The sequence below is a fragment of the Paroedura picta genome, chromosome 9, assembly GCF_049243985.1.
Source record: "Paroedura picta isolate Pp20150507F chromosome 9, Ppicta_v3.0, whole genome shotgun sequence".
In the NCBI taxonomy this organism is placed as follows: Eukaryota; Metazoa; Chordata; class Lepidosauria; order Squamata; family Gekkonidae; genus Paroedura; species Paroedura picta.
Window position 1 is genome coordinate 6,600,354 of NC_135377.1, and position 288,358 is coordinate 6,888,711.

A 288,358-nucleotide genomic window follows, 5' to 3' on the forward strand; every position below is an offset into this window, starting at 1 on the left:
CCACAGGTTGACTACCCCTGCAGCAGAGGAGTGGGTACCCTTTCATGACAACCAAGGCAACGTCATGTGAACACAATGGGACTTATTCCAAAATAGACCTCTTGGGTTTGTAGATCTGTTAAGGACCGAGCCTGAGGTCTGAGGCAGGATCGTAAGCCTGCAGTGTAATTGACCAATGGCGAGATCCCGTCTGCCAGATCCATTCAGCTTAAAACAAAACTGACCAATAGCGCGCACTGGCTGGAAGATCTATTGTGGGGCTTGTGTATAGAAGTTGGGGTTGGCTGTGGGTTTCTTCAGTTCAGCTTTGACTCTTGGAGCACCATGCTGGGCTCACAATAAAGTAAGGTGACCAGAGTTTTGGGGCTGTGAGGCAGGATGCACTGCTGCTGCTGCCACCATGGTAGAAGCGCGGTGCGTTCGGCAGCATGGTGCATGTGGTGGCATGGTGCGTGGGGAGGTGCGTCCAGCGGCGGCATGATGCATGCGGCGGCATGTGGGCAGTAGTGGCAGGGCGGCTGCAGGGCAGTGGCGGTGGCAACTCTGCTCCATCCTCTATGTGGCAGCCCTTCAAGTAAAAGAGAAACAAACTTCATGAGCAAGAGAGGAGACAGTCCCAACTGTCTAACTGACTAAAATGTTGTTCTACAGACAAGCAGGGAGGAAGCTTTCTCAAAGGAGCAGGCTGTCTCCAGTCGAGCCAATCAGGACCCAGGAAGAGTTTATCTGAAAAATACCAGGAAGTTCCTAATTTAAATAGGCTAACCCTATATCTCCTCTGATGCCCCCTTGTAGAACTTTCTTTTTATGCCGCTAATTCCTGCACACCACAGACCTTCCAGATTGCAGCAGCAGAAACAGGAGTTGCTGCAGCAAGGAGCCGTCCCCCCCATCTGTCTCCCTATGCCCCCCGGACTTATTATAGAAGGGGCAAATGCTGGCAGGGGCTCATGGGAATTGTAGTCCATGGACATCTGGAGGGCCACAGGTTGACTACCCCTGATGTAGAGGATAGAGCTGAGTTGTTCTGTCTTGCCCCCAGAGGGATGGACCAGAACCAACAGGATGAAATTAATTCAGAATAAATTCCGTCTCAACATCTGGAAGAAGTTCCTGACAGTCAGAGCGGTTTCTCAGTGGAGCAGGCTTCCGCGGGAGGTGGTGGGTTCTCCGTCTTTGGAAATGTTTAAACAGAGGCTGGAGAGCCATCTGACAGAGGCTGATTCTGTGAAGGTTCAAGGGGGTGGCAGGTGACAGTGGATGAGCGAGAGGGTTGTGAGTGTCCTGCATAGTGCAGGGGGTTAGACTAGATGACACATGAGGTCCCTGTCAACTCTATTAATCTATTATTCTAATCTGTCTCTCACCCACACAAGGCTGCGTGTGCCTGCCGAGAACACCTCCTTCCACAGTCACTTCACCTGTCATAACAACACACGTTTTATTTTTTAAAAAATAATAAAAAATACTTTCCCCTGCTCTCCACTTCAGGGTGCCAGCCACTGCCCAGCCACGATCCCACCGTAAAGGTCCACTCCGTGGCAAATAAATCCAGAAGCGCAAACAAGACAGGCTGCGTAAATATCCAGTCATTTTCCTGAGCACTGATTCCTCGAAAGCTCTTTATATCTGATTTTAACTAAATAAGAGCAAGCAGACGGTTCATGCTCAGCCTGTCATGGGCGGGGGGTGGGGGGTGGGGTGTCTCCAAGACTCTGGGCTGCAGGAGGAGATCTTGGTTTTGCATCGCTCTGGTGGCAACATGCTCCATAAATTAAAATTGTTGTCGCTTGCAGAGCATGATTTTGTCATTAATCGAACGTGTTGTGGTTAGGTTCTTGTGGCTCGGTTCTGGCTTTGCGTTTGCTAAATTATGAGCTGCTCCTTCTCACATTATAGACTAGGGGTAGTCAACCTGCGGTCCTCCAGATGTTCATGGACTAGAATCCTAGAATCATAGAGTTGGAAGGGGGGCCATACAGGCCATCTAGTCCAACCCCCTGCTCAACGCAGGATCAGCCCAAAGCATCCTAAAGCAGGGTTAGTCAACCTGTGGTCCTCCAGATGTCCATGGACTACAATTCCCATGAGCCCCTGCCAGCAAACGCTGGCAGGGGCTCATGGGAATTGTAGTCCATGAACATCTGGATGACCACAGGTTGACTACCCCTGTTATAGACCACTCAAACATCAGTGCTTCACATCTAGCTTAGAGTTGCCCAGGTCTGGGTTGGGTGGAGGGAAGGGTTTGGGGAGGGGGAGGAATTTGGACGGGGTACATTCCACCTTCCAAAGTGTCCATTTTCTCCAGGTGAATTGATCTCTGTAGTTTGGAAATATCAGGAGACCTCCAGACACCACCCGGAGGTTAAAGAAGGAAAATGCCAGTGATGGCGCAAATAAAGTCTGAATAAATAATATCTCATTCTCAGAATCGTAGAATCGTAGAGTCGGAAGGGATCTCCTGGGTCATCTAGTCCAACCCCCTGCACTATGCAGGACACTCACAACCCTATCTTGTGTCTAATTGAAATTTTTATCCTCTTATCTGCTGCCACATGGTTTCTGCATTAACGTTCACAGCATGAATGATCATCAAGTGGTCCAAAAAACCAAAACACAGTCTGGGTAAAGCAACGCAATCATAACCCTGCAGGTTGATCAGTTTAGGAGGGGGGTTCTGGAGGGCCCTTGATGTTGTCGGTTTTTCACTGGACTCAAACAAATGCTCGGCAAAAGAGTTCCTCTTTGTAGGCCCTGCACGACCCTGGTTTAAAAACTTGGAAGCTCTTCTCCATGGCTGGCTTGAAAAGGTGGGACCGCACAGAAGCCACATTGATGAAAAATGACTCCTGGGACAGATGCTCTTGTCCAGGGGTAGTCAAACTGCGGCCCTCCAGATGTCCACGGACTACAATTCCCATGAGCCCCTGCCAGCAGGGGCTCATGGGAATTGTAGTCCGTGGACATCTGGAGGGCCGCAGTTGGACTACCCCTGCTCTTGTCAGACGTGACATCACCGGCCAGCAACATGGTCAGTATGTCCTCGAGCCTTAGGCCTAGGCTTGCTGTCTGAAGTAGCAGAGAAACAGTCTTTCTCTCATGCAAAAAAGGATCTGGAGAGAGAGGGGGTCTTTACACAGAGGCTGACCAAAAGACAGACTTCACTGCCACGGGAATAAACAGCTTTAAAAGGGGATTAGATAGACGCTGGGAGAGTTTTGATATGCAAAGAGGAGCAAAGCGGCAGGCTGTTTAAAAGAACAAAAGTGTTTTAGCTAGAGGAGAAACAACTTTGTACAGAGAAGAGAGAGAGAGAGAGAGAGAGAGAGAGATTCCCAACTGTCTAACTACTCTGTGCTATTCATTCAGTTGGTTCGTTCTGGAGGCAAGCAGGGAAGAACTGTGCTCAAAGGAGTAGGAAGTCTCCAAATGAGCCAAGGAGAACAATATGTGAAAAACATTGGAAAGTTCCTGATCTAACTATGCTAAATATACATCTCCTCTGACGCCCCCTATAGGAGGCTCTTCATATCTTGGTCAATCATGCACGCCGAAGATCTTGTATATTCCAACAATAGATTAATTGAGAATCGGTGACTATTAGGCATGGTGACTGTGAGGAACTTCTGAATCCCAGAACTAGGAGGCAACATCATGGCAAGGCCTTGGCCTTTCTGCCCTTTAACTGGCCCTCCAGTGGAATTGGTTGGCCACGGTGTGAGACAGGAGGCTGGACTAGATGGGTTATTGGTCTGATCCAGCAGGGCTCTTCATCCGTTATTATGCTTCTGAAATAACATTCCTGGATTCAGCTAAGCCAAGTGCTTACGGAATTATTAGCAAGGCCAATACCATCCTTGTGCTTTCTCCAGAAGCACCTCCCTTTGTCAAACAAAGGCAACTGATTTTGGGAGCTCCACCCCCCATCTCCTGCAAAGCAATCCAGCTTCTTATTCTTTACGCTCCTGCACTTCGGAAAGGTATGAAACTGTTAAAGGGGAGGGGGAAAAAATTACATGGCATCAGAAAAGTGATGACAGGAGAGCGAAAATGAATCTTTGCAAGTTCATGATAACCTGTGAAATAACAAGCTCAAAATAGCTGTCTTGGTAGAGCAGCCATCAGAGAACAAGCCCTTAAACTCTGAAGCTGCAAGCGACTTTGGAAGAACAGCATGGAAACCCAGCCAAACGGAATTAAAAAAAACAAAACAAATTCTGTGAGACTGCTTGGGATGGTACAGTTTAGGAAGATCTGAGATGTCTCTGAGCACAGTGTGGTAGCCAAGACCTACTCAAAACCCTGCCTCTGCATGGAGACAAGTTGGGAGCCTTCAGCAAGCAACATGGAAACCAAGAACATAAGAAGAGCCATGCTGGACCAGACCAAAGGCCCATCTTATCCAACACTCTGCTCACGCAGTGGACAGCCAGCTTCCTCTAGGTCAGAGGTGGCCAAACCCATGTCCATGGACTGCAAAAGCTATCAATGGCTACCAGTCATGGTGACTGAAGGGAGCCTTCACATTCAGAGGCTCTAGTCCTCTGAATCCCAGAGCCAAGAGGCAACATTGGGTCAAACTTGAACCTCAAGGCCCTAATGATGTCCATCCAGAGGAACTGGTTGCTCACTGTGTGAGCCAGGGTGCTGATCATTGGCCCAATCCAACAAAGCTGTTCTTATATTCGTATCCTTGAAAGGCCTCAGCCTCTATGCCCTGTTCTCCATCCTCCAGAGGAACTGGCTAGCCACTGTGTAAGACTAGATGGACTATTGGTCTGATCCAGCAAAGTTCTTCTTTTGTTTCTATCATTGGAACCCCTATGTCTTTTTGTTGACTGGCCAGAGGAACTGGTTGGCCTCTGTGTGAAAGAAGATTCTGGACTACGTGAATTATTGGTCTGATTCTGCAGGGCTCCTCTTATGTTTTTATCAGGGGAAGGCCTCAAGCTCTTTGCCTGGTTGTTGGCCCTGCAGAGGAACTAGTTGGTCACTCTCTGAGACAGGAGGCTGGGCAAGTTCAACCTTTGATCTGATCAGCAGGGCTTTTCTTATGTTCTTATTTAATTAAGTCATGTGCATATAATATAATGAGAGCCAGGGTCTTGTCATGATGAGGAGATTGGACTGGGATCCGGGAGACCTAAGTTCAAGTTCTCTCTCTGCCATGGAAGCTTGCTGGGTGAACTTGGACCAGTCTTCCCCTCTCAGCCCAACCAAGCTCAGAGGGTGCCTATGAGGATAATGTTGAGATCTTTGTAGTCGAGGCATCATTTCTGAGAAAACTCCAGACCCTACCCAAAGACTAGCACCCCTAAATTGTTATGTGGGTTAGTGTTATAATTGCAGCTAGCAAGTAATTGGGTGAAGTCAGCCTTGAAGGTCTGTTGTTAAGCTGTTCAGCAGTTAAACTGTACTTGTGTGTTCACTACTGGCATCAAGTGGTCATTGGTGAGATTGCAGTGGAAAACCCTCAAATACATGCTCTGGAGATTCCTTTGTTTAAGGTGGGCTCTTGCCCACTTCCTGCTTCTTCAGGAAGGAAATCTCCATGTGCTTTGCAAAAGCAAGTAGCAGCCACCATTAGGCTCAATTCTTTCCATCTGCTGTTGTGTGGGGATGTACTCTTTTGTAACTACTCTTTAAGATTTTGCCCTCTGCCAAAGTGCCGTGAGTCTGGATCTGTGCCTCATCCACAAAGGTAACTAATAACTGCATACTTTCAAAACACTCTGTTACTTGGCAGCTGTATTTCTCTGGAGGGATTCAGGACTAAGCCAAGTCCAAAGTCCCAGCGGTTAGCTTCCAAGGACGGAACTAGCAAAGTTCCACAGGGCCTTTAAAATGGAGCTCTTCGCTGGGTCTTTGGGTGAGGCTGGGCTAGCAAGACCAATGGGCTCCCGCTATAATATCTAGAACACCCTTGTTAGTTGACTGTGGGAGGTAGGGGGAGCTTGTCATCTTAGAAATTTTGGGACTTGTGCTGTTTTTAGGGTTGGGTTTTAATGGGTGGGGGGTTATATGTAATCTGCCTTGAGTCCAAGGAGGAAGGCAGGCTATACACTTAATAAAGGCAGGCAGGCAGCCAGGAGGGAAGGAGGCAGGCAGGCAGGCAGGCAGGCAAAGGAAGGAAGGAAGGAAGGAAGGAAGGAAGGAAGGAAGGAAGGAAGGAAGGAAGGAAGGAAGGAAGGAAGGAAGGAAGAGGGCTGGAGGGGGGGAGGGAAGGAGGACGGGGGAAGGAAGGAAGGAAGGAAGGAAGGAAGGAAGGAAGGAAGGAAGGAAGGAAGGAAGGAAGGAAGGAAGGAAGGAAGGAAGGAAAAATGAACCATTGAAATTTGGTGTCCCAGGTCCTAGTACACTGCACACTCTTGGATAGACCATTAGTCTCCTTCAGTGTGGCTGATCTTCATATAATCCGGAGTGACCCTGCACTATTAAATGACTGGTTTTTCCTGGGGAAAATAGATGGAAGCAACAACCCGGAAAAGCCTTATGAAGTCGCCAGAGTATGCTGCACTTCAGCATCTGTACCTGGGGGTCAGTCAAGCCCATCTCTTCCCTGGGAGCTCTGCCAAGGCATGGGCGATCTACACGGTGAGGCTCTTAATGTTCAAACTTGGCGCACAGATGGTGTTGTTAACAGGACATTCTTGATCAATTTTAAGTGTTGTGCTGGGACCCAGGTGGAGGTACTCTTTAAGGTATGCAGAGACGGAGCTGTTTAGAGTTTGATAAGTCATGGTTGATACCTTCGAATTAGGCCCCAAAGACTAGAAGAAGTGAGCAGATCTCTGGTGGATGACACTCGTGTAATGTTTTAATTAATTAGCCCTAGGTATCCGTTTCTCCATGCCGAGGCAAACACCCTGATACAGTAGAGGCTGCTTTCTGAAGGTCCTTTTCTGAAATGGCCCCTGTTTGGGTCATTAGCATATGCAGCTGGCCATGATTTATTCATAGCCGCAGAGGGAATACCTTTACGGAACAGGCCAATCGTCTGTCCAATGGCCTCATCCTGCCTCTAAGAGGCCCATGCCAAATGCCGCAGAGGAAGAGTGATGAAACCACCATAATGAATCTAATTCCTTGATATGGGACCCAAGAGGAGCATCCTTCTCCTGACTTCCAGGGGGCTCTGAGCTACAGATCTGAAATGAGAATGGATAGCTTCTTAGAAATGTCTCCTATCTCTCATTAAGGGCAGGTGCTTTCCTTTGTGCAGAGCATAGCTCAGTTCTACCATTGTCGTCTATGGAATGAGCCACATTGATAATCCTTCCTATTAGAAAAAAAGAACAGTTGGTTTTTATACCCTGCTTTTCACTGCCGAAAGGAGTCTCAAAGCAGCTTCCAATCACCTTCCTCTCCCCACAACAGACACCATCAGAGGTGGGCTTCCTTGGGAGGTGGTAGGTTCTCTGGAAATTTTTAAACAGAGGCTGGATAGCTGGAGAAGCTGATTCTGTGAAGGTTCAAGGGAGTGGCAGGTTACAGTGGATAAGTGATAGGGTTTGAGTGTCCTGCATCATGCAGGGGGTTGGACTAGAAGAATCATAGAATCATAGAATCATAGAGTTGGAAGGGCCATAGAGGCCATCTAGTCCAACCCATTGCTCAACACAGGATCAGCCCTAAGCATCCTAAAGCACCCAAGAAAAGTGTGCATCCAACCTTTGCTTGTAGACTGCCAGTGAGGGGGAGCTCACCACCTCCTTAGGCAGCCTATTCCACTGCTGAACTACTCTGACTGTGAAAAATGTTTTCCTGATATCTAGCCTATATCGTTGTACTTGTAGTTTATACCCATTACTGTGTGTCATCTCCTCTGCAGCCAACGGGAACAGCATCCTGCCCTCCTCCAAGTGACAACCTTTCAAATACTTAAAGAGGGCTATCATGTCCCCTCTCAACCTCCTTTTCTCCAGGCTGAACATTCCCAAGTCCCTCAACCTATCTTCATAGGGCTTGGTCCCTTGGCCCCCTCGTCGCTCTCCTCTGTACCCTTTCAATTTTATCGACGTCCTTCTTGAAGTGAGGCCTCCAGAACTGCACACAGTACTCCAGGTGTGGTCTGACCAGTGCCGTATACAATGGGACTATGACATCTTGTGATTTTGATGTGATGCCCCTGTTGATACAGCCCAAAATGGCATTTGCTTTTTTTACCGCTGCATCACACTGCCTGCTCATGTTTAGCTTACAATCCACAAGTACCCCAAGGTCTTGTTCACACACAGTGTTACCTAGAAGTGTATCCCCCATCCAGTAGGCATGCTTTTCATTTTTCTGACCCAGATGCAGAACTTTACACTTATCTTTATTAAATTGCATCTTGTGATGCAGCTTGTAGACACAGATGAAGCCCTGGAGAAGAGCCATGCCCCACAGGTTGCTATGGCCCCACCTCTTTATTTCTGCCCAGCCAAGACTACTCAACCATACCTATCACACATTGCCTCCCACGTGGCTCAGCTGGGAGGGGAGATGAGTGCCAAGCCAGCTAGATGGTCAGGTGGATGGACTGATGGATACTTACAGCTGAGCTTCAAAGAAGGCAAGGCTTTTTTTAGCCTCCCAGGTTTTCCTCTGAAGCAGAACAGATGCCGGAAACACATCCAGAAGCTCCTCTTGTTTTTGCTTGTTTCCATGAAAATGTTGGACGCCCACCGGAATGGGACCATTTGCTGACTTTGGGGTGTTGGAGCCTCTTTGAAAGCTCTCCTTTGAAACAGCAACTCACAAGCCTTCCAGCTGCCACTCCAAAAACAATTATAGACAGGCTGTCAAATGCCGTGAGCAGCCAACGATTTCAGATGCATCCCCGGCACTCCTAGGAGGGATCGGAGGGGAAAAAACGAGTTTTAAAAGGCAGTGACAGAAATAAGTTCAGATGGGCAGCCATGTTGTTGTGAACCAGCAGAACAAAGCTTGAGTTGTCCTGCATAGTGCAGGGGGTTGGACTAGATGACCTTGGAAGACCCTTCCAGCTCTAGGATTCTAGGGCAGAGTCTGCACTTACTTTTTTTACTCCATTGTCAATCCTGTTGAGTCCAGATCACTTTGAACTCGGATCTTCCTCTTCCCCCCCCCCATTGAAACAGGAAAGTCTTCTGCACGTGGTTAGGGAGGCTCAAAAGGTGGGGGGGGGAGCCAAGCCTCTTTCTTTCTTTTCTTGAAGGGGGAGGGGGAGAGGAGCCAAGCAGGGAGCCTCTTTCTTTTCTTGGAGGGGTGGGGGAGAGGAACGAAAAAGGCAGAGGAGGGAGGAAAAATCCAGGACCGACAGAAGTTGAGAGAAATTAGGGGCTTCTCCTTTAAGGCAAGCGTGTCACATGACCAGGTGTAGCGTATCAGGGGTTCTCAACCACGGCGCTTTCTTTCCCAATCCGGATATTGAGGATTAAAAGCACTCTAAGATATCGCACAATAAAGGTAGGGTCACTCCGGATCAATCCTTCTAGCTGCAGAAGGAAATTTTAAATCGCCCCAAATCCAAACGGAAATCGAATTCTGTGTAGAGGGCAGGGACTGAATCGATCTGGGGTTGGAATAAAAGCTCCGTGCAGTTTACACCTAGGATTCAGTGCACTTGGAAGTCAGAACCCAGCGGTTCCTCGGCCTCTCCAGTTGGAAGCTGCTGTATTGAGCGACTGCTAATTGAAGGGAAACTCCGCCGCATTAGAGAATGGCTTCATGATGCAGGTGAACTCTCGAGAGTTCATCCAAGCCATCTGCCAGATGCAACCTGGATCTCCTGGGAGTCACTACGGAGTGCATTATCCTTCTCTCAGGGGGGGAGAAAAAGAATGAAAGCTTGCAAACTCTAGCCATGTGGAAGAGATCTCATATCCATCAATTTAAGACGCTCATCATCCAAGCGGCATCTCTGGCAGCGGAAACCTCCCCTCGTCCCCAGAGACGGGAAGACGAAAGGCCTGAGACTTGAGAGTTTTGAAAAGCCACTTCATGGATGATAACTGGGGTAGAGGCCGGCTGGAGATGATCTGTCAGCTCCTTTCATACCGGTGACGCAGCAGAATTTCCCCCGTGAAACGTTCCCACTTCTGCAAACCATTCCAGGCAGGTTCGGCAAGTCAGCCTTTTGCTAAGGCAAGGAAGACCAGAGTTCGGATCCCAGCCGCAGCAGAGATCTTCACTTGAGGATACGGGAGCAGTTAATTATCTCTCAGACTAACTTACCTCACAGGGTGGTTGTGAGTATAAAGCAGACCATGAGCAAACCACGGACTCTACGCTGAGATCTTTGGAAGAAGGACAGCGTTTAAAATGTGGCTACTAGATAGAAAGAAAATCAATCCTCCCTCCCTCCCCCTTCCTTCCTTCCTCCCTCCCTCCCTCCCTCCCTCCCTCCCTCCCTTTCTTTCCTTCCTCCCTCCCTCCTTTTCCTTCCGCGTCTCTGATCTATAACTCTTGAATCAATCCTTCCTTCCTTCCTTCCACTCTCTTTCCCTTCTTTCCTTCCTTCCTTTCTTCCACTCTCTTTCCCTTCCTTCCTTCCTTCCTTCCACTCTCTTTCCCTTCCTTCCACTCTCTTTCCCTTCCTTCCTTCCTTCCACTCTCTTTCCCTTCCTTCCTTCCTTCCTTCCTTCCTTCCTTCCTTCCTTCCTTCCTTCCTTCCTTCCTTCCTTCCTTCCTTCCTTCCTTCCTTCCACTCTCTTTCCCTTCCTTCCTTCCTTCCTTCCTTCCTTCCTTCCTTCCTTCCTTCCACTCTCTTTCCCTTCCTTCCTTCCTTCCTTCCTTCCATCCTTCCTTCCTTCCTTCCTTCCACTCTCTTTCCCTTCCTTCCACTCTCTTTCCCTCCCTTCCTTCCTTCCTTCCTTCCTTCCTTCCTTCCTTCCTTCCTTCCTTCCTTCCTTCCACTCTCTTTCCCTTCCTTCCTTCCTTCCTTCCTTCCACTCTCTTTCCCTTCCTTCCTTCCTTCCTTCCTTCCTTCCTTCCTTCCTTCCTTCCACTCTCTTTCCCTTCCTTCCTTCCTTCCTTCCTTCCTTCCTTCCACTCTCTTTCCCTTCCTTCCTTCCTTCCTTCCTTCCATCCTTCCTTCCTTCCTTCCTTCCTTCCTTCCTTCCTTCCTTCCACTCTCTTTCCCTTCCTTCCACTCTCTTTCCCTTCCTTCCTTCCTTCCTTCCTTCCTTCCTTCCTTCCTTCCACTCTCTTTCCCTTCCTTCCTTCCTTCCTTCCTTCCACTCTCTTTCCCTTCCTTCCTTCCTTCCTTCCTTCCTTCCTTCCTTCCTTCCTTCCTTCCTTCCTTCCTTCCTTCCTTCCTTCCTTCCTTCCTTCCACTCTCTTTCCCTTCCTTCCACTCTCTTTCCCTTCCTTCCTTCCTTCCTTCCTTCCTTCCTTCCTTCCTTCCACTCTCCTTCCTTCCTTCCTTCCTTCCTTCCTTCCTTCCTTCCTTCCTACTTCCTCCCTCCCTCCCTCCCTCCCTCCCTTCCTTCCTTCCTTCCTTCCTTCCTTCCTTCCTTCCTTCCTTCCTTCCTTCCTTCCACGTCTATGACCTATAGCTCTTGAATAGTATCAGTCAATTTCAGCTGGGAATAATGGAAGAATTCAGACCAGAGAGGGCAGGCTAAACCTTATTAGAGAGGATGTCTTGTCACCAGCTGCTCATATTTCCACAGCCAGAACAAGGAATTTAGCTAACAAAAGAATATTTGCTGGCTTTGACTCCATGAAAAATTTAGTAACTGAGATATCTAGGGGAACCTTATTTCATTGGCACATAAGTGGTTGGATCCTTTTCTCTCTCGCCTCCTTCTGCCACGGATATTCAAAGAGAGCATGCATCACAGTTGTAATGCTCCCTAAACCACAACCACAATATCTACCTGAAAACGGTATACTTGATTCACAGGCTGCAGAGATCTTGGACTGTAGCACAATTAATTCTGCAAACTGAATTGCTTTCCGACATCTTGGCATTGTCAGCTTAAACAAGAAATCAGGTTTCATATAAAGAGAAGCAATATAGAAGCAATGAGATTGGAGTTCATAGCACCTTAAAGACCTTTCAAGAATCAAAGGCCCTTCATCGATTCTGTGCCCTCTGGAGGCAGGGGGACATCGTACCTGGAGCCCACGGGGTCCTGAGTTCACGATCCTAGTCACTGTTTCCTTGTTCAGGTTGCTTTATTTATCAGTCCAGACACTTGAAGGTGTGGTTCACGTCCCCCACTCAGGCTTCCTCAGCTTTATACAGGAGAAGAGCTGTGACCAGCAACCTGCCTCCTATTTCTGCCCTCTTCTCTTCCTACCAGCCTCCTATAATTTCTTCATGGTTCCTTTTGTTAACCATAACTTCACACCAGGCTCTTGAGTTTGTGGGAATATGCAAGATCTGTAGTGTGCATGATGGAACAGAATATGGGGAATGTCCTGCAGGGGGCATGAGAGGAGATGTGCATTTAGCATAGTTCTATTAGGAATGTCCTGATATATTTCAAAGAATCGCCTCTGAGTCCTGATTGGCTCACCTGGAGACTTCCTGATCCATCGGGCAGATAGCCTTTCTGCTTGTCTCCAGAACAAGCAGAATTAATACAGAACAGAACAGTTCTCTCTTTTTCTCTCTCTCTCGCTCCCTCTCTCTCCTTTATTCCTTGAAGCTGCCTGGTACTTTACCCCTCTTTGCAAATCTAAACTCTACCAACAGCGTTAAGCTCTCTTCCTTGTCTCATAGCATCTTCCCCTACCTGTCCCACTGATGACATCACTTCCTGTTCCCCTTTGTTGATTTTTTTTTCCTCTGGCATTTATTTGTCTTCAGCACATTTGGCTTCAAGGATAGGTCTGTGTCCTGCACCCTCCACTCCTTTATTTTGGATTTTGAAATTTCGTCTCTTCCTTCTCCCCTAGAACTCTCCCACAACTTTCCCACTGATGACATCACTTCCTGTTCCCGTTTGTCAATTTCTCTCCTGGCACCACGAACAATGTGTCTCTTTTGTCTCCGCCACATTTGGCTTCAAGGATAGTCAGTGTTAAGTGCCTTCCGCTCCTTTATTTTGGGTTTTGAAATTTCATCTCTTCCTTCTCTCCTAGAACTCTCTCACAACTATCCCACTGATGACATCACTTCCTGTTCCCCTTTGTCAGTTTCTATTCTGGCAGCACATACAGCGTGTTTCTTTCGTCTCCGCCGCATTTGGCTTCAAGGATAGGCCTGTGTCATGCGCCTTCCGCTCCTTCCCGCCGGGTGCGCTCCATCTTTTCATTCTTCTCCGCATGGCAGTCACCGTGGCGGCTGTCGTTATTGTTCATCTGTCAGAAGATGCATCGCTGGGGCATATTATCAAACAAAGTCACGGTAACGGCCCAACGCGGCAATACTTTATCAGAGGAATGGTTGCTTGTAATGATGAATGGCCGTCATACATCAGAGGGGTGCCAAACGGAAGAAAGACTTTCCTCCTTAGACATGTACATAAATGTAAACAAACTGGGGGGAGGACTTGGGGAGAGAGCAAATTGGCCTGCTGAATGGGGGATCGCTCCAGTTTATGGGCTTAAAGAGCCCATTCCTCAAAGTGTGCTGTTCGGTATGGGAGGATCTTGCAGCTGCATCCTATAAAGCTGAAAGGCAAGATTCAAGGCAGACAGGACTGGCTCTAACCCCCTCTGCCCCACTCAAACCCAGCACTGTTCACGCACTAGACCAGTGCGATAGATATGGTCAGCGTTCCACCTTCCGAAATTTATCTGTTTTATTTATTTAGAAGAAGGAGGTTGGTTTGATACCTCGTTTTTCTCTACCAGAGGGAGTCTCGAAGCGGCTTACAATTGTCTTCAAATCCTCTCCCTACAGCAAACCCTCTGTGAGGGAGGTTGGGCTGAGAGAGCTCTGAAAGAAATTGCTCTGTGAGAACAGCACTATCAGGACTGTGACTGGTCCAAGGTCGTCCAGCTGGCTGCATGTGGAGGAGCAGGAAACCAAACCTGGATCACCACTACATCATGCTGGCTTTTGGATGGATCAACTGCTGGTTATTGAGCAGGCACAAGTGGTGGGAGTGGGAGACCATGCCTTTCTGATGGTCATTGTGATCCTTGGCCTCAACTCAGTGCCTGGTGGACGAGCGCCATTTTGCACGCCCTCTTTGAAAGTGGCCATTGTCTCTGGGTGGCCTGATCTCCATTGCATGGAGATCAGTTGTAAACCCAGGAGATCTCCAGTCACCACCTGGAGGTTGGGAACCATGAGTGTCCACCTCTGATATGCTCAGCTCTCCCAAATCAGCCACCTCTTGGTCTTCCAAAAGACTGTCACTCAAGTAATTCAGTGGTCCTGTTACTTTCATCTATCTGTCTGTCTGTCTGTCTTGTCTGTCTGTCTGTCTGTCCATCTATCCATCCATCCATCTCTCGCTCTATATGTCTGTCTGTCTGTCTATTGACATTTATATATCGCCCTCCCCTAAGGCTCAGGACAGTTAACGTGAAACATAGGAACAAGAATACAGAGAAAATCGGTAACTATGACTAACAACAGAACAATAATAAACTGGGTGAACAGTACATTCATAACCACAACATGTACATGGACCCATGATTGGTCCATCTTCACCTGGTACCCATCCTCCTCCTCTTCTTCCTTAAGGCTGTTTTTAGGGGCCCTGAGGAGCAACTGCCAATCTGCATAGACAATATGGACCATGATGGACTGATGGTCTGATTCAGCATAAGGCAGCTGGAGATTTGTGGTGTGGAGCCTGTGAGAAGCAGGGTTTGGGTAAGGGATGGACCTCAGCAGGGTATAAATGCTATGAAGTCCACCCTCCACAGCTGGCATATTCCTCAGGAAAATTGCTCTTGTGGAGATCAGTTAAGAAATTTAGGTGAGTCCCTGTGTTGGTCTGAAGCAGCAGGAGAAAGTTGGAGTCCAGAGACACCTTGAAGACCAACAAAGTTTTATTCAAGGTCTAGGTTTTGTGTGGAAGCACACACCTTCAAAAGAAGTGCATTTGCGCAGGAACGCTGATATCTTGCATCAAACTTTGTCTGTCTTCAAAGGGCCACTGGACTCCAGCTAGAGGACAATTTTGACAGTGGGGCAACTCCGGATGCCACCTGGAGGTTGGCAGCCCTGTGTGAAGGGGCTGCCTCATCTGTGAAACGACTCCAAGATCAGTAAGTCAACCGTGCAAAGACCTCTACTTCCAACCCAGCAGTACGTTAAGACGGCGTTCTGTAGCTATCATTTCAACGGTCGGTTCTGGAGGGGGACGGGAGTCTGTTTCTAATGTCGTCGTGACATTCTGCCTCCGTACATCACCCACTTTAAATATTACGGCTCCAGCTCTTTTTGCCATTCCCCAAAGAGATCCATCATGTTTAACCGCACTCTCGTGTCCCAGCAAAATGGATTAACTCCATGGCAGAGATCTAATTGCAGGTATCCATCTTGAAGCAAAGAGCTGACCAAAACACAATTTATTTATTCGTAGATTTGTTTGACTGGGTTGCATCTGCTTTCAAGGAAGATATTTTGGCACCCGGGGTTTGGATATTTTCCTCGTGTTTCCAGCATGCGGATCAATGTTAAACAAAGAAATCTAAAAAGACCACACGTGTGCTACCCTTTCCTGGTTGGAAAGCCGGTGGAACCAAACGGAAGGAACCAGCTGAGCGGAACTGCACCCAAAAGGCAGAGGGATGGGTCAGAATCAATACCAACTTCTCAAAAGGTTGCCAGCTTGGTGTAGTGGTTAGGAGTGTGGACTTCTAATCTGGCATGCCGGGTTCGATTCTGCACTCCCCCACATGCTGCCAGCTGGGTGACCTTGGGCTCACCATGGCACTGATAAAACTGTTCTGACCAAGCAGTGATATCAAGGCCCTCTCAGCCTCAAATCCCTCATAGGGTGTCTGCCGCTTTGTAACTCCTTCGGGTAGAGAAAAGCAACATAAAAGAACCAACTCTTCTTCAGTAATATCAGGACTCTCTCAGCCTCACCTCCCTCACAGGGGGCTTGTCGTGGAGAGAGGAAAGGGAAGGCAATTGTAAGCCACTTTGAGTAGAGAAAAGCGGCATATAAGACCTCTTATGTGTGTGTGATTTTTCAGTCCCTCAGAAGTTGGGGGGCTGGACTGGATGGCCATTTGTGGTGTTTTCCAGCTCTGTGTGATTTTGATTCTGATACACATTCAGAGGCACTGAGCCTCTGAATTGCTAAGCCATCAAGCAATATTAGGGGAAGATCTCAACCTCTATGCCCTGTTGTCCCAAGGTCACCCAGAAAGCTTTCACAGCAGAGTGGGGATTCTGTTGGGACTTTTGGACAGGACTCAGTCCTAGGTCCTTCCAGAAAATAAGAGCTGCAGAATAAAAGAGTATTTTGAAATTGTGCAGTTAGTAGTTACCTTTATGGATGAGGCACAGATGCAGACTCAAAGAACTTAAAGGTTTAAAAGTGAATAAACGTTACTGGAAAGATTATTTAAAGAAATACATTGTATTCATCAGCTTCAGTCTCCTTACTGGAGCAGAATACAAAAGCTTATAGTTACAAAAGAAAACACATTGCAAGCCTCTTGTGACTAGGCTGCAGGCAGACTACATGTCTGCACATCACCAGAGAGCCTTAATGGTGCCTGCTTGCATGCTTCTACAAAGCATACACACCAAACGATTTTTCCTGACGAAGACAGAAGTGGGCAGGAGCCTAGCTTAAACAAAGAGATCTCCAAGGAATGTGCTGGGAGACCATCAGGCATCACCAGTGTACACATAGATACATCTCAGCTGCATGAAATGCTTAACAACGCTCCTTCCAGGTCGACTCATCCAATGACTTCCTGTTTGTAATTCCGACAGATTCAAACCTGCATCTTCCAGATCCTAGTCCAACACTTTAACCACTAAACCACAATGGATCTTCTAATACAGAACGGTTGGCTGATATAATAATGTTAGAAATTGCCGTCAAGTCTTAGCTGGCTTGTGGCAAATCCTCTTGGGGTTCTCCAGGCAAGAGATGTTCGGAGGTGATTTGCCAGTGTCTTTCTCTGCGGAGCAATTCTGCACACAACAGATAATGCACTTTAGAAGTAGATTTTCCGGTTCTGCACAGGAAAATCCAGCTGTCAAAGCACATTGAAAGTGCATTAGGGACCAAGCCCTATGAAGATAGGTTGAGGGACTTGGGAATGTTTGGCCTGGAGAAAAGTAGATTGAGAGGGGACATGATAGCCCACTTTAAGTAATTGAAAGGTTGTCACTTGGAGGAGGGCAGGATGCTGTCCCCGTTGGCTGCAGAGGAAAGGACACGCAGTAATGGGTTTAAACTACAAGTACAACGATATAGGCTAGATATCAGGAAAAAAATTTTCACCGTCAGAGTAGTTCAGCAGTGGAATAGGCTGCCTAAGGAGGTGGTGAGCTCCCCCTCACTGGAAGTCTTCAAGCAAAGGTTGGATGCACACTTTTCTTGGATGCTTTAGGATGCTTTGGGCTGATCCTGCGTTGAGCAGGGGGTTGGACTAGATGGCCTGTATGGCCCCTTCCAACTCTATGATTCTATGCATTATCCTACGTGTGCAGAATGAGCCTCTTCAGGGGTGTCTCATCCAAGTACTAACCAGAGCCAACTCTGTTTAGCATCCCGGATCAGATGAGATTTGGCTGGGCCATCCAGCTCAGGATCACTGATATTTTAGGCAGGAGGCGTTTGGACTTTACAACTACAGAACCAAACGTTTGCAGGCCCAGGCATCCTCCCCCAAACAAATGTGCAATTGTTAACGAGGGATGACGGGCAAGCCATCATCTGCCATGACCCCTGAGTCGTTGACAACCAAGGACATTAGAAATATGATGCCAGAGCAACCGGGGACATTCGTCAGCCAGGGGGTTTGACCAGGTTTCTCCCCCTCCCCTCCCGAAAATGCCATTAATGACCCGAGTAATGCAAACAGCAACTACATCTGCCGGAGTGATTTATTTATCCTTAATGTAATACCGCATTACCTGTCACAAAGGGCAGCTCCATATTTCATCTTAAATGGATCCCGCCAGAAAAAATGTTTTGACAAAATCGCAAGTTGTCGATGGCTTCCTCTGCAGGGGCCGACATCTGGAAGTTTAATAGAACAGTATGTTACCTATTTGGTATTTGCATAATGGGCTCCTTTGCATTCTGGGAGCCGGCTTCCCCTGGCTGAGCCTTGCCACATCAATTAACCTCCGTGTCCAGAGGGGAAAGGCTTCCTTAGGTTGCAAAGCAGGGGGAAATGCTGCCACGAGCCACGTCGAAACACAAAGGGCTGTAACGTCGTCCCCAGGCTGGCTTGGCTGGTTTGTTTTGTTGGCAGAGTTTAAAAATGCAAAGGAGGCACGAAGCACCAGCTGCTTAAAGAATAAAGATTTATTCAAGGCGTGAGCTTTTCGGTGCATGCCCAAGCACACGAAAGCTCACGCCTTGAATAAATCGTTGCTGGTCTTGAAGATGCCCTTGGACTCCAATTGTGTTGTGTTGTGCTACTTCAGACCACTTGACCCTTTCACATTACTTACTGCCCAATCTTTGAACTGTAGACGCTGGGGCCTGAACCTGAGACCTTCTGCATGCCAAGCAGATGTACTATCCTGAGGCCATGGTTCTCAGCCAGTTCCCCGCACCTACAAGCATACGCAGGCAAAAATACTTGGCTTTAGGACTTACTGCGCACGCAGTTGTGTAGAGCCAGCTTGGTATAGTGGTGAGGAGCGCCGACTTCTAACCTGGTGAGCCGGGTTTGATTCCCCTCTCCTCTGCATGCAGCCAGCTGGCTGACCTTGGGCTAGTCACAGTCCTGTTAGAGCTGTTCTGACTAAGCAGTAATATCAGAGCTCTTTCAACCTCACCTCCCTCACAGGGTGTCTGTTGTGGGGAGAGGAAAGGGAAGGCGACTGTAAGCCGCTTTGAGACTCCTTCGGGTAAAGCAGAATATACGAACCAACTCTTCTTCTTCTTCAGTAATATCAGGGCTCTCTCAGCCTCACCTCCCTCACAGGCTGTCTGTTGTGGGGAGAGGAAAGGGAAGGCAATTGGAAACCTCTTTGAGACTCTTTTGGGTAGAGAAAAGCAGCATATAAGAACCAACTCTTCTTCTTCAGTAATATCAGGGCTCTCTCAGCCTCTCCTCCCTCACAGGGTGTCTGTTGTGGGGAGAGGAAAGGGAAGGTGAATGGAAGCCGCTTTGAGACTCCTTTGGGTAGAGAAAAGCAGAATATATGAACCAACTCTTCTTCTTCTTCAGTAATCTCAGGGCTCTCTCATCCTCACCTCCCTCACAGGGTGTCTGTTGTGGGGAGAGGAAAGGGAAGGTGAATGTAAGCCGCTTTGAGACTCCTTCGGGTAGAGAAAAGCAGCACATAAGAACCAACTCTTCTTCTTCTTCTTCTTCTTCTTCTTCTTCTTCTTCTTCTTCTTCTTCTTCTTCTTCTTCTATGAACTGTTCTGTCAAGATGCAGATCTCCATCAGCCAATCATAAATCTCACTGGGCCAAAATCCTACCTGACCCCTCTCCTTCACTTCCTAAAAACCTCCTAAAAACTCTTATGCGGCACCAGAAAAGATGCCAGCAGGCATTTGTGGCCATCATGTTGGAGATTCCCACCTACAGCTCCACACCCCAATTAATCTTTCTCCCCACCTCTAGCCTCAGATTTCCCCAGCCAGATCTGACAGCCCTGATTTTAACAGGCCTGAAACGGATAGGTTTCGGCTACCTTTTTCAATCATATCGATATACCCACTTGAGTTCTTAAAATAAAAAAATCAAGATTCCTTTCTTAGATGAAAAAAAAAAAAGACAGGGATTTCTGACAGGTACTATTCATTCATCCTGGTTTGCCTGGGAGAAGATCACTTTCTCTCCTCTCCTAAGGAGAATGGAAAGCTTAAACCCCCTTTCATAACACTGCACACCCTCCGGAGATTAAAAAAATCACTTCCTTTCATAATTCACACACACATATATATGGGGGGGGGGGTGAGGGGGGGTGAAAAATAATCTGTTATTATCCAGAGCAAAGAAAGAGTAATTTATAGCCAGCCGTGAATACTTAATCATGAGATCGAACGGCGCTGCCCATATTAATACAGGCAAAATAAATCCATCTTCAGATCGGCTGCCAGGACTTGCCATAAAACGAAGATAAATCAGGAATGTTTGCGACTCGGAAGGTTTGTACATGCCAGGGCAGGCAGAATTGTGTCAGCAGAGGCACAAACCCTGGAGAGAGAAGATTAGAGGACAGGCCGGGGCTCGGTGGCAGAGCCTCTGGTTGGCAGTCGGAAGGTCCCAGGTTCAATCCCGCCGTGGCCAGCTAACTAACCAGGCAGTAGGAGAGACTGCTACCTGGGACCCTGAAGAGTCACGGCTCCTCTGAGTAGACCAACGGGTCTGATTCAGTATACGGCACCTGGTGGAACGAGCTCCCAGGTAAGCTGTGGGCCCTGCGGAAGATTTCAGCATCCCGCAGGGCCTGCCAAATGGAGCTCTTCCGCCAGGTCTTTGGTTGAGGCTGGGGGTAGCAAGGAAGATCTGTGGAGGTCCCCTGGTGTACTCAGCAGTCAATTGTTCCCCTAGAGCAGGGGTAGTCAACCTGTGGTCCTCCAGATGTTCATGGACTACAATTCCCATGAGCCCCTGCCAGCTGTTGCTGGCAGGGGCTCATGGGAATTGTAGTCCATGAACATCTGGAGGACCACAGGTTGACTACCCCTGCCCTAGAGGTTTTTTTGGGGGGGAGGGGGTTTGGGGAGGTTTTACTGCAATGTTGTTCTGTTTTTATTGTAATTTTTGCTGTCCGTTTTAACGGGGTTTTAATGGACATTTGTGATCTGCCACAAGCTGGTTCCGGGAGTGGCGGGCAATAAATTGAATAACAACAACAACAACAACAACAGCAACAGGTGGCTCAGGTATGTCCCAGCTCCACACAGCCTCAATATTAAGAGCCCAGGATTTTCTTCTGCAAGGTCTTCCATTTAAACCTTGTCTTCATGGTCCAAAACAGTGCCTGTCACCCAGGCAAATAAGGATAAATATCCCTTTTATCTCTCAAATGAAATATATTCTGCGGAGGAGGCAAAGGGGGAAAAAAGTCTTTTCTTTAAGCTAAACTTCATTTTGTTAAAAGATCTCCTGATGTGTCCTGAAAAGAATCACAAAGCCCCCAAGATTAAAAGGATGGGTAAAGACAGAGGTCTGCAAAAGAAATTCCTATTTGATTGGGGCAGTGGCAATCTTTCATGGCCCTGAAATGAATTTCCTAATGAGAGTTTCTTTTGAAAGCCGATTGGTAAAAGTAATAATAGATTTGTGCAGATTTCCATTAAGGGGAGACGGTCACGTGCCTCCGACTTACAAAAGGAGGCTTAATTGAATAGATCGGTCTGCTTTGACAACTGCAGCTGGCCTGTGGGTTCACCCCTGTCCGGCCGGCTTGAGCTGGCGCTGAATGGGTCCTTTCCATCAGAGCAGGTGACAGGAAATGTTGGGTGCCTGTTCTGAAAGGAGGTGTTTGTCACCCTCTAGATCAGAGGTGACCAAACTGTGACTCTCCCAATGTCCGTGGACTACAATTACCATGAGCCTGTGTCAGCACGGGCAATTGGTAGATGGATATAGATGGGTATCACTGCTCTAGATGGGTGTCATTGAGTCCATGGACTACAGTTACCATGAGCCCCTGTCAGCATGGCCAATTGGCAGAGGCTCATGGTAATTGTAGTCCAGGGACATCAGGAGAGCCACAGTTTGGCCACGCCTGCTCTAGATGGTGGTCACTGAGTCCATGGACTACAGTTACCATGAGCCCCTGTCAGCATGGCCAATTGGCAGAGGCTCCTGGCAATTGTAGTCTATGAACGTCAGGAGGGCTGCAGTTTGGCCACTTCTGCTCTAGATGGGCATCACTGAGTCCATGGACTACAATTACCATGAGCGCCCGTCAGTATGACCATTGGCAGAGGATCATGGTAATTGTAGTCCGTGGACATCAGGAGAGCTGCAGTTTGGCCACTCCTTCTCTAGATGGGTGTCACTGAGTCAGTGGACTACAGTTACCATGAGCCCCTGTCAGCATGGCCAGTTGACAGAGACTCATGGTAATTGTAGTCCATGGATGTCGGGAGAGCCACAGTATGGCCACCCCTGCTCTAGATGGGTATCACTGAGTCCATGGACTACAATTACCATGAGCTCCTGTCAGTATGACCATTGGCAGAGGCTCATGGTAATTGTAGTCCGTGGACATCAGGAGAGCTGCAGATTGGGCACCCTTGCTCTATGGCATGCCCAGCACGAATCAAGCTGTAAGACCAACAGTGAGAACAAGGAGGAAAAATGTATAGCCAAACCCCAAAATAAGAACCAGACTATAAGACAATGAGAAAGAATAGAAGGCAATTGAATAATCATCCATTTGGCATTCTCAAATCTCCGGTTCTGTTGTATCTTTGCGTAGGATCCAGGGATAAGTTAAAGCTACTACACTAATGAAAAAGAATCTTTTAAGCCTACTTAAGACGATCAGGTTACTGGGGGGGGGGGATTCTGTTTTTCCATCCGTCTAATGAGTTGGGGAGGGGGAGGAGAGGATTAGCAACTAGTCAAATCCCTGATGAATTACGGTGACCCAAACCCAGAGGTCTCTCTGGAAAGATTCTGAAAGTTCAAAAGAGTCACAAGGTAGCCCGCAGATGGATGGATAGAAAGAATGGCAGCAGAGGCCAATCTGATAAGGCTGACAAGGACAGGATGGGAAATTAGAATATAAGAACATCAGAAGAGCCCTGCTGGATCACAACAGTAGTCCAACTAGTCCAGCATCCTGTCTCACACAGTGGCCAACCAGTTCTTCCAGATGGCCAACAACAGGACAGAGAAGCTGAGAACTTCATAAGGACATCTGAAGAGCCCTGCTGGGTCAGACCAGTGTTCCATCTAGTCTAGCATCCTGCCTCACACAGTGGCCAACCAGTTCCTCTGGAGGGCCAGCCACAGGGCAGATAGGCCAAAGTCTCCATAAGAACATCAGAAGAGCCCTGCTGGATCAGACCAGGGGTCCATCTAGTCCAGCATCCTGCCTCACACAGTGGCCAACCAGCTCCTCTGGAAGGCCAATCACAGGGCAGAGAGGCCAAAGTCTCCATAAGAACATCAGAAGAGCCCTGCTGGATCAGACCAGGGGTCCATCTAGTCCAGCATCCTGCCTCACACAGTGGCCAACCAGTTCCTCTGGAGGGCCAGCCACAGGGCAGATAGGCCAAAGTCTCCATAAGAACATCAGAAGAGCCCTGCTGGATCAGACCAGGGGTCCATCTAGTCCAGCATCCTGCCTCACACAGTGGCCAACCAGTTCCTCTGGAAGGCCAGCCACAGGGCAGATAGGCCAAAGTCTCCATAAGAACATCAGAAGAGCCCTGCTGGATCAGACCAGGGGTCCATCTAGTCCAGCATCCTGCCTCACACAGTGGCCAACCAGTTCCTCTGGAAGGCCAGCCACAGGGCAGATAGGCCAAAGTCTCCATAAGAACATCAGAAGAGCCCTGCTGGATCAGACCAGGGGTCCATCTAGTCCAGCATCCTGCCTCACACAGTGGCCAACCAGTTCCTCTGGAAGGCCAGCCACAGGGCAGATAGGCCAAAGTCTCCATAAGAACATCAGAAGAGCCCTGCTGGATCAGACCAGGGGTCCATCTAGTCCAGCATCCTGCCTCACACAGTGGCCAACCAGTTCCTCTGGAAGGCCAGCCACAGGGCAGAGAGGCCAAAGTCTCCATAAGAACATCAGAAGAGCCCTGCTGGATCAGACCAGGGGTCCATCTAGTCCAGCATCCTGCCTCACACAGTGGCCAACCAATATGAAACTAAATGTGGCTCTTGAAAAAGGAAAACCTTGAAAGTAAACATCTATTGGAGGGGTGGGTGGGATGCTGGAATAAGCAATATATGAAGGAAAGTATTTTGACGGACTACAGGACTTCTTAATGATGCACAGAAAGTGAAATGATAGAAGTGAACAGCTGCCTGGAATCGAAGCACGAACCAGATGCCGATTCATGCCAGCTTGCAGAAATGATTTCACAGGGTACTCCTGTGTATATTTATACATTATTAGGGGACTTTGTATGTGCCCTTTGCTGTTGTAACAACCATTAATTGATCTGCAGAAACTTTATGGATTATTAATCGACCTGTCATTTGCTGATACAATTAACTTGCATATTTTTAAGCTATGCAAATAGGCCTTTTACAATTCTGGGTCTTTGTTTATCATGGATTTTTGATATCCTGCTTTTTAGCCATAGAAGACTGCCAACCCTCACGTAATGCTAAAAGAGTAAAGGTGTCCTCTCGGGTTCAAAAGGTAGAAGTCACCAGGCTAGAGTGATACCCACAGATCCCTCACAGGCTGTCTGTTGTGGGGAGAGGAAAGGGAAGGCGAATGTAAGCCGCTTTGAGGTTCCTTTGGGTAGAGAAAAGCGGCATATGAGCACCAAACTCTTCTTCTTCTTCTTCTTCTTCTTCTTCTTCTTCTTCTTCTTCTTCTTCTTCTTCTTCTTCTTCTTCTTCTTCTTCTTCTTCTTCTTCTTTGGGGGAATTCCTAAGCAGGCCTGCTCAGAGGTAAGTCCTGCTTTAATCAATGGGTCTTACTCCCTGGAAATGAGATGGCAAAGACAGAGTGGCTTGCAAAATGAGCAACATATCAACAGTTTTGAAAAACTAAACAAAAATAGATATAACAGAAGACCAGAGGTCAGCATTTAAATAGGTGATAAACCCTGAGGATGTCCAAAGCTAATGCATATGCCGCTAGCATGGCTCCCAGAGGACCAGAGTTCAATGCCCAGGGCCAAAAGCCAAGAACTGGGCCAAGGTCTGGGCCTAGAGAGAAGATATGCTTTGAATGAGCTGAATGCAGACTGCAGCTGAGGCAGTTTGGTGTTATGAAGAAGAAGAAGAAGAAGAAGAAGAAGAAGAAGAAGAAGAAGAAGAAGAAGAAGAAGAAGAAGAAGAAGAAGAAGAAGAAGAAGAAGAGGAAGAGGAAGAAGAAGAAGAAGAAGAAGAGCTGGTTTTTATACCCCACTTGTCCGGAGGAGTCTCAAAGCAGCTTAGAATTGTGTTGCCTTCCTCTCCTCACAACAGGTATGTGGGGCTGAGGGAGCTCTGACAGAACTGTTCTGTGAGAACAGCTTCTGACAGGACTGTGACTAGCCCAAGGTCACCCAGCTGGCTGCATGTGGAGGAGGAGCGGGGAATCAAACCCAGCTTGCCAGATTAGGAGCCAGATTATACCATAGAGTCATGGGCGAACTCTAGAATGTCCTGATGTGGTCCTGAAAGAGAGGCAGGGCTAGATCATGTCTCCCGATTGCCTTCACCATCCTGCCATGTACATTAAATCCATTGAACTGGGACCAGAAGGAAGCACTCTGGGACTACTCCAGTTTGTCCTGCATGAACACCTTCTGTGTAAACCAGTGGCTCTCAACCTTCCTAATGCCGCGACCCTTTGATACAGTTCCTCATGTTGTGGTGACCCCCCAACCATAAAATGAGGCAAGGGTTCTTTCACAGAAATCAAACCGAAACTGACCAATGGCGTGAAGATCCATTGTTCAGGATTGTATATAAATTGGTTATAAATTGGCAGCCGCTTTCAGGAGGAACGTCAACAGTGGTGGCGCCCTCCCCTCCTCCCCCCAGCCATGCTGCTCGCCCTACGGTAAAAAAGGAGAATGCCATTTTGGGCTGTATCAACAGAGGCATCACATCAAAATCACAAGATGTCATAGTCCCATTGTATACAGCCCTGGTCAGACCACACTTGGAGTACTGTGTGCAGTTCTGGAGGCCTCACTTCAAGAAGGACGTAGATAAAATTGAAAGGGTTCAGAGGAGAGTGACGAGGATGATCCAGGGCCAAGGGACCAAGCCCTATGAAGATAGGTTGAGGGACTTGGGAATGTTCAGCCTGGAGAAAAGGAGGCTGAGAGGGGACATGATAGCCCTCTTTAAGTATTTGAAAGGTTGTCATTTGGAGGAGGGCAGGATGCTGTTCCCGTTGGCTGCAGAGGAAAGGGCACGCAGTAATGGGTTTAAACTTCAAGTACAACGATATAGGCTAGATATCAGGAAAAAAATGTTCACAGTCAGAGCAGTTCAGCAGTGAAATAGGCTGCCTAAGGAGGTGGTGAGCTCCCCCTCACTGGCAGTCTTCAAGCAAAGGTTGGATACACACTTTTCTTGGATGCTTTAGGATGCTTAGGGCTGATCCTGCGTTGAGCAGGGGGTTGGACTAGATGACCTGTATGGCTCCTTCCAGCTCTATGATTCTATGAAATGGGTTTCGTTCACAGAAAGGGCTTCTTTTTACGGAGGCAGGGGAAGAAGTAAAGTCACATGGCTTAAAGATGTTGTTGACCAGCTTTCCAAGGTGTTTCCTTCCCCACACCACCTTTCCACAGTCTTTTGCATCTCTCCACCCTTGGCCTAAATTGTGGCAACGTTGCATTACTAGACTACTAAGGAATGTTTTTGTGGCTAGACTCAGCACCCGATCATTGGCTGTAGGCGGGCGGGGCCTCCTGATTCCACACTGACCCCCGGCCGTCACCATCTGATTTACTCTGATCCAAAACTGATCTTTCCAGTTAATGGGAATGAGTCGCCCTTTTGATGTGGTCGATTACCAGAGGCCATGGGATGATATTTTCATTCCTCCACATTTGACCTTAAAACTGTTTTGCGGTCGTCAAGGATACGATTTTTCACACAGTGGGGATGGAGGAACAGGCTAATTAAAGGGTGTTTAATGACATTTGTTCCTTAAAGCGGGGCTGATTCAATGTAGCATGTAATTTTTTTTTTTTTTTGGACCAAATCGAGCCATTCAGCCAATCTTCAAACGTGCTTAATAAGCCAGGCCAAAATAATTAGACAGCATCTAATGAAACCCTTTGGAGCCAAAAAAATGGGCATGTTTCGTGAGCCTGGTTATTAATGTTTAAAAGTTTGGTTTCGGATTGTACACAAAGGACATTGTGGAATTAAGACTGGCGGAATATAACTGCTGATAACGCTACCCTTTTATCAGAAATGAAGGATGGCTTAGAACAGGGGTAGTCAACCTGTGGTCCTCCAGATGTCCATGGACTACAATTCCCATGAGCCCCTGCCAGCGTTTGCTGGCAGGGGCTCATGGGAATTGTAGTCCATGGACATCTGGAGGACCACAGGTTGACTACCCCTGGCCTAGAACATCTGATTATAAAAAAACAGCAAAGAAGGCAAGAAGCCTGGCCTCTTCTTAAACATTAAAAAGACAAAAATAGTGACCCCCTGCATCACACAACAGCAAGGAATGGCGAAGAGTTCAGATGCGTTCCAAAATTCCTTTTTCTTGGAGCACAAATGGATCAGAGTTGTGGTTGCAGCACGGAAATTAAACATCAGATTGTTCTGTGGTCGTTCAGCAAGGATAAGCTTGAACCAAGCATGGGGAAAGCAAGGCCCTAAGACCTGGTTACCAAATGTAGATTAGTTCAATCTGTCATATTTCCAGTAGCCACTGAGGTATGTGAAAGCTGGACGATGAAGAAACTGGACAGGGGGAGAACTCATTCGTTTGGACTCTTTGCCCATCTCATGCGAGAGAGCCATTATGCTCGGGCTGGCCAGTGGGAAAAGGAAACCAGACTGACAGAGAACATGGTGGTTAGATATGTCCCATCCACCCACTAAGGCCAAGCAGTCTAGGGGAGAAGCATTTACTTGCCTGCCATTTTCAAACCTCACAGATATCGAGGCCGGTTGAAGAAAACGGGAAGGGTCGTGACAGCGAGAATTTATACCGGTCCCGTTGCATAAATCACTCCGAGATGCTTCGGTTCCCGGCGCATTTTCCTTTGCTTTTGAGGGAAAGGCGGGAAGGCAGCCAGGAAAGCCCCTTCTCTTTATTCATATTAATGCCGACCGAAATGCAATCAGGCAGCGTGGCATGTGAAATTCTGAAAGAAAAAGAAAAGGAACTAAGTGGCCATATCTGAGGTATTCTTGTTGGAGATTCAGACAGACATCCGCTGCTGTTTGGGAGAAGAGCGAATGAAATTTGCATTATGTTTTTCAATTGGTTTGTATTAAAATAAATGAGCGCTTGGGGGGGAAAGGATTAGGGGGGAGGGCGGAAATTAGAATGCTTTCTAGGTTGCAGGTTTGCGTCTCCTTCTTAACAGTAACCTCTATCAATTTCCTTCCTGCCTGCCTATCTGCCTGCCTACCTGCCTTTTTTTTTTGTCTGCCTTCCTTCCTGTATTATTTTTCCTTCCTTCCTTCCTTCCTTCCTTCCTTCCTTCCTTCCTTCCTTCCTTCCTCCTTCCTTCCTTCCTTCCTTCCATGCTCCCTCCCTCCCTCCCTCCCTCTCTCTGTGGGCTAATCATGGTTTGGTTAGAGCTGTTCTTGGAGTGCAGTTCCTTCAGAGCTCTCTCTGCCCACCTACCTCGCAGGATATCTGTTGTGGGGAGAAGAAGGGAAGGTGATTATAAGCTGCTTTGAGAGTCCCTTGGGTAGTGAAAAGCAGGATATTAACAACAAAAAAAGATTTCTTAGACAAATACCATTTTTAAAAAAACGGCTTCTTAGGAGTTTATTGAAGCCCAGCCTGACTTTATAAATTGCAAGAGATCAAATTGTCTTTTGAAATAATCATTTGCTGAATGAACGAACAAACAAACAAACAAACAAATGTTTGCTGAATAAGGGATGCTACAGGAAGATTGCATGTAAAGTCCTGCATGATTAGGAAGGCCAATCATGAATGGATTGTGTCAGTCAAGGAAGCCATGGCCTTCAGTTTGCAAGACCTGGAGAAGACCGCTAAGAATAGGACCTTGTGAAAGTCATTCATTCGTAGGATGACAATAAGTGGGAAGGAACTTGATGACACTCTTGGGGTCCCCATAAGTCAGAAGCAATTTGAAGAGCTATAATACATAACACAGTTAAATACCTAAGAGCTACCCTTTACTTCTTCAGGCATCTGGCCATGGGTGCAGCCTCAGGATCATCCTTCTGGACCATGTGGGGGAATAGCTGCTTTTCAACAAGCCGCAATCCCAAGTTGGATAACAGCAGGCAGAAAGGGGGCTGGCGACGTTGTGGAAGTCACTCTTGCTTTTTGTCATTCGGTGTACCCAGGCGGCAATCTCAGGACGACACTCCGGAACAGCCAAAAGGCCCTTTCAAGTTTCATTCTTGACTTACAGTACAATAGCCAGATACCGTCATCAGAGAGAGCAACAGACTGCTTGGTTCCATGCCAAGGTCTCTGCTGACCCGGAGGGCTCTCAGTTTCGGTCACGGTGCTCCGAACACATGTCAGGTATAACATTTCCTGAGGACTGTCACCTGCCCATTGCTATTTCTGTCAGCGGCCACCATTCAGGTGACTGGCTCTTGGGGGCGGGGAACGCCGGCTAAATGAGAGTCTCTGTGGTGAAGTGCTGAAGCGTCAGTCTCCATAGCAGGACCCTGAAGAGGTGGCATAAAAATGTCCTTAAAGGTAAAGGTAAAGGTATCCCCTGTGCAAACACCGAGATGTCTGACCCTTGGGATGACGCCCTCTAGCGTTTTCATGGCAGACTCAATGTGGGGTGGTTTGCCAGTGCCTTCCCCAGTCATTACCGTTTACCCCCCAGCAGCAAGCTGGGTACTCATTTTACCGACCTCGGAAGGATGGACGGCTGAGTCAACCTTGAGCCGGCTGCTGGGATTGAACTCCCAGCCTCATGGGCAAAGCTTTCAGACGGCTGCCTTACCACTCTGCGCCACAAGAGGCCCACCTTCAAGAAAAGAAAGGATTTTTTCCTCCCTCCTCTGACTTCTTGGATCCTCCCCCTACCCTTCAAGAAAACAAAGAAAGAGTCTCCATTTGCCTCCCCCTCCCCCTCTTCTGAGCCTCCCTAACCACATGCAGAAGATTTTCCTTAGTAAATGAATAAAGACTCAGGCATGGATTCCTTCAAACAGTTCTGTAGGACCTGCAATATGGAGCTCTTCCACCAGGCTTCCGGATAAGACCAGCAATAAGGATCCCAAAATCAACCCAATCCCCTGGAAACTTTAACAGTGATGCCCAATACAGCCCTATTCATCTGTCATGCCATTCACTGTTATATGCTACTAGCTTCAAAGCCCATTCCAAAGAATGGCCTTGAAAGGGTCCACTCCCTTGGCCCCCAGCCAGGCAGCTGAAGGTTGCTTAGGAATCAAGTGGGGAGGGCGGGGGCTGGCCAGCTCGTTAGCAGGTCCGGGACAGAGCTCCTTAGCAGGCAGTCAGCAGGTCAGGAGGCCCTCCTTAGCAGGCCCAGCCAAGACAGGACTAGAATCCTAGGTAATATGTAGTTTCATTGTGAGATTTCTTCAGGATCTACCACAGGGGTAGTCAAACTGCGGCCCTCCAGATGTCCATGGACTACAATTCCCAGGAGCCCCTGCCAGCGTTCGCTGGCAGGGGCTCCTGAGAATTGTAGTCCATGGACATCTGGAGGGCCGCCGTTTGACTACCCCTGATCTACCATCTAGAAGAAGAAGAAGAGTTGGTTCTTATATGCCGCTTTTCCCTACCCGAAGGAGGCTCAAAGCGGCTTACAGTTGCCTTCGCATTCCTCTACCATTAGAATCTACAGTCACATTGATACAGGAAAGTGTTATATACTGTCGTGAAAAGAATGTAAATTGATTGATTAGAAATAAATGTTGGGAGCTACTGAGGAAAGTTGTTACCCTGGAAACGAGAGACAATCCGGACCTCATTCTGGTTCTCATCGTCATTTAATAAAGAAGGATGTATTGAAGTTGTAGCCGTCCATGTCAGCCTTTTTCTTCTCCTGTGTTTCTTGCGGCTGATGGGCCTTCTGGTTCTTCCCCCACCTGGAAACAGGCATTCCTTGGCAAATCCTTGGTAAATCCCTTTACTTTGTTCATAGTGGGAACCAGCAAATTCTTACTGAGCTTTAAGGAATTTCGAGTATTTGTAAATTCATAATCCGTAGAATTTGAAGCTCTGTATTTGAAGGATGATAGGTCTAGAATCCAAATCCAGTGTCTATGCCTTTGTTTCCTGTTCCTTATTCCTTTCTGCCTCTCCTCCTCCTCCTTCTTCTTTCTGTACTAAAAATGCATCATGCAGCTAGCAAAATCTTCAGAAGACTGGATTCCAGTTGACCTCCTACCCATGAAGGTGCCCATGGATTGGTGGCTTTACATATTCAAGGAATGCCAGAGCTGCGTTTGAAGTGCCTCTTCTGCAGGGCTCCAGTGGGTAGCCTGGAAATGCAATGTGGAAATGGCTCATCATTTCCCCATTGTGCTGATTTCATTTGGAAAACAATGCTAAATGTTACATGCACATTAAACAAAAGCATCGTTAGCACTCTGATCAGAATTTTAACGACCCGTGACCTGGGACCAAGGAAGAAAGAGACAGGGTTTTGACACCCTTGTGAGAACCCAGAAATAAAAAAAAAACATGTTAAAAACTTACATTTTTATTATCCCTGACCTTTGAAATGTCTCGCTGTTGCCCAGATTTTGCAGTGTCTTCGAGAGCTCTTGAGACAAAATGACAATTTAGAAAATGGAAAATGCTTTCATCTGCCTTCCTCTGGTACTTTTTTATTCATTCAGAATATGATGCCCAAGAGAATATATGGCTTTTCCGGTTTCCTAATTGGAAAAACCTATAAAGCTTAAACTCTCAAGGGACATAGCTAAATATTACAAGCAAATATGCCTAATGAAAACCCAATTACTTTTCTTTCTATTTTTTTTAAAAGAGAAAATCAAGTTGTAAGGGGGACAATTCAGAACACACAAGCATTGGGGGGGAGTAGGCTCATCAGTTTTGGGGTGGAAGACGACTGGATATTTGGGGGGAGGGCCTGGGGAGGTTTGGAAAAGGGGAGATCAGTGGGGTAGATCATAAAACCCACCCTCCAAAGCAGCCATCTTTTGCTGGGGAACTGATCTCTCTCATCCGGAAATGGTTGTAATTCTGGAAGCTCTCCGTGCCCCATCTGGAAGTTGGCAGCTGCATCATGAAGATAAAGAAAATAAAGTTCTTTGAAACAACTTTTTAAAAAGCACAATTTTACAATGGGGGGGGTTATCCCCAAAGCTTTCTTTACTTCTGACCTTACAGGCCGTGGGATAAACTCTACAGGTACATTGTTGTATTAATTTACCAGATTAAATGTAAAAAAAAAAAAAAACTCAGTTATTTTCCTGGGAAACACCCCGATTCTCATGGGTTTCCTGGGGAAGAGGAAAATGCTGTTCAAACAAATTACAGAGATGATCTGACTCCAATGGTAACGAGAGAATGAAATTGTACTTACAAAAATAGAAGCACATTTTACATGATGCATTCATCTAGGCACACTCAGCACATTGTGAACAGATTAACTTCAAGAATCATAGAATCCTAGAGTTGGAAGGGGCCCTACAGGCCATCTAGTCCCAACCCCTGCTCAACGCAGGATCAGCCTCAAGCATCCAGGATAAGGATCAGTCCAGCTGCTGCTTGAAGACCACCAGTCAAGGGGAGCTCCCCACCTCCTTAGGCAGCCTATTCCACTGCTGAACTGCACCCATAGAATCCTTGAGTGGGAAAGGGTCACACAGGCCATCTAGTCCCACCCCCTGCTCTGCGCAGGGTCACCCTGAAGCATCCAGGAGAGGGATCTGTCCAGCCACTGCCTGAAGAATCATAGAATCCCAGAGTTGGAAGGGGCCCTACAGGCCATCTAGTCCCACCCCCTGCTCCATGCAGGATCAGCCTCAAGCATCCAGGATAAGGATCAGTCCAGCTGCTGCTTGAAGACCACAAGGGGAGCTCCCCACCTCCGTAGGCAGCCCCTTCCACTGCTAAACTAGACTCCTAGAATCCTAGAGTGGGAAGGGGCCACAAAGGCCATCTAGTCAGTTCCACCTGGAGGTTGGCATCCCTAGGAGGGGAGAACTACTCAGGAGGAAGAGCAAGACAACAGAACAGATTGTGACCATGCAAGAACCTCAGTTTTGATTTTTGAAATGCGTCTGTGCCAAAGGGGTAAAACCCCTCACCCACATGATTGGGTTAGACTTTAACCCCTTGTAGCCCTGCTTCCCCTTGCCAGGAATAGCTCATGATGCAGACCTCATCTCTGTAGTCTGGAGAGGAGCTGTAATGCCAGGGGAGCCCCAGGGCCTTCCTGGAGGCTGGCATCCCTATCTGAATTCGGGGGGGGGGGGGGGGCAAGTGAATGTAATGTGATTTCTGTTGCTGATGCTAACTATCTAGGTCAAATTATACAATTGATCCCAGCCATCTAGGTCAAACTGGGCTACTTCTCCACAGACCCAGCCAGTTTCACAGATAATAATTGGATCATTGATTTATGGCAACAAAGGGAATTCTTCACACAGAACCCATCAAAACGGCATTAACTGTAATATTTTTACATCATTTAAAATGGCCATAAAAGAATGCATTCCCAGATCATTTTACTGCGTAGCCAGTCTACAGTTGCCCCAGAGGGCTGATTAAATAAAACCAGGACAGTAAATCATTTCTGGTCTATTCTCGATGTATTTTCTCCTATTAAGTTTTTTAGGGGTGGATTCTTAAGCCTAATCTGTTGAAAACGCTTCAAAATGGCCCCCAGAATTTGCTGGGGGTGGGAGAGACAGCTTTTTTCTTGTGAGCTGGAAGCCAAGCTCTCAAGCTATATGCTCTTTGTACATGCTCTTTGCACGTCTGGATCAGAGACGAAGAAGAAGAAGAAGAAGAGTTGGTTCTTATATGCCGCTTTTCTCTACCCGAAGGAGTCTCAAAGTGGCTTACATTCGCCTTCCTTTTCCTCTCCCCACAACAGACACCCTGTGAGGGAGGTGAGGCCGAGAGAGCCCTGATATTACTGAAGAAGAGCTGGTTCTTAGATGCTGCTTTTCTCTACCTGAAGGAGTCTCAAAGCAGCTTCCAATCGCCTTCCCTTTCCTCTCCCCACAACAGACACCCTGCGGGGTGGGTGAGGCTGAGAGAGGCCTGATATCACTCCTCGATCAGAACAGTTTTATCAGAGCCATGGTGTGCCCAAGGTCACCCAGCTGGCTGCATGTGGGGGAGCGCAGAATTGAACCCAGCATGCCAGATTAGAAGTCCACACTCCTAACCAGTACACCAAACTGGCTCTCTTGCTCTCAAACTCCTCCCTTCCTCCATCCATCCATCCATCATTCAATTTATAGGCTACCCATCTCCTCACGATCTTGGGGTGGCTTACACAGTAAGTTTAAAAACCAATACCATAGGTTTTAGGTTTTAAAATACATTAAATCTATCCACACTATGTCACTCCTACTCTCCCTCTGTGCCCGGGAAAAATGGTTGCCATTTGTCAACCAGGCACAAAATGGAGGTTGGGGGGGGGAGTCCATCAGGGGCCCCATTTGACAGTGATGATGGTCCTTGGCCTCCACCAAATGTCTGGTGGAAGATCAACTAGAAGGCCATCATCATTTCCTTTATCGCCACTCCATCCACGCTGCTGGTGGTGGAAAATGCCATCAAGTGACAGCTGGCTTACGGGAATTTATGGGTTTTCAAGGCGAGAGGCCATTCCCTGCCTCCATGTCACAACCCTGGTCTTCCTTGGGGGTGTCCCCTCCGGAACCTCGCCAAGGATGACCCTGATTAACACCTGCGATCTGATGAGTTTGAGCTAGCCTGGGCTATTCAACGTTCCGCAGGGCCTGCAAGACGGAGCTCTTCCGCACGGTCAATGGTTCAGTTTGGGGCTGCTGTGGTACATCGACTGCTCTCCCCTGGGCTTCTTCTTGAACATCGTTGCCCTCCTTCTCCTCCACCCCCCCTTTTTTTAGGAAGGGGGGTAGGAAGGGGATCTTATTACTGTGCCGCCATGCTGGGACATTTTAAAGTCTTTTAATGGGAGTTTTAATGGGGTTTTAAGAGGCTGTAACCCGCCACGAGCCATTTGGGAGTGGCGGGAAATAAATCGAAACGACAACGACTACGACGACAATAACGACAATAATGATAATAACGTTAACGTTAACGTTAACGAGGAAGAATAAGAAGATGAAGAGTTGGTTCTTATATGCCGCTTTTCCCTACCCTAAGGAAGCTCAAAGCGGCTTACAGTCGCCTTCCCATTCCTCTCCCCACAACAGACACCCTGTAGGGTGGGTGAGGCTGAGAGAACGATAACGATAACGATAACGATAACGATAACGATAACGATAACGATAACGATAACGATAACGATAACGATAACGATAACAATAACAATAACAATAACAATAACAATAACAATAACAATAACAATAACAATAACAATAACAATAACAATAACAATAACAATAACAATAACAATAACAATAGTATTTGAGTCAGGGCACTGCAATGTATCATTGAGAACAGGGATTGTGATATGACTGGATGTTGCAGCTTGAGACAGTGACACGAGCCAGTCTCTTGCCAGTTTGGATGCAGCTTCCCCGTCTCCCTTTAGCTAACCGTGGGGAAATACTTTGAAGTTCAAGGAGAATAAAGATCCAGGCCTTTCTTTGTGAAGTCATCAATTATGGCATCCTGTGACTCCACCGCAGCTGGAAGAGCTTTTCATTTAAACGTGTACCGAACAAATGCTGCTGAGAAGAAAGGGAGAAAGAAAGGGGAAGCCAGCCGATAAAGATGCTTTGCTGTTCTCGTTTCTTTAAAAGAAAACGGCAAGCTACCCTGCTTTTCTGTAATTATTTCTTTTGTAAATTTGCATTGACAAGGGACGCACAGTTGCAGGGTAATTAAACCCAACCCCAAATCCATTGTTTAATGTTGTTATTTTACCAAATTTAAATTTTTTTCTCTCAAAAATAACCACTCTGGGAAATAAATATTGTAAATTGTGTTTAAAAAATCTGTAGTGTTCTTGTGCTAACCGATGGTGCTTCAGTTAAACAAGAACAGCAGAGAGATGAGGGAGAGAGGAGATAGCCTCAACTGATAATGTCACTGACAGGCACGCTAACCAACCTGCATACTAATGTTGATGCCCAACAGGAGTACACTGGTTGCTTTCTGTGTGCTGCATTTCCTCCAGCCACTGGATCCACCATTGATGCACCTTAAAACTGTTTTGTTTTGCTGACTCTTCAGGAATGATCTTGGAAAGGTTCTACACAGCTGTCCTACAGAGTGTTCCACACTGATTTTATTTATTTCCACTATTTACAGTTCACCTTTCTCACCAAGACTCAAGGAAGATTACCCAGAGGGAGTCAACACAATCAACAAGATGGGACAATCAATAAACAAAATGAAATAGGAGTTGGATTTTAGATCCAACACAACTCGCTTGAGGCATTTCAAGATAGCTTCCCTATAAGCACCTTTTGACAGGAACCTTCTTTTAGCATGCTTGAAGATTTTCTTTGATTTAGCCTGGCCTGGAGAGCCCAGACCATTCCAATGCTGTCAGACCTTGGAAGCTAAGTAGGGTCAGTCCTAGCCAGCACTCGGAAGGGTGACTTCCAAGGAAGACCAGGGTCATGATGCGGGGACGGGCTGTGGCAAACCAACTCTGAATATCTCTTGCCTGGCATCCTAACCCCCTTAGGATCTCCTTGCTACATGACATACACGCAGTGGTCCCCAACCTTTTTATCACCGGGGACCACTCAACGCCAGGGACCACTCACTGAGGACCACTCAACGACTTTTACTGAGGCCCGTTGGGGGGGGGGTAGTTTACTCCTCTACTCTCAACCACTGCCCTAGCACACTCTGATCGCTATGGTAATGTTTAAACATCCCTTCAAAATAAGATACAGACACGCCACAACAATGAAGTGTGTTGTAAAGGCCTGGGGGGATGAAGTAAAGGGCCGGGGGGGGAGGGGAAAAGGCGTCCTTCGGGGCCCACCTCCAATTAGTCGAAGGACCACATGTGGTCCGTAGCCCACAGGTTTGGGATCACTACGCTATATGATAAATAAGTTAATAATGTTCACCTGCAGAAGTGAGGTGTTTGTTAATATTCCATTGCCGACTCTTTGACAGAGAATTTTTAGCGTGGTTATAAAATTATTACAAAAGCTATATTTTTGGCACAGCTGATAAAAGTTGATAAAAGTTGCCTGACAATACCTTGTGCTTTAGCTGATGAATTTGGAACCAATTCTAATTGGCAAGGGAAAATTTTACATTAAGACTAGTTTTGGGGATATGTTTCTTTAAGGGTCTTTTTAAAATGAAGGAGATAGGGAGGATGGCATTTTCTTTCTAAAAACATGTAATAACTTGCAGGTCCTCTCGACTACCTTCAATGTCTTAACAATATGTTGGCAATATGCAACTCTATTTAAATATTAAATCCATTAAGTAATTGATCAGTAGGTTACAATTCAGAAAATTAATATTTTGGGTTTTTTTTTTTTAAGATTGACCAATAATGCCTTCTTTAGCCACGTTAGTTTTTAGAAAGTATTGAACCAGATGCTTAAATTGCCGGATGCTGAGTTTCCTCCTTAGCAGGCCAAGAAGCCCTTGTAAGCAGTCTCTCCACCTCGACCTTTTGCCCAGGGCCTCTCCCCTTACCTGCTGCTGGATCCAGGCACTGATGTGCATTTGAGAGCAAAGAGGCTAGAGTCCAGGGACAGAGGGCGGGAGCTGCAGAGGCAGGGCCAATGATTGGCCCTATTCCAACTTGGACAGTCGGACACGTTCCACCCCCCAGGCTGTTTCACAAATACATAGAGACTTATTAAAGACTCTGAACACAAGAACTTCTCTTTGGGTTTCATGTTAACCTCTAGTAGGAACATAGGAATTGTTCTGTCAATTGCAAGAATTATTGAGCCACACAGTCCCACCCACCCCCCACCCCATTTGTAGTCATAAAGACCAGAGCAGCAGGCATCTGGGAGTGGAAAAAATGGGCGACTACTCCAATAGCATTGACGTGGCATATTAGCCCACAGAAGACTGTTCCGGCATAACTAAAAAAATCAACAGTCAATAATCAAGCGACAGCAGAGAGATTATAAAGCAGCTGAGCTGACCTTTCAGGTGGCTCTGCAGGTAGAGGGCTGGCCCTGCCGTCTCTGCTTGCCCTGCTGTGGAGGACTGAATTAGGGGGCAGTGTTGCCAGATCTGGGTCGGACACGGCCTGGAGACATTGGTGGAGTTGAGCATGTGCATTATTGGGGGCCTCTTGTGGCGCAGAGTGGTAAGGCAGCAGAAATGCAGTCTGAAAGCTCTGGCCATGAGGCTGGGAGTTCGATCCCAGCAGCTGGCTCAAGGTTGACTCAGCCTTCCATCCTTCCGAGGTCGGTAAAATGAGTATCCAGCTTGCTGGGGGGTAAACGGTAATGACTGGGGAAGGCACTGGCAAACCACCCCGTATTGAGTCTGCCATGAAAACGCTGGAGGGCGTCACCCAAAGGGTCAGACATGACTCAGTGCTTGCACAGGGGATACCTTTACCTTTATCATTGGGGGCAGGGGAAATGGGACCTCGATGGAGTGCAGTTCCATGTAGTCCCCCCCCCTCCAGAGCAGCCATCTTCTCCAGGGGAACTGATCTCTCTCATCCAGTTGCGATTCTGGACGCTGCCAATCTCATCTGAGCCTATGGGCCAGATCTCTAGCAGCAGGAGAATATCACAGCTCTAGTCCTGACCCAGTACTAGTAGGGTCTCCAGGTCCAGGTTGGGCAATACCTGGGGATTTGGAGGTGGAGCTGTGAGTGGGCTGGATTGAGACCTTGGTGGCATATAGTTCTATGGAGTCCATCTTCCAAAGTAGCTGCTTTCTCCCGGGAGTCTGATCTCTGTAGTCTGGAGATGAGCTATAGTACCTGAGAATCCTCAGGTCCCACTTGGACAGGGGTGGTCAACCTGTGGTCCTCCAGATGTTCATGGACTACAATTCCCATGAGCCCCTGCCAGCGTTTGCTACGGGCAATCACCCATTGCCTTTCAGAGTGCAAATTGTCAAGGCATATTACCATAGAGGCCATCCTTGAAAGGAGTCCTTTTCTCCACCATCTGGAGATCACCCGTAATCGTGGAAGCTGTTCAGATGCCACCTAGAGGTTAACCACCCTGCGGCCAGTTCTGACCGGGCTGCAGAAGCGCCACTCGGCGAAAACTCCTCCTTCGCAATCCACTTTAGGAAATACTAATCTACGAGAGTAGCGAAGAACCACCAGTGACAGCAAAGAATTAATATCTGTTTCATTCCGTCATCCAAGCACATTAAGAAGGGAAATATTCTTCCTTTCTCCTCCCAGCTCCCAGCAGAGAAGAGGACCCCCTCATGCACATGTGTCACATTCTCCTCGGAAAATGTCAGAAATGTCGTTATTAGCGAGGATTAGCAATTAATTTATTCACGTAACATTTTGAAAATCACTCGTCAGCTCATCAGGGGTAGCAACAAGGGACCCCTGCCATGCCAGCTCCTCGGGAAGCTTCATTCCATTTACATACGGCGCCAACACAGCGAGAAAAGATTTGTATTGCATGCTACGACGCGGAGAGGAAATGCTAGCTGGCTGCTTCTCTTTCCTTTTGGGTGTTCAAGAGGAAAATATGTTCTGGAACACACTCTTGGAGCTCCCGGGCATAGTGAAAGTGTCAGGGTTCGAGGGGTCCGCTCCTCTTGTTTGCTCCGCCTCGGTGTCGGCAGACGGGAAGGCAGGTCGGAATAGCACTTGAGGCAGATAGTCGACGTCTCAGAATGGAGTCCACCGGGAAACCCAGGCTGAAACTCCCGGGTTCGTGATAGTTTCTTGCACTATCCCGAACCCCACCTCCTCACTGACGCCGACCTCTCCCATTAAGTAGCTTTCCTCCCTCGCATCCCCCGCCCACCGAACCCTTAAAGGAGAAGCTCCGGCGTCTTGCATCCGTCGTTTCAATCTTGGGCGGCTCCTTGCCCGGCCAAGAACGCTCCTCACTACTCCCCGGTCCTCCAAGCGCAAACACTGCTCCTCGTTGAGGACTCCCCCCGCCGAGGAGTCCCCCAGACCCGACTCTGCAGGGTTGGATAAAGGTCCAGGTGATACGCCTCTCGTTGGTGAGTCCCCGGGTAGGAGCGGCGAAGTCGGAGAAACCCCGACAGAAAGGGAAGTCATTTCGGTGGAGAGACCTCAGAGATTGTGGAGCATGAACTCCCGGTGCAAGTCTGGTACCATGTCAGGGCTACCTTCTACTGAGTCAAACCCTTGGTTCCCCATGGTCAGAATTGTCTGCTTAGGCTGGCAATGGCTATCCAGGGTCTCACACAGAGGTCTTTCCCATCCCTCACTGCCTTTTAACTGGAGAAGGTGAGGATTGAACCTGGGACCTTCTGCATTCCAAGCAGATGCTCTACCTCAGAGCCAGGGTCTCAGCTTCGTGTCTTTCCAATTACCTACTTAACTGGAGTAGGTGAGGATTGAACCTGGGGCCTTCTGCATGCCAAGCACCTGTTCAGCCACTGAGCCACAGCCCTCCCCTAATTTTAGTTTATCAGAGGAACTGGCCAGCTGATCTTCCAATAGGTGTCTGTATTTGTGTACTTTCTGGCACAGTGAGACAAGCAGACTTTGAGAGCCCCTTGACAGATGCAGGGGTAGTCAAACTGCGGCCCTCCAGATGTCCATGGACTACAATTCCCATGAGCCCCTGCCAGCAAATGCTGGCAGGGGCTCATGGGAGTTGTAGTCCATGGACATCTGGAGGGCCGCAGTTTGACTATCCCTGGATTAGGGGTACAGTAGATGGGCAAATTCCTCTTGTAGACAGGGGCAGCTCAGCTCGAAAGTTAGTCAAGGGGGTGAGGTGGGGAAAGGCACTGCTCGCCTGGCTGTGTTGAAACGGTGTTTGGAACATGAAGATGTTTAAGTCAACAGAGCTTCCCTGCAGCAGATGCCAGCATTAATTATTAAGCGCGGCGGATACTGATCGCAGCCACTAAAAGACGAGAAAGTCCCCAGAGCCAGACACAACAAGGCCTTTCATGCAGCCACCTCCCCCGTGAGGAATACTCGTTGAAAATTCCATCCAGCTTGGTCTTCAATAAACCAAGAATTTTGGCTTGGGAAACCGTTTGGGAGCTGAAGAACGGTAAGCAACGGGAAATTTTCCTTCTGTTCCTCTGAATGCTGTCAGGTTGACGTACGCGCGCACAAACACATGCCACCATGACAGCAGTTTCAGAAGGTCTGATTAAGAGACACTTGTGCCTCTTGGAAATGCAGGAATATTGAAAACAACAGCACTGAGTTTTAAATTGTGGCTGGTACAAAATGCAGCTGCCAGGGTCCTCACTGGTACATCTTGGAGGGCCCACATCCAGCCTGTCCTGAAGCAGCTGCATTGGTTGCCAGTTGTGGCCCGGATCAGATTCAAGGTTCTGGTATTAGTCTTTAAGGCCATCCACGGCTTGGGCCCTGCCTATCTGAGGGACTGATGCCTGCTTATGCCCCCCGCAGTGTTCTCCGCTCTACAGGTGTGAATCTACTCACAGTCGCCAGCCCCAGAGAAGCATGTCTGGCCTTTTCGGTCCTGGCCCAGACCTGGTGGAATGAGCTCCTGGAAGGTTGAGAGCCAAAGGGGGTCGTGGCATTAGGAATGCTGAAAACCACTGTCCTAGAGTCACTTCACAGGAGTGACAGGATGGCCCAAGTGCGACACCTCCATCTTGATTTCTGCCTTCCACTCACGGTTGTTGTACACTTGATGTTTACAACCTCAAGAGCCAGCATGGTATAGTGGTTACGAGCAGCAGCCTCTAATCTGGAGAACTGGGTTTGATTCCCTACTCCTCCCCATGCAGTGATGCTACTCTGAGATGTAGGAAGAGAGGTGGGTCAGAGCTCTCAGCCCCACCTACCGCACAAGGTGTCTGTTGAGGGGAGAGGAAGGGAAGGTGTTTGTAAGCCGCTTAGAGAGACATGAATCATAGAGCTAAAAGGGACCAGAATCCCTGGCCAGTCAGGCCTGGAGGAAATTCTCCTCCCGACCCCAAAGTGGTGATTGGCATTTCCCTGGGCATGCAAGAAAAGGCCACAAGAGCCAAGCACCAACACAATCCCTTCCTGCCCACCCACTTATAATCTGCCTAAATTCAAAGAATCAGCATTTCTGTCAGATGGTTATCTAGCCTCTGCTTTAAAACTTCCAAGGAAGGAGAACCCACCACATCCCGAGGAAGCCTGTTCCACTAAGGAATTGCTCTAACAGCCAGCAGTCCGGTGGCCTGCTGACCTTGGGCCAGTCACAGTTCTCTCAGAGCTCTCTCACCCACACCTACCTCACAGGGTGTCTGTGAGGGGGGAGGAAGGGTAGGAGTTTGCAAACCACTTTTGACACTCTTGGGTAGTAAAAAAGAAGGGTATGAAAACCCAGCTCTTCTCCTTCATAAAATGGAAGCCGGCACCTCAGTCATAAGCACGGACGGTTCCATTCATCCCAACCTGAGCGTGATCAAGATAACCACACAAAACATCCTTTTTGTAAGAAACATTTTTCTTTCTGCTGGACGGGTTTGACAGGCGGCCGCTGGGGACAGAGGCCATTGAGCAAGGTGAGAAGTAGAGAGCTCAAACACGATATAAAATGGTTTTTGAGCACTGGATTTTTACAAATCCACCTTTTCTGCCCAGCTGTTGCTTGGGATTTGCCAATGAGCTGCCGTCTGAATGAAAGATCGATCATACCATACTATGTGTGATCCTTGTTTCTTCACCACTGAATGAGGAGGGAGGAAAGCGTTTGCACAAGTAGCACTGGGTTTTTTGAAGTATCATCCATTTCTCCCAAAGCATACAGCTGCTCTGAGTTCCACTCACCTGCAAAAAAGGATGCCTTCTTTACTGTCCCCCAGTTTTTGGAGGCAGAAGGCCCCGTAGAGTCGCAGTCAACTTATGGTGAGCCCTTAGGGATTTTAAGACACGGGTGGTTTATAGTTTCTTGTCTCTGCACCATAGACTTCTAGGTGGTCTCCCATCCTAATAGTCACTGACCCTGCTTAGCTTCCAAGATCTAAGAAGATCAGGGCAGCTTGGGCTATCCAGCTCAGGTCATGAGTCCTGTCCTCAAAGGGGTTTTGCCTGGTCCATTTTCGAGGAATTCAAGGTGTCCGTGACCAAGAAAACCAAGCGAAACATCTCTTTTGTGAGAAACATTTTTCTTTCTGTCAGGTGGATTTGACAGACGGCAGCTGGGGACAGCAGCCGGTAAGCCAGATGAGAAGTTATGAGCGCAAATACAGTATAAAATGGTTTTTCAGCACCGGGGTTTTAAAAAATCCACATGCGACCAGCTATCAAAAGCTATCAAGCTAGCAACAGGAAGGTTCAAGACAAAAATCAGTATCATTCCAATACCGCAAAAGAAATTCCGTTTAAACATCCGGAAGAAGTTCCTGACAGTTAGAGCGGTTTCTCAGTGGAACAGGCTTCCTCGGGAGGTGGTGGGTTCTCCATCTTTGGAGATTTTTAAACAGAGGCTGGAGAGCCATCTGACGGAGAGGATGATTCTGTGAAGGCTCAAGGGGGTGGCAGGTGATAGTGGAGGAGCAAGAGGGTTGTGAATGTCCTGCATAGTGCAGGGGGTTGGACTAGATGACCCAGGAGGTCCCTTCCAACGCTATGATTCTAAGATTCTATGTTGTTTAAACCCATCACTGCAATCATTCCTTGCCCTCCTCCAATTCACATTTTAATTAAGAGAGAAGGGGCAGGAAGAGCAGTTCTATGAAATTTGAGGATTTCGCTCTGCAGATGCTCAGAGACAGGTCACATCTTCCCAAACATTCCTACCTTTCTGCTAAGGCCACATCCTGCGTTATGCATGATACAACAACAGCAAGGCCTGAAGGTTAAAAAAAAAGGAAGTGCTGATTTCTCTTAGAAGAGAAGCAGCAGAGAAATCTCTCTTTAAAAGGGGGGGGGGAGAATAAGAAGGATTAATGTCTGAGTCTAAAAGACTAAAAGTTTGGGAAAAGAAATCCCCTCCCCCGAACGGCATTCTTGGCTTTTAAAGAAGGACTTTGACTCATGACACTCCTTGCCTTCCATCCCAATTTCGGTAGCAACGAATTCCATCGAGGCGTAACCTTTCACAGCTCTGCAGCCTGCCATGAGCCTTGGAGATGAAATTAAAACCCCCTTGACAGACAGTTGTTCCTAAATAACCCAGCGGGCATTTTTTCATCCCTTTTCGCAAGCTGCAAATGCCCCATTCGGGAAAGGCAGTCAGTTGCCTTTTGGGGCCTGCGGATGATTCAGGCGGACATATTTGCATGACATTCACCGTTTGGGATCGAAAAAATCGAGGAAACGATATGCCACAGGGTGTGTGGATGTGTCAGTGTACGCATATTATTCTGTGATAGAGAGAAGGTTAGAAGCAATAGAATTCCTCTCCCTTTCACTCACCAGTGTCACTAGTCAAGAACGTAAGAGGGGAGAAATCTGTGACTAAGCAAGGGATTATTCAAGGCACTCTTATATCACCTGCCACCCCAGACCTTCAGTAAGGTGACAATTTCAGTCAGGATGAGATACAACCCGAGACATGGAGGTTGAGTGTGGAAAGCCCAAATGGTACATTTCAAGATATAAATATAAACCTTTTGTTCTGTACTAGAAGAAGAAGAAGAAGAAGAAGAAGAAGAAGGAGAAGGAGAAGGAGAAGGAGAAGGAGGAGAAGAAGAAGAAGAAGAAGAAGAAGAAGAAGAAGAGTTGGGTTTTCTCCATAATTGAATTTCAGGACTGCATCAACTCATTCTCTTGCTGTCAATATTTCACTGTCTCCTTCCTCCCCCAAGAGCCACATTGCTCTGTTACAGTTTGGGGATGCCTGGCTGTCAGAGTTGAATGCAGGACACACAAATGGTGCTCCGGACATTCCCCACACTTTTTCCTTCCCTCCATTCCCCATCGCCATCCTTTTGACAACGTTCATAAATATTTTGGACATTCCAAGCAGAGGAAGGGCATGTGGATATTTCGTGCAGTGCTATAACGCAGGGGCAGTCAACCTGTAGTCCTCCAGATGTTCATAGAGTACAATTCCCATGAGTACAATTCCCATGAGCCCCTGCCAGCAAATGCTGGCAGGGGCTCATGGGAATTGTAGTCCATGAACATCTGGAGGACCACAGGTTAACTACCCCTGCTATAACAAACAAACAAAAAAGTGAACAGATTGCATCTAACACATCTCACTTGCAACAGTCCATATTTTATACCTTCTCTCTTGACACAACTTTTGGAAAGAAAAGACGGAATCGAAAGGAAATGAACCGAACGTGACGACGTATATTTGTTTGTGCATTCGGCTTTACGATTTGGAATGCAACTCTCTACCGCTGAATTTCGCCTACCGATCTGATCTGTATACTCACTCGCAGGACACACTGAACTGGACCCAAGTGGACCATTTTGTTTTGTTCGGGGATTTCTTGCTGCCTGGAAAACAAATCTTGTATGTTTATGTATTCTGTTTAGGTATACGTTTACAAGATTTAGCTCCCTGGATTTGAGAGGGGCATGTGGGTTGTGGGTCTCGCCTAGGGAGCCCTAGCTGATTTCTGAGATGAATGTTTCATGCGCCCCATACATATGACCTCAGAGAATGAGAATGCATTTATGCAGCCAAACACATGTTTGCAGCAGAGTAAAACACACATTTGGACATGTATAATGCAGGCGATGCTCTTCGAATAAGCCTTTCCAGTCAGAACAATTTGAGAAAAGAAATCCTAAAGGAAAGAGCCAACTGATGGCCTACATGTGGAGAACCAATGAGGAAATGGATTAGGGCTAGCCAAAATGGTGCTCATCCTACTCCATACCATTTTATGGTTGGCTCGAATTCCCCCTGAAATAATCCTCTCTTGCTGGTTTTGGTTGTGTTTGAAAGTTCCAACAGAGATGGCTCTTTTGAAGCAGCAGCAGCAGCAAAAGAAGAACTGGTTTTTGTATACCCTGCTGTTCATGACCCAAAGGAGTCCCAAAGCAGTTTACAATTGCCTTGCCTTCCTCTCCTCACAACAGACACCTGGTGAGGTAGGTGAGGCTGAGAGAGTTCTGAGAGAATTGTAACTGGCCAAGGTCATCGTGTAGGCCTCGTGTGTCTCAAAGCTGTTTACAATCACCTTCCCTTCCTCTCCCCACAACAGACACCCTGTGAGGGAGATGGGGTTGAGAGAGCCCCAAGAGAACTGTGACTAGCCCAAAGTCCCCCAGCTGGCTGCATGTGAGGATTAGTGCCTACTGCTCTTAACCACTACACCATGATGTAATGTGAAAACCTTTGATGCTTTGAAGGGTGATCTCTGTGGCATTGGATGCCACTGAGGTTCCCCCATCCTCTCCTGGCTGCATTCCCAAATTTCCAGGCATCTCCCAACCTGGATCTAGCAACTCTCTATCCACCCACCTGGAAACCCTGGAAACCTTCCTCCAAAGTCCTAATTATAGGGAAATAAATGGATGGTTGGATTACAGGGAGATATTAGGTAAAGAGGAAATAAGGGGTTACCCAAGCAATGATTTTCTGAGGAGTGGATTTCAGCCATTTGGAAATAATTGAGCAAAGCCAACTCGAGTGCAATGCTGTAAAACCTGGAAGACAATCCCATAGATAGTTCTTGGTCAACTTGTTTATTAAATATGTTTTAAAGGTAACCAGGCATACACAGGTATGGCCTAGGAGCCTAGTTTTCAAGCACGAAATCCCGTTTGCAATGAAAAATAAAACCACAACCACATGCTATAGGGCTAAACAGAAATCCTAACCCTCTTCAGCATTCCGGTGCCTCCAAGGGCCAGTTAGCAACCGTAGGCAGAACGTGCTACAGCTCTTATTTGCTCCCCTCCAGAACAAGAAGTGCACAGAGAGGCCCAAGTCAATGAGCATATTTAATAAATGCAGCCTGAGCAGGAATGCCACGGCTGAATTATCAGCTGCTTGCGATCCTTAAGGGTCCTATTCTGTCCAATTTGTTCCCCTTAAAAACCCATTTTCCTTTATTTCGTTTAAACACTTGTCCTTCCTGGCCATTTCGCAACAACGGCCTCTCTGGCGGAAGCGACAAGGGGAAAAAACAGCAAGAACGTAACCCGCTGGGGGGAGTCGACCATAATTTCAGAAAGAGGCAGGCAACCAAATGCCACTAGGAGGAAAACTCGGGGTCTGGGGGCTCTGTTTTCCAGCCAGGGTCAAGCGTTTTGAGGGACGCCAGTGAAAAATGAACCAATAACTGTATTCCTGATCGTTTGGGTCATGGTTAATGTAATATATAATATGATGATATACGTGTGGAGGGAGCAAGCAAATAATAAAGAGACCAATGGTTTTTGAAACAGACTGTGCCATCCGAAGAGGTTGCCAAGCAACCAGAATGAGGGGTAGGGGGTGGTATACGGGGCAAGATGTACATCACTTCCGGGAGGAACATGGAAGTAACAGGTTGGGTAGCTTTAGGAATCACTGGGAACTCTTGATGTAGTGCTTAGGAGTGCAGACTTTTAATCTGACGAGCCGGGTTTGATTCAGCGCTCCCCCATATGCAGCCCTACATGCAACCTTGGGCTTGTCACAGGACTGATAAAGCTGTTCTGACCGAGCAAAAATATCATTACTCTCTCAGCCTCACCAACCTCACAGGGTGTCTGTTGTGGGGAGAGGAAAGGGAAGGCGAATGTAAGCTACTTTGAGACTCCTTCTGAGAGAGAAAAGCAGCATATGAGAACCAACTCTTCTTCGTCTACTACTTCTTCTTCTTTTATTATGTGATTGCTAAAGCCATATGAGAAGGAACAAGGGAAGGAGATTGTAAGCTGCTTTGAGCCTCCTTTGGGTAGAGAAAATTGGCATATAAGAACCAACTCTTCTTCTTCTATTAAAAATTAATATTAATTCAGTAGATGGCATCTTCAGGTCTCCGGCCGGGAGTTATGCGACTGGCTCAAGGTCACCCCTATTCAACACTCTTCCATGGCAGATTCACCATTTGAATCCAGCTCTCCCAGTCTAACCACTATCCCCTGGTGGCTTGAGGATAGCAGTCATCTAAATGTGATTATTTCCTTGTTTCCCTCTTTCATTTCCGCCTCCTCAGATTGGGGATGTTGTTCCAAAAAAGACTAATTGCAAGAAAAAAAAAGACCCACAACCAACATTTATTTTGTTTATGCGTCTGGGTTGTTTCCTCGTTCCTTATTGAACTGAAATGGCTAATGGATGCGCCATTGACTTTTTGCACATTGTTTCGTACTTGGCACTGTCAAAGATCAAAAGCAATGTGCCCCATGAAGTCATATTTGATGGGGAAGGGGAATCAACCACTAGTCAATAATAACCGGAATTAGACTTTTCTGAATACCTTCTTGGGAGCAATATATTTTAAGGGTAATATTTGATTATTCTTACTGCCTCTTATGCAGAAGGGCTGGGGCTCAGTGGCAGAACATCTGCTTGGCATGCAGGTAGTCCCAGGTTCAATCCCCAGCATCTCCAGCTAAAACAGTGCTTCTCAACCTTCCTAATGCTGCGACACTTTAATCCAGTTCCTGGTGTTATGGTGACCCCCATCATAAAATTATGCAAGGGTTCTTTCACAGAAATTAAACCAAAAACAACCAATGGAATGAAGTTCCATTATTCATATAAATTGTTTTTTCCCGGGGTTTCTCAGTTCAGTTCTGCCTCTTGTCCCACCATGCCGATCTCGCTCTTTTCCGCTGCTCCAGACAGATAAACGCTCTATCTCGATCTACCCCGCAAGGCTGTTGTGTGGATGGCGCCCAACCCGGCCAACCTGCTAGCCCTGCAGCGACCACTGTGAAAGGGTAATTCTCTCTCAGCCTCACCCACCTCACAGGGTGTCTGTTCTGGGGAGAAGAAAGGGAAGGCGACTGTAAGCCACTCTGAGACTCCTTCGGGTAGGGAAAAGTGACATATAAGAACCAACTCCTCTTCTTCTTCTTCTTTTTCTTCTAATTCAACCCGCAAAGCGGTCCTGACCCCCAGGTTGAGAACCACTGAGCTAAAAGGATCAGTTATTTGGTATATTAACAGGGAGGGACTGTGACTCCCTTAGGAGATTCCCAGATCTTTTGAAGGGTTTGTATTGAGTTGCTTCACAGAAAGTCAGGGAGTGAAAGTGCTCAAGTTTAGACTCTAAATGGCTGCTCATTTGCTGGCAGTCCTTACACCTGCAGAGACAGATCACAACTATTGACATCATTTAGAATGCACTTTTCTAGTCTGGAGAGGTGCTGTAATTCCAAAAGATTTCCAGGTCTAACTTGGAGGCTGGCAGATTCCCAGGACTCTAACTGGAAGCCTTTTGAGTGTTTCTGGGTGGCTACCGCGGAGAACCAGGTGCAGAACCGTACTGAGCCTTGGTCTGATCCATCAGGGCACTTCTTATGTTCTCAGGGTACATTTTAATGCTTCCTGACAGACCAGAGCGAAGGAATGCTCCCTTAAAGCTGAAGGAACACACAGTTGGATGCAGGTGGAACGTCCGCTGCTAAATTTCCCGTTGTGTTTCTGAAAACAACCAAGCCTTTGATTCTGTCTACAGAAGGCAGGTTCAGCCCCACTCCTCCCTCAGAAACAGAAAACCAAATGCACCTTTGAAAAGATGACCTACATACATGAATGCAAAGGAAAGGGGTGGGGGGGGGGAGTAGGGAGTAGGGAAATCTTGAATGCCTCAGACAGAGACTCTCCAAAAGTGGTGTTCACAGCAGTACTTGTGCCAAAGTAATAGCTTTGATAAGTAGCGTTTTTCATCTCTCCCTTTCCCTTTCTTTCTCTCGCCGTCCTGTTTTAAAAGTCAAAACAATAAAGGTAGTAGGTAAAAAAAAAAAATTTCAGGCCTGACTTATTAAAAGCTTTTAGCCTTTTTTTTTTCTCTTTCTCCCTCCAAACGTTTCAGGAAAACTCATTCTGAGATAAAAGTCTATCATCAGAGAAAGAGAATTAAAGCAGACTTAATCGATTCCGATATAATCAGATTTCTTCTCTTTTTACCATCATCCCCCCCCAGGTTATCCCCCCCCCCTATAATCTCACCAGGCTTCTATTAAAATCCTTTTCAGGACCAGCAGCTAGAGGAGTATGGTGCCGAATGCGAATCTTTTATCTTCTCACCTTCCTTTGTCTACAAAGCTCCAAGAGGAGTTGAGGTCACAAGCGTGGATCGGAAAAATGGTTCCCTGGTGAGTGGAAATTTCGCTCCCCCGTCACCGAATTTGCAGAGATGGGATTTGTGAATGTTAAAAAATGTAGGATACAAGGTGCGTGGAGGACGGGGGGGAGGGGGGAATCTTGGCGCTATCGGCAGACGCTGCTACAGCCAAACGCCAGTGAGGAAATAAATGGCTTTCCTGACATAACAGACAGTCTGACAGTTTGATATCAGATGGCAAAATGAAGCGGGCTGTGCTGATATCCAGCCCCAAATTTCAGCACAGCGCTGTATTCTTTACAGCAGGCGCACGTTTAGGAATTGCAAATGCACATCCACGTGCAACTATTATCTCAAACAGCAAATAACATCTTCTGTTTTTCAAGACAGGGGCAGACTTGATTGGGTTTAACCTCCCCTGGGGGCACCTGTGGTTGCAACAAGAATGTTTTGCATTCACAGCTACAGGCTTTGAGTCTAGGGTGGCCAACGCCAGGCGCTAACAAAAAAACAGGGGGGTTCATCATGTGTTGAGCTAATGCAGCAGAGCAGGGATCACCGTGCTAGAGATGCCTGTATAATTAATCTGCGCACATTCCACAATTTTTCTTTACAAAAATATGATATTTTTAAATTTTTCTCTTTTTTTTAGTGGATTTTTAGTCACTATTTTTTTTTAAATTTAATTTATTTATTAAAGTGACTTTTAAACCACCCTTTTCCAGAATGGACTCGGGGCAGCTTACAATGGTGTATAAAAACAGACCAAATTCAAATATATAAAATGGACAACATTTCGTACGAGGCACATAAAGTGATTATAAATGTCACACCAGGGTCCACAGGAAGATCCTGTGTATTTTGTTTTGCCAGATTTCTGCTCCTGGGGTAAAGTTTACCTGGAACCTCACCCTGGTTAATTCCTAAGCATCTAGAACAGCCTTTGTTGATTTGTAACTGTTGAGAATCCCCTGAAACCTTCTTAAGGCTTTGAGAAACCTAGAAGTGGTGTGATCGTGCCAAATATGGTTGGGAAGCAGAGCTGTGGACACGCCCATCTGGGGCTCCTCCCCTTCCTGCCCCCTCCAGGCCCATCACTGGCCATTTTGGGAAGGATGGGTAGGTCAACATGACCATATATGGTCATATCTCCCAATAAATGTTTACCAAATTGAAAAAATATGAAAAAATAATTAACTCCCACCCACTCGGGAAACTCTTCTAGGGCCATTAAGAAACCCCAGGGTTTCACAAAACCATGGTTGAGAAAGCCTGATCTAGACAAAGAGATGAACTTTTGAGGTACAAACTATTTGAAACGTTATGAAAAATTTGTCTAGGACATTGTACTTTTGAGGTCCTTTCTTTAGGGCACCATTCAGGCCTTGTTCCTCTTTGGTTTCTCGAGTCCATTGAAGAAGCAGAAGTCTGGCAAAGCTTGCTTTGAATGCCCCTTGCTTTGAATGTCCCTAAGACTTATAGTCCTAGATGGGAGACAACCCAGGACGGCACTGCAGAGGAAAGCCACGGCCAACCCCCTCTGATTCTCACTTGCCTTGAAAGCCCTTTGTTGGGGTGAGCATAAGTCGGCTGCAACTGATAGCACTTTACACATAGAGAGGAGCATCAAGGGTGAGAAGGTGGCTTGGTAAAGCCCAGTGATTAGATCTTGGAAGTTAAGCAGGGTCAATACTTGGAAGGGTGACCATCAAGGAAGACTCTGCAGAGGAAGGCCATGGCCAACCAACTCTGCTTCCCACTAGCCTTGAAAGCCCCTTGCTGGGGTCACCATGAGTGAGCTACAACCTGGTGGCCTTTACATACTTATGAATCAACGCTATCATCTAAAGCAGGGGGACGTCTGCTGGGTTTTAGCAACATGTCAAGGCCAATTTGGAGGTTGCATTGGGTTGGGACATCCAGAGAATTTCTAGGGAAGCAAAATTTCAGAAGACGGACATAATTTCTCAAGGGGGCTCTGCACGTCCCCTTCTTAGAACAATGAAAGATATGGAACTGAATGAAAAAAGTAAGCTTCTTATTATTAAGCAGAGGAAGTAAGGGGAATGAGCCCACAGCCTTCCAAGGTTGCTGGATCTTCAGGGAGTTTTCTACAGGCCACAATTTATTTACGACCCTAGTGGCTAAGTGATTTGCAGTGGACTGGAAATTAATTTACCCGGGGAGTAGCAAAGATGAATGCATTAAAATTTGACTGTATTTATATGGCTGGGTTTTGTACTTAATTTGATTTCTAAGAAATAATGAACACATATACAAAAAACGTGCCCCCCCTTCTCTTCCACTCCGCACTGCTGACCAACGCAAAATATTAATTGTTCAAGTAATTTACGGCAATCAATGCTTAATGGAAATAGCCTATTAATTTATAATTTTGCCACATTGCCTGCCAGAAGCCAAGCTCTTTCCTTCCCAGATGGTCTAAATGGCTTGAGCGGTATAGCTGTTCCTTCGTTCAAATATACCCCCCCCCCCATTCCTCGGAGGACCATAGGGAGACGTAAGGGGTTCTTTTATCCTCACAGCCACATTACGAGGTTGGTGACAGGCCCAAAGTCACCCAGATTATGGGACAGGTTTGAAATTAGAACCTGGATCTTTCTGCTCAACTCAACTCCTCAACTCTGAGCACTAATATCAGGGCTCTCTCAGCCTTACCTCCCTTACAGGGTGTCTATTGTGGGGAGAGGAAAGGGAAGGCAATTGGAAGCCACTTTGAGACTCCTTCAGGTAGAGAAAAGTGGCATCTAAGAACCAACTCTTTTTCTTCTTCAGTAATATCAGGGCTCTCTCAGCCTCACCCACCTCACAGGGCATTTGTTGTGAGGAGAGGAAAGGGAAGGTGAATGTAAGCCGCTTTGAGACTCCTTCGAGTAGAGAAAAGTGGCATATATGAACCAACTCTTCTTCTTCTTCAGTCATATCAGGGCTCTCTCAGCCTCACCTCCCTCACACGGTGTCTGTTGTGGGGAGAGGAAAGGGAAGGCAAATGTAAACCACTTTGAGACTCCTTCTGAATAGAGAAAAACAACTTCTTCTTCTTCTTCTTCTTCTTCTTAAGCACAATACTGCACTTGTTATTGTGATGAAACTTGGGAAGTGCAATGAAAAAGAAGGCGCACCAGCAAACACAACAGGTTGGTGTAATCTCCAATCTAACAAAATGTTAGGCTACAACATTTCAAGGTGAGTCTCATTCCTTTAGACCAGCCTTTCTCAGCCTTTTTAACTGTTGAGAATCCCGAGCAGTATTCATCGGGCTTCAAGAGACCCCAGAATGAACTCCCGGGAGAGCTGAGGGCCCTGATGGAGCTGTCACAACTCGGCAGGGCCTGCAAAATGGAGCTCTTCCACCAGGGCCTTTTCTGCACTCACATCCCCCCCCCCCTCCTCAAGCTTAGCAGTATTACAACTTCAAGCATTTAAAAGGGTGTCATGTAGAGGATGGAGCAGAGTTGTTCTCTCTTGCCCTGGAGGGACGGACCAGAACCAATGGGAGGAAATTAATTCAAAAGAAATTCTGTCTAAACATCAGGAAGAGGTTCCTGTCAGTCAGAGCGGTTTCTCAGTGGAACAGGCTTCCTCAGGAGGTGTTCTCCATCTTTGGAGGTTTTTAAATAGCCATCTGATGGAGAGGCAGATTCTGTGAAGTTTCAAGGGGGTGGCAGATTAAAGTGGATGAGTGGGAGGGTTGTGAGCGTCCTGCATAGTGCAGGGGGTTGGACTAGATGACCCATGGGGTCCCTTTGAACTGTATGATTCTAGGATTCTGTGATTAAAATGTTTAAAACTGTTTGCATCTTGCAAGAATTTCAGAGATGCCTTACGCAGAAATGCTCTAAGAGTCTGTCCCCCGTTTCTCATTGTGCTGCAAGTTTGAAGCATTGGGAAATTTAAAATAAAAAAAAATGATTGTCACGATTATTTTGTTTCATTTCCACACACCAGAACAAAACATATTGAAGAGCAAATGATGAGAAAGAAAAGTCAAGGCGGGAGAGTCTCAGTTTCTCTGGCGTTGGCTCATTTACCCAACCTTTTAACTAAAATCCCATCATGACAAGGTGCCACTCCGACAAAAATACGAGCATATGTATGGAATTGATTTAGTCGCTGCTGAAGGGACATTAATCCAATTCCAAATTTTCATTGCCGAGACATAACCCAATAAATTTGGAATGACTCTACAACGCCAGGATGGATGCCGCACGATATATAGCTCTCTCGTCTGCTCGGTTTACTTTCTTCCAGGGGGAAAAATAGTAACTTCTCACCAGCCTCTGGCATCTCTCATACTTTTTGGGCTCGCAAATGACAGGTTTTCTAGGGAAATGGCTCCCCCTCTTCTGTCACACGCTGGGTGTCCAAGAAACAGAATCCCAACAGAGGAAGGGAGCAGGCGTGATTCTCAGTCACTGGAGTGATTGGACCAGCCTTTTCAACCTTTTGATCATGGAGGAGCCCCTGAAATAATTTTCAGGCTTTGAGGACCCCCAGAAGGGATGTCAGCTGGACACACCTCCATGCCACACCCCGGAAGTGACATCACCAGACATGACTTCGCACACATTTTAACAGGCAGGCTTGGGAAGTCCTGAGGAGGGGAAGGATCGGAGACAGTTTAAGGAAGAAGTAGACATCCAGGCTGCACCACCTCTCAGGTGCAGAAACCACAAGTGAATTTATTCATGCTCATGAGGTGGGGGTAGACAGAGCAATGGAAGTGGTCAATTCCCTAGCTTGTGGCTGAATTCATTTAGGCAGTTGAGGGAAGGCCACGGACCCCCTCGGGAGCTACTGTAGACACCTAGGGATCCACAGTCTTAATTGGGAATCCCTGGATTAGAGACACCAAAAGAGGTTTCCTTCTTGGTGTAGTGGTTAGGAGTGCGGACCAGTTTGGTGTAGTGGTTAGGAGTGCGGACTTCTAATCTGGCATGCCAGGTTCGATTCTGTACTCCCCCATGTGCAGCCAGGTGGGTGATCTTGGGCTCGCCATGGCACTAATAAAGCTGTTCTGACCGAGCAGTGATATCAGGGCTCTCTCAGCCTCACCCACCCCACAGGGGGTCTGTTGTGGGGAGAGGAAAGGGAAGGTGACTTTAAGCCGCTTTGAGCCTCCTTCAGATAGGGAAAAGTGGCATATAAGGAACAACTCTTCTTCTTCAGTAATATCAGAGCTCTCTCAGCCTCACCTACCCTACAGGGTGTCTGTTGTCTATAAGAACCATCTCTTCTTCTTCTAATTCATTTATACTCCATCTTTCTCCTCAAGGGGGACCCAAATTAGCTTACACTGTTCTCTTTCTCTTCCATTTTATCATAGCAACAACCTTGCACCCCACCCCACAACTCAGAGACAAGCAGGATTATGTGGAGATCAGTGAGCAAAGCTTGCAGACACCGTTATTTGGACAAGAAGGGGGCCTCACCAGAGCACAATGCTATAGACTCCACCCTCCTAAGAAGCCATGTTATCCAAGGGAATTGATCTCTATCATATGGAGATCAGATCCCCGGGTTCAATCAGCAGTATTTTCGGGAGATCGCCCAATCCTGCTTGGATCTTGGCCGCCCTCTTTTCAGAGTTCAGCCATATTGCCAGAGTTCAAAAATGTAGCTGCTTGGTGCTACCAAATGAGGGGGAGAAACAGAGCAGTAAGTCACCTTTGTCAATGAAGTTAAATACCGTTCCACTACGAGCTCGATTTATTCACTAATATATCATCAATCAATGTCACACTTGACAATGGGCCTAAAAGGCTGCCATGCTGCTTAGGCTTGTGCCATAAATGTTTTCTTTCATTCATTAATCCTTGCGTTGGAAGACGGCGCTCTCCGTTAAGCATTCCCAAGGTGGGTTTGAGCCGTCGATAAAAAGCGGCTTAAAACACACACACCCTGGTTGAGGTTGATCTGATTGGGGCCATATGTCATTGATGGCCACCCCTCCCTGTTCCCCTATTAGGTATATGTCTGGGGGGACTGGATAATTTAATAATAGCACCATATTTTGTTTGTTTGGGTTTTATTGTATGACTTTGTATGTCCCGTATTGTTTTAATGGGGTTTTAGTGGGGATAATTTGTAACTTGCCATTCTTGGGAGTGGTAGGAAATAACAACAACAACAACAACAACAACACAATGTTTTAAAATCAGAAAGCAACATGGCAACGGCAGAGAGAAGCAGAATCAGCAAATTCCAGGAGGAAAATGCATTGGACATAAATAAATTATCGTTTCACTCAAATGCTTGGGTTCGTGTGTCTTCCAACTGGAGTACCGAGGTACAAGGGAGAAGTGAATTTGGCAGTTCACGTTGGCATCTATTTCAGCATTTATGCACCCCTTCAAATGTAGGGGGTAATTTTAGGGGGTAATTTTATTGGGGGTTTTATGTATATTGTAACCGACCATGAGCCTTTTCGGGAGTGGCAGGCTAGAAAGTTTAATAATGATGATGATGAAGAAGAAGAAGAAGAAGAAGAAGAAGAAGAAGAAGAAGAAGAAGAAGAAGAAGAAGAAGAAGAAGAAGAAGAAGAAGAAGAAGAAGGTGGTGGTGGTGGTGGTGGTGGTGGTGGTGGTGGTGGTGGTGGTGGTGGAGAGCTGTGATGCCGGGGCAGCTGGACAATAGCCCCCTCCTCCTTGAGCACGGGGCCCAGGGCAGCTGCCACGGTGGTCCCTTGAGTAAGATGGCTCCTGCGCCTATTTCACCTCTGACGACAACCAGTGCCTGATAGACTCATGCAAATAGGAAGGGGACGCAGAAAGCAGGGAGAACACAAATCTCTCGTCCTTTCCCCTGCATGTCTCAAGTGGAGTCGCCAAAGAGCGAGGAGCTGCTGTTTGCATCTGCGGGCCACTGTCTGCAAGACAGAATGAAAACTTTCCATCATCTCCATTTGAGAAAACAATGAGACTCCTCTAGCATTTCACGGGCAGAGAAAGGCAATCCGTTCCGAGCTCTGAGTCATCGTCCTTTGACAAACCTGTCAGCGGTGTCCGGGAGGGTGAAGGATGAATGCTGAAATGCTATTTTGAGCAATGGCGAAACTACCCGAGAGTTGATAAACAAAAACAAAAACCCAACAACCCACATTTCACATGTTGACTTCGGGATATTTGTTTTTGAACATTCTGACATCTGTTATTTACAGGCTGTGTAGAGCGAGGGCTTTTTGATGCATAAGCAGACCTTCGGATCAAGCCCTGGAATTTCTCCGGGTTCATCATCTGGCCCCTCCATCACCTGTGAGTGGGGCTTCCCCAAGGGGAAATATCCCCACTGATAACAATGGATGAAACGGTGCAGTCTGTGAAAATAATGACAGGCAAGAACCAAAACTCGTATGCCCTAAGACTTCCTATGGTCTTGCTCCCCAGAGATGCACAGCAGTAATTTCTGGAGGTGAGATTATATTTCGTAAGCACGTAGGTTTCGTTTGAATATGCATCTAGGATATTTTGTATTCCGTCCTTCACCCATGGCACCCAGGGCATTGTGCTTCCTTCTCCCTTTGCCATTTCATCTCCACAATGGTCATAGAATCATAGAACCATAGAATCATAGAGTTGGAAGGGGCCATACAGGCCATCTAGTCCAACCCCCTGCTCATAGAATCATAGAGTTGGAAGGGGCCATACAGGCCATCTAGTCCAACCCCCTGGAGGTTGGCTACCCCATATGCAACCTATTGTCCAAATCAAGTTGGCCCAGGATGAGGCAAGAAGTAAGAGATGCTCCGTCCCCCCCAATTTGTGTCCATTTTGTTTCCCCCCGCTTTTTGTAAACAGTTTGTGTTCCCAGTAGAGAGAAAAGCAGGAATGCCAATACCACGAAATACAAGCCATGCCAATGGCATAAAAGTGGAATCATTAATTTCTCTACTGGAAATGAGGCATACCCAAGAGAATGTCATGGCAGAGAATCATAACGCCATGGAAATAGATAGATCAGCTCATTCTAGCCATTTCCAGACCAGAAGGTACAAAATTCGATGATTTCGAATTTCTCATCTGCACTAATTCGACGCGGGATATCGCCACCTCAAATTAACTCCTGTAATTCTTTGTGTTTGTCAAATATACACATCTTTCAGCCTGATTCCTGTGTCAATAGTTCAGCATTGTAGAATATGCATGTGCTGTTTATATAAATGATGTGAGCTGTATATAAGAACACTGCAGCCTTTTCTAATGTCATCCATCTGGCAAGCAGGCGTAACGTGAAGATCTTTCTCAAACCAACCATAAAAATTAGAGAAGCAAGTCTCAAATGTCAACCTTTTCAGGTGTGGAAGTGAAGCAAGCTTCCAATTTTAATTTTGAAAAGGGGCTCTATCAGTTATTTCAAATTTTAAAATATGCTTTTCTTTGGAACAACAGTGGATAAGGCTGGTCATTTGGTGGCCCCTTCCCTGTATATCGGGATGGGCATCAACCTAAAAAATTCCTGTTCAGTTCGGGACATTTCCCAAACCAAACGCCAAACTGAACTGAGACAGAATTTGCCCAGACCAGCCAGTTCAGGGAAGGCATCTTCCCCAAACATCAATTCGGATGGGACGGAATAGGCCAAGTTCTTGCTAGATTTTGGCTCATGAACCGGTTCATTCCCATTCCTACCCACATAAAGGATGGGCTGTCAACAACACTGCAAGAATAATGTTATGTGATTGGTGTGTGTGATTGCATCCCTCTTTGGAGGAGGAGTGTTTGAGCAATAGGTGTATCTGTTCCGTTGAAGTCAAAGAAAGATTATAGTTCAACATCAAGAAGACAAAAAGCAATGACTGCTGGGGAATTATACAACTTCAAGGTTGATGATGAAGTCTTGGAAATTCGTAAAGGTGTTCTGTTCCTTGGCTTCGTCACCAACCCAGGGGAGACTGCAACCAAGAAATCAGAAGGATTAAAATGTAGAATTCATTGTCAGAGAATGTATCAGTGCCCCCAGGCATAGATAGCGTTGAATGGTTAGAAAGATTTGTGGAGGATGAGACCATCAGTGGCTACTAGCCATGGTGGCTGAGGGTAACTCCACATTCAGGGTCACTAATCCTCTGAATCCCGCAGCCAGAAGTTAACATCAGGGGAAGGCCACAATCTCTGCTGTTGGTTCTCCAGAGGAACTGGCTGGCCACTGTATGATCCAGCAGGGTTCTTCTTATGTTTTTATGAAAGTCTCTATGCCCTGTTCTTGGCCCTCCAGAGGAACTGGTTGGCCATTGTCTTAGGCAGGATGCTGGACTACATGGACCACTGGTGTTATCCAGCAGGGCTCTTCCTATGTTCTAATCAGGAGAAGGTCTCAGACTCTGTCCTATCATTGGCCCTTCAGAGGAACTGGTTGGCCACTATATGAGACAGGACGGTGGACTAGATGCACTATTGATCTGATCCAACAGGGTTCTTTTTATATCCTTATGTCTTGGGCAAAGGCAGTGGGTTCCTATTCTGCACCAGCTTTGGATCTTGTGCATTCTGTGAGTGGAACAGAGCTCATAAAAGCATAATTTTCTCAATGCCCAAATCCCACTACAGTCCAGAGACACTTGAAAATCTGTTCTTAGGGGACCAAGAGATCCTCATGAACAGCAGGGGGAACAAAAGGGACCTGCTAAGCGAGGGCCAACAGAGACCATTAGAAGCCACCTTCCACCTCTAAAAAGGAGCATAAGCTCCAAGCTATAGATTTTACTCTGGATTGAATTCTCTTGAGAGCTTGTTTCCAAGGACTTCACCTTCTCAATTTTCTTTCTTTCCAGGAGTCACTTTTGACCTCAACAGCCTCTTGTCAATGGGTGACCTCAGACCAAACCGTGCCAACTCCAACATATCTTTCCTCCCCTCTGCCTGTAACATCAGTGACTCCTTGCAAAGTTCCTTCTTCAAGAAGACCTGAAAGGGAGGAGGGGAGGGAGGGGAAGGGAAAGAATTGATGCTTTCAGGCAAGGCAGAAATTAGGACACAAAGGTGGGGAATTGGAAAGATACCACCACCGACAAGAAAGACGATTAAGATGAGAAAGTGGATTAAGCTTGAAAGAGTTTTCTCTTCCCGTTTGTTTGCTCCTTAATGTTTTTTTGTCCTTTATCATCTCAGAAAAAGAAGTTGTCAACAGGAACCATCAGAGAAGAAGCCTGTTCGGAATCCCCCATCGGATATTGGCGGAAACCCTTGACGAGAGTCAACAATTTGTCCTCTTTAGAGACAAGGGAGGGGAGCGTGCACGTCCCTGCACACACAGACACACACACACACACACACACACACACAGACACACACACACACATGGAACATGCAAGATACTGACAGATGGGACTCAGGCTAAAAAAGATGTGGCAGGTTCCTCGTGTCTATCAAAAAGAATTAAGACATCAAGAAAGAAGGGCTGCGTTGTAACGGCATTAAATATGGATTACAATAAAGCCAAAACAACAGGAGTCCTAGGCAAACAGATGGGCTGCCCAACTGAGATCCAAATCTCTCCGTAAGGGATGTCACTGAATTAAAAACATTTGGGCTAAGGAAATGGCCCTGGATGCTGAGGTTTCTCTGCTGTAACTTAGTCCGGGGATTTGGGGAAAATGAACACAGTTGTGTTCAAAGGGTTCCAAAACTGGGAGGAGAGGAAGGAGTGTCACCGTAAGGGTGTCCCACTCAGGGCTTCAAGGAAAGGATGACTAGGGATGTGGCACCAGAGAGGGATGGTAGCTTAGTGGTAGAACAACTGTTTTTGAGAAAGCCATGCTAACTCTTAGTAATTACAGCCATCTGCTCTAGATGCTCAAGGAACGATTGATGATTTGTTCTAAAATTTTGCCAGCTATAGACGTCAAACTGACAGGTCAGTAGTTACCCGGATCCTCCTTTTCCCCCCTTCTTGAAGATGGGGACAACATTTGCCCCCCTCCAATCTTCTGGCACTTCACCTGTTCTCCAAGAATTGTTAAAAATAATAGACTCAGAAATTACATCTGCAAGTTCGTTTAGTACCCTTGGGTGCAATTCATCTGGCCCAGGGACCAGCAACTGGTTGGAATTAGTCAAGTGGAGCTCTCTTCATGGGGTATTGATAGATAGACAGTCTCTCTTTGTGTGCTCATGTGAACATTTAGAGGAGGTGGACAACTTTAGAGGAGGTGGACAAGTGATGTAATGTATTGTCATGTGAAGTTTGGCTTGGGTCTGGGTTCCATGCGAAAGAATCCTTGGGGTCTCTCATCAGTTCTGTCCCACCCAAACCTATAGAAAATAGGAGATTGAGACTCAAGTTCTGCTTTTGTGGGGCAGAAAACCCCCCAGGAACAGCATGACATGAAAGCTAGAGATCTGAAGCAAGAAGCGGGGAACCATGAAAATTGGCCCTTCTTCCATCTGTCAAAGTCTTCCAATGGATTCAAGATTTGGTTGACACCAGAAAGCCATAAGTCTTGTGGATATTGTGCTAGCAGGCTAACAAAGCATGCCTCTCTCCTTTGCATGGGCAATAACCCCGTTTAAATGAGGCCCAGATCTTGTGTGCTCTTTCTCCCGTGAATTATTTTATCTCGGCAAAGTTACACTTCAATCAGTCCTGGAGATTATTAGAAACAATGATAGTCAGGAAAGCTCAGCAGGGCTATAAATTGTTCCAAAGAGAAGAGTTTGCCCTTGATCAAGGGATATGGTAAAAGGAGCTGGCAACTCCCCACACCCAAAAAAACACAACTATGATCACTTTCATTGTCTGAGGAAGTGTGAATGCACATGAAAGCTAACACCTTGAATAAAACCTGTTGGTCTTAAAGATGCTGCTGGACTAAAATTTTGTTCTGCTACTTGAGTCCGACAGGGCTAGCCACCAGGATGTGTCTGCATGGCTCTGTGTTTGAGTCTTCCACTACCAGCTTTGGAAAGGTTTGAAAAGAACACATGCTCCAGGGGTAGCCAAACTGTAGCCCTCCAGATGTCCATGGACTACAATTCCCATGAGCCCCTGCCAGCATCTGCTGGCAGGGGATCATGGGAATTGTAGCCCATGGGCATCTGGAGGCCTAGCTTTTTCAGGACCCTGGACAGCAGTCCACTGGAGTACAGGTGAGGGAAGGAAACACACAGTAGAGCATGGGTGATCAAACTGTGGCTCTCCAGATACTGCATACTGGCAGGGGTTCATGGGAATTGTAGTCCACAAGCATCTGGTGAACCACAGTTTGGCCACCCCTGTATTAGAGGAACTACAGAATGAATTTCGAGTCCAGAGGCACCTTTAAGATCAACAAAGTTTAAATTTGGGTATAAACTTTCCAGTACATGCACATTTCTTCAGATACATGGAAACAGACTTTGCCAATCATTGCATATAGGTGATAGGTAGAGGGGGAAGGAGTTAGTTTTCAGGAAGGGCTAATTGAAGTCAAGATGCATAAGTAATGGGGTGATAAGCATAGCTAAGATTGGATTAATGCAGTTGGAAGAACCTGTGAATAGTGGCAAATTAGCGTACAGATAATAAAAGTGTTAACAGAGGCGAGAACTGAATGACTTCACACGTGTAGTGAGAGATCAGCGTAGTGGGACCAGCGTACCCAAGAGCAATGAGATCCTCACGATAACATCTGCTCAGGGTCCTCGGCCTGAAAAAGATGAAATTAGATTCAGCCAGGGCAAGGGTCTTTTCAGTTCTGGCCCCAGCCTGGTGGAATGAGCTCCCAGGGGGACCAGGGCCTTGTGGGACTTAAAGCAGTTCATCAGCACCTGTAAAATTGAGCTATCTTACTGGGTTTATCGTTGAGGCCAAAAATAAGACCCACCACGGAAGGCAGCCCTCACCAATAGGAAGAAGGAAGAAGAAGAAGAAGAAGAAGAAGAAGTTGGTTCTTATATGCCGCTTTTCCCTACCCGAAGGAGGCTCAAAGTGGCTTACAGTCGCCTTCCCATTCCTCTCCCCACAACATACACCCTGTGGGGTGGGTGAGGCTGAGAGAGCCCTGATATCACTGCCCGGTCAGAACAGTTTTATCAGTGCCGTGGCGAGCCCAAGGTCACCCAGCTGGTTGCATGTGGGGGAGTGCAGAATCGAACCCAGCATGCCAGATTAGAAGTCCGCACTCCTAACCACTACACCAACTGAAGCAAAGATCAGCTCCTGCCAAACCAACCCCATTCTGGATTCTAGTTGGGAATATGATTTATAGAAACCTGGAAAGGTTTTTCAATTGTCAATCTTTGTATATGCTTTAATGTTATTACTCATCCTGAGTTTCTGGAAGGAGGGGAATAGATACAACTAATTTTTTACATTGTTATTATAATAAGAACCTAATATCTCTGTTAAGCCCTGAGTGTTGTATTAGCTGGAGGAGGTATGCATGGCTACTTAACTCCTTTCTCACTTCTCCTCTCTTAGCTATCTTGAGGGGAATCTCTGGGCATGCATTGAAACCTCAAAAAGAAAAAAGTGGTGACAACAAATTGCAAATATAAAGAAAGTTATTGGGGGCACAAATAATAGAAAGGACGATCTAGGCTGGTATATGCCCAGATCAAATCTGAGAGTCCAGAAGGAGAGCTACAAGCGTGATCATAGGATCTATTCTAGATAGAGACATTCAAGAGCAATATACATTCTCTTATTACAGCTGTAACAAGCATCAGGATTCAGTTACCAGCTAGCAGTGAACTGGTATCAGAGAACTTTTTTGAATGGGAACGTACGCATGGAGGACCATTCCTCTCCTGTTTGCATCAACTGCTGAATTCTGACATTTGGTTTGAGATGGACAGGGACAACAACCAATGCAATAATTTGCTTGGGGGGTGTGGTGTGCAGTTAGCTGGCTCACCAAACTTTCTCCTGATGAGATCTCAAGTGAAATAAAGCAAGAAGAAGAAGAAGAAGAAGAAGAAGAAGAAGAAGAAGAAGAAGAAGAAGAAGAAGAAGAAGAAGAAGAAGAAGAAGAAGAGTTGGTTCTCATGTGCCACTATTCTCTACCCAAAGGAGTCTCAAAGCGGCCTTCTGTTTCCTCTCCCCACAACAGACACCATGTTAGGGAGGGGAGGCTGAGAGAGCCCTGATATTACTGAAGAAGAAGAAGAGCTGGTTCTTATAGTTGGCCACTTTTCTCCACCAGAAGGAGTTTCCAAGCTGGCTCAGGCAAGGCCATTGGTTTTCTGGTGGAACGGTCTACATGAGGGAATTCAGGGCCCTCTAGGATCTCACACAATTCCAGAGAACCTGCAGAACCAAGGCTTATGGTTGAGACCAGGCAAAAACAACAAGATATACCGGCTTCCGCACAAGAAATATTCACCAGTGGAGACCCTCTCCAAACTCTGAGGGCCATTCCGCACCAGGATCTATGTAGCAAATTGGTTGCGGAACGAAAAAACGCCATTTTAACAGTGGAATTCGTCATTATGCATACCTGCCTTTGTAGTGGAATCCAGTTGCGTTTCTATCGTTTCCCACAGGTTTCCGGTCTTGGTAAAAATCACTAGCCAGGAAGCAATATTGCCGAGATTTGACCCGCCCCTGGCCATCAAGCAGCCAATGGGCGGCCGTTATCATGCTCCCAAAAAGGAAGGTTTTTTTAAAAAAAAACACATACAGACGTTGCAACGAATCTGTGTTGATTCGTTGCAACGGAAAGACCCATGTTATACTGTTGTTAACTGCCCCAAGCTGAAAGGATGGGGCAGTATGGAAATAAAAGATTTATTATTTATTTATTCAGTATTTGACTCCATTTTCTTCTGAATTCCAATGTTGATTTGTTGTGTATATCAAATGTATACATTTTGCCCGGTTCCATATTCTATCCCTTTATTTAACCCATCCATAATATCTGATGATGATTCTTTTCCCCCATCTTGATACATAAAGAACCTGAGCAGTCCTCACCGTGTATCTAGCAAGTCCACTATACTTTTTAATATTAGTTGGGACCATATTTAATAACATTCATTTTTGGATCCAGCTGATCGGGTGTCGATATACCACAATCCAGAGCGGAGTCCTGCCTGAAACGCCAGCAGGTCTTCCCTCCCAAGGAAGATTTGCTTGAAGAAGTATCCGTGGTTATATCATATTGCATCAGCGTATCTTTCCTGGGTTGCCAACTTTTATTAAATGCATTTGATACGCATAACCCCCCCCACTCCCAAATAAAGGAGAACCCATCAAAGTAGATTGTCAGTAAAAGTCAGAGGAGGAGTGAGTAAGGGAGGAAAAATAACCCCTGAGAATGGCACGGTCATTTAGAAAGCTGAGATGGGAGAGAGGAAACCGTCTCTCCCTGAATTCTGGTTTACATTTCTAGACATGATGAGAATTTTTAAAATGTAATCTGGATTTATGGTGTGTGTGTGTGTGTGGTGGGGGGGAGGAGTGTTGTTCCACAGAGCAGGCCGTGAGCACCCCTGAATCATAAAAGAAAAGAAATCCAGATTACTTTGCCGGTTGTAATTTTAGAGAGTGTGTAAGCATTTTGAAATGAGATCGCAGTGTGATGGAGTGGTTAGGAGTGCAGACTTCTAATCTGGCGAGCCGGGTTTGATTCCCCGCTCTCCCACATGCAGCCAGCTGGGAGATGTTGGGCTTCTCACATCCCTGATAGTGCTGTTCTGACCGAGCAGGAATCTCAGGACTCTCTCAGCCTCACCCACCCCACAGGGTGTCTGTTGTGGGGAGAGGAAAGGGAAGGTGACTGTAAGCCGCTTTGAGCCTCCTTCGGGTAGAGAAAAGTGGCCTATAAGAACCGACTCTTCTTCTTCTTCAGTAATCTCAGGACTCTCTCAGCCTCACCCCCATCACAGGGTGTCTGTTGTGGGGAGAGGAAAGGGAAGGCAACTGGGAGCCACTTGAAGGGGGGTTTCAGTTGGTCGATATTTCTTGTAGAGAAAGAAGCACCAACCCTGAGAAATATGGCTGTAGAAGGAGACTTCAAGGTCTGTGTGTGGGAGGGGTGGGATTGTTTTTTTAGCTGCTTTTAGATTGCTGTATTCTTAATTTATATTTCTTGATGTTAACCACTGCTAGATGGCTGGTCCAGGAGCTGAGGCCTATAAATTCAATTAATAATAATAATAATAATAATAATAATAATGATAATAATAATGATGATAATAATAATAATAATAATAATAATAATAATAATAATAATAATAATAATAATAATAATAATAATAATAATAATAATAAAGGTTGGGAAGGGCAGGATCTGTAACCCACAAGATTCCATTTTAAACAACAACAACAACAAAAGCATCAGCAGTCTGATCCGAAGGAAGAGGGACATTAGAAAGCATGAGGAGAGAAGCAAGGGGGAAATGATTGAGTCACAGGGTGTGTTTTGACCGGCAGAGCAGCTGGTTTTGAGCAGATTCACAGCAGACAGATGGCAGAGAAGGAGGCAATGTCCTGGGAGCCGAGGAGAACAAAGTCTGGGTGAATGAATACAACCACCACAGGGGGGAAAAAAAACCTTTTTTTATACTCTGCTTTTCTCCACCCAAAGGAGTTCCAAAGCAGCTTACAAACACCTTCCCTTTCCTCTCCCAACAGACACCCTGTGAGGTGGGTGAGGCTGAGAGAGCCCTGATACAACTGAAGAAGAAGAAGAGTTGGTTCTTAGATGCCGCTTTTCCCTACCTGAAGGAGGCTCAAAGCAGCTTACAGTTGCCTTCCCTTTCCTCTCCCCACAACAGACACCCTGTGAGGTGGGTGAGGCTGTGAGAGCTCAGATAGAACACCTCTGTGAGACTGCTCTAAGAGAACTGTAAACAGTTCCAAAGTCACCCTGCAGGCTTCATAAGTCTCAAAGGAGCTTAGAAACACCTTCCCTTCGTCTCCGCACAACAGGTACCCAGTGAGGTAGGTGAAGCTGAGAGAGCTCTGAGAGAACTGTGGTTAGCTCACGGTTACCCAACTGGCTGCATATGTCTCAAAGTGGCTTACAATCACTATCCATTCCTCTCCCCACAACAGGCACCCTGTGAGGTAGGTAGGTGGGTCCGATGAGGCTTTAAGAGAATTATTCTGCAAGAGTTCCTCCATATGCAGCTAGCTGGGTGACCTTGGGCCATCCACAGTTCTTTCAGGGCTCTCTCAGTCCCCCTCCCACTTCACAGGGTATCAATTGTGGGGAGAGGAAGGGTAGGCGATTGTAAGCTGCTCTGAGACTCCTTCCAGTAGTTAAAAAGCACTGTGGGTTGTGGATTTGCCGACATTAAGAAAGATGAGAAGAAAGATGAGCAAAGCTTTTGGCTTGCAGCGAAAGAAAGAAAAAAGTTATTTGGAATAGGAGTCTCAAAGTGGTTTAGAATTGCCTTTCCTTCCTCTCCCTCCCTACAGAAACCCTGTGAGGGAGGTGGGGCTGAGCAAGCTCTGAGAGAACTGGGACTAGCCCACCATCACCCAGCAGGCTAGATGTGGAGGAGTGGGGAATCGAGCCCATTTCTCCAGGTTACAGGCTGCTGCTCATAACCACTGCACCAAGCTGGCTCTTGGGACCCTTACCTGATCCCACTCACTTTCTGAAAACACTTTGCAGGCATCAGAAGAGGTGTTTGCAGGCACCACGATGAAGAGTTGGGGACCCCGGTGTATTGTCTAGTGTGGCCTTTAATTGGTTGACATTCAACTGAGAACCATTTCCTGTTCCTCTCTTCCACTCATGGCGGACTTGTCATTTAAATGAACGAAGGCTTGCTCCGCGTTTACATTTTCAGACTGCTTGCTCACTATCGCAAGACGATTTGTGACATTCCCCCAAAGACTCTGGATTGATATTGCTTGAGAAAAGCAATAAATGCAGTCTGCCGTTCTCTTTGGTGCTGGACGAAAGCAACAACAAAACAAAAAAAAGTCAAGCCGTTTTTAAATATTTTTTTTTAATCCTGCCACTTTACGACATTAACCCCACGGGATGAGCACGATAATTAGTATTGCTAGCACCGAGTGGCAGACGCGTCTCTGAGTGACTTGCGCTTTCATTAAATAAAGGAACAATTAAATAAATAAGGCATTTTGGCTTCATAAATAACCCAGCGATTCCCTATTGCAAAAAGAAGCAATAAGAGAATAACAGCCATTTCTGGCCCTCTCGGCTTCCAGCCATCAAATATTAAAAGATGCTAACAGAACAGAAGGGAAGCAACATTTTTTGCCCTGTGAAAGGGGGGCGGGGGGAGACGAAAGTCAGAAATTAGGGGAATTTTGCCTTTTTGAATTTCGAGAGCCAGCATGGTATACTGTTCAAGAATGGCAGACTCTAAGCTGAAGAACTGGGTTTGATTCCCCATTCCTCCACATGTAGCCAGCTAGGTGACCTTGAGTCAGTCATAGTCCTTTTAGAGCTGTTCTCACAGATCAGTTCTCTTAGAGCTCTCTCCACTTCACCCATCCCATCTCACAGGGATCATTTATAAGATGGACCTTTGATATTAATAGACCCAACTTATATGGCTTAAAATATAAAATATATGGTATAAAATATAAGTTAGCGTGTTGAAGACTGTTAGTATCCTTGAAAATAAGACCAATTAAGAAATAAGTTCACGGATGAAGTAAAATATGAAAATGAGGTTTTATGCCTAGGAACTGTTGTTTGAATAAAGTTTTTGCCATCGCCAGCTTGAAAATTTCTTTCTTGTCTACTCATCTTCGGCTGATGGGTCATCTCTGCCTCTTTGTAATGTAAGGCATTAGGAAGAATTACATTTCCACCCTCCTTTAATGCAGATGTCCGGCCTACCATGAACTTTCCCATTCCGAGGGCTCACCGACTCAGAAATCTAAAGAGTTTGTTTAACTCATCCATCTCGCCTGGCGTCTCTCCCCCAAATAAGGTCTCACTCGAGAGCCAATGAGCAGTAGATTTGGGACGGCCAAAAGGAAATATTTCTTTAGGTGGGGAGTGAGTCTCATGGGGGAGTTTGTTGGCAGAGGATGGAGGGGTGGCCACAGGAATTAAGGGGTGGGGGGGTAGACAGGTTCATGGAGAATCAGTCTACCAGGGGCTACTAGTCGTGGTAGCTATGGGGAACCTACATATTTGGAGGCATATGATGGCAGGGGCTCATGGGTATTGTAGTCATAGAATCATAGCATCATAGAGTTGGGATCCCCAGGGTCATCTAGTCCAACCCACTGCACTATGCAGGACACTCACATCCCTCTTGCTCATCCACTGTCACCTGCCACCCCCTTGAACCTTCACAGAATCAGCCTCCCTATCAGATGGCTCTCCGGGCTCTGTTTAAAAATCTCCAAAGATGGAGAACCCACCACCTCCATGGACATCTAGTTGGCCACTCCTGATACTGTAGTTAGTGTCACACTAGAATCTGGGAGACGATGGTTTGAAACCCACCCTGCCACAGACGTTTGCTCGAGACCTTTAAACCAGTCAGCCCTCTCGGCTTGACCTACCGCACAGGGTTGTTGTGAGGACAGGAACGGAGGGGAGGCCAACGGCATAAGCCGCTTTGCCTCCTCACTAAGGACAAATGTGGGGTTCAAACAAAGTCAATCAATACAATCGGTACATTTCCCGGGAGGCTTTGAGTTGGGTGTCCGTGGTGAGAGAACAGTACGGCAGGATGTGGTAGCTTCCTAACCTGACACACTGGTTTAAGCCATGCTTGAGTATGCGTCCTCGCTGCGAATATTGTAAATCTGTTGTGTTTTCTGTAAACAATACTTTGTGGTTCAGCTCTATAGATAGCGCCCAGCATCTCCCCCTGAACTGTAAACCAAGAATGAAGTCTGTAAAACAAATTTCAGGATCCAACTATTCAGGGGAAGAAGAAGAAAAGAGCCGGGGGTGTTGTACTCTGCTTTTTATTACCCGTAGGAATCTCATAGTGACTTACAATTGCCTTCCCTTCCTCACCTTACAACAGATACCTTGTGAGCGGGGGGGGGGGGGTGAGGCTGAGAGCTCTGAGAGAACTGGGATTGCGCCAAGGTTACCCAGCAGGCCTCAGGTGTCTCAAAGCAGCTTACAACTGCCTTCCAGCTTGGTGCGGTAGTTAAGAGGGGTGGCTTCTAAGCCGGCGAGCCAGGTTGAATTTCTTGCTCCTCCACAAGCAGCTTGCTGGGTGATTTTAATCTAGTCCCCGTCATGATAGTACTGATCTCTCTCTCAGCCCCACCTAACTCTCAGGGTGTCTGTTGTGGGAAGAGGAAGGGAAGGCAATTGTATACTGCTTTGAAATGCCTTCTGATAGTGAAAAGTGGGGGATAAAGACCAAGTCTTCTTCCCTTCCTCTCACCATAACAGGAGCCCTATGAGGTAGGTGAGGCTGAGAAAGTTCTGAGAGAACTGGGACTGACCCGAGGTCACCCAGCAGGCCTCATGTGCCTCAAAGTGTCATACAATCATCTGTCCTTCCTCCACACCCGGTGAGGTAGGTGACACTGAGACAGCTCTGAGAGAGAACTGGGACTGGCCCAAGGTCACCCTTGTAGCCTCATGTGTCCCAAAATGGGATAAACTCACCTTCCCTTCCTCTCCCCACAACAGACACCCTACAAAGCAGATGAGGCTGAGAGAGCTCCGAGAGAACTGAGACAGGCCGAAAAGAATGCATGAGAAATTTACACTGACTTGTGCGTTACATGCAAAAGTGTTTTGAATTATGTTCCTTGGAACAGCATTTGAACCTTCCTCTTTTAGCACTCGCCGCACTCCCAAACCTTGCAGATTAGCAGATTGGCTTTCCTAGCCATGCCACTTTAAAAAAAAAGAAAAGACAAAATGCTTGGAGATGAAGAAGAAAACTGGAGTGTGTGTTTAATTCTGAATTGAGCGTCTCGGGTTTCTGCCTCCCCCCCCCCCCCCCCAGCCTCGCGCACAACCCACGGCCGACTCGGCTACATAAAGAAGCATCAGCTCTATTAGACCCCAGCGAAACGGCGTATTAATCATAATCCAGAACACCTTTCAAAAAGTAAATAACATCTTTAAGATGATCAGACGCGGTCGCAAGGCGCATTCTTTCTTATTAAACAAGCGTGTGGGGAGGGGAGGGGGGTGAATCGATAGGGGAGAGTTACATGCGCTGGAGATGGCGTCGGAGCGCGGAGCACATTTGTTATCTCTGGCCCAGTCCCCACGAAGGATGACAAAGCTGCCACGTTATGGACAAAAGGTAATTTTGAAGCCTCAGCCTCCGTGAGTCTTTCCATATTACTCTCATTGGTGTGTGTGTGTATGGCAGGGGTAGTCAAACTGCGGCCCTCCAGATGTCCATGGACTACAATTCCCAGGAGCCCCTGCCAGCGCTGGCAGGGGCTCCTGGGAATTGTAGTCCATGGACATCTGGAGGGCCGCAGTTTGACTACCCCTGGTGTATGGTCTAACAAAAAGGACTCAGTGCTCAGTCAGGGCCAAACGGCACGCAGGGCTTGTTTGTTTGTTTGCTTGTTTGTTTATGTTTCTATTTATTCACCGCGACTCACAACTAGTTGTCTCGTGGCGGTTCACAAACAAGTATTAAAATTGCAGCGTAAAATCCCCATAAAACCACGTACAACAATACGTGGGGCCAAGGGACCAAGGGACCAAGCCCTATGAAGATAGGTTGAGGGACTTGGGAATGTTCAGCCTGGAGAAAAGGAGGTTGAGAGGGGACATGATAGCCCTCTTTAAGTATTTGAAAGGTTGTCACTTGGAGGAGGGCAGGATGCTGTTTCTGCTGGCTGCAGAGGAGAGGACACGCAGTAATGGGTTTAAACTTCAAGTACAACGATATAGGCTAGATATCAGGGAAAAAAATTCACAGTCAGAGTAGTTCAGCAGTGGAATAGACTGCCTAAGGAGGTGGTGAGCTCCCCCTCACTGGCAGTCTTCAAGCAAAGGTTGGATGCACACTTTTCTTGGATGCTTTAGGATGCTTAGGGCTGATCCTGCGTTGAGCAGAGGGTTGGACTAGATGGCCTGTATGGCCCCTTCCAACTCTATGATTCTATGATTCTATGATTCTAATATATACAACAAGGAGAACCCATGGCGGAAAATTAAAATCTCAACCCAACTACACCCAGCCCTGCTGTTCCACCCAAGGGACCCACTGAAGACCCCAAACAAGATGACCCGGGGGGGGGGGTCTTGCTCATTAGAAATAGAAGTAGAAATAGAGGGGGGGGGATCCACAGATCAAAACTCCAGTCACTGTCCTGGCCTCAAGCAAACGCCTGGCGGAAGAGCTCCGTCTTACAGGCCCTGCGGAACTCAGGAAGCTCCATCAGTGCCCTCAGCTCTTCCGGGAGCTCATTCCACTAGGCTAAGGCCAAGGCCGAAGTCTATAATCCAGGGCCTAGTCTGCACGCGTAGGATAATGCACTTTCAATGTACTTTGGCAGCTGGATTTTCCTGTGCAGAACAGGAAAATCTACTTCAAAAGTGCATTGAAAGTGCATTATCTATTGTGTGCAGATTAGACCCTGGACTGCCTTTTAAGAATGGGGCAGAAGGGTGTGAATTCGGCTATTCCCCTCACCATGTTCTCTAATCTGGAAAAAGTCGGGTTTGATTCCCTGCTCCTCCACATGCTGTCGTCTGGATGACCTTGGTCTCATCACAATCCCGATAGTGCTGATCTCACAGAGCTCCCTCAGTCCTATCAACCTCACAGGGCATCTGTTCTGGGGAGAGGATGGGAAAGCCATTGGAAGCCACTTTGAAACTCTTTCTGGTCGTGAAAAGCAGGGTATAAAAACGAACTCTTCTTCCCTCCCTCTCTCCACAATAAGAGTATTGGGAAGTAGGTGAGTTCTGAGGGAAATGGGACTGTCCCAAGGTCACCCAGCACAGTGTCACGGTTAAGAGTGGCAGCCTTCTAATCTGGAGGACCAGGTTTGAATCTCCACTCCTCCCCATGCAGCCAGCTGGGTGACCTCGGGCAAGTCACAGTTCTCTTTGAGTTGTTTTCACAGAGCAGTCCCCTCTCTCAGCCCCTCCCACCTCACAGGGTGCCTGTTGTTCGGAGAGGAAGGGCAGGCGACTGTAAGCTGCTTTGTGCCACATGGGTGACCTTGGGCCTGCTGGGTGACCTTGGGCCATTCCCAGTTCTCTCAAAACTCTTTCCACCTCCACCTACCTCACAGGATGCCTGCTGCGGGGAGAGGAAGAGAAAGGTTTGTAAGCCGCTTTGAGACTCCTTCCGGTAGTAAAAAGTGGGGTATAAAACAACCCACAGCTCTTTTTATCCACCTCTTCCTCCTCTTCCCTTTCTACCAAACAGCGCTGCTTCTGCTTGAATGACAGGGCCATTCAGCATGGCTGTGTCCTATGCATCCAACTGGATCGGGGCCAATGAGTCACTTGTCTATTTTACTAAACGGGGTTTCTTGGCACTGGTGCAATGCACCACCTGCCCATGACTCCTCAGGAGCGCCGATCACTAATTTTGAGTGACTGTTTCAAGCGACCGCAGGAATGGAACGCGCTTGCATTACAATTGACCCAATAATATTATCGCCTTGGGGACCCAGAGGAATAATGTGCTTCATTGCACCAAGACTGAGCACAGGAGCTACTTCCCTGGAAATGGTGATGAACTAAGAGCTGGTCTCTGAGATCATAGAACCATGGAGCTGGAAGGGACCTCCAGGGTCATCTAGTCCAACCCACTGCAGAATACAGGGAATTCACTACTACCTGCCCACCTATAGTGACCCCAATTCCATGCTCGGATGATGCAACACAGATCAATAATGGCAGTTTCAGAAACTTCCCTGCACATGGTGGTCCTTGAGCACCTTAATTATCTATGTTCAGGGTGTCCCATTCATTTCCTTTTTCAATAGTTTTTCCCCGAAGAAGAAGAAGAAGAAGAAGAGTTGGTTCTTATATGCCGCTTTTCCCTACCCGAAGGAGGCTCAAAGCGGCTTACAATCGCCTTCCCATTCCTCTCCCCACAACAGACACCCTCTGGGGTGGGTGAGGCTGAGAGAGCCCTGATATTCCTGCTCGGTCAGAACAGTTTTCTCAGTGCCGTGGCGAGCCCAAGGTCACCCAGCTGGCTGCATGTGGGGGAGTGCAGAATCGAACCCGGCATGCCAGATTAGAAGTCCGCACTCCTAGCCACTACACCAAACTGGCCCTACTATCTTGCTGATATTTCCCCACCTGATATCTAAGCCTATCATCATGAGTCCTATCTTCGAGTCCTGTTGGGCTCCCGACTACTTTCTCAATGAACACACTTGGCATAGCAGCAAAAGCTGTTTAGTGAAGTAGTGAAATGAAGCTCATGCTTATTCTTGCTAAAAGTAATTTGATAGGCAATACACTGATCAAGATAGCCCCAAAAGGTCCAACCTCAGATGCCCCCAACCAGGAAAAGGCGGGCTTCCCTCGTATCCAGGGGATACCATTTATCGGCTTATTGCTTCCAAATCTCTTACGGTGTGTGTGGGGGGGTGAAGACCTATTGCCTCTGGGGAATAAAGCCCCTCTCACCTACAACCGTGCATCCACCACCGTATCGACTGTCCCCTTCCGGCAGATGCTCAAACTCCTTGTTGGCCTGGCACCTAGATTCATCAGCCTGGAAAGGGGCACATCTAGAGTCCATCTAGTCCAACCCCCTGCTCGATGCAGGACAATCCTAGAGCACGGGTGGCCAAACCGGTGCTCTCCAGATGTCCATGGACTACAATAGCCATGAGCCCCTGACGAGCTGCGTTTGGTCATCCTGCTCATGAGATGCAGCAAGTATCAAATTGCATTGGGCGAAACAGATTCTTCTGTCCTCCTCCCCAGTTGGGACTCAAAAGCTCTCAGCAAACGGAATCCTTGAGTGTCATCGAAGCTCCACCAGCTCTTCAGCTGGCTCAGAAGAAGAAGAAGAGTTGGTTCTTATGTGCTGCTTTTCTCTACCCGAAGGAGGCTCAGAGCGGCTTACAGTTGCCTTCCCTTCCTCTCCCCACAACAGACACCCTGTGAGGTGGGTGAGGCTGAGAGAGCCCTGAGATTACTGAAGAAGAAGAAGAGTTGGTTCTTATATGCTGCTTTTCCCTACCCAAAGGAGGCTCAAAGCGGCTTACAGTCGCCTTCCCATTCCTCTCCCCACAACAGACACCCTGTGGGGTGGGTGAGGCTGAGAGAGCCCTGATATCACTGCTCAGTCAGAACAGCTTTATCAGTGCCGTGGCGAGCCCAAGGTCACCCAGCTGGCTGCATGTGGGGGAGCGCAGAATTGAACCCGGCATGCCAGATTAGAAGTCCGCACTCCTAACCACTACACCAAACTGGCTCTCAAAGAGAGAACCAACAACGAAGAGAGATGATTAAGTGCCGCTGTTCTCCCACGAAGCTGTTTGATTAATGCCACTCCCTCTTCCGCGGATCCCCATCCACAGGGCGTAATCAGGGGCACTTAACACAGATTAGCCACCCCTTAGCACCTGCTTCTCCCGACAACCAAAGTGTTCAGAAATGAAAATTTAAACAGAGGCTGGAGAGCCATCTGACGGAGAGGCTGATTCTGTGAAGGCTCAAGGGGGTGGCAGGTTACAGTGGATGAGTGATAGGACTGTGAGTGTCCTGCATAGTGCAGGGGGTTGGACTAGATGACCCAGGAGGTCCCTTCCGACTCTATGATTCTATGATTCTATGAATGCACCTCTCCTTCCTCAACCTCGCTCAGTGCCTGTTTGTGGTGCTCTTGGGTTTGGTGCTTCAGTGATCTAACATTGGCGGTTTCAAAAAGAACACCTTAAAGACTTACACAATTTGTGGCAGATGAGGAGGTTTTGTAGAACCCTAGAGTTGGAAGGGGCCATGCAGCCCATCTAGTCCCACCCCCTGCTCAACGCACGATCAGCCTCAAGCATCCAGGAGAAGGATCTGACCAGCCGCTGCTTGAAGACCACCTGTAAGGGGGAGCTCCCCCCCTCCTTTTGAAGCCGATACCACTGCAGAACTACTTTAGGAAAAATAAAATCTTGGTATCTAGCCGGTACATTCCACAGGTAATTTAAACTCATTTCCGCTGGTCCTCTCCTCTGCTGCCAACAGAAACCTCTCCCTGCCCTCCTCCAAATGACGGACTTTCAGATACCTAAAGAGAGACATCCTGTCCCCTTCAAACTCTTCTTCTCCAGGCTGAAAATTCCTATATCCCTCAGCCTTTTTACTACCCCACTTTCAGTGCCTCAAAGCGGCTTACATTCCCTTCCCCTCCCCACAACAGACCCTTTGAGGGAGGTGAGGCTGAGAGAGCCCTGAGATTACTGAAGGTGATTCTTATATGCCACTTTTAACTAGAAGGAGTCTCAAAGCGGTTTACAGTCACCTTCCCTTTCCTCTCCCCACAACAGACACCCACCCTGAGAGGTGGGTGAGGCTGAGAGAGCTCTGACAGGACTGCTCTGTGGAAACAGCCCTAAAAGGACTGTGACAAGCCCAAGGTCACCCAGCTGGCTGCACGTGGAAGAGCTGGGAATCAAACCCGGCTCTCCAGATTAGAGACCACCCTTCTTAACCACTATGCCAACCGTGGGTGCTGTTGCTGGCAAGATGTCATCTCCCGCCTCCTCCCACGGACTCAAAGCAGGAAGGTGAAGTGCCCCCGCAGGGCGAGAAGCGAGGAGATCGTCTCACGATGCCCCAGGACCCTCTAGCTCCATCCGGCCCATCCTCGCACAGCAGCCTTCCAAGATGCGGAGAAAAACCAGGTCAGAACCAGCGTAAAAATAGAAAGCTATTACCAAGCAGGCAGGTGTCTGAGCCGCCGTGCTTCACTTCCCAGGGCCAGGCAGACAAGCTCTTTGGTAAACGCCGGCTGTCACAAGTGACAAGTCCTGGAGCCGCAAACGCCCTCTCCTGCAGCCACTGGTGAGCCCGCCTGTCTCCGGCCTCGGGAGGGAAGCGGTCTCCGCACACCAGCCGAATCCAATGCAAAGGGAGCCCAGGTGCTGGGAACAAGAGGCAAGCCACAGCTGTAGCATAACACACACACACCTGGGCCTAGTCTGCACACAATAGATAATGCACTTTCAATGCACTTTAGAAGTAGATTTTCCTGTTCTGCACAGGAATATCCAGCTGCCAAAGCGCATTGAAAGTGCATTATCCTATGTGTGCAGACTAGGCCCTGGTCTCTTCAAAGGCACTGCCATGTGTAAGAAGTGTGGGGATGCCAACCTCCAGGAGGGGCCTGGGGATCTCCTGGAATTACAAAGGATATCTAGAAGCCAGAGATGAAGAAGAGCTATTTTTTTCAGACCCCGCTTTTCACTAACCAAAGCCGACCGAGCTTAGCTTCACAGATCTAAGAAGATCAGGATCCCCTGGGGCATCCCGGATAGGGCAGGGCAGAGGGGAACAGAGGTGGTTTGCTATGGACTGTCTCTGGGTAGCGACGCTGGGCTTCCTTGGTGGTCTCCCATCCTAGGGCTGACCAGGGCTGACCCAGCTTAGCTTCTCAGATGTGACAAGTCCAGGCCATCCAGGTCTGGGTTTCCGAAGGTCAGGCTTTGGACTAAACAGATTGTGTGTTTTGAGCCACAGTCTTTCTTCTTTCTTCTATGGGCCCCAAACCTCAAACCTCATAAGAGAAATATCAGAAGTGCCCTGCTGGATCAGATCAGTGGTCCCTCTAGTCCAGCATCCTGCCACACACAGTGGCCAACCAGTTCCTGTGAGGGGTCAACAATGGGGTACAGAGGCTGAGGCCTTCATAAGGACATCAGAAGAGCCCTGCTGGATCAGGCCAGTGGTCCATCTAGTCCAGCATCCTCTCTCACATAGTGGCCAACCAGCTCCTCTGGGGGGGCCAACAACAGGACACAGTGGCCAAGGCCTTCCTAAAAACATAAGAAGAGCCCTGCTGGATCAGACAAGTGGTCTGTTCAGCCCAGCATCCTGTCTCACACAGCAGTCAACCTGTTCCCCTGCAGAGAAAAGGAGAGAAACATGCTCTTTTCTCCCCCCCTTTTGCACTGGAGAGCTTGGAAGCTGATTGACTTTGCTCTTTGGCTTCACTGTGTAGCTATTTTTCTGATGGGGGGTGGTGGGAGCTCAGAAGCCCCTTCCCACCTGAATCAGCATGACAGCCAGCATGGTGTAGTGCAGGGGTAGTCAAACTGCGGCCCTCCAGATGTCCATGGACTACAATTCCCAGGAGCCCCCTGCAGGGGCTCCTGGGAATTGTAGTCCATGGACATCTGGAGGGCCGCAGTTTGACTACCCCAGGTGTAGTGATTAAAGAACGGCAGCCTCTAATCTGGAGAGCCGGATTTGATTGTGAGACATTCTGTTTCGACAGGACCAAGTTGGATTCCAGGGGCCCCTTTCAGACCAAAAAGTTTTATTCAAGGCGTAAGCTTTCTTGTACCTGCACACTTTTCGGATACACGGAAAAGCTTCCCTCTGGATCTCAACTTTGCTGGTCTGAAAGGTGCCAACTGGACTCAACCTTGGTTCAGAAGAGAAAGCTGACAGCGGGAATGTGGCTTCCTCTGAAACGTGGTGTGGGCGGAGAGGTTTGCAGATGCCAAAGCCTACCAAAAAAAGACCACCAAGTGGGCAGTAGATCAAATCAAGCAGCCATTCTCCCGTTCTCGGATAGTTAACCTGCATTTAAAGGCAGGTCGCCAGGCACTGTCAAGCCGGTAGGCTGCATTTTGCGTAAAGGGTGTTGTTTGCAATTGCTTTTCAAAATCTGTTTTTTCCGAGTGCCTGATAAACAGGAGAACAATGTGCAGGAGTCAGATTATCCCTCCAAACCTATGAAAAGACGAGGGCTGGCAGAGTGTGCAGGGGGGTGTGGGGTGGGATCCGGCAGAAAATACATTTCCTTCTTGAAAATTCAGCCGAGGACCCTCCTCACCATCGTCTCCGATGGCTCCGGAAACTGGTTGCTTTTTTAAAAATAAAATAAAGGAGAGAGGGACTAATGAACCCGTCGTCAGGCAATTCTTTATAAACAATCTCAGTATTTAAGCAGCTTTGTGGATGGAAGATTATTTGCCTAAACTGGCCATCAAAGTCTGTCTGTCTCGGTTCCCATTCCTACGAGACTGGGGTGTCACTCTGTCCTCATGCTTGCAACAAGTTGGAAGGAAGAATGGCATTTCCCTCTGCTTCCAAAGAGGCTTTCACCTGTCTCCCAGGTTATGAGAAAACGGCAGTTGACCAGGTGAGGAACAACAAACGTCGGTTAGAAGCAGCACAGAGAACTGTCGTGGGAAAAGAAGTCAGGGGTAGACAACCGTGGTCCTCCAGATGTCCATGGACTACAATGCCCATGAGCCCCTGCCAGCCAATGCTGGCAGGGGCTCATGGGCATTGTAGTCCATGGACATCTGGAGGGCCGCAGTTGCCCACCCTTGCTCTTGCAGAGTGTCCAGATTCAAATTAACATGATTTTCAGAGTCTTGATTTATTTATCAGGTTTCTATGCCGTCCATCCTGCAAGCTGGCTCAGGGTGGTATGCAACAATCGTAAATCAGTATAGCAATACAGATTTGATTACAATACCATCAGTAACATTTTTAAAACTTCTTAAAGTCAGCATCTCTATCCAACAATACCAACTCACGGCCCATGTCTATAGGTTTTGAGGTTTGGGGGTACTTCGGTAGCAGGGGGTGGGGGCTTTAGATCAGGGGTAGTCAAACTGCGACCCTCCAGACGTCCATGGACTACAATTCCCAGGAGCCCCCTGCCAGTGAATGCTGGCAGGGGGCTCCTGGGAATTGTAGTCCATGGACGTCTGGAGGGCCGCAGTTTGACTACCCCTGCTTTAGATGTTATGCTTTTCAACCCCAACCAAAAGCTTGGCGGAAGAGCTTCACCTTGCAGGACCTTCGGAATTGACCTGGCTCCATCAGGTATAAGCTTTTAAGAGTCAACACTCCTTTTGTATTTGCCCTGAATATCTTGATTTGAAGAAGACCTGTTTTTTTTGTGTGTGTGTGCCCCACTTTTCACTACCCGAAAGAGGAGAAGAATTGGTTTTCATACCCCACTTTTCACTGCCCAAAAGTGTTTCAAAGCAGCTTACAATCGCCTTCCCTTCCTCTCTCCACAATACCTACCTGTGAGGTAGGATGGGCGGACAGATCTCTGACAGGATTGCTCTGTGAGAACAGCACTATCTGATCTGTGACAAGCCTAAGGTCACCCAGCTGGCTGCAAGACCACAGACTCTACTCTACACTATGTTGTTGACCTTCTTAAGGAACCAAGCTGTGCTGTGATTTTGTGAACTTCAGTGGAAAGTCTTCGGGATCGGGGGCAGGAGTTATGAAATGCATTGCAAAGAACCCAAAAAAACTACCAGGTTTTGGGGGGGAAAGATGTGAGGGAGAAGAAAGGCATCCCTTCTGTTCAGGGCTAATCTGACAGGTTCCTCTAAATCTGCTTTGGAAGGATGAATGTGGTATCTCATTTAGGACTCGGAAGGACACGTTTTCCAAACAATCATTATTTTTTCTTAAAGGTTTCCTTTTGAAGAGGGATTAAAGTACCCAAGTTCAGCAAAAGAACAGACTGAGCTTTTCCATATTGAATTCACTGTGAAATGAGGCTGGCCTGACATTCTCCACAGTGGCCATTTTTTTTTTTTGCAGCACACAAAAAGGCATCTAGTCCTCATGGTTTTAGGGATATGCTCAGAATAATGGGACTACCTGGAAAAGACTGAGCTATTCAAGGGGCACATTTATTTTTGCTTTATTCATGCCTCACCTTTCTGTGCAAAGACGACCCAAAGTAGCTTACATCTCATGGTTGCTTGAGGCAGATCCTGCACAGGGCAAGGAGTTGGACTCGATGGCCTGGATGGCCCCTTCCAACTCTATGATTCTACCTTTTCCCCCTCTTCCATTTTATCCTCACAACAACCCTGTGAGGTAGATTAGGCTAAGAGGGTGTGACTGGTCCAAAGTTCTTAATGGTTTGAGAGCCAGTTTGGTGTAGTGGTTGGGAGTGCAGACTTCTAATCTGGCAAGCCAGGTTTGATTCCCCTCTCCTCCTCCACATGCAACCAGCTGGGTGACCTTGGGTTCGCCAGGGCACTGATAAAGCTGTTCTGACTGAGCAGGAATATCAGGGCTCTCTCAGCCTCACAGGGTGTCTGTTGTGGGGAGAGGAAAGGGAAGGCGAATGGAAGCCACTTTAAGCCTCCTTCGGGTAGAGAAAAGCGGCATATAAGAACCAACTCTTCTTCTTCTTCTTGAACATGCTTCCACGCCAGAGTGGACTTTCAATCCTCCCATCCTGCCAGCAAATGCTCATGTAGTCCATGAACATCTGGAGGACCACAGGTTGACTACCTCTGCCTTAGATCCATTGGCCAGCTCCTTCTCTCGTGAGTCCAACGTTATGACTAAACAGTCGGGGGTTATAGGATTAGAATGCCATCGTTGTTGTTATTGTGTAACATATAATGGAAACCTGTGGGGTTTTTATTGTGATTTTAATGTTTTATTGTGAACCGCCGTGAGACCTTTTGGCGAATGGCAGTATAAAAGTTTAAATAATAAATAAATAAATACTTTCCAGAAATAAACGTACAAACAACAAAAGGGGCCTTTAAATAAAGAGAACATTTATAGCGATGCACAGGTTCAACAAGTCATAGCCGACTTATGGTGATCCTGAATGGATTTCGAGATGGTCAGAGGTGGTTTGAATCATGGAATCATAGTGGGCAGGGCCATACAGGTCATCTAGCCCTGCCTTTCTCATCTTTTTTACCATTGAGAAACCCCTGAAACATTCTCCAGACTTTTGAGAAACCCCGGAAGTAGCATGATCATGCAGAAGCCTAGCCACCTGGGTCTCCTTCTCATCCCACCCTCTCTAGGCCCATCATTGGCCATTTTGGCAGGCGGGGACGGGTCGACATAACCACATATGGCCATTTTTAAGCCATCTGACGGAGAGGCTGATTCTGTGAAGGCTCAAGGGGGTGGCAGGTGACAGTGGATGAGCGAGAGGGTTGTGAGTGTCCTGCACAGTGCAGGGGGTTGGACTAGATGACCCAGGAGGTCCCTTCCAACTCTAGGATTCTATGATTAACATAGGGGTGGGGTGTTCACTGCCACCAGATGTGGCGATAGATGGCCTATGGCTTAGATGGATTTAAAACGGAATTAAATACGTTCATGGGCAGGTTAGAATTCCGAGTCTGCTACAGAAGCTCACTGGGTGATCTTGGGCCGGTCACACGCTTTAAAGCCCAACCCAGTTCACAGGGTTGCAGTGAGGATTTGGCAAACAAAACAAAAACAACAGAAAAAGAGAGAGAGAGAGGAGACGGGAATGATGTAAGTTACTATGACACATCCCTGGGGAGAAAGGCCAGGTATAAATGAACTCCAGGCACTTTGATTTTCCATTGGGGAGAACAGCCAGGAATAAAAGTAATAACATAATTGAGCGGAACACTATTAACACCCCCAAAACTTATCCAAGGACATTGAAATACAAATTGGGGTTTTTTTTTGTTTTGTTTTTTACATCTCTTCAAAAGTTCGTTGTCCCTGGGTACCTTGGCTCCAAGAATATCTGTTTACATTTAGCCGAGAGCTCTCTGCAACGTGATCACTACCCTGTTTAATTGTCTTAGCTGAGCACATAACAGATAAACCTCTTCCGGCAAGGGTAACCTACTCAAGGTTACTCTCCCCGCCTGTGAAAAGCCCCCTTTCCACCGATGCCCTCCTCCCCTCAAAACTAGGGAGCCCGAGAAAATAATGGCTGCGCAAGAAAACGGCAGAGGAAAATCTCTTTATTGACGTCTTTGCAAAGTTACAGCCGTAAACACGTACACATCCGAGAGTTAAAACGGAGGTCTGGATAAACACGACCAAAAGAACGATTCGTCTTAAAAAGCTTTCCGACACAGCGGGGCAACGGAACTAAAAGCGGACTTGCCGCTAGCTTGCTGGCTGTCGCTTCCTAGGCACGTCGGTGATGGGAGTGTGTCTGAGTCTGTCTCTCACGGCGTGTGAAGCCCCCTGGAAAAGAAGAGAACAAAAGGACACGCATCGGGATATATTCTTGGAACTAACAATTACTGGCGACTCTCGGGACAGCCTCACGTTGTGGGTGGTGGAGAGCGGCAATTAGAAACCTTACTGACGTAAGTGGGAGACAACCATTGTGGGGTTGGATCCAACCAGGTCTTTCTATCGCTGTAAAGAGAGGAAAGGTGTGTGGGCTTAGAAACGGCTTTGCTAGAGATTATGGCGGCTTTTCTCAACTGTTTTCCATTGAGAAACCCTTGAAACATTCTCCAGGCCTTGAGAAACCCCAGAGGTGATTTGATCATGCAGAATATGGTTGGGAAGCAGAGCTTGTATGTGCCCACCTGGGGCCCCTCCCCTTCCCCCTCTCTCTAGGCCCACCGATGGCCATTTTGGGAGGGGTGTGATATGACCATATATGGACATCTCACCCGATAAATCTTTAACACATTTAAAAATATATATGAGAAATTAATTTCCACCCATTCAGGAAACCCTTCTAGGATTGTCAAAAAGTCCCAGGGTGTCATGAAACCCTGGTTGAGGAAGCCTGAATTATTGGATGCACAGAGAAGCAGGCGGGATGGGAAGAGATATAGGAAGGAGAACGTAGGATGGATTGACTGAAAAAGTTGACTGTATCCAATGTTTTCCACAAAGAAAGAGATGAGATCGTTTTCTTTGCTCTGGTTCGGCCTCACTTGGAGTATTGTGTTCAGTTTTGGGCACCACAGTTGAAGAGGGATGTAGACCAACTGGAGCATGTCCAGAGGAGAGCAACAAAGATGGTGAGGGGTTTGGAGACCAAGACATATGAAGAAAGGTTGGGGGAGCTTGGTCTGTTTAGCCATCTTCAAGTATTTAAAAGGGTGCCATGTAGAGAATGGAGCAGAGTTTTTCTCTCTTGCCCTGGAGGAATGGATCAGAACCAATGGGATGAAAGTAATTTAAAAGAAATTCCATCTAAATCTCCAGAAGAAGTTCCTGACAGTTAGAGCAGAATAGGCTCTAACTGGAACAGGCTTCCTTGGGAGGTGGTGGGTTCTCCATCTTTGGAAATTTTTACACAGAGGCTGGAGAGCCATCTGATGGAGAGGCTGATTCTGTGAAAGTTCAATGGGGTGGCAGGTTACAAGGAATGAGTGATAGGGTTGTGAGTGTTCTGCATAGTGCAGGGGGTTGGACTAGATGACCCAGGAGGTCCCTTCCATCTCTATGATTCTCTGATTCTTCCTGCTCTATGCAGGGGTGGGGGTGGGGAATTATACAGTTAAATGATGAACAATGCCTAGGATTATGATAAGGGCATATGAAACAGAAGTCTTCAAAGGTGAAAGGCATCAATTTATAAACTCACATGGCTGGCAAAAACACAAACGGTGGCTGCTCAGGGCCAATGTCTTTGTTCTAACCGGCCACAAGTTCAGTCACCTGTACGGGAGGCGCGATTAACTTGCTTCCGACTTATGTCAAGCGTATCCATCAGCCGCATCCCAAATGGTCCATGCCGAACAACCGTGCTCGGGTCCTGCAAACTGAGGGGCTGTGGCTTCCCTGACTTGAGTCAATCCATCTGATGTTGCATCTTCCTTTTTTCCTGCTGCCTTCTGCTTTTCCTAGTCTTATTGTCTTTTCTAGCGACTCTTGACTTCTCTTAGTGCTACCAAAGCTTGATAGACTCCGTTTAAACCACGGTTTCCCAACCACAGTACTGGTACCATAAAGCAAGGGTAGTCAACCTGTGGTCCTCCAGATATTCATGGACTACAATTCCCATGAGCCCCTGCAGGGGCTCATGGGAATTATAGTCCATGGACATCTGGAGGACCACAGGTTGACTACCCCTGCTATAAAGTACCTCTGATGGTTCCATGTTGGGGGTTTTCAAATTGACGTCTGGGGAGAGCCCTCCCATCCTGTGAAAGAAAAAAGGCTTTCTAATAAAAAACAAAAACAAAAAACAATTCTACCCTTATTGGGCAGGTTGACCCGCCCCCTCCCAAAGTAGCCAATGGGAGCTGCAGGAAGGTGGGAAGGGGAGGGGCCTATCTATTTAAACCTTTGCCGCTCAAGGGTGCTTTCACTTTTGGGAGGGAGGGGGGGCCGGGAAGGAGGCATGGCCAGATGACATCACTTCCTGGCATCTCGAAGCCCAAAAAATATTTCGGTGGTACCTTCATGGACAAAAGGTTGAAAAAGGTTGGCTTAGAGATTTTAGCTTCTAGGGAGAGTCCAGACCTGATTTGGTCTGGTGTCCACTTGTTTGATAGTTGGCAGTCCAGGGTGTCTGTACAAATCTCATTTGACACCACATTTTGGAGTAAATAGTGTTGGTTTTCACATCCACAAGCAGTGATGCGGTACTAAAGACAAGCCCATTGTAGCACAACCATACCTAAATTACAGACTCCAGGCCAGAGGAAAGGGCATGTCTGCCCTTACGTCTGGTGATGATGATGATAATGATAATAATAACAGTTGTTGTTGTTGTTAGATTTATTGCTCACCACACTCAGACAGGCTGGCTTGTGGTGGGTTACATACGGACATTCAGAACAATAAAACAATCCCCAAATAAAACCCGCATTAAAAACCTGTAAAATAACAGGGCTGGAGAGGGATGTGACAACCAATCACGCCAATGGACCAGTGTGGAAGCATATCTTTCAGGGGGGAGCCCCATCTGATCTTCTACCAGCACTAGCACTGATCTCAACCACAGACCTGGCGGAAGAGCTCGGTTTTGCAGGCCCTGCAGAAAGCTGAGAGCTCTCCCAGGGCCCGCAGCTCCTCCAGGATCAACTCACGCGGCAGAGTGGATTCCTGACTTCATGCTGCAGACAGAAGATGCCACTTTTAAAATATAAGGAGCCAACTGACCAGCACATCCCAGAGGAGAAAGGGGTTGTAGCTTGGCCTGCTCCCCTGGCTGGGCTGGCTATCAACTTGCAGGGAGAACATTTTATAGTCTTTTTATTACCTCCTTCTACAACCTGGGCAGGCCAGGACTTAGATCAGGGGTCACCAACGTGGTGCACATGGGCCCCCCTGACGCCTTTCCTGGTGCCCACCAAGTGTTTTTGGAAACTGGGCAGGGTCAAGTAGGGATTTAGCCAAGCAAGGCTTCTGATTGGCTGTGCAGATTATAAAAAAAATTGTTGCTTTTGGCAGCAGCTGCCACAACAGTGCAGAGACCTTCACTGTGCGAAGGTGAGTTGTGGCAGCCATTATGTGGCTGGCTCCGCCTACTGAGGAAGCCATTTTGGAGCAGCACACACCATACTGTATCAGAATTCCAAAGGTGTCCACAGACTGGGAATCCCTGCCTTAGATTATATATACATACTTTAAGCATGTGAGATAGCCACTGAGGTCTGCTAATGAGTCCAATGGAACTTCCTGATTCATAGGCAACGTATGTCCCAGATCCAGATGCTAGTGGAGAGTGAAGATGACCCACGGCCTGGGGACCAAGCCCTATGAGGACAGCTTGAGGGACTTGGGAACGTTCAGCCTGGAGGAGAAAAGGTGGAGAGGGGACAGGATGGTTCTCTTTAAGCCTTTGAAAGGCTGTCAAGAAGAGGGCAGGGAAAGGTTCCTGTTGGCAGCAGAGGAGAGGACCTGCATTAATGGGTTTAATCTACGTGTAGAATGGTACCGGTTAGATATTAGGGGAAAAATTTCCACAGTCAGAGTAGTTTAGCAGTGGAATTGACTGCTTAAGGAGGTGAGCTCCCCTGCACTGGCAGGCTTTAAGCAGCAGCTGGACAGATACGTCTCATGGATGCTTCAGGATGATCCTGCATTGAGCAGGGGATGGGACTACATGGCTTGGATACCCCCTTCCAATACTATGATTCTAAGATATAGGCGTTAGCAGAGTGGATCCATAGGGAAGGGCGGTATAGAAATCTGAATGAATGAATGAATGAATGAATGAATGAATGAATGAATGAATGAATGAATGAATGGTGTGATTTGTACCATTACAGATCCAGAGTGAAATAGTCCTTGGACATAAAGAGCTAGATGTCATAGAAAGGGCTCAGTAAGAATCTTTCTCTTTGACATTTAATCTTCCATGTTGATTTAAAAAAAATGTAGCCCCATCAAACCCATCTGCAGTATAATCCAACCACAGATCTTCCGTGGCTGGGAAAGATATGCCTGGGGGCTTGGGCCATGACCACCAGGCCCTGCCGGTGAACTTTCCGGGAGCACTTGGTTGGTTACCATTGGAAACAGAGATGACCTTTGACCTGAACAGACAATGGAATTGTTACATTCTAGCAATTACGTCTTGATTGAAGAAAGCCTAGAGTAAGAATACTTGGACTTGAACCTTCATTCCAAAGCAGAGGAGACTTTTCATTCGGATGGCTTCTAACTTCTAATTTAGTCTCTTGAAAATGTCTGTATTCCCAATTATATTTCATAGCCCTGTTCCCAGGGAAGCTGAAATTCAATAAAAGTTCACCTTATTAGGGCTGTCCTGGGCAAGGCATAAGCAGATAAAGATCATTTTAATCCTAATATTCTAGGTAGGTTAGCGGGTGTTTAAGAATGTCGATGCTGTTCAGAATGAGACGAAATCACGAAACACAATTTTCGAAGTGTCCTTTAAAAAATACTGGCTTAATAACAACAACTTTATTTTTCTAGCCTGCCGATCCCAGATTGGCTCAGGGTGGGTAACAAAACAATAAAATATATAAAATTGTCTGTTTCTTTTCCGTATGTTTGCTTCAGTCTCAATTAAAAATTACATTAAACTATACAAAATAATAAATTTCACTTAATTAAAATAATTAGAATATAAATGGGAGGTTACCATTATATTATTAAAAAGCCAACATTTAAAAACTGTTTCGAGGCGGGGGCAATTTATATTGGATAGATTAATAATTATTAAGTGGGGTCCTTCAGGAACGGCAATTTGTTAATTTTTAAAACTGTGAAACTTTTAAAGATATTTTACCGTTGATGTTTTATCGTTGATAAACTGCTAGCCGGGGGGGGGGGGAGAGGCCTATAAATGAAAGTATAATCAAAATCGGCGGGGGGGGGTCAATATTTCCTTGATGCTAATTCCCCGGCCTTAACCACAGGTCTGGTGGAACATCACAGCTTATTGGTTAATGCAGGGGTAGTCAACCTGTGGTCCTCCAGATGTCCATGGACTACAATTCCCATGAGCCCCTGCCAGCATTTGCTGGCAGGGGCTCATGGGAATTGTAGTCCATGGACATCTGGAGGACCACAGGTTGACTACCCCTGGGTTAACGGATTCAAATACCTTACTACGCAGGGAAAACCATAACTTGCCTTTTCTTGCCAAAGTAATTTGTCCTGCCACAGGAAAAAAAAATGTAATGGAATTAAGTTGCACTTGTTTTTCTACAAATGGAATCATTTAGATGCAGGACAGACACCATAAAGCCAGAGGTCTGAGGTCCAGCCGGAATTCTGGGAACACCCTGGTTGGCTTAATCAATTTAATTTTGTTACCCCGAACAGAGGGCCTCCCTGGTAAAAACAGCTACTGAACCATCAAAGACGAGATCCAATCATCCAGGGAAGGAAAGCGCACCTCAACCACCAAAGGAATTGACAGAAGCAAGGGAAAAGCAATTCTCTTTGAGAGCAGTGGCATAAAGGTAAAGGTAAAGGTATCCCCTGTGCAAGCACCGAGTCATGTCTGACCCTTGGGGTGACGCCCTCTAGCGTTTTCATGGCAGACTCAATACGGGGTGGTTTGCTAGTGCCTTCCCCAGTCATGACCGTTTACCCCCCAGCAGCAAGCTGGGTACTCATTTTACCGACCTCGGAAGGATGGAAGGCTGAGTCAACCTTGAGCCGGCTGCTGGGATCGAACTCCCAACCTCATGAGCAAAGCTTTCAGGCGGCTGCCTTACCACTCTGCGCCACAAGAGGCTCTAGCAGTGGCATACAAGTACAAAAATAAATAAATAAATAATAAGCAGCAAAACGCTTTAAAAATTTTCAAGTGTTATTTCATTAATATCTTAAATTGTAATTTCTTGAATAATGTTGCTTACCCTGAGCCTCATGGGAAAGGGCGGGTTAGAAAAATAGTTTTATTTATTTAATTTATTAATTAATTTATTAATTAATCGGTTGACAGCCAGAGCGATAGAGTGGTCAGACGAGGCTTTCTCGACCAAGGGATTGTGAAAACCTGGGGTTTCTTGACAGCCGGGGAAAGGTTTCCCGAAAGAGTGCGAGTTCATTTTTAAAATATACATCTCAAATTTGTTAAACATTTATCGGGTGATGTGACCATATATGGTCATGTTGACCTGCAAACCCCGCCCCCCTTCCCCCATGTCTAATGCTGGGCCAGGAGGGGATGGGAAAGGGAGGGGCCCTAGGTGGGCGTGTCCACAGCTATGCTTCCCAAACATATTCTACGCACAATAGAATCAGAGTCCACTAGCACCTTTAAGACCAACAAAGATTTATTCAGGGCGTGAGCTTTTGAGTGCAAGCACCCTTCGTCAGACTAAGAACTCCTTACATGACCATGGGGATATATAGCAAAAATTAATTCTGTTACATTAGTAAACTGTGTCACAGCATCCAAATACAGCCAATGGTAATTCTTTGCCATATTCTACGCAATCACACCTCTTCTGGGGGTTCTCAAAGCCTGAAGAATGTTTCAGGGGTCTCTTAACGGTAAAAAAAAAAAAAAATTAGAAAGGCTAGGTTAGATTATCAGGACTGGAATCCTGGGAGGCCCGGGTTCAAATCCCTCCTCTACTAGGGAAGCTCGCTGGATGACTTTGGCCCTGTCAAATTCTCACCCTAACCTGTATCTCAGAGCTGCATTGGTAAGAAAACGGAGCAGAAAACAACATTGCAAACTGGCTTAGGGCTCCGTTGGGGAGAAACGTGGGGCATGCACATTCTAAGTCAGGGGTAGTCAAACTGCGGCCCTCCAGATGTCCGTGGACTACAATTCCCAGGAGCCCCTGCCAGCATTCGCTGGCAGGGGCTCCTGGGAATTGTAGTCCACGGACATCTGGAGGGCCGCAGTTTGACTACCCCTGTTCTAAGTCATGGTCAAGGCACCTGCTATCATTGGCGAAACATTCACCACTAGCATTTCATGCAGGTCAAAGGTCATAGAAAGAGCTCCCACGCAGCCTGACTCCCAGCACCGTCCCCTCCCAAAGAGGGTGCTTTTCTAAGTTCGCTCGCAAGGGAGCATGAGACAGACGTGTCGAATCAGCTCCTGTCCGTAACACGCCCTCCCGTCTCCGGAGTGAGACCGCCAATTTGCTTTCATGGGGCGCGCCTCCGTGCCCTTGCTCCTGGGGGGCATCGGACGATTTTTGCGGATGAGCAGGATGCCAATTAAGGCGGTGGAGCGCTCCCTTGCATCGGCTCCGTGAACTGCATTGTGCCAAACCGCGCTGAGTGGAAATCAGCAAAAGGGAAACGCAGCTGTGGAGTTGGCCTGCTGCAGTGTTGTGTTCAGCTCGAATCTGGGAGTCCCAGGTGGCCTCTGGAATCCCTATGCTAAACAACAGTTGAAAAGAATCCAATTGGGCAGTTGCACAAAGAGGGCTACAGAAGTTGCTAGCCTGTTAAAAAAACACGCGCCATCACTCGCCTGTTTGCCGACACACAATCCAAGCAGGTATTTGTGGCATGTGGAAAGCACAGGGGAAAAATCCACACACACAAAGGCACACACACACACACACACACACACACACACCAGTTCTTTCCCATTTTAAAGACTATTCCAAGACTTGAGGAGAAATTCTTCTCCACCACTCTGCCATTTTAGTTTCATTACTGAGCAAGTTTGCAGGGATCAGAGAAGATTCTAGAATCCTAGAGTGGAAAGGGGCCATCCAGGCCATCTAGTCCAATCCCCTACATGTAGTTTAAAGCCATTACTGCGGGTCCCATCCTCTGCAGTCAACAGGAACCATTCCCTGCCCTTCTCCAAGTGACAACCTCTCAAATACTTCATGAGAACCATTCTGTCCCCTTTCAGTCTCCTCTTCTCCAGGCTGAACATTCCCAAGTCCCTCGACCTTAGTCCCCAGGCCCCGGATCATCCTCGTCGCTCTCCTCTGCACACTCTCAAGCTTGTCCACGTTCTTTTTGAAGGGAGGCCTCCAGAACGGCACACTGGCCCCTAAGTCTCCTTTCAATGGCAATAAATGTGAAGAATCACAGAGATGTGATGGGGCGGGGGTCAACAAAAGACCCTCTTTCCCAAATACCCTAGTGGTCAGGGTCTTTTCCAGAATATGCAACAAGGAACAGTGTGTGGCAGACCACTTTCAAAGAACAAAGGCTGGCTATGGTTTATTTCTAAAGGTAAAGGTATCCCCTGTGCAAGCACTGAGTCATGTCTGACCCTTGGGGTGACGCCCTCTAGCGTTTTCATGGCAGACTCAATACGGGGTGGTTTGCCAGTGCCTTCCCCAGTCATGACCGTTTACCCCCCAGCAAGCTGGGTACTCATTTTACCGACCTCGGAAGGATGGAAGGCTGAGTCGACCTTGAGCCGGCTGCTGGGATCGAACTCCCAGCCTCATGGTCAGAGCTCCACACAGCATGTCGGCTGCCTTACCACTCTGCGCCACAAGAGGCTTATTTCTACATGGCCATAATTTTACTTTATCCCCCTTGGGTCATGCCAAACAAGGTACAGAGCAGTATCCCAGAATATTAATTTCAGACGATGCACCAAACATGTTGTTGGGCATGAAGCTCAGTTGCCCGAGATTTTTTATTTTTGAAGCCGGTCTCCATTTCTTATTTCTGCCAGCGGGTGTTGGAAATGCTTACTGAATTCTCAGAGGCCTGCGGCCTGCAGGAAGAAGATTGCCAGTGCCGAGGGGCAGGACTTCGATGCCCTACACTTTGGCCTTCTCTGTAATGGGAACCGGGAATAAATTATGCAACATAAGGGAGGTCAGGCACATTTGCATAAACTATGCACCACACAACTGCCCTTTCCTTAGTGCAGAATTTTAATTCTCTTGCCAGCACAAGGTACACATGACCTGGCACGATAGTGCAAGAAGGCCAAGAAGTTAACAGCTTCCGAAATTTATGCTAGGAACAGGGAGGTGAGCACATTCCTGAACTCTTCCAAAAATGGGATTCTCACACCACTGCAGGAACATGAAGCATGACTGGCCTACAGATCAGGCATAGGAAACCCCCAAGATGTATGTGCCTCATCTTTCTGCCTTGTACCCAAAGTCCTGAGCTAGGAAGCTGTCCAAGCAACCAAAGGGAGGACAGTAGGAATGGAGTGGGAGGAATCACAGAGTGGGAAGGGGCCATCCAGGCCATCCCCTACTCAATGCAGGATCAGCCAAAAGCATCCATGAGAAGTCTCTGTCCAGCTGCTGCTTGAATACCCCCCAGTGAGGGGGAGCTCCCCACCTCCTTAGGCAGCCCATTCCACTGCTGAACTGGACTCACATAATCCTGGAGTGGGAAAAGGCCATGCAGGCCATCTAGTCCCACCCCCTGCAGAGGACAGGACCTGCAGTAACAGGGTTAAGCTATGTGTAGAATGATACCAGCTCGATATCGGGGTGGGGGGGAATTCACAGAGTACTTGAGCAGTGGACTCACCTGCCTAAGAAGGTGGTGAGCTCCCCCTCTCTGGCTTTATGCAGAAGCAGGTGGACAGCTACTTTACCTGGATGCTTTAGGCTGACCCATCATTGATCAGGGGGTTGGGCTAGATGGCCTCTATGGCCCCTCCCAACTCTATGAGTCTATTCTATTGATTCTATTGTCCTGCAGAACAAGAGCAAAATTCCAGTCCGGTAGCACTTGAAAGCCCTACAAGATTTCTTGGGTGTAAGCCTTTGAGCTGTGACCTGGATGAACCAAGCTCGATCTCATCAGATCTTGAAAGCTCAGGAGGTTTGGCCCTGGTTAGTACTTGATGGGAGGGTCACCAAGGAAGCCCGGGCTTCCTCCACAAAAACAAGGAAATGGCAAAGCACCTCTGTTTGCCTCTTGCCTTAAAACCCCCATGAGGTCGCCAAAGGTCTGTGGCTATCTGATGATACTTCCCCCCCCCCTCCAAGCTTTTCAGAGCCTGATGAAGATAACTCTGACTCCTTAAACTTTATCCCCTGGAAATCCTGCCTCTACAAGGTGCTATTGGGCTTGAATTTTGCGACACTTTCTTGGCATAGGAAGTAAAGTTCTGTAACATCCATGTTGAAGTTCCAGGGACGGAATGCCTCTGTACTCCCCTTACTAAGAAAGGGAGACGAGGTTTTTTATATCCCTCGTTTTGCATCACTTTTGCTTGTTTCTCACCCAGACCGTTTATGCACTGGAGGCCGGAGTTTTCATGCCAGACTGCAGGCTGGAGTTTTAGTCATGGCAGGTTGCCCCACCTCTTCCTGCACCCACACGGGGGAGAATTTGGACTGGTGCATCTCAGCCATCCTCTATTTGTGCTCCTGTATGGGAGCTGGGGCAGTGAAGTTCTCAGTGCATAAACGGTCCCAGTGGCCATCACAGATCCGAAGAGTTGTCAGCCGTCGTTGCCCCCGCAGTCCACTTGCGTCTCTGATTCAACCTAGTTTCACTTTCTACACCTTTTTTGGTAGGGGACAGATGCCATGCATCAAGGTGTAGAGCAAGATTTCTCCCAATAGTGACATGCCCAAAACAAAATTCACTAGGAGTGCTTATGATGATTCATTGTTTATCTGAGCCTTTCAAGGGTCATGGAGGCAACTGTAAAATAAGTGGCCTCAAAAGGGGCGTGTCCAATAAAGGGTGGGATCGAAGGAATCAATACATTCAAAGTCTTGGGCATGCCAGTCAGGGCTTTCTATTTTTGCCTTTTATTTCAGATGCTCCAGTCAGTACATCAGACTTGGGCCTGGGGAAACCCAGGTTTGAATCCTCTTGACTCTGCCAGGAAATTCACTGGTGAAGCTTGAGCAGTCAAGGGGTCATTCAGACTAGCCTACCATGCAGGATTGTTGTGAGGATAAACCGGAAGAGGCAAGAAACACACATGCTGCCCTCAGCATCTCGGAGGGCAGGATAAAAACCAGACGGGTAGGATGCCCCTAATCTTTTACTAGTGAGTAAATCCCTGGTGCATCTGTAACCCAAACACCAAATAAAAATGGGTACCTACCAGCACGTCAATGGAAACAGGTTATCTTCTCTGTTCTCCAGGCATCCAGCATTTCCTAACAAGAGAAAGGATTTCTTTTTTTTACTAACCGTAGCAACTTCACACGTTCAAATTCCAGTAAGTCAATAAATAAAAGTCATGCAATTGCAATTTAAAGACAAACAAATAAACCAAAAGCCTAAGAAAAAGCTTTAGAAAATAAAGACAAACTGTAATGCTTTTTTTAAGTTCTTAGTTCCATTATTTGTCCATAAATGCTAGGATTACCAGTTATTAGTTATGAGGTTTTACATTTGTTTAATAGGGAATAATTGGCACCAATTAAACTGACCGAGCTAAGGCTTTTTAGATGCCTAAAACAAATTAAACTTTTTAATATGAAGTTTTAGGTGGAGATCTTAAAGCCTCTCTTCTCATCTAAAATAGAACTCGCTAATTGGCACTCGCCCTGCTGTTTTTTTATTGGTTATATTAAGATAAATTAAGTGATATTAAAATCTTATTTGATTTATTTACCTTTTGCAAATGAAGACCGTTTTAAGGGTTACACATCCTCAGCATCTGACGAAAGCGACCTCAATTAGTCAAATCAGAAAGTCTTTAAAAGCTTTGCAATTATTGCTTCCAGCACGGAGCGATGTGGTCATTAACGTACCAAAATTCTCAAAACACAAAACGATAAAAAAAAAAGTCCAAAAGTTCTGCTTAGTGAAGAAACGCTTGTCAAGACAAAAACTAAATCCACCGGTGGCTTTTAAAATTATTATTATTATTCTTTTCATGAAATGCATTAACTATTTTAAACCAAGGTTTTTGATGGTTTCGTTTAAAGATGTGGCGTTCCGACAGATTGATACCATTTGGAGATTTCCTTTAACAAGCCTTTAAAAGTCTTTATTGTATGTATATAAGATGAAAATGTAGGCGTATATATAAATATTCATGAAATATACCTTTAAGTTTATACCATTTTTTTTTAAAGAAAAAAGATGCACGGCGTTTTAATAGAAGCCGTTTTTATGTTGATCACGGTTAAAAATCGCTGCCTCCCTGTTTACTGTTATTTATCGTATTTGTATTTATGAAGGTTTTAAATAAATAATGCATACTCTCACACACACACTTGGTTTTTTTTTCTTTCAAAAGTTTATTTAGTATCAAGCAAGAGTAAACTTTGCTTAACACTACAGAACAGTTTCAAGACTCCAGTTACAAAATACCACATTATTTGCATTGGTGATCTGTTTCCCTTTTTACGCATGTTTTGCAAGAGAAAAGACTTAGCAAAATGGTTGAAGGATAAAAACTAGAAGAACTAAACTGTGGAAAAAAAACCTTTAAAATGAAAGGTTCCGCTTAGGTTAAGAGAACGGATTAACATATTTAAGTAAACCTAGCTGCTTTTAAAGCTAGTTAAATCAAAGGTTATTTTTTTTCTCTTTCCCCCCCCCCTCCTTCTTTTGATCACCTACTCCGTCCCCATCCCCCCGCCCCCCAAAATACAATCTGAAAATAACAAAGCTCCTCGGGATTTCACACATCTTCCTGTCCGGGTTTTTCATTCAGCAAAAAAATAGATAAAGCTCAGTCCGTCCATTCAGATTAAGCACTTTGATTTTAATAAAAAGGGAGATTGTTCATAGAAAAAATTACTTTGAACAGTATACAGGACTGGTGGAGATTGGGTATTTCACAACATCAGACAGTATAATCAGTATCTGGCATATGGCTGCTCTCTGTAGACCCCCTTGGCTGTCCGTGCTGGAGGCGCCTTGTGTCTTGAGTTGGTCCAGTCTTCCTGTCCTGAAATGAGGAAGCGCAAACAGTGTTAGGGCCTCTCCCCCCGCAGAAGTCCAAGTGATTTGTTTTTCCCTGCCCAGAGATAAACGCTCAGCAGCCCTCAACTTGGAACCCACCCAACCCAAGCCAAGTCTACGGTTGAAGCTCAGGCAGTGGGGGAAGATTGATGGGCCCCCCTGGTGTCTAGCTACAACTTTTGGGTATCTTGTCTCTCCTGGCTCCTCTGGAGGTAGTTCTGCGCCGCGGCGTCTGATTCGGCCATTCCAGGCCCTCAACAGGTCCCCCCTCAGACATCCCTCCATGGCCTGAACCAGTCTGTCCTCTCTGGGGGCCTTGGCTGGGTTCCATTTCTGTTGTATTGTTTATGATCACTGAAATTGTGTTATTGAATAGTTGTTGTATTTGTTTATGTTATGTACTAATTCGTTCCATGTATCCTCCATGTTGTATGTAAGCCACCCTGAGCTATATGGAAGGACGGTATAGAAATCAAATAAATAATAAATAAATAAATACATATCCTGTCCCTGCCCGCGTCCCCCTCCAACTTCTTCCATATGGAAGAAATGCCAGCCCAGAAAGTGAGAGCTGGGAGGGAGAGCGGAGTGTCTGGGACTGCGGGCCTGGTGGGGGTGGGGGAAGGAAGGACCCCCTGCCAGTGCTCACCACCGCTCCAAGTACCCCCGGCCTTGGCACACCTTGGCAGGGCTGCCCGGGGTGGCGGGGCCAGGAGTGGAGTCCCCACAACTGCTTCTTCCCCTCCACGCCGAGAAGGTTCATTGAGGAGAGGCCTCAGCGGTCCTTTCCAGGGCGATGGGGGGAGGAGCAGAGTCCCCGCTAGTGCTCTTCCTATGGCCAGATGTTCCACCAAATGAGACCAACTGCAGAGAACCCAAAAGAAAAGGGCGGCGGGCAGACCTTAGCTACTTGCTGAGGAGCACCCCCCAAAAGGTTCAGCTCAGATGAGTGAATCTCAAGGACGCCTTAGCCAAAGAGAGCAGGGGGGAAGAATCTGTTCATCAACCCCCATCTTTCCCTTCTTCATAATTCATTAAGGGCTCAGTGGGCGGAGAGTGGACAGGTCCAGTCCGCGTGAGGACAGACAGCAGTTCTAGCCAATCGGGTGAGGGCACAATTTAGGCCCTCACCAGGACAGGCCAGAAAGGAACAGGGAAGCGCAGGGCACCATGAGTAAAGAAGGAGGCCTTCACCTCGGGCCTAGAAGCAGTGTGCTTTTAGGCCCGAGGGGGAAGGCCACGCTGCTGCCAGGGGAGAGGGGGGGAAGCAAGCCTTCCCACCGGGCTCAGAAATGCCGCACCCGGGGGCAATGCCACTTCTAGGTGTCTGCTGGGTGGGCACGATGGGGGGGGCCTTCAAAGCCCTTTCTCACGAACGGGCTTTGAATCTAGTTGTTGTTATAAAGCTCCTGACCAAGGCTGGGTATCCACTGTTCAGCATTACCTCCTTTTCAAAAGCAAAAAACAGCGCACAAAGCATTGTTTTCTGTGACGATGGGGTGGGAGACGGCAAAAAAAGAGATGGTTTACACATTCATTTAATTTTAATGATGTTATTGTATAGTGTATATTTAATGAGTGGTAAATTCCTTTGAAAAATGTCTTTAGGGAAAACAGGGTAGAGTATTCTTTTTTTAATGTACGAGGTAATTATCAGTGATTTGTTTGACATGCTGGTGCTTCCCAAATACCATCCCAGCACTTTTTGTTTTAAAAATAGCAAAGCAAAGAAAAAGTATTATTTTATTTGTTATGCTTAAATGTCACTTTTTTCATATTCTCATGCCATGCATTTGGGGAGGGGGGGGGAGAGTCCCAAAACTACAGATCCAGCCAAATCGTTGAAGGGGTATTTATGTGTTTTAGATTTGGCCAAATTGTTGTCACACGAATCCAACATGGTAAAAATTTTGTGGTTCTACACATGCCTATTTTGAGATCCTGGTTTGGAGCCAGGTAAAATTATGCTTTGGATAGAGAAGGTATAGAGAGAGGTCCTTTTCTTCCTTTCTTGCAATACAAGAACTCATGGGACCTCCATGAAATTAATTGGCAGTGGGTTTAGAACAGATAAAAGTCCTTCTTCACCCAAAGAGTCATTCACACAAGGAATTCACTGCTATAGAAAATAGTGGTGGCTTCAAGCACAGACAGCTTCAAGAGGGGCCTAGAGAAACATATGGTCCATCAGTGGCTATTAGCCACAAGGTCAAAAAGGAACACTCTGTCCAGAGCAGTGATGCTATAAATTCTAGGTGCTTGGGGGGGGGCAACAGTGGGTGGGCTTCTGGAGTTCTGGCCCCTCTGGTGGACCTTCTAATGGCACCTGGGTTTTGGCCACTGTGTGAGACAGAGCGTCGGACAGGATGGACCATTGGCTTGATCCAACACGGCTTCTTTGATGTCCTCTTACAACAACCCCACAGTATGCTGGGCAGTCTACATTTGAACAACTACAATTTGATCAAACCACTGCTAAACATATTGTCTGAACATTGCCTTACACACTCCCTCTGAGTGTGTAAGGCCTCCTTGCCGAAATGCCTCTCCAATAAGGCAAATTGGAATCAGTTCATTTGCATGCCAAAGTACAGAATAATCAAAGGCGTTCACAAATCCACCGAGACCAAGTTAACACGTTGTGAAGGGCTAAGGGGTGGGGCTCAAAAATCTTCTCCCTTTGATATCAGGGCATCACCAGCTGCTCCCCCCTCAAAATGGACATTTAAAGTCCATGTCAGGCAGGGGGACTGCATGTCTCAATGCCCAACAAGAACAAGCATGCAGGGAAGAGGGGACTGTCACCACTGAAGCCATCTCACTACAGCAACAACAACAACAAAAGCAGTCCCCACTAAATGGTTTTTGCTGTGTTCCTGAAAAGTGCAGCAAGATCCATTAGAGAGAGAATTATGAGTCACTCGCTGTGAAAAAAAGAGCACGTCTTGTGGCTGGGAGAGAAGATCAGCTTCACGACTGATCAGAGTCCCTCTGATCTCCAGCCAAAGGTTTAACTTTGAATCCTGAAACAAAAAATGTCTCTTCACACAGTTTGTGGGTCTAACCCGTAAGAGATTTCAATAATTGCATCTGTCCTGTACAAATAAATAATCTGGGTTTGTGCTCCAGATGCTACAACATGTCAGCAAGAACCCGAAACTGCTCTTAACATCTCCTGCCTATCGAAAGCACCCTTTATGACCCCTGCATCGGAGAGGCAAATCTGAAGGGGCGTGAAGAAAAGCCTGCGGGCCAAAACTGGAACACTCTTTGGGGGCCTCTGATTTGGCTGAGGACCAGGTGGAGGGCACTTAGATACATCGGCCTGAGTCCAAGAAGGCCAACATGGCTGCCGGACGTACCAAATACCTAGAACAGGGGTAGTCAAACTGCGGTCCTCCAGATGTCCATGGACTACAATTCCCATGAGCCCCTGCCAGCGAAGGCTGGCAGGGGCTCATGAGAATTGTAGTCCATGGACATCTGGAGGACCGCAGTTTGACCTGGAAGGTTGGTTTCCATGCAGCTCCAAAACAAACAGACATGGTGGTGCCAATTTTCTATCGTCCGTTTGTGTCTCTTTCCTTCCCTTTATGCCTGGTAGACTTGGGATTTCCCCCCTCATCTCCTGTAAGTCAACTGTCAGCCTAAGTACAGGACTGCTGGGAAGCATCCTACCTCTCTGATCCCCTAAACATAGATCATTCCTAAAAGCTCAGAGAGCCCTTGGCTAATCCAAGAGACCTTGCTATTTAGGAGTTCTTCCTCCTCCCTGGTGGGAGACAAAAGAGGCTCCTTGTAATGGAGGAACGGACATAGTACAGTGTGGGAGAGCAGCCGCTTGGTATGCAGAAGGTCCCAGGTTCAGTTCTTGGCATCTCCATATCAAATTCAAGACTGTTAAGCTGAGGTCTCACTCTGTTTCTTACATTACCATTTTAAGTGCCATGTACATCGAAAGACGTATTTCTATCGGAAAAGGGATGCAAATGCTCAGGGAGATAAATAGGCATGGGATGGAATGTTGATAAAGCCGGAAACCCAATCAGTTTTTTAAAAGAAGAGGCAAGGAATGAAGCTCTTCAGGACAGCTTGGGATGAAAGGGTAAGAAGCACAGCCCCTCTCTAAGACAGACTTATTCTGTGAAGGTTCAAGGGGGTGGCAGGTGACAGTGAATGAGCGAGAGGGTTGTGAGTGTCCTGCATAGTGCAGGGGGTTGGACTAGATGACCCTGGAGACCCCTTCCAACACTAGGATTCTATGAATGAGTGAAAACAGATTCAGCATTTTAACATGGCTGCAAAAGCATGTGGTGACTGTGGATTTTCCACTGCCTGTGTGTGTGTTTCCAGCCAAGCTGAAATATACCCCTATACAGAAATACAGTGTGTGTTTATGGAGCTGGGATTCCAGACCAGGGTTTTGGGGAACATTGGATTCTGCAAGAGCTCCCCATGGTTCTGTGGCCTTTCCCAGAAGTTTGGATGGCCACTGAGAACACTAGACATCTCCTGTTGCTCTACAAATCTAATCCCTTTCTCCCCAATGGAAACATTAAGGAGGTGGTGAGCTCCCCCTCACTGGCCGTCTTCAAGCAGTGGCTAGACAGAAACTTATCCTGGATCTTGAGGTTGATCCTGCATTGAGAAGAGGGTGAAACTAGATGACCTGGATTAGCCCTGTCCTACTCTGGGATTCTAGGAGTCTAGTTCAGCAGCAGAATGAGCTGCATAAGGAGGTGGGGAGCTCCCCCTCACTGGTGGTCCTCAAGCAGTGGCTGGACAGATCCTTCTCCTGGATGCTTGAGGCTGATCCTGCACTGAGCAGGGGGTGGGACCAGATGGGCTGGATGGCCACTTCCCACTCTAGGATTCTCCCGCATTTTATTTCCTTACCCACTTCTCCAAAAGGGCATGTCTGCATTTCCGGGCTTCCTCAAAGACTGAAACATTTTTAATGGTTTCCTCCGAAGTCAGAAGGCTGGAAACAAGCTGGTGTGGAGGAATATCCCCAGACCCTTCCAATTTATCCCTGGCAACAATGAACGTTACCCAGCCACAAAGATTTCCACTGAATCCTATGTGCTGTGGACTTCTTTATTAATGCCAGGGAAGGCAGCTAGATTAAGTGAAGTGTGTTATCTCGGGTTCATAATATATTTGAGGCAGCGGCATGCCACTGGCTTAGGGTGAAAGCAACGTAGCAGGTCATTGTGGCACTGGATCAGCTTCCAAAAACAACATACAGCTAGGTTTAAAAAAACAACAACATTCTACTGCGACAGGTTGGAAGGAAACCAAGCAGAGCCAAAACTTGCAGCTTGACCAACGAAGGAAGCCCGGTGAGGCTGAAGTCCAAATCAGGGCAAAATTGCCGAACTCCAAGGCCGCCCCCTCCCCACTTTGATTTTCAGAACATTGTTAAAGTATGTTAAATATCCCTCTGCAAAATTTGAAAGGTGCAAGAACCTCTTTTATAGTCTGCGTCACGGGTGGGCAAACTGCGGCCCTCCAGATGTCCATGGACCACAATTCCCATGAGCCCCTGCCAGCGAATGCTGGCAGGGGCTCATGGGAATTGTAGTCCATGGACATCTGGAGGGACACAGTTTGCCCACCCCTGGTCTACGTTAAACAACTCCTTTTCCGATTGGCAGATCAGAGTACTGAAAGATACTCACTGTAAGAATCGTACGTCTCCTCGCCCAGGCCATGGGCGTAGTCATAATAATCGGCCCCGCTGTTGGGAAAAGAGAAAGAGAAAGCGGGATATGAACAAGAGTTACGACCCAACGTCAAGCGACAGATCACAAAAACCTATGAACAACACAACGAGAGCTTAAACTTTCTTAAATGCTCAAGACCGACGGTGTGCAATGGAAAGCAAGTAACGACCTCTGAAATGAATTCTGAGTCCATGCTGGTAGGGGCTCATGGGGGTTGTAGTCCATGGACGTCGGGAGAGCCACGATTTGGTCATCCCTGACCTAGGCAAATGCTTCTTCCCAAGATCATAAAGGAATGATGCTTTTTGAATGATAACCTTCAGGCTGCATGTGGGGGAGCGAGTGGGGTATCAAAGCTGTTTTATTTTCCCAGGGTTTCTCAGTTCAGTTCTGCCTCTCATCCCATCATGCCGATCTCGCTCTTTTCCGTGGCTCCAGACAGATGAACGCTCTCTCGATCTACCCCACAAGGCTGCTGGGTGCATGGTACCCCCCCCCCTACCCGGCCAAGTTGCTTGCCCTGCCAGGACCCCTGGGAAAGGCTCGTTCGACCCCCAATGGGGTCCCGACCCCCAGGTTGAGAGCCACTGCACTGCACCAAGCTGGTGGACAGGCTAGACTCCTGCTTACAGAACTTTGGAGGGGCGTGCGTGCGTCCCCGGAAGACAGCTTGAAAAGATTGTCCGTCACCAACGCTAAGCCAGCAGTCTGTGCAGATGTGTAATTTCGGGGCAGTTCTTGCCTCGTACAAATTCCCTCACTCACGAAACGCATCTTCTGTCAGGGAACTTTAGACTGACATTCGCCATCACTCCACGCGGTGTCTGATTTGTTATTGTGAGGCTCATCAAGACTGGAGGCATACAGCAGCTGAGCCCCCATTCCCCGTCCTGTCAATCCTGTCAGAATCGCTTTGGCTGGGCCTCATCTTATAGAACTAAGTGCCTGTTAAACCCAAAAAATGACTTTCCTTCCATGGCGCGTGAACGGCAAAAGCAATAATCTGCAGTAGGGAGGAGAAATCGCTTATTTACATCGAAAGTATATTTGGAGGTGTGTGTGTGGAGGGGAAGCAACTCAAACTTGATTAACCGTCAGACCCTTCAGCGTCAATAATCACATCAAAAAGTTATAATCCGAGCTGATTGGTGCCGCTCGAGAGCACAAGGCCTGTATGCGCGCACATCTCAATCCATAACCGAGTGGAGCTCTCCTTGACAAGTGGAGCAATACAGAATTAACGACTGGTTAAAGACAGAAATCTACAAGAAGCGACACCGGAAGCAAAGCACAGGCAGCTATGGCCAGGAAGCACAGAATTGCTACCTGGCTGTAAAAGACATGCATGTAGGCGCTCAGGAACATGTTAAGTACCTACAACATTTTAGGGGATACCGCCTCTGAAGGAGTGAGCTTTAATTATTTATTATTGGATTTATATGCCGCCGCCTCCCAGCAAGCCAGCATGGGTTGGTAAACAACATGAAATGAAATTACAAGGCAAAACAATAGTGCGATCAAAATCGTTAATTAGCCATAAAACCAGTTTAAAACAATCCCATAAAATTGCATTGCCAACAGTAGCTAACAGTTGCCAACCTACAATTACTCATATCCAGAGGAGATCACCCAGGAGGGGGCCAATACAGATATTGCTAATCAATGGACCCCACCAAATATCTGGCGGAAGAGCTCTGTCTTGCAGACTCTTTGAAACTGGGCTGACTTTTGAAGAGCCCCCGCAGGTGTTCCAGGAGCTCATCCCACCAAGCGGGGGTCAAGATTGATTCTTTTTTTTTAAGTATTGAATAGTTTTTATTCCAAGGAGAAACAGCTATACAGAGAAAGAGGAGAGGAGACCTAACTGTCTACATATCTAGCTGTTGTCTGCAGTAATTCTTCAGCACTTGTACCCTGGGAAATCTTGTGGGCCTGCAAGATATCACTGGACTTGAATCTACTTCCTCTACTGCCGATTAGGCATGTGCAAGAAAGTAAAATTCATGGTTCCTTTACGTACTTTCTCCAAGCCATGAGTGAACTTATAAGACAGTTAAAGATCTCACAGTCCCTTTAGACCAGGGGTAGTCAACCTGTGGTCCTCCAGATGTCCATGGACTACAATTCCCATGAGCCCCTGCCAGCAAATGCCGGCAGGGGCTCATGAGAATTGTAGTCCATGGACATCTGGAAGACCACAGGTTGACTACCCCTTCTTTAAAAAACTCCAATCAGCAAGTTCACCTGGAAGGTGTTTAAAGAGACTGCAATCCCTTTTAACTTCAACTATCTGGCGGATTGAAAAATCCCGAATACGTTCAAGCTTGGCCATTTCAGATAGCCTTAAAAATACCCAAATTTAAGTCCGGCAGAAAGAATACCCGGAAAACACCAATGAGGAAGGTATTTTTCGGATGTTTTTCTAGCTCGCAGACAGCCAAACACAAATCCCTTCTGAAGAACAATAGCAGGTGTGTTTGCTTGAATGGAGAGGGAGGGTAGGACTTCCACTGGGAAACCATGAATGCACGAAGTGGTGCGAACTGCTCAGCGATATCTGAGCACATCGAAAGTAACGTTCAGAGCCGACTGATGAAACAACGGCTCCCTGCTTGCAACTGTTAAGCAGAACGTGAACCTAACACGGGGTAGTCAAACTGCGGCCCTCCAGATGTCCGTGGACTACAAGTCCCATGAGCCCCTGCCAGCGAATGCTGGCAGGGGCTCATGGGACTTGTAGTCCATGGACATCTGGAGGGCCGCAGTTTGACTTCCCCTGACCTAATGGGTGGATGTCCGTGCATCCTCTTGCCATCAGGGCACAAAGAATGGCATTTTCAAAAGAAAACTGAGGCAATTCATTGTCAGAGATCAGGCAAAAGGAATTCCCAGGCTCAGAACCTGAGCCATGTTCAGTTCTTTCGTCGTTTCCCTTATTAATCTGAGACTCTGAGATCCTCTCAATGGAAGATCTGGTTCCCCCCCTCCCAATCTGGCAGGAGCTGTAGTAGTGATGGCAGTAAGGAGTTGGCCCCTTGTTCTCTCTCTTTCTCTCCTTCCTTCCCTGGCATGGTAGTCTTCCCAGGCCCTAGGGGAAAGTTCATGTAACGATAGGTGAACACACTTGTATGCTTCCCCCCCTCCTGTTCGCAGAGAGGGGAGGTCTATACATTTAATAATAACAAAAAAAATAAGAAAGAATAGAATCATGACGTTCAAAGGGGTCATAACAGCTATCTAGTCCAGCCCCCTGCTCAATGCAGGATCAGCCCAAAGCATCCTAAAGCATACAAGAAAAGTGTGTATCCAACCTTTTCTTGAAGACCACCAATGATGGAGAGCTCACCACCTCCCTAGGCAGCCTATTCCACTGCTGAACTACTCTGATGGTGAAAATTATTTTCCTGATACCTAGCCTATATCGTTGTACTTGAAGTTTACACCCATTACTGCAAATCCTCTCCCTTCAACAGGAACTGCTCCCTGCCCTCCTCCAAGGGACAACCTTTCAAATACTTAAAGAAGCCCATTGTGTCCCCTTACAACCTCCTCTTCTCCAAGCTGAACACTCCCAAGTCCCTCACAGCCTATCCTCACAGGGGGTTGGACTAGATGGCCTGAATGGCCCCTTCCAACTCTATGATTCTATAGGGCTTGGTCCCCAGGCCCCGAATCATTCTCGTCGCTCTCCTCTACACCCTTCACAAAAGGGCTCAGGGGTCGGCAATTCAGAATGATTTCCAAACTTAAGGGGAAAATAAATACCCTTCCCCTCTGCCACGCCGTTCAAATTCTTAGGCTCTTCCAAGCTTGGTCAAAACTACCCATCACTTGCCACTACACAGAGAAAAAAAATCAGGATTTTTTTCTAGTGCTGCCCTGCTGCTAGGAAAGAGAAAGAGAGGACGACAAGATTACCAAACAAGGACGGCCAGGTTCTTCAGAGAAACAACCGCTAATCTCTCAGCTTTAAGGAAGCAAAGGCAATGCCAGACTGTCACACCGAGGAAAAGCTTCTGGGGGTCAAATGTTCTCGCGGTTTAGCTGTTCTGGATCTGCTGGTTGCTCGACCTTTGTGAGGGACTCCGTGCAGTGCTTAACAAGATCGCTTGTGTGGAGCAAGGGAGATCTTCCAGAACCCTGGCTCCTAGCGTCCGGTGTAGCAGAAACAGAACGGTCTAATGAAGTTTAGCCAGTGGACACCGAGAAACAAACTAGGTTAAATGTTGGAGGTAAAATGTAATTAACAACAAATTTATAAATATCTATCAGGTGACAGGACCATATACGGTCGTGTTGACCTGCCCCCTCTCCCAAATGGCCAATGATGGGCCTGTAGGGGTGGGAAAGGGAGGGAACCCTGGTATGACAACAGAGACAATGAGATTAGGGTAACCCCTTACAGCAGGGGTAGTCAACCTGTGGTCCTCCAGATGTTCATGGACTACAATTCCCATGAGCCCCCATGGGGCTCATGGGAACTGTAGTCCATGAACACCTGGAGGACCACAGGTTGACGACCCCTGCCTTACAGTGTGTTCACTTTTGGCCTCCTGACTTTCCTCTTAAGAGAATAGCACACCACTTTCTCCTCTGCTGTTACAAAACACTATTAGTTCTACACGGGATAATCCTGTGGATTATCCATTCTAACCCTGATTGTTTTAGCGTAACACCCGATAGACTTTTGGAGAGCTCTAAAGATCGAGCAAAAGCAGACTTAAACGTGTGAGTCCAAAGTGCCCGGTAGGCCTGACAGCTGAATGAGACCCAATGCATGACAAAATGAACAGAGTGGATACACGGTGTGATCGTTCACATGATTTAATGCATCGGTCTAGGGCAGGGGTAGTCAAACTGCGGCCCTCCAGATGTCCATGGACTACAATTCCCAGGAGCCCCTGCCAGCAAATGTGAAGGGGCTCCTGGGAATTGTAGTCCATGGACATCTGGAGGGCCACAGTTTGACTACCCCTGGTCTAGGGCTTGGGTTCAAATCTCCATTTGACCATGGAAGCTTGCTGGGTGGCATTGGGTCGGATGCACACGCTGAGCCTGACCAACCTCACGGAGCCGTCGTGACTGAAGATAAAAATGGAGGAGAGGAAAATAATGCAAGCTGCTTTCGGCCCCAACAAGGGTGGTCGGGGGACGGTGTCTAAACAAGGTACAGTTAAAATTAATTCATTAATTCCATTTGTATCCCGCCACTCCCACATAGTGGCTTGTGGCAGGTAACAACCGTCCTTCACAGTAAAACCCTATAAAACCAAAAAACCCATTAAAACCGGCGCATTGGCCTGGAACGGTTGATTCGGATGCCGCTGCACACAACCCTACTTTGTGCTGCTCCCAGGGAGGACGAGAGAAACAGGCAATGCTTCCCGGGGCCTCCTACAGTCACAAAAACAAAACACACAGCAAACCCTCCCCACCCCACCCCTAAATCTAGCACACTTCTTTGTGACTAATGCTGAAGAAGGCCTTCCATCTTTTCAGCTGTTTCCACGGCGTGGCATCTGCCACGTGGAACCGAGAAAGCCGAAGCGCATATTTTACTTTTAATATAGCACTGCTTTATCGGGAGCGGGCGTGTTTTCAAAAGGACAGAGAAGGCAGATGGCTCATTAAGGCCTGTTCTTACCGCCATTACTTACTTCCCTGGTAAAAGACAACGGATAATTTAGTGTCGAGCAGTATATTCTCAAGCCGTGTCCGTGTCTCCGCTCGCAAGACATGCTCTGAATAAATTCCTTCGGCTCCACTGCAGGCAGAGGCGCCAGCACATTGCTGTCGGCTTCCCCCACTGTCCAGCTGGAGGTCAAGGGGGACGGCTCCCACGCAGCGCAACTTAAACCTATGTTTAATTCTCAATGCTAAAAGACCAACGGAGACGCTGGTGAAGCATTCTGCACGGGTCAGCTTCTGTCCTCTTCCAGTCTGAACCGACCACGTATGGAAACCACGTATAACCAGATAGGACTTTGAAAAGTCTGTTTGGAATCAAAGAGTTGGACGGGGGCCATCCAGGCCATCTAGTCCAACCCTCTGCTCAATGCAAGATCTGCCTCATGCATCCTTGATAAGTATCTGTCCAGCCGCTGCTTGAAGGCTGCCAGTGGAATGTGTCTTGAGTGGGAAGGTTTACTATTAAAATACATCCAAGTGGGTCAACGTGTTGGTCTGAAGTAGCACAACACAAATAGAGTCCAAGAGCAACTTTAAGGCCAACAAAGATATATTCAAGGAGGGAGCTTTCAAGTGTGTAACTCACGCCTTGAATAAATCTTTATTGGTATTAAAGGTGCTATTGGATTAAGATACATCATTTCAGAAGGTAGTCATAGAATCAGAGTTGGAAGGGACTTACATGGTCATCTAGTAACCCCCATTCCTTCCCCAGGTGATTCCCTCCTCCCCAAAACAGCAGAATCCCTGGACAGTCTGGCCTGGAGGAAATCCATCCCCCAACCCCAAAATGGTGATTAGTGTTTCCCTGAGCATGTAAGAAAGGGCCACAGGAGCCATTTTGGTCTGCCATAGAACACTAGATTCAGGTCCAGTAACGATCTGAGAGTCCAACAGGAGTTTCATGGTATGAGCTTTCATCACTTGAAGCTTCCTTTGTCAGACACCCAAAAGAAAGCTTTGACTCCTGCAAGCTTATAACCTGAAAATCTTGTCAGTTTCCAAGGTATCACTAGACTTGGATCCAATAATTGAGCTCAGCTCATTAATGTAATCTGTACAGCCAATAAGTTGATGGCCTTCAAATGGTTTCGAACTAGGAACATTAGAAGGTTTAGCAACTATGATCAGGCTCTCTTAACTGGGGTTTCGTGAAACCCAGGGGTCTCCTGACAGACCTGGAAGGGTTTCCCGAATGGATGGGAGTCAATTCATTTTAAATATATTTTTGGTCATGTTGACCTGGGCCCCAACTCACAAAATGGCCAATGATGGGCCTAGAGGGGATGGGGAGGGGAGGGGCCCCAGGTGGGCGTGTCCACAGCTCTGCTTCCCAACCACATTATACACAAATGTGCCACTTCTGGGGTTTCTCAAAGCCTGAAGAATGTTTCAGGGGTTCTTCAATGGTAAAAAAGTTGAAAAGGGCTGAACTACATCATACAAGACACATGAGAATACACTCAGGCTAGGAGAGGGTAATAAGAAGGGTGGACATTTGGAAAATAAGTATTTTGCATGGGAGGCTCCTAGAAAGATATATTTTGAAACGTTTGAAAGATATATTTTGAAATGTTTTAAAACATTTTTTAATGTGCATATGAACAGCAATAAATATTTGCATTTTAGCATTAAGTATATTCTGTTGCTCAACCTCTAAAGCAGGGGTAGTCAAACTGCGGCCCTCCAGATGTCCATGGACTACAATTCCCAGGAGCCCCTGCCAGCATTTGCTGGCAGGGGCTCCTGGGAATTGTAGTCCATAGACATCTGGAGGGCCGCAGTATGACTACCCCTGCTCTAAAGGTCCTAGTTTGTATGCGTAAGTTGGAATATTTTCTTCCCTCTTTGGTTGTCCATTTCAAACGTGTTCACCATTCACTTATTTAACTCCCCACTCTGTAGATGGGCCACAGGTAGGGATGCCAGTCCCCAGGTGAGACCTGAGGACCCCCTAGAATTATAGCTCATCTCCAGGTGACAGGGATCGGTTGATGCAGAGAAAATGGCTGCTTGGGAAGGTGGACTCCACTGAGGTCCCTCCCCCACCCGAAATCCCGCCCACTCCAAGCTCTATCCCCCAATTCTCCAGATATTTCCCAACCCAGAGCTGGCAACCCTAGCTACAGGAGAAGGGCTTTCCAGGTGCAATCATGGATGTCTAAAATGCCAAAATCAGCCCTGATTCAATGTGACTGATGGCTAATGGCACCCTGATTTCCACCACACAGGTATGCGCACGACACCTGATGCCAGGCTGGTGTTCCCTTCTATGCTGCCTGTCAGTTCCAATCCCACTTGAAAAGGTTATGTCCACATTAGAAACATATGGCTGCGTACAAACATACTAAGTTGTCTTAACGAGACAAACCATTCATCTGTCAAGGGCAGTACCATCTACTCAGACTGGCAGTGACCCCCGAGGGTCTCAGTCAAAGACTTCCCGGATCACCCTTATTCAGCTGGAGATGGAATCTGGGACCTTCTGCATTCAAAGTGGATGCTCCAGCACTTGGCCAAGCTCCCACCCAGAGTCCAGATATGCCTGATTCTCTAATGGCAAAAACACCTAGAACACATTTCATAGAATCATAGAGTTGGAAGGGGTCACACAGGCCATCTAGCCCAACCCCCTGCTCAACGCAGGATCAGCCCTAAGCATCCTAAAGCATCCACGAAAAGTGTGTATCCAACCTTTGCTTGAAGACTGCCAGTGAGGGGGAGCTCACCACCTCCTTAGGCAGCCTATTCCACTGCTGAACTACTCTGATTGTGAAAATTTTTTTCCTGATATCTAGCCTATATCGTTGTACTTGAAGTTTAAACCCATTACTGGGTGTCAGAGCCACTAACACCAGTTAACTAAAGGAAGGACGTAAGCTTGATTATCAAATGTGGATTAATTCAATCTATCATATTTCCGATAGCCACTTACGGCTGTGAAAGTTGAACGATGAAGAAATCGGACAGGAGGGGAGATGATTAGTTTAAACTTTGACGCTGGAGGAGGCTTCTGCAGAGTCCACGGGCAGCAAAAGTCACAAACGAGGAAATACGAGAGCGCATAAAGACGGGTCTATCACTGGAAGGCAAAATCACGAGACTCTTACTTTGGCCACATCATGCGATCCAACTCAATGGAGAAAGTGATTATGTTAGGACTGTTCTGGGAGAACAGCTCTAACAGGACTGTGACTGGCCCAAGGTCATCCAGCTGGGTGCATGTGGAGGAGCGAGGAATCAAACCTGGCTTCTCCAGATTAGAAGATGCCGCTCTTAACCACTACACCAAGCTGGCTCTCCAACGGAGAATCAGACACTGCTCAGCAAAAGTTCCACCTATCTGTTCCCACTTTCTAGGGAAAATGTTAGAAAAGATGTCAGAAAAAAAGATGTTAAAGGGCGCCATGAGCGCATGTTGCTGACCTGGTAAAATTTAATCCAATCAATACAACGATATAGGCTAGATATCAGGAAAAAGTTTTTCACAGTCAGAGTAGTTCAGCAGTGGAATAGGCTGCCTAAGGAGGTGGTGAGCTCCCCCTCACTGGCAGTCTTCAAGCAAAGGTTGGATACACACTTTTCTTGGATGCTTTAGGACAGGGGTAGTCTACCTGTGGTCCTCCAGATGTCCATAGACTACAATTCCCATGAGCCCCTGCCAGCAAACGCTGGCAGGGGCTCATGGGAATTCTAGTCCATGGACATCTGGAGGACCACAGGTTGACTACCCCTGCTTTAGGATGCTTAGGGCTGATCCTGCGTTGAGCAGGGGGTTGGACTAGATGGCCTGCATGGCCCCTTCCAACTCTACGATTCTATGATTCTGAGACAACTATCTAATAAGTAATATAATTAGGATTGTTGCAACTTGCTCTGGTGACCTAAGTATCTGCAACAACATGATGTCCAAGAAGCATTAGTGGGCCACATGATGCTGCAGCAGACATGTGCTCTACTGAAGTCAGTCTAAGCTGAGCATGTATTCAGCTTCAGTAAGAGACACCTTCCTAAGCCCTTCTCACGGAGCCCACCGCCTCCCTTCATGTCCTCCGATGGAGGGCCGGCCATTCATAACTGGAAGCACCATATCCCTAGAACCGTTCGGGCACCAGCACTTCCCGTTTTGAGGTATGAAGCCCTGTTTGAAGCTCGACGGGGCTAATAACTCAGAGCAAGGCTGCAGACTTCGAATGCGCATTTGCACGTGCCTTGAAGACACTCAGCTGACTTAAATAGAATTCAGAGCACTGGGGACGCAATGTCTGCCATTAAATTTTAGTGCAACTTTTAAATCTCAACGCCGCCGCTTCTGAACATCTGCCTGCAAACAGCGTCTCCGAACTCGAATGTTCTAATTGAAGCACACTCTTTAAAAGGCGAAGCAAATACATAAATAAATAATTAAAAGTAAAAAAAAAGAAAGTCTAAAGCATTTTACTGGCTCGCCTCTCCAGAAGACTGTGACTCATAACCACGAGGGGGGCACGGACCACTGTTCTGGTGATCTCAGCCTCTTGCTGTGAAATCATTCCCACCTACAATGTGCTTCTTGCTTTATGCAAGAGTTGCCCTCTATTTGTCTCGTGTGTTTAATTTTGCCCTCTGCTGATACCAGCTCAGGAGCTTCTAGCCAGGCGTTTGCTTATTATGTGGCATTTTAACGAGAAGAGCAAAAGCCTGTTTCTCAAATGGGTTCTATGTTCACAAAAAGGCTTACCACCCCCACTTTATCTTGGCAGAATGCCAGGTTAGGGCCCGGGAAAAGAAGGTATCAATCCCCATTTTACCATCGAACCCTGCTGGCTGGCACTCTATCTTGCCGACCTCACAGGGATAGCGTGGAGATAAAATGGATGGGGGGCCAACATTGTAGGCTAGTGGTCACCAACTCCCGGTCTGTGGACCGGTCCCGGTCCATGGATCAGTTGGTACCGGGCCACGGCTCCTCCTCATCCTCCTCCCCGGCTGCTGCCTCGGGGGTTGCCCTGCCACTCTGCTGCCAGCTCACCTTTGGTGTTCTCCAGCGGCCGCCGTGGCTGGGGCTCCTCCTCGGCATGTCACTGCGCAGCTGCTGCTGGCAGCGCCTCCTAGTGGGCGGCGGGAAGTCAGGGGTACCGGCAGGAAAGCAAGTGGAGCAGGGGCTCAGGTGGCGGTGGCGACGTCCCTCGGCAAAACACTACCACCCCCCCCCCCGGGTCTCAGTAAAATTGTCAAGTGTTGACCAGTGCCCGGTGATGAAAAGGTTGGGGACCACTGTTGTAGGCTACTTTGGGTATCTACTGGAGATAAATGGATGGTATAAGCAGGCTTTTTCAACCAGGGTTTCATGAAATTGTGGGCTCTCTTGATAGCCCTGGAAACGTTTCCCAAACAGGTGGGAGGTAATTTTTTATATATGTTTAAACTAAACTAAACATTTATTGGATGACATGACATATATGGCCATGTGGACTCACCCCCCCCCCCCACAAAAAATGGCCAATGATGGGCCTGGAAGGGGTGGGACGGGGAAGGCCCCCAGATGGGCTATGCTTCTCAGTCATATCCTGCACAATCATACCCCTTCTGAAGAATGTTTCAGGGGTTTCTCAGTGGTAAAAAAAGTTGAGAAAGGCTTGAATAAATGTATGAATAAACATGAGCATTTTACATAATGGTACTGTATTCTCAGAGTCAAGGCCATGGGTCTTCCCAGTTGCAATGTATGGCTGTGAAAGTTGGACCATAAGGAAGGCCGAGCGTCAAAGAATTGAGGCTTTTGAACTCTGGTGCTGGAGAAGACTCTTGCGAGTCCCTTGGACTGCAAGGCGAACAAACAGGTCAGTCCTAGAGGAGATCAGCCCTGACTGCTCTTTAGAAGGCCAGATCCTGAAGATGAAACTCAAATACTTTGGCCACCTCATGAGAAGGAAGGACTCCCTGGAGAAGAGCCTAATGCTGGGAGCGATCGAGGGCAAAAGAAGAAGGGGACGACAGAGAATGAGGTGGCTGGATGGAGTCACTGAAGCAGTAGGTGCAAACTTAAATGGACTCCAGGGAATGGTAGAGGACAGGAAGGCCTGGAGGAATATTGTCCATGGGGTCGTGATGGGTCAGACACGACTTCGCATCTAACAACAACAACAATTCTCAGAGCATCACTGTTACAGCCCTAAAAACATAGCAATCGGAAAAGGAGAAGAGCTGTTCACAGAGTAATCTTAATTGTAGTGATGCAGTGAAGTCTGGAAGTAAAGGTTATGCATGGGACAGAAACTGGATTTAAGGAAGCTTCCAATGCCCCAGGGGGACTTAATGTGATTAGGCTGCCCACAGACCGGACCCTGGCCTGCTCAACAGAGCTCTGTAAAAGGGCTAGAGAGTAGCAATATATCTTTATTGCAATATTTCGGGGTGTTAGAAACCATGGGAAACGTCATCTCCCTTGGTTCCAGACATCTTTAGACACCATAGTAAACTTACTCTAATTGATCTTGCTTGGACGGCCCAGGCTAGCTTGATCTCACCAGATCTCAGAGGTTAAGCAAGATCCGTTCTGGTTATTATTAAGGTAGGAGACCACCACGGATGTCCTGGATCACTAGGCAGAGACAGGCAATGGAAAACCACCTCTGGTGGTCTCATGGTTTCAAAGGTCCATGAGAGGCCACCACAAGTTGGCTGCCACTTGACCACACTTTAAACACACATGTGCGTACACACAACACACTCACGATCTCAATCTTCACGCCTGTATGGAAACCCTACTGTACTAAAATTCACAGAAGCAACTAGAAGACCAAAGAACGGTTCTCTCAAAGTCATAGAGTTGGCAGGGGCCATCCAGGCCATCTAGTCCAACCCCCTACTCAGTGCAAGATCGGCGTAAAGTACAGACGAAGTCTAAAGCAGCCTACACTCTCTCCGCCCACGCAGCCATCCTGCACACGGCTCACAAGAACTAACCCACAACGAAGCCGAACATTCGGCGAATTTCGTTTGCCTCTCCTCTGAGCCAGTTTTGATCCAAGCGGGAGCTGGCTGCAGTCCAATGAAAAGGGGTGTCACTGGGCAGGTACCAAACTACAGCGCCCCCCCCCCCCAAATCCATTCCAGCAACCTTGTCACATAATCTGAATTTTAGTAACAAACCTCATTCTCTGCCGTGTTAACTCTCCGCAGCATCTGTCACTGCTATGAATGGTTGATCATAAGTACCTCTGTAGTCATCGTGGTGCTATTAAGCAGATGGCAGCATTAAATCCAAATGATGTAGTACATCTCCCCGGCGGACTTTGTTTCCATACTCTTACCATTATCCCACAATTCCACTGTGATAAATCTTATGTATTCTGGAGAACATTAAATAGGGAGCCGACCGACAATTGATTTATTAGCGGTGGTTTGCGTTGGCCCCCGCTATCGCCTCGGCAAACGCTTGAGCGGCGGAAGCCCTCCAGGCCCAGGGGCTGTTGGCCTAATTTCCCGTAATGTAATGTTTTTTAAACAGATTTCGTGTTTTCAGCACAATTGGTCTTCGCAGAATGTGCCTAAACGGCAGTTTGCAGATCTTCAGGAATAAAGCCCTTCTTAAAAATCCTCTCCTTCCATTAGGTTCTAATCGGAGGGATCCGGGGACGGAACTGCTCCAGCATTGACGTTCCGCGCCGTTCAAAAGCCCTGGATTCTCGCGACTCTAAATCTGAGTAAGATTACTGTGCAGAGCAGAGCTCAATGGGTATTATAATGTAATTCACTGGTGCTCCATCCTGGGAGTTAAGTGAACAAAGATGGTATAAAGGCATTTATGTAACACATGCATTAACACAGGCACAAAACCCAAGGAGGCAAGCAAAGCAGGGAGGGGTTGAACAGTCACTGATTTCATCTGGATCCCCAGGGGGGATCCAAAGTGGGCTTACATTGTTCTCTGACTGTCAGTAACTTCTTCCGGATGTTTGGCTGAAAATTCTTCTGAATTAATTTCATCCCATTGGTTCTGGTCCAACCCTCTGGGGCAACAGAAAACAACTCTGCTGTATCCTCTATGTCAGGGGTAGTCAACCTGTGGTCCTCCAGATGTCCATGGACTACAATTCCCATGAGCCCCTGCCAGCGAATGCTGGCAGGGGCTCATGGGGATTGTAGTCCATGAACATCTGGAGGACCACAGGTTGACTACCCTTTCTCTATGTGACAGCCCTTCAAGTACTTGAAGGTGGCTATCACATCACCGTGAACCTGTGTCTCCCAGATCTTAGTCTGACACTCTGATGGCTACAGAATTGTCAGAATTGTTCGCGGGGGGGGGGGGGGGGGAGGAATACTCCATCAGTTCCTGCCAATGTAATTTCAGGAATAGTTTGATGAACATCTCGTACAAAAACAGCCTGCTAATCACCTACAGAACCACGCGGCCTTTAAATTCAAATTCGGACCACCTGGACTACCACTCGGCTTGTTCCAAATCACTGGAGGGCAACTTAGACAAGTACTCAGTAACGTAGGCACCAATATTATTGTTCTCACTGTTCACTGTCTCATTAAGACGGTGCCAGCTTGGTGTGGCTGACTTCCACTGAGCATTACCCTTCAGTGTTCAGCAGTTACCATAGGGAGGACAAGCTGTGGCCCTTCAGATGTCCATGGACTACAATTTTCATGAGTCCCTGCCTGCATTGTGATGGCGGGGACCCATGGGAATTGTAGTCCACGGACATCTGGAGAGCCACAGTTTCGCAACTCCTAATTTTTCTCGCTTTAGGCTTGATTTAAAGATGGATGCTGGCAAAGCACAATAACATGCCCATGGGATCTTGCACCGTTAGAGGCCTAGCTGAAACAAGACAGCACAAAATGTGTATTTCTCCTTCACCATCATCACGTTCCAAAGCGAACCAACCAACTAAAGCCAGCATAATTCCAAAAAGACTTGATGCAAGTCCTAACCGAGATGGCAGGACCCACAATAATGGGTTTAAACTACATGTAGAATGGTACCAGCTAGATATCTGGAAAATTTTCTCCCAGTCCGAGTAGTTCAGCAATGGAATTGGCTGCCCCAGGGAGGTGGTGAGCTTCGCCTCACTAGTCAAGCAGTGGCTAGACAGATACTTATGGATGTTTTAGGCTGAACCTGCACTGAGCAGGGGGCTAGACTAGATAGCCTGTATGGCCCCTTCCAACTCTAGGATTCTAAGTAGTTCTTCTAACAATTCGTTGTTTTTTCTAGGTCTGTAGTTTAGTGCCAGTGAGAACGACCCACTCAAGCGATGTCATGGAAATCTGAAATCATGCTGGCTCTGTGGTTCACTCTCATATAACATGTGTCGATCCCTACAGCTGAAAAGGCATGTATTATCAAAATATCAGCCACCTAAAAGAACAAATCCTTCCATGTTCCATGATCTACATGAGAAAACCCATGACAAATTTCTGAAAATATTGCCAGTTAAAAACCACTTTGTGATTTAATATTCACCTACTAACACACCCACACAATGTGCAAGGTTGATGATGCTAGCAAATGTTTATTTGTTGTTGCTATGTGCGAAGTCGTGTCCGACCCATCGCGACCCCATGGACAATGATCCTCCAGGCCTTCCTGTCCTCTACCATTCCCCGGAGTCCCTTTGCTTCAGTGACTCCATCCAGCCACCTCATTCTCTGTCGTCCCCTTCTTCTTTTGCCCTCGATCGCTCCCAGCATTAGGCTCTTCTCCAGGGAGTCCTTCCTTCTCATGGGGTGGCCAAAGTATTTCAGTTTCATCTTCAGGATCTGGCCTTCTAAGGAGCAGTCAGGGCTGATCTCCTCTAGGACTGACCGGTTTGTTCGCCTTGCAGTCCAAGGGACTCACAAGAGTCTTCTCCAGCACCAGAGTTCAAAAGCCTCAATTCTTTGACACTAGGCCTTCCTTATGTTTATTTACTGCACTTTAAACAGATATCAAAATCACACAGAGCTGGAAGAGACCACAAAGGGGCATCCAGTCCGGTACCCTCCACACTTCTGATAGCTGTCCATCCAATGTCCGCCTAAAAACTTCCAACAAAGGAGACTCCACCACCCTTCAAGGCAGCATATTCCATCTACGAAGAGCCCTCACCGCCAGAGAAAGCTTTGTAAAATGTAAGCCTTTTCCGTCACTTGATCCCACTGCTCTTAATCCTTGTCTCTAAAGCTACAGTAAGCAAGCTGGCTCCTTCTTCAACAGGCCTACCATGACAAAGTGAAACACAGCTATCAGAGTTCCGCAGGGATAGATACAAATGGGTCGCCGTATTGGTCTGAAGTAGCACAATAAAATCAGAGTCCTGTAGCACCACTAAGACCAACAAAGATTTACTCAAGGCGTGAGCTTTCGAGTGCAAGCACTCTTCCTCGGAATAAGAACTCCCTACATGACAGTGAGAATATATAGCAAAAATTAATTCTGTTACATTAGTAAACTGTGTCACTCATCCAAATACAGCCATATGATAATTCTTTGCCAAAACAGCCAACCAATCCCCTGGAATTCAGTTGTAGTTCACAAAAACATAGGAGAAATAAAACTCTGTCAGTGATCAGAGGCTCCCACCCCAAGATTTGCTGTTTGCCCCATCTGTCACCATACAAGTGTGAAACATTCCAGTAAGGGAATTCCACAGGGGCTTTGGTTGAGGTCAGAGCAAGGAACAATGGGGGGCCTTCCTCAGAAGTGGACGGCTGCGGGGATGGGGAGAGGAATTACACTGCCAATCTTGTTTCATCCTCTTTTATCTTTGCTTTGTTGTTTGTTATGGGATGGGGTTTTATCGTGTTTTATTGGCGTGGGGGGTTATATGGTACCCCCCCCCACGAGTCCCTAGAGAGTGGAGGGCTAAAAATCCATGGAATACAAATAAATAAATAAATATCCCCCCTTGACCATTATGGTTTGTTGAAATTAAGTCACAAACGGTCTATCGGCTATCAGTCCTCTGCCTGCACATCCTCACCCTTGAATGTGAAACTGTGATCTGTTCACATGATCTCCAAATTAATCAAGGGCAATTGGTGAGAGGAAGTCATAGATAGGTTAGGAGGGGCTGGACGGACTACAATCGCAAACCGGGATACATGACACCATCGGAACGACGCAGGTTTCTGAAGCAAACAGGGATAGGAACAAGAACTGCTACAAGCGAATGTGACCCGCAAGGTGATCAAGGCATGATGCTCTGACCCACGCATGGATCCTCCGCATGTTAACAAGGCCAGAGGCATCAAGAGTGCAGCTGCCTAGCAAAACCTTTGACCTTGACAATCAGCTTTGAATCTACAGTCATCCTATGTGCATTAAGGACTCTCCCTTACCTTTGCGCTGAGGCACTATAGCTGTTGTCGTAGGAATCATAGCTCTGCTCGTCGTATGAAGTGCCGTACCCATCGTCATAATCCTGGGGGAGGAAAGGGCAGCATTAAGAAGATGGCTATCCCAGAACATTTGAGACACTTCTTCTTTGGGGTCAGAACAAGACTCTCCCTCTGGAATTCACTCACAAAGCGGTAGATATAGGGCAAGTCTTGAGGTCGAGCCTAAAATTAACAGTCTGCCCATCCTGGAAAGTTAGGCTAGTGTTTCTACAATAGCAGCCCTTCCATGCCCCACAACCGAAAGATGAGTTTTGGACCCAGCTTGTGTTCTGGCCTGGAAGTTCTCAAGACAAGTGTTCAAACTTCCCCCAACATGTTCAAGACTTCAGTTGAGCACCTGATAGCTACTTTGATCCAGAAAAAGTGAGCTGTTAGTCAGATTCTAAGCCGTGACTTCTTTGGGTAGTAAAAGGAAAATTCAGTGGGTATTTGTGGGTATTTGCCGGCGTATAAGACGACTGGGCGTATAAGACGACCCCCCAACATTTCCACTCAAAATACAGTACTATGGGCCACTATGGGCAGCTATATCTATCCCAACTGAAGTGCACCCGGCGTATAAGACGACCCCCCCCCCCCAACTGGAGGCATGTTTTTCAGGGGGGGAAAGTAGTCTTATACGCCAGCAAATACTGTAGTATAATTAGCCAGGGGTCTGCATGTGTGCATGCCCGGTTGACAGTATCAACCGTATCTTTCACTCTAGTAATGCCTGCATTTGGGGACAAAGCACAGGCCAACAGCCGAGACCTAAGAACCCAGAGAAAGTAGTAGCTGCTACCCGCTTACTCCTTTCCCTATCTACAGAGATACTTACTCTCAAGTTTAATACTTCAATATCCTACACAACCCACAGCAATTTTACTTCTTAAAGGGTTTTTTTTGGCTCAGTGGCCCCACAGCGTTCCTGATCCAGTCGGCTCCTATGGAAATTTCAGAAGGAGTGCTAAGCACCACTTCAAAATGGCTGCCAAAGGAGGTGAAGCCAAAGGCAAGATGGTTGCCGCAGAATGCGGAGCCAAATGCAATATCTTCCTCTTTGTTTTGAGAAAGAATTGCAGAAGGGAAATATAAAGGAACAAAGTGAAGGCCGTGGGGAAAAGAAGAAAAGAAGGGGGAATAAGTAGAAGGAAAGCCTAGAAGCTCACTAGAGCTCCCGATGGTTCAGGAACATCTGCTGTTACTGATCACACGGACAATTCATCCATTTGAATGAGGGCAGCCAATAAAAGCTCCTCTCTTAACAAGGCCCCACACAGTTTCTGAGAAGCTCGGCGAGCACCAAGGGAAATACTGGTGGGTGCTAGGGTGCTCACAGGAACCACGTCGGGGGAATCCTGTTTTAGCTTCTTGTTCTACCGTTTGTTTTAACCTACAGCTTTTTAGACCTGATTTAAAGGAAATATTCATTATTCTGATTCTCTTATAGGCAATCTGTCCTGCATGGTTTATACCAACAATCCCCAACATAGCAAGTATCTCATTCACATGACCTTAAAAACGAGTATAGGTGGAAGATGGTATACACTCTACCCTCACCCTCCTCTAAATTGAAGTTTAGTAAAATGATAGATGTTTCCCGAGTCTGGGGACGGAGAAATTCCGAATTGCCCCTCACAGCAGCAGAGATGGCCCAGGGGTTTCTCGGTGCGTGGGGCAGTCTATGATTTAGCACAGGGGTAGTCAACCTGTGGTCCTCCAGATGTCCATGGCCTACAATTCCCATGAGCCCCTGCCAGCATTTGCTGGCAGGGGCTCATGGGAATTGTAGTCCATGGACATCTGGAGGACCACAGGTTGACTACCCCTGATTTAGCACATCTATATATTCAACAGACAGAAGAATAGGGCAGGCTGCAGGAGTTACCAGTCTACGTGGGTGTGGTACAGGAGAAATAGAAGAGCTGAAATAGAAGAGCATTGAAATGCTATTTTTATTTGGAACCCAGAAATAAATTTCTGAGTAGGTTACCACTGATGGCTTCTGGCGCCCCAGATTTTGAGAAAGTGATCTTTTTATTGTCGGATCAAGATCCATGTATATCTAGCAGGGTCACATCATTCGGTCTACAGCGCTGGAGAGAGATCTCTGGAGATGCATCTTGTTTGTTGTATTTTATCATACGCATCTTTTTCTTCTTTCTCCCTTTCCTTTCTTATCTACATCACACAATTATAGAATCGTTAATCTATGATTGCAACACTGCTATGCTTTTAACAGAACCATGTCTCATAAAAGCTTATGGCCAGCACTAGAATCTTAACCCTTAATAGATAAAATAATGCAAAGTCCAAAATGGTCGTTCAACAACAACCAATATCCACGTGTTAAATCTCAAATTCTCTTACAACCCACGGCCTCCCTTTAAATAGCAGTCATCAAGTGGCGCTCAAGAATCCTTTAAAGCTTGCCCTTAATTAGTTTTGACATCTTCATGTTAACGTTTTCTGTGTTTGAGGTTCCAAGCCCAGAAAATATATTCTAATTTGGCCAGTTCTGCATATAAATGGATACATTCTGAATTTTAAATAAGTCGGAGATTTGAACCTGCAGCAAAATTAGGCCCACCACTGGTTCTCGAAATGCTAAGCCGTTTGCTGTCCCGGAGAGTTCTGTCCGATCATGTTATATATACGTATATATTATGTACACAGGGAAAGGGGGAAGAGTTATATGCACATGGTAGACTCATCCCTTTGATGCCTTGGAAGAAATTTTTACGGAAAGCGGTTTGCCACATTACATAAGAAAAGTCTGCCGAAGCCTGTTTTACGCTAGTGGAAGGAGAATCCTATTTTTAAAAGCTCCAGCATTCCTCCGCTAAGCTGAAAATATTCTTGCTGAGAGTTACAGCTTGAGAGATTTGGGTGCTTTTCAAAAACACGTTTTTTGGTTCCAGCATATAAACCTCCAGAATATACCCCGGACGTCAGCCACTTCGCAGGTTGTGGTTTTAAAGCAAATGGCAAACTATGTAGGGTGTGAAGGCAACAGGGGTCCGGAAGTGCGGGTATGCCGGGGACATGTAACAAGAAGGGGCTCCCTATCACGGCTACACTTTGTGGGAAATTTAAGCGTTGTTGCTGTGACAATGTGCTGAAATGACCTTGGCGAGAGCCACTGATGGAGACAGACCATTATCTTTCTTTCTTTCTTTCTTTCTTTCTTTCTTTCTTTCTTTCTTTCTTTCTTTCTTTCTTTCTTTCTTTCTTTCTTTCTTTCTTTCTTTCCCCTCACATGAGAGTGGTAAGGCAGCAGACATGCAGTCTGAAAGCTCTGCCCATGAGGCTGGGAGTTCAATCGCAGCAGCCGGCTCAAGGTTGACTCAGCCTTCCATCCTTCCGAAGTGGGTAAAATGAGTACCCAGCTTGCTGGGGGGTAAACGGTCATGACTGGGGAAGGCACTGGCAAACCACCCCGTATTGAGTCTGCCATGAAAACGCTGGAGGGTGTCACCCCAAGGGTCAGACATGACTCGGTGCTTGCACAGGGGATACCTTTACCTTTACCCTCATACAACACTGAAGGTGTTTATTCACTGATAAAGGGCTAAATGTTGAACTACCTTTGAAGTGGAAAGCTTAAATCAAACTTTCAATTCCAATGAAAGGTGGTCAACTTATTTTACCACTACCAGTTTCTAGCAGGATTCTTGTGCCTGCTCTCTACGTTGGGGGAGCTTGGTCTGTTTAGCCTGGAGAGGAGATGACTGAGAGGGGATCTGATAGCCATCTTCAATATTTTAAAAGGCTGCCATATAGAGCAGGGATAGTCAAATTGCGGCCCTCCAGATGTCCATGGACTACAATTCCCATGAGCCCATGCCAACATTTTCTGGTAGGGGCTCATGGTAATTGTAGTCCATGGACATCTGGAGGACCACAGAGGATGGAGCAGATTTTTTTCTGTTGCTCCAGAGAGTCAGACCTGAACCGATGGGATGAAATTAATGCAAAAGAAATTCTGTCTAAACATCCAGAAGAAGTTTCTGATAGAGTGGTTTCTCAGTGGAACAGGCTTCCTTAGGAGGTGGTGGGTTGTCCATCTTTGGAGATCATTATTATGATTATTAATTTTATCATTATTAATCTAAGTTATCTGTACTGTTTCTGTTCTGTTTCAGCCTTCGGGGATGGCGATATATAAACAAACAAACAAATGAATGAATGAACAAACGAACGAACCTACAAGACCAACATATTGGAAAGAACCTCAAGAGCCGACCTCTGAAACAAAGAGTTCTGGGTGAGAAGACGACGGCGGTAGCCACTTGGAATAAGTTCAACTTACTGATATCCCTACTTGCATTTCTGCCTGAGAAATAGGTTTTACAACCAAATTCTGAGCACTGCTGAGGGTTGCACAATATCTTGGGCATGTGGTAGTGGCTGAGCCCGTTTACATCACAGGATTCTGACCCAGGGCCATATATACCTATATGGGCCCCCTGCCTAGCCCACATCTGGGTTCTCACCCAGGATGCCTGTCCCCGTCCTGAGACAGGCCACACAGCAGAACATCACAAACTGTATGCTAGGTTCGTTAGGGCATGAGTTAATTTTTTAACATGGCATTTTTGGGGGTTTATATGTCCTTGAGTTATTTTTATATACTGTTGTGAGCCACCCTGAGACCATTTTGGAGAGGGGAGGCCTAAAAGTCAGATAATTAATTAATTAAGTTTCTGCTTACCCTCCGGTAGGTAAGTTTCCAGCTGAGATATCTGGGAAGTTAATACTACTACTTCAGCATCAGAGGAAAAAGGGTTTTAAGCTTTTAAATGTTTAGGACAGAAAGTCCCAACAAAGGGGTCAGGAAGAGATTAGGAGGGGGTCTGTGGCATTCCCCCTCCTACCTTAAGCCACAAGCTAAGAACCAGCTGCTTTCAATGATCCCCTTCCTCCCCATCCTGAGCGTGAGTTCTCTCGTGGTTTCTACGTCTGTGAAGGGGCAGAGGCTATATGCCTACTCCCCCCCTTAAACTGCCTTCTGCTCTTCCCCACCTCAATCCTCAAGCCTGTCTGTTAACATGGGTGGTGAAGTCACTTCCAGTGACATGTCACTTCCGGGGAGCAGGGCAGGAAGATATGGTCAGCATACATGACTGTTGGGGTGCCTCGAAGCCCGAAAGATTATGTCAGGGGCTCCTCCATGTTCAGAAGGTTGAAAAAGGCTGGTTTACAGTGTGTTTATTCTAAGTATCTTGGAAGGCTACCGAGTGCTTAGGTCTTTTTCCATTGTGTTTCTAAGAAATCCTAATGGAGTATATCTAAAGTTTTAATGTTTAAACCCTAACAGATTTGTTTTTTCAACAGATGTTGCAATCAGCAAGGCAGGGAATGCCATGGGAGCACTTTGTAAAAATGCATCTAATGAGAAACAGTTGGTTGGAAAGGCATTAATACACACTCAGATAAGTCCATGGATCACCTTGACAGAAGTCTGTGTTACACTTGATAAGACAAATGGGAGGGGGGGCATATTTGACAAATAGTACCCTAAACTGAATTCCAGAGAGGTCTAAGCAAGGGTTCCTCAATGAGAACATCAGAAATCCGTGGGCTGACTGGGAATGTAAGGGCCTAGGGCCAATATCACTGGGCTTGGGCTTGGGCCCACCCATGCAAAAGTGCCCATGGTCTCCCCCACAGGCCCCGTCTGAGCTGAGTGGTCCTTGGGGGCTAAAACACACAATACACCGAAAGCAACTTCACACGCACAAAGAGGCAATCTAATGCTAATTATCATTTTTAAAAACAAACAAAGGAATCCCATTTTAATAACAAGGCCTTTCAAGAAACTGCACTGTCTTTGAAAAACCTGGCAGAGTTGAGACCTTGTACTCTGTTTCCAGAAGCCTGTTCCAAAGGATCAATGATGGGGAATGCACAGGATTGGGCAGCAGATGTGCTCACCACCCTAAGTGATAGAACACATAGGAAACTGTTCATTCTAATAGGAAAACGCAATGGCAAACCACCCCGTATTGAGTCTGCCAAGAAAACGCTGGAGGGCGTCACTCCAAGGGTCAGACATGACTCGGTGCTTGCACAGGGGATACCTTTACCTTTACCTTTAAATGTCATCTCTCCAGAGACCTCCTTGAGTATGGTCACACTTTTTTCGGTCATCAAATTTACCAATCTTTTACCCTCCAACGGGGCATAACCAACAATATTCAGTTGCTTATCATGGTATCTATAAAACAACCTAGAATTATGCTAAGAAGAGCTTTGTTGCAATACTTCAGTCAAAAAGCCTAGACCAGGGGTGGCCAAAATGACAGCTCTCCACATGTCGATGGACTAAACTTACCAGGAGCTCCTGCCAACATGGCCAATTGACAGAGGCTTGTGGTAATTGTAGTTCATGGAGATCTGAGAAGCCACAGTTCGGCCACCTCTGGCCTAGACAAAACAAACTGGTACCTACAAAGATGTTAACGTAGGCATGAAACCAACCTGAGCAAATTTGGATTCAGCAAACTTTGCAATCTTTTGCTCTCTTGGAACTGCAATTGTAACGGAAAAGAAGAGGACTCTTCCAGCAGCATTAGAAGGCAGATTTCAGAATACAGCAGTAAGAGGCACCCTCTTTGAAAATTTCTGGCTTTTGGACAAAAGCTTTTGATAAACTTTGACCATTAATTACAGCTGGTCACCAAAATATTTATATAGCCAGTTTTACAGAACTTTATTTCGGCACAAATGCATTTGGCTGCTTTCCAAGAAAATCTCAGCTTCAATAAGAACAAAAATTACTAAACAAAGCTCTTTTTTTCATATTATTTATACTCTGCAGAATACATAATTGGGTACTTTGTTTTTTTACTTTTTTTAATGTTTGATGAAAGACATTGGTTTTGAGTGTTCAGTGTTTTAGCTGTGATGTGATGCAGTGGGACTTCATAAAACTAAATTCTGCCAGACAGCTGTCTCACTGGAAAGACAAGACTTACTTTCCCGTTATATGTTTTCTATTTGGACACTTGAAACGTCTCAGAATGAAAAAGATGGAAAACACTGGGGGAAAAAGGTTTTCTGAAGGCAATAGATGAATCAGCTTACTGGGAAACAAAGCTAAGATACTGCTCTCCCCCCCCTCACCTTGATGCTCCCCCTTCCTTTCTCCCTCTCCTTTCTACGCTTTTCATTTATCATCTCTCTTCCCTGCTTTACTGTATTATAATTTTAATAGAAGAAAAACTGTTCTGTTGATGATAGATTTATGTTTGTGATTTAATGGATAGAAGATACCTTTCTCATCTATACTGTATCTATTCCGAACATTAATTACTTGCTACATTTAGCCCTTTTTTATAAGAACTGTAGAGAATATAATTTTTTTATTCTAATGGAGGTATATTTTAGTTCAGTGTTCCCCAACCCCCAGGCTGAGGCCCGGTACCGGGCCGCGACGGGGGCAAGGGAGGCGTGGGCACTGGCGCACCAGTGGGCACACCTCCCCCCCCCGTGACATGGGGCTCGCTGTGCCGGGAGCGATTGCCCTCTTTGGCGGCCGAATCACTCAAGCTGGGGGGAGGCGTGCGTGCATATGCGCAGGTGCAGCAGCTCTTCACCTGCGCATTTGCGCCCCCGGAAAGTGCCATGCTGAGCGGGGGGGAAGCGTTTGCACCCGCCAGCAAGCGCCGCTATCCCTCTCCCCGCCCCAATCCCCAGGCCTCCCTCTCCCCCCCCCTCGGTCCCCGGCCTGAAGAAGGTTGGGGACCACTGCTTCAGTTGCCTTATTTAAATAGTATAAACTTTTAATTTGATATATGCACAGAAAAAAAGTATTTGGGAATAATATATGGAGAGTGTGTACAATATTTTAAAAAATAAAACAGCAAAAAGCAAAATTGCAGTGGGAACACATCTAAGAGGCAAAGAGAGTACCGATCAAATGTATGGGGATCAGAGAAGTGACGGAATGGTGGAACAATTATCACAAAGATTGGTTCACCAAATGCAACAATTTGAAGAAAGAATTAAAAAGACCGTTCAAGATTCAAAGAACCCAAGAGTATCCAGAATATTCAGAGAAATCTTCAAGAATCGATTACGTCCTTCTTGCAGAGATTCTGTTTCTGTGGTAGCGGCCAGATTGAAACTAGAGAACACATACTTCTGTATTGCTCAGCTTATGATGCTATCTGAAGCAAATTGATTGGCCTGTCGATTAAAAGATTCCCAGGATGCTTGGCTACAGATTGGTCAAGGAGGCTGTTAAGTGATGATTGCATTCACAGGTTGCAAAGTTTTGTGCTGCTATCATTAAAACCCATAGTTCTTTAAGATATTTCTGGTTCACAAATACTGATACGTTTATATTGTATTGTATTTCATGATTATATTCATATAGCTTCTTTTTTTACTATGTGCAACCTGGTCTGAATGACCGTAGCAATAAATTTTACTTATTGACCAGCTCAAGAATCTGAGGAAAGAACTCAGAAGAACCTTCAAGAAATGTGTCGAGAGATATTGGCCAGGCTATCAGAAATGAATTTAAACTTCAAGAACATACACATGAAATTATAAAAATCAAAGAGATGCAAAAAGATAATTTAGAAACATAGGATCTTCAAATTGAAGTGGCAGAACGAATAACTGAAATTTTGGAAACTCAATTTAGAGGAATCCCAGAAAATAAGGTAAAGGTATCCCCCTGTGCAAGCATCGGGTCATGTCTGACCCTTGGGGTGACGCCCTCCAGGGTTTTCATGGCAGGCTCAATACGGGGTGGTTTGCCAGTGCCTTCCCAGTCATTACCGTTTATCCCCCAGCAAGCTGGGTACTCATTTTACCGACCTTGGAAGGATAGAAGGCTGAGTCAACTTTGAGCTGGCTGCTGGGATCGAATTCCCAGCCTCATGGGCTGACCTTCAGACTGCTTGTCTGCTGCCTTACCACGCTGCGCCACAAGAGGCTCATAATCCCAGAGGATATGGGGAGGCCAAATCATGGGGAGGGGAAAAGCTCTCATGACTTACTTCGGAATTATTTGAAGGTAGAGGACATTGAGCAGATTTTTAGAGTGAATTCAAAATTTGCATTCAAGAAAAAGCTACCTTGAGATCCTGGTTAGATTGACCTACAAGAAAACAAAAGACAAACTACTAAAGAACCAAAGGGAATGACCAACTGTGGGAAAAGAAGTGCTTTGGGATTCACCAATAAGTGTGTTAACAAAAAAGAAAGACTTTGATTTTTGAGACAGATGTTACAAAAATGAAAGGAGAAAGTACTGGTGAATATCATTTGAAATTTTCTGTATTTTTACAGAAAGGAAAAAAAATAATCACAGCAGAGAAACAAGCCAAGCAACTGGCCAAAGAACTGCAAACAAAGGACAATGTAGAAGAACAGAAGGGGGATCTCCAAGTAATTCAAAGCAATCTGCTAGTAGCTCAAAGCAAAGTTCACAAATCTAAAACTCCAAAGAAGAAACCACCATAGAAAAGGTTAAGTTGGATGTGCAACAACATCATGGCAAAATGGATAAATTAAAAATAGTAACAGTAAATGTTAATGGACTCAATTCGCCTTCAAAACGCACAAATATTTTCAATCAACTGAAAAAAAGAAAACACTGATATATTATGCCTTACTGACTTTGATGAATGTAATTAAGTTATATAATCCACCCACCCACTCCCTTTCCTTTTATGGACCCTCACTGTTTTTCTAAAATACATCAATTTTAAAAAGAAAAAGAAACACTGGTCTGCTGAAGGCACTATTTCCCTGAAATGATGCAACTGAACTTACATATTCTCCATACGTATCCTGTGCCAGAGGTGGTGGAAGAGGTCGGTAGCCAGCGGATGGAGGAACTCCTCTTGCCCTGGGAGTCAGAAGACCACGGCCGCGAGCGACAGGACCTCTGCCGGGTGGTACTCCTCTGGGTGCTGGGGCCCCTCTTGGAACGCCAGTAGGTGGGGGTGGCACGCCTCCACGGACTCTACGAACAAGAGCATAGTTTTATATATAAACAGCCCAGTCCATTCTCTTCACTTCCACCCACAACACTGTCTGGTGTAAACAGCAATTTTGGCATCAGGATGACGGCTAAGTCAGAAAGAGCTTGCCAAACAACATTCTAACTGAAGGTTTATTGCTTATTATCTAATCTGCTTCCCAGACCAAACAGGGATTTCAGTGGAGATCACAAGTATCCTCTCCAAATAAGAGAGAAGGCAGTATAATCATCATAACCAAACAGCACTCCCTCCTAATACATTCAAAAACCTGTTAAAAATCATGTCCGGCAGTGAATATTCGAGTGAACAAATAACGAATTGAATACCTGGAAAACAATAATAAGTTTTGTTTACTTTATTTATACCCTGTCTTTCCTTCAATGGGGATTCCAAAGCAGTTTACATTGCTTTCCTCTCCATCCGTTTTATTGGCACTGCGAGAGAGGAGATGGGGGAAATACATTTTAGGAATCCAAGACCTGTGTTTGAAGAGAACTCCCACTCATCCAGGAAACCCTTCTAGGGCCATCAAGAAACCCCAGGGTTTCGTGAAACCCTTAATGAGAAAGCCTGCCATAGGGATTTCAAGGTAAGAGTCATTCAGAGTAGCAATCCTGGTATTGCCTCTGAGTAGCAATCCTGGCATTCCCGCCCAAATGCTACCCTGGGTGCACCCTTGCTTTGCTTCTGAGATCTAACAAAATCAGTCAGTGTGGTCAGTGTAGGAGTATACAAATACAATTTATAAAGGGCTGCTTTTCATATGTCTTCATATGACAACCTATGTGCAGACAGAAGAAGACATGCTGGGGGTTTTTTGTGCCCCACTTTTTACTACTCAAAGAAATCTCAAAGGAGTTTACAATCACCTACCCTTCCCCTTTTCACAACAGAGGCAGGTCAGGCTGAAAGACCTCTAAGAGAACTAGGACTCATTTGAAAGGCTGTCACTTGGAGGAGGGCAGGGAGTAGCTCCTGTGGGCAGCAGAGGAGAGGACCCGCAGTAATGGCTTTCAACTACGTGTAGAATGATACCAGCTAAATTTCAGGGGGGGGGCAAAGTAGAGTGATTCAGCAGTGGAATCGTCTGCCTAAGGAGGTGGTAAGCTCCTCCTCACTGGAGGTCTTAAAGCAGCGGATGCACAGATACATATCCTAGATGCTTTAGGCTGATCCTGCATTGAGAAGGGGTTGGACTAGACGGCCTCTGTGGTACCTTCCAACCCTATGATGCTATAATCTAGGTCTTGGTGTACTTCAGGAATTTCCCCCTGAACAAAGCATCTGCAGAACAGATATTGAATAGCAGTAAAGCCTAACCGGAGAGAGCAGACACAAGTTTTGGGTTGGAGAAGCCCACGAATGAAAACAAGCCGCAGATGAACACAATGCCACGTCTCCTGCCCACATTCCAGAATATGCTCGTTCAGTTCCATGTATCTTTACACACATTTAAATGAAAGGTGTAATTTAACCTGTCACAATATTAAATGCTTATCAACAAGGATGACGGAGCGCAGAAGATCATTTGTTTGTGTGACAATTCCACTGCTTAATTGGCAACCTCATGAGTAAGAAAAAGAAAAAGAGCCTTCTATGTCCAGGAGATAAATCAACCGCACTATAATGAGACGTGTTACTTGGAATTAGCATGCAAAGATGCCACTGATGGACTCGGGTAATGTCCCCACTACTCTCAATAGGCCATCATCATCAAAAGTCTTTTGGGGAGGCTAAAACCTCGAGCTTTATCAGCCTTCAAATATGTTAGCATACATCAATATGAAAACTAGATACTTCACCAATTTGCATCATGCTTAATGTGCGCGCCGCTTGCAACCATCTGGTTCCCCCTCTCTAGATGGCCAAGAGATTATTTAAATCTGGGATTTCGCAATTTGCAGAGAATGAAGGACAAAAAAGCCACCAGTGATAGTCAAGAAGGCTTTCCACCATTCCAGGGCATAGAAGCAACAATGTGAGAGAAAACAAGGTTGCACTTACCTATAATTGTTATTCATTGAATACCTTCTCTGCAGGTACACATGCCCTCCCATCCTGCCCCGCTGCATGCTCTGCTTCAGCGGCACTAGAGGTATTGAGGATGAAGGGGGATGCTGCTGCATAACAGCATCCATCCATGGGTGGGAACAAGCTTCTAGCTCTGGCACACAGGGCCCCCCTAGAGTCTTTTAGCTGTAAAGGTCTATCTGATGGCAGACTTGTTCATGCACAGCCCCCATGTGAGCCTGCACAGAAGACTGATGAACCACATTACTACTCAGTCAGAACAGCTTTATCAGTGCTGTGGCAAGCCCATGGTCACCCAGCTGGTTGCATGTAGGGGAGCGCAGAATCAAACCTGGTTTGCCAGATTAGAAGTCCACACTCCTAACCACTACACCAATCTAGTCCAACCCCCTGCACTATGCAGGACACTCACACCCCAATCGCTCATCCACTGTCACCTGCCACCACCTTGAGCCTTCACAGAATCAGCCTCCCTGCCAGATGGCTATCCAGCCTCTGTTTAACAGTTTCCAAAGATGGAGAACCCACCACCTCCCGAGGAAGCCTGTTCCACTGGATTAATGTTTTTACTGAGATGGTTACTGTTAATGTTTTTATGGTTTCATTAATATTTATCTGAATTTAATGTACTTTTGTTTGTTCCTACTGCTGTTACACACACTCTTGAGCCGCTAAGAAGGCCGTATATAAATAAATCAATAAATTGATAATGATAATAATAAAAGATCCTCTGGGAAATTGCCAGCCTGCACCTCTCCAGCAGCAGGACGATGTCTAATTTCACAAGGGAAACTTTGGTAATGCTTCAAAAAGTTGTTGCAAGTTTTATTTGTCCCAAAAAAATCCTCATTTTGCGAAAAACAAAACAGGGCAGGCTGAAATGATAAATTTATAAATTCTACAAAGGCAAAATGTCGAGAAAAGGGCTGTGTTTGGTGGGAGGGGGGAGTTTTTGATGGCTTACATAATTTTTTGGAGGGAGGACAGAGCGAGGGCAGCTGGGTTGCTCAAGTGTGGGAACATTCCTTAAAGTAGAATGAAAGTGTGCGATAACAGTCTGGAATGTCAAGTTTGAAGCCTGACGCTTGTTCCTGCACGAAGAGAGCTGAAAGTCTGCCCACCTCCCCAATGCAAAGCCGAGGGCAGATGGCGAGTGTGATTCAATCAGGGAGCAGGAAAATGCAAATAGATGTCCAGAGAAGGGGGGGGGGGCAGAACACAGGGACACTTCTCTGGCTATGCAGCAGAGGAGAGGACCCACAGTAGTGGCTTTAAACTACATGTAGAAACATACTGGCTAGATATAAGGAGGGGGAAATTCACAGTCAGAGTAGTTCAGCCGTTGAATAAGCTCCCTAAGGAAGGGGTGAGCTCCCCTTCACTGGTGGTCTTTAAGGAGTGGCTGGACAGATACTTGTCATGGATGCTTTAGGAGGATCCTGCAATGGACAGGAGGTTGGGCTCAATGGCCTGGATGGCCCCTTCCAACTCTATTATTATAGTTGCCATGCTCCCTCTACTGTAGCCTTTTTCAACCGCTTGACTGTGAAGGAACCCCTGAAATATTTTTCAGGCTTCAAGGACCCCAAGAAGTGGCGCTTTGACCCTTCAGAGACATTGGTATGAAAGTAAGATGTAGGAGCCAGCCAATCAACTGATCGATAATTAATCATTTCCATTGGGGAGAAAGATACTAGGTCTGTAAAGCAACAGGAGAAGTGGGCTACAGGGGTGTCTAGTGATGTCAATGGCTATCCAAACTTCTGGGAAAGGTCGCATAACCCCTGGGGAGCTCTCATACAACCCCAGGGTTCTCATAGAATCATAGAGTTGGAAGGGGCCATACAGGCCATCTAGTCCAACCCCCTGCTCAACGCAGGATCAGCCCTAAGCATCCTAAAGCATCCAAGGAAAGTGTGTATCCAACCTTTGCTTGAAGACTGCCAGTGAGGGGGAGTGAGGGGGGAGTGAGGGGGAACTCCCCACCTCCTATTCCACTGCTGAACTACTCTGACTGTGAATTTTTTTCCTAATATCTAGCCTATATCGTAGTACTTGAAGTTTAAACTCATTACTGCGTGTCCTCTCCTCTGCAGCCAGCAGAAACAGCGTCCTGCCCTCCTCCAAGTGACAACCTTTCAAATACTTAAAGAGGGCTATCATGTCCCCTTCTCAACCTCCTTTTCTCCGGGCTGAACATTCCCAAGTCCCTCAACCTATCTTCATAGGGCTTGGTCCCTTGGCCCCAGATCATCCTCGTCGCTCTCCTCTGTACCCTTTCAATTTTATCAAGTGCAAATGCTGGCAGGGGCTCATGGGAATTACAGTCCATGAACATCTGGAGGACCACAGGTTGACTACCCCTGCTCTAGAGATCTGCTCCGTAAAAACTGCCCAAGGAGAATGGCAACTGGCTGGTTCACCCAGCTGGCTGCATGTGGAGGACTGGGGAATCCAACCTGGCTGGCTCTCCCACGGAGATGCCCCCAATATGCAAAGACCCCCTATATTCAGTGCCTGGTTTTTGTCGTATTCACAGTTGACACAAGGGCCGGCTACTGCCAGGAAGTCTCCTCATACTTCTTTCACTCTACAGAATGTGGACGGCGGAACTGTTCAGAAGGGCGGAACAGTCCTGTAACTTGAACGTCAGAACACTTTAGGCAGTTTTCTTTCATCCTGGCATTGTTCGTTGTATGTAATTTGATGTTTTGTACGCTGCTGTTTTTTCAATGTTATAATCCACTTTGAATCACGATTTGAAAGGTGGACTACTACAGGTAAAGATGAGATGCAACCATGACTAGGGAGCTAGTTTAAGGTCCTTTATGTTGCATTTTCCTAATGGAGTATTTTACCTTTTGTACCTTTCCTGCTCAGTTGTGAAGTATTTTCTCCCCTGGAAAACATCCATCCCATGGAGAAAATCCACAAAAAATGGACGTGCTGCTACAGAACACACACACACATCACTGATGGAGTGGGGATAAAGGAAGTGATTACAACCTTCTAATTCAGGCTTTCGTAACTAGGGCTTTGCAAAACAGCCCTGGAAGGGCTTCCCGAATGGGTGGGACTCAATTGATTTTTTAAAAATATCTTTTAAAAATTGTCAAACATTTATCGGGTGATATGACCATATATGGCCATGTTGTCCCCCGCCCCCTCCCAAAATGGCAAATGATGGGTCTGGAGGATGTGGTGAGGGAGCCTGCCTGGGTGGGACAATAGAGACAATGAGATTAGGGTAACCACTTTCTGTGTGTTCTCTTTTGGCCTCCTAACTTTCCTCTTAGAGGGGCCCTGGGTGGGCATGTTCACAGCTCTGCTTCCCAACCATCTCTGGCACAATCATGCCACTTCTGGGGTTTCTTGAAGCCTGAAGAATGTTTCAGGAGATTGATCAGTGAGAAAGGTGGTTCTAATTGATCACATGGTTATTGGAAATGGGCTTCAGTTCTATATTGGTGATCAAGATCTGATCTTTCTTTCTCTCTGCATTAGGAAAATCCTGCTTACTGTGCAACCTTTCACCCACAGCAGAGAAGAGCAACCCGCCTGTGCAAGGCTTATTGAAGAATTAGGTTGGAAGTTAATTACGGACAGTTTTAAATGGTTTAGGTTAAAAATTAAGGATCATTGTAACTCTGCCTTCCAGACAGAGCTGAGCCTGATACGAGCTGACGCAATACACTGGGGATATGTCCTGCCAAGTGTAAACTGAGCATTCACCCAGGGATCTCTTGCCATGTCAGAAAATTCAGGGCTGCCCTGGATAATTTGGGAGTGGTCCTGGAGATGGAATGAGAGGTGGGGAGCAGTGACATTGGTCCAGGTCATAGAGGTAAATTTATACAACCTTATGTATCTCTATTGTTCTTCCTGCAGGAGCTGTGGACACTGAGTCCTCCTGCATCTGCTTTTTGATTCACTGCAGCTAAATAAAAAGCATAAAGGTTTACCAGTCTGGCGTGTCACTGGGTGAAATCACACTGGGCAAATGGACTTTGTTGGGCCACGGGACCATCACCCCCACTGTAGACAGGGGAACCTTCCCTTTTAACTATGCACAAACAAAGAGGTGCCTCTAGAATCAACCTCTCCTGCAACTCACAAGCTTCTAGCCACAGCTGCAAACCGTGGTTTACAGCTAACGACAACAAGCATATCCATTACAGGTGAACCACGAGCCAGGATCAGATCTGGAACAGAACAGGTGAAGGAAGATGGCCGGGGACAATGGGGGCAGGCAGCGCCAATCACCAAACCTCAGAAAGGTGGTCATAAAGAACCACGTCTGCACTGAGTCACAGAGAAGGAAAAAATCAGAACTCATCTAGACCTAATCAGACACATGATACGTGGAAGCCAAGCGCTTCTTCGGGCTTCTCATCTGAGATGCCTGCTTGATTGCAGCCCTTCCCACCGTATTTCATCATGCAAAACCTCCTGATAAACACGCAGGCCCTAGCTGTTTGTGGGCTTCGGCTGGAAGGTGGGGTGAGGGCAGCCGAGAAAGACGCAGAACAAAGAGCGAGAAGTTCTAATAAAGGCAAAGCCAGGAGGTGACTGACTTGCGTTGTGCATGATGAAATGAACCGGGGAAAGCTGCAATCTTTTGTTTCGGAGAATGGTGTGTAATTAGCTGTTCAAATGGCCCGGGAAGCTCTAGGTCAGGGGTAGTCAAACTGCGGCCCTCCAGATGTCCATGGACTACAATTCCCAGGAGCCCCTGCCAGCATTTGCTGGCAGGGGCTTCTGGGAATTGTAGTCCATGGACATCTGGAGGGCCGCAGTTTGACTACCCCTGCTCTAGGTGATCCATCTGCTTCCCCCTTTCTAGAAGGTCATCCGGCCACACAGAGGGAGTCCGAGTCCCGGTCTCTTCTTCGATGGTCCAGGCTCTGGGCCAAACTAAAAGAAGAAGTGCTGCTTTTTAGTACCCTGCTTTTCACCAACCGATGGAGTCTCAAAGCGGCTTATACTCGCGTAACCTTCCTCTCTCCTCACAACAGGCATCCTGTAAGGTGGGTGAAGCTGAGAGAGCTGTGAATGCCACAAGGTCACCCAGCTGGCTGCACGTGGAGGAGGAGCGGGGAATCAAACCCAGTTCTCCAGACTAGAGGCTGCCACTCTTAACCACGACATCACGCTGGAGTTGATCAGAGTGGGTACCAATGCCGTTTTGGAGACCAAGGGCTCAGTCTGGCTGAGTCTGCGGTGTGGTGACAACAAATAATAGTTTCCTCCATACACTCCTTTCACAGTGCCCAAAAAGTCAAGGTGGGGCTGCTCTGGCACTTGAAAATCCAAGGAGGAGTGAAAGAAAATTACCTTTCTGTGGGTCTGATCAGGTTCGGGCCCTCGAGGTTGGGTCTGGGGCCACCATCACGTCTAGGTTTTTTTTTTCTTTCTAAAAAGAACCAAATCTCAATATTCCCGGCTCCTTCCTGTACAGAAAGCTGGGTGACCTTCTGCTAGTCACAGTCCTGATATTTCAGTTCTCACAGAGCAGTCTTGTCAGAATTCTCTCAGCCCCACCTACCTCACAGGGTGCCCGTTGTGTGGAGAGGAAAGGGAAGGCAATTGTAAGCGACTTTGAGAATTCTTCGGTTAGAGAAAAGCGGCATATAAGAACCAACTCTTCTTCATCTTCAGTAATATCAGGGCTCTCTCGGCCTCACCTCCCTCACAGGGTGTCTGTTGTGGGGAGAGGAAGAGGTGGTGATTATAAGCTGCTTCAAAGTGGTGAAAAGTGGGGTATAAAAAATAACTCTTCTTCAATATCTGATAACATTTCTGCTGTACACCAAGGGCAACGGGGAACAGCATCCAAAGAAAGCAATCTACTTAGTTTCCTAAATACTCAGTGGAGTGGGGGGGGGGCTTACTAGCAGACTCCCCCCCCCCTTTCAAAAAAGGCAACAGCATTTCTTCCTCACAATTCCGAGGAGCAACCTAAGTTCTAGACAGTTTTCCCCTGAGAACTAAGTCCCCAGGATCACCAAGAGGTATTTCCAGCTCTGGTTTAAAGAGATTTCACTTGGGCAAATCTCCCTTGGATTTTTTGTGTCTGCAGCTCACCTAAAAAGGAGACAACACACAACTCTATGCTGAACCGCTTTACCAAGGTGTCATTCACAGATCTCTTGCAGCCTTACGAAACTGCCTCTCGAGTACATGGTCCAGTGCTCTGGGAAACCTTTTTGACACTTTGAGCTGCACTGAAAAACTATGCAGTGCCTGGCTGTAACCGCATTCGTGACTGAGGAAGGGAAAGGTGCCTGCTTGAAGACAGTGGGACCAAACCCACTCGTGGCGGGTCCAGAAGATGCAGGTGCCAATTTAATTAAAGGCCATGGATTGGCAGCATCGGCCAAAAGACAGGCAAAAAGGGCCTATGGCCTGCTTTAGATTTCCAATGGTCTGCCTGACTCCCAAGAAAATAGTGTTCCTTCACAAATACAGGCTCAAAGCTGCACCAGCTCCAAACAGCTTGGAGGGCTGCTTATGAGAGGGGTGCCCTTCTTTTTTGAGCTTGGAATTCTGATACGGCATGGTGGGAGAAGCCACAAAATGGCTGCCAAAGTATGCAGAGCAAGCCGCAAAACGGCCGTGGGAACGATAACCTTTTCAAATCTGAACTGCCAATCAAGTTTCTAGTGGCCAATCAAAAGCGTTGATGGGCAAAAGCCCCAATGGTCCAGCCCACTTTCTGAAAACATATGGCAGGCATGCCGAAACCCACAGACACCCCCTAATTGAAGAGATTTCTATCCTTTTCTTTCCTATAAAGCATCTGAAGAAGCCAACAATCATAACATCAAAGTAGGCCAGTAAAGGTTGATTCTGAATGTATGGAAGACCAGAACTAAAATAACAAAGTTAGGAGAACATATTTAATGAATCGGAAATTCCCCACTTGTAGTTTTACCCTACGAATATCACTCTATAAGAAGTGTAGGCTTAAAAAAAAAATTAAAGCAAAAAAGATAAATCCTACAGAAGCACAGAGAGGTCTAGAGGAGTAGGGGGTGAATAAGTCTGAGATACAAAGTTCAAACATCCTACAGCAGCACAGATGACCAGAATACTCAACTACACTGCTCACCTCTAAGGATATTAGTTTACAGAAAGAGCAATTATTGTTTCAAAGGTGTGTAGAATAAGGCAGGAAAGCAAAAGCCACTGAGATCAAATACCACCTACCTTGCCAAAGCAGGGGCCGGGACGCCTCGTGCCCGCAAAGGTTTTCCGCGGACTACTGGAACCTCTGCGTTTTCCGAGCCGCCGTTCAAGTACGTTAATTCCTGCAATTGTGCCTGTCTGATTTCATCGTTGTAGTCCTAGATGGGAAGGGAAAGAGATTTTTACTGCGTCAAATATTTCAGGTGCTTTTCATCTTACTAGAAATACTGGAGGTGCAGAATTGGAACATGATCTTTTTAATCATGACAACTTGGGTGCTAAATAAAGAGGATGCAAAGGAAATAGACAGGGAGTGGAGGATGCCACAAAATCCCTGTTACACCACTGTTGAAACTGAATAAGCATGGGAACCAGCATGGTGTAGTGGTTAAATGTGGTGGCTTCTAATCTGGAGAACCGGGTTTCATTCCCCACTCATCATCCACGTGGAGCCAGCTGCATGTTCTTGAGGAAGAGTTCTGTCAGAGCTCTCTCAGCCTCACCTGCTTCACAGGGTGTCTGCTGTTGGGAGGTGAAGGGAGCCAATTTATAAATAATGAACATGTAAGAGCTAAGTTAGTTCAGGAATAACTGATGTGAGACATTTCTATTTTTTGTTGGCGACGTAGAAAGTAATATGGAATTACTTTGTGAAAACTTTCAGAGGGAAAAAAATATAGCAATCTGAACAGTGGACTCCACTTTAAAATGTTTAAAATTATCTACCAAATGTTTATTGGTAGATAAAACTACCAATAAAGACTTATAAATGTATACTGAAGCAGAGAGTTCCCCAGGTTAGAACAGCCTTCCTCAACTTTTTTTTTTACTGTTGAGAAACCCTTGAAACGTCCTTTAGGCTTCGAGAAACCCCAGAAGTGGCGCAAACATGTAGAATATGGTTGGGAAGCAGAGCTGTGGACATGCCCACCCAGGGCCCCTCCTTTTGCCCTGGGGCAGGCAGGTTAACATGACTACATAGGGTCATATCATCAGATAAATATTTAACATATTTTAAATATGTATATATATATATATATATTAAAAAAACCAATTAACTCCCACCCATTCAGGAAACCTTTCTAGGCCCATCAAGAACAGCCGGAATAGAACCTCTTCGTCAACAAACACGCAGAACAATTTATATTTTTATTCATTTATTTATTTGCTAATGGAGCCCACAAGATTCCAGCTTGCTGTTGATAAAGCCGCACATGGCTGACGATTGGAACTCGTTACTTTAAAAACCAAACTATTCACGCTTTGCAAGGACATTTAAAGCACGAACACCGCTAGTCAGGGGTAGTCAACCTGTGGTCCTCCAGATGTTCACGGGCTACAATTCCCATGAGACCCTGCCAGCAAACGCTGGCAGGGTCTCATGGGAATTGTAGTCCGTGAACATCTGGAGGACCACAGGTTGACTACCCCTGCCGCTAGTGACGGACAACGCCCAGCAACTGTAGTGTGCACACAAATGGGGAAAGGATTGCTAACGCTCATTTGTTTTTGGTGCTGCCAACAACTGCACAACAACATTACCTACTAGCATCTCCAGTATACGCTATGGCTCATTCTCTGTTTGCCTGGTACATAAATGCAACAGAAGTTTGTGAAATAGGTCTGCAGGGCCGTGAAGCCACCATAAGCCTGCTCACCTACGGCGACCACCTCCCAAGTCTCTGAGAAGCAATACAAAGGAAGGAAAAAAGAAGCTAATGTGTGTCTCAGGAGCCGGGTAGCATCTGTGAAAGCCCTCCTCTCACCCAGCTCTGCAACGGTGGAAACTTTAAGGAGCATTTAATTAAAAATACCCACGGCTGAAAAGATCTCCAGCTAGGAGCTCCAGGTCGTCAATAAGACTCAGGCAGTAAAACTTTCCTACCCTGGGAAGAGCTCCTTTCAGGAGAGTTACCGAATTAAAAACAAAGTTATTTTCACAGTTCGCAGAGTGCCCCTCGACTGCGGGGAGGACTTCAAAGAGACCAGGAGCTCCTCTGTGTTCAAAGAGGACGCATTCTTCCTCACCTGAGATGCAAAAAAAAAACAGATAACTGGGCTAATGTTTGCACTTCAGAGATCAGGGTTTTTTTCGGGGGGAGGAGGGGGTTCTGTAATTGAGTCAGAGAGTGTTATGGGAAGGAGTAAGAAGGATGATGGGGGCCAGTACGGTCTCTTTTATCTTATTCCAACCAAGTGTTGCTCAGAGAGGGTCCCTTTCCTCAAGGAAGTGTGTTATTAAAAATTCTAAGAATTCCTAATAGGGGTAACGATATAGAATAGTGCACTAACCGAGCCCAGATTTGATTATTATTATATGCAGATGCTCGGGTCTTCACGAAGACCCTTCCGAGGGCGCGTAAACAACCTGCCCACCGACAGCTGCACTTCTTGTTGACTTCTGGATAGGGTTCAAGGTTTTGGTGTTGACCTTTAAGGTCCTCCAGATTTTTTCAACCAGGATTTTGTGAACCCATAGGGGGTTTCTTGATGGCCATGGGAGGGTTTCCAGAATGGGTGGGAATTAATTTGTATGTATGTATGTATACCCGTTCTAATTGTTCCAGTTGATATGTTGTTGTTATTGTTATATTGATTTTGATATTGATTTTGATAGTGTTCTATGTGAATGTTGAAAAATGTTTTATGTAAACCGCCCAGAGCCGTAGGGAAGGGCGGTATAAAAATATAAATATAAATAAATAAAATAAAAATAGGTATGTATGTATGTATGCATGTATGTTTTAAAATGTGTTAAAAATTTATTAAGAGATATGGCCATGCGTGGTCATATTGGCCTCCCCCCCTCCAAAAATGGCCAATGATGGGCCTGGAAGGGAGACAGGGGAAGGGCCACAGCTGTGCTTCCCAATCATATTCTGCTTGATCATGCCACTTCTGGGGTTTCTCAAAGCCTGACGAATGTTTCAGGGGTTTCTCAATGGTAAAAAAAAAAAAAAAAAAAGGCTGCCCTAAGTAGTCTGGGTCCTGAATTCATCAAGTGCCAATTGGTTGGCAATCCCTGGCCCCAAAGACACCTGGTGAATGAGTCGCCATCCGAGATTAGTGCCCTGACAGAGCTACTGCAGTCCTGCGGGCCCTGTGAGATGGCACCGTTCCGTCTCCTGCCTCTCCTCTCCAGGTTTCCCCCTCCTTTCTTCATAGCTGGACATTTGTTCCAGGCCAACAGCCGATCCGTAGGCCAGACGGAAGACGGTTGGGGCAAAGTAGGGTCGGGTGGGTGAGGAGAGAAGGGAGTTGGGTTCGAAGTTTTTATTGTAGGATCTTTTAAAAGTTTTGACTATGAAAGTTTTAGCTATTTTGTAAACTGCCCCGAGCCCGCTTGCAGAAAGGGGCGGACTATAAATATAATAATACTCTTCATCCTCTTGCTTTAGGATGCTTTGGGCAGATCCTGCGTTGAGCAGGGGATTGGACTCGATGGCCTGTATGGCCCCTTCCAACTCTATGATTCTGTGATTTTGATACATTTCTATCCTGTTTATACTCCCAATGGTGGCCTGAAGCCATTGACATCATGTCCTCTCCTCCATTTCGCCCTCACATAAACCCTGTGAGGTAGTTTGAGATGAGAATGTGAGAGTCCCAAGCTCCCCCCACATTCTCCAATAGTATGAGAGGGAATTCAAATCTGGGTCACCTCAACTGCCATACAGCACTCCAGACCAATACAGTGGTGGCCAAACTGTGGCTCTCCAGACATCCATGGACTACAATTCCCTTGAGCCCCTGCCAGCACATGCTCATGGGAAGTGTAGTCCATGGATATCTGGAGAGCCACAGTTTGGCCCAGCCCTACTCTCAACCACTGTGACTACCCTCTTATCCACGTGCTGACAAGCACCGTCAGCCCCTTTCATAAAGGCTGAATGCCAAACGGTACCCAAGGGCCATATGCTCCCTATTTATCTCCAGCAGGCTAGGCCCAACAAATATTCCAGGTACTGTGTGAGCCAGAAAAAGTCTGGCTGTTCAACAAAGTTGCCAAGGTGGGAATGATCTCAGTGGAAGGCTGCCATTTGGTACACACAACAATGCATGAGTCATGGAGTAATTCTGTTAAGGGTGGCTGTCTATCAGCTTTGGGCAGGGACACAGTGTGAATGCACGGCATGACAAAGATGTTAATAATAACCTCTTCTCTCTTACATTTGCCCTAGTCTAGCCACCCATCCCGAAATATATCATATCATTGTAACAACTTAAAATCTCCAGTTAGACTAGCCTGTTTGCCCTGGAAGTGAATTCAGCTGGCCACGCCTGTCTGCCACGCCCCCTCGGGGGTGGCATGTCACCGGAAATGACATCACCTCCCGTGTTTACAGGCAGGCTCAAGAACTCTGGAGGGGGGGTGGAGTCAGGATGTCGTTTAAGGCGGGAGTCGGTGTACAGGCTCCTCCCCCTTCCAGACACAGAAACCAGGAGAGAACTCACTCACTCTTGGAAGGGGGAGCAATGGATGTGGCCAGTTTCCTAGTGTGTGGCCAAGTCCATTACGGCAGGAAGGGAAGTGCCAGGGACTTCATTGCTCTACAGCGGGCAACTTGTTCGTGACCCCAAGAAATGCACTAGCTTCAACCAGACTCGGGGCTCTCACTCCAGCCTCGTGGAATGATCTGCCAGCTCAGATCTGGGACCTTTTGGAGTTTTCAGGGTTCCGAAGGGCCTGCAAACCGCCAACATGGCACACACAGCAACATCAATGCACCCCCCCCCCCCGCCGCCAAAGCATCACCAACACCATTACTGAAGCCCGAATACTTAGGAATCTGAAAACCAGTTGGGTGAGAAATCAGAGCATCTCTTAAACAGAAACCAATTCTTACTTATTTATGGTTTTATTGTTTCCAACATATATGTACGGATTTTCTGATTGCTGTTAGCCACTCAGAGGCTTCCGTAAGAGTGGGGCAGCCTATTCATAAATAAAATAAACACCACCGCAAGCAGGAAAATCGCTAATATATTGCAGCCATCGTGGTGCAGACTCCTAAAGGAAGGACAGCCCTCACCTGGACACCCTGGGCATGCCTGATCTTGTCAGATCTCAGATGCTAAGCAGGGTTGGCCTTGGTTATTGTTTGGATGGCAGACCAACAAGGAAAACCAGAGTCACGTTGTGGAGGTGGACAATGGCAAACCACCTCCCAATGTCTGCCAGACAACCCAAAACTCATAGGACCTCATGGCTACACTTCACACCCGCTGTACAATAAATAAATACTGAGGTCACATCAAAATCACAAGATGTCATAATCCCATTGTATACGGCACTGGTCAGACCACACATGGAATACTGTGTGCAGTTCTGGAGGCCTCACTTCAAGAAGGATGTAGATAAAATTGAAAGGGTACAGAGGAGAGTGACGAAGATGATCTGGGGCCAAGGGACCAAGCCCTATGAAGATAGATTGAGGGACTTGGGAATGTTCAGCCTGGAGAAAAGGAGGTTTAGAGGGGACATGATAGCCCTCTTTAAGTATTTGAAAGGTTGTCACTTGGAGGAGGGCAGGATGCTGTTTCTGTTGGCTGCAGAGGAGAGGACACGCAGTAATGGGTTTAAACTACAAGTACAACGATATAGGCTAGATATCAGGAAAAAAATTTTCACAGTCAGAGTAGTTCAGCAGTGGAATAGGCTGCCTAAGGAGGTGGGGAGCTCCCCCTCACTGGCAGTCTTCATGCAAAGGTTGGATGCACACTTTCCTTGGATGCTTTAGGATGCTCTGGGCTGATACTGCGTAGAGCAGGCGGTTGGACTAGATGGCCTGTATGGCCCCTTCGAACTCTATGATTCCAGGTTTTTTAATTTGCTCAATAAACCATCTAAGACTCCAGACTACGTGTCTTCTGCTTCAAGTGCAGCAAATACAGAAAGTCAGAAAGAAACATTTGGCGCTTATACTAACAGGAATGAGGAACTTCTTGATTTCTTCCAGGGCGTGCCCCATTCGGGCATAGGCTTCTGCTGGTGGAGCAAAGACTTCAATGAGAACGTGCAGGTCGTCGTTTAGGTGGAAATATTTCGCTTCTCCGCTTTTCCTCAACTCTTCTTCCTAGGAAAAGCCAAACGGGAAATAATTTTAAGGCAAGACTTCTGCAATGGGAATGGAACACTGGTTTAATATTTAAAATGACAGGTGTACAGCAATTGGAGATAAACTGCATCACTGGCCTAAACCCACGGAGATGCTACCAAAATTATCTTGCGTGATCGGGCACAGATGGTATGCGCTAATCCTAAACAAAACCCTACAATGGAAAAACAGAAAAAAAATAAGACATGTGTGATTATGGCTGCTGATACATTAAATAAGGATTAAGGAAGACAGGCAATCTTGAACCCATTTCGGGGAAAACTGGTAATGAAATACTTTTCTCCCCCTGTAAATATTGATTCTATCGGCTATTATAGCTTATGATTGCCTACAGACTGGAAAACCAATTTTAGAATATTTTGTTACAAAAGGGGGAAAAAAACCCAACAACCTTGGGGGTAGAAAAATAATACTGCAGCAAAAGTTTCATGAATGGCTGCAATTTTACAGACTGTTCGTTTTTATTTGCTATAAATACTCACTAAGAGAGGCTGGAAACCACAAACCGGAGAAAGCAGACCGACATCTCCAATTTTAATCACAGAATTTCAAAGTACTACTCCCGGCCCCCTGAAATGGTTTCCTATTTTATATGGGACAACGTGCCCACCAGGCAACAAATGCAGATATGCCATCTGACGGAGACCTGAGTCCTCCAGCGGCACTGAGGCTCAGAGGTTCCATCTTAATATCGGCTTTCCAATTCTTTGCACGGAACCTGGCATTAACACTGTGAAGCCGGTGCTTGGGGAAGGCCATACCCGGAGCTGCTACACATATTACAAAATAACTGCATGTTGCACATGGGTTCAGTGTTGGCCTTCCACCTTTCATGGTCTTGAGAAAAATGTCCAGAGTTTTTGTTAAGGGTGCAGTAGACTGACAGCACTCTAGGCCTATTCAGAGACAGCTCTCCCTCCACATGGAAGAAGTCTTTTCACTGTAGGGCAATGGTTCTCAACCTTCCTAATGCCGCGACCCTTTAAGACAGTGGTCCCCAACCTGTGGTCCGCGGCTCGGTGCCAGGCCGCGAAGGCCAGGGCGCCGGGCCGCAGTTCCCGCCCCCCCCCCCCCCGCAGTAAAAAACTTCCCAGGCCGCAAGCTTGCGGCCCGGGAAGCTTCTTACTGCGGGAGGAGGGGAGAGGGAATAAGGGCCGCACCGTGCATGCGCACATGCGCGCTGCGTGGCCGAAATCACGCATGCGCGGCACTTTCGTCGCCCTGCCGGTCCCCAGCAAAAAGAAGGTTGGGGACCACTGCTTTAATACAGTTCCTCGTGTTATGGTGACCCCCCAGCCATAAAACTATGCAAGGGTTCTTTCACAGAAATTAAAACAAAACTGACCAATGGCGTGAAGATCCATTGTTCGTGATTGTATATAAATTGGTTTTTTTCCTGGGGTTTCTCAGTTAAGTTCTGCCTCTTGTCCCACCATGTCGATCGCGCTCTTTTAAGTCTGCAGGAAGAGTAGCAACAGTGACGGTGCCCCCCCCCCGGCCAAAGCTGCTCGCCCTGCCACAACCCCTATGAAAGGGTCATTCGACCCCCAAAGAGGTCCCAGCCCCCAGGTGGAGAAGCACTGCTGTAAGGGAAATAATCCGTTCCTGGACTTAGGTTCTATAGAAAGCTCTTGCGACAATAAATCCGTTAATCTCTAAAGTGCTGTAAGAATCATTTACCGTATTTTTTAAACCTCTCAAAAAAAAAAAATCAGGGACAGAAGCTGAAAAAGTGAACCGAAAGTAATCTGTCGGCTAGGGTGATAGGGTGCTCTATAATTACCGCTCAAACTACCAAAACCAGAAACTTGTCGGTAAATGCCCTTGGAAAGGAAGAAACCAAAACCTCGTGATTGCCAAGCTGGATCTATTTCACCTACTAGAACAGAGATTCCCAACTCCCCCTGTTGCTCTACAGGCCTAGGCTCTTTCTCCCCAATTGGTTGGCTCCAATTGGGGAGCCAGTTTGGTGTAGTGGTTAGGAGTGTGGACTTGTAATTTGGCATGCCAGGTTCGATTCTGTGCTTCCCCACATGCAACCAGCTGGGTGACCTTGGGCTCGCCACGGCCCTGATAAAACTGTTCTGACCAGGCAGTGATATCAGGGCTCTCTCAGCCTCACCCACCCCACAGGGTGTCTGTTGTGGGGAGAGGAATGGGAAGGCGACTGTAAGCCGCTTTGAGCCTCCTTCGGGTAGGGAAAAGCGGCATATAAGAACCAACTCTTCTTCTTCTTTTCCCATATCTTACTTTCATGTCCACTTCTCTGAAGGGCTGTGTTACCACTTCCAGGGCTCCTCGAAGCCTGAAAAAAATATTTTGGTGGTACTTCCAAGGTCAGAAGGTTGAAAAAGACTGGACTATACTCCTCCAGGTTTCACATCTTCCAGACTTCATAGCCTGCCCCATGAGGTTCTACCAGGACTCCCTCCCGCCCCTGCTGCACACACACTTTTAGACATAGGGTATTTTTTCAAAACAAGCAGTTGGCAGCTATTGCCTACAAATTGGGCTTGCAATTTCTCTTTTGTCCTGGACCCTAGCTCCTGGAGCACATCCGGGCCATGCCAGAACTAACACAGCTCAACAGAGCCTGCAAAACGGGGCATTTCTGCAAGGCTAAAATTGAGTTGGGGGCTGACTGAATGGTAACATCTATCGGGCTACAACCCCCCCTCATCATTCACCAGTATGAGCCTATCTCTTGTCATGTATTATTTACCATCCTGATGAGAAGCTCCGAACTATGATCTGGCTCTGGGGAGCATATGCGAAACGTCCTCAGGGGTTGTTTTTCACCGACCGGCGTCAATAAATAGTATTTTAAACTGTTTTTAGTCTACCTTTATCAACTGTTTTTATTGACTGTAATCCATGTTTGGTTGTGCACCGCTCTGAGTCGACCTGACTTGGAAGGACGGTATAAAAACCAAATAAAAACAAATGAACGATTCCTCGGCACCCAGAAATTTCAGTGCTGCTCCTGCCGTTCAGATTTGCTGTACCTACTTCTAGTTCGCTTCGCTGCCCTTCTGGCTTCCTCTCTACTGTTCCTCCTTCCTTGGCCTTTTCCTCTCGCCTCCCTTCCTTTCCCGGGTTGCTTAGCAACTCAGGCTACGGATCAGGCGGAGATGCTCGACAGATTATACTGACCTGCGCAGAATGCGTACAGGTGAGCACAGAAGAAGAAGAAGAAGAGTTGGTTCTTATATGCCACTTTTCTCTACCCGAAGGAGTCTCAGAGTGGCTTACAGTCGCCTTCCCTTTCCTCTCCCCATAACAGACACCCTGTGAGGTGGGTGAGGCTGAGAGAGCCCTGAGATTACTGAAGAAGAAGAGTTGGTTCTTATATGCTGCTTTTCCTTACCCGAAGGAGGCTCAAAGCGGCTTACAGTCGCCTTCCCTTTCCTCTCCCCACAACAGACACCCTGTGAGGTGGGTGAGGCCGAGAGAGCCCTGATATTACTGCTTGGTCAGAACAGTTTTATCAATGCCATGTCAAGCCCAAGGTCACCCAGCTGGTTGCATGTGGGGGAGTGCAGAATTGAACCCGGCATGACAGATTAGAAGTCCGCACTCCTAACCACTACACCAAACTGGAACTTGTCCCAGAGACCCTGAGGGGAAAGGTGCAGGTGAGGGTACGGGTGTCAAGAGAAGACACCTGAGGCCATTTGGTCCCTGAATGGATCCACCGCTCCGTACTCAAGGGAGAAAAACGAACCGGACATCGTGGAATGTGCACTAGGGGAGACTCTGCAGATGCAGAAATCACTGCAGCTGTATCCATGGACAGACCAGGTGCTTGTAAGTACCTTGTTGCTAGAGTTGCCAATTGCCAGGTGGTACCTGGAAATCTCCTGCTATGACCATTTCTTTCAAAGTGACAGCCATCAGTTCCCCTGGAGAAAATGCCTGCTTCGGAGGATGAATAATATGCAATTATCCCTGGTGGGCTCCCTTCCCTGTCCGTACCCCACCCTCCCCAGGGTACACACCCAAAACCTTCAGTTTTTTCCCAACCCATATCTGGCAACCCTACTTATCACCCATCTCAGAACATTCCCTGCCCAGAATACTGGCAGGCAGGAGCGGTTTGTCTTTCACTAAGCCATCAGGGGAACTATTTCCCCAAAGACTATGAGTATAAGAGTGATGCCTCCATTGCAGTTTCACTGTACGAAATAGATCACAAAGTTGAGTCTTACTAGGTGTCAAAACCATGCATTCATATGGTTTTGCCATGACCATTGTGCTTGGTCAGAACAGCTTTATCAGTGCTGTGGCGAGCCCAAGGTCACCCAGCTGGCTGCATGTGGAGGAACAGTGGTGAATCAAACCCGGCATGCCATATTGGAAGTCCGCACTCCTAACCACTACACCAAACTACTCAGAGTAGAACAGATTCCTGTGGCTCTTGTTCTGCTTATCTAAGAAAGCAGCAGCTTGTTTCTAAAGTGCTACCTTGTCCAATTGGACATTTCAGTGGTAACTCTTTATCAGAAGTTAAAAATACCCTCACCCTAGCATCTTTCTTACTTAACAGGCCCAAAATAGAAGTCTGACTGACTGGCTCCCCCCCCCCAAAAAAAAAAACACACACACACATCCCTCTTCTCGCTTGCTCTTATGGTGTGTCATAATTATGAGTTACTTAGAAATGACAATCAGCACCAGTTCGCTGCCACTAATCTTTGTGTTGTAAAATTTTAGAGCATCCAGCCCGCCTTTATTGGACGGGAAAGCAAAGCAATCTGATGAGTTGATTAGAAAATTCAGAGCGGGGGAATTAACACACCATAATTAGCCGCCTGAAACTTGTCAAAGCTGTTAATAAAGAACAGCAAATGAATATATACAAGCAGGGACCTGCGGGATTCACGGGTGTGGTGGGGGGCATAGATTCAGGTGGGTTGCCCTGTTGGTCTGAAGCAGCAGAACAAAGTTGTGGGGTGGGGTGGGGGAATTAAGCTTTCCTCCAGTTGCCCATTGGGCTAGCCGCCTGATGGGGAGCCCTCCCACTGGCTCTTGGTGGGATTACGTTATTTGCGTTATTTATAAAAATAAATTGAAGCCTCCCTCCCTCCAACCCTTCTACCTCTCCCCCACTCCCTGCTTATTTGTGGCAAAAAAACCTGGAAGAGGTCGACCTCTGAGAGGTTTAGCAGCAGGTTGTCTCAGCTGTAAGTAATGAAGTTGGCTTTTGAAAGACAAGGATAATGATTTACTTATGAGTAATGCAAGAGACGTCCAAGGCAAAAAAGGAACAAAGAAAAAAAGTAGGGCTTCCAAAGAAGACATTCCAAATGGAGAAGCCAGCTATGGCCAATTCCACCTTAACAGTGAGATGGGTTAGGGCTGTAATAATCTCCCCTGGGATTCTGTGCAAGCTCCGATCCACTGAATAATTTAAGGCTAAACAAAGCATGGGATGTAAAGAGATACTCCGGTGAACAATCCTGCAGGGTCTGAGACAGGATTACTTACAAGTGGCACCCAGGATGTCTATACAAACTCTGTTAAAAACATGAGGCTATTATTATACCAGTTTGGGGACAGTTCAGCAAACGAACGGAACTGAAGCATCCAGGGACCTTGGGGAGACCGACGTGCCCCAGTAGCAGAACAGTACTGGAGGTAACTGGACAGTATTTCCTCTACACACTTTGGGGAGTGTCGTGTCTATTATATATATGTTATAAAAGTAGGATTTAACACAATCAAGAGCTTCGGACAGCCTCACTTCCTAATTACGTGAGTGGTTAAAGTCACGACGCGATTATATCCCTAATTCCCCCAAAAGCACTCAAAGGGATACACGGGTGACACGGTGAAGCGGCTGAACCATGTGAGGCCAGAACGAGGCCGCCCAGATAATTGCCACTTGCATCTATTTATATTTTTAAAGCTTCTAGCCCTCAAGGCAGTGCATGCAGCCTGAACTGTTCAAATCTTAGAAGTTAGAATGTGGGATGGAGACGACTTCCAAAAAAGGAACGGGGCAAAACTTCTGCCCATGACCACCTGCAGAGCTAAGGACTATCGATATATCCTGTATCGATTGATTGACAGATGAGGGAGGTAGATTGATTTGCATGAAAACATCCAACTATGTCTCATAGTTTCTGGACAAATGCGACATGCCTTCACAGCCATCTGTTAAAGTCGGGCTTGGGGGCTACAGTTTCTGTTGCCATGACCCGCAAATGCTGTGCTTGTATTTACATGCAATAATGTCAGGTTGAATGCACGCCTGCGGTAAAAGCCATCTGCACAGAGCCCTGGCTGCTCAGTCCTGACGCGGTTCCTCGTCCGGCCAATGAATCGGCTTCAGTCTAGATCAGGGGTAGTCAGTCAAACTGCGGCATTCGCTGGCAGGGGCTCCTGGGAATTGTGGTCCATGGACATCTGGAGGGCCGCAGTTTGACTACCCCTGGTCTACATCACTAGCCACAGATCCGGAGAGAAATAAACTCTCTTGTGCAGCCTGCCTCCTCTCTTTCACAGTAAGGAAAGAATCACAGAATAATAGAGTGGAAAGGGACCTTACGGGTCATCCAGTCCCACCCCCAGCACTGTGCAGGACACTCACAACCCTCTCGCTCATCCACTGTCACCTGCCACCCCCTTGAACCTTCACATCATCCAGCATAGCAAGTTTTTTTCTATAATTTTAGAGAAACTGGTGATTTTAATTAATGAATTAATTAATGCTTTAATTTATACCCTGCCACTTGTGACAATGTTGCCTCGTGGCGCCTCACAATATAAAACGTGGTCACAAAGTGCCCATAAAACCCCTTAAAACATTAAAATCCCTAAAAATTTAATTGTTTGTGTAATTTAAATTGTTTTGTAGAATACTAATTTGGTCTGTTGCGACCCACCCTGAGGCTTTTGGGAAAGAGCAGGATAGAAATATCAATATCAAATTTAAATTAAATGAGAGACCCCCCTCCCCCTATAGTACTATGGTCACAGTGGTCCGTCTTTGGTCATATAATACCAGCCAAGCGGAATGTACTCATCCCACCCTAGCTGGAGTTATGCCCTTCTACATCCATTCAAGTCAATGTGCTCAGAGGCGTTTAACTCCGCCTCGGAGAGCGCTGAAGGAGGGCCAATAACAGAGTCGGCTTAATAAGCAACTCAGTCACCCTTGCTTGGACCCTAAGGGTTCTCTTAAGGAGGCCGCTTGGTGTTGCAGTTAAGAGAGGTGGCCTCTAATCTGGAGAGCTAAGTTTGATTCTCCACTCCTCCTGCATGTGCAGACAAGTTGGGTGGGCCTGTCACTGTTGTTTCAGAGCTTTCTCATCCCCACCTACCTCATAGGGTAGTCAACCTGTGGTCCTCCAGATGCTCAAGGACCACAATTCCCATTAGCCCCTGCCAGCAAATGCAGAATTGTAGTCCATGAGGACCACAGGTTGACTACCCGTCATAAGATATCTGTTGTGGAGAGGAGGAAGGGAAAGCGATTATAAACTGCTTTGAGACTCCTTCCAAGTAGTGAAAAGCAGGGTATAAAAAGCAGCCCTCCTTCTCCTTCTTAGCACAGTTCTGTCCTGCCCCCCTACTTCCTACCGCTATTTATTTATTTAGGCGATTATGCCGCCTCGCAGCCCTGCTGGAGGAAGCTGACAATTAAAACTATGTTATCAAGGTAAAAACCACCAGCCATTAAAACAAGCCCGGGGACATAAACAGCATAACACCATTCGCCAGCCCCCTGAGGCCTTCATGGGATGGGGAGAGCTACCTGAACCGCCATCTGGTAGCACGGTTTTGTTTCCGACTACAATTGTCAGCCTGTTCTCAAGATGTGGCTTCGGATTCAGGGGAACTGAAAAGTGACTGCGGCTCAGCAGAAACCAGCTGAAAACTGAAATACAGAATCACGGTCCTACTACCTTTTTCTCTAGCGTGTTCAGAAGGGAACTGTAGTTGTGTAAGCCAGAGAGAGAAAAAAGATGACTTACAAAACTCTAGGGATATACAGGAAATAGCGGCGACAGCTTGTCCTCCATCATTCCCAAAGCTGAATGCTCGGAATAAAGTCATCCACATTTTCAACCATCTATTGAAACGTGTGGCTCAAGGGCATGGCGCACTTCCAGCACAGGTTTCTGGGAAGGCTGGAACTTGGTAGCCGGATGACCTCAAATGGAGAGAATAAGCCAGACCCTCATCCCAACATGACATTCCAAGTATCTCCAGTGGTAGCCCTGCAGCCTAAACAGGGTTCATTTGCCTAGCGCAGGGGTAGTCAAACTGCGGCCCTCCAGATGTCAAGCTGCGGACCTCCAGTAGTCCTGTGAATTATGTTACTCTCCAGATGTCCATGCACTACATTTACCATGCCCAGCCAGCAGGGGCTCATGGGAACTGTAGTCCACAGGCATCTGTACAGCCACAGTTCGGCCACTCTTGCTCTAACCACTACACCAGGGGTAGTCAAACTGCGGCCCTCCAGATGTCCATGGACTACAATTCCCAGGAGCCCCTGCCAATGCTGGCAGGGGCTCCTGGGAATTGTAGTCCATGGACATCTGGAGGGCCGCAGTTTGACTACCCCTGGCCTAGCGTGATATTGCTCAATGATATGCCGGACTAGAAAACGCCGAAATAAGGAATTACACAGGCTGGGTATATTTTCTCAAATAAATCCTAAAGTTTATTTCTATATTCATAAACGTCTTAAGCAAATAATGTAGAACTAATACCTTGGGGAACCAGAACGGGGTCCCAGGTATTGGGGGCACCCGTTTTCATGAAAACTTTTTCAAAGCTTGTTCCTTTCTTCTTAACCAGCCACACTCTCTCCCCTTATGGCTCCAAGATCCTCCCGCTTACTCCCCCCCCCAAAAAAAACCCGCGCCATGCTAGAGCCCATTTCATCCTATAAAACCGGCTTGCCCTTTACTAGTATATATATAATTTCTTGATTAGTGTTTGCTTTCAGTCTCCCCAAACCACACTAGGACCCGCCAAGAAAGGCACACAAAGCAGAACAGTGCAGATTAGTGATCTTCCGCTAGCAATCTTACCTTTGCCTTGTCCCTCATGGATCCTTTCCCCAATATTGACATTTTTGTCAATGTCTCTTCTTGCAAGCGCTTCAGAGAATTGCCGCGCGGGCCCAAAAGTTTCCCCACAAAGTTGAACTGAAAGACAAAACGAGTGACAAAGAAGGCAATTAAAAACAAAACAAAACAGAACACCTCTCCTTCGCACAGGGGAGCCACAGTGACTCTCAAGTCTTGCCGGGAAGGAAAATGGTGGCTGAAAACAGCACTCAGATTTTTCCGAAAAAGAACAAAGGGGTGTACCAGGATGTAAGGCACAAAAAAGTTACCATTGTTCCCTTACTTAGCCATACCTAGATCTCCATTCAAACGCTGACCCATGGAAGACCACTGGAAAATTATAGAATCATAGAATCATAGAGTTGGAAGGGGCCATACAGGCCATCTAGTCCAACCCCCTGCTCAACGCAGGATCAGCCCTAAGCATCCTAAAGCATCCAAGAAAAGTGGGTATCCAACCTTTGCTTGAAGACTGCCAGTGAGGGGGAGCTCACCACCTCCTTAGGCAGCCTATTCCACTGCTGAACTACTCTGACTGTGAAAAACTTTTTCCTGATATCTAGCCTATATCGTTGTACTTGAAGTTTAAACCCATTACTGCGTGTCCTCTCCTCTGCAGCCAGCAGAAACAGCATCCTGCCCTCCTCCAAGTGACAACCTTTCAAATACTTAAAGAGGGCTATCATGTCCCCTCTCAACCTCCTTTTCTCCAGGCTGAACATTCCCAAGTCCCTCAACCTATCTTCGTAGGGCTTGGTCCCTTGGCCCCAGATCATCTTCGTCGCTCTCCTCTGTACCCTTTCAATTTTATCTACGTCCTTCTTGAGCAAATAATTCCAACCCACAAAAGAAGTAGGTAAGTTATGCATAAGCTCCACAATTTGCACACTAGATGTATGTATCAGCGACTCTGAACCCTCAAATGTCACCTCAAATGACATTGCATCATTGTTTGTACATGAGGGCAACATCTAAGGCTTAATGGAGATCCTTCTGGAAGCCCTGCTCAATGGGTCAACCTGGGCTACGGAAAGGTCACGGTACCCATTTTTATTTATTTGTTTGTTATATTTGTATACCGCCCCCCCCCCCCCGGAAGGCTCATCTTCTTATTTATGATTTCAACTGAACTACCTGTGACTATCTAGGGAAGAGATCTTGTGGTTGACATGAAAACACAATCTTAATCTGTAAAAGCAAGCACACACACACAAAAAATCAAATCCATCTTGGGTGGAAAAAAAGGACCGAAAAAGAAGTGTCCAGTATCATATTATTGAAAATTTAATCTACAGCATGACCACATTTGGAATGTACCAGACAGGCAGATATGGAACACCTTCTGCTTCATTGGCGGCCTCATCTCTGTAAAATATCACAGCACTGGAAAAGGCAAAGAAAATCGCAGCCAGAGGAACCAGGGGGTCAGAATTTCTACCCTATGAAGAAAAGTCTGAAGTTTGGAGTTCATAGTCTTCTGGAGGAGGGCAGGATAACTAGGGAAGGGGTATGACAGAGGTTCATAAGAAGAGTTGATTTTTATACACCACTTTTCACTGCCTGAAGGAGTCTCAAAGCGGCTTACAATCGCCTTCCCTTTCCTCTCCCCACAACAGACACCCTGTGAGGGAGGGGAGGCTGAGAGAGCTCTGACAGGATAGTTCAGTCAGAACAGCACTATCAGCACTATGACTAGGCCAAGATCACCCAGCTGGCTGTGTACGGAGGAGCGGGGAATCAAACACAACTCACCAGATTAGAAAACGCCACTCTTAAACACCACACCACACTCGTTCTCCCTGTTAGTTAAGAAATGTCAAGACAGTGAGATTTCTGTGACCTAATGCTAGAACTTGGGGTCACCCAAGTTAAACTATTTCAGGACAGACAAGGGGGAAACTCTTGTTAACGCAAGAATAAATAACTTGTGGAATTCACTGCGAGGGGATTAGATGATGGCCATGCGTTGATTTAGAGGGGACTGGAGAAGGATCAAGGAGACCCAGAATCAGTGGCTATTTGCTGTAATAAGCAAATGAACTACCATGGCTCACAGACAGTTTTCCTCTGGGGGAAGAGCTTTCACCTTCTTCCTCTATATCCGGCTGCACACTGCTGGAAACAGAAGGTGAGACTTGATAGATCCTTGTTCTTGTCTCGCTGGCTTGGGTGCTTTTCTTAAAGACTTTGTACGTAAATAAAAAAGCTAATGAGTGCAGATGAAGTTCTTTTGCTCCTCAAGGGTCTCAGACTGAGGATCCATTGCATGCCAGCCCTGGCTGTCACCCCTGAATGCAGAGGATGCTATGAAAGAAGCAAAGACTTAAAGACAGCCGTAAAGAAAAACACTCAGGACATCTATAATGGAAAGGAAGGGGGAGGGAGCACTGTGTCAAGATCCTGTCCAGAAGTGCACATGTTCCTATCATAGAATCATAGAATTGGAAGGGACCTCATGGGGACCACTGCACTACACCATGCTGGTTCCCATGCTTATTCAGTTTCCCCAACCTTTTTATCACCGGGGACCACTCAACGCTTGACAATTTTACTGAGGCCCAGTGGGGGGGGGTAGTTTACTCCTCTACTCTCAAACACTGCCCTAACGCTCTCTGATCGCTATGGTAATGTTTAAACATCTCTTCAAAATAAGATACAGACACGCCACAATAATGAACATAAGGAACATTTTATTTTCATGGAAATTTAAACTCATGACAATGAAAAATCAATGGGAACCCTGGGCTTGTTTCTCTGCAATGAGATAGTCCCATCGGGGAGTGATGGGAGACAATGACACCCAAAGTGTGTTGTAAAGGACTGGGGGGGGATGAAGTAAAGGGCCTGGGGGGGGGGGAGAAGGCGTCCTTCGTGGCCCACCTCCAGTTAGTCGATGGACCACATGTGGTCCGCAGCCCACAGGTTGTGGATCGCTAATCTAGTCCACCCTCCTGCACTATGCAAGACACTCACATCCCAATCACTCATCCACTGTCACCTGTCACCCCCTTGAGCCTTCACAGAATCAGCCTCTCCGTCAGATGGCTCTCCAGCCTCTGTTTAAAAACCTCCAAAGATGGAGAACCGACCACCTCCTGAGGAAGCCTGTTCCACTGAGAAACCGCTCTAACTGTCAGGAACTTCTACACAGAGGGAGGCCATGGCAAACCACCCCTGTCCATCTTTTGCCTTGAAAATCCAACGGGGCTGCCATAAATTGTCTACGACTTGAAGCACCTTCCCCCAAGGACTCCATGGCAGCCAACGGCTTCAAGGAACAACGGCAAACTTGGATTCGTTAAAGAAAATGGCGACCAATTAAGCCAGGGTCATTTTTGCTTACTTTGTAGAGGGAACTTCAGACAATTAGCAAAGGCCCTTAAAAAAGGAGAGACATTAATAATGCCTCATCAACAACTCGCCTCATTTTATTAAAAACAATCACTGCTTAAATGGCTGCTCCCTAGTTAACTTGCATAAAGAGAGCTACTTTGCCGTTTTAATGGAACAGCGGTCAATATATTTCAAAAAAAGCCTGTCACGATTTAACGATTACAAGGCTTCTTTTGCAGTCTGAAATACACGGCCAGGTACGCTATTAAGGGAAAGCCGTATAAATAAATCTTCGGTGCATTCCTAAATGAGGGATTATTCATTTACAGTAAACCGTGCAGGAAATCCATTTTGCAGTGGCAAGCAACGATGCTGCGATATAAATTTGAAGACAGAACGGTCGTGCAGACCCAAAATATCAATTAGGAAATAGCAAGCCTTACTTCTGTTATTTTATGTAAGCAGTTTGTAAAGCCAAGAAGTTTCCATCTATTAAAAAAAAACCCGCACACACGCACGGCAGCAGCCCCAATGCTGCTCTATGCAGTCTTCCCGCGGAACCGCAGCACTGCAAAGAGTGTTTACCATCTAAAATATAGATTTCAATGCATAATTAATTGCTGTTGTTGAAATCGCCTTCCCTTTGATATCAATAAAAGAATCTCTGCCCACTTGGCTGTTGTTCCTAGAAGACATCAAAGGCCAGGGAGAAACTGGAAGGGCTCTCCTTGCAGGAACAAAAGAGAGGGCCAGAGGGTGCTCGCTAAAACAGAGAACATTTCCTCAAATATTTGTGTCAGAAAGACTCCCGAGAAGTTATTGGAAAGGGAGTCAGAAAACAGCAAAATTAGGTCTTCGTGTTCGAAGCGTAGATAGGGACTGTGGTCCTTAGGTTCATGCGCTCTCCTTCTTTCCCAGCAGGCAGCAGCAGGACGGAAGACATCCACGGGGTAGTTCAGGGGAGGGCAAACTGTGGCCCTCCAGATGTCCATGGACCAGGCCGTCACTGGCAGTCTTCAAGCAAAGGTTGGATACACACTTTTCTTGGATGCTTTGGGCTGATCCTGTGTTGAGCAGGGGGTTGGACTAGATGGCCTGTGTGGCCCCTTCCAACTCTATGATTCTATGCTGGCAGGGATTCATGGGAATTGTAGTCCATGGACATCTGGAGGGCCACAGTTTGCCCATCCCTGGAGTAGTTGCTTGAGACCTGGGAATCGGGTGAAATGGCACCTGTGTTTCCGTTTTTTAGTCTCCAGATCAGGATGCTAAGCCATGATGGGTTTACAGTTCTGGCTTGTACATAAGAAAAGCAAAGCTAGCGGCTGTAATGGACTGCATGTACCAATGAGCCATTTAAGACATACAGGGAACATCAAATTCCAACTTGTCCGCACTCAACGTACCTTGGGAAACTGTTTCACCGGAATTAAGACTTTCTGCCCCAGTTTCATATTTTTGTTAATAACTACATCGATGTATTTTTCCTCTTCCTTTCCTTCCCCTTTTTGAAATTTCTCGATTTCTGCAACAAGAAGAAAAAAGGATAATGCACTTCAGCACGAATGTACGCGAATCACGTTAAAGCCGCTGAAAACATTTATGCTCGTACTATGACAAACAGCAGGTGATATATCAACGTGGTTCTGAAGGTTTCACTTACACTGTTCTCTGTTTCTTAGATCAGGGCAAAATACAGCCCATAAAACCTGACTTTTAATTAAACCTTCAGTTGTTTCCCCTCATGGCTATGGCTAGATTTGGGGGAGCGCAACAGCTCACATATGACTCCAAGGAACTTAAGTAGCTTACATCAGCGGTCCGAAACCTTTCGGCTGCCGCGGACCACTGCTCCAGAGTGGGGGGAGAGGGCGGCCTGGGGGCCCGCGCAAACGCGCGTGCTCAACAGTCCGCGCATGCGCGTTTGCACCGCTGCCATGCCGGCGGCCGCGGCTCCCCCTCCTGGCCCCTCCGCTAAAGCGGCCGATTAGCTGGCGGCTCGGAAAGCTTTTCTTCCCCCCCCCTCCCGAAACAAGAAGCTTGCCGGGCCGCGAGCTAATCGGCCACTTTGGCGGCCGATTTACTCGCGGCCTGGCGAGCTTCTCCCTTCGGGGGGGGGAGGGAAGAAGGAGCCGCGGCCCGCGGGTTGGGGTCCACTGGCTTACATGACTCTTCTTTCCCATTTTTTTTTTAAATCCTCACAACAATCTTGTGAGGTAGGCAAGGTGGAAACCGCACAGCTGAGCCAGGGCGACAAGAAGTTCCACGTCAGAAATTTGAACTAATGTTTTCTGCATTCTGGAGTGATTAGTCTGGCACATATGCTCAGGATAAAATATGCAGAAAACGAAATGAGAGAGTGACAAAACACCTTTTTGGAGTCCAGTCTGGAGTCTCTTCCTAATATGCAGTTCTCATAGGAAGTTAGGTTTTGCGGACCAGGCCTCCATGGGACATTCCGTAAGCAAGATCAACACCAGTAGGCCGAGGAATAGCACGCAACTTGCCACAACCCTGGAAAATCATGATAATAACCGTTCCAGAGTGCGACTCTTCTGGGAGAGCCACAAAAATCCTTGGGACAAGTTACAGGGACCTCATCAGGGTTTCAAGACAAGAGACATTCAGAGGTGGTTCACCACCGGCCGCCTCAGCATCATGACACTGGAATTCCTTGGTGGTCTCCCATCCAAATATTAGGCCAAATACTAGAATCTAAATCTGCTTAGATTTAGCGATCTAATGAGATCTGGCAAGTTTAGGTCATCCAAGATAGGGGTAAAGAACTAGCCTCAACAACTGTGTTATCTAGATACCAAACGAGATTTGGGCATTTGACTTGTACAGCATTTACATCACCTAAAATTCTACTTCCCCCCAAGGCTCCCCATGCACAAAAAGCTGAGGGATATTTTAAAAATCTGGACCTTAGCGGGCAAGGAGCACAACTGTAAGACCATGAAGGGATTTGGGACCTGAAGTAAACATCATCAGGACCTCCTCTCCACCTGCCAGCAGTGGGAGGGGGTGAAGTTGAGTTGCCGATCTCCGCTATGTTGGTAATGTTATTGTTGTCTTTTAATGGGGTTTTAATGGGGATTTCAGGATGCTGTAACCTGCCACGAGCCGTTAGGGAGTGGCAGGAAACAAATCTGATGATGATGATGATGATAAGAAGTGCAAGCGTACCATGCGCTGGAATAGGCAGAAGATGTTGCAGATGGGCCACAGCTCAGCGGTAGAGCACCTGCCTGGTTGTCCAAGGTCCCAGATTCAACCCCTAGCCTCTCCAGTCAAAAGGATGACATCAGGTAGTAAATGATTTATTTATTTATTTATTTATTTATTTATTCATTCATTCATTCATTCGATTTTTAGCTCACCACTCCCAAGAAGGCTCGTGGCGGGTTACATCAGATTAAAAAATCCCAATAAAATACCCCTAAAAATATACAGTCAACAATATCCCATCCAGCATCCAAGACATATGCGGCGACATAAAACAAAAAAAACCCTAATAGCAACTCCGGGGGTGGACATGGGAAAAGCGGATCTCAAGCCGCCAACAGAATGATCCAGGAGGGTCTAGATCTTCCTGGTGCACTGGCTTCAACCATAAGCCTGGTCCAAGATATAGGAGACCTCAGCCGGTTGGTTCATGTGGACAAGCCTTTTTCAACTTTTTGACCATGGTGGAACTCATTAATTTTTCAGGCTTTGGGATGCCAGGATGTGGTCAGCTGGCCATGCCTCTCTGCCACACACGCTGGAAGTGACATTCCACCAGAAGTGACATCGCCATCCACGTTAACTGGCAGGCTCTAGGAGGACTAAAGAGGGAGTGACAGAAGGCAGTTTAAGGTGGGCGTAGGTGTAAAGGCTCCACCCCTTCACGGGGGAGGGCGTGTGGAGAGCAGTGGAAGTGGCCGATTCTCTAGCTTGTGGTCGAACCCATTAAGGCAGGAAAGGAAGGCTGCAGGCCCCCTCCAGGGTTCCAGCGGTCCCCCAGGGGTCCACAGACCCCTAGTTGGGAATCTCTGATGTGGACAATACTGACCTTGATAGACCAAGAGTTGGATTCGGTAGAAGGCTGCTTCATGGACTGACCATTAAAAACCATTTAATCCTTGCTTACTCAAAGGCACATTAAGTTTTGTCCTCTGTCTTACTTCCCCCGCCCCTTAACAAAGCTAAGCCAGAATCCAGTCTTCCTAAGTACATCATTAAGAACGCTAATGCAATGAATATTCATTTCTACCAAAAGTATATTTAGCCATCATTGGTTCCGCTTTCTCCCAACTCTTCATTACGCTCAACAATGGCTCTGTTTAAAGTTTTTTTTTTTTTTGGCTCTTATCTAGACTGTATAGTACTTCCAGTTAAAAATGGGAAGTCTTAAAATAAATCCAGCTTTTATCAGTGGAAGTGCATTCAAAATGTAATACTTGGTTCAATGGAATACAGATCAATATAATTATCTTCAGGTGTGTGTGGGGGGGGAGAGGGGGGGTGCAGTTTAAAACCACCAAGAATCGTATAATTTGGCAGCAGTACCCAAATTAGCATCTCACCCTGCCACAATGTAAAATAGTGGATAAAATAATGAAGCTATCATATACTTATTAGATTCAACAACAACTATTTGCCCCCAAAAGTTAACATTGTGACTAGACAAATGCTTATCTGGTTCATTAACCTGTTCCACAAGAAATGTTTCTTAAAACTAATAAAAATACACTCAAGAGCTGTTATGAGTCTCTATGGGTACAAGCCATAAGGTTCATGATGGATTAGATCTAGAGATCTGGGTGGGTGAATCAATTCCCCCAGCAGTTCTTTCCAACTCCAGGAAAACTGCTTCATGGAATGGCAGGATCTGCATAAATCAGGACTGGCCAAATGATGGCTCTCCAGATGTCCATGGACTACAATTGCCAGCTGGCAGGGGCTCATGGAAATTGTAGTCCATGGATGTCTGGAGAGTCACTGTTTGGCCACCCCAAGCAAAAACTAAGTGCCATTTTTATTTTATTACTTATTTAATTGATTTGATAGTTTATTAAGCATCAGTCCCAGACTAGCTGGTTCCTGTAGGCCAGGCATTCGCTGGCATGGGCTCCTGGGAATTGTAGTCCATGGACATCTGGAGGGCCGCAGTTTGACTACCGCTGCTGTAGGCTGTAGGATAGTACAGAGAAGGAAATGAAGTCACTTCCAGAAACTTCACTGTAGAAACAGTATTCTTGGTGTCAGAGGGGACTGTATTTCTTTTTCTTTTTTTCTTTTTGTTTTGGGTGGGGGGGAGATTTACAAGAAAAATCCATGATCATCTGGATTTAACTCCATCTCTCTTCAGCATAGTAAGATACAGAGTTCCCCTGTCCCCCCCAAAAAAACATATTTCAGATGAGGATTCCATGTAGTAAGCGAGATTATGTGGTATATAAGCCTCTTAAGAACTTTTACCCTGTGAACCATTGTCTGGTTATCTGAAACCCCTTCAAGACAGTTCTGAATTCAGGAGTGGAAACGACATTAGATTTTTCTCTGCTGCTATCTGGGCTAGAGATACCAACGTGCATTAGTTTCTTAAACCGCAATTTGCAGAATTCTACCAAGAATGACCACAAGAGCGCCTGGAGGCTCATGTGCAAAACAGGAAGTTTGCAATGCAATGTTACCCATCCTTACTTTGGCCCATTATGCACGGCCGCCGAAACGGCGATTTCTGGTCACATGGAAAACGTGGAGGGGGGAAGACGCGACGCACACCGGTTATGCACGGGGCGGGGCGCGACGGCGGCAAAACCCAGAGGAACCAATTATGCACGCGGCCATCCGGGCGCCGCTTCTGGTTGTGCCCCGGTCACCCGGAAGCTGCGCTTTCTTCCACGTTTCGCAAACGCCGCTTTTTCAGCAGCATGCACCGAAGCTGCGGCCGGTTGCAGCCGGCACCGTGCGTTATCGGTGATTTTAGTCGCCGCCATTCCACCCCGAATGTGCGTTATTCCCCCCGTGCATAATGGGTCTTTGAGTGGGGAGTCCCAAGGCAAAACACAGGCCCTAAATTACTGCTACAAAATGAGCACAAGGAATATTACCTATTGCCCTTTCTGGGCTTTTTTGTTTGTTGGGCAGAACCGCAAACCCTAGATTCCATCAAAATAACACCCAAGCTCACCAGAGGACTGCCTCTCGTCTATAGCTTGCTACCAGTTAATTAGGGATAGCCAAGTGAGGCCAACGAGGAAATCCAATCAAAGCTTCAAGGTCGAATGAGTAGGAGGATTTGTCGTCCCTTAATCCCTAGATTACATTCTGTACTTACTTGGCTTTGTGCGCTGATATAGTCTCCTAGCTCAGAAATAATAGATGAACATGTGATTAAGGTTTCTGATAACGCTACGGATTAAATCCCCATGTTCCCAGGCCATGGGTACAATGTTTGCGGCGGTCCAGAAATTCATGTCAGTGGAAGAATTACTGTATTTTATTCCACGCGCAGTAGGCTAAGCATGGATTGTTTCCTGCTGAAGGCATATGACAGAACGTAATGCTACTGAGTGCATTAGATAATGGGAAAGTAGACTTGTTTCGCTTTAATCTCCAAGCAGAATTAATCTTCTTGCGAGAGGACGATTGTTGTCAGCCATGTTTCTTCTATTAATACGGGATGCAATGGAATTTTTAGGCCCCCTCCAACGATAATTATTGCCATCAATACCCAGGTCTTCATGACCATGGTGGACGGACCGAAGCCAACGTCACTGTACTATGCAAGAATCCTTCTGCAATTAGCTTCCTCAAACGAACATCTGCACAAATCGGAATTCTGAAGCAGACTACTGTTAGTAACCATTTAATGCTAAGACAACTCAAAAGCTCTTCTCGGGACTGTACAAATGGCATTTCAATGAGCCAGATGCAAACAGAGAGAGCGCTATGCCCTTAATGCGGAAAAGGACGTTGCAAGAGATAAGACGTTCATTTTGCCTGTCCTGCATCATCAAGTTTATCAAAGAATAAACTTTTATGGTTAAAAATACAGTGCTAAATCACGTACGCAACCTGGTTTTGAAAGATGGGGATAAATTCGATTACAATTTGAATGTACTCTGTCTACAATCTTGTTTCCGACATAGATCTGCACCAAAGGAAAGACTGTCAAAAGCCACATCCTTAGAGTCAAGCTACTGAAAGCGGAGATATTTATGGCTTGTATGAGGGACTTATACTAGTTCATTTAATTTTTCCCGTTTTATCGCCACATAGACGATCAACCTCCCCTACAGACCCATATGACAAACTCGTTTTTAAAAGGTGGGTGGGGAATACTAAAGTCCTTAGGCCAGCCTTTCTCAACATTTTTACTATTGAGAACCCCCTAAAACAGTGGTCCCCAACCTTTTTATCACTGGGGACTACTCAACGTCTTTTACTGAGGCCTGGTGTGGGGGGGTAGTTTACTCCTCTACTCTCAACCACTAAGATACAATAAGATACAGACACGCTACAACAATGAGGTGTGTCGTAAAGGGTCAGGGGGGGTGAGAAGGCATCCTTCGGGGCCCACCTCCAATTAGTCGAAGGACCACATGTGGTTCGCAGCCCACAGGTTGGGGATCGCTACCCTAAAACACTCTTCAAGCTTCGAGAAATCCCAGAAATGGTGTGATCGTTCAGAATATGGTTGGGAAGCAGAGCTGTGGACATGCCCACCTAGGGTCCCCTCTCCTTCTCACCCCATCCAGGCCCATCATTGGCTATTTTGGCAGGGATGGGGGTTGACATGGCCATATATATTTAGAAATATACATTTTAAAAAATCATTAACTCCCACCCATTTGGGTAACCCTTCCAGAGCCAACAAGAACCCCTAAGTTTTCATGAAACCCTGCTTTAGGCTTACAGATAAAGTTTCAATGCTCTTGGGCACTGCTTACTCAACATGCTATATGGTAGCATTGCAGATTATTAATTTACAATCTGGACTCGTGATATCTAATAATGCCAAACTACCTTTGAAGAATTCCATCCCATGACCACTCTTGACCAATTCAGTGGTCTGAGCTGTGAATAGTTAGTTATGCTTGGAGCTACACCAACCTATGAAAACTTGGCCATTTGCACTGCACAGTTGGGGGAACAGATTTTATACACGTACACATCAGCGTGAGTTGAGCCAGTTCCTAGCAACAACCTCAACCAAAGATTATGATGTTCTTAAACTGCTGGTTTTAGACACAAATTATGTCACATCTCCCAAGTCAGAACTTTATTCAGTCATTATCAACTGTGCACAACAAGACCTGAAGTGCGTATGACTCTGTTCTGTTCTGACACACACGCACCTTAATGAGTAAAATAACAATTTCACTGAATTGTGTGTGAAGGGAAGCCAAGGCCTTGGCCCACATGGCACGATAGTCTTCCTTGCTGCTTCCTAATACCTGCTCTGTGTCTTTCAGTTGCCTATAGAACTCCCTTTCATTTCTCTTCTTCCATCCAGCCTTTGAAGAGCCTCCCAGTGTTGGGTCTCCGTAGACTCCCTACCGCTTTCCGAAACGGCTTCCAGCTCCTTACTCTGTCTCTACCTTTCTGTCCTGACAACTCCATCTCTCTCCTAATACAAATGCATTGCACGATGTCAATGTATATCCAGTCTGCCATGACCTTTTAGCATTCAGAGTTCTGTGGAACTCCATAGGCTGAATCCCCATGGTTACACCCCATCGTTGAAGTTTCAGGCTATCTGTATTTTCTTTGGCATTTCTTATTTTCTTCTCCTGTATGGTCTTTATTTTTATATGTCTGTTTTTGAAATTAAAAGAAAGGCTTCTCCTTGACTACTACAGGATGGTTGAAATCCAGATGCAAAAGCTGATGGCTGGCTCAAAGATGAGAGGGATATCGCTGCTGCCTTGAGCTTAAATGTCAGGCTGGTCTTCACTCCAAACCTTGGTGCTCTGAAGCATGTGCTTTTGACCACAATAAGTTTTTTTCCCCCCAATTAACTTACAGCAGTGGTGATAAGCCATTACTTCTTCCCTGTTGGGTTAAAAAAAATCTGAAAGAATTCCTACACAGATTGGCAGTGCTTTATCCAGTGTTCACAGAGTGGTTCAAGGGCCCCGGTATACAGGGTGGGGTGCATTTCCCCAATGGATTGACAACATCTACTGGGTTCCCAGAACCCACTCCCATTCAGATATGCCCCTTGATCAAACCATGGGGCAATGGTTCTGCAAAAAAATCTGCAGGATTATGGTCGAAATGTTAACAGTTAAACCGTTCTCTTGTTGACGTCTCATAGTCTGATGAAGAGGGCTTAAAGGTGCTGCTGAACTCTGATTTTCTTGTTGATAGTGTTGTTGTTAATTATAGTTACTGCGTTGTGTCTGTCGTATGGTTTTCATGTTCCCTGTGAACCACCCTGAGTCGCAAGAGAGAGTGGTATATAAATGTAAGAAATAAATAAATTTGAGACTCTCCCAAGTAGAAACTGGGGAGGGAACCTTTCAAGCAATGACAGCAGAAACAGAGCCAGCTGACTATTGCCCAACAGCACAACCCAGTGCCACTGTGGCAAAAGCCAGCTCAACAAGACAGATGTCAAGGACAGAAGCACAATCCACATGAGGGGGAGGGGTGCTGCAAGAACAGCAGAACCCAGTGTAATAGTGCCCAGCAGCACAACCCAGTGCCAGCCTACTATTGCCCAGTAGCTAAACCCAGCGCCAATGTGGCAAGTGCCAACTCAACAGAACTGATGTCAACCACAGAATCACAATCCAACCTGGGGGAGGGGGTTGCAAGAACAGCATAGCAGCGCAATAGAGCCAAGCAACACAATTCAGTGCAAGCAAGAAGAACCTAAACCAAAAACCCTTACACAGACAAACACACCAGACCCCCAAAAAAGAGAAGGGGGGGGGAGAGAGAAGAGGGAAAACAAGCAACAAAGCCTTACCCTCTCACACTCCACCAAAAAAAGAGAAAAAGAAGACAAAACAGGATGTATATGGGAGGTAATTTTCCAGCTCAAAACACTCAAATGTACACACCTACTTGTCTATATAAATAGGATATGGTTTAAGCTGAGCTCTTATTTATGTACTGCCCTCCCCGGAGGCTCAGTTATTTTACAGTACAACTAGAAAAATATAAGGACATGCTAGGCACCACTACAGCAGCAAGGCAGGGCTAGAGGAACATCCCCAACTCCATTTAATTTCTATCCCTCTCTCCCAGCAAACTGACTCGGAATAGTGTACGACCTCACATGGCATCCACAATAAATAGCAACTAAATTTAAAATCTACCTATCAGCAGCAATTTTTTGTACAACCTCTTCCCCTTCTGCCCAAGCCAAGTAAGAGCTAGTTGTCCCATAGTGGATAGGGATAGATGGATATCTGGGGCCTATTAGATGTTCATGTATCTTCAGCCCCAACCAGAAGCTCCATCTTACAAGCCCTGTGGAGTCATTCCTGTTCTTCCAATTCTTAGAGCCAACTTCAGACGCAACGGTGGGAGGGGAGGGGATTTTTAACCACACTTCTTTGATTTTTTAAGATCAGGCAACAGTGCATTGGGTTTTTCTCCACCCCGAAGTAAAATTTGTCCACCGAGAAACCACAGAGCAGGTGCTTTCACCTTCTGTATTTGAGAAGAAACATAAACGGTCTTTATTGCAATGGGGATTTGGTAGAGAATAAATTGGTTCCGCAGACCCAGCTGTACTGTGTTCCGCGTTTGCAACTCGTTGCTTTAATAGCCTCCTTAAGTCCATGGACACAAGGTGGAATATAAATACGGGCAATGTGAATGAACGAACCTAATGCAGCTCACAGCTCTCCACACCCACCCCTTCCCAACAGGATTCTGTATGCCTCACAAGTTTAGGACAAGATTAAAACTCACTCGAATATTATGATTCAAGTACATCAATCTCAGCCAGAACACAAAAGAATTCTCATAAATATTCTACAAGACTGTACCAACATGACTCGCCTTGCCGAGCCCAGGGTTAATTTTTCATCTTTGTCTCTTCCTTTCTTTTGCATTTAAAGGGTTTGCGCGTCATCGTTCTGACAATGGTCTCTCCAAAGCGGCGTTCGCCCAAACACTTCTCGTTTCCTGAGGGTCGTTCATGTTCTTCCAAGAAGCATTAATGAGAATTCAGCCTTGTTTGACACTCCGAAGCCAAGAGTGATAAATTCAGTATCCTGCTCGGCAATATCGACATCCCTCACCTTCTACTGGGGGTGTGCGTGGAATCTCATTTGACTTTCAAAGGCGTCGAGAGCATCTATGACTGCGCCAGTCATCCCTGTTTATTTATATTATAAATAATAAATAAATATAAATATACAGACAGCGACTTAAGCAGAGAGAGTTACGTTTGGTCTCACATACTCAACAGGAGAATCAAAGCCGCTGAAGCGTGCCGGCGACAGACAGAAAGCTGAAAATTGGTTCGCGCGTCTCGTGTGCTTTTATTATTAAAGTTTGAAATTGAAAATCAGACTTCTTACTTAACCTCGTTCCCTTGAAACCGGCGTGGGAGCTGCCGGGCTTCAATGCAACCAGTATTTTCGTGAGCCAAGGCTCAAAGGCAGAGTCTTTGGCTGTGGACGATCCAACTTCCAGCCTCGGATGGGGTGATTTCCCATAGTGGCTGGAACTGTGTCCATGCTTACAAATTACGCAAGTTGTGGGTGTTCTGCATTTCTACTCCTCTTTTCATCAGAAACGTTCTCCCAGAGACTATTCCAAGCTTGTCCAAAGTTCCTAGTTTAACTACACCATGGTTGCACCTTCTCACAGTACTATAATTTTCTTCTGATACGGTCAACTTCTAGAATTCTGAGTTTTGGCATCCCCATTAACATTTCATTCCTTCACATTTAAAGACAGGTTTAAAACAGTTCTTGCAGCTCCGGTTTACTACACCTGGCTAGCAACAGGTCCTGAGAATCAGATGGCCTTTTTAGTAGCTAAACGTTCTGCATTTTGGAGTCAGTGACAATACATCTGGACTTCCCTCCTCAACGGCATTTAATATTTAAAATCAGCACTTGCTAAAATATATGATAAAACTTAAAATTTTGTAATTTATAAAACGCTCTGCCATTCTGCTATTACATTCAGGATGCCATAATCTTGCCGGCAGTTTTGCATGTATTTTGGTGGTAGTAAAAGGTAAAGGTATCCCCTGTGCAAGCACCGAGTCATGTCTGACCCTTGGGGTGACGCCCTCTAGCGTTTTCATGGCAGACTCAATACGGGGTGGTTTGCCATTCCCTTCCCCAGTCATGACCGTTTACCCCCCAGCAAACAAGCTGGGTACTCATTTTACCGACCTCAGAAGGATGGAAGGCTGAGTCGACCTTGAGCTGGCTGCTGGGATTGAACTCCCAGCCTCATGGGCAGACAGCTTCAGACAGCACATTTCTGCTGCCTTACCACTCTGCGCCACAAGAGGCTCCTTTGGTGGTAGTAGAGAAGCCTATAATGGAAGAAAAATAGGAGAGGAAAAGGAGGGAGGGATGTGTTTCTGAACCGCTCTGGCCTCAAATGTAGGCTTGGTGGAAGAGATTCATTTTACAGATTTTATTGAGATCCTGAGCGGTGTCATTACAGTATCAGACTAGGATCCGGGAGACCAGCACTCAGATCCCCTTGACAGTAGGGTGACCTTGGACCAATCACATACTCTTGGCTTACCTTACCTTACCTCACAGAGTTTTTGTGAGGATAAAATGGAAGAGAGGAGGATCTAAGCAGCTTTTGGTTCCCACTGTGGAGAACAAGTATCAGGGTAAAGGATACCTTCTGGCCATTCCAACATTAATGCATCCATCATCTCTGCTTTGGGGTGAACAAATCTGGAATAAAAGCTCTGTAACCAATGATTGTCGTATGCTGCAAGTATGTCAACCACTGATTGACTAAAGTGGTCAACTATTAAAGAAAAAGCTTCTCTCCTCAATGGCCGCTCTCATTTTTGAATGGCTTGGCATCTGAGTATGTTAGTGTCCACCTGAATGTGCTTGGCCCAAATGAGTATTTTTATCACATCCCTATAGAAGGAGGAAGATCTGGAGCCCCACTGATTGTTCAGTTAAGTTTTGGCTGCTGTGTTGTTGGTCCATCTGAGAACATGAACCCTGCAGATCTGCGCTCTGAAGGGTTGAAGAACCAAAAATATGGCCCGGATTGCTAAAATATTTATTGGAAAGAATACCTCAAATGCGGAACATAAATCCTATGCTGTCCTTCCATTCAAGATTGTGCACGAACCTCCCATCCATAAAAATTTGCTGAAGTGCATAGAAGTGACCCAACTTTAAATTTCTGGTCTTGGTACACCATTGTACACTTTGCTTGAACTCTAGTGGTTATCCTCAGTGATGTATCTTATTGCCTGATGTTCTGCTGCAGTGCCCACCAGGACAGCTGTCTCTCGGGCTGCGGCCGAAATTGAAGCCTAAAGGTCGGCATCAGAGAGGAATCCCTCCCCATGAGCCTTCTCAGCCATGCTTGTGTGTAAAAATCACTCGTATGGAGTCAAAATGGCCACCACAGCAAAAAGTTGCAGATCTGAACAAAGAAGCTGCTAGCCTTTAGCTAAAGAATATTTATTTATTTTATTATATTTATATAACAACCACCCTCTCCCTTGCAGCTCAGGGCAGGTTACAATGGAACTTTCATGATAGCAAGGCAGGGTGGAGGGATGTGGCAGGAGAAGGCATTAGGTAAGAATCGGCATTAGAGAGTAAGGAGAAAAATATCAAAGAAGGATTGAGAGAAGTACAGATTTTAGCTAGCTGTTCTCCGTACGGAGGCAGACAAACTGAAGGCAGTGTGACTTCCACTCAGGGGAGAGAAAGACTAAGATAGTTTTTCCTGCCTCCTTAAGTGAATGGTGGAAATCATCCAACCAAGATGTCCTCCACAATGGAGAAAGAAAAGCAGTGTATATATGAGGCAAATTGAAAACTAATCCAACTGCAGAGATGGTGCATCTAGTTATACCCTAGAGCAGGGGTAGTCAACCTGTGGTCCTCCAGATGTCCATGGACTACAATTCCCATGAGCCCCTGCCAGCAAACACTGGCAGGGGCCCAAGGGAATTGTAGTCCATGGACATCTGGAGGACCACAGGTTGACTACCCCTGCTCTAGAGCATCCCTTAATTGCTTTAGGTTGTGCTAATTTGGAAAAGACGAGAGGAAAGAGTAGAAAACAAAAGCCACCGCCAGTACTGCAAAGAAAACAGAGGTAATATTAACTAGGTTTTAAAATGTTCCTTCGCCATGCGCTCAAGCACTGTATAGAAGCAAAACTCTGAAACATCTGAGGTTAATGCACACATCACATGTAATAATCCTTCTTCCAAACGGCTCCCATCTCTTTAAAAAAGCCTCATGACTGCCTCCAGCCTAACAGATTGCCATATTAAAGGCTATCAGTAAATCTGGATATCGAGTTAAACTTTAGAAAAACATTGATCGGTTCAGTAATGTATCACTACCGCACAGAGTAAATGTCAGAATAACTGCAGACATTATTATCTATGGGGTACCTATATTACATCGTTTAAATGATAAATAATAGATCCCGCATATTACCATCAAGTTTCTTTTGCTAATCAGAATCAGTTTTTGAAACATCAATAGCTTCAAATTCTGGAGCTTAAATCTTCAAGGCTTTCAGAGAACTGAAGATTTGTGGGTTGAACTCCCCACCCCCACGTGTATTCTCTTCCAAGTTTTCTTGGGCACTTCTGAACATACTGTTAGGCTTGGGGGATCTCTTCTGTATGCAAATGCAAGAGGTTCACCAACTTCCTTAGCCGGGGTGCCACTATTAAGGTAAAGGTAAAGGTATCCCCTGTGCAAGCACTGAGTCATGTCTGACCCTTGGGGTGACGCCCTCTAGCGTTTTCATGGCAGACTCAATACGGGGTGGTTTGCCAGTGCCTTCCCCAGTCATGACCGTTTACCCCCCAGCAAGCTGGGTACTCATTTTACCGACCTCGGAAGGATGGAAGGCTGAGTCAACCTTGAGCCGGCTGCTGGAATTGAACTCCCAGCCTCATGGGCAAAGCTTTCAGACGGCTGCCTTACCACTCTGCACCACAAAAGGCACCACAAGTGCCACTATTAGGGGAACAAAAAAGAAGAAGAGTTGGTCCTTATATGCCACTTTTCTCTCCCCAAAGGAGTCTCAAAGCGGCTTCCAATTACCTTCCCTTTTCTCTCCCCACAACAGACCCCCTGTGAGGGAGGTGAGGCTGAGAGAACCCTGATATTTCTGCACAGTCAGAACAGCTTTATCAGTGCTGTGGCAAGCCCAAGTTCACCCAGCTGGCTGCATGAGGGGGAGCACGGAAAAGCAGCATATAGGAACCAACTCTTCTTCTTCTTCTTCAGTAATATCAGGGCTCTCTCAGCCTCACCTCCCTCACAGGGGGTCTGTTGTGGGGAGAGGAAAGTGGCATATAACAACCAATTGGGTAGCCGTGTTGGTCTGAAATAGCACAATAAAATCAAGAGTCCAGTAGCACCTTTAAGACCAACAAAGGTTTATTCAGGGCGTAAGCTTTCGAGTGCAAGCCATAGTGTGATGAAGAGTGCTTGCACTCGAAAGCTTACGCCCTGAATAAACCTTTGTTGGTCTTAAAGGTGCTACTGGACTCTGATTTTATATAAGAACCAATTCTTCTTCTTCTCTTCCTGTCTTTGGTTCCCAGGATAATTTGCTTCTTTGTGGTGTTATCTGTATCTACTTGTCTGTTTTATCTGAAGGCCAAATGGCCACATCATCTCATTGGCATCAGGATGTCAATTCTCTCCTCTGACTATACTTTGAAGATAAGGAACTGTGTGTCTATGGGAAAGTATTTTGGTAATAAACACACCGTCCTATAATAAATTTGAGAATATCTAGTAGCATTCAACATGGCTAAATCATAATACTACTATATAGGAAGAAACCAGAACTGACATATACAGAATTGAAGAGTAAAGAAAATGTTAGGCTAGCAGAAGAGGAAATCTGGTGGTAGACAATAACTAGGGTGGGATGAAGATGTCCACCTATATCTGAGGGGAGAAGGATCCTTCACAGGTAAGAGGCTAATTGTCAATCTGGAAGACATCTTATGGGACCTCCCTAGCAGGGCGGGTCACTGACCCTGTTCTGAATGACTTGTTGGAGAACCAACCTGCCAAAGGCTATATCTTCAAAGCTGTAGAATTTGAATTTGTAACATCTCTCCTTTTTGGGGTTTGGACAGAATATTGGGAGACCTACTTCTTGACCCCTGTGGAAAGGGGAGTTGATCTTCAGTAAGAAGGAGAGTTCCATTCATAAAGTCACCTTGTCCTTGTGGAACACAATTAGGTCAGAGTTGCTGGACAAGGCTACTATTTCTGAGAGCCTTTTTGCTGCCGCTGTGAGGAAAAGTGTCTTCATTCTGAGGAACTTGAAATTAATTTCCTTGATTTGATCTGTTTCTAGCACTACATTGAGCCTCTATGGTCAGGAATGTATGGGTCTCTGGATGCTGCACCCTTCAGAATTTTGATACCATGAGGGTGTTGAGATAGGTCTTTTCCCTTGATACTTGACAGAACAGTGGTGAGTACCGCTACCTGCCTGCAGAGAGAGGACCCTTTGAGGCCTTGTTCTACACCATCCTGGAAAATTCCAACCTTTGTGCATAAGTTGTAGCAGACTGTTTCTGATCGAAGGCTGCTGAGACTTTATTTAGTAGGTACTGTTATCCCCTCTGGCACTGGAATCAGTCAGAAGAGTTAGCCTGATCTCCATAAGGGCTGCACCTGCTTCTCTTTCTGGTTGTCTTAGTAGGCCAACGGCCTCTAGGGTAAGAAATATCCAACTCATAATCCCTGTGATGGGGTGGAGGCATAACTCTCAGTGGGTCTGTGCCATGAAGAACAAACTTCCTCTGTGATGGAGTCTTTAATGACACTTAAAACCTCAGGAGATAGAGATGTACTCTTGGTCTCTAATGAGTTCATTGTTTGGGTACAGCATGCATGCCATCTCTGATGCCCTGGCCACCATCTCAGGTGCCAGGTGCTCCTGGTTACATACTGGAGATGATGCAAGATGGTTGTAGGGTTTCTTGCTGTCTCAGGAGCTTGATGGCATGTTTCAATATGTACTCCATGTGTTCCTTTTCAGCCTGACGTTGGCTCTTGATTCCTAGAAATTATGGGAATATCCAGGTCTGTTTTGGGGGGGAAAGTCAACTTCGGCTTGTTCCTGCGCCATTGCGCCTTGTTCTCTCTCTCGCTCATGGGGTGATGCCTCCCTAAAGCAAGTGGTGGAAATCACCCCCAGGATGTCTTCCGCCTCAGAGGGAGAACATCATTATTTTTATAATCACTCAAAGTAAACATAATCTAAAACAGTATTTTAAAATCTTGTCTTAAAAATATTCCATCTGTCGCTGTAAAAACCAACCTGTCCCTCAAAGCCGTCAATACAAATTTGGTTTTCGGATTCTTCTGGGACAAACTGAAGAAAGAAAACTAGTTTCGCACTATAGCTTTGTGTCTATATTTAGTTCTAGAGGTGATAGGGGAAATCAGCATCTGAAGCAAAAACTGCTGGATCAACAACTTAAAGGGAAAATATCCGAAATCAAAAGCTCTCTTGGTCCTTTGTCAGTAAAAGCAAATGAAGGCAGCAGATTTGGTAGGAAACCCCGGGTGAAAAAGAAATCTACAGGCATTATTTGTGGGGGTTCGGAATTCCGAACAGGAACCCAAAATTCCCAGGTAAAGCTTTGTTATAATCAAATATACTGGAATTTAATTGTCACTTTCATCAACCCTCAAGCAGTTTGGCAAGGCAAGGCATTACATAGAAGAACCGTCACAGGCCAGTGGATCTTGCATTTTCATCCAGTACCAGAGTGATGAGGTTCTGTTGAAGCCATTCAAGCCATAAAAATGGAATTTACAATGGATGGATGCTATTCACCAGCCAGTAAATGCCAGTACACCAAGCAAGATCTGGGGTCAAAATGCCCAGTAAGTCCAGCATTCTGCTTCCAATGATGTCCAGATTGTTGCTTCCAGAATTGGGGCATACTGCCTTGAAACCTAGATATTCCATTTAGTTTTAATCTTGAAGCTGTTCTCTATGGGTCTGTCTAAACTCTTTGCAAATCCATCATCACAGCCTTGAACAACAGGTGCCACTAGTTCATTCACAGGTATTGAAGCATACATGAAGCTGGTTTATAGCGATTTCAGACTGGTGGTCTATCAAGGTTAGTACTATCTATATAGATTGGCAGTGGCTCTCCAGGGTCTCAAGGTCTTTCTCATCATATACTACCTGGGCCTTTTTTTCTTAAACGAGCCGTGCCAGGGATTGAACCTGGTACCTTCTGCATGCAAAACATAGTCTTTTCTATAAGCGGCATTTGCTCCCAATGGATTATCTTTGCTTACATAAAATCTGGACCCAAATCCACATTCAGTGTTGGCTGCTGCTGTGCCACAGGGGGGGAAATGCATCTCTTTTGGTTTTCCCTTTGTTTGCATTAAACACACTTGCATATGCACAGCATGACATTAATGCTGCAGGAACCCCAATGCGCCTCATAGCACAGAAAGACAAAAGGGTTTTCTTGAGCTGGTAAAATGAGCAACAGGTTTCAAGCAAAAGGGAGTGGTAAGGAATTCAGACTAGCCCTTCAACGTTCCTTGTGGCATAACAGACAGGATCATCTTATTTCCCCTACATGAAATAGAAAGTACACTCTGTTCAAGCTTATACCGCATTCGCTTCCCCTGTGTCTGTTTTCATGTGACCTGCCAGGGGTGCTCCGACTGATGAAAAGCATAGCTTTTATAGAGTACAACTTGTCCACCGAGAGCAATAACTACAATGGTACAATACCAGGGTGTTGGACACCACAAGGGAGCCAGGACTCCAAAGTGTGTGTGTAACTGGAGGACAAGTTTCACGATCTATGACTGAGTCTCCTATTTTAAAGAAGTGAAATGAAATCACAAGGGGCCGAAATACAGGAAGGGTGATGGGGAGCAGGGCTTAGCCTTTTTACCAATGTTGTATCCCAACACCACCACCCTCCTTTGAGACTTACATCTTCATACCCCAATACCCTTTGGCTTAGGGCAGTCAGATGCCTGATGGAACTCATGAGTTGAGTTCCTCTATCAAGGTGTGTATCACCTTAGGAATTGCAAGAGGAATTAACCTGGCTGCCATGAGACCTCTGAAGAATATCAAGGTCCTTTTGTCTAAATTCTCATACCCCAGAGGTAACAGTTACCCTTTGTCAGAATCATGCCAGAAGTGCAATCTTTATTAATTCATTAATTATTTTATTTATAGACCACCACTCTCGGCCTGGCCAGTATAAAAATGACATTGAAGCCCAATACAATTTATGCAATTAAAACAATACACTTGAAACAATACAATTGATGGCAGTGGCAGTCAACTCCCCTGCGGACCCTTGACTCTTACGCTCACAGTCGTCGTATCCCGCTGGATGACCACAGCGATATTACCCTGAGGGGGGGTACAGATCACAAACATAAGGGAAGGAGGGGCCCGATCTCTGTTTAATGCTTAGTGTTAATGTTAGTTTTAATGGGGTCATTTTTATCATCTTACTGTGAACTGCTGCGAATCCGAATGGAATTCAGTAGTATAAAAATAAAAATAAAAATATAGAAATAGAAAAATAGAAATAGAAAAATAGAAATAGAAATATAAAAATAAAAATATATACTGCACTGTTAATGAAATGGAGGGGGGAAACAGGCCCCCTGGTGGCCAAAACGCGCATGCGCGGCAACTCTGCGCATGCGTGTTAGCGTCACCTGGTGGCCAAAACGCGCACGCGCAGCAATTGGGCATGCGCGCTTATGAGCAACTGCAGCAGCCGGGCCGCTGGCTCTCCCCCACTGCCGGAGGCGGTCCCCGACCAGAAGAAGTTTGGGGACCGCTACTCTAGGATTCCAGTACCCACAGGCAATGAACATCTCCTATGGTATGGATCCAGGAAAACTCTGGGTGATTCAAAAACATCACCACTTCCCTCCCCTTCTATCTTCCAAGGACAGCATTTGACACCAGCCGTGTCAACTCAAGCAGAGCTACACCCTTTGAAGACAATTACCTTGGGAGGGTGCAGCTTGGCTTGGAAAGCGACAGTCACAGAAGTAAACTAAGGCTATTGCAACAGCTGGGCCCTACCAATGGCAAACAGGGACCCTCGCGAAGACCTTTCTTGGCCTTCCCTTTCCTCCAGCAGCTGCTAATATCCTCCCAAAAGCCAATCTGCCCATGAGGCACAAAGGATCTAACACTATTGCACAAGGAGTTCCTGGCACCTTGTTACAAACCCTGATTTCTAAGCCTATCGTCCATTATCCCTGTTTACAGTAATAAAAAAACTGATTTGATTTGTTGGGTTTATAAACCGCACCGCTCAGCACAGCCATCTTGGGACCGTGTACAACAACACGAGACCAAAATACAATAAAACTATAAATAAGCTTGCTTAAAAGTGTTACAGAACATCTAACAGCATCCCCTTGATTTTCTAGGCCCGATCAAGTGGAAATATTTCTCAGGTTGTTATGAGAAATGCAAAGGAACTGGAACAGATCAGCTCCTTACACACACACACATACACACACCCCAGTCTGGGGAAATGTTAGCTGGAGGTATCAGGAAAATTGTAAACTTCTTTAGATAGCCAGGAGCCAAAATATCTGCTTGAAACAACCCGGGAATCGCAACCTTCATCCTGCTCCATTTCTGCCTTCCATGCAGATGGTAAAAGGGCCCAGATCCATTGCTAGGACATTGCTAAAGGAAGCTCTAAAATGACTCACTGAGAAAACAAACAGATTTTCATGCTGCAGCACCAACAAATAGAATTTTTGGCACCCCACCAGAATACAATAAACTGGCACATCAGGGACACAGCATATTACAGGACTACCCTAGAATTAAGGCACTGCATGCCAGGAACTTTTATTGTGGGGTGGGTTTTGTTCATTATGTCCACACATGCAGCTTCTGGGGGCAGCTCACCCCAAAAAGTTAAACATTACTAACAGCCACCGAGTAATTCAACACCAATTTAGATCTTCACCAAGGTGGAGAGCGGAAGCCTGCTCATCACATGCAATTAATATATATTAATTTGTTATATATCAATTTGTTCTATGTATACCCCATGTTGTATGTAAACTGCCCTGAGCCATATGGAAGGGCGGTATAGAAATCAAATGATAAATAAATAAATAAATAAATAAATAAATAAATAAATAAATAAATAAATAAATAAATAAATAAATAAATAAATAAATAAATAAATATGCACACTCCTCGGACTCTCGGGCAACAAGGTGACCCTGTTTTCCACCTCACCAGCTCAATCTGGGTATGTCCAGAGAGCCGGAGAGACAGAGCAGGTTGCAGTGTTCATCTTAAGTGACTGGAGAGGACGGTAAGGGAAAAGTGTATGATCCAATGCACCACCAAATGGGGACGGTGCCACAAAAGGGTCTTCAGCATATGGCCAGCAGCAAGATCTCAAAGTAGACTGTCTCAACCAGGATTTCAGGAAAACCTGGAGTTTTTTTGCGGCCCTGGAAGGGCTACCCAAACGGGTGGGAGTTAATACATTTTTAACATATATCTTAAATTTGTTAAACATTTATCAGGTGATATGACTACATAATAGAGCCTCTTGTGGCGTAGGCTGGTAAGGCAGCCAGCATGCTGTCTGAAGCTCTGACCATGAGGCTGGGAGTTCGATCCCAGCAGCCGGCTCAAGGTTGACTCAGCCTTCCATCCTTCCGAGGTCGGTAAAATGAGTACCCAGCTTGCTGGGGGGTAAACGGTCATGACTGGGGAAGGCACTGGCAAACCACCCCGTATTGAGTTTGCCATGAAAACGCTAGAGGGCGTCACCCCAAGGGACAGACATGACCCGGTGCTTGCACAGGGGATACCTTTACCTTATGATTACATATGACCATGTCAACCCAGCCCTCGCTCCCAAAATGGCCAATGATGGCCCTGGAGGGGGTGGGAAGGGGAGGGGCCCCAGGTGGGCATGTCCACAGCTCTGCTTCCCAACCATATTCTGTTAGTATGCACCACTTATGGAGTTTTTGTGAAGCCTGAAGAATGTTTCAGGGTTTTCTCAAGTTGAGAAAGGCTGACCCAAGGAAGAAGAAAAGTTGTTTTTCAGCTGGAGACCCGCTACTAATGCCAAAATCAAATTTGCCATTACTGTGACCCAATGAAATTAGCCTTTTGAAAACCCAGCAGACTGTTAGAACTTTTTACGCTAGGTAAGGTCAGTGAATGTGACCCATTTACTAAACTCTCTCTCTCTCTCTTTCTGGCCTGTATTTTACAATATATGTCAGCATGCCGTTTGTTTTCTTTCTTTTTAAAACTGAAACGTGAAATTAAAAGAGGGAAGTAGAGCAAAGTTAACAGCAGCTATTTAAAAACACACAAGGCCTACTCTGCCTTCTTGCAGAGGTCTGCAGTTATACGCTGGTGGCTAAAAGGAGATTTGCTATAGTGGTTAATTCACCCTTGACTGTTGCAGGACTTGGGTGGGAAGCACCCCTCACTAAACAAGCAACCCCACCACAGAAGCAAGAAGAAAAAAAAGAAGCCACCTACCTATACAATTACTATCAACAAACATTTGACAATTATAGAATGGAGTGGGAATCAACTGGCAATATCTAGCCAGATAAATCTACGGTTGTGCTCCTTTCTAGCAACTTCTTTTGACGAGTTTAGGAATTCAGGCTATTCTAGGTATTAGAGCAGGCTTTCTCAATTGGGGTTTTGTAAAACCCTGGGGTTTCTTCATGGCCCTTGAAGGGTTTCCCAAATGGGTAGGAGTTAATTAATTTTTAATATTTTTAAAAACATTTATCTGAGAAGGAAGGACTCCCTGGAGAAGAGCCTAATGCTGGGAGCGATCGAGGGCAAAAGAAGAAGAGGGCGACAGAGAATGAGGTGGCTGGATGGAGTCACTGAAGCAGTAGGTGCAAATTTAAATGGACTCCGGGGAATGGTAGAGGACAGGAAGGCCTGGAGGATCATTGTCCATGGGGTCGCGATGGGTCGGACACGACTTCGCACGTAACAACAACAAAAACATTTATCAGGGTGATAGAACCAATATGGTCATCGACCCGCCCCCCCTTCCCCAAATGGCCAATGATGGGCCTGGATGGGTTGGGAAGGGGAGGGGCCTCAGGTGGGCGTGTCCACAGCTCCGCTTTTCAACCATATTGTATTCTGCATGATTGCACCACTTCTGGGGTTCCTCAAAACCTGAAGGATATTTCAGGGATTTCTCAACAGGGAAAGTGTTGAGAAAGTCTGAGAGTCTTTGCTGATACAGGAGCTGGTTTTAAATAACCTGCCTCTTGTTCTAGCCAAGGTCTCTTTTCACCATGCAAGCAATTTTACTCATTGTTTCCATCATTCTGGGAGGGAAAAAAAAAGACCAACTGTTACTAATGAAAGAGTTCCCAATTCAACTGTGTTTCACTGCCACAGCAGGTGACGCTGACGGAGACTGAAAACACCTTTTATCTCAAAAACAATTCCAACTGTGTCAAAGTCTGAATATTTTAGGAGAAGGGGAAGAAGAAAAAAAAAACAGCATTTGGCTTACTTTGGGAGATTCTAGGCATTAGGGAGTCTGGCTCAATTTTCACCGTCACAGACTGCTGGACAAATACACTGAGGCGAACTGCAGATTCTCCGTTAGCGGCTCTAAGGTTTGGGACAATGGGAAGAACAGGAGACTCTGCTAAGGACAGCTGCTGAGCAATCTTTGTGACTGTCCCCAGCAATAAGGGAAGTAATAAAGGGAGAAGCCTCCTTTTATAGCTCAAGACACTCTCCAGAGATGTCAAGGGAAAACAACCCCTGGATACTCACCGAGAGGGGTCCTTCTCCTCGTAGATCAGGAGGACAGCTTGGTGGGTGATTTCCCATCTCTCTTCGAGGGAGGCAGGTCAAAGAAGAACTTCCTGTCTCCCTTGTGGATCTCAGAGTACCAAAACATAGGAAAGGATGACAGTCACCAAGGAGACAAGAAGAGGAAGAATTTATTCCTGCCGCCCTGAGTGAATGGTGGGAATCACCCATCAAGATGTACTCCTGTCCACAAATAACTTCTTGGTAAGTAACCAATGGTTGTTTTCACCATGGTCAGCAATAAGCTTCTGGGAAACCTGCAATTAGAAAGTAACGGTGCCAATTGTCACACAACACTCTTTTTTCTGTTGTCTCCATCCCTATGGCTTCTGCCATGCAAAGGTATATAGCCTCTGGATGCAACAGTCATGAACAAGGGCCCCCTAGATCTACGTTACAAGAAGCAGGAGTAGATGTTGCCATCTTGAATTGAAGGCTTCCCTTCAAGGAGAGTAACTCGCAACAGAAAGAAACAGGGAGAGTCAAATACATATTAGAATTCCTTCTCCGGTAACACAAGGCTTTGCCATTCAAAACTGCATCTGATTTACATCTGCCCTTTTGACTACCAAACCATCAGAACAGCCAGCAAAAAGCTGTGAAAATAATATCTACAGTGACTGCAAACAAAGAAGGAAATAATATCTAATTTAAGCAGCAAGCTAATCAGTAGAAAGACTAGCCTGTAATTTTCTTTGTGTTAAATGGTACCAATGTTAACCAACTATTTCTGGGGGAGGTATCCTATAAGCAGGGTGGCAAAATTACTGTGATTGGTCATCCGACAGAGGGTCTCTGAGAAAGAAGAGGAAGGTCCACCCAGAAGGTTTAGGTTATTTTAGAACAATGAAGTTGCACCAAGAAACAAACCAGAAAATAGACCTAGCCAGCACAGAAGCCTTATATGGAATCAGACTATGTTTTCCTAGCTCCAAGATCTTGATGGACTCCATGGTCCTTATAACTGGCACCTTTTTCATACAAAGCAGGCACTCTACCACTGAGCCACAGTAGAAGCAGATAGCATGGCCATAAGTGTATGCAACAGCTGCAAAAACTCAGGTTTATATTGGCTGAGGATGAGGACAAGAGCTGAACCCTGGCGAAATCAACTGATACTGCCCTTGGAAGCAAGTTTGTGGTTTGTCTTTGAGTACAAGCAGCTGTTATAAGGAAGGTGGAGTTTTAAGGAAACAGCTGGAGTGGAGAGAAAGCAGCACAGAGTCTCAGAGGCAGGAGAATCCTGGGGGTAGGGTTGAGGGAAAGAAACAGCTCTATAATCCCTCCATAGTCCAGGCAAGCAGAGTGGAAGGCTACAAAAGACCTGGGAGCATCTTGCCAAAATTGGAAACACCTGAAGACTACAAGGCCTGTTCTTTACCTTGCATGAAAAGAGAGCATTGTATTTAAGGAAAAAAAAAAACATCTGCTCGAGCATGGCCTGATGTAGAAGAAGAAGAGTTGCTTCTTATATGCCACTTTTCCCTACCCGAAGGAGGCTCAAAGCGGCTTCCCTACCCGAAGGAGGCTCAAAGAGGCTCAAAGCGCCTTCCCTTCCTCTCCCCACAACAAACACCCTGTGGGATGGGTGAGGCTGAGAGAGCCCTGAACAGTTTTATCAGTGCCGTGGCGAGCCCAAGGTCACCCAGCTAGTTGCATGTGGGGGAGCGCAGAATCGAACCTGGCATGCCAGATTAGAAGTCCACACTCCTAACCACTACACCAAACTGGCTCTCCAGTGTCATCAAAGGAGATAATGTATTAGTTAGAATTCCAGGTAATCATTTAGTTTTATGTGTCACATCCAGCTAATGAACTGCCATTCCCAGATCTAGAGGGATTTTCCAACCCAAGAGTTAATAAGAGTCTGGAATGCAAGAACTGTGATTTGGAATTTTGCTCCTCAGTTCCTTGCCCCCTTCCCTCCCTCTCAAGACACACACACAGAAAAGATGAACACTGTCCAAGACCAGATACTTTCCAGTTGTTGGGCAAGGGAATTCTATCATGACAGACCTACGTGAGCACTATAATAAGTCGAAATGTGTTTTAGTAAAGTGAATTAAAGGCGTAATTTCTTAAATTGCTTTAGCACAATAGCCTTCAAAAAGCACAGCAATATACTCAAGGGATAAGGCTCTTCATTAATCTCAGAGCAGGGATCTTTTGTTGTTCCTGCAAAATAATTAAAGTCCCTGCCAACCTCTATAAAGCTCTCTCGTTATATTTTTTTTCTCTTGAAATAACAAGAATCCTTAGAAAGTCTTGGGCCTCATTCTCTCCCCGCCCCAACCTACACCATCTGTTTTTTCTGTTGTTGACGTCATTCGCAACACAAACGCACACAATCTTGGTGGAACGGCATAAAATTCTTCAACAAACTGCCTGATGAAAAAGCTCGTGAAGTCGGCCAGTTTCCGAGGAGGAGTTGTTGAGAGTAACTCTTCAGCCTACAATCCATTTCCCTTCCTCTGCTCAAGAATTGAGAGTCAGTTTCTAATCAATTCAATTTTTATGAAAAAGTTGACATAAGGAGGAGGAGGAAAGGAAGTTCTGCACAATTTCAGACAGAATATGGCTACCCCTGGATAAAATATTAATAAATATTAATAATAAATATTAACAAATATTAATAATAAATATTAACAATTATTAATAAATACATATTAATATTAATAATTTAATATTTTAATATTTTATGTTTTAATAATATGAAAAGTTTTAGCTTATTGCGCTTAACAATGTGAGCTGCAAGTAATGAGCCTCTTGTGGCGCAGAGTGGTAAGGCAGCCGTCTGAAAGCTTTGCCCATGAGGCTGGGAGTTCAATCCCAGCAGCCGGCTCAAGGTTGACTCAGCCTTCCATCCTTGCGAGGTCGGTAAAATGAGTACCCAGCCTGCTGGGGGGTAAACGGTCATGACTGGGGAAGGCACTGGCAAACCACCCCGTATTGAGTCTGCCATGAAAATGCTGGAGGGCGTCACCCCAAGGGTCAGACATGACTCGGTGCTTGCACAGGGGATACCTTTACCTTTAATGTGAGCTGCCCCGAGCCTTTGAGGAGGGGCAGCACAGAAATGCAACAAATGAAAAGTAGGATGAGCTATCTATTGTTTCTTTCAAGAATGCATACCCTGCTGCAGAAATTATTCTGAAACAAAAAGCAGAACTGGCTCACTTAAAAAAATATGTTGTTATAGAGTTGAGCACTTTTTCACTCTGAGAAGCAAAGTGCGACCAACTGAAACTATGCCCTCCTCCCTTTCTTGTGGAAGCTTTTAAGGGCTTGGGTCACCTTGAGCAAGAAGGTCTGACAGGTAAAGGGCAACTGATTTCTGCTTGCTGCAGACTTCTCTGTGGCCCCACGACCACCAGGAGCAGCTCTCCAGGGGGTGCACTGGGGTCAAAGATCTTCCTCGCTACCCCCGGCCTCAACCATAGGCCTGGCGGAAGAGCTCTGTTTTGTAGGTTCTGCGGAACGTCGAAAGCTCCCACAGGGCCCACAGCTCACCCGGGAGCTCATTCCACCAGGTCGGGGCCAGGACTGAAACGACCCTGGCTCTGGTCGAGGCCAGGCGCGCTTCCCTGGGGCCGGGTACGAGAACATCATGGTTCAGTACATGTTCAACTTCTTTCAAGCTGCTGGTCTTTGGCAAGTGATAGATCATCTCAGGTGGAATTGCAAGTGGTACAGATCCTTCACCAGATGGATTCCTTGCTTCCTTAGATTTGTGGTGCATTAACACACCACTCAGCATATCTGATTCTGGACTTTTTTGGTGCTGTTGTTCTACTGAACATCCAAGGGAAGAGAAGCAGGCATCCACCTTGCTTGCCTTTTAAAATGGCTGCAACCAGGAGAGCCCTGGTTGAGAAGCCCTTTGGGTGCAATGTTGCAACGGCCCTACAACTTAAAGAGTCATAGAGGAGGGGAATGCCAGGAGGAATTCCTTCCCCAGCCTCTGCTTCCCCCACCCTACTGCAGAAAGAAAGTACAGGAACAGCCACGAACAGCCACCCCAAGGGCTCTCGGCACCTGCCACGAACAGAAAACCGCAAATGCATCCGCCACGGAATCTAGGACCAACCCAAGTAGGTTGTTAGCATGTGAACAGTGTATGTTTTACTCCAGTGCTTCACTTTGGCTCCCCTTCAGGAAGAAAAACAGGGCGCAACGTTAAAGATAATATTTATCTTAATCATATTTTCATTTTAATTAGACCTGCTACCTTCCTTGGGTAACAGCTGCGCGAGAATGGAGGGAAGTTTATAAATATTTAAAGCAGATAGTTTTGTATGCCAGGCCTGCAGATAGCATGATGAAACAGATTCAAATGAACTATAGTCCGGGGGGGGGGGGGGGTAATGGGGAGGGAAGCAGGCTTAGTTTGGCGTTTTCACTCTCACCCAGTTCCTTCTTCAATTCTTAATACAGTCACCTCTCTATCTCTGATTTTCACTCCTGAGGACACCATGTTGGGTTGACAGCAGGGCAACTTGCTTTAATCTTCCTTCAGAACTCTTCTCCCTCATCAGGATCTCTGGTCCAGGTTGTCTTCCCCCTGACACTGTTCTTCCTATTACTATGATTTGTTGTATTTGTTTGTCACCCATTCTCTGAGGACATACAGAATAAAAATATTATAGTATATCATAAATGAAAAGTCTAAAGCATCTAAAAGCAGTTTCATCCTTAATTGCCTTAAAGTTAAAACGCCAAGGAAGGAGAGAGGGAACTAAGATTCTCACCAGCCCCAGATGGCGTATGATAGGGAGGCCAGCTCAAGAAGATAAGACCGCTCCTACATCCTTACTCCTCCTAGCAGGTGAAAATGGCCAATGTCGTCTTCCCAGAATTTTCCTTTCTAGCTAGGATACCATCCACATTTTTTCAGATCATGTAAAAAAATACTTTTCTAACAAAGTCTCCGTATCACACAATCAGATTTGCGAGAAGGTAAAAACGGATCAACGCATGGTGGAAATTCATCCATCTAATTGATAATATGATGATGTTATCCGTTCAGTCATGTCCAACCCTCGGCGATTCTATAGGAAGGTCTTCGCCATGCGCCCCTGTCTTTGACTGCTTCTTTCAGTTGGTTCATGGTCATCCCTGTATCAGCTTTGATCATGTCGAGCCAGTGGATCCTTTGGCGACCACGTTTCCTTTTGCCACTGACCATGCCGAGCATTAATGATTTTTCTAGCGAGTTTGATGACATGATGTGTCCAAAGTAAGTGAGCTTCAGCCGTAATATCTTCCCTTCTAATGACATAGTTGGTTTGTTCCTCTCTAAAACTATCTTGTTGTTAACTTTGGCTGTCCATGGTATTTGCAGCATTCGTCTCCAACACCACAATTCGAAAGCATCTATTCTCCTCCTATTTTCCTTCCATCCAATTGAAGTTGGGATCAAATCTGTTTGTCAAGCTATGAAATGAAAGTCTCAAGAGTACGACACACCGAAGATCGCAAATGAGGACGACGTCTGGAAATACAAGTTAACCCCATGGAAAATATCAGAACTTTCACAAACAGCTTCTCTTCCACAGCACCAGATTATACCTCCAAACAGTTGTACAACGGACTAGAATCGAAAGAGGAAGGTCAGGAAAAATACGATGTTAACTGCCATTATGTTTTATCTCCAGATGATAAACTTATATCTGATTGGTAAGGTACCAACAAGTTACCCAAGAGGTATAAGTATATGTTCACATCACAAACAGCTTATCATTGTGATGTGATATAATAAACTTAGCACTTGCCCACAAATACTACAATAAAGATATTGCTGACAACACTAAGAAGAACAAAGAAAATTTTAGATGCCACTGTGATCTAGCCCCTGGGTTTAACAGAACCCTGAGCTAAAAGATATGGAGATGGCCAGATCAAGGGATGTGAATATGGAAGAAAAGGCCGATCAACCTTGTGCAAACTGTAGCTTCAATAATCCCAAAATATGCCCTAAAATTCAATGAGTTCACTCCATTTAAGTTTTCCTCTGGCACAAATCTTTAGAAAGGAGTCATTGCACCCATCAGAATAAAACTCAATATGATACAGAACCACTATCGTGGCTTATTTTGTGATATTTCACTAAAAAGTAATTTACATGTCACATTTCACTTTTCTTTCTGCCTTACTATAGGTTTTTTTTTTAATATGTCCTGTTCACCTTTCATTTATGCCCTACTACAGAACACAGCAGCAAGTTTATGACGTCTTTACCATTTATACATCTACAGCTGCCAGTCCAGGTAGCTTTTAATGCCGGCAAAACATGTTCAGCCCTGATTGAATATCCATTGGTTGGTAATCCCTCACCGGCGGACTTATCCTGGATGCTTTAGGCTGATCCTGCATTGAGCAGAGGGTTGGACTAGATGGCCTGCATGGCCCCTTCCAACTCTATGGTTCTAAGTGCACTCTGAGAAGCCATTCTTAGCCAATTATACCTGTTTGCAACCAGGTTTGTTACTTTATACCTTTGCATCTCTAGGTATCCCAGATGTAGCTGGATGGATCCAACGGTACCTTTCTGCTAATGGCATGGCTTTTCTAGGTGCTAGAATACTTCCTTGATGTAGGGCTCTTCTACCAGCAGGAAATAATTTATCTAGTAACTCTAAAATTGCCAATTCTAAGTAGGACCACCCCTGTCAATTACCTGGGATGGTGTGGAGAACACAGCTGTTCTTGGACAACTGCATACCTCTTGGGTTCAGACTACTTTTCAGATGACATATTTACCTTTTTATACATTCAGTCCACAACCAACCATTTCATAACCCCAACAAACTACATAGGCCTCCATTAAGTATATCCCTATGTGAGAAATGCAGAAAATAAAGCTGCTAATGAAGCGGACAGCTTAGCTTTTTGGGGAGCCAGGATCCGAGCGCCAAGGACTGTGTACAGATGCTTAATGCCGGACTGGCCTGCCTGAGTCAACACATCCAAGCCAGACGCGGCTAAGGGTTAAGCTCCATTTCTCACTTTTAATTGTGCAGGCCATTTAGGTCTACGGTTGGAGGCCAGCTATCTCCTACAATTATCAGACTCCGGAGGTCACCAATTAGAACCCTGCGAGGATTTGAATTAAAAAAGAAGGAGGCCTGGCGATTAGGCGGAGCAATGATCCAAAAAGAGATTAGTTTGGTTCAGACTGTACTCATTATAAAAACCCATTTCCTTTGTGTGAAGATTCGATGTCTCGTTTATCCTCCTGGCATTATCACACTACAGGAGAGAAAGATGATTGTGCAGGATGGATTCAAGAAGAAGCATGGCAGTGCAATCAGATCTTGGGTAGCTTCGGCTACTACCGTTTGGAAAACGGATGGAAACACATGACCCGTAGGCTTCACAGTTACCTACAGTGGACAAAGGAAGGGGCAAATAAAAGTACCGTATATACTCGCATATAAGCCGACCCGCAAATAAGCCGAGGCACCTAATTTTACCACAAAATCTGGGCAAACTTACTGACTCTCATATAAGCCGAGGGTGGGAAATGCAGCAGTTACTGGTAAATTTACATTAATTGAGGCACCAGTAGGTTCAATGTTTTTGAATACTTACTTCAAAGGAAAAATAGTAAACTAGCTCTGTAAGTGCAAAAGAAGACCAGCAAACCAGAGCAGAACAACAGTCCCCAAAGTTGGCAACCTATTGCAACAAGTACAACAGCCACCAAGCTGGGAGAATGGACTACTCTAATCACAATTGCAGTGCCCCCCCCCCACCAGAACAAAACACTGAAATAATAATAAAGAGCTATAAAACTCAACACTGAAATAAAGAACTGTAAAAATCAACTTTTAAAAGAAACACATCCCCAAGAAGAAAAGGCAAACAATGCAGCCCCTAAGGAAAAAAATAAGAAATAAACTTTAGGAGAAACAGTAAATCCCAAAGCACCCCCAAAACCCACCCCACCCCACCCACAGAAACACCAAAAGAATAGTTTGGAAGAAGTGAAGGCAAAAGGGGGGGAAAAAGATCAGTCAAATCGTTGCTGTCCTACAAACAAGCAGAACAAGCAAGCTTCAGCTTGCAGGAGGCTTGCAGAAGCAATGTAACGACAGCGGGATTAAAGGGGCAGAAGAGGGTTCAATGATGGGAAAATGAGCCGCTGCAGTCTGTAAGGTGATTGGCTGTCTCTTCCCCCAGGCTGGAGAACGCAAGGTAAAGTTAAGTAGCAAAAATGAACAGGAGCCTTAGAGACCAGCTGCATGAGGTTCTGAGGAGAAGCATCCATGAGGAACCACCTTTTCCCTTATAATCTCCCAAGAGCGCTACGATCCTCAAATCAGAATCTGCTCGCGGTTCCCAGCCCGACAGAGGTGAAACTGGCCTCAACCAGGGTCAGAACCTTTTTGGCCCTGGCCCCAGCCTGGTGGAATGAACTCCTGAGAGAAACCAGGCCCCTGAGACACCTCAATCAGTTCCGCAGTTCCTGCAAGACAAGAGCTGTTCCACTTGGTTTATGGCCGAGGCACACAATAACACTCACTGAACAGCTGGCCTAACCACGAGAAGGATAAATTAGAAGATCAGCGCATTTCTAGAGCAGCGGCCCCAAACCTTTTTAAGGCTGGGGATCGCCTGTGGGGGTGGAGGGAGAGGGTGGCCTGGGCGCCGCGAACATGCGGCAGCACTACGCATGCGCGTTTGCGCCTGCCAGCATGCCAGTGGCCGCACCTGCTTCTCCTCCCTCCCCGCCCCCCCCCCCGCAGTGAGAAGGTCGCTTTGGAAACCGCTTGACTTGTGCCAAGTCTTTCGCGGCCCGGGGGTTGACGACCCCTGTTCTAGAGTAGGGGTAGTCAACCTGTGGACCTCCAGATGTTCATGGACTACGATTCCCACGAGCCCCTCCCAGCATTTGCTGGCAGGGGCTCATGGGAATTGTAGTTCATGAACATCTGGAGGGCCACAGGTTGACTACCCCTGTTTCTAGAGGACTCCCCTCTGGGTATTATAGAGGGGCTGATGATTGCATATGTGGAATGTTTTAAAGTTTTAAAATGCATGCTGATTTTAGCGGTTATCCGCCCTGAGTGTTTGGAAGGGCAGGCTACATATAAAATTATTATTATTATTACTATTACTATTATTATAGTACTGTTTAATGAATGGCCTTCAGAAAAGAAGAGGGTAACCTGGAGTAGCCTGACATGAACACCATACAAGATCCTAAACGAGGTTGACCCCCTGCAGTTTAGCCAACTCAGTTTTAAGTATGTTGCTTCCCTCTGTACCGGGTGAAGGGAGAACAGCCTTTCACCTTCCCACGTCTGCTCCAGGCCAATGAGTCCTTGCAATTTTGCAGGCAAGATCACTGATACGGCAAATAGACACTGCTTTGTGGATGGCCCAGATTAGAAGCACCCGAGCTCACCAGCCCGCTCCCGGCCATCTCTTATCCAGTTGTCTGTTCCGACCAATCAACTGGATTCTCTATCAAGTAATCTAGGCCCCGTCACTTTCAAGACTAAAGCCAATTCCTCACACTCCTAGATAAGACGTCCTCTACATTTTTCATGGCTAGATTGGAATCCAGCGACACCTTACAAACCAACAAGGTCTGGAGAATATAAGCTTTCGAGGGTCAATGCTCCCGTCATCTGATACTACATCAGGAAGCACAGACTCTAGAAGGCGTACATCCAAAAAAGGTTTTCATTCCAGTGGGTAGCCGTGGTGCTATGAAGTGGCAGAACCAAGTTCAAGCCCAGCAGTACCTTCAAGACAAAAAGAGCTGGAAACGGAAGTTGCCTGTCCATATGTAGAGGCAGAAGATGAGCAGCAAAGTAGTACCTGCAGCACAATAAAAGGGTTTCAACATCTTGAGCCTGTTAAACTCCTTTGTTTTTCTATATGCTAACTTGTTGCTCACCCTCTACCTGTACTCAGGGATTGGGATCTTCTATTTCAATTTATATGAAGAAATGAGCATCACAAAAGCTTATCTGTTGGTCTTAAAGGTGGCCCGTGGGTTTGAACAAGATTTTGGTTCTCCAAAACCTTTTTGATCTCTAAAGGTGCAACTTGTCTTGAATCTACCTCAGGCTTTCTCAAGCAGGGCTTCATGAAACCCTGGGGTTTCTTGATAGCCCAGGAATGGTAACCCAAATGGGTGGGAGTTAATTTTTCATTTTTTTAAATTTGTTGAACATTTATTCGATGATATGAACACATGTGGTCATGTCGACCTGCCCGCCCCTTCCCAAACAGCCACCGATGGGCTTGGAGGGAGCCCAGGTGAGCATGTACATCGCTATATTCTGCACAATCACGCCACTTCTAGGGTTTCTCGAAGCCTGAAGAATGTTTCAGGGGGTTCTCAACGATAACATATTGAGAACGGCTGATCTAGCTGTTCTACTCCAGGCCAATACTGCTACCCTCTGAAACTATTTTTTTTCTTTACAGTACCTTTATTAATTTATTATATTTATATATACCGGCCTCCACGAGGGCTCAGGGCGGTTTACAGAAAACAGGAAACGATACAGATAACATATGGTAACAGGTGATAACAGTAATAACATTATAACAATAATAGCTTAACATGATCATAACAATAACATAAAATAGAAATTGCAAGAGCCTCAGCTCAACTCTTACTGGGACCCAGTAGGTAAAGTCAATTAGTGTCAGCCGTAGTGAGGGGGGGAGGCTTGGGGGCGAATTGGAAGCGGTGGTTTGGGTCGACCTCAACCAAATGCCTGGTGGAGGAGCTCCCTTTTGCAGGCATTGTGGAACTGTTTAGGTTCTGTCCGGGCCCTGATCTCCTCTGGGAGTTCGTTCCATCAGATGGGGGCCAGAATGGAGAAAGCTCTGTCCCTGGTGGAGGTCAAGCGGGCTTCCTTGGGGCCAGGGACCACCAGGAGTTTGGAAGTAGTAGAGCACAAGGCTCTTTGAGGAGTGTAGGTGCAGAGGCGGTCCCTCAGGTATACTGGGCCCAAACCGCGTATGGCCTTAAAGGTGATAACCAACGCCTTAAGCCTGATCCGGAATTCAATCGGGAGCCAGCGCAGCTGCTGGAGGATGGGCCGGATGTGGGATCACCGAGGTGTTGTTGTGAGGACCCTGGCAGCCACGTTCTGGACCAGTTGCAGCGTAAAGATCCATTGTTCATAACTGCATATAAATTGGGTTTTTTCCCGGGGCTTCTCAGTTCAGTTCTATCTCTTGTCCCACCGTGCCAATCTCACTCTTTTCCGCTGCTCCAGAAAGACAGACACTTTATCTCTATCTACCCCGCAAGGCTGTTGTATGGATGACGTCCCCCTGGTCAAGCTGCTTGCCCTGTTCCAACCCCTGGTTGTTCGACTCCCAAAGGGGTCCTGACCCCCAGGTTGAGAACCACTGTATTAGGGCAAGGTTATCACCAGCAGATTCTACAGGACAAATTCTATACTGGGTCTTTTTTCCTCCAGGTATCTACAACCGGCAGAATTCATCAGAACGCAAATATTTCACAGCTCGTAAAGGAGGCAGCATCTAATCAATCAAGATCCAAAAGGCTGCAGAGAGCTCATTAAGAATACCGACACGTTCCAAGGTATAATGTGTGCTTCATCGGGGGATATTTACTTCAAACAAACCATCTATTTGAGAACACAGCTGCAGAAAGACTCCTGAGCCGCGGCACCCTCCGGGCTCATGGTGATCTGGGGCACAGGGCTGTCCTTGAACTAAAGGCACCTCCCCCAAGTGAAGAACATTATTACCCCAGCTCACTGAACTATTTTTACACCTGGTTACGTCCTCCAGCTCTTGAACACGTGCCCACGAATGAGAGACGATGCTTATTCGGGTCTGGAGGGAAGGCCGCTCCGCAAATCAAAACATCACGTCACACCTATGTGGTCTCTGCAATGCCGGATCACGTGCTGCACACTGTATTCTTCCAATATCATGAGAGGGAGGCAGAACAAAAGGCGAAAGATCTATCAGGTGCAGCTGCCCCTAATTAGCAGTGGATTCCTTTTGAAAAGACGGATTTACTCAGCACAGTTTACACGCTTAGACGTCCAAGCCATTCCAACCCTCGCGTGGGGACACTGTGTGTTCATCAATCTGTCCTTCTCCTACACAGTTCTGCGGGACAGGTTAGGCTGAAAGAGGGCAACCAGCCCAAGGTCAAACAGGTCGTCAAGGACTGGAACCCAAGCTCATGCTGGTTCTACACTTGCCCCCACTTGCCATACCATACTCCTCATAGAAATCCAGTACAGGGTTGGAGACGGACACCAGTCAAAGCTGCAACAGAACTTTCCATGTGGAGGGGTCAATCCAGCCTTTCTCAACTTTATTTTACCACTGAGAAACCCCTGAAACATTCTTCAGGCTTTGAGAAACCCCAGAAGTGGCACGATCATCCGGATTATAGTTGGGAAGCAAAGCTGTGTATACACCCAACTAGCACCACCCCCTTCCCACGGTGTCCAGGCCCATCCTTGGCCATTTTGGGAGGGAGGGAAATAAGGTCATATCACCCAATAAACATTTAACACATTTAATAAATATATTAAAATTAATTGACTCAAATTAATTTGGGAAACCCTTCCGGGGACATAAAAAAAAACAAGGTTTCATGGAACCCTAGTTGAGAAAGCCTGGGTTAAATCATTAACCAGGACAGGCAATTGGCATTAATGGCCAAACCTAGAAGAGATGCAGGAAATATTTGTCTATGTCTTGGTAAAGCTGCAGTACCATCACCGAAGGCTCCAAGTCTGATCACAGCAAGGGAAATTAACTCTCTCCACGTGAGCTACTTTCTCCTCTCCCCCCCCCCCAAAACCCCCCACAGACTGCCTTCCCATGTTCTAGAGATGATCTCCTCTGAAGCTCTGCACCACACCCCACCCCACCTGCTTGGTAAGAACAGAAATAGCCATGGGGAAGAAGAATTAAGAGAGAAACGTGGTAGGTGCTTCACTGCAGCACAATATAAATAACCACTGAGGGGCACCTTGCATACTTCTGACATTATGCCTCGCTTGGCACTGTCAACATCACAATTCACCACCACCCGACAGCTGTCTCCCTGCTCGGTCCACTTCCTCACAGTAACACAACGAGTTCTAACCCACTGCAAGAGATAAACCACAGGGCTTAGGGGACTAGTGCATTACCACATCGTTAAAGAGGCACAATGTAGAGAGCGTAGGAACTGTTTGGCCAGATGACCCCCCTCACTCTCTACGGCCACCTGAAATGCAAATTTTGGCCCTGCTCTGTGTGTTCTTTTTCCAGTGCGCCCTTTGCAGTATTGCAAGAGCTTTAGCATGCATACTTAATCAGTCTTCTTTTGAGAAGCTCGAACACAAACAGGTTCCTGTTATACTGTTGTTTAAGATCACTGAAGTTGTATTTAGATTGTTGTATTTGTTTATGTTATGTATTAATTCGTTCCGTGTATCCCCCCCATGTTGTATGTAAACCACCCTGAGCCATATGGAAGGGCGGTATGGAAATCAAATAAATAAATATGTGGGAATCCACTGCTTTACAGCTGACTACATCACAGTTCTTGCTCTTGTACAGAGAAATCAGCTGAAGAACCCTAGGAACAGGAGTCCCCAGACTTTATAAGCCCGCAGACCCCTCGGGGATTCTCCACAGGGTAGCGAGTAAAATCACAAAATGACTGCCGCAGGAGGTGGAGCCAGCCACAGAGCAGCAGGGACGGAGGTTATGCATCGTTCCAAAAGTGAGTCTTCAACATCTTGAGGCTAGGTTTAACAGGAGGTTTAAAAAATGAAGCTATTGTTTAAGAATTTCCCCTTGCATATGTTTACCTTCTATCACACAATGAAGGTACCTCTGCTGCAGTGGAAATAGCTACCAAAGCAACATTTTAAAACAATCAGATTCACAACAGTCAGTCAGAAGTCCTACTGGGCAAAAGCTCAATCCAATCTTACATACTTCCTTAAAAAAAAACACCAGGAAAAATTTTGGGAGTGCATCATATCCATAAGCACCATATTGGAGACCCCTATCCTAGGAAGGCAGAGGACAAATTCAGTTATGCAGCCCATAATTCCAGATTTTGCTCGTCTATGACCGTAATAAAGATATGTATGTATGTATTCCAGGATAAGACAGCAAATGGTCCTTCCTTCTTAAGAGCTGGGTTTTTATACCCCACTTTTTACTACCTGAAGGGGTCTCAAAGCGGCTTATGAATTGCCTACTCTTCCTCTCCCCACAACAGACAGCCCAGGAGGTAGGCGTAACTCTCTGAGAACATGATGGAAACCAAGGCCACCCAACTGGCTGCATGTGGAAGAGTGAGGAATCAATTCCAGTTCTCCAGATTAGCCAGTTTTAACCACTACACCAAGCTGGCATGTTTGAAGACAGGGGTAGTCAAACTGTGGCTCTCCAGATGTCCGTGAACTACAGTTACCATGAGTGTTAGCAGGGGCTCATGGCAACTGTTGTGCATGGACATCTGGAGAGCCAGTTTGGCCACCTCTGTTCTAATACGTTTTGCAGTGCAAAATACTGCAGGGACAGAATATGAGGTGCAAAACAAGTTTCTTGGGACAGAAGCTGAACTTCTCCTTCCACTGAGTAGGCTGCACAACTAGGTCTTCATCCTAGGAATATAAACCTACCAGCTGATGATAAACAGCGTCAGCTAACAGGAGCTCTTACTGGAAGAACGGACATTTTGCAAAAAAAAAAAAACCTAACCCCAAAACAGCAGCTTATTGATACATACCAATGAGAAATATGATCCCCCACCACCCCCTGGTTGGTAGGTTTTGTTCAGATGGGCAAGGGTGTTCATTCCTCCTCATACTTCCCCCCGGCAGTGTTCCAGCAAATCTTATATGATGGCACTATGTTCGTCATCAACCTCACCTGCCACTATATTGTTGGTGTAAGATACCACAAAGACGAGAGCTCCATACCCTTGCAGGCTGCTCAAAGTCTCAGCATGCAGAAACTTAATTTTCTCCATAGGTCAAGTGCAACGGCCTCATGCAAGCAGTTTTAATTGACTTGTACCTCCTGCCCATGCATATTCGCAATGGTCCTCTTGTCAAACAAGCACACATTTGGTGGCCAGCTGATATTTGCCATTACCCGTGAGGATGAAAGAGGCCTTATTGTTGTTAGGTCGGTTGTGACTCATGCCGACTTCATGAACAAAGGCGCACCCATCCAAGGCTGTCTGCAGTCATTTAAGTTTCTTGTAAGATCAAACCACTTATGCCTTTGATTCTACCCATCTATCTTGCTTTCTGAGGGGCCTTCATGGTACCATGTGGTACCGCAGTAGAGAAACCTTGGGTTAGACTGTCAGACTAGGACAGACACCCTACCGAGTGGGTAGGAGTTAAATTTGTAAAATATATTTTGTTTAATTTGTTAAACATTTCTTGGATGGTATGACCATATATGGTCATGTTGACCCAATCACCCCTCCCAAAATAGCCAATCGTTGGCCTGATGGGGTGAGAAGGGAAGGAGCCCCAGGTGGGTGTGTCCACAGCTCCGCTTCCCAACCACATCTGGCAGGATTGTGCCACTTCTGGGGGTTCTCAAACCCTGAAGAATGTTTCAAGGGTTTCTCAATGGTAAAAAGTGGAGAAAGACTGACCTAAGCCAAAGAAAAAAGGAGGTTGAGAGGGGACATGATAGCCCTCTTTAAGTATTTGAAAGGTTGTCACTTGGAGGAGGGCAGGATGCTGTTTCTGTTGGCTGCAGAGGAGAGGACACGCAGTAATGGGTTTAAACTATAAGCACAACGATATAGGCTAGATATCAGGGGGAAAAATTTCACAGGCAGAGTAGTCCAGCAGTGGAATAGGCTGCCTAAGGAGGTGGTGAGCTCCTCCTCACTGGCAGTCTTCAACCAAAGGTTGGATACACACTTTTCTTGGATGCTTTAGGATGCTTAGGGCTGATCCTGCGTTGAGCAGGGGGTTGGACTAGATGGCCTGTATGGCCCCTTACAACTCTATGATTCTATGATAAGCCATAGGAGACCCAGGTTTGAATCCTACTCAGTTTGGTGTAGTGGTTAGGAGTGCAGACTTCTCATCTGGCATGCCGGGTTCGATTCTGCGCTCCCCCACATGCAGCCAGCTGGGTGACCTTGGGCTTGCCACAGCACTGATAAAACTGTTCTGACTGGGCAGTGATATCAGGGCTCTCTCGGCCTCACCCACCCCACAGGGTGTCTGTTGTGGGGAGAGGAATGGGAAGGCGACTGTAAGCCGCTTTGAGCCTCCTTCAGGTAGAGAAAAGCGGCATATAAGAACCAGCTCTTCCTCTCCTTCTATTCTGCCATGGAAGCTTGCTCCATGCTCTTGGGCCAATCAGAACCCAACCTATTTCACGATGATGCTGGGAGGATAAAACAGAGGAAATGAGAATGATGTAAGCAAATTCACGTCCGTATTGGGGAGGAAAGCCAGTCAGAAATTATGCAACTAAAACAAATGCGTTTTTATTCCCATGTCTAGAGCTAGATAGCAATCCGTATACTAGTGGATAAAAAGGTAAAGGTAAAGGTATCCCCTGTGCAAGCACCGAGTCATGTCTGACCCTTGGGGTGACGCCCTCCAGCGTTTTCATGGCAGACTCAATACGGGGTGGTTTGCCAGTGCCTTCCCCAGTCATTACCGTTTACCCCCCAGCAAGCTGGGTACTCATTTTACCGACCTCGGAAGGATAGAAGGCTGAGTCGACCTTGAGCCGGCTGCTGGGATTGAACTCCCAGCCTCATGGGCAGAGCTTTCAGACTGCATGTCTGCTGCCTTACCACTCTGGGCCACAAGAGGCTCATACTAGTGGATACCTAGTCTCCATTCATCCAAAATGGCAGGTATACCGCTTCCTCTTAAGCGGCATTGCACTGACACAACACACTCATTGTGCAAGAACAAGCTTGCTTAGTGCATTTTCGGAAGGTTACAGATTGAAAGTCATTTTGGCCAACAGCCAAGGTATTTTTTTTTTGGCTTTTTTAAAAATCATTCTACAATTACAGAAATAAAGACTCCCTACGGGGCACCAGTGCTGTTTGCTATACAAGCTATTAACATAAGTGGCATCTGCAAAAGGGGATTCTCCATTACTGTACATTTGCAGCTGAATCGTCCGCTCTCCTGTATTCGGCCTGCCTGCTGTGTGCAAAACAGCCTTTTGTCCGACCTCTTTGGAAAAGCAATTGCGCAGGACATAATTTGCCTCTTAACGCAAGGTAAGGAACAATAACCCTGCCCAACCTTAGTTCGAACGAGGCCAGCTTGGTGTAGTGGTTAGGAGCACGGACTTCCAATCTGGCGAGCCGATTTTGATTCCCCACTCCTCCCCCACATGCAACCAGCTGGGTGAGCTTGGCCTCACCAGAGCATTGATAAGGCACTCCCTCAGCCTCACATACCTCACAAGGTGTCTGTTGTGGGGAGAGGAAAGGGAAGGCAATTGGAAGCCCCTTTGAGACTCCTTCGGGTAGAGAAAAGCGACATATAAGAACCAACTCTTCTTCTTCTTCAGTAATCTCAGGGCTCTCTCAGCCTCCCCTCCCTCACAGGGTGTCTGTTGTGGGGAGAGGAATGGGAAGGCGATTGTAAGCCATTTTGAGACTCCTTCGGGTAGAGAAAGATGGCATATAAGAACTAACTCTTCATTAGGGAAACCCCAGCATCTCACGAGACCCTGGTTGAGAAAGCCTGGCTTATCCCCTTGCCCTTCAGATTGTGCCTATCTATAAGCTGTGTTGTATTTTGCATCTTTGCAAACAACTGGTAGGGCAGGCAGCGGACAGAAGCACACATTCCTTAATGTAGCTTTCTAAAAGGGGCCACTTCCCATTTCACAGTTCCGTGTCCCAACTCAATATTATATTCTATCCTGGCAGATTTCAATTAGCTGTGCTTAAATAATAATGATCTATAGCTGCCTTGGCTGATACAAAGGAAAAAAAATTATCATTGAAACCTGACGCGCTAACCCTCTCCAGAGCGCAAGCGGCTAATTGGTCTTCAACAAAAGTGAAGGAATAGCCCTGTGTTATCGGGCCCATCATGTCCTGCATACCAACATTACCTACAACTTTTTTTTTAAAGCTAGAGTCAGCAGACCAGCCAGCTCCAGCAGAGCGAAGTGATACAGAGCAGGGGTAGTCAACGCTGGCAGGGGCTCATGGGAATTGTAGTCCATGGACCTCTGGAGGGCCACAGGTTGACTACCCCTAATACAGAGGACCCCCTCTGAGGAAGAGGCAGCAAGCAGACCTGACCCAATCCCACCGCCTGTAACACAGATGCTGCAAAAGGATGCAGTCTCTGAGAAGCTAAACATAGATCCGCAGCCGGGTACTGGTGAAATGGCCCCTTGAGTTGGCAACAGAGTCCCCTGCTGGACATTTCACCTCCACCGGTACCAGAGATTCCAGGGAACAGCATAAGAGGGATGTGCAAGACAGAAGGCCTTGTGCCAGATCCATGATGAGGAGGAATGTTTGCAAGAGAAGGGACTCAGGTGGGTGGCAGGTGCTCAGCATGATATTAAGGGTAGCAATCAAGGGAACGGCTGTGCAGAAGCAAAGCATCCATGGATCACTGACCCATCCGGCCTGTATTCTGAGCTGATTCTGTTGTGTCTGAGCCTGTGCTCTTGGATTTCCCTTTGGACTTGAAGCCATTGCGCCTAACTGGACATCTGGACTTCAGAAAAGTATTCTGACAAACTCTGATGGGCATATTCCAGTGGATAGCCATGTTGGTCTGAAACAGTACAACCCCATCTGGGTCCAGTGGCACGTTTAAGACCAGCAAGGTGTGTGCTTTCGTGTGCGTGCACACTTTTGTCTGAGGAAGTGTGCATGCACACGAAAGCTCATGCCTTTAATACATTTATTTATTTATTTATTTAGATTTCTATACCGCCCATTTCTTTGCAGCTCTGGGCGGTTTACACAGAACATTATAACTTACATGAAACATTATGTAGACTATAACAGGGGTCCTCAACCCCCGGTCTGCGGCCCGGCACCGGGCCGCAAAGGCCATGGTGCCGGGCCGCAGCGAGAGGGGGGGAAGAGGCAGGCACAGCTGCCGGCACGCCAGCGATGCGCATGCGTGTTTGCGCCCCCTGCTGGCGAAAAAGCGCACGTGCACCAGGTCTGTGCACGCCTAGTGGCAAAAACACGCATGCGCGGCAACTGCGCGTGCACGTTTACATGCAGCTGCAGCGGGCGGGCTGCCAGCTCTCTCCCACCCTCGGAGGCGGTCCGCAACTACAAGAAGGTTGGGGACCGCTGGACTATAACATCAAAACAACTTTAAAAACTCATCAAAAGATTACAAAACCACAACTATAATATAATAACAATTAACAGTAACTTTGGGAGAGTCATGGGCAGGCGTCTGGGGGGACCAGCAGGTGTTCTGAGTCGGTCGGCCTAAAGCGAATGCCTGGTGGAGGAGCTCCCTCTTGCAGGCCCTGCGGACCAGTGGGAGTTCGGGCACGGCTCTGATCTCCTCAGGGAGCTCGTTCCACCAGGTGGGGGCCAGGACCAAGAAGGCAGGGAAAGTCTTGGTCTTAAAAGGTGACACTGGACCAAAATTCTGATTTCGTAGAAACAACCCGTGTCCGCCTGTTTGTGTGTCTGCGACCAGGATACCTGGCTGCATCCACCCTTCAGGACAATATCACCAAAAGATGTCCTTGTTTTGTGCAGAGGGGGCCCTTGTCTGAATAGATTCCCCCATGCTTACCAAACAAGTGATCCTGCTGCTCTATTCCTTAGCACAGTGAAGCCAGTAATGCCTTCTGTTTTCTACAATCCATTCTTTCTCAGCTGACTTTCCGGCTACTGATGGAAGAATGCCTTTCTTTTTAACGAAACAGAACTGGGGCAAAATATAGCAGGAGCCCACTAAGAGAAAAATCAGGTGGGAACATTGCCTAGCCATTGTACCCACTTACCTGTAACAATCCAGACATTTATTTTGCAACAAAGATGGTGTTGATATTGTACTACTGGAGATCTGGCGGCTTTTTGTAAGTCGCACTCTTCCACCGTAAATCTCCCCAGAAATCATTCTATCTGCAATTTTCTAAATTGCACAAGTGAGGTTTTAATCATTGAAGACACGATGTTCACTATTACGACCATAATGGCAATAATACATTTTACTAAGTATTAGATTAGAAACAGTACAGATTTTTCTAGCTGTTAGGTTTTAAAATATTTCCAGCCTTCATGGCTGTACAGAATTTTTTTTTGGAACACATTAACTGATAGCTAATGCTTCTCTTCTCTCAGAAGCAACAAACCTTCTATGCTTAGCTTACCTACACACAACCTACTAACAATGCATGGGCAAGGTACTTAGCCATGCTGACCAGGTATTTAGCAACGTTCTATGCCCTTTTCAGGAATTTCCAGTTCCCCTTTGCATACAGACTCCCTTCTCTGCAATATAAGGAATATTGATGAAGGGAGGCCTGACACTCTAAAAGCTTTACTCTGAAAGATCTACATATTGTTGTTCCACTGTAGATCAATACAGCTTCCCACCCAGAATCCCCTGGTCCTCCTTGAAAGAGGTTTAGGAAGTGCAGCTAAATTTTCAGAGGGAGAATACGCAGCCCTGCAGGTAGATGGTCAATAGCTGAAAGCTCGACATAAATCAATGCCGATTCTGACCACCATGTGAGAAACTGCACCCGACCTGACCTCGGGGCAACAAAGGGATACCTAGCAGCAACCATCGCTGTTGCAAAAGAAGGTAATGCTCAAGCAAGTTGCTTTAAAGAGCAACATGCAAAGGTGTGTCAGGGAACCTTAAGGACTAAAAGAAAAATGTCATTCCCCTTTGTCAGTTGCATATTATGGCCCAAATGAGGGTCTATCACATGCACCTGACATAATGCGCTCTGTCCACCAAAGCGTACACTGGAATACCATTTAGTAGATTTATACTCTGCTTTTCCTCAAGGTGTCTTACAAAGTACAAATCTAAAAATATACAGAATAAAGAACCTCAAGCTATAACCTCCACCCCAACAACCAACACTGAGCAATGCACACATGCATCTATATAGACAAAGGTCGTCCCACCAGTCAAGGAAAACAAGCCACACGGACAACAGCAGTTAACCTTTTCACCGAGGGTTTCATGAGCAAAGCAAGGTGACAATACCACTCTGGTGGTAATCGCACCCCTTAGTGTGGCCTTCTAATTTGCCATGAGCAATTTTTTGTTTTAACCCTACAACGAAGAAGTAATGGCCTATCACCACTGCTGTAATTTAATTGGAAAGAAAACCCCTTATTGTGGCCAAAGGCACCTGCTTCAGAGCACCAAGGTTTGGAGTGGAGCACAGACTGACGTTTAAGCTCCAGGATCCAGGATCCCTCTCGTCTTTGAGCCAGCCACCAGGTTTTGCATCTGGATTTCAACCATCCTGTAGGACAGGGGTCGTCAACCTGTGGTCCTCCAGATGGCCATGGACATAGCATTTGCTGGCAGGGGCTCCTGGGAATTGTAGTCCATGGACATCTGGAGGACCACAGGTTGACTACCCCTGCTGTTGGAGAATTACAGGTCAAGGAGAAGCCTTTTATTAAAAAGAAGGTTTTATTTAATTTCAAAAACACTAACATATAAAAATAAAGCCCATGCAGGAAAAGAAAAATAAGAAACACCAAAGAAAATACAAATAGCCTGAAACTACAACCATTATTCTGATCCCTATAAAAAAAAAACATTTACAATTCAAATCCATTACTCATGTCTCAAGTCTCCAATTACATTATCATTTTCCATTTATTCCAACCTGAAAATGTCTTTAATTTACCAGATTGACCAAATGTTATTGAAATCATTATTTTCCCCCCTTGAATTTATCATTCGTTATTTTTTTTCCGAAATCCATCAATTGCCTTATTTTATTTTTCCATTTGTCTAATGAGACATTCCCTGCATTCTTCCAATTTGTGGCAATTATCATTCTGGCTGCTACAATGAGAAAATTGCTTACACTGGGCATTACCATTTAGGAATAAATTAAAAGGGCTAATTGAACTAAGGGATCTAACAACTTTTAAATAAGTTTTTAGATTTCTATGAATTCCCCCCACCCCCCAAAAAACTCCATAACTACTGGACATTCCCACCACATGTGAATAAAACTTTATTCCCACCCACAACCTCAACAACCCTTTTTGTCTCCAGAATTCCTCACTGGAATTTGAGCATCACGCCATTTTTAATTACTTTTAGGCCATGCTCTTGGGCTTTCCTTGATAAGGACTTAAAAAGAACTTGCCTAAATATCATGTTCCAGTCCCTTTAAGTTAATAACAGTGTTTAACTCCTTTAAAAAACATCAAGGACAAGCCTTTCAGCCTTTTGACCATGGAGGGACCCCTAAAATCTTTTTTCCAGACTTCAAGGAACCCCGGAAGGGGTGACATACTCCTTCAGAGAAATTGGCATGGAAGTAAGATGCAGGAGTCAGCCCATCAATCATTTACCATTTCCATTGTGGAAAAAGTGAACCAGCTTGGTGTGGTGGTTAGGAGCGTTAGGACTTCTGATCTGGTGATTCGGGTTTGATTCCCCGCTCCTCCTCTGCATGCAGCCAGCGGGATGACCTCGGGATGACCTCGGCCTCGCCACAGCACTGATAAAGCTGTTCTGACCAATATTTGCCAATAGATCTGGGGGTTCTCAAAACCTGAAGAATGTTTCAAGGGTTTCTCAATGGTAAAAAGTGGAGAAAGACTGACCTAAGCCATAGGAGACCCAGGTTTGAATCCTATTCAGTTTGGTGTAGTGGTTAGGAGTGCGGACTTCTAATCTGGCATGCCGGGTTTGATTCTGCACTCCCCCACATGCAGCCAGCTGGGTGACCTTGGGCTCCCCACAACACTGATAAAGCTGTTCTGGCCAAGCAGGAATATCAGGGCTCTGTCAGCCTCACCCACCCCACAGGGTGTCTGTTGTGGGGAGAGGAAGGGAAGGCAATTGCAAGGCACTTTGAGACTCCTTCCAGTAGAGAAAACCAGCATACAAGAACCAATTCTTCTTCTTCAACAGCCTGTAAAGCAACAGGGGACAGGGTTTCCAGTGACATCTACTGATGTCAGTTGTCATACAAACTTCTGGGAAGTTCACAGAACCCCTAGAGAGCTTTTGCATAACCCCAGGGTTTACCAGAACCCCAGCTGAGAGTCCCTGGGTCAAGATAACCAACTCATAGCCAGGATGCCCAATCCTACTTAAAGCCTTCAACTTGCTACTTTCTGTGTGCTCCTTTACTGAAGGGAACGTACTCAGCATCAACTAGAGCTGGAGGTGACAAAATTGTGGCTCTCCAGATGTCCATGGTGCTGGCAGGGGCTCATGGTAATTGTAGTCCACGGACATCTGGAGAGCCACAGTTCGCCCACTCCTGAACCAGAGTTTACTCTCCGTCTGTGGCTGCTTCCTCTCAACAAAACTGACATGAGGCCATAAAGGGGTGACACCCTTGGAAACCTTAACAAGGCAACAGCAAATATATTTTATTCACTAGAGCTTTTAATTGAGTGTAAGAGGCAGGGATTTTTTTGTAAGGCGGGGACGTGCTAGGGTTTTATTGCTGCTCGGATGTTTTTAATTAAGCCCTTTTATTGGCTTGAGCCACGGGGAAGGGTGGGGCATGAACAATGTCAGTAAGACCACTTAGCTCACGGCGTAGGAATGTCAGAGACAACACAGCTGTGGCGAAAACAGTGGGTCACATCAATTCCTTTCTGCAGTTTATAAGAGGGGGAAGTTAGTACCTGGAGTTTGGTCCTACTGAAGCCTAGGAAATGGCGTGTCTGGAAACCATGACTATTCAGATTACTGTTTCTATTAAGCCTTAGCCTGCAACATCTGCTAACTAATCTACCTTTACATAAAGCTCTTAATGGGACACTCCGTCTTTTGCCAACATTATTCCATTTCGAGGAAGCTTCATTTATTCCGAAATGACTGCAGAGCGGCTTTCAGGACAGCTATGGAGGACGGCTCGGGTGACTCACGGGTTTAGGATTAGACTCTTTTCTTGGCAGAAGCCCAGCCTTCAAAGATGATCCCCTCAAGATTTGTTTCCTATAGCTCAACTCACCACACAGATCTGTTACCTATGTGGATTAGAGCAGGGGTAGTCCACCTGTGGTCCTCCAGATGTCCATGGACTACAATTCCCATGAGCCCCTGCCAGCAAATGCTGGCAGGGGCTCATGGGAATTGTAATCCATGGACATCTGGATGACCACAGGTGGACTACCCCTTGATTAGAGGATTAGACTGCACACTGTACACCTAAACCAGGGGTGGCCAGACTGTGGCTCTCCATAGCCCATTGACTATAACTACCATGACCCCCTTGCCAACACCATGCTGGTAAGGGCTCATTTCAAATGGAGCCCATGGACATCTGGGAAGCCACAGTTTGGCCATCCCTTCTCTGTAGCACCCTTCCCAACCTCTTGCCCCTGAATATAAACTTGCTTGTTCCCATTTGTATCTGACTCATGAAAGTTTATGGACTGGAAAATTCATTGGCCTCCAAGATGAAGAACTTGTTCTTATATGCCACTTTTCTCTACCCAAAGGAGTCTCAAAGCGGCTTATAGTCAGTCGCCTTCCCTTCCTCTCCCCACAACAGACACCCTGTGAGACAGCCCTGAGATTACTGAAGAATTAAGAGTTGGTGAGGTGAGGCTGAGAGAGCCCCGATATCACTGTTTTGCCGGAACAGCTTTATCAGTGCCGTGGCGAGCCCAAGGTCACCCAGCTGGCTGCATGTGGGGGAGCGCGGAATCAAACCCAGCATGCCAGATTAGAAGTCCACACTCCGAACCACTAAACCAAGCCAGCTCTCATGGCGCTATTCATGAGATGCTGCTCATCTGAACTTTATTCAGTTCTATAAGTTACTGTTTGTGGGGAATATCGGCATCAGACCTAAGGAAATACAATCTGCAAAAATACTAATATTTTTATAACCTACCCTTCCTTTGAGGAGGAGGGCAAACAACTTCAGTCAATGAAGTAGTCATAAATAACATTACAACAGTATCCTAAAACAATTAAAACCTTTTGCAGATTTCTAACACATCCAACCAATTGGCAAACAATGAGGAGGGTTTTCATTCTTTAGATCAGTGGTCCCCAACCTTTTTATCACTGGGGCTGCTGTCAGGGGCTCATGGGAATTGTAGTTCATGAACATCTGGAGGTCAACAGGTTGACTACCCCTGTCTTATAGATCCCTGCATGACTGAGATCCCACAGGTCCCTTTCTCACTAGACTTTCTTCCACCCTGGCCCTGGTTGGAGCCAGTTTCACCTCTTTGGGGACAAGGACCCTGAACAAGTTTCGTGACCGTAGGAATTGATACTTATTTTAGCAGCTAAGAGCGAAGCCGTACCAGGAAAGTTTTATGAGTTGAACACCTGAAACCTCCACTAGGAAAAGGTCACCTCATACCTGACAGTTGCAGAAGCTGGAGAAAGGGACAAAAGGCCCTGTGCAGTTAAGTCCCATGGCCTTTGGAGCTCTTTCTAATGTTTAACCAACATCTGACGTCCAGGTTCCCATAAGCCATGTCTGGTTAAGTTATGTGTGGAGAACATCTAGCATGCTTCAGGCGCATGAAAATTTCTCCTGAGTTTGAGCCCTACTTGCTTGCCCGAAACATGAAAGAGAAAGCACTTCTGACTCTACCAAATAAAACCCATCAGCACAGTGGTTCTCAGCCTTCCTAATGTTGCAAGCCTTTAATATAGTTCCCTCATGTTGCTGTGACCCCCCAACCATAAAACCGTACAAGTGTTCCTTCACAGAATTTAATCCGAAACTGACCAATGGCATGAAGTTCCATGGTTCATGATTGTATATAGATTGGTTTTTCCCCAGAGTTTCTCAGTTCAGTTCTGCCTCTTGTCCCACCATGCTGATCTCGCTCTTTTCCGCTGCTCCTGACAGACGAACGCTCTGTCTCAATCTACCCCGCAAGGCTGTTGTGTGGATGGCCAACCACCTGGCCAAGCAGATCGCCCTGCCACGACCCCATGGATGGGTTGTTCGACCCCCAAAGGGGTCCCGACCCCCAGGTTGAGAACCACTACATCAGCATAAGGTAGCTTACTCATGAAGCTTCCCAAAACCATCCAGCACAGTAATACCCCTTGTTGTGTCTGTACACCTGCTGAGGACCAAGCTTGGGGTCCAAGCAGGATCTTAGCTTACAATGTAATTGACCAATGAACACCTAGATCTGTTTGCCAAATCCAGCCAATGTAAACTGAAACTGACCAATCGTTTGCACTGAAGGGGAAGACCCATTGTTTGCTTATGTCAGGGGTAGTCAAACTGCGGCCCTCCAGATGTCCATGTGTCTGTACCCACCTCTAAACCCATAGATTTAACACCCCTCTCAACCTATCTCCCCACAGGGCCATTCACGGAGCCAAATTTGTAACATTTCCCCACTATCATTTTTTTTTCTTACTTTGAGATTTTGACAAACCTCTGCTTACCATCTTTACTTGTTTCCGAAACACCATCCTTAAGGCCTGTTAAGAACCAGGGGAAAACAATTCAATAAAGGTCTATTTCCAAAGCATGGCTTATTTATTAGATCAACATTCCACTCTACCCAGGAAACCACCTCGGTTAAGATACAGGAAGAAATGTGCAAGTAGCTCACTATTATTCAGAAATAGCATCCTTTTCTTCCAAAAGGCACTGGTCAGCATTGTGACGATTCCAACTTTGCTATAAAAGATTCAAGAAGCCTGGTTTGATTCCCCGCTCCTCCTCCACATGCAGCCAGCTGGGTGACCTTGGGCTTGCCACAGCACTGATAAAGCGGTTCCGAGCGAGCAGTAATATCAGGGCTCTCTCAGCCTCACCCACCTCACAGGGTGTCTGTTGTGGGGAGAGGAAAGGGAAGGTGAATGTAAGCCACTTTGAGCCTCCTTCGGTTAGAGAAAAGTGGCATATAGAAGAGTTGGTTCTTATATGCCACTTTTCTCTACCCAAAGGAGTCTCAAAGGGGCTTCCATTCGCCTTCCCTTTCCTCTCCCCACAACAGACACCCTGTGAGGTGGGTGAGGCTGAGAGAGCCCTGATATTACTGCTCAATCACAACAGTTTTATCAGTGCTGTGGCGAGCTGATTGAATGTGGAGGAGTGCAGAATCAAACCTAGCTCACCAAATTTGAAGTCCGCACCCCTAACCACTACACCAACCAACTCTTCTTCCAAAAAATTAAACTCATTAAACTGCATCAACATTGAGCATTTAAAACATCAGCTGGGGTTCTGGTGAACCCTGGGGTTATGCAAAAGCTCCCCAGGGGTTCTGTGAACTTCCCAGAAGTTTGTATGACAACTGACATCAGTAGGTGTCACGGGAAACCCTGTCCCTGTTGCTTTACAGCAGGGGTAGTCAAACTGCGGCCCTCCAGATGTCCATGGACTACAATTCCCAGGAGCCCCTGCCAGCAAATGCTCATGGGAATTGTAGCCCATGGACATCTGGAGGGCCGCACTTTGACTACCCCTGGCTTATGTATATAAGTTGGGGGGGGGGGGGCTTGAGAGGTTCAGTTCTCTTGTATACCATGCTGGGGTCACACCGAAGAGCACCAATCATTCCCCGTGTCTGTACCCACCTCTAAACCCATAGATTTAACACCCCTCTCAACCTATCTCCCCACAGGGCCATTCACGGAGCCAAATTTGTAACATTTCCCCACTTTCATTTTTTTTTCTTACTTTGAGATTTTGACAAACCTCTGCTTGCCATCTTTACTTGTTTCCGAAACACCATCCTTAAGGCCTGTTAAGAACCAGGGGAAAACAATTCAATAAAGGTCTATTTCCAAAGCATGGCTTATTTATTAGATCGACATTCCACCCTACCCAGGAAACCACCTCGGTTAAGATACAGGAAGAAATGTGCAAGTAGCTCACTATTATTCAGAAATAGCATCCTTTTCTTCCAAAAGGCACTGGTCAGCATTGTGACGATTCCAACTTTGCTATAAAAGATTCAAGAAGCAAGTTTGCCCTGCTAGCGATCCCTGCCTTACATCGAGCAGCTGCATATGTTTGCATTAAACAGACCATTAATGTTTAAATTAAGGAGCACTTCATGTGTATTTGCGTCTGTGCAACTGGTTAATGGTCATGTAAGCAGGCAGCTTAGTGGCCACGGTCAGCACATGCTCAGAAGCTGTTTGATCCATGATGACAAGGAAAACACAGGTTTTGGAGGCTCCGGCATTGAACAGCCAAGAGCCAAAATGCCAGCCTCTGCTTCCCCACCATCAACACCACACAAGAATTCCAGCCAGAGTTTATTTTTATGTTATTTATTACATTTTTATACTGCCCTCCCTTGGGACTCAGGGCAGCTTACAGCATAGTTCAATGTTAATGCACCAGTGTGATATGAAATACTAATATGAGATACAATGCACTCCAGCTTGGTGCAGTGGTTAGGAGTGTGGACTTCGATTCTGGCAAGCCTGGTTTGATTCCCTGCTCCTCCTCCACAGATCTGGGGAGGGGGGGGAGCTATCTTCTGCAGCAAGTTACTTCTAACTTAGAGCAGGAGGGACGTGATATGTGAACAGATCCCAAAATCTAGCTTAAAACAAGCAGTTACGTCAAATGAGAGGATGTGTACCAAATCATGTAATCAGAGAGCTTTTTGGAAAGCAGTGAAACACCTGTGCTCCTCTGGCAACCTGACTTTCAGCACACACTACTCCTGAGCCAAAGATTATGGAGTGGACCGAGACCATGGCTAGCTGACAAACTGCCAGGTGGATTCAGAAATCAAATTGTGAAGGCGTGTAACTTGACAGGACATCAAACGAACTACAAGAAGAGGATGAATTAAATAATGGCTCGATACAGTTCTATACTTTAGCAGACCGTGAAAGGAAAGCCAATCTTGCTTCTGAGGCCTAGTATTCGGAAGGTAGCATCTCACATTAAGACACAAACAAGCTGGGGACCCAACAAGAGCAGGCAAGGGGGATCTTGTATCCCCTTCTCTACTGTTTCAATTCCAAAGGGTCAGGGATCTTACAAGGAGCCCACCCTGTCAGAGAAGCTATGGGAAAGGACACACTTTTTTCCATAGCAAAGCTCATCTCACTTGCCTATGAAGAAGCCAGCCACGGACGTTGACCAACTTGGGTTGACCAACTTGGGTTCATGCACAGAGAGAGTACTTCTTCAGTCTTTGCCACCTGGCCTTTAGGTAAACATTTCCCCCAATTTCTGACAATCTCATTTATTCAGTTATATCAAGTGCAGCTCAAGAGGAATGATGGCCAACCAGGAGATCAACACCAGGATCCAGGCTACACAGGTGCCTCATCTCCCCACCTTAAACAGATTTGAATGTGTCGAGAAAAACAAGCTTCCATAGGCCAACCAAGCTTGAGGCTCCCAAGAAGACATGAACAGCAACATTATACAGCAAGATGAGATGGAGCTAGCATAGACCATATCTCAGAGGGTTTGGTAGCAGGAAGCTAAACAACTGCAAAATTATTGTTTTAATGCCATATTAGAAAATGTGCTATTGTTAGTTAAATACTGGGAGCATCATTGTTCTAGAACTCCCTTTAGAAAGTGATAGTTTTTCCAGTGACCTCAACCCCGAAGACAGCAAGAAAGAAGCCAGAGAAGAGAAGGAGGACCCCCTTAGCAAGTCTGCACAGCACTGTCTCTTTGACGTTTAAAGGGCATGATACGACATGGGAGTGACTAGAGAACAGCAAACGACTTCCAATTCCAGGAATCTCCAGTATTTATTGGGAGAATGCAAAAATGGAAACATTGGGAAAGCATTTCATGAAATTGGAGATTGCTGATTCAGTCCAGGAAATATTGGACAGGGCATCAGATCAGAGGCATCCAACCGCAAATCCCTAGATTTAACAGAGCGGCTCTGATGACTTAATTTAGCCTCTGGATCTTTGCCACTTTGCTTGACCCCAATCATGCAGAAGATACGGGCGCTTCAAACCGGGCACTTGGCCACTTGAAGCTGTAAGTGACCAGTTTCCTTTATTCCATTTCCTGTTACTTCTCACACCCACCAGCATGACGTTCTCTACCTCGAGGAGTAGTCAACCTGTGGTCCTCCAGATGTCCATGGACTACAATTCCCATGAGCCCCTGCCAGCAACCACTGGCAAGGGCTCATGGGAACTATAGTCCATGGACATCTGGAGGACCACAAGTTGACTACCCCTGCTCTACCTTGCCTCCTTCTTAGCCGTTTGATATAGGCAGCTCCCTCTTGTGACTAGTTATGAATGCTGGCACTAAGACGTCCTCCTGCACTCTTCCACTGAGAAGTCTGATCCTCTGCAGTTGTAAAATCAACCCTTTGGACTCCCAGGCAGCTAGTGAAATCCATGCAATGAAGACAGCGACTGATTGTTCTGCAAATCTTGAGGACACTGGGTTGTGCTTGCCTGTAGTTGTTGTTCATCGTTGACTTCTGGGCCGGTGCATGCTGGGACTATGCTTGCACAATCCAGTTGCACAGAACTTTTTACTAGCCTAAAGAGAGATGTCCCACCTGGCAGGGACCACCCATGCACCAGTTTTAATCTCCAGTGGCAAATCGTGATTGGGGGGGAAGTCGCCCCCTTTTCCTCCATTCCGACCTACAGTCACGAACGCTCAGAACGGAATAACAAAGCCGTGCAACCCATGTCAGTGCCAAAGAAGAACTAGACCTATGAGAACTCATAGCTGGGTTGCAGGGAGGAAATATGTGTCTTATTGGACTTTGCAGCAGAACAGCTAAGAGTAACCAGGGATCACCTGGTTCCTCTGCTACCCATTTCTCTACCACATTGATGACCAGAAGCAGAAGGCCCTGATTTAACCCAGTCTCATCAGATCTCAGAAGCCAAGCAAGGGCGGGCCTCGCCAGAATTGGGTTGAGTGACCATCAAGGAAGCCCAGAATGACTATGTAAAGGCAGGCAATGTCAAACACCTCTGAACGTATTGTCTTTGAAAACCCCCTACAAGGTCAGCTGTTGCTTGATGGCCTTTTCCACTACCGGAAACAGAAGAAAATCAGGGGAATAACATACTGTTAGAGCAGGGGTGGTCACAACCTGCGGCCCTCCAGATGTCCATGGACTACAATTCCCATGAGCCCCTGCCAGTTGGCAGGGGCTCATGGGAATTGTTGTCCATGGACATCTGGAGGGTTGCAGGTTGTGACCACCCCTGTGTTAACTTCCTGAGCTACGATACAGTTAAGTACATCATTTATTAAATAGACACGTGCAACAGCTGTAACAGTATAGTCAGAACAGGAACTGCATGGATTTCTTGCCCCACCGAAAGAACATCTGGTTTTAACCCGGAGCGGACATATTCATGCCCCTACCTCAAAAGCCCTTGAAACACGCAGCTCTTTCTGAAATGCCTCCAAAGATCATTAGAAAGGACACTCAGCCGAGGGCGCCACACTCATCTCGCCCGTCGTTAAGAACTTTTCACCGCCGTGGTCTTTTGAAGTGTGCTTCCGCGCGCATAAGGTATCGCCATTCAACCGCTGACGTCCACAGTCCCCTTTTTCAATGCACATTAAGTGTCGATTTAATTAGTTAGAGCAGACAAGGATCCGCTATTAGCTACAGAATTCATTTCCCCTAGATCTCGCCCTATTCTTCCCAAAGAACACCCCCCCCCGCGCACCTGTCTTGTTCATCATCTGACTCAACAGCCACTCCACGCCTCACATCAGAAACCCGCGCCAAGGGGTCAGCTCGCAGGGAGACCTTTTTAAAGGTTACATAAGCTTGCCTTTTAATTGAGGCCGCGCATTTGCAGCTGAGGTGCTTTGTTACCGTAGCCACTAGACGAAGCCCTTTTAGTGATTCATCACCGCAAAATTGCTGCTGCGGACACATTAACTCAGAGGCTGCCAACAATGCTCTTAAGGCACTGCAGGGCCTCCCTGTAGTAGGGCACTAGCAGTTTTGTTCTGAACGTTAAGAGGGAGGCCATGACTAGCCCCCCCCCCCCGACACCCCCTTCCAGCCTGCACCTGGGAATTCAGCCTAACATCAAGAAACAAGACCTACAGCACCTTTGAGATTTTAATTACCCCTGAACGCCACAACGAATCTAAGCTGCTTTCACCAAGTTGAACATCTAGATAGCCATCTGACGGAGAGGCTGATTCTGTGAAGGCTCAAGGGGGTGGCAGGTTACAGTGGATGAGCAAGAGGGTTGTGAGTGTCCTGCATAGTGCAGGGGGTTGGCCTAGATCAGGGGTAGTCAACCTGTGGTCCTCCAGATGTCCATGGACTGCAATTCCCATGAGCCCCTGCCTACAAACGCTGGCAGGGATTCATGGGAATTGCAGTCCATGGACAACTGGAGGACCACGGGTTGACTACCCCTGGCCTAGATGACCCAGGAGGTCCCTTCCAACTCTATGATTCTATGGTCTACCCCTTCCAACTCTATGATTCTGTGATCTACGTGTTTTTCTCTTTTCCACTGCACTCCGGCTAGGCGATCCTGTTCTGAAATTGGACTGTCATTTTCTCCCACACAACACTGCCTAGATTTGTAGTCAACATCTAGAATGCCTTGCATCTGGAAAGGTACTCAAATCCTTCAATCCAAGGAAGAGCAACAGCTGTCAGTAAATCTATTTGTGCCACTTTTTAAAAAATTAAAAAACAATAATTTATTAATTAGGTTTTTAAACCGCCCCTCCCATACAGCTCATGACCCAGGTGCCTGGCAAAATCTGACCTAACACCCAACAGCAGCCAGGCAAAGGCCTTTGGGAAATTTGAAAACAGAACATGAAATTAAACAGCCCTTCTCCATTAGGTTTCCCAAGCATAGAATCAGAGTTGAAAAGGGGTCATGGAGGCCATCTAGTCCAGCCCCCTGCTCAATGCAGATAAGGATCTACCCAGTTGCTGCTTGAAGACCGCCATCAAAAAGAGCTCACCTCACCATCTCCTTAGGCAGCCTGTTCTACTGCTGAACTACTCTAGACTGTGAGGGGGAAATTTCTGAGATCTTGAGATTTCAATATGGTACCTCTGATGATACAGTTCAAGAATGTATTTGCCTTTTTTTCCACCACTGTATCACTGTCTGCTCATATTTAGCTTGCAGTCCACAAGTACCCAAGATCACGTTCACAGATAAGTGCTACTCCAGAATGTATCTCCCAACCAGTATGCATGCTACTCATTTTTGTGACCCAGATGTAGAACTCTGCCTTTATTCTCATGAATCCAGAGTCTGATACAGATTCAGTAAGTTTTATTTAGCCATCATGGTAGATATCATGTTCTAGATAGCCTTCTTCAAGAGTCCCCTACATAAATGGGCATCGTATATGGTAACAATGAACATCCCCCCCCCCAAAAAAAAAAACTGATACATGAAGCAGCTATCTGCTGGCTCAGGGAGACAGATCAAGCTCAACTGAAGTTGCTCTAAATCCTAGAAGGAGGCTGGTTAACAGCATTAAAACCAAGCCAATTAAAACATTGTTTTAAACCAGAAACCCCAGGGGGATTGAAACAGCAATCCTTACTTAACTTAAAGTGTCTTGGAGGGGAATAGCTCATTGGTAGAGCATCTGCTTAGCAAGCAAAAGGACAGTTAAGTGATGATAAAGAACTCTAAGATGCAAGAGAGCTGCTGCCAGCCTAGCTCAAAAACTACGGCCCCATCAAAGCCTAGGGACTGAGTCAACACGTTTTCAGCAGAAATTAACAGAACAGGACAAAAATTCAAGATCTTGCAACCTTGAAGGGACTGAATGGAAGTCCTTCTGGAAATGAACATGACATTATGCCAGGGAAGCATCCCAAGAAAGCATCCATCTATACCCGATCACCCTAATACATGCATTAGAATTTGCATTTAAGTAATCCAATAATGCTGCATTGAGTTTTCCTGGATGAAACTGAAGGCGGGAGGTTCTTGTTACAGCGGGAGGAAGACAGAACTATGAGGTCCATTGTGACAAAAGTGAACCTTCAGGAGCCTGGCTCAGAGAACTTGCTGCCGCTTACAGATGTGTAAAGAATAGGTAGTTTTCAAGCTGGCGATGGCAAAAATTTTATTCAAACAATATAAACTGTTATAAGCAGAATGGGTTCCACAGCCTAGTTTCCGTTCTTACTTCATCAGTGAACTTAAATATAACGTAATATTTCATAATTGTTTTTTTTCAAGGATACTAATTAGTCTTCAACACACTCTCTTGTATTTTATACCTTATATATTTTAAGGCATATATATATATCTTGGGTCTACTAATATCGAAGGTCCACCAAGGTAACCCATCCTCCAGGGAATTTTATAAGGGATGCTTACGGATGTGGCAGGTGTCAGACCTCCCCAGCAGAGCCCTGCTGGATCAAATCAAAGGTCCTTCCCCCAGTTTCGGCAGAGGTAAGCCAAAAAGCAGAACGCAGACTGTTCCCCCACTTGCTCTTCCGTCATCTGTACTCAGTAGCCTGCAGGCTCTGATCCCGGCAATCCCACTTGGAAGCCTTGATTAGCCACATGACAATTTTTAAAAATGATTTTTCAGTGCTACAGAACTAGGATTCTAATTCCTGAATCAACCACCTGTGATAAACACACCCCAGAATTTATTGCCCTTCAAAAAGCATTGTCTTTCCAAGAACATCTGACAGATACCAATCAGATTCACCTGTTTTGGAGCAAGGATGGCCAAACTGGCTCTCCAGATGTCGGTGGACTACAATTACTATGAGCCCATGCCAGCACGGTGCTAGGAGGGGCTTATGGTAATTGTAGTCCACTGACATCTGGAGAGCCACAGTTTGGCCAACCCTGTTCTGGAGATAAAAATTCAGCAAATGGGATCTCACACTTACAAAAGCTCAGCTTAGTTTTGTGCAACTGCTATTTTAACACAAGCATCACTTGATAATTCAGTACACCCAATTAGTTTTAACATGGAAGCCAGGCAAAAGCAAAAGGGGCTCTTGAAACTCTGATGGAGCTTTCAAACCTATTCTGCACAGTACACACTGCTGCCCAGATAACGGAGGCTGTACTTCAGTGTAATTCTTCAGCCACACTGTCTTCTCCACTGTGCCGATGATCAAGCCCTACCATGCTTCATCCCACGCCTGCCTTGCTAATGGCAGCCTTGAACACTGAAGCCATTCAAAACAAGAGATGTGCAGCAGACTAAAAACCAGGAACCAAATTAATGTCTTTGTTTAAATGAATCCAAGCCCCTGACAAAACTGAAACATTTTAAAGATAAGAATCATAATACCTTAACAAGATTAGGCATTAACTTCTGGTCTACTGAGGATGCACCGAATCAGAATGACTCAAGAGCTGGAGAAGACCACAAAGAGGCACTCAATCCAACCTTTGGACAGGTGCTCACCCAATCTCCTCCAAAACACTTCCAACAAAGGAGACTTCATCACCTGCAGAGGCAGCATATTTTCATCTATCCACAGCCCTCCACTTCAGAAAAAGCATCCTAACATTTAAGTGGAACCCCCTTACCCGTCATTTGAACCCATTGCTCCTAGTCCTTATCTCAAAAACTGCAGTAAACCAGTTGGCCTCTTACGCAGTTAGACACAAGAATCCTACCACCCCTTGTCCTCTTCTCTAAGCAACACACACCCAACTCTACCTCTCCTCCTAAGCTGTGGATTCCAAACCCTCAATCATCCGAGTTGCTCTTCTCTGAACAGGCTCCAACTGGTCAATATCCTCTTTGAACTGCGGCGCCCAGAACTGGACACCTATAATTGATTTTGGAAAACAGCAAATCCTGAACAGCTATTTAGCCAAGTGCATCATTACAGAACGAGCTTCACACGGCTAAGAAGCACCTAAAGTGCCTGGTTCCTTCCTCCAGGGCCATTAGCTCAACAATTCAAGAACTGAGATCACATAAAGAGGCAGGAAGGGTAGGACTACACAAGGAGCTGTGGAGAACCAGAAGCTGCAATGAACGGTCGGTCTCTTCCTTCCCAGCAACATATGTATTTCAGACAGCTCGTGTCACTACCTGAGACTGAACAGAAGAATACTCAGAGCAGCAGGTGCATCTCTTTGATACTAGGTCCTCTGGGGACGGTATACATCAGGTCACCAGCCGGGCTCCCTGCCCGCCCACTGGAAAGCAAGAGAACCAAGGGGGGGGGGGGGAGGGAGGGAATAAGAAAACACCAATTGTAGGGCTGTTATTTAAGCCACCCTAAGAAATTCTCCTGAACAGATGCTGGATCAGAAACCAGCAAGGAGAAAGCCACTTGGGACTTGCAAAAGGAGGAAGCGGGACCTTGATACACACAGCACCTGTTAAAATTAACAAGTCATTATCTACAGCTGTCCCCTCCCACCACACCAATTGGCAGGGGCTCCATTATTTTTTTGCATCTAGGGCCAGACAGACTAAAAGGAGGTATAGCTCCCACCCCAACCCATTGTCTTCTACATCCCTTTTACACAGTCAATTGTAAGACCTCAAAACACAGAAGGTGTGCAAGCCTTAAGGACAATCGCTCAGCTCTCTCTAGTTACCCAATTCCTCCTCCAAAAAGTAATCTCTTCCCTTCTGGAGCCCTGAACTACACACCTGCACTGGCGAGTCCAGCCTTCCTTGCCCACCCCAGATGCAAAAAGGGGATTTTGCCACTATTGCCCCACTCTTTCCAAACACTCCCAAGGATATTAGTATGCCTTGTTCCCAAGGTAACAGGGGGATACCTCCCCCCACTCTGTCGCTCACTCATCTAGCATTGAACCTGAACCATATCTATTAGAAGACCATCTCTTCCTGTTGTTTCTACAGGAGTCTCCTTTGCCAAGGGCACCTCCACCAGGTTAAGCACATGAGCATCCAAGAAACAGGTGTAGATCAAAGATTATACTGCGTCCATTCATCACCCGTTAAAAACCATCAGCTCAACCTCATAGAGGAGGAGCCTGAGAGGCAAGTTTCTCCGAAGTGCTCCTAACAAAAACCTTTAAACTTTTGCCCTTCTTTAAAGGTAATTCACCAGGGAAAGACTGTCTGCTTTACTATGGACGGCTCGCTCCCAAAGGTCGTCTCTTAGAGTTGTACACAGCACCTTCAACATTCCTGCCCAATATACAGGCTCCCAATTCTCTAAATTTGTACCAGCCATTGTTCAATTTCCAAGGGACACCCAGTCTAGACAGAGGTAGCCACTAGTGCTCAAAGATGATTTTGCAGTAACCTGGTCAGACCATAAGAGGCAGGGGGCAGGAATCAGCTGTTTTGACACTCCTGGCGGGAAGGTATCTTTTTAGGAGATACTGACCTGTTCTATTGATTGAAATAAGTAGCCCTTTTTCAACCTTGGTTCTAAGTATGGTCTGAGTACTAGGATGATCCAACCTGGGCATTGTTTCCACAAGCATTCAAGTAGATGACACCTGGGAATTTAGAAATGGGACAGGCACATCCCTTCTTTGATCACCCAAGGGTGTACTAACTTACTTATACCCCGTCCCCTTTCCTTTGCGGTTCAAGCATTATTAACCATACCTGGTGCTCTGCTTCTAGTCATGGAGGCTCAACCTTAAATTGCAACCAGATGCTGGACTAGGTGGTCTGATCCAGCAGGGCTCTTCTTATGATGGAACCTCGCTCCAAGGCCCAAGTGCAACTGTTATCAGCCGGCATTTGTGGGAGACCCCAGAGTCAACCTTTGCCTCCGACACAAACTCCATTAAGTGGGTTTAAGCCGCCTACAATGTCTGGCACTCCCCAAACATTAGGAGGAAAACAGGGCTTCGGGGATTACAACAACATGATGTGATATGATAGGAATGCATTTTAAGCACACTCTGTGCAGCATTGTGCTTTCTCAAAGCAATGACAGATTTGCAGAATTCTCCCTTTAGCGCCAAAACGTGGTTGCTCCAAAACATCAAAACCCCCCTCCCAGAAAAAAAAAGACCTGCTCAGGCGGAGTTGCTATAGGAGTAGCTGCGCTGCAGCAGGATGCCCGGGGAGAAGCCGTCCTCGGCGCTCATCCATCACCTGCACCGCAAAGGCACAACCGCGGGACAAGCGCGCATCACCTCCTCCTCCTCCTCCCATGCAAAAAACGCACCAGGCTCGTATAGGGCTTCCGACCCACAACTTTCGAAAAAGCCACCCGCATGCCTACTCGAAGAAAAAGACTTGATCCGGGAAGAAGGTACTTTTCTCAGCCCATAACCTCTCCTTGCAAAAGTGATTTTTCCTTGCAAAGCTTTCTGTTTGCGTAGCCCCGTGCCCCTCGCCCCCAGCCCCGGTGCAAGTCGAAAAGCCACACTTCTCCCCACCTTGGTTGACCAGCCGCAGCGCATGGGTGAAGGACGGATCCAGAGAGTCCTTCTCCGCCATCAGCTCGGGCAGGTACTTCTCCTCCATGGCCCACCCGCCTGCCCCGAGGAGGGGGACCGGACCGGCCGCCGTGGGACGCAGGAGCAACGCCGGGAGAGCGGAGCGAGGACGACTGTCGAGCGAGCAAACGCTGCGGCGCAGCAAGTAAATCCTCGCGCTTGCAAAACAGCCTCAGCGGGGGAAAAAAAAACAACAGGAAATCAGCCCCGAACAGGACCCCTCGGTACGTCCTCCAAGTCCACGACAGCCACAGCGAAGACCACCATGCCCCTGCGCTCTGCCGTCCCAACCACCGACCTCACCGGCTCCCGGCCGCGACTGAGCCCGAACGGCGTCCGCGACCCGCTTTAAATAGCTGCCTCAAGCCACGCCCACGGCTGGGAATGAGCCCCGCCCCCGGGCAGGGCCTCCTGAAGAGCCGTGGCGTCAACTTCGGTGCTTCTTGCCCCGCCCGCCGAAGCACCGCCTACCTTCGTCAGCGATTGGGTAGTCGTGAAGATGCTAATCGAAGGAAAGGTTCTCGAGCGCCCGATTGGCTGGGTGTTCGTATTGGTTTTTTTTTCCCCCCTCCCTTTCGGTGGCTTGTTGTTCGACGACGGGGGAGGAGGTGAGGGCGTTTGAGCCTCGCGCGCCAAAGTCGGCGGGAAAGCTGAGAGGAGGAGGAGGAGGAGGAGCCGTGGGGCGGAGTGCGAGCGCGGGCAGTCGCCGTTAGGGGGCGCGCAGGGAAGCTTCCGAGGCGGGCTCGTGCTTGGGGGAGGGGCGGGAGCGGCTCCCCTCAGGAAAGGTCCTGCTAAGACTCGCGCCTTTTTCTCATCTGCGTGTTAACTCAGAAAGCAATGGGGAAAAGCCAGGCCTGGAACACCTGAAAGGCCAACAATTTGTGGCAGGGGAGGGGCTTCCCTGAGTCACCAGATCACTCCTTCAGATAGAAAAGAGCCAGAGTCCAGGAGCACCTTGAAGACTAACAAGATTTGTGGCCGGGGAGGAACCTCTGTAAGTCACTGTTCATTTCCAGGAGCACCTTGAAGACTAACAAGATTTGTGGTGGGGAGGAGCTTCTGTGAGTCACTGCTCATTTCTTCAGGCAGAAAAGAGCCAGAATCCAGGAGCACCTTGAAGACTAAAAAGATTTGTGTTGGGGAGGAGCTTCTGTGAGTCACTGCTCACTTCTTCAGGAAGAAAAGAACAGGAGTCCAGGAGCACCTTGAAGACTAAAAAGATTTGTGTGGGGAGGAGCTTCTGTGAGTCACTGCTCATTTCTTCAGGCAGAAAAGAGCCAGAATCCAGGAGCACCTTGAAGACTAACAAGATTTGTGGTGGGGAGGAGCTTCTGTGAGTCACTGCTCATTTCTTCAGGCAGAAAAGAGCCAGAATCCAGGAGCACCTTGAAGACTAACAAGATTTGTGGCTGGGGAGGAGCTTCTGTGAGTCACTGCTCACTTCTTCAGGAAGAAAAGAACAGGAGTCCAGGAGCACCTTGAAGACTAAAAAGATTTGTGTGGGGAGGAGCTTCTGTGAGTCACTACTCACTTCTTCAGGAAGAAAAGAGCCAGAATCCAGGAGCACCTTGAAGACTAACAAGATTTGTGGTGGGGAGGAGCTTCTGTGAGTCACTGCTCATTTCTTCAGGCAGAAAAGAGCCAGAATCCAGGAGCACCTTGAAGACTAAAAAGATTTGTGGCTGGGGAGGAGCTTCTGTGAGTCACTGCTCACTTCTTCAGGAAGAAAAGAACAGGAGTCCAGGAGCACCTTGAAGACTAAAAAGATTTGTGTGGGGAGGAGCTTCTGTGAGTCACTACTCACTTCTTCAGGAAGAAAAGAGCCAGAATCCAGGAGCACCTTGAAGACTAACAAGATTTGTGGTGGGGAGGAGCTTCTGTGAGTCACTGCTCATTTCTTCAGGCAGAAAAGAGCCAGAATCCAGGAGCACCTTGAAGACTAAAAAGATTTGTGGTGGGGAGGAGCTTCTGTGAGTCACTGCTCACTTCTTCAGGAAGAAAAGAACAGGAGTCCAGGAGCACCTTGAAGACTAAAAAGATTTGTGTGGGGAGGAGCTTCTGTGAGTCACTACTCACTTCTTCAGGAAGAAAAGAGCCAGAATCCAGGAGCACCTTGAAGACTAACAAGATTTGTGGTGGGGAGGAGCTTCTGTGAGTCACTGCTCATTTCTTCAGGCAGAAAAGAGCCAGAATCCAGGAGCACCTTGAAGACTAAAAAGATTTGTGGCTGGGGAGGAGCTTCTGTGAGTCACTGCTCACTTCTTCAGGAAGAAAAGAACAGGAGTCCAGGAGCACCTTGAAGACTAAAAAGATTTGTGTGGGGAGGAGCTTCTGTGAGTCACTACTCACTTCTTCAGGAAGAAAAGAGCCAGAATCCAGGAGCACCTTGAAGACTAACAAGATTTGTGGTGGGGAGGAGCTTCTGTGAGTCACTGCTCATTTCTTCAGGCAGAAAAGAGCCAGAATCCAGGAGCACCTTGAAGACTAAAAAGATTTGTGGTGGGGAGGAGCTTCTGTGAGTCACTGCTCACTTCTTCAGGAAGAAAAGAACAGGAGTCCAGGAGCACCTTGAAGACTAAAAAGATTTGTGTGGGGAGGAGCTTCTGTGAGTCACTACTCACTTCTTCAGGAAGAAAAGAGCCAGAATCCAGGAGCACCTTGAAGACTAACAAGATTTGTGGTGGGGAGGAGCTTCTGTGAGTCACTGCTCATTTCTTCAGGCAGAAAAGAGCCAGAATCCAGGAGCACCTTGAAGACTAAAAAGATTTGTGGCCGGGGAGGAGCTTCTGTGAGTCACTGCTCACTTCTTCAGGAAGAAAAGAGCCAGAATCCAGGAGCACCTTGAAGACTAACAAGATTTGTGGTGGGGAGGAGCTTCTGTGATTCACTGCTCACTTGTTTAGGCAGAAAATAGCCAGAATCCAGGACAACCTTGAAGACTGACAAGATTTCTGGCAGGGAAGGAGCTGTGGTGAGTCCCTGCTCCCTTCTTTAAGGAGAAAAGAGCAGAGTCCAGGAACACCTGAAAGATGAACCAAATTTGCGGCAGGGGAGAAGCTTCCATGAGTCACTGCTCCCTTCTTCAGGAAGAAAAGAACAGGAGTCCAGGAGCGCCTTAAAGACTAGTAAAATGTGTGACAGGCACTTTCATGAGTCACGGTTCACTTTCTCAGGTAGAAACGAGCAAGAGTCCAGAGACACCTTCAATGATTACAAAATTTGTGGCAGGGGAGGAGCTCTTCTGAGTCACTGCTCACTTTGTCAGGGAGAAAAGAGCAATATTCCAGGAGCACCTGAAAGACTCAAAAGATTTGTGGCAAGAGAGGATCTTTCATCAGTCACTACACACTTCTTCAGAAGGCAGGTTATCCAAACCTGAAAAAGCCATACAGAAAGTTTAGTCTGTTTTAAAATATCCTAAATAACCTTCTCCAGCTTAAAATACAATAAAAAAGAAGAAAATCAATAAGTATTCCAAATAAATACAACTCAGAGCCTTTCTCTGGTGTTGTTCAACCAGCAGAAATGTCCAAGGAGTCATGTCTCTCCATTGCTATATGTCCATGCTGAGAGAAATTTCATTTTGTTGAAATGCTGCCTAATATGCCCTGTCATTTCGCTGGTACTGCATTCAGGTCAGGAGAACAAATAGCAAGCAGTCTGACTTAAACTGGACCATTTGCTGTATGTAGCAGCTCCCCCCCTCCACACACACACATATATCATGCTTTCCCCTTCCACTTACCTGTTCCAGCTAATGATAAACAAAGAAGGGAATTTACCCTTGGAAGATCCTCAGTCTGGCACTCAGCTCTAGTAGAGGGTCCCTATAAGAATATCCCCCTCACACTGAGATTGTTATTGTGGGAGTGGCAAATTTGAAATGAGAACAAATACTGTTCCACTGTACAGCTTATGCAGACATTCGTGGCAAATTGATTGAGCAACTGAAAAGTTTCCAGGACATCAGGACACAGATCGAGCAAAGAGGCACCAGCCCCAGTGACAATTTAGCTGGCTAAGTTTTGTGCCGCCACCATAAAAGCCCAATGTAGTTTTGAGTTTTAATCCTATTACGTTTAATGATCATACTGCTTTGGTCTCTTATGATTTTGTTTATATATAACTTGGTCTGAAAGACTGTAATAAAGTTTGACATCATGCTTGAGCTTAGTTCCAGTTTTTGTGGTTTGGTTTTATAGTTTTTGAACTTAAATGCTCTGAAAACATTTGTTCAAGGAAATAAAATTATAAGTATTAAATTAATAATACATCAGCAGGAGTATAAAACTGGGTTGAATAGCATTAAGTAATACATAGAATTGTAGAATTGAAAGGGTCTATTGAGGCCATCTAGTCCTACCCACTGTTCAATGCAGGATCAGCCTAAAGCTGGTCGCTCCTGCCGCCCGCCAAACCGTCCCCACCAGCCGCCACACCCGCACGAAGCCGTGACCGCCCTCAGCCGGCAGACGACTGCTGCCGTCACCCCTGCCGCCGCCCTACAACAGGTATGCCGCGACCGACACGCCATCGCCGCCCCTCCACGGACCCACAACGCCCTGCCGGCGTTCTCTCCAGCACTCGCCGCCCTCCGCCTGCTGCCTGGCCCCAGTGCAGTCGCCGGTGGGAGGGGGGGCAGAAGGCCCCGCTATCAGCCCACCGGAGGCCTTTAGGCCTCAGAAGCCTTCCTGCCAAAACTACCATCTCTAGCGCACATTTTATTTCAAGAAAAAATGGGCTTTCTTTCTAGTTCAGCAATAATGTCTGTAAGGAATACAATGTATGCATAAGCCCTTCAACCAGTCATGCATCTTCTTGCAGTGTTCTCCAAAGGCCTTACATACAGGTACTCACTGCTCAGTAAGAATAATAGGAAGGTTGCAGCATGGCCTAAAGGGATGATTCCTGATCCCATTGGCATGCATACAAAGTGTGCCTTTTAAAATATCTTAAAAGAGATTATGGATGGTTGTTTTTTTAAAGCAAGCCACTTAGAAGTGATTTGAAAGAATACAGAAAAGGAGTCGGCTCGCACACAAAGACATGTCACTTCTCTGATCCTGTTTCAATCCTCCAGAAGTTGTTTTTCTTGCTTTAAAAGGGTCCATTGGATAATGTTATATTGATTTACTTTATTTCTTGACAGAATTTATTCCCTACCTTTCTACCCAGCCAGGGCCACCAAGGCAGATACGAGTGAAAAGCAGAATATTATTATAAAATTACCATAAAACACATCCCTCTCTCCGTATATTATTATATAAATAAAACAATTGTTGGGTAATATATGTACCCAACAATTAAAACACAGCCTGCCTAGTTTTCCTCTAAGAAAAAGCAGTCTGCTGGAATGAAATAGGAAACTACCAGAAAGATGACGTGAAATAACCTCATGAAGACTGCTGTGAATTCCTTTGAAGAAAGAGAAACCACAAAAGTAACAGAGAAACAGGATATTGCTTCTATCCGGTATGTCGCTTTACACTGACTCTGAGGACTCCAAGGTGGCCAAAATGCACTTTTCGTCACCTTTTCTCAGTGTTTGATATATTGGGTCACTATTTTTATATCATTTTTTAGCTGTGAGACCTTGCCGAGTTTCTTCCGTGGCCTTTATGAGCTGCGTCCATGAATCATGGTTAGCTCTGTTCCAAAGAGGGAGAAAGCTGAAAGGAAAGGTAAGTTTGTTTTCAGTAAATACCATTGCTGGAGGAACAATAGAGACCGTCAGCTACTTGAAAGAGTGAGTAACTTGGGGTTGCCGAGAAATTGTTCATGCACTTTGAATTGATCCTATGAATTGCACAGCTTAACAGTTCATGTGAGATATCTGCACACATGAGAAGTGCAAATGTGTGTCTGCGTATATGGAAGCCACTGCTACTCAAAGCACCATTATCCCCTCAAAGTAGAGTAACTCCTAAGCCAGAGGTGACCAGATGGTGGTTCTCCTGATGTCCACAAACTACAATTCCCATGAGCCCCTGCCAGCAGGGATGGTGGGAATTGTGGTCCATGGACATCTGGAGAACCACCATCTGGCCACCCCTGTAAGCTATTGTTACGATTGCTGTTATGATCCTTTTCAGCCTACTGAATGATTCTTACTCTAAGTAGGATTGCCTATCTGCAGGTAGTAGCTGGAGATCTGCTATTACAAGTGATCTCCAGGTGACAGTTCATCTGGAGAACATAGCCACTTTGGAAGGCAGACTCCATGGCATTATGCCCCCAAGTCCCTCCATTCCTCCAAACCCTGCTCTCCTCAGGTTCCGCCTCCTAAATCTCCAGGAATTTCCCACCCCAAATCTGGAAAGCATGTCTCAAAGGAAGGGTCTTGGCTGGTGGCACAAAGTAGGTCAAGTGACAGGCTGGCTGCATACTATACCACGGTAGAGCAATGCACAGACAGCGAGTCTTTGCAGGATCCTGGCTGGTAGGCAGAGCTGCTTCAGAAACTCCAGGACCTGTTGGCGATTGCATCCAACCAATTTTAGCCGGGGCTTGCAAAGTCACCCTTTTTGGGTCAGTAAGGCGTAACTCTAGATCGGTCTCTAAATTCTGCTTGGCTCCTGGCTTTTTCTGTTCCTGAAGCACAGACTCTGCTCATTGGCCATTTGTAGGGTAAGTCCTCTTAAGTAGACCAGCCTTAGACGGATGTTAGACTAGACTGGGGTTACCAATTTTGGCTTGGAAATTCCTGGAGATGGAGCCTGGGGAGGCCACTCCACATGGATAAGGTGACCAGATTTTAACATTGGTAAAGCGGGAAACCATTGACCAGGGGAGGGGGGGGGGGGGGTTCTTGATTAAAAATTTGGTCTATATGGAGCAACAAAAAGTTTCATAGAATGCATAGAACACAAAAATAGTATTGTAATATATATATTTTTACTTGCAACATAAGTACAATTTGCCAGGTGCCCCCAGCTGTCCCTCCAGAAGTGGAACAATCTAGTCACCTTAAACATAGATGTACTACAATAGAGTCCATCTCCCAAAGGTGCCATGTCCTCCCAGTGAACTGATCTCTGTACCCTGAGGAACTGTTGAAATGTTGGGAAATTCCCGAGCTTTACCTGGAGGTTAGCTATTTTGTGTGTACCCACTACTCTGAGCAGCTGGAAACTCGAGGTAGCACTCACCTGGGTCAGGTTTTTTTGGGAGGAAAGACACCTGGCGGCTTATGACATTAGTGTACCATTTGCTGTATTTAAGCATAGGCAGGTACTCCTACAGAGCATGAGAGCCTTCACTCCAAATTTAAATTTCAGGAGAAAAAGAAAGAGCTTACCATCCAAACAGCTTCAGCCAATTCCCAACCGTCACTATGTGCTCCTTTGAGCCAAATTAGATGATATGGCATCCCTCGGACCACCGTAGCCATTTTACTGCTAGAGTCCCCTAACTTTTCAAATGCTGTAGGGCTTGATTTTGCTCAGGTCTGTGCATTTTAAGTGAGCAAATCTCTGAAGTAAAACAGTGATGTTGCCCTTGGGGATGCCTACTTTGGCCTTCCGTCTGTTCTTTTCATCCTCTGAGTCTCAACTTTACTTCCTTTTCAGAACCGTCTGTTCACTCTCTGAGAAGGTCATTGTGGTCTCCTTGACAGGCTGCTCAAACTTAATGCTGCAGCTCTGGCAGTGGGGTGGCTGCCCAGCTCAGAGACCATCCAGAGGTACAGAGTAGAACTCTACTGATTCCTATCAGGTGTTTCCACAAGCTACTCTGTACATATCCGCTTTGGGGAAATTGCATCCACTGTAAAGGTACTTCTCAGTTGTGGCACTAAAACTTGAAACTCCCTCTCCAGGGGGATTTGTCTGTCTGTCTTCCTCTCACTGACTTTTGCCAGCAGGTGAAGATTGTTTCATATTATTTTATCTGGCACACTTTCAATAACTACTTCTGCATCTTCTCCTAGTGTTGTTTGTATCTTTTTAAAATGGGTTTATGTCTTTTCAGTTGCTCAAACATTTTTCATGCTTTCTGCCTTGTCGACCTTGATCAGGTGGAAAGGAAGCATTAGAAGAGGCAAAGAAGAGTTGTCACTTATATGTCACTTTTCTCTACCCGAAGGAGTCTCAAAGCAGCTTACATTTGGCTTCCCTTTCCTCTCCCCGCAACAGACACCCTGTGATGGAGGGTGAGGCTGAGAGAGCCCTGAGATTACTGAAGAATTGTTTCTTATATGCTTCTTTTCTTTACCCGGAGGAGTCTCAAAGCAGCTTACATTTGCATTCCCTTTCCTCTCCCCACAACAGACACCCTGTGGGGTGGGGAGGCTGAGAGAGTCCTGATATTCCTGCTCCGTCAGAACAGCTTTATCAATGCTGTGGCAAGCCCAAGGTCACCAGCTGGCTGCATGTGGGGGAGCGCGGAATCCAACCCAGCTCGGCAGATTAGAAGTCCGCACACCTAACCACTACACCAAGCAATTGTTTTGTATTAATAATAATAATAACGGAATGATGAGTGCAATCATCCCTATCTCATCAGATCTCAGAAGCTAAGCAGGGACAGCGCTGGAAGTCCAAGGTTGTTATGCAGCATCAGGGAATGGCAAACCACCTCTGGATGTCACTGGCCCTGACCGTACCACGAGGTCACCATAAGTCAACTGTGAATAAGTAAAAATAATAAATAACTAAATAAGTAATAATACGTTGGTGGCAGCAACTGGTGCAGTTGCCTCCTTCCTCTCCCCACCTGATGGGAAGCTCATGCAGTGGGGAGCTCGCCCTGTACAAATTGCAGCTAGCTATGAAGACTTTTAAAAACCTAGTTTAACACGCTCAGTTACATTTTTGAAATGGCGAACCAGAAGAATTCCGCAAAGAGCCACAGAATCAAGAAATAATCTTCAGCCAAGGGCAGGAGAATAAACACCGCCTTGTACAGTAACAGCCTGCCATCTGTAACGTCCTTGCGGAACAAGCGGTGCTTTCATCGGAAGTGCACATCATGTGCTCGAGTCAATTAATCTACCCTGAGAAATGGAAATCAAGTTTATGTGTTCATTGTTTGAGACCAGGAAACTGCTATTAACAGCAGAAAGAATCTCATGTTTTGCAAGTCCTCTTTGGCACAGAGGGGCAGGTGGATATTTTCCTTTCAATCTTTGATACATCCTGCTCTCTGCTAAAGAAAAAAAAAATGTATGCACCAAGGTTATCCCAGTCCTTGTTGTGCATTGAGGAGGGAGTTGTGGGTTGCTCAGCCAATTATTCCATCTTGCCTGATGCGCACTCTGGGACTGGAAGATCGAGCAAAACAGACTTCCTGGCATTTTCCGCTGTGCTTAAGCCTCAGAGCATGAGGGTAACAGAATTCAGAACTGACTGATAGAGCCGTACTCCCACAATGCCAAATCTATCTGCAACTGCTGAGAAGCTCTGCGCCGTTTTGATGTTCAAAAATTATTTAATTTTAATGAGCCCCATACCCCAATTCTAAAAAAAAAAAAACCCAAAAAACAAAATACATTCCTTTTGAAGTAAGTCCCAACGATTTGACATGGGTCCCACAGAATATAGAGCAAGTGAATTGATTCCTTTCCTTTGAACTCTCAGTTGCTATAAACATTTGAGGAGCACGACGGCTGCCAAGCAGCCTGCAAATATCACAAATAAAACAAATGAATAAAGAAGTCGGGTTCTGATACGTTCTATCGTGCAATGGTCATAGCTGATATGAAACACGTATTTTCCCTAGAAAGCTTTAGTGTATGTGGAATCCCTGCCACAGAGGGGGGTTTGTGATCTAGCTGGTTGAGATATTCATAATCTTTGCCATATGATTTGTTCAGGATCCTGGGTTGCCAGGTCTCTGGAGACTCCTGGAGCTTGGTGACAGGGATGTCAGCCTCCAGCGGGGGCCTGGAGATCTCCCGGAATAACAGTTCATCTCCAGGGCATTTCCACACATTGGTAAAAATAGCGTTATGCCATAGAATCATAGAGTTGGAAGGGGCCATACAGTCCATCTAGTCCAACCCCCTGTTCAACGCAGGATCAGCTCTAAGCATCCTAAAGCATCCAAGAAAAGTGTGTATCCAACCTTTGCTTGAATACTGCCAGTGAGGGGGAGTTCACCACCTCCTTCGGCAGCCTACTCCACTGCTGAACTATTCTGACTGTGAACGGCGTGGTGCTATAAAAATATAACGGCCATCTGAACGGGGTGGTGCTAAATATTATCACACCTCCTGGCCACTCCTCAACTTTTTGCTGTCTCTCTCTGGTCGGCCACCTTTCCATGCTTCTCATCCTCCACAACTGCTGCTGCAAATGGTGGAAGTCAGCAACACGCTTTATACTCGACTCTCTTCCGCCTGTAATCCAGCCATGCAGCCAAATCCCTTTCTCCATGTTTTAAAGGTCCCGTGATGCCCGCTAATTTTTTTTAAATTAATACTTCTCCATTTAAACGCCTATGCATAGATGCATAGTGCTTTTTGAACGTCTCCGTATCACAAGTCTTTAGATTCCATATCACAAATCTTTAGATACTTTTAAACATGAATCTTGTTCCTGATTTTTTGGGGAGGGGGACTTTAGAGAGGCATGCTTTGTGTCACAACTCTGGGAAAAATACTTCATTTCTTGCATCGCCTGTACGCTTGCGAGCCTATTCATTGCTCGCTATTCCCCATTTTTAAAAAGCATTTCCCGTCCCCCATAAGAAGGTTAGGGAGGCGGATGCAAGGGCAGGACATTGGAGGCGGAGGTAGCTCTTCTTCGCCTCCATACATTTCTTTGGCTGGTGGCCTGCTGGTTGTCCACTGGGAGATAGCGTTTTTAAGGTTGGTGAATCCACTTTTAGGGATTCACCAATTTGCGCTTTAAAATGGCAGATATAGCCAGCAGTTTGCTGGCCGGACATGGGAGGTTGGCGACATCATGCGGAGTGGCCAGAATATAGCCTCTTCAGAGTGTAAGTAGGATGCTAAAATTATGCCATGCAGAAAAGTCCCCAGTCTTCAGAGATCAATTCTCCTGGAGAACATGGTTGTTTTGGATTCTATGGCATTGTACCCCACTGAGGTCCCAAACTCCACTCAAGGTCACAATGGTAGAACTTCTGGATGCCACTACAGGATGTACCACACAGTATCTTTGAATGTGGGTCATCATGAGGCTTTCTCCACTAGCACATAGCACACCAAGGAAGCTGGCCCTAAAGTTGTGCATTTGCTAACCAGCTTCCTTTTCCTTTGGTGTGATGAGCTGCAGACATAAGCGGTGAAGAATTAATCAGACCAGGGTTTGGTGAAGAATTAATCAGACCCCATATGTACATAATAATCTTATGCAGTTTCCATTCATTGCAACAGAGGAGAATCTTCTTTGTAACGGGAAAGAGACTAAACCTGTTTTAATAGAGACAAATAGACTGGAACTTTTCATGGAACAGATCTTAATGTTCTTCAGATAGTTTCAGACTCTCCCTTGTCATTTCGTACAAGAAACACAGGCGATATTTTTACCCAACAAAGTATGCCAGACTGTCACTATATATTATTTTGCAGTTACAAATTCCTGGGTGGCTGGTTCAAACACACGGCTTTCCTGACAGGATTCATTTTCATATATTCCATGTGCAGTTAGGGAGTTAATGGAAAGTATGTGTTTTAACATTTAACTGAGAGGCTAACAATAAGCATTGACTAAATTGCAACCGAAACAAACTACTCTCCCTATGCCTTTTAAAAGAAAACAGTGAATGCTGCAGGATACAATCTGCTGTTTCTATTGTGTTGTGTTAGTTGCGTTAGTTCTTGGCATTTTCTGAAAAGCTTCCTGTGGCGTTTTGGTATGTAAATATTGGGTGTATTTGATATCTGTGATTGAATGTGGGTTAAAATGTAGAGCTCTGAAATAAGGAGGGTGTGCCTGTGAATTGATGACTGAAGTGTGTTATGATTGGATGGTATCTGTACCCTAAGGCAAGGGTAGTAAACCTGTGGTCCTCCAGATGCCCATGGGCTACAGTTCCCATGCGCCCCTGCCAGCAGGGGCTCATGGGAATTGTAGTCCATGGACATCTGGAGGACCACAGGTTGACTACCCCTGCCCTAGGGCGTGAAGTTGATAAGTTTGTGGAGAGAGTAAGTTCAGTGTATAGAGAAGTTATTATAAGCTTAAGTGTCAAGAAAGGGAATTAAGCTTTGTGGCTTGGTCTATTTCAGGAACTCCAAACAAAGAGAACTGTATCTGAAACCATTACACTTATGAACTTTATGTTACTTCTATGCTGTTTATATTTAAGAGAACATATGTTTCACTTAAAGTAAAACATTTATTTTTACCTCAGAATCACCCTTGCACACAGATGTTCTACCAAATATAACTAAGCTATTCTGTTCTTAAGGTCTAACTAGCAATCTGGTAGAAGCACAACTTAAGTAGGAGATGCTAAGGAAAGCAAGGAGGCAGCTTAACACATGTCAGCTCAGAATACTGCAGAGAGGTCTCTTTACAGGTGATACACATAAGGAGGATCAGGATGCTGGACTACAGTGTTGTTGTTGTTGTTGTTGGTTTTCCACCCAACTCTGTGGACCACAAACCGCGATCTTATCCAGCAGGGCTCTTCCTATGTTCTTATGGAAGTACATTTTCATACAGTGCAGAGTTGAACTGTGGAACTTGCTGTATGATGGCCACCAACTTGGAAGGCTTTAAAAGAAGAGTGAAGATGGGATATCAGTGGCTACTAGTCATGATGGATATCTACTTCCTCCAGCTCCAAAGGCATTCTGCCTTTTTCTAGCAGTTGCTGGGGAGCATAGGTAGGAGGATGTTGTTGCAGTCACTCTGCTCATGGGCATCCTAGAGGCAAATGGCCAGCCATTGTGTGAACAGAATGCCAGACATGATGGGCCTTCATTCTTCTCCCCCATGGCTCTTCTTGGGTTCTTACATGCCCTTCTGCCCTTTTGTAGGACAGTAGCTGTAATAATATGGATGCAAACATGACATTAAAAACAGCAATATTCATAAAGCCAGTAGAGCAACATTTTAACCTCCTAGCTATTCTGTTTGAAGAGCAGTTCTGCAGGGCAACTTCAGGTCAAGAAAACTATGCAGGAGGGAAGGTTTAACCACCTCTTCCCTTCAGACTTTGTTCCAATGTCAGTAAGTGCCTGTTCTTTTTCAAATAAAAAAAAAGCACTTAAGTGTAATTGGACAAAGTTCCTTATATCATGGAGCAATCTGTACCCAGAAACACTTGGATCTACATCGGCTTTATAATTATTCATTATATTTTTATGCTTCTCCTCTTCCAAGAAGGTCAGGGCAGAAAAATGTTTCCTGTAATAACCTAGGTAAGTAGTTTTGACCGAGAAAAATTGGTCCAAGATCACCAACTGAGTTTTTTGGGACATGGGTAGAATTCGAGTTGCAAGGACGGCCTCAAAAAATGGCAGCGGATTTTGAGGGCAGCACCAAGAGTGTGGAGTTCAGGAAGGATTATGACATTACTTCTGGGTGATGTTCTAGGAATTTTCTCCAGCCTCTATGATTCAGACTATGGAGACATGGGGGAATTCCTAGAACATCACTATGGAGGGCAGTTCCTGGCCTCTTTTCCCTCCTGCTCTTCAATTTTTCAAGAATGGGGGGTTGGGACAAAAAATGTAAGTTCACTTGTCGCAGGAGGGTAAAGGGCAACATGTGGTGCTCCTAATTTGGCCGGCCCAATGGAAAGTGTGGAAATTGGGCACCTTGGCAGAATGCTTTTTTTTTAAGTGCAGAAGTAGTTTTGGGATTCGAAAAGTGAAGGTGAAAATAAAAGGCTAAAGGCGGTCAAAGCGAGGGGGTGTGCAGTTCAATGCTCAGAAGGGAGCAAGAAGAAAGAAAAGCCAGGACCTTGCATGAAAAAGTAAGCAGCAGAGATAAGATGAATCTATAGACCTGACCTGATTTGAGTTTTAAATTTAGAGCCGTGGGATTCGGAGCTTGCAATATTCATTTCCCAGGTCTTACCCGCATCGTCAAAAATAAAACCACTTCTTGGCTGTGAAATCTCTCCAAGGGATCAGAACGCGTAAAAGCACTGTCAAATCAGGGAACGCAAGCAGCAGGAATCGGAGCCAGAGCCAAAGAGGCATCCCTGAGCTGACCGCAGAGGACAGCCATCGTGTGACTGACAAGTGATTTTTTTTAAGCCGTCAATTCCAGAAAAGCAAGAGTGAAAATCAGGGTTCCCTTCTCTTTCTCATTGTATCTTTATTTAATGCACCTTATGTGAATATTTTTTTTTTTACCACTCTGGACTTTCCAAAAATCAATTGAGTATCTCTCTCTTGCACCTTCTCCCCTTAGAACCTCTCCATGTTTGTCCTTGGACTCCTGCCCATCCCAAAAAGTAAGGTTTTTTTAAAAAAGTTCAATACAAGGTGACTGTAGATAATAATGTGAAAAGCCTTGGGAATATTTTCATCTCTCTCTCTCTCTCTCTCTCTCTCTCTCTCTCTCTCTCTCTGTATGTGTATGTATTTTTCTGAACCCCATATCCAAATTGCCTGGTGTTTAAAGATGGGTTTGTTAGATGCTCTTGCTCCTGGGTGAAAAAGGGGAGAGGCACAGGCATGAGCAACAGTAGAAGGACATTACCGTCTGCTATTTGCCAAAGGACTTTGTCTGGACTGTACTTGGTAACTGGAGAGGATGGTGAAGGGGGGGGACCTGGGAGACCGCAACATCCTCTGTGTTGCTGCATCACTTCCAGGAAAAACATAGCAGTGACATAGGGTAGCTCTAGGAATCACCAGGAACTCTGTGGTTTTTACCATAGAATAGCTGCCCTACATCATGGTTTTGTTTCTGTTTTCTTCCTGCTGACAATCTGAAGGCTGTCAGAGGAGATCTTCTGCCACATTGAGAGGCCTGCAACCTGAATTCTCCACCTCATCCTTCTCTCCTAATGTTTTTATCTGATCTGGATCTTGAACATGGCATGTGCATATTTAGGAAAAATGTTTTCTCGCCCCGCCCCCTTCCTTCCGAGTCACATACCTGGCTATTGGGAGCATTAATTCCCTCACATCAGGAAATCTAGCCAATTGCCCCTTTCCTGAGTCAGCGATAAGGGAAGCAGTTTAATACTTTAAATCCTCAGCCTTATCGATAACTCATTTGTCACCTTTGCTTAACATTAGCAAAGATTTAGAAAATGCTACTTCCCAAAGAAATCGCTGTGGGCTTCTGAGCAAAGAACCCCCTGGCTCCTGAACGGTTTTCCTTGACCCCGTAGCTCACGTAAAAGTGCCATGCTTGAAAAATGGGATAAGAATGAACCTTTTAAATTAGCTCTAGTAGCTTGGGGTATTTTTATGGCATCTACAGTAAGTAAATGGATGCATACCTTCTAAATCCCGACTTTTGCTATTGCAGAAAGTCCCCTCAAATTAGCATAACAATCCCAAGGGGAAGGGATTAGGTCTCCCATGGCAAGCTTTTCAGCATTTTTTTTTTTTTTTTTGCATTCATTAAGAGGAATCTTGTCTGGGGAGTTGGCCGTAAGTGTTCCATTCCTGTGCTAAAATGCAACACTTAACATCTTTCTCTACTCTCCCCCCACACACTCCTTCCACCTTAAAACTCAAGTGTGTCTCGCTAATGCACTCTGACGCTGAGAATCCTTTAAAACCAACGAGAGCTCTATAAATGGCATGTCCCATTATACTGCTTTAATGTTAGTTTTCTGCTTTTACTATGTGAGAATCTCCCTACAAGAAATCATTTTATAGTCATTCCATTCACTTTTCCAACGCACCGTATTAGAAGAGCCATCTCCATGGCGGATTATGAAACAATTCTTCGCAAACACCGAAAAATACCATTTTTTGCTTCTATTTATTTGGTTGTGTTGTATAGCCTGAATTGCACAAATATAAGCTTATAGCTGAGCATCATGCAAGCCCCCTAGCTGAACTGAAGCACTAGGGTGGCATTTCAGGTGTCAGTGCTGAAGCATTTCATACATGTGTGTGTGTAGGGGGGGGGGTCACGGCTAGATTTAAAAATCTACTTGAGGTATACCACAGATTAGATCTAGCCCCCCCCCCCTTAGAGCAGAGATTTGAGTCTTTGCCATTCATACCTAATACATGGAATGGTACATAATCATTGGCATTAAATAACTAGGATGCCAATCAAAGATAAACATCTACATTTGTGTCCTTACCGATCAACAGGATTTTTGAGGTGTAAGCTTTTGAGAATCAAAGTTCCCAGAGGATTTCACGCTTTCACCCTCCAGACCTTGTGGCCAGCCCTCACTCACAGCTGGATTTTGGTTCAGTGCTACTTAGGAGAGAAAATAGAGAGCACATTGGCTACAGAAACATCCTGAATACCTGCCTTGACAAACATGTGCAGCCCCATTCATGTGCAACTGTGAATACAACATATATTAGGGCTGATCCTGCGTTGAGCAGAGGGTTGGACTAGATGGCCTGTATGGCCCCTTCCAACTCTATGATTCTATGATATATACAACTTAGATGTTTGCAGGTAATCTGCAGGGATGTATGCTGGACATATAGAGATGTAATATTGAGAGGGAGCAAAGCAAGTAGGGGAAAGCAACAAGGACATATGTGACAAAAATGAGAATGCAGAATCACAGAATCCTAGAGTTGGAAGGAGCCATGCAGACCATCTAGTCTGACCTCCTGCTCAATGTGGGATCAGCCTAAAGCATCTGGGATAAGGATCTGTCCAGCCACTGCTTGAAGACCACTACTGAGGGGGAGCTCCCCACATCCTTGGACAACCAATTCCACTGCTGAACTACTCTAAAAATTTTTTGTCCTGATATCCAATCAGTACCATAGTTTAAAGCCATTACTGTGAGTCCACATGTGGTCCGTAGACTAATTGGAGGTGGGCCGTGAAGGACGCCTTCTCCCCCCCCTGGCCCTTTACTTCATCCCCCCCCCCAGCCCTTTACAACACACTTCGGGTGTCATTGTCTCCCATCACTCCCAGATGGGACTATCTCGTTGCAGAGAAACAAGCTCAGGGTTCCCATTGATTTGTCATCGTCATGAGTTAAAATTTCCATGAAATTAAAATGTTCCTTATGTTCATTGTTGTGGCCTGTCTGTATCTTATTTTGAAGGGATGTTTAAACATTACCAAAGCGATCAGAGAGCGTTAGGGCAGTGGTTGAGAGTAGAGGAGTAAACTACCCCCCCCCCACCAGGCCTCAGTAAAATTGTCAAGCGTTGAGTGGTCCCCGGTGATAAAAATGTTGGGGGCCACTGCTCTAAGTGACAAATTTTCAAATCCTTAAAGAGAACAATCATGCCCTCTCTCAACCTCTCTTCCGGGCCAAACATTCCCAAGTCCCTCAGCCTTTCCTTACGGAATTGCAGAGACTCATCTTTGACCAACCCTTTGAATGCCACTTGCTCTTGTCCCCATGCCCTCTTCATCCTTGATGTTGTTTTGGTTTCTCCTCTGCCTTTGTTGCTACTCCCATCTCTTCTGCATGGGTCTTAAATCTATTCCTGAGCATTCTCGATGTTGTCTTGCTTGACGATGAGCCCTGATAAATGGCTAATGATACGGGAGGGGGGGATAACAAGGTTGGAAAGGTAAACCTTTCCTCCTTCCACACAATGGCCTTGATCTGAATCGCAATAGCAATGTTAAAGGTGTACAACCCATTTTTACATGTCTGCAAGATAGAACCAAGGCACTGTCACATTATGAACAAAACCGGGGACAAACGTGCAGTTCGTATAACAAATTCAGCTGTATGTGTGTTGACTGTAACATGAGAATTGTAAATGGACTGCATGTTTGTTCACAGTAACTTGTGAAGATCTGGTCTCTCTGTATCATTTACACTGGTGAGTTGAGCTACAGGAACATGACAAGTTGCTCTTATAGCCTGGGATCTCAAGCCACTTCAAAAACCACTGCAAATCAACTGGACACACTCCAATCCCAAACACAGCCCTCCAATATATTCCCTTGTTGCAATGGCAGGAGACCGGCAGAAGCGAGATAACAGATTTATCAAGCCCCTGGAGGCCGAGGGGCTCTGCAATCGTTTCAGTGGGTCACCTCTTGGGGAGGCTGATGTAAACCAAGCACCTTCTTGATACACACGGTGGCTATTTTGATTTGGACAGACTCCAGCACTTTGGGTAAGGACAGAAAGCTTATCCAAATATTGGCACTCATCTCCTTTCCTAATGGGACTGGGATCCTTGTCTGTTTGAGAGCTGTCCAATAATTGAATAGCTGTGGGGGAGGGTGTTCCTGCAGAGATGATGATCTTTTATTTCAATTCCCTTTCAACCCCCGAAGCACATTAAATGGACTGGTTTCAGAGACGTCATCGTTTTTTGCTTCCTGCGCTCTTTGCAAATACTTTTCTATATGCACTAAAAGGTAAAGGTAAAGGTATCCCCTGTGCAAGCACCGAGTCATGTCTGACCCTTGGGGTGACGCCCTCTAGCGTTTTCTTGGCAGACTCCATACGGGGTGGTTTGCCAGTGCCTTCCCCAGTCATTACCGTTTACCCCCCAGCAAGCTGGGTACTCATTTTACCGACCTCGGAAGGATGGAAGGCTGAGTCAACCTTGAGCCGGCTGCTGGGATTGAACTCCCAGCCTTATGGGCAAAGCTGTCAGACGGCTGCCTTACCACTCTGCGCCACAAGAGGCTCATTCTATATGCACTACTTTCATTTAAATGAAGGATCCAGAGCCATTGAAATCCATCTTCCTAAGAGCTTGCCACTGGTGGCAGTGAAACAAGGACACATAACCAGGCTTGCCAATTGCCTGTCAACGGCTACCCTGACCCCCACCCACCCACCGCTGGGGAAATGAGGAGAGAAAAATGGTTGAGAAATGGCCTCCATGGTGATGCTCTAGGAATTCACCAGTATCTCTATGGTCTTTACCATAATGCTTAGGACGGAAACTCTGTAGTGTCACCCAGAAACGTCCTCCCCAAATCCCACCCTCCTCAGACACCGCACTCAAAATATTATTATTATTATTATTATTATTATTATTATTATTATTATTATTATTATTATTATTATTAAATTGATTACCCGCCACTCCCAAGTAGGTTCGTGGCGAGTTACAGATGTCCAGTTAAACCCCCCATTAAAACCCTCTTAAAATTGACAAAAAATACAATGGTGGGCCAACAACCCAACAACATGTCAGAAAAAACCTTCTATCCCCAACCCCTACCCTTACCTCTAGAGGGAGGATGCAGGAAAGATGAAGTAATCGAGTTGCAGCTTAACACTTAACACTTTGCAGCTTAACACTAGTTTGTATGACTAGACCTTGGCGTGGGGCAGACCATTAACCGATCTCACCAGCTGATCCATCAAGACTACTCCATCCTACTCCATCAACGAGGTCTCTCCTCCTCCTGTCATGTCCAGGCTGATGGCCCGTTACTTCCTGCAACATCATTCCTGTGCAGCAGGTCCTATCCTGGTGCCTCGGTAGTTCCTGGACATGAAACGATTGAAGAACGGCATGATTGGGCATGCTCAGCAGCAGGAACTGAAGACTCCTGCCTTTTTGTTGCCCAAATTTGGCATCAGATTTCAGTATTTTATAGAAAATGTAAAAATGTAAAAATACTCTGAGGGGGCTGTATAATATGAAGCGTGAATGCCATGTGAGCCAGCATGGTGTATAGCAGTTAAGAGCGATGGCCTCTTATCTGGAGACGCGGGTTTGATTCCCCCACTCCTCCCCATACAGCCAGCTGGCTGACCTTGGGGCAGTCACAGTTCTTTTAGAATTCTCTCAGCCCCACCCACCTCATAGTTGTCTGTTATGGGGAGAGGAAGGGTAGGCAATTGTAATATGTTCTAATTATATATTTTATCGGGGTTTTTATTGGGGGGTTTACTGTTGTAACCCGCCACGAGCCTTTATAGAGAGTGACAAGCTAAAAGTCTAAATAATAAATAAATGAATAAATAGGCCGCTTTGAGACACATGAGGCCAGCTGGGTGACCTTGGCCCAGTCACAGTTCCCTCAGGACTCTCAGCCCACCCACCTCACAGGGTGTCTGTTGCGAGGGGAACTCCTTAAGGTAGTAAAAAGTGGGGTCCAACAAAACGTCTCTTCTGCATTCCGGTTACAAGGTTGCCTTGGCCACTGGCTGGGACTGGAGGTGTAGACTTTAGGGTGGTCACCTCCAGGTTGGGGGTTAAATCCTGGGAAGGACAGGGTCCTCAGCATGGTACAATGCTGTGGAATTCACCCTCCCAATCATCCCTTTTCTCCAGGGAAGGCGGTATATAAATTAAATAAATAAATGTCTGTAGTCTGGAAATGAGCTGTCTTTCCAAGGGATCCCCAGGTCCCTACTGGGAGACTGGCTACCCTAAGAGAGCCAGTTTGGTGTAGTGGTTAGGAGTGCGGCATGCCGGGTTCGATTCTGCGCTCCACCACATGCAACCAGCTGGGTGACCTTGGGCTCGCCACAGCACTGATAAAACTGTTCTGACCGGGCAGTGATATCAGGGCTCTCTCAGCCTCACCCACCCCACAGGGTGTCTGTTGTGGGGAGAGGAAAGGGAAGGCGACTGTAAGCTGCTTTGAGCCTCCTTCGGGTAGGGAAAAGCGGCATATAAGAACCAACTCTTCTTCTTCTTCTTCTTCTTCTTCTTCTTCTTCTTCTTCTTCTTCTTCTTCTTCTTCTTCTTCTTCTTCTTCTTCTTCTTCTTCGTGGCACTAAATCAACAGAGGGACCAAACTTATCCTCAGTTGGGGATTTTGTAAAACTTGCCGGGACATCCCGCCGCTTCCCTGAATCCAAGTCACGCTGTTTTAAAACGCGACTTCTTTCCCCCTGAAAGAGTTCGGGAGCAGAGTGTACTGTAACGGCCTTCTATAACTTCTAATAATGCTAACAGATGTGTCCTTATTTGATTAGAGGCAAGGTTTGCCAAAGCCATAATTGTGTTGAACGATGTGCTTAGTTGAAAGGGTTTCCGTGTGTGCTTTTAAGCACTCCTACAGTGTTTTGCATGTTCGGAGCATTTTACAAACACGAGCTAATCCTTATCACTCTTGTGTAGGCAGGTGAGCATTCAGGGGGATCAGAACAGGATAAAAATAACCTCCGCTTTTGAACGGAGAAGTCAGATAGAAACGTCAAAGGCAGATTATCCACTCTCAGAAGTGGCATTGGCAGGATTTGGACCAAGCAGCGTCCAGGTGGGGGCTGAGGGTCTCCGAGCATTACGGCTGCTCTCTCCCGTACCCTGCTGACAAGCCTCGGTCTGGTCCCTGGAATGGAATTAAATCTAGGGCAGAACAAGACCCACATTCTCTCAGGCAGGCTGTTTACCTGGGTTGAGTCCTGGCTGCAGCTTCAATAACAGGGCAAACTAGAACCTACAAAGCTTTACTCAGGGTACAATCTGGAGAGCCAGGTTTGATCCCCCACGCCATCTGGGTGACCATGGGCCAGTCACTGTTCTCTCAGAGCTCTTTTGGCCCCACCTGCCTCGCAGGGTGTCTGTTGCAGGGAGAAGGCGATTGTAAGCCGCCTTGAGACACACGAGGCTTGCTGGGTGGCCTTCAGCCAGTCCCGGGGCCATTCCGCACCGGGGTCCATGTAACAAATTGTTTGCTGAACTAAAAATCGCCATTTTAAATAGTGGAATTCATCGTTATGTATATCTGCCTTTGTAGTGGAATCCAGTTGCGTTTCTATCGTTTCCCACAGGGTTCCTGTCTTGGCAAAAATCGCTAGAAAGGAAGTGCTATTGCTGAGCTGTGTCCCGCCCCTGGCTGTCAAGCAGCCAATGGGCGGCCGTTAGCATGCTCCCAAACAGCCCCTTTCCCTTTAAGGAAGGTTTAAAAAAAAAAAACACGCCCGTTGCAACGAATATGCGTTGATTCGTTGCAACGGAGAGACCCATCCAGCTAGCAGGTGATGTTTGAGCTGCCGTTTCATCGTTGCCACGCTTCCCCTGAGTGAAAAAAAAATACCCCCCCCTCACGGGCGCGATTTTCAGCCGAAAACAGTGTGAAAAATAAAGGGAAAATAAACCAGCAAACGGGGCTCTGTGTTGCTTGTGCTTGGTGACTTTAAACAGAGGGACTGCAGCCAGGGAAGCCTCGCTGGGTAAACGAAGGCTCGCCGGTGCATTGATCTCCACTCGCTCGGAGAAAAAAAAATGGCGATCGCTGCGCCGGAAGATCAGAGGAGAGAGCCAGGGGGAAGGACTTTGCAGAAACCGCAACAATGGTAACGCATAGAACTTTCCCGCTAGTGTTGCAGATTGGTTGCAGGAGTGTAGCGCTTTCCGGAGGGTGAATCCACTTTTTGGGATTTCCCTGAAAGCGCTACAACGAAGCGCTTTTTGCGGATCGGTTTCAGGAGTGTTGCAGATTGTCAACGACGTTGTGTATAACGGCAAAACTGTAGCGATTTCAATTAGTAACCATTGTGCTATTTTGGACGAATGCGGAATGGCCCCCCGTTCTCTCTGAATTCTCTCAGTCCCACCTGCTGGTGTCTGCTGTGGGAAGAGGAAGGGAAAGGTGTTTCTAAACTGCTTTGGGATTCTGTCGGGTAGTGAAGAACAGAGTAGATCTCCGGAGATGTGTGCATGCACGCCCAAGATGAATACCCAGGATCAAATTTTGTTGGCCCTAAAGGTGCCACTGGATTGAAATTATTTAAATAATAATAATAACAACAACTTTATTTTGATAGTCTGCCCTTCCCAGTTGGTTCAGGGTGGATCCTAACAGCAATTCATAGAAATAACGTTACATTGATAAACTGTCACCAAACAGTTTTCGACGTATAAATCAAATCAAATCACGTTAATTAAATTACATTAAATTGTATTCATGAACCACCTTGCAGAGGGAGCCTGGTTTTTTGTTGGGCTTTTTCTCTTCTGTTTTGCAAGTTGGGAGGACCGTGTTTCCTTGATGTTAATTTTATGGCCTCAACCTCTGTTCTCCTGCCGCAGGCCGCCCATCTGAATCAACCCTAAACTGAGTGAAACCGTTCTGGGCAGAAGGACTCCAGTGGATCTGGAAGGAGGTGATTCTGTTTAAGATTGCGCTCTGAGTGTCTGGCTACTTGGCCGAGCCTGACAGTGCAGGTCCTCCTCATTCAGCCATCCCTCAACCAAGGTCAACAGCTGGATAGGAGAGGCCAAAAGTGGGAGAGACAGCTGGCAGGCTCCCTTCCATGATGCTCAGTGACTCCAGAGCTGAGTCGGCACAATGAGATTCTCTGTTCTGGCTGCCTGAGAAATGAACACTGAAACTTTCTACTTGGAAAAGAAAGAGAAGTGCCTTATTGTCAGAGAACTCCATACTTGATAGGAAAGGTAGAGTAAAAGACTTCTTCTAGGCGTCTATCTAGGCGGAGAGATTATAGAAAATATCGGAATATATAATGTGCATAAACGCAGACAGGTAACTGGAAAATATTGCGGGGGTAATAAAGGGGACAGACAGCTGGCTCAGTAGAGTTAGGGACCTCCTCTTATTTCAGATCGTTCCCATCTTTTCATGATTGGCTTACTGAGGTTTGCCTGGTTCTTCCGAGAAGAACAGTGGCCATTTCCGCATGCGGAAAATGTTCCTGGACAGCCTTGCCATGTTGACGGCATATAGAGCCCCCTCCACATGATGGCACCAACATCTCAAGGCTGTCTAGTAGCTGGGTCATGATTTGGCCATTGTTAACTTATGATTTCGTGAATCCAGAAAGCTGAATTTACTATCCTAAATCGCATGCCCCACCGGTGAGCAACCAGCAAGCAACCAGGGATAATACCATATGGAGAGGGAAACTTGCGACAGTCTCAGCAGCTTTGTCTCGCCCTTGCATCCACCATCCCCTCTCCATTTCCTGTCCAAGTAATTTTTTTAAATGGTGCGGTCCATGTTGTAGTGTGACTGCAAACCGCCATTGTCAAATGTGAAATAAAATCTTAAAGTGTCCATGGTCTTTTTGCTATCAGGCAGGCAAAACACAACCCCTTTTCTGTTTTCTGGAGGTGGGGAATGAGCCGGGAAAGGGGGGAAAGGTAATCAGGCAGCCTTCTCCCAATCATATAGGGGTCTGAGCACCGTGTTTTAAAGCCAACCATTAGCACAAAATGTCCTTTTGGGCTCCAGTTATCATGTTTAGGGTCTCAGAAATCCAGCCAGCCATAAATAAACTGCAAAATAACATGAATCCAAAAAAAAAAGGGGGGGGATGCTGTATCATTCTGACATTTCTCCATACCAACCAGGCAGTGTTGATTGCTATTTCAAATGCATCTGTGTTGTGGCGTTACCTCATAGCAATGTGGAAGTGCCTTTAAGAAAAAATAATTTCAGGGCTGCCTGTTCGCAAAAAGAGAGAATGAACCCCTGAAAGGATTCTGGGTAAAAAGAGGGGATTTGATACTTTGCTTATGCTCTCGAGGCTTGGCATTCTCCAGGTGAGGCCTGGATATCTCCTGGAATTTCAACCGATCCACAAACTCTAGAGATCAGTCAGAGAAAATGCCTGCTTTGGAGGGTGAACTCTGTAGCATTATAGTCCACTGAGGTCTCTCCCTTCTCCAAACCCCCCATTCCCAGGATCCACCTCCCCAAGTACTTCATGGAGGGGTGCTGGGAGAGAAAAGGAAAGCTGTAGTGCTATCCTTTGCTGAGCGTCTCCAGTCCTGGGACATGGATTTCAATGGGCTTAGACCGGAGGAGCTACGCATAGGACTGCACTGTTACAGTCTAAAAACCCTCTCGTATCAAATTAAGAGAACTTTTTCCAAGAAAGGGGAAGCAAGAGACCTCTTCCCCATGGCCCTAGCCTTGGAACAAGAAAAGTTTCTGCCAGCAGCTATTTTTTGAAGTCACGTTTCATAAAGCACTGGGAATATTCCTTGAAAACGATACACACTGAGCTGGCCTTGGAATGAATGAAGCAGCACCAACTGGCAAAACTGTTCTCCGCGAGCAAGGAAGACGGATAGACAGCCAATTTCTGACTCGCAGTTAATGACTACAATGTCGCTGAGCAGTAATCGTAATTCTGGGGAAATGTCAGAGCCCAGGCAATGCGCTCAGGGAAGAGTTGCCATCCAAGTGGTGGGCTTGCCAGAGGAGGGGGTTGGTGGAATGGGCAGCCGGACCATGTTACATTCTTTCAAATTAAGAACCTGTCATGAAGACCAAACTGGTTGGGTAGCTGCGGTGTGGGAAAGGATTTCAGAAAGAGCACCTTCCCTTCTGCTCCCAGACGCACAAGCTCGCTCGTTCTCCTTCTGATGAAAACAAAGAAAGGGAAGGGAAAAGAAACAAGCCCAGCCCATAAAACATGCTAGGAACCAAAGAGGTTGAGAAGCGTAAAAATTATCCTAAGAATATATTCAATACACTTTATTGCACAGTAAAATCTCTGTGTGTGGCTGTGTGTATCTCAAAAGAAGGTCAATTTTAGGAAGTTTGCATTCCACTGTTTTCTCCCCTCCCCTCGTCACATCCAGTTTACGATAACCCCATAGGATTTTCAAGGCAAGAGATGTTCAGAGGTGGTTTGCCATTGCCTGCATCTGCATAGAAAGCCTGGACTTCCTTGGTGGTCTCATCCAAGAACTAACCACAGCTGACCTTGCTGAGCGTCCAAGATGTGATAAGATTGGGCTAGCTAGGTCAAGGCGTACATGATGGCTGTTATTTAATTCTGAACCCTGCTAGCATGCAGATAGAAAAACCTAGATAACAGGGTCAGGTTCAGATGCGGGGGGCAGGGGAACATTCTTCTGTAGACCTGGGGGACCCCCCAGATTTGCAGAAAAATATGAGAAAGTGGAGGGGGCTTAATAATCCCTAAACACAGAGACCCTACCTATGCTTGCTTGGCCAACAGAAAATGAGAGTCTCCTTCAGGGCAGCTGTGTGGCAGGTGGAGAGGTAGAGACAGGAGCAGGCAAGTTGGATAGGCAAGGGGAGAGAAGGAAAGAGAGTTGGCACCGCCAGCAGAGCCGGGAGAGTGAATCAGAAAGTATCAGAGCTACCTCTGCCACTTAATGCAAGCAGAGAGGTGGGGGAGAATAGCTGAAGCCACAGTTTACATGAGCCAGGCAGACAGAGATGGCCCTGTTGTGGGCCGGCCGGGGAGAGAAGATGAAAGGGAACTGGAGGCATCCTCACCGCGTGAGCCTGGCAGCAATTGACAGCAACTCTGTAGGCGAGCAAGCTGTTCCGTGAGTGAGAAGCCCAGCCAGCACATGGGGGAGGGGGGTGATATAAAGCATGAGATTCCCAACCTTGCAAGTTCCATGGATCCCCCTACGTTACAGCAGCACGCTCTAGTTTTATCCACAACTTCGCTAATGTATTTTGGGTATAAGAGTACGCTGCTCACCTTCTTGGCTGCTGTGCAGTCCGACTTCTATGCTCATTCCAGGAGACCTCAAGCTTCATTGACTGCATTCACATGCAAATTGCTGCTAAAAGACATTTGCAGTAGGACATCGTGGTCAACTCCATCTCCATTCACCCACCGCTACTCAATGGATGTTGACTTCAAGGGAGAGTCTGCTGTGGGAAGAGTGGCCCATCAGTCTTTATATCTATATCTATATCTATATCTATATCTATATCTATATCTATATCTATATCTATATCTATATCTATATCTATATCTATATCTATATCTATATCTATATCTATATCTATATCTATATCTATATCTATCTATCTATCTATTTATTTATTTATCATACTTTTATACCGCCCTCCCCGGAGGCTCAGGGCGGTTTACATTATAACAGAGAACCATACATAAAACAGTCTGTAGAACATGTACACCAATAACCAACAATTGCAACCAAACACAACACAGTATAACAATAAACAATCATAACACAAACAGGTCCAGGGCTTGTTGATGGGATTCTGAGGGGGGTGGCTTATTGATTGAATTCTGAGGGGGGGGTGGGGGGGAGCAGGGGCCCTTGGTCGCTGTAGATTACATCTGGTCTCGGCCAAATGCCTGGTGGAGGAGCTCCTTTTTGCAGGCCCTGCGGAACTGTTTAAGCTCCGTCAGGGCCCTGATCTCCTCTGGGAGCTCGTTCCACCAGGTAGGGGCCAGAACAGAGAATGCTCTGGCCCTGGTCGAGACCAGACGGACTTCTTTAGGGCCAGGGATCCTTAGCTGATTGGAGGCAGTAGAGCGCAGAGCTCTTTTGGGGGCATAGGCGGGGAGGCGGTCCCTCAGGTACACTGGGCCCTGACCGCGTATGGCCTTGAAGGTAATTACCAGATATATATATATATATATATATATATATATATATAGATAGATAGATAGATAGATAGATATAGATATAGATATAGATATAGATATAGATATAGATATAGATATAGATATAGATATATATAGATATATATAGATATATATAGATATATTTATATATAATCCCACACCTTGAGAGTGACCTTGCAATTCTTCTTTGTGAGTGCCCAGAAGCTAGGAAGATGAAAACAAGTTTGTTTTAACTGCTGTCCATCAAGTGAACTTCTTTGCAGGTACACATCCCACCCTCCTTTCCCTACAGGGCTCATGCTAAATGTTACTTACCTGGCTACAGTAACAAATGGAAAAATAAAGGGAAAGAGTGCTCATTTCTCTCACATCACATGACCTTTGGCCAAGAAAGTCAGCATCCTCTGCTGAGGGGGAGGGGGAGCGCTCTTGGGATCTAGAAAATTTTTTAAAATGTTTGCTAGTTCCTCAGCGCCAAGCCTGCGAAAATGCAGTCCCACGTGTGCCTGCACAGAAGTCCACTTGATGAACAGATGTCACAGATCAGTGCAGCCCTGTTTTTTGCTAGTTTGTGGTATGGATTACACAATCTTCCACTGCATTCCCTAATTTCATACTGCCACTTTATTGCATCATTTGAAATGGTGCATGTGTTGTTTAGCCCTCTTGCATTGATTTGAATTGTGTACTCCACCTCCAGAGGAGGGCAGACTGCACCCTGACCCCTAGTGTACAACTGAGCAGCAATGGAAGAAGGGCAGCAACAAACACATGTCAGGTGGTAATTAGTCCAAAGCAACCTCCGTGGGAGGCTCCCCCCACATCCATCCTGGGACTCAGTTCCCCAATAGCTTGGTATGATGGGATGAAGATCTTTGGTTTTCTGTGCCAGGAGAACAATGGAGAGACATCCAGTCTTAAATGCCATTATTGTTGTTGTTGTTAGTTGGGAATACATATCCTAGAGTTGAAATCCTGCCTTCCAAACAATTCAAGGGTTGAACCTTTGTCATCTTCCGATGGCGTCCTGCCTGTCTTCCATCCAGGGGCCCCACGTGAAAACCTGCACAAGGCTGGAGTAGTTATTTTCCACAGTTGTGAGGATGGATAAAATAACGGAATGTTTTTGCTCTGTTCAAGCCAGAAGGCCACATAGCTTCCATGAATAGGATTAAGGTCTTTGTGTTCACAAACCCTTTTCCGTATGGAATTAATGAGGATATAGTGCAAAGTTAAGTTTTCTGTAATGAATGTAAGTACCGAACATCGCCGTTCATCTGAAGGGCTTGGGGGGCATCCAACGCAGGCAGATAAACAGAAAATTAGACAAATACTAGGGTTGTTTGCAGAGGATTACATTGATGTTTGGGACAAACAATGAAGCTGAGCATCTAGGCGCTGTGGATGACACCACTCCAGACACTGCAGCCCCGTCAGATCAAGACTTGCTTTGAATAAGCTAGTAAGTGGATGGATGCGGGCGAATGCCTTGACACCCAATGAAAAGATGCTAAAATCATGCATGCAGACACAAGAAGAAGAGCTGGCTTTTATACCCTGCTTTTCTCTACCCAAAGGAGTCTCAAAGCAGCTTCTAGTCACCTCTCCCCACAACAGACATCCTGTGAGGTGGGTGAGGCTGACAGAGCCCTGATATTCCTGCTTGGTCAGAACAGCTCTATCAGTGCTGTGGCGAGCCCAAGGTCACCCAGAAGAAGAAGAAGAGTTGGTTCTTATATGCCGCTTTTCCCTACCCGAAGGAGGCTCAAGGCGGCTTACAGTCGCCTTCCCATTCCTCTCCCCGCTGGCTGCATGTGGAGGAGCGGGGAATCAAACCCAGCTCTCCAAATTAAAAGTTCACACTCCTAACCACTACACCAAGAGTTCCCAGTGATTTCTAAAGCTACCTGCTGTTACTTCCAGGTTTTTCCCGGAAGTGATGTACATCTTGCCCCCATATACCAACCCCTAGCCCTCGGTGATCTGAGCACAGCTTAGTGTATTCCAAGCCCCCCCCCCCTTCCCCCTTGGTGAGATATTCTGGTTCTCAAAGAATTTCTCCCAGGTGCATTTTTTTTCTTTTTTTTTTTGTCCCAAAGCTTCAGCCATGTGGGAAGCAAAATATATTGCAGTGAGGCACAGAGCAAAAGACCATAGATGTGGGTCTGGCTCCTATTGAGATATTAAAGAGGCGTTTGGCTGATCTCGCCTGTAGATGTTTTCCCCTCTCGGGACTGGAACAGCAGGCATTGTTATTGAAGAAGGAAACCTGGTTGGACATCCCTTAAGCATAGTTATTATAAAAGATGGTTTTGCTTTGCTTTTTTTTTTCATCTTCTGGGCTGAGAGATGACTCTGCTCCTAATTCCTTTTATTTCCAAAAGCCGGCTTGGGCACCAGAGCAGAGCTGCCTGAAGCTGTGTCTTCCTTGATGCCATTCAAGCTCCCCAAATGTCTCCCTATCGCGCTCAGCTCCGAGTGAGCAGGTGTGCACATCTGTGTGACTACAGAGCAGTCTTTTTCAATCTTTTGACTGTGGGAATAATTATTCAGGCTTTGAGGAGCCCCGGAAGTGATGTCAGGTGGCCACACCTCCCTGCTGGGCCCCCTTGGAACTGACATGTCACTGGATGTGACAGCACCACCCACGTTAGCAGGACAGCTCAAGGAGGACTGAGGGCTGGAGAGACAGGAGGCGGTTTAAGAAGAAGAGGAGGAAGGTTGGTTCTTATATGCCGCTTTTCTCTACCCAAAGGAGTCTCAAAGCAGCTTCCAGTCGCCTTCCCTTCCTCTCCCCACAGGAGTAGGAGCACCAAGTCCCTTAAGGCAGGAGGGGGGGGGGAGAAGAAGATTGTTCTTATATGCTGCTTTTCTCTACCCGAAGGAGTCTCAAAGCAGCTTCTAGCCACGTCCTTTTCCTCTCCCCACAACAGACACCCTGTAAGGGAGGTGAGGCTGAGAGAGCCCTGAGATTAATGAAGAAGCAGAAGCAGAAGCAGAAGCAGAAGCAGAAGCAGCAGAAGCAGAAGAAGAAGAAGAAGAAGCAGAAGCAGAAGCAGAAGCAGAAGAAGAAGAAGAAGAAGAAGAAGAAGAAGAAGAAGAAGAAGAAGAAGAAGAAGAAGAAGAAGAAGAAGAAGAAGAAGAAGAAGAAGAAGAAGAAGAAGAAGAGTTGGCTTTTATATGCTGCTTTTCTCTTCCCAAAGGAGTCTCAAAGCGGCTTACATTCACCTTCCCTTTCCTCTCCCCACAACAGACACCCTGTGAGGTGGGTGAGGCTGAGAGAGCCCCGATATTCCTACTTGGTCAGAACAGCTTTATCAGTGCTGTGATGAGCCCAAGGTCACCCAGCTGGCTGCATGTGGGAGAGCGTGGGAGAGAGCGGGAGAAATCAAACCCATCTCGCCAGATTAGAAGTCAACAACTCCTAACCACTACACCAAGCTGGCCCAGTGGACCCCCTTCAGAGCTCCCAGGGATGCCTGGGTGTCCACAGACCCCTGGTAGGGAATCCCTGGGCTGGCGTGTTAGATCTGGACTTGGGAAATCTAAGTTCAAACCCCCACTTGTGTCAGGGAAGCTTGCTGGGTGACTTTGGGCCAGTCACACTCTTTCAGCATAGCCTACCTCACAAGATGGTTGTGAAGAAACAACGGAGGAGAGGAGAATGATGTCGGCCGATGTGGGTTTCTGCTGAGGGGGGAATGATGGGATATAAAAAGAAAAAAAAACAAATTCTGTCTACGGCATGATAGCTGGGCAAAAACACACATGGTCATACTGGGATTATTTATATTTCAATTTCTAGAGCTCCCCTCACCATGAATGGGTTTGGAGCAGCTCACAACATATTAGCAACATATAAACCATCTTAAAACTATAAAGCAGCTTAACATTCTTAACATTTGTCACTGTTTCCGCAGCTCCGATGACTCGCCAATCCTTTTATCTGTGGTTGATTTTGCAGGCGAAACCGGTGTGGGAGATGGAAAAAAGAAAGGAGGGTATGGGAAAATGGGGTTACAGGGATCATTATGATTACTTTTAAGACACTGGTTTATCTAAAAGACCACAATTCTGCCTGCAGTTCCATACAAGATAGCTCCCCGCCTCCAAGAGCATGAAACGCCAGCTTGTACTCATCTTTCATGCTATCAAAGTTGTATCTGATGAAGCTAACAACATTTGAAGCCAAATGAAGGGGAAATGGTATCCTTACTTTTAAAAAAACATGGGACACACACACACACACACACACACACATACACACAACCACCTTACTCTAGGGTCGGTTACAGAAATAGTGCATAGCTCTAACTGGAAATGCTTTCAGAATAGTTCAAGCGAAAACCACATGCATAAGCCTGTAAAGATCCAGATGTGATATGTTTTCAGACTTTGATGTGCTTATTTGGGAGTTGACCTGCAAGATGTACTCCGCTGTTCTGTCTTTCCCGGAGGATGGAGGAAACAAAGAGAAGGGAGGGGGAGAGGAGAGTCGGTTTTGTGAGTGTCACAACGCTGCCTCCTAGTGTCTTCTCCATTCATTTGCATATTAATTAAAATCTGCGACAAATGCATTTTTTAAACAAAAGGAACAGACTGATTTGTCCACTACAAACTTCAACCCCGCACCCCTTTTGACAGAACAGAGCCATCAGATGATCAGGAATTCATCCATATAGCGAAGAAATAATATAGAGAATGGTACAGACGAGAATGTAAAATAAGGGGGAAGGGAAAATCTGGATGGGGTTAATGAAGGGTCACCTCAATATATATATTCCCAAAGAATGCAAATTTCAAAATATCACTAGCTTATTAAAAATGAACAGGGGCGAAGATTAAGGATCAAATTAATGCAGATGCCTGCCTTGATGGATAATTCGTATATAATAAACATATGGATCTATATTTCACAGAGATTTCACCCATGTCTGCCTTTTGTAAGTCCTGTGTCAGGATGTGACCACAATGGCTGTCCTTCTTTTCAAGAAAGAGATGGCATTTTCAGGATGCAGCTGCAGTTTCCCAAAAAATTATTGGCAGAAGGAAGGTCTGGGTCCTTGGAGGGAAGGGTTGCCAATCTGCCGAGAGGCCTTGCAGTTCTCCTGGAATTAGAACTGATCCAGAACTGGCCATATTGACCAGGGAGAATGGCAGCTTTGGAGGATGGACAGTCTGGCAACACATTTCTACTGAGCTCTCCCCCCACCCCCCGTCCTCAATCGCCTTCCCTTTCCTCTCCCCATAAGAGACACCCAGTGAGGTAAGTGAGGCTGACAGAGTCTTGACACGACTGCTCTGTAGGATCACCTCTAACTGGACTATGACTGGCCCAAGGTCACCCAGCTGGCTGCACGTGGAAGAGCGGGGAATCAAACTCGGCTCGCCAGATTAGAAGCCACTGCTCTTAACCCCACACCAAGATAGGTGGGTGAGTGGGTGTTTTTTTTGGGGGGGTGGGGGGCGTAGTTGTCAGGAAGGGCTAGTTAGAGTCAAGATGCACCAGTCACAGTGCTAAGGGTAGCTATAATTAGATTAAAGTGGTTCAGGAAACCTGTGAGGAGCAGCAAATGAGCGTACAAGTGCAAGAGTTAACAAACAGCAGTGAGAACTAACTTTGAGGCCTGTGGCACCTCGAAGACCAACAATGTTGGTCAAAGTTGCACTGTTCTTCCTCAAGGCTTACAGGTATGTGTGTGTGGGAGGGGGCTAGTTACCAAGAAGAGTTTGTTAGAGTCTAGATCAGGGGTGGCCAAACAGTGGCTCTCCTGAAGTCCATGGACTACAATCCCCATGAGCCCCTGCCAGCTGGCAGGGGCTCATGGGGATTGTAGTCCATGGACTTCAGGAGAGCCACTGTTTGGCCACCCCTGATCTAGATGCCCATGTAAAAGAGCAATTTGTCAATTTGTCCCCTCCCCCCAATCTTAGCTCTCAAACCGCAATCCTCACTCTGGAGAAAAGCCACAGCCAGGATCTTCAGCCCAGAGTCCCGATTCCCTCCATCAATTATTTTATTTCGTTTGTTTACTTCTTTACAGCCTGCCTTTCCGGCTGAGGCTCCAGGCAGATTGTACGCGGCAGAGCCATGCAATCAAGCAGCATGCGGTATCCCACAAACAGCGCACAACTCGGAAGCTGGAAGCTGTAAGGGCTTCGGCTACTTCTTCACCCAAGGAGTAATTAACACGTGAAATTCACAGCCGTAGGAAATGATGGCGGCTGCAAGCAGAGGCAGCTTCTAGAGGGAAAAACATACAGAGCCCAGGTCTATCCGTGGCTGATAGGCAGAAGGCAGCGAGGAAACACTCTCTCTGGGGTAGAGATGCTCTGTCTTCTTGGTGCTTGTAAGGTCACTAGATTGTCCCACTTTTGGAGGGACATCTGGGGACACCTGGCAAATTGTACTTATGTTGAAATTTAAAAATATATATTACTATTTTTGTGTTCTATGCGTTCTATGACACTTTTTGTTGCTCCATATAGACCAAATCTTTAATCAAGAAACCCCCCCCCCCCAGTCAATGGTGTCCCGCTATGCCAATGTTAAAATCTGGTCAGCTGGGAGGCAACTGTAGGAGGCCTTCTGGAGTTCTGGCCCTGCTGTTGGACCTCCTGATGGCCCCTGGGTTTCGGACACCGCGTGACACAGAAGGTTGGACCACATGAGCTATGGCCTGATCCAGCACGAAGAGCTGAAGAAGAAGAGCAAAGTGGCTTACCATCGCCTCCCCTTGCTCTCCTCACAACAGATGCCCCGTGAGGTAGGTGAGGCTGAGAAAGCTGAGAGAGAACCGGATTTGGACCAAGGTCACCCAAATGGCTGAATATGAAGGGGTGGTCAAACATGGTTCTCCAGACAAGAGGCTGCTATTCCTCCTAACCCCTCCTCCAAACATGGCTTCTCTTATATTCATACTCTTGTAGCTTCAGAATTGTGCAGATAACTGCCTGCTGGGGGTCACTGAGAAGAAGATGCGTCCTGGCCACCCCATCCACAGGGCATTCCAAGTGAATGATAAGCAGAGATGGTTAGAGCCCTCCATACCGGCTTGATGCGAAAGTGCACTTTCTGGGTGTGTACAGACAACACTTTTTTTTTAATTTGGTGGAATTTAATTCCCTAGGGCATTAAAAATATATTTTTTTGCATTTTTATGCAGACCTGAGGAGTACCCCAGAAATTTACAGGGACTCTGTTAGTGGATAGAGCAGAAGGCAGGAGTTTAAAGAGACTGAGTTAGTGGATATAGCAGAAGGCAGAAATTTATAGGGACTCTATTAGTGGATAGAGCAGAAGGCAGGTGGTTTGTCCCTTTAAACCCCTGCTTTATGTTCCCAGCAAAAGCTGCAAAAAAAGGAAATGGTCATGAACTTATAGGAACAACATTTTTCCAATTTATGTCCATTCTCAGATTATGAGGACAATAATATTTGTATACATCCTCTGGACATCAGATTTGAAGGGGAAAGGAAATGGCTACAAAGCCAGTCTCCCCCAGCTTTCCCTTTGCTCATTTTTCTAATAAAAATAGGACCAGCTTCTTCAAGGGGGCAGTTATTTTTTTAAGGTTTAGGACTTTGTAGGTTATCAGGGAGACATATTCAGCAAGGACAGTCTATGGTCCCTGCTGTCATGGGAATTGTCCCCTCTCCAAGTTCAAACCCATCCAGCTGAGATCGATGATAAACTTCCTGCCCCAAGTTTTGACAAGCATAAAAATGTCCTATTTTCAGATTTTTTTTAGAGCAAGCATTGTATCTGGGGAAACACGCAAACCAAATCTGAAGTCTTTAGGGGGGGATGGGAATGCTAGAAACATGCTTGTACAGCACAGTAGCTGTTGGAAGGTGCCATCGTTTTAAAGAGAGATGAAGAAGGTGTGATTGAGATCCAATGAGTGCCTGCTAATTTATTCTGTCCTGTTACTGTCACTCTGTCTTTGAAAAATGCCACCTTTTAAGGGCAAAAGAAAATCTAGAAGCAAGGAGGACAGATGACAGCGTTGCTTGGGGAGAGTATTGCTATTTATCTGACTAAGCTAGTGAAAGGCTCAGAAAGGTGTGTTCGTGGGCAAACTTGAGCATGCTGGGCAGAGAGGGTGTTCTGTTATGGACAGCATGCACATTGTCCTGGATTCGGTGATCTGCATGGAGGTTGCCTAGGAAACTGTCCCTGATTTTCTGGTCAGTGGCTGCTAACGGAAGGAAGCATGGATGCAGAAGGACGGAAAGTCCCCGTGGAAAGGAGTTGTGGTTCAGGGGTAGAGGGTCTGCTTGGGACACGGAAGGTCTTCATACAATCTGCATCGTCTTCCATTAAATGATCTAGCAGGAGGTGACGTGAAAGACTTCTTATCTGTGACCCAGGAGAGCTGCTACCAGCCTGAGCAGACAATACTGACGGGCCCATGGTCTGATTCTGTATAAGACAACTACACGAGCCACGTGTTTGATCACCAGAACAGCTTTAGGAGATTCATCAGCTCACGTCAAAGAGGATTATTCCTGGGATAGTCTAAGGCAGGGGTAGTCAAACTGCGGCCCTCCAGATGTCCATGGACCACAATTCCCAGAAGCCCCTGCCAGTGAATGCTGGCAGGGGCTCCTGGGAACTGTAGTCCATGGACATCTGGAGGACCACAGGTTGACTACCCCTTTCCTACAGGATGGTTGAAATCCAGATGCAAAACTTGGTGGCTGGCTCAAAGATGAGAGGGATGCTGCAGCCTGGAGCTTAAACGTCAGTCTGTGCTCCACTCCAAACCTTGGTGCTCTGAAGCAGGTGCCTTTGGCCACAATAAGGGGTTTTCTTTCCAATTAAACTACAGCTTCTGGGAATTGTAGTCCATGGACATCTGGAGGGCCGCAGTTTAACTACCCCTGGTCTAAGGCTTGAATCCCATTAAGGAAACTTTTGGTGGAATGATGCCTATAAGAAACATGTCTCTGAGTAGAATGGAGTCTATAGAGAGAGCCCGTTTGGTGTGGTGCTTAAGAGGGACCACCGATCTGATCCAGCAGGGATCTCCTTAAGTCCTTATGAAATTCAGGGGAAACAGTCTGATAAGATTCAGTATAAGGCAACTTCCTGTGTTTTGTTTCACTTTACTACGAAAGTTTCCCTCTCCCCTGCTGATTGTTTTAATCCTGTTGTTAGAATGATTTTATTACCCCCCCTTTTGTTTTGTTTTTTGTTACCTGTCTTGGGCCCCAATTATCTGGGTAAGTGGCTGGCACAGAAATGTTTAAAGTCAATAGAGCCGGCTTCTGTCAAAGTCCATAGCACGGCTCTTCGCTTCAATCCCCTCCGATTTTACCTTAACCGTTGCTGTAGGGGATACGTCAGCATCTCCAGCGCTACTGGGACTCTTTCTGTTCTCCCTGGATATTGCATTGTATGCATAATAAATAATTGTGCCATGATTAGTCTACAATAGCAGGGTTACATAATGCGAAGCGAGGAAAATATAAAACAAAAACCCAATAATCTCCTTAGCAAGAAAGAGGGAGGGAGGGAGGGAGAGATGCTCACTCCAAAACTGGAGACAACAGCATATATTTTTCTGTTAAAAGAATGCCTAGAGGATATTATAGAACTCTGCCAAAAAAAAAAGAAAATACAAGAAGTCCAGAAAGCAAAAGAATATTCAAAGCTTTCCCCCCTACTCCTCTTCCGAATGTTCCGGATTTCGAGTCTTCTCACAGTAGGGAGGGAATATATCAGTAACTTTCCTTTGAGGAGCAGTGGGGTGGCTGTCGGTGATTCAGAGAACGTTGCAGATGCTTTTCCATTTCCTCCCCTTCACAAAACTCGAAGTGTAGGGGTTTCTATGATTTACAGACAAATAACCCACACCGCACGCGGGAGTTGCCTCAAAGGCAAGGCATTCTGGGGGAACTTCTTAATCATAATAAACATAGATTTATGGAGTGACTTTCTTTCCCCGTCCCCCACAAAGATCTCAAATCCTTTTAGAAATGTTAGAGGGAAATGTTTCCATCGCCAAGGGTGAATGCCACTGATAATCCCCCCCTGCTCACATGGAGAAAGGAAACCAGGAGGAAATGGACCTGATTGCTCACAAAATGTATGGGACATGCTAGCTTTAGTTCTTATGCCACGGTGATTGACGCGAAAGGCCTCAGATGCCGAGAGTTAGGTTTTCCCAACCAGGGTTTCGTGAAAACTTGAGGTTTCTTTCCCAAATGGGTGAGAGTGAATTTGTTAAAATATATTTTTTAAAAATGTGTTATTTATTGATTTATTCTTTGTTACCCCGCCACTCCCAACAGAGCCGGCTTGGGGCAGCTTACCACCCAATATTAAAACGGTCATGAAATTTAAAAACAGCTCAATACAACCTAATTGCAGCATCATTAGACACACACTGTCCCTGATTTTTCACCTAGCTGACCGACGGACGTCTTTGCTCAAAGGAAGGGCCCAGATGATGTGGACGTCCTCATCCTGTCCTCAACCAGACACCTGGTGGGAGAGCTCCCTCTCACAGGCTCCATAGAACTGAATCCCTCCAACAGGGCCCTAAGCTCTTCCAGAAGCTCATTCCGCCATATAGGGGCCAGGACCGAGAAGGCCCTGGCCCTGGTCGAGGCCAGGTGAACTTCCCTCGGGCCAGAGACAACCAAAGCAACATATTTAAAAATCTGTAGAGCCAGTCAAATTGTTCAGTACCCAGTCAGAAGCCCAAAAACCCCACCTGGCCCCTCCCACTTTTTACTTGGCGGGTGTCATGGCGTCAATGGGGAATCCAGTCTGAAGCTAAACCTGCTTTCCTTTCTCTCATCCCTTTCCAACCTTAGTTCTCTTTGCCCCTTGTCATATCTCAACTCTTAAGCATACACTGGGACTTCGCCTTATTTTTCTCGCCAAGCCTGCCCACCGATGGAAACGTCCATAGCCTCAAATTTCACTCATGAATATCAAGCGATAGCACTAACGAGATGACACAGCCTGTGTTTAAGAACAATCGATTCTCCATTGGTGCCACCGAGATCAGATTCAAGCCGACATTTTGATCGGCTTCACTTGTAGATGGTGTTTTGGCCTTCGGAGAAAAAGAAGTTTCCCTCAGACGATCCCTCAATGCTGCTGTGAACTTAGCGGGTTGCTCAAGAGCCACCATTACCTTGGAGTCCATCTAGGGACGTAAGAAGAATCCACTAGATCCACTAAAAGGTTTTATACCCCTTTACTCAGCTTACAATCACTTTTCCTTTCCTCTCCCTACAATAGACACTTTGCAATGGAAGGGGGGGGGAGAGCTCTGAGAGAACTGGGACTGGCCCCATGGTCACCTGGTAGGCTTCCTGTGGAGGAGTGGCTGGAGCATCAGACCCAGTTCTCCAGTTTATTTTTTTATTTATACGTTGATTGATTGACCCCTCACTCCCGGACCATGCCGGTTCGTTGCAGTTTACAAAATCACAATAAAACAAGAATAAAACACCTTCTCCCAGCGGCCTAAACCAGTCAATACCCCCCCACACCCGATGCCCCCAACCCATCCCAGTAAGCACCGCCCACCAACCTCAGGAGGTTCCCCAGATGGACAGGGCATTGACATCCATAGAAGCCATTAGGGGCCATTTAGAGTCTGCTGTTCTTAACCACCACACCATGCTGTCTCTTTATGCTTTCTACCCTCTGTTTCTAGGAGGGGTCCATCACAGTATGTGAAGAACCTCTTCCTCATAACCTGCACAGGCATCTGTAGCTCCATGGCTCATGGGAATTGTAGTCCATGGACCCCCGGAGAGCTACATTGGCCGCCCCTGGTGCAGAGATACGGCCTCTTGACGTTCTGAGGTTGTCCCAGGCCCTTTCTTCCCGTGCAGAACTTTGTCCTTCTCTTGACTAGATCGAGATGTACAATATTTAGCCTTTCTTTGAAAGTTTCCTCCTCTTCTGCGGAGGGGATGTGTGTGAGTGCCGTTGGGAATCGTTTATTTGCAGACAAGCAAAGTGAGGGGTTTATCCGAGAGGCAGAAAAGCAGCTGGGTTTTGGTTGCGGTATTTTACAGCTTTTTTTTTTTTTAGAGAGAGAGAGAGAGAGAGAGAGATTAACCTGTACGAGAAAAGCACTTTAATGGAACATAACTGTTTTACGAACACAGCCCAAGGAGATCTCCATGAAGTATTTATATGTTTTCCTCAATTACCGAGGTGCAAGAGTTTCTGATGACTCAGCAGGTAAGAGCGACGAAGATTGTCTCCCACTAACACCACGCTCCATTAAGATCCAGGCGGGGAGAACCCAACTCTATACTTAGAGCTCAGCCTTATATTCCCTCCAGGCTGCTCTCTCTCACACGCCCCCTCCCCCATTGCAGTCAAAAACAAGATTCTCATCTGCTGCAAGGATGAAATTCAGACAGACTAATGAAGCATAGCCAAAGGGAACAGCGGCTTTCAAGGCCCCTAGAGGGCACCAGGGGGGCGACTTCTCCTGCCAAAAAAGGGGGGCTCCAGTTGCTGCACCAAGGAAGCCGAGGTGCTGTGGCTGGCATCAAGCGATGCAGAGGAATGGCATTTGCGTACAATTTCATTTGCATGTTTCTGTTGGGTTTTTTTAAGGACTGGGAAGATTGTAGGGTTGCGGAAACCCCAAGCCTCCCTCCTTCGTACTTTGGAGCCCTTTTGAGCCCTTTGTCCGTCTCTGGTTCGTTCCCACCAGTTTGCACAATGGCCGATTCACCCAAGATGTTCCGATGCAGAAAAAAAAAATCCCCTCCTAATTATAAAAGAAAACAAATCGAGTCGCCTCCTTTTTGCTGCTCCTTTTGGGGAAGAAAAGGAAACGTTTTGTTCTTTCAAACTCACTCTGAAAGAAAGGTTTTCATCTTTGCTTGGTTTGTCCATGTTTAGTGGACTTTTCTCAAGGAAGAAAAAATAATTAGCTTGCCCCCATTTGTTCATGAATTAAACTGCTTGTCTGTCTGTCTGTCTGTCTGTCTGTCTGTCTGTCTGTCTGTCTGTCAGTCATCCAACAACCCTACCCCTGCCTGCTTATCTATCTATCTATCTATCTATCTATCTATCTATCTATCTATCTATCTATCTATCTATCTATCTATCTATCTATCTATCTATCTATCTATCTATCTATCATCTATCTCTCTCTCTCTCTCTCTCTCTCTCTCTCTCTCTCTCTCTCTCTCTCTCTCTCTCTCTCTCTCTCTCTCTCTCTCTCTCTCTCTCTCTCTATCTATCTATCTCTCTATCTCTCTATCTATCTATCTATCCATCCATCCATCCATCCATCCATCCATCCTTCCTTCCTTCCTTCCTTCCTTCCTTCCTTCCTTCCTTCCTTCCTTCCATCCATCCATCCATCCATCCATCCATCCATCCATCCATCCATCCATCCATCCATCCATCCATCCATCCATCCATCCATCCATCCATCCATGGCTGCCTTTTATAAAGGACCTCTCAATGAGTGGGAAGGGGGGAACAGGTACAGTCTGCTGCTCCTGGGCCCTGCCTATGCATGGCTGCTGATTCAGGAACACACCATTCATTCACGGAAGAGGTCTACTCACAGAAGCCACGTCCCCATGATCAGCGTGCCAATTTGAACATTCCTGACCCCCCAAAAGGAGCAAGCGAAGGGTGATGGGTGAAGGAAACTGGAGCACGGGAATGTGAGCTGAATGGGAAGGCAAAGGGAATCTCTCTGGTTCTTTCCAGGTATTCTTCCCCGCCCCTTTGCCAAAGTCAGAATGCACATTTTCTTCCTTAAAGCACCATCAGGGGAGTTGCTTCAGAATGCCACTCGCCTTGGCCGACAAGAAAAACTGCTGTTAAGAATATTGTGACAAGCTATATGAATCCCCCTGGGTCCCTCCCAGACTCTGCCAAGAGTGGAGCAATCTTTCCTTCCTGTTGTAAAAAAAAAAATACCTGAGTAGGAATGGGCTGTAAAATGTGTGAAGAAAAGAAATAACCAGGAGAGTCAAGAGCAATGCTGTTATCGCAGGTTTTCTCCAAACTCCAAGAATCTGGTCCTTTCTTTAAAAAAAAAAAAACAAAACACCTTCGGTTTAGAAGGAAATTAGGTCACCGACTTATTCAGTGGGAACTCTGTTGCTCATATCAGGAGGACCTGCCAGACTGAAAACAACACAATACAGCACATTTTCTTGGTTCAGAAGGGGGAAGGAGGCTCTTCTGTGTTTTCATTGAGCAAGAAGGAACAGGCAAGATCTGCTGGATCAGACCACTGGTCCATCTAGTCCAGCATTCTGCCAAACTGTTCCTCTGGACAGCCAACAACAGGGCATAAAGGCTGAAGTCTTCCCCTGATAAGAACATAAGAAGAGCTCTTCTGGATCACCAACCATCCAGCTATTTCAGCATCCTGTCTCACACAGTGGCCAACCAGTTCCTCTGAGGGCCAACAACAAGGCAGTGAGGCCGAGGCCTTCATGAGAACATCAGAAGAGCCCTGTTGTATGAGATCAGTGGACCATCTAGTCCAGCATCCTGTCTCCCACAGTGGCCAAACAGTTCCTCTGAGGGCCAACAACAGGGCAGAGAGGCCGAGGCCTTCATGAGAACATCAGAAGAGCCCTGTTGTATGAGATCAGTGGACCATCTAGTCCAGCATCCTGTCTCCCACAGTGGCCAAACAGTTCCTCTGAGGGCCAACAACAGGGCAGAGAGGCTGAGGCCTTCATGAGAACATCAGAAGAGTCCTGCAGGATCGGACCAGGGAGGGTCCATCTAGTCCAGCCTCCTGTCTCACTCAGGGCCAACCTCTTCCTGTGGAGAGCCAACAACACGGCATAAAGGCAGAAGTCTTCCCCAGATAAGAACATAAGAAGAGCCCTTCTGGATCACCAAACATCCAGCCAGTCCAGCATCCTATCTCACACAGTGGCAAACCGGTTCCTCTGAGGGCCAACAACAAGGCAGAGAGGCCGAGGCTTTGTCTGCCCTGAACCAGCATCATTGGATGGGAGGAACTGATTCAAATGGGTAGCTGTGTTGGTCTGAAGTAGCACAATAAAATTAGAGTCCAGTAGTACCTTGAAGATAGAACCTCTTGTGGCGCAGAGTGGTAAGGCAGCCGTCTGAAAGCTTTGCCCATGAGGCTGGGAGTTCAATCCCAGCAGCCGGATCAAGGTTGACTCAGCCTTCCATCCTTCCGAGGTCGGTCAAATGAGTACCCAGCTTGCTGGGGGGTAAAATGGTAATGACTGGGGAAGGTAATGGCAAACCACCCCGTATTGAGTCTGCCATGAAAACGCTAGAGGGCACCACCCCAAGGGTCAGATATGACTCGGTGCTTGCACATGGGATACCTTTACCTTTTACCTTTAGCACCTTGAAGACCAACAAAGATTTATTCAGGCCGTGAGCTTTCGAGTGCAAGCACTCAAAAGCTCACGCCTTGAATAAATCTTTGTTGGAAGTCAGCTTTCAGGCTGCCATATGGGGAAGAAATATCAAACAGGTGTTATCTCACCCCTGCTTTCTAATCACTTAATTCTGCTTTTTAGTCAGTTATCTCCTAGGGACAAGGAGGGGCAAAGGAGACCTCTGCTGATGTAGTTTACAACACACTTCGGGTGTCATTGTCTCCCATCACTCCCAGATGGGACTATCTCGTTGCAGAGAAACAAGCTCAGGGTCCCCATTGATTTGTCATTGTCATGAGTTAAAACTTCCATGAAAGTAAAATGTTCCTTATGTTCATTGTTGTGGCGTGTCTGTATCTTATTTTGAAGGGATGTTTAAACATTACAATAGCGACCAGAGAGCGTTAGGGCAGAAGTTGAGAATAGAGGAATAAACTACCCCCCCCCCCATCGGGCCTCAGTAAAATTGTCTAGCGTTGAGTGGTCCATGGTGATAAAAAGGTTGGGGACCACTGGTATATGGCTTTATGCAGCAATTTTTATCACCATCATTATCAATATTATCAATATTATCAATATTATCAATATTATCAATATTATCAATATTATTGTGGATGACTAATAATAATAATTTGATTTATATCCCACCCCTCACTCAGCATCTCGGAGTGGCTAACGACATAACGGGAAAATAATATAAATACGTTAACAACGTGATAAAGCCATAAATCAATATAAAACATAGAATGCAATCCACAGAACTAGGATAGATAGACCTCCAATGAGCAAATGGCCATGACTGTAATCAGCCCAGTACTTCCTGGAGTGATTTGCAGGATAACAGTGCAAGATAGAGGAGTACGTGTAGGGGGAGGTGTGGTGTAGTGGTGTAGTGGTTACGTGCGGCCGCTTCTCATCTGGCGAGCCGGGTTTGATTCCCCACTCCTCCACATGCAGTCAGTGGGGCGAACTTGGACCAGTCAGAGTACCTTGAGAGCTGTTCTCACACAGCAGTAATATCAGGGCTCTCTCAGCCTCACCTCCCTCACAGGGTGTCTGTTGAGGGGAGAGGAAGGGAAAGGTTTGTAAGCCACTTTGTGACTCCTTCGGGTAGGGAAAAGCGGCATATAAGAACCAACTTTTCTTCTTCTAAATAAAACGTTTATTTCTTGGAGAGGGCAAAACAGAGAAACACAGAACTTGAAGGGTCCTCAAGAGTTATCTAGTCCAGCCCCCTGTACAGGGCAGGAAGTTCACAGCTATATTCACCCCAGGGAAGGCAGAAAAACCTCCAGGACCTCTGGACCAATCTAGCCTGGAGGAAAATTCCCTCTTGACCCCAAAGTCAAGCATTACCCTGGACATGTGAGCAAGGGACCTTCCCTCCCTCTCACAACCTGCCTAAATTCATCATGAGGCACAAAATTAGAATTTCTGTCAGATGGCCATTTAGCCTCTGCTTAAAAACCTCCCAAGAAGGAGAGGCCACCACCTCCAGAGGAAGCCACCAAGGAACCAGAATTAATCAGCTTCCCTCCTTCTTTTCTTCTTCCCTTCCTTCCTTTCGTTCTTTGTCTGCCAGAACCTCAGTGATGGCTCCTGTACCTGCTTTCATGCACCTGACATCCTTTTTGATGGCTACTCAACAAACCAGCAGCCGTCCATTCCTGGAGGAGGGTGAGGGCAAGAGGTCGGCAGCTGCCCTTGGTGAACTGCCAACGTTCCTTTGTTCAAGACCACCAGCTGACATGCACAAGAAGGCACAATAGAGCAAGAGAAGTTTCTCCATTTCAGGAAACGTGCTTCACATATATAGTAATGTAACAATTAGTTAGACTGCATCTGCCGTCCCGTGTGCAGTTCTGGAGGCCTCACTTCAAAAAAGACATAGACAAAATGGAGAGGGTGCAGAGGAGAACGATGAGGATGATCCCAGGGCTGTGAGGACCAAGCCCTGTGAGGAAAGGCTGAGGGACTTGGGAATGTTCAGCCTGGAGGAGAGGAGGTGGGGAGGGGACAGGATGGCTCTCTTGAAGTATCTGAAAGGTTATGACTTAGAGGAAGGCAGAGAGCAGTTCCTGTTGGCAGCAGAGGATAGAATACATAGAAATGCATTTAAATGACGTATAGCAGCAGTCCCCAACCTTTCCATGGGGGGGGGAGGGCGCCCGTGCCTCCCTCCACCCCCTGCAGTGTGGCGCTCGCTGCGCCAGGAGTGATCAGCTGACGAAGCGGCCCACCCACTTCGTCATCTGATGGCTCCCCGTGCAGCAAGCGTCGTGCTGCAGGGAGCGGGGGAGAGGGAGGGCTGAGAGAGCCCTCCCCCCCCTGTCATGGCCCAGTACTGAGGGTTCTACGGACCGGTCCCAGTCCACAGCCTGGGGGCTGAGGACCCCTGACATATTGAATAGAACAAGCTAGATAGCAGGAAAAAGAATTTCACCATCAGTTCAGCAGCAAAATGAGCTGTCTAAGGAGATGGTGAGCTCCCCTTCACTGATGGTCTTCAAACCGCAGCTGGACAGATCTTTATCCTGGATGATTTCGGCTGATCCTGCGCTGAGCAGGGGGTTAGACTAGATGGCCTTTCTGGACCCTTCCAGATCTAAGATCCTATGATTCTAGTAAAAGTCAATAAACATATCTGCTGGGTGTGAAGGCATTTTTAACTGAGATAGCTTTCAGGCTGGGCTGCACAGTGGTTGCTGAATTGGTGGATATGTCTTGTCTTTCTGAAAGGATCTTTTCTCAACCAGACTGGCCTTTCATGCCCTCACAGAAGTTGGACTGTTGCCTTGGGGAGGTTAGTGAACACTCTGTGATACCACAGCAGCTTCTGAAGGCTTCGGGAGATCCACTGTTTTGGGTAGAACGGATAGAACAAAGTTTGAGTCAAATTGCACCGTTAAGACCAACCAAGTTTTGTTCAAGGTGTGTGCTTTCGTGCGCATGCCCACAGAAAACGAGTAAGCAGCATTATGAAAATACCCAACAAAATTTCTAATAAAGATGTTTAGCCAATTCAAGAGCACTGCTAGAATAACTGGCTAAAGGATAGAGTTTTCCACTTAGAGGAGTAGAATTTCTGTGGAATGTGCATTGAAGCCACTTCCCACCGTGGATCGTTTCAGACAATGGAATGGCGCACCCACTGCACAATTATTTCTTGGCTCTTGCACTTTTTCAACTTCTGATTCCACACACATAGGATAATGCACTTTCAAAGTGCTTTGGCAGCTGGATTTTCCTGTGCAGAACAGAAAAATATACTTCTAAAGTGCATTCAAAGTGCATTATCTATTGTGTGCAGAATAGGCCTGGGTTATTAGTGATGGGAAGGGAAGAGGTACATGCTGTATGCAACACTCAAAAGATTTTTTTTGTATTACTTCTTAGATTCATACATTGAGAATATTTAAGACCCCAAGGCCAAAATAGCAAAGAATAATGTGAGATAATACATGGCTTTGGAACAGGAGTTGTTTAGCCTCTGTGATTAACAAGAACTGTGATTGCTCTCCAGAGAGGCATAAAAGGTCATTAATGACTGGTTCATTTATAAGTGATGAAGATCTCTCAGGATCAAAGCACTTCAAGAGAACAATACATGGAAGGCTTTGAACTATGTAGGGGATCTGGACAGTGCTGAGACCTCATTGCCACCTAATTACTAGGGACCCTGATAGGCTAGCCCCACTGTGGGGATATAAGTGGTGGGATGGGCCTTTAGGGCAGAACTTTTCCCGCCGTTGTTAATGTGTTTGTGTCACTTGCATGACGGGGATCCCTGGCTGCCAACTTTTGAGCATGGAGGAAAGTTCCTGATGAGGCCTCGGAGAAGGGGCCCAGTTTGAAAGGTGTGGAAACGAATGGTGCTAGGGCCCAGTTTGAAATACCCCCTTAAAACAATCCCCTAACAACATATAAGTCATTAAGATGAGAAAGAATCTACGACAATTCTAATATTAGATCCGGAAACTCCAGCTGGTACAAAATGCAGCCGCTAGGGTCCTCACCGGCACACCTTGGAGGGCCCACATCCAGCCTGTGCTGAGGCAGCTGCACTGGTTACCAATTGCTGTCCGGATCCGGTTCAAGGTTCTGGTTCTAACCTTTAAGGCTTTACGCGGGCTGGGACCCACATACCTGAGGGACCGCCTAGTGCCCTATGCCCCCCGCAGGGCTCTGCGCTCTGCGAGTGAGAATCTTCTGGTCGTTCCCGGCCCTAGGGAAGCACGCCTAGCCTCGACCAGGGCCAGGGCCTTTTCGGTCCTGGCCCCCACCTGGTGGAATGAGCTCCCGGGTGAGCTGCGGGCCCTGCGGGACCCTTTAACATTCCGCAGGGCCTGCAAGACGGAGCTCTTCCGCCAGGTCTATGGTTGAGGCTGGGGCTGCCGGGGTACATCGACTGCTCTCCCCCGGGCTTCTTGAACATCGTTGACCTCCTTCTCCTCCACCCCCCCCCTTTTTTAGGAATGGGGGTAGGAAGGGGATCTTATTATTGTGCTGCCATGTTGTGACATTTTAAAGTCTTTTAATGGGAGTTTTAATGGGTTTTTTAAGATATTGTAACCCGCCGCGAGCCATTTGGGAGTGGCGGGAAATAAATCGAAATAATAATAATAATAATAATAATAATAATAATAATAATAATAATAATAATAATAATAATAATAATATTACTAAAATATAACAAAAATCCCCCCATCCCCCACACAATGCACCCCTTCGGCTGCCATTTACTTCAGTAACTGAGTGGCTACCCTTGGGCTGTGATAGCAGCTGCTTCCAAAACAACATAAAAAAACAACAAATCTGCACAGCCAATCAGAAGCCTTGTTGGGTAAAAGCCCTACCTGGCCCCACCCACTTCCTACAAACAGTTGGTAGATACCAGGAAAGCCAGGCACCAGGACGTCCATGTCAGAGACCCCTGATCTAGCCCATTCAGACTGCAGGATCCCATAATTACAAACTGTGGCTCTTGTTTTTCAGGCGTCTCTAAGGGAGAAGAACAACCCACAGATGAGCCGCTTGGAAACAGCAGATGCACAGTTCCCTGGGTAATATTACTAACGCTTAGCATTTAGAGAGTGGTTCCTCTATCCCAAGGGTAGCAGGCAATTCCTCAGATTAAAGAAGAGCAAAAATTTGTTCCATGTAGGCAACTTATTTCGGCAATTTGTCATCCCACTTTTCTCCCCGATGGGAGACCCAAAGCAGCTCCCAGAGACACCGGGGTATAATTCAAACAAACAATTTAAGCAAATGCAATATAATCCAAATAAACCCAGCACCACATTGTAGGTAGGTTCTGGATCCAGCTAGTTGGTGTATTTCGGAGCCATGGGCTGAGAGACTGTAAAAGAAGCCCTGGGCCTAGTCTGCACACAAAGGATAATGCACTTTCAATGTGCTTTGGCAGTTGCATTTTCCTGTGCAGAACATCTGGTTTCAAGTTCCTATTGTACAACGAGTAACTGGTTGGCCACTGTGTAATGCAGGATTGTGGACTAGATGGGCCACTGGTCTGATCCAGAAGGACTCTTCTGATGTTCTTATGAAGGCTTCAGCGTCTATGCCTTGTTGTTGGCCTCCTAGAGGAACTGGTTGGCCACTGTGTGAGGCAGGATGCAGGACTAGATGGACCATTGATCTGATCCAACAGGACTCTTCTTATGTCGTTATCGGGGGAAGGCCTTGGCCTCTCTGCCCTGTTGTTGACCTCCTAGAGGAACTGGTTGGCCACTGTGTGAGGCAGGATGCAGGACTAGATGGACCATTGATCTGATCCAGCAGGACTCTTCTTATGTTGTTATCAAGGGAAGGCCTTGGCCTCTCTGCCCTGTCGTTGGCTCTCCAAAGGAACTGGCTGGCCAATGTGTGAGATGGGATGCTGGACTAGATGGACCACTGATAAGATCTAGCAGAGCCTTTCTTATGTTTTCTTCTTAAGGTCACTTCTTCCAAACTCCCAGAATCTAGGTATTTTTGGAGACTTCTGAAATATTGGTGTTTTTGGAGACATTATCTTCTGAGACATCTGTGACTACATCGATATTTGTGGAGATTTCTCCAACTGAGATATTTGTGAGTGCATTGAATGGATGTTCTGTTTAAATCATACTGATCTGAACTTGTTGGCATTTGTGGTGCACACACTGAGATGTCTTATGAACAAATTTAGAGTCCAGTAGTACCTTTAAGATCGACAAAGTTTTATTCAAAGTATGAGCTTTCATGTGCAAGCACTCTTCCTCAGATACAATGTCAAGACCAACACAGCTACCCAACTTGAATCTGAGATGTTTTATGCATGCCCAATAGATAAGATATTCTTTTATATTTTTTTTAATGTGATCGCTAATCATACATTGCTTATATTTTTCTATCTATGGTTTTATCCCTACCCTTTGTGGTTCTCACCTGCTTTCCAGGTTGGGTTTTTGTCTCCCTTTACATTGTGTTTTTGCATAACTCACGTTGGGCAAAGAACCTCACTCTGTATGGGTTTAAAAGCTGGACAAATAAGAAAGCTGACAGGAAGAAATCTGATTCCCTTGAAATTTTGTGTTGGGAGGGGAGTTTTACAGATCCAGTGGACCACCCAGATTCCAAACCACCGGGGCCTGGATCAAATCATGCCTGAAGCAAAAATCACTAAACAATCGTATTTTGGTCCCATGAGAGGCCAGAGAGGAAGGTAAGAAGTAGGAGAAAGGAAAGGAGAAGAAGGAAAAGACAACAATGCTCAGAAAAGTGGGAGGCAGCAGGAAAAGAGACTCATGAGATGGATTGACTCAAGAAAAGAAGGCAGGACTCTCTGTCTGCATGACCTGGACAAGGCAGTTCTTGACAGCGTGTTTTGGAGGGCGTTAATTTATAGGGCACTCCACAAACACACTTATTTTTAAGTGTGGGGTTTGTTTATTTTTAAAGATATATTTCTCCCCTTTACACCAAGTTGCCCAAAGAACACACTCAATAAGAAAGCCGAAATGGGAGAAAGACAACATAGTTCCATAGAGCTCTTTTGCCTGCTAACCTGACACAGCAGGATGACTGGATAATTTTTCAGAAACTACAGCCGAATGCACTTTCGAGCCTTTGTAATTGGGGGGGAAGTGGGTTGAGCACAAATATTTCTGCCAGCCCAATTACCGTTAAAATCAATTACTAGTTCAAGCAAGCCCAAGCCGGGGAAGTGAGAGCTATCTGGGTGGGCGTTTAAAGCTGCCATAAAAAGGTGCGTGTGTGTTGTTGTTGTTGTTTTAAAAGAGAAGACGAAGCAAATGGGCCATCATTTGCACTGCAAGAATTTCAGACTCCTTTATAACCATTTGAACCTGTCATAGGTTTCCTCAGCTCATCCTAGGCTGGAGAAGAGTGAATTGGAGATTGGTGGTGTTGATGAGCAGTAGAGTTGATGAAGCAGTTTGAGGAGGAGGAGGAGGAGGAGGAAGGTAAGAAGTAGGAAAAAGGAAAGGACTTCTTTCCTTTTTCCTACTTCTTAACTTCCTCCTCCTCCTCCTCCTCCTCCTCCTCGGCTTGCTTCATCAACTCTACTGCTCATCAAAGATTAGTAGAAAAGAGGAAAAGAAAAAGAAGGAGGAAGAGACATAGAAAAAGGAGGAGTTGAAGGAGAAGAAAAAGTAGCAGGAGTGGGGTAAGATGAAGGAAGAGAAGAAAGAAAAGAAAGAGAAGTAGGAGGAGGAGAAAGAAAAGAAAAAGGAGAAGAAGAAGGAAAAGTGGGAGGAGGAGAATTAGAAGTAGAAGGAGGAGGAGGAGGAGAAGGAGGACAAAAGTAGGAAGGTAAGAGGAGAAAACTGGATTTTGGAACCCCATTTTTCACTACTTGAAGGAGTCCCAACAAGGCAGCTTACAAATGCCATTCCCTTCTTCTCCCCACAACAGACACCCTGCGAGGTAAGTGGAGCTAAGAGTCTGGTTCTGCCATTACTTGAGTGGCCTAGACTTTCCTGATCTGGTCAGAGCTCAGAAGCTAAGCAGGGTCAGCTCTGGTTAGTCCTTGGAAGGGGGACCACCAAGGAACTCAAGGGTTGCTATGCAGAGGTCGGTGCTACCCAACCACATCTGTTCATCCCCATAGAGTCACCCTATACCTCCAATGCCTCGATGACACATTTTACCTCCAAAGTCATCCCACTGCACTGAGCATGCTATAGCCTAGTCCAAAACTCTAACCACCCCCTCCGCCGCCAAGGACAGCGCAGAGAGGAAATAACTGGCTCCAGCCATGGGCCTCTTTGGTCCTCAATACTATGTTGTAAGCAGTGAGTGGGAGATGCAAAGGAGGCATTACAGGCTCCAGGGTGGTCCAGCAAGAGATCACAGGAAGCAGGCTGTCAGCTTGCATCCCTTTCCTAAGTTGCAACGATTCCATTTCCAACTTCATCCAAATTCAGATCACCAAAGCTGATGTTCTCCGCCTTCTGAAGGATGGTACAGATGAGTTTGGAGCATCTTTGGGCTGAATGCGGGACAGGCATTTCCCACTGTTTTAAAATGTTGTGTCTGTCTTTAACCCAGGTTACAGGAATTTTTAACACTTTCAGAAATCCAGAATGTCTGGCATTTTTCTACTAATCTGAAATTCTCTCTGACATGCTCTTTTTTCCCAGCTTCCCGTTAATGACCAAACTCCCGCTGCCTCTCTGCGCTTGCTTTGCCCGACACCTTTTTTCTGGCTCATTATTAGGATTAAGCCTCACCGCTAAATTGGCCTGGGAAGAGGGGAGTTGAAACACGGAGGAGCATAGGAGAGAGGGTCAAAATGCAAGTGCTTCTTCGGCCGCTCGCTGATACGAAGGACCCTGCTGGGAATGTCTGCTAAAAGAGGGATGTGTCCCACTCTGTCTCTGCCAGAATATGCAAGACCTGTAGTGTGCATGATTCAAAACAGTATGAAGACTATTCTGTAGGGGGCATCGGAGGAGATGGGTATTTAGCATAGTTAGATAAGGAACTTCCCAGCCTGGTTCTGCACTTGCATTTTTTTTTTCCGTTGTCAATCCTGCAGAATTCAGATTGATCTGAACCTGGGTCTTTGGTCGTCAGTACTATGACCCAGTACCCAGTGAGTGGGTGTAGTGGTTAGGAGTGCGGACTTCTAATCTGGCGAGCCAGGTTAGATTCCATGCTCCCCCACATGCAACCAGCAGCATCTAAGAACCAACTCTTCTTCTTCTTCTTCTTCTTCAACCCTGGATTGCCATCACCAGTCTGAGTAACAGTACTGACTGAAGGGCCAAGGGGCTGATTCAGCAGAAGGCAGGGGTCTCTAATCTGGCAAGCCGGGTTTGATTCCCCGCTCATCCACATGCAGCCAGCTGGATAACCTTGAGCTAGTCACTGTCTTTTTAGAGCTGTTCTCACAGAGCAGTTTGGTCAGAGCTCTCAGCCTCACCAGGTGTCTGCTGTGGGGAGAGGAAGGGGAGGTGATTGTGATCTCCTTTGAGGCTCCTTCTGGTAGTAAAAAAGCAGGGTACAAATACCAGCTCCTCTCTTCTTCCCTAAACCCCTTGGCTTTAGGAGTTTCATTCCCAGTATTCTGCCACCCTTTCCTTGGCCTAGTCTGGATACAATAGATAATGCACTTTCAACAGGAAAATCTACTTCTAAAGTGCATTGAAAGTGCATTATCTCTTGTGTGCAGACTAGGCCCTTGACGTCCCACTGTGATTATCCTCCTCATCCAGGCACCATCTGGCCACACTCCATGTCCACCTCCACATGCAGCATTTCAGTTCCAGCTCAGAAAGAACAAGCAGATCTTTCACCTGGCCCCACAATCTCCAATTAGTGGAAAGTTTGGAAGCCAGTGCTTCAGGGCATGCTGGCATCCCTCACCTCCTTTGACTATTGAGCTGTCAAGCAGAGAGGCCTTCGAATCAAAAAACGGTCGCTGGAGATTCTCACAATGGTGCAGAAAGTTCTTAGGCGACAGGAACCTGCGTCACCGGCAGGCCGATGATCTGAAGGCTTCCTGCTCCCCGTGTTCCAACGTCATGCGAGCTGCGAGGTCCCTTTGATGCTCAAAACTGTTCCGCTGGTATGAGCCACCCCTTTGAAGATCCAGCAGCTCCCATTTGTAAAGGTCTTTCTTTGTCGCAAGGTTACATGAAGGTGAATTCTGCAGCCTTTGTACCTAAATAGTCTGTCATTAGGTGAGCAGTCTGGAAGAGATGGTGGGGAAAGAAGGAGAGTTTTGAAAGCTAAGAAAGGCACTTGAGGAACAGGCAAGAAGGTCGTGTGGATTCTGAAGTGGGTATCTTCAACAGCTATGATACCCATCCAATTGTTGTTGTTGTTGTTTTACAGTCACTTGGATGTTATGTGGTATCCAGCAGGACCATGACATCTTGTGATTTTGATGTGATGCCTCTGTTGATACAGCCCAGGACTGCATTTGCCTTCGATGTATCTTTGATCAGTGTGCATATATGTAAATGTACATTTTTAAAAAGTGAAACGTGAAATTTTGTCACCCCAGAGGGCACCCATCTGGAGGGGGCACGGCTGCTCCCATGTTGGAGGAGCTGCCCGTGTCAAGTATCCCTCAGCCAGCTTTTTGATTTAGAAGAAGAAGAAGAAGAAGGTTGGTTCTTATATGCCGCTTTTCCCTACCCGAAGGAGGCTCAAAGCGGCTTACAGTCGCCTTCCCATTCCTCTCCCCACAACAGACACCCTGTGAGGTGGGTGAGGCTGAGAGAGCCCTGATATCACTGCTCAGTCAGAACAGCTTTATCAGTGCTGTGTTGAGCCCAAGGTCACCCAGCTGGCTGCATGTGGGGGAGCGCAGAATCGAACCAGGCTCACCAGATTAGAAGTCCGCACACCTAACCACTACACCAAACTGGCTACACCACTTAATTGGCAAACTGACCACTTGGGCTTGTTAGATTCGCCCAGTGCCATCCAGTTTTAATCCCAGTTGGCGATTGGTTCCCAGTGGTCGGTTCCGTTCGCGGCCGAGCTACTGGCATCGCTCAAGATGAAAGCCCTCGACGTGGTGTTGGATATTGTTCCCACAAGCCGTCCTCCTCCTCGTTTGCCAGCTATGCAAACAACGTCATCTTTACAAGCGACTTCTTAATTTACGTGCGGCTGCCGTTAATCGGTGCCTCGCCGGGGGATTTTCCCAAACCAGCTGGGTGACCATATGGAGAGGGCCTCTGCTTTATGAGGTTTCTTGTCTCGACACATGAAAATGAAATATCCGACGGGGATAACGTGATCTGGCTTTCATTTGGGGAATAGAAGAGGCTCCCAAAGAGATGAGGGAGAGCGGGAGGGAGATGTCAGATATGTAAATAAACTCCAGGGCATTTGTAAACGTGACGCTTAAATAAGGAGGTTTGTGTGATTGAGCAAATTAACTGGGATTCAAAACGTTTCCAGTTCACATATCTATCCTTACTAGGTGGCTTTAAGTGGCCCTGTGAGGCCCTGAGCTCTGTCAGCAACAAGGGAAAGAAGAATCTGGGACTACTTTACTGGGCATTCATTCATTCATTCACTCACTCACTCATTCATTAATTCACTCACTCATTCACTCATTCATTTTATTTATTTATTTATTTATTTTCGTATACCGCTCTCCCCTGAGGCTCAGGGCAGTTCACGTGGAACATAAAGAAACTGTACACCACTCTTAACCACACCACCACGTTGGCTCTTAGCCGCTTTGCAAACTGAAAGCACCTTTTAAATGAACAGCAGGGTGTATTTCACCTCCTTTTTGCCCTTGCGCAGTCAGCAGCATCTATGTTCATGGGTAGACACCGAAAGCACATAGAGACATCCAAGTAGTAAGGAACAAATGAAAAATCCCGGTTTTTCTCTTTAACGAGCAAATTCTAACCATTGGGGGTGGCAGGTGGATGGTGAGGGGTGTGTGGGGCTGCAAGACACAGCTGTGTCTGCAGAAGTAAGCAGTGACTCATGGCAGCTCCTCCCCTGCCACCTATTTTGGTAGCCTTTAAGGTTCTTCTGAACTCTTGCTCTTTTCTACTGTTACAAAAGGACAAACTGTTTCAATCCACCCAAACAGCTCTGTGAACATGGCTGCCTAATCATGACCAGGGAATAGAAGCGAGTCAAAATGGCAAGCGATCGAGCATCCCAGTCCATGAAACAAGTTGAATCGCGGAGGGCTTCAGGGTTCATTCTTTCCTCTTTGGAACTTGAGTTTGTGCAAATTTGTGCTTTCTGAAAAGTATCTTTTTAAGAAAATTGATTTGGGGGGTGGGAATCATTTTCTGATCAGTTGTTTACATATAACCAGCAGAGTTTGAGAAATTAGAGATTAAGGCAAATTCCAACTCCATCAGAATTGAAGAAGAAGAGATGGTTCTTATATACTGCTTATATACTGCTTTTGTCTACTCAAAGGCTTACAGTCGCCTTCCCTTTCCTCTCCCTACAACAGACACCCTGTGAGGGAGGTGAGGCTGAGAGAGCCCTGAGATTACTGAAGAAGAAGGTTGGTTCTTATATGCCGCTTTTCTCTACCCAAAGGAGTCTCAAGGCGGCTTATAGTCGCTTTCCCTTTCCTCTCCCCACAACAGACACCCTGTGAAGGAGGGGAGGCTGAGAGAGCCCTGATATTGCATAAGAAGAAAAGTTGGTTTTTATAAGCCTTTCTCAATCCGAAGGAGTCTCAAAGCAGATTGCATTAGCATGGGGAGATTTTTCACAACACTTACTACCAGATCCTTTTAGCTGGAGATTTGGGAGATTGACCCTTGGACCTTCTCCGATGAGCCAACCAGAACATTGGAGGAGAATATTAGAAAAATCCCAAGAAGTTCCTAATCTAACTATGCTAAATACACATGTCCTCTGGTGCCACCTATAGGCTATTCTGTAGAAGTGGCCGAATCCTGCACACTGCAGATCCTGGATTTTCCAACACCAGGACTGGCCTGGCTTAGCCTTTGAGAGCAAACAGGCTAGACGGGGCGATCCAGATCTGGGACTCAAGCAAAACCTCATAGCAAATGTGTCTCAATCAGTTGGGGATGAAGCCACAACAAAAATATACTTCAGTCCCCTGAGCCATTGTCTAGATTTCTCCCCCATGATTCAGACGGCCACCTGCGCTGTACAAAACCCCCATTCTGGCAAATGGGACTGCTCCAGAGTAGATATCCTGCACATATCAACTTTACCTAATACTGTTCTCATTCTTTGAGCATCCAAGTAGCAACTCTGTCTTAACCACAAATGGAAAACAATCTGAGACTGCAGCATAATTAGCCCGGCTTTATTTCAAACTCCGTAGAGGAAAAAAAGGACCATGATGAGGCACAAGGATGGTTTTATTTTTATTTTTATTTTTTGTCCCTAATGAAATATTCATGTATTTCCAACGGCAAAAGCCGGATAATTCAGCCAGTCGTTTCTGCTGATTTTTTCCCTTTAAGTATGCAAACATGATCTTCATGTGATTTTGGGTAAATTAGCTAACCGCAAGAGCCCCGGCTGAATATTTTGGAAATGTAAAAATGATTAAGGCTCTGGCAAGATCTAAGAGAATTTCTAATTTATGGAGTGTTTTGATTGGTAGTCAGGAGGAATATATCCAAAGGTCAGGAGAGAGGTGAAGTACAGAATAAAATACAGATTATCTAAGGGAAAATGGGAGCCTATGGTATCAGCATGTGTGTGTGTGTGGGGGGGGGGGTAGTTATTACTCTGAAACCTTTTTTTTAAAAAAAAGCCTGTGGTTGCTTATATTTGTCTGCCTTTGAGAACACAGTTTAGAATCACAAATGGACCTGCTCACGAGGAAGCACAATGGCAGCAATAGGGGGCTTGGGAAGAAAAGACCATCAGCGAAGCTTCTGTCGACTCCTTGCTTCCGTTTCTTTCCCGCGTTTCACAAAGGGAGCCCGCGATTCCTTCATTTCGGGCTTGTTTTCTGCTTCCATGCACCCATTTATTCCCCGAAAAATGCATGCATTTCTTTCGTCAGGCTATTTGGGCTCCCGGAATTAGCATGCGGAAGCGTAAGGGACGTATCCAAAGCACACCGCGTATTGAAAAGTCAAGCAGCAAGCGCATAAAATAAAAACCAGTTTACAAAACCAACAGCAAAAAGCAAAGGACTCGTTCTTCAATGCAAGCCTCAGTTCTCAGCCTTGGACACACGTCCTCTGGTTCCGTTACACCAGGCTTTGTCAAGCAGGGTTTCGTGAAACCCTGGGGTTTCTCGAAGGTTCTGGATTGGTTTGCTGAATGGGTGCGAGTTAATTCGTTTGTTATATATTTTTAAAAAATTGTTAAACATTTATTGGGTAATGTGACCATATGTGGTCCTCCAGTTCCCGCCCATGCACCTGCCTCCCTCTCCCTTCTCCTGGGGACATTTTTTTTTTTTTAGCAAATGTCTGGAGCAACAAATAGGCATTCAACCGTGCAGCCAAAGCAAAAAAAAAAATTCCCCACTATTTAAACACAAAGCATGCCTCAATGAAGCCCTTCCCCCCCCCCAAAAAAAAACAGGAGACTTGTGCAAGGGCCTGATTTGGCAGCTTCAGCTGCAGCTCTCATGTACATCAATGACTAAAATGACTAAACAAAAATGACTGACTAAAATGGAAATTTCAGCTTTTCTTCCTTTCCAGGGGGCTGGAGAAGAGGGGGTTTGATATACAGCCTCCAATATTTGGGGGTAGCTCTGGGAGGCTCTTCTCTGACTCTTCTCCAAATTTCAAAAGGATTGGCCCAAGGGGTCAGCTTCTAGGGGCTCCTGGTGGGTGCCCCATCCCTCCATAGGATAGAATAGATAGGATAGGGCCACCCAGTCCACCTAGGGGATTTAAAAATCACACACTCCTGGCAGATGTTCTGCCAGTCTCTTCCTAAAGACTTCCAGTGGAGGAGACTCTGCCACCCACTGAGGCAGCAGATTCCGTCGACGAACAGCCCCCATCTTCAGAAAATGCTTCCTACTATTTAAGTGGGACATGCTTTCCCATCCTTTGAACCCACTGCTCCCTCTTCAAAATGCCCACCACTTACATAGTTAAGCATATTTATCAAATCACCCCTTGCCCTTTTCTCCTAGCTACAAACCCCCAACTCTTTCCGCCTCTCCTCCTAAGGCACGGATCCCACCCCCTTGACCATCCCAGTCTCCCTTCTCTGGATTAGTCCCAACTTGTCAATATCCTTCTTGAACTGCGGCACCCAGAACTGGACACGATGTTCCAAATTATGTCTCAGTACTGTGAAATAGAGTGAAATTATACCTTCCCTTGCTCTAGGTCAAAGGTTCTCAACCTGGGGGTCGGGACCCCTTTGGGGGTCGAACGACCCTTTCACAGGGGCAGCTTGGCCAGGGGAGCACCATCCACACAACAGCTTTGCGGGGTAGATCGATATAGAGCGTTCGTCTGTTTGGAGCAGCGGAAAAGAGTGAGATCGACATGGTGGGACAAGAAGCAGAACTGAACTGAGAAACCCTGGACAAAAGCCAATTTATATGCAATCATGAACGATGGATCTTCACGCCATTGGTCAGTTTGGGTATAATTCCTGTGAAAGAACACTTGCCTAATTTTATGGTTGTGGGTCACCACAACACGAGGAACTGTATTAAAGGGAGGTTCTGAACCTCAGGTCTAGGTTCTGTGCTCCTGGCTATGCAGCCTAGAACCACATTAGTCTTCTTAGGTGCCGAACCACGCTCTTGGCTCATATTCAACTTGTTCCTTGGTTTATGAGCAGCTCTGCCTCAAGCCTTGCAGGTGGGACGGTTGACGCCTCGTGCAGAAACATACAAAGCCCCTGAGAAGGTTGCCGGGGAGAAAGTCGGCTTTGAAGTCTGTCAAAGGACCGGCTTGGAAAAAAAGAGGAAGGTGCTGATCTCATCTGTGCCTTTTGATGCGCAAAGCTTTTATTTTTCTTTCCTTTTGAGACCGGCATGAGATGTGGGAAGAGGAGGGGGCCGAGTGACAAGGCATGGGCTTAGAGAGTCAGCTAGAAAGTGCAGCCCTTGCACCAACGTGAAAATCTGCCCGCATCTGCTGGATCAGCAAATGCCGTAGCAGACGCTCAGTGGGGTGGGTTGTACTTCCTCAGCGCTATTTGAGAAAACGGGAGAATAAACAAGTATTCTGGAAAGGAAGAAGAAATTCTTGCTCACTGGTAGATTTCAGGAAACTTATGTAAGCAGCAGAACAGCTAGGTTTGAGTCTGGGAGGATCCTAGAGACCAGCAAGATATTCAGGGTAAAAGCTTTAGAGAGCCAGAGCAACCTTCATTGGACATGAGTAGGAATTACTCAGAAGGTGGGAGGGGCATTGTGAAGGATACTTGTAAAGGATGCAGAGGTACCAGGCAGATCCAGCAGGGCTCTCTCTCTGCCCTGTCATTGGCCCTCCAGAAGAAGAAGAAGAAGAGTTGGTTCTTATATGCCGCTTTTCCCTACCCGAAGGAGGCTCAAAGTGGCTTACAGTCACCTTCCCTTTCCTCTCCCCACAACAGACACCCTGTGAGGCGGGTGAGGCTGAGAGAGCCCTGATATTACTGAAGAAGAAGAAGAGGTGGTTCTTATATGCCGCTTTCCCCTACCCGAAGGAGGCTCAAAGTGGCTTACAGTTGCCTTCCCTTTCCTCTCTCCACAACAGACACCCTGTGGGGTGGGTGAGGCTGAGAGAGCCCTGATATCACTGCCTGGTCAGAACAGTTTTATCAGTGCCATGGTGAGTCCAAGGTCACCCAGCTGGTTGCATGTGAGGGAGTACAGAATCAAATCTGGCATGCCAGATTAGAAGTCCACACTCCTAACCACTGCACCAAACTGGCTCTCCAGAGGAACTGGTTGGCCTCTGTGTGAGACAGGATGCTGGACTAGATGGACCCCTGTTCTGATCCAGCAGGGCTCTTCCGATGTTCTTATCAGGGGATGACTTTGTCTTCTATGCCCTGTAATTGGCCCTCCAGGGGAATTGGTTGGCCACTGTATCAGACAGGAGCCTGGATGGTGGTCTACAGGGCTCTTCTTATGTTCTTAAGAAGACCTTGGCATCTCTGCCCTGTCACTGACCCTCCAGAGGAACTGGTTGGCCTACAGTGTGAGGGAGGATGCTGGACTAGTTGGACCACCAGTCTGATTCAACAGGGTTTTTCTGATGTTCTTAGGATGGCCTTGGCCTCTGTGACCTTTTGTTAAGCCATCCACAGGAACTGCTTGGCCACTGTTCGAGACGGGATGCTGGACTAGAGGGACCACTGGTCTGATCCAGCAGGGCTCTTCTGATGTTCTCAGGAAGGCCTCAGGCTCTCTGCCCTTGAGAGGAACTGGTTGGTCACTGTGTGAAACAGGAGGCTGGGCCACTGGCCAAATCCAGCAGGGCTCTTCCTCTGTTCAATTGAGCCAGTCAGGATACAGGATGCGCTTATTTTTTTTAAATACCAGGAAGTTCCTAAGATGCTAACTACATCTCTCCTCTGATGCCCCCTGTAGGGTATTCTTCATATGTTGTCAAATCAGGCACACGACAGATCTTGCAGATTCAATACAATACAATGCAAAAACCTTTAATGGCATCCAAAATATAAACCAGAATACAAATTAGTTCTGTAATACAGATCTATAAAGCTGAAAAACTACATCAGACAAGGGAGCCATCTTGCAGATTCCCCACCCAACCAACGCAACCCTCTAATCCAGGAGCATCATATAAGGCTTATATTATAAGCCCTCCCCTCTGCCTGCTCTCTGCTGAATCGGTATGCTCTGCTATAGCTCGCCTCCTGCTGATTTCAGAGCCAAGAAGGTGTTTGCTTTTTTCGGCTAAAGATGCGCTTGAAAAATGTCCAGGTATGCTCTCGGGAGCTCACAACGGACCTGAGCAGCTGCAGCAGGTGAGATGTCAGGCTGTGTGCTCCGTGGTGCTTCATTGTCCATGCGCATGCATTTACTGACACGTCGAGATGAACATGAAGGATGTCCATAAGGCAGATTATTTAAAAAGCACGGCCATATATTTATTTATCGTATGGTGTGGTTGTATTGTAGCCAGGAGATCCTTGGATTCTCTGGCAGCCAAGCAAGGGATGTTTGGAAGTGTTTTGACATTGCCTGCCCCCGCATCATGACCCTCATCCAAATGCTAGCCAAGGTCGGCCCTGCTTAATTTCTGAGATCTGATGGGATCAGGCTTGCCTGGGCTATGCGGATCAGGGCCCAAGCATGGTCCGCTTAAGCAGAGAGAGCTCAGTGTCCTCTGAAGTCTCAAAACAGTCCATAGTCGCCTTCCCTTCCCTGCCCCACAACAGAACCCCTGTGAGGTAGATGGGGCTGAGAGAGCTGTGAAAGAACTGTGACTGGTCCAAAGTAGCCCAGCTGGCTACATGTGGAGGAGGAGTGGGGGATCAAACCTGCATGTGGGGGATCAAACCTGCATCAAACCTGCTTCGCGCCTCCCAATTGGTTGTAGTCTGGGAAAACAGCCAATCAGCAGCCGCGCTGTGCGCGGCTGCTGATTGGCAGTTTGGGGCTGGACTGACAAGCAGAGGGCCCAATTGGGAGGCGCTTCGCGCCTCCCGATTGGCCCCTCTGCTTGTCAGTCCAGGGGAAGGGGCCTATCGGCACCCTTCCTCATCCCGGACAGGGCCTGCCCTCGGGGCCCTTACTGTTTTATTTCTTCCGCTCCGCCAGGAGCGGTTAAAGATATATATCTCCTCTGATGTCCCCTGCTGGACACCTTTTATATTCTGCTCAATTACACGCACTGCAGATTTTGCAGGTTCCAGCAGTGTGAACAGCTGCTGCTACCCAGCACTGATCTTGATTGCCCGGATGCAAAGACATGGGTGAGAGCCAGTTTGGTGTAGTGGTTAGGAGTGTGGACTTCTAATCTGGCATGCCGGGTTCGATTCTGCTCTCCTCCACTTGCAGCCAGCTGGGTGACCTTGGGCTCACCATGGCACTGATAGGGCTGTTCTGATTGAGCAGTGATATCAGGGCTCTCTCAGCCTCACCCACCCCACAGGGTGTCTGTTGTTGGGGAGAGGAATGGGAAGGCTTTGAGCCTCCTTCGGGTAGGGAAAAGTGGCATATAAGAAGCAACTCTTCTTCTTCTTCTTCTACATGCCCACATTGGGAAGGTGAGGAAATACACATCACTGCACAATGAGCACCACTTTGGGGGGAAAGGAGGGGAAAGAAAACAGAACAGATGACTCACCTTGCAAAACTGACAGTGAAAAAGCACTCTCTTTTCTGAGGCTAAACCAAGCACCCATCGCCATTTCTTCGTACCATTTGTTGCGCTCTTTATCAATGAAAAGGGGGCGTGGGGGTCCTTGTGTCCCTCCAAGGCATCCCTCTTTCCCCACCTGTGGGCTGGCCAAGGGATGAAAGGCCTCGCTCTATTCACAAAGTCGTTAACAAGATTCATTGAGAAAGGCCGGCCTTTCCTTCACTGCCAGGTTCCAATCGAGGAAGGTCGGCAGCCCTGGCTCCCCTGGGGACTGGGCATCTGAACCAGGGAGCGAGCAGAGAGGAACCGGACGCCTCGCCGTAATTGGAGAGGCTTGTCTGGAGTAAGAGGAACAGGTCTTCTGGGGAACGGCTGCTCTTTTGTTCCGAAAACCGCACTCGCAGGACGAAATGACTAAAATGAGACATCTGGCCACTTCACCTCGTTGGCAAGCGCTCCGGAAGATGATTGATAGCTCAGGTCTCCTTCACAAGCGCTCCGAGCCGGAGACGTTGTAAATTCCTTTATAGTCAATAGATCCAGATGAAATTCTCAGCACTATTTTCTACAGTCGGCGAGCTAATGGAAGTCTCAGGGCAGGGCAGGCCTACCTGTCTAAGCAAAACCTGCTTAGAACAAATTGAACGGCTAGCCTGGCACTTGCACAGACCAAGCAGGGAAACTTTGTGGTTCCTAATGGTTTGAGCCTCTTGTGGCGCAGAATGTTAAGGCAGCCGACATGCTGTCTGAAGCTCTGCCCATGAGGCTGGGAGTTCGATCCCAGCAGCCGGCTCAAGGTTGACTCAGCCTTCCATCCTTCCGAGGTCGGTAAAATGAGTACCCAGCTTGCTGTTGGGGGGTAAACGGTAATGACTGGGGAAGGCACTGGCAAACCACCCCGTATTGAGTCTGCCATGAAAATGCTGGAAGGCGTCACCCCAAGGGTCAGACATGACTCGGTGCTTGCACAGGGGAGACCTTTACCTTTACCTTTACCTTTACCTTTACCTTTACCTTTACCTTTACCTTTACCTTTACCTTTACCTTTACCTTTACCTTTACCTTTACCTTAATGGTTTGAAAGCATCTTTGTCCTTTCGCCCCTCCTCTGTCCCTGTCCCTTTTCCGAGCAATTTCCCCCCCACCACCACCACCAGGCCATTTTGGGTGTGATACAAAAGCAAGGAAAAAGGAAATGGGCTCCTGGGATTGCACCTCTTTTGAATTTGGATAGGATGCTACTCAAGGCATGAATTCATAAAAAAACGTAAGATGCCACGCCTCACTCTTTAAAACGTTCACCGAATATAGTCAGGTGTACCAGGGTTGCCAACCTCTAGGTGGGACCTGGAGAGCTCCTGGAAATATAACTTATCTCCAGTCAACAGAGATTAATTTGTCTGGTTGCTTTGGAGGGTGGACTCTGTAAAATTATACCCTGCTGAGGCCCTTCCACAAGCCCTGCTTTCCCCAGTGTCCACTCTTTCCAATCACATAAGAGGAGCTCTGCTGGATCAGACCAGGGGTCCATCGAGTCCAGCCTCCTGTCTCACGCAGTGGCCAACCAGTTTTTTGGAGGTCCAACAAGAGGGCAGAGAAACTGAGGCCTTCCCTGGATAATGACATAAGTCTCACACAGTGGCCAACCAGTTATTCTGGATGGCCCACAACAGGGCAGAGAGGCCGAGGCCTTCATAAGAACATCAGAAGAGCCCTGCTGGATAACACCAGTGGTCCATCTAGTCCAGCCTCCTGTCTCACACAGTGGCCAACCAGTTCCCCAGGAAGGCCGACAATAGGGCATAGAGGCCGAGGACTTCAAGAGAACATCGGAAGAGCCCTGCCGGATCAGACCAGTGGTCCATCTAGTCCAGCATCCTGTATCACGCAGTGGCCAACCAGTTCCCCTGGAGGGCCATCAACAGCATGAGAGCTGCCCCTGCCAGTGAGTTCCCTAACAGCTGGATACAGCATTTCCAGGTCCCAGGGGGAGTTCCACAGAGTTCTTCCACTCCATCCCCCTAATCTAGCACCCGTCGTATTCCTGAATGCAACAGGCTTGGCCCCTTGTTATTATTATAATTGGCCGCCTTTTCCCTTTCTCTGAGCAAAAAACTCCAGAATTCTGTTTGTTGCTGGGTAATCTGAGGTCACTGCCTGTGGGTGTCATTGGACGTTCAGCCCTTTTTTTAAGGGGAGAAATGCCGTGCTTTATTAAGCAAAGGAGGACGGGCGATGGGGGAGGAGGAAGAAAGTCCGTGCGTTCCTTCAAATTAAGGGGATTACGAAAATAGGGCATCTTCCTCGCCGGAGTCCAGCTCGCCCACAGAGTGATGCCGCTGCAGCTTAATCCCCATAAAAATTGTCTCTTTCCACCTTCCTCGCTGCTATTTGTTGTTCTGGCTTTGGCTACCTTGGCGTGCGGGGGAGAACGAATCCAAGGGCGAGAGGGAGAAAAGAGAGAGGCAGAGAGCAGCATATTGATTTCCACTTCTCCATCAAGAGCTGCCCCCCCCCCCAAAAAGAAATCTTCAGGAGAGGTGAGGAGATGCCAGTCTCCAGGTGAGAACTAGGGATACCCCAGAATCACAGGTCATCTCCAACCTAAAGAGATTCATTCCCCTGGAGAAAAGGGCTGCTTTGGAGGGTGGACTCCGCAGCGTCATGCTCCACTGAGGTCCTTCCTCATCCCAAATTCTGTCCACCCCTGACTCCATCATCAAAGCCTCCAGGTGTTTCTCAGCCAAAAGCTGTCATCCCAAGATGGCGTGGAGCAGTGTCATCTGGCAAAGGGCCCTGTTTGAACCGTTGGACTTCCTCTGAGGCCCAACATACCCCCAGGCACAGACTGAACTGTCCAGGGGGGAACGGTTAGAATCATAGAATCATAGAATCATAGAGTTGGAAGTGCCCATAGAGGCCATCTAGTCCAACCCCCCTGCTCAACACAGGATCAGCCCTAAGCATCCTAAAGCATCCAAGAAAAGTGTGTATCCAACCTTTGCTTGAAGACTGCCAGTGAGGGGGAGCTCACCACCTCCTTAGGCAGCCTGTTCCACTGCTGAACTACTCTGACTGTGAAGTTTTTTTCCTGATATCTAGCCGATATCGTTGTACTTGAAGTTTAAACCCATTACTGCATGTCCTTTCCTCTGCAGCCAACAGAAACAGCATCCTGCCCTCCTCCAAGTGACAACCTTTCAAATACTTAAAACAGAAGACAGTCCACAGAGTCCAAAATCGAGCCCAGCTGCAGTCTGCTGGGCCTTTGAACCCTTGACATCTGTGAAAGGATGCTGAAATCAGCATTTCCTTTAGGGTTGCCAACACCAAAGTGCAAATGCTGTCAGGGGCTCCTGGGAATTGTAGTCCATGGACATCTGGAGGGCCGCAGTTTGACTACCCCTGCTTTAGTCTCTAGATGAGTTATAACTGGGGGCCTGGCACCTCTAAGTTAAGCCTTCCCTCTCGGTTACAACCACATCATCTCTTTCCCATCTGCTCTTACTCAGTTTCAAATCCCTGCACCGTGACAGAGCACGCTTGGGGCTGTGGGCCACGCATTCTTTCTTAGGAGAAGTGACTTCCCCAAGGAGGGTTTGGGAAACTCATGAAGATTGGAGAGGGGGGAGAGTATAGAGGGAGCAGTGTTTGTGGAGGGAAGAGGCCTCAGTGGGTATGTGAAGTTATAGAATCTACCCTCTGGAGTCACCACTCTACCCAGGGGAACTGGTCCCTGTAGTCTGGAGGTTAGCTGTAATTCCAGGAATACTCCAGGCTCCAGCTACAGGTAGGTGACATATCAATATGGAATGTGGAAGATGGATAGAGTGCATGATTCAAAGGCAAATGAAGGGGCATCAGGAGAGATGTGTATTTCGCATAGCCAGATTCGGAACTTCCTGACGTTTCTCAGATAATCTCCTCCAGCATACTGATTGACTCGGTTGCAGACTTCCTGCTCCTTTGAGCACACTTCCTCCCTGCTTGCCTCCAGAACAGGCTGAATAAAGAATAAGAATAAGAGGTGTGTTTTTATACTCCACTTTTCCCTGCCCAAAGAACTCCCAAAGCAGCTTACAATTGCCTTTCCTTCCTCTCCCCACATCAGACAACCAGTGAGGTAGGTGGCGGTGAGAGATCTCTGACAGGACTGCTCAGTCAGAACAGCACTATCAGGGCTGTGACAAGCCCAAAGTCACCCAGCTGGCTGCATGTGGAGGAGCAGAGAATCAAACCTGGCCCACCAGATTAGAAGATGCCACTTTTAAACACTACACCACACTGGCTCTCTCTGTTGAAGGCAACGGAACAGTTAGACAGTGAGCTCTCGTTTTCTCTCTCCTCTTTTTATACAAAACTTATTTTTCTTCTAAATAAGTCTATGTTATTCTTTTAAGGTACTTGGTGCTCTTAAGTCCTCTTTGCATATTTAAACTCTGCCTACTAAAATGGAAGAAAGTTCCCTATACATTATCTCTTGCTCATGGGAATAAAAGAAGGCTCAAAATGCACCTTATGTTTCATAAAAACAAAACAAAAGAAATTAATATGTCTCATCCTTTTCTTTTTCTTTTTTTTGAAAAAAATATTTCCATTATTAAATCATCTTGAAATAACAACTGGATATAATCAGGTAAATGATAAACATGTAAATGGGATGCTCAGCCGGGCTCATTAATTGATTTATTCATAATTGCAGAGAGGTAAATGGAAAATATGATTATTCATTTAATCAGTTGATTGTTAGGTGACAAGTTTTGGCATGCCAGAGTTCTGTCTGCAAAGTTCTTCTTACTCAGAAGAGAATAAAGGGAATTTTTTTAATGGATTTATAGACCGCCACTCTTGGCCCAACCAACTCGTGGCAGTTTACATAAAAATATAAATTACGTATAAAAACCCCAATACAATTGATAGCAGAACAATTGACAGTCTAAATCAGGGGTAGTCAAACTGCGGCCCTCCAGATGTCCATGGACGACAATTCCCATGAGCCCCTGCCAGCTGGCAGGGGCTCATGGGAATTGTAGTCCATGGACATCTGGAGGGCCGCAGTTTGACTACCCCTGGTCTAGATTCTCACAGTTTGACTACCCCTAGTCTAGATTCTCCTGCAGACCCTCAAGTCCGTTGCTCACAATCGTTGTTACTCCAGCAGATGACCCTGGCGATGTTTAAACCTTGGGGGAGGGGAGCCCAGATTATGAAAAGGGAGGGAGGTACCCAAAGATCTTGTAGCCCCAGCCTCAGCCCTGGACTCAACCAAATGCCTGATGGAAGAGCTCCATCTTACAGGCCCTGCGGAACCCAGAGAGAAGAGCAGAATGGAACCAATCCTTCTGTTTTCCATTCAGATGTTTACACCGGATTTCCTCTGGTCACCAAGATCTACAGCCTCTAGATGACAGATCTGTTAATCTGGAGGAAATGATGATTAAAATACCTGGAGATTAATCTGGAGGAAATGATGATTAAAATACCTGGAGATTTGGGGTGGGGATAATCATGACATAGTTTCCACCTTCCAAAGCAGCCTTGTGCTATAAACCTCAGGCATGAAGTGAAAGAGCCAGCTTGGTGTCATGGTGAAGAGCTGCAACCTCTAGTCGGGAGAGCTGGGTTTGATTCCCTGCTCCTCCACATGCAGCTAACTGGGTGACATCGGCCTAGTCACAGTCCTGATAGTTCTGTTCTCACAAAGCATTTCTCTCTCAACCCCACCTACCTCACAGGGTCCCTGTTGAGAAAGGAAAGGCGATTGTAAGTCTCTTTGAGACTCCTTCGGGTAGAGAAAAGCGGGGTATATAACCCAACTCTTCTTCCTCTTCTTCTGTCCTCACTCATTTTGACCTCCATCGATGGGTCAGCAACCACCCTGTAATTGCTAATGGCCCTCTAACACTGGCATGGGTCTAATTTACCCCAAAACTCTAGCTAGCCTTCGAGCTCTGCTTTATTTTGCCCCTTGCCCAGCCTTTTGTGACTCATTGAGTCCCAAGAATCTGATCCAATGGACCTAGCCACACGCAACGTTCCGCCTGGAAAATCATTCCCGAGCGGAAGGTTTTTGTGACTTTTCTTGGCTTTTTTTTTAGTGCTAGTTCCACTGGAGGAAAAAAAATTATGATTGGATTGGACCTGAAATGTTTACTATGCGCGAGCTAATTCCGGTTGCCTGCCACAGCATGCGCCAGGGGTACAGCTGATTAAAACGGACAATTGACTTTTTGATTTGCGCCGCACTTCAAAGGACCATCTAACGGCCCCCGACGGATAACAAGATGGAGCATCTACGGCTCCGTGTGCAGAAGGGGAAGAGATCCTCCTGGCCAGGCTGCCACTTACCATTATAGAGCTGAGCAGAGTCCTGTCGGCAAAGGAAGCACCGGAGTCAAGAGGCAGAGAGGTAACATGCCCAGCCCTCGGGTACGAGAATCTGACCTTGAGACGTTGCCCATAAATGCCAAGACATCCGGCTATATCTCTCAGCTTATACGGCCGGCTGTATTCTCGGCGTTGTAAAATAGAGCTCTTAAAATATCACTCTTGGACGGCAATTCTCCTGTTTTAAAGAGCTGGCAGGAAGGAAAGATCTGCACGCAAACACAGGCTAATCCCCTCCGGGCTCTGAGTTATCAGCTGATCCCAAAGAATTTTCAAGGATTACTATCGGGGTTGAGAATTTTCTACCCCGCACCAGCCCTTGGCTTGTCACCTTGTCCTCATTTTCGGGAACTGTGGCTTGTTTATTTCAGAAATACGGAAAAAGAAGCCATGAGCCCATAAATTAGATTTCAACAGGTTTTAAGGTGCCTCCAGTGTGTGTTACTGATTCTTTAACATGCCCCTTCCCCTTTGTTGTGTATGTGTGGGAAGGTTGGCCAACGAAGACTTGTAGTCTGCCTAATCAATAACTTGATAAAGATAATTCTAGGAGTCCCCAACCTCTTTGAGCTTGTGGGAACCTTCAGAATTCTGACACATCATGGCCGGTCTATCCACAAAATGGTTGCCTGAGGAGGCAGGGCCAGACACAAGATGGCTGCCACAGTCGAGA

At 46.5% G+C, this 288,358-nt stretch overlaps 1 protein-coding gene across 2 annotated transcripts; it reads right to left on the bottom strand.

Annotated features, from left to right (window-relative positions):
• Positions 1 to 83,032: 83,032 nt before the first annotated feature.
• KHDRBS3 (KH RNA binding domain containing, signal transduction associated 3) lies at positions 83,033 to 219,697 on the bottom strand. Of its 2 annotated transcripts, XR_013233966.1 has the most exons (11): positions 219,299 to 219,697; positions 158,201 to 158,319; positions 153,423 to 153,539; positions 144,187 to 144,333; positions 138,278 to 138,414; positions 128,826 to 129,018; positions 118,995 to 119,077; positions 101,943 to 102,001; positions 96,098 to 96,247; positions 94,445 to 94,499; positions 83,033 to 83,259 (listed from the first exon to the last, which is right to left on the bottom strand). XR_013233966.1 is itself a non-coding variant. In XM_077351448.1 (9 exons), the coding sequence occupies exons 1-9, from the start codon at positions 219,384 to 219,386 to the stop codon at positions 96,156 to 96,158; spliced, it is 1,035 nt and encodes a 344-aa protein (XP_077207563.1). In that variant the 5' UTR covers positions 219,387 to 219,697; the 3' UTR covers positions 96,041 to 96,155. The 2 variants fall into 2 exon arrangements, 1 of the variants encoding a protein (XP_077207563.1); XM_077351448.1 differs by lacking the exons at positions 83,033 to 83,259; positions 94,445 to 94,499 and having other exon boundaries at positions 96,041 to 96,247.
• Between the last annotated feature and the right edge of the window lie 68,661 nt (positions 219,698 to 288,358).

Excerpts from the sequence above, each read along its gene's own strand:
- KHDRBS3 (XM_077351448.1), bottom strand. The coding sequence starts at position 219,386 with ATGGAGGAGAAGTACCTGCCCGAGCTGATGGCGGAGAAGGACTCTCTG. Across the intron at positions 138,415-144,186 it reads TCAAGAAGTTCCTCATTCCT|GACTACAACGATGAAATCAG; the intron begins GTTAGTATAAGC and ends CTTCCCATCTAG. Across the intron at positions 96,248-101,942 it reads GGAGACGTACGATTCTTACA|GACAGGAAGACTGGACCAAC; the intron begins GTGAGTATCTTT and ends TCCTCATTTCAG.